We start from the raw sequence: 271,577 nt of genomic DNA, 5'->3' as shown, positions 1-271,577 counted from the left end.
TCGTGGCTGGAGGGCTGGAGCCTCAAAGCTAGTTTTCCACTGTCTAAACCCTTGGCATCTTGCCACCTTCTGAGTTCCTCTTCAGCCCAGAGAAAGGAAATATCTAAGTGGGGGTGACACCAGCATGGTCATGTAAGAGGTGTGAAGCTGATGTCCCCATAGAGGCTTGTCCAGGAGCCACCGCCTGCAATGTTTTCTTACCCAGGAACAAGCAGTTGTAACCATGGGCAGAGCTTTCAGAGCTAGGGTAAAACTGCAAGGTAACCCTCAAGTCTCCTTCTCCCGGCTGAACCCATGGAGCTGTTGTCGGGTACAAGGATGGACTGTCACACTGGCTTTTGTGTTAGCACGGCCAAGACCCTCTCGCCCAGTCTGCACTGCTGGTGAGAGGCAGCAACCTTCAGCACAGCCAGGACACGTAGCATTTCAAGTACCATTTCAGCAGGCAGCCTTTGGCATGTTTTGTGTGTACCCTGTGTGCATTTGTGTGTGTCTGTCTTTGCTGTTTGTGGCTTATTTAAGATACTTCACCCTTTGGTTGTATTTTTTTCAAGCACACTTTTAAAAATGCAGCTGTAGGCACTCCTGTATCTGACTTGCTCAACAGCACGTGATTATGAGTAGTGCAGGACCAGCACAGCTTTAAAACACAGGCTGGCTCTGTACTGGAGCTGCAGCAGGTCCACGTCAAAAAGGATCTGGTCAAGAATCTCCCCTTGCTACAGCCCAAGTTAGTGTTTAACAGAAAAGTGCTATCTGTGACAGCTCAAAGACCACCACGAGTTGCCCTCATTCAGCTCTGCACATACAAGTCCAAAGTACAAGCACTGGCCAGTGCTTGTTAAACTCGAATTGAAAACCCAGCCCTGCCCTTGCCAGTAGTAACTGCACAAGGATGCTTACCTGGCCTGTGGTACACTGGTCAGGGCATTAAATCCATAGAAAACTGAACCAGCGTGCAAAGGAGGGAATCAATGGTTTTCTGTTTAGTGCCTGAGCTGGTTAGCAAGTCAGCTGGGTGGTGCAGACAGAAGCGACTGGGAAGGTGGCCAGAGTTGAGCACTGAGGGGAGCACGACCACCCTTTTCAGGGGTTTTTAGTCATATGATCAATGCAGCCATAGCACTGAACAGCACCCCATGAGTCAGGCACAGCAGTGCTGGACCTTCATCTTCCTTGTTTTCTTAACCCAAGAACTATCCCTTAGTTTGTCTATTCCTACCAAGTTTGTTCCAACTGGCAAAGTTCTTCTTGCATGAAAAAAGTGTGGGAAAAAAACCCAAACCTGTAAATCTGTGTGGTGGTAAGAAGGCTCTAAATCATCACTAATGGTCGAAGTGCAGGCTCAGCTTCAGAGCTGCAGAGAAGCCAAGCTACAAACAGCAACATCCTTTCTCCTGCGACACAGACTTATTATCACAATAACGGATTCATGTCAAACATGCTACTTGTACCATGGCCAGAGGATCCGAGTTAGGATGCTGTTCTGCAGGCGATGCACAAACTACAAGCGGTATGCCTTTGCCCACTGTCTATACTACACACACATTAAGGCTGATGAGTATTGAGCTTGGACAGTTTTCCTTGCATCTGTCCTCCCCACTACATTACAGAGCACAGGAACTTACTCCAAGGACCATGGCTACAACTCATGGAGAAACATCCCTCTTGGGAAGGCAGACCCCTGCGGGTTTTCTTTGCTGTCTACCTCCTGGATTGCAGCTGAATTTTTCTATAGATAATATAACAGTTAATGACTATTGGAACTCAGGCAAAAAGCTCTTGAAGCTGTTTCAAACACCAGAGCACTCTGTATGGCAAATTAGCCTGCACCAATCTCCTTGTTACCCCCTGCCAGCTACCTAGGTAAGAGTTAAATCTAATCTTATCATTCACAACCACGTCTTTCACTTTACACTAGCCATACCTTGCTGTGGAAGGGCAGGTATGCAAGAAATTCCTGTCCTACCCTTCTAACAGGTCACTAGGGTCCAAGCAGCTTCTGTGAAAAGCTGTGGGGTTTCTGTGCAGCTTCTCTCTGAAACAGTATGAACACACCACTCAACTTGCAAAATCCAAGACTTGTAGGGCAAAGTATCCGTACTGAGGAGTAGTCAAAGGTCAAATCTTTTCCTCATGGACTTTAGGAGCATCACAGAAGGACATCACATTAATGCTCACAGCATGAAAAATGGCTGCATTAAAATTTCACGAACAATTAGGTCTCTCTCTACTATCATTCATCTGGCAAATTTTTACAGAAGTTCCCTTCTCAAGGCTGTGCTGAGAATGATGCCAGGCTGAGACACTTAAATCTCCTGCATAGAAGACAATTTATTTCTTGTCTCACTTACAAAATAACGATAGTATGTTCACTTGGGTCACAAACAGTTGAAAAAGCCTGTAAAACAGTAACGTTGCATTTTTAAAGCCTGTACAAGGAAAAACACTGCTTGTCTTTCATATTTAACTCTGGCAAAGATAAAGGAAGGCCCAATCTCAGTTTCTGATTCAAAATACTAATTTAAGGCTTTAGGCCTTTGAACAAAAAAATTATACTGATAAATTCATTTGAATTTATGCCATGCAATTGCACTTCCATTGTGTTATTTTCCTTTTTTTCAATAGCAAACAGCTGATTTTTAAATATTATACTCCAGATGGATTGCCACCATCAATACAATAATATCTGTTCTCTGCATGTACACATTTTCACATGCTTAAGAGCACACAAAGAGCGCATGGAACTGCTTTACCTCTGCTTTCAGATACTCACCTCTCTCGCATGGCTCCTCTAAACATGGTTACACTCTTAGAGATGTGAGACGCTTCGGATGAGCTCAAAAAGAAAATGCACACCTTGTGCACAAACTCAGTGATACCATAGTCTACACCCACACCCTTTTCCTCAGTCTGTCTGAAGAACTCTCACTTCTCATATTCATACTGTTTTTAAGCTGACTGTACCTGCAAAAAAAAGAAAAGGCTGCTGAAATTCTGACAACTGAGGTTTCATCTTCCTTTCCTTCCCTCCCAGTATCATATATCTTCCCTGTCACAACAATTACTGTTTTGTTATGCTTGGGAGTTTGAAAAAAAAAATCAATCATCTTAATAGATTGCTTTTTTAGCCTGTCCTACAGTCTATGACTTTCTGACTATCAGCACATCCATGTGTAACTGTTAAAGCAGCATTTTCCTGCCATGGTGCAGTTTTCACAGTGTGGTGTTTTCCAAGTGTATTCCAGCTGTCAGTGCTCAGCTTTCAATTGCCTCTTTGGCACTTAACAACTAGCTCACACAGTCAGTTGGTTTGGGCTGTATTTGTGTATCTGCCTCTTAGCTCCACTGCGGCACTTTCTGCAGGACCGGAGTAAACCCTGTTTTGTTCTTGCAGTCAGACTCTTGTGCTGGCTGGGTTCAGTGGCTACCACCAGTGTGTCAGGCCTGCTGAAAGGGAAGAGGCGCTCCCTTTACCCATGGATCTCTCACTCCTGGCAGACTAGGTCGCCAAACCAGAGCTCATGCGATGGAGAAGAAATCACACTGTGGCTCGCACAGTCCTGTCTCTCCGGTTTCCTGGTAGTCTGGCTGCAAAGGGCTCCAAGGGCCAGGGGTCCCCGCATTTCCTCAGGGAAAGGGCCCCAGGGCCCAAGGCTTCCATCCCGGACCCCAGTCCCTTCAGAGGCTGGTGTTGACAGTGTCCACTTTGGCCTGCAAGGCAGCCTCAGAGATGGTGTCTGGCTGCCCATCCCGACAGAAGAGGACAGCGGGGTTCTTGCAGGCCCACATGGCCACCTCTCCCCCACTCACTGGGCTGGAGGAGGATGGGGCACTGCCTTGGGGGCCACTCTGCTGGTTGACATAGCGCTCCCGGGCGCGGTCAGCCCGGCTCCGGGGCTCTGGCCGGTGGCGTGAGGCTGAGAGGTAGGCCGCCACATTGTTCCTAGTCCTGTAGCCGCCCTCACGGCTGCGCCGCAGCAGCACGGAGATGTTGGGGTTGCGGGCGGCATAGATGAGGGGGTTGATAGCACCATTGGCCCAGGCCATCCCGCTGGCCACCGCGTCCATGGTGGGTGAGAAGGGCAAGCGGCCGGCAGCGGCGACCAGCCCCAGGATGCAGTAGGGCCCCCAGCAGCAGATGATGGAGACGATCATGATGAGGACGGTGGTGGCTGTGCGCATCTCCCCGTAGGCCCGCAGCAGGTGCCCGTAGGTGGTGAGGGGCCGCACGCGGCTCTCAGCCAGCCGCACCGCCCGGCAGATGTTGTAGTGGCAGAAGCACATGAGGGCGAAGGGCAGGAGGTAGCAGAGCACGATGAGGGCCGCGCCGTACGGCGGCCCCAGCCGGGAGGAGCCCCAGGGCAGCACGTAGACGCAGCGGTAGGCCCCGGGCCGGGCCTCTCGCTGCCCCTCGCCCGCCAGCCCGTACCAGGGTCCGGCCAGGGCCAGGGCGGCCAGCCAGACGGCGGCCAGGAGCTGGGCAGCGCGGCGGCGGCCCATCTTGTGTCGGGGCTGGCGGACGATGGCGCAGTAGCGGTCGAAGGAGAGGAGGGCCATGGTGAGGGTGGCGGCGATGCCCAGCCCGGCGTGGAGGGCGGCGCTGGCCAGGCAGAGGCGCTGCCCGAAGAGCCAGGCGCCGGGCGGGCGGCTGAGCAAGCTGAGGAAGGCCAGGGGCAGGCAGAGCAGGGCACCCAGCAGCTCCGACAGCGACAGCGACAGCACGAAGGCGTTGGTGACCGTGCGGAGCTGCCGGTGCCGGGCGATCACCAGCACCACCGTCCCGTTACCCAGCGCCGAGATGGCAAAGATGAGCAGCAGCGCAAGCGCCTGCGAGGCCAGCGCCGCCGCCGACCACCCCGCCGCCGCCCCCCCCGCCGCCGCCGCCCCGCCGCTCTCATTGCCGCCGCCGCCGCCGCCGCTGCGGGAGAGGTTGCCCGGCACGGCCGCCGCCGGCTCCATGCGCAGCCTCATGCCCCGGTCCGCGCCGCGGCCGCAGAGGCGCTGCCCGCCCGCCCCGGTCCCCGCCCGCCCCGGGCCGCTGACGTCGCCCGGCCGCCGTTGCCCGGGGAACCGGCCCGGCCCGCCCGCCCTGCCGCCCGGGGGCGGGGCACGGAGACCCCGGCCGGCACGGCCGGGCTGGGGACAGGGAGCCCCCTCTTCACCCCACAGCGGCGTCAGCCCCGTCTCAGAGCCGGGGATGGGTCCCCACAGCCCCTCTCCCCTCACGGCCCTGCAGCCCATCACGAAGGGGCAGGGGCCAGCTACTCCCAGACACCAAGGTGGAGGCTGGGACTACCCCCCATGCGCTCCAGGTTGGGGTCTCACAAGCTGAGGGGTGGAGGGGTCAGGCCGGGGACCCCCACATAGGTAGCAGGACCCTGTCCCCCCTCTTTCAGCCATGCTGGAGCTGCCTGCCCCTACGGGAGAAATTTCTTAGGGATGGGGACAGTGAATAGATAACAAAGGCTGTGACTGAATTAATGGCTGAAGAACTTCCAACCTTTCTGTGCTGGGCTTCGTGACTTGCTGCCCCAGCTGTTCTCCAGGAGCCAGGCTGGGGGACTGATCACAAGGAAGGTGCCCAGAAGCTAGAAATATGCTGACGACTTTGCTCCTTCAGAGGATGTGTGTGTCACTTCTTGCTCCCGACCAGAGGCTGTACAGGATTTACCTGGGTGTTAGAGGAAAGCTCGGAGCAAAAGCCACAGACACCAGCCTGGAAAACCTGGAAAACAGCGCAGCCACTCTCTGATTGTGGGGAATTTTGTTTCTTCCTTTTCCAAAGTTGTAATTTTCAATTTGAGAGAAGATCTTCCTCTCAGGCTTTTCCATGCCAACCTCTTCCAAGCTCTCCAAGTGCAACTTGCTCCCTTCTGCTGTAAGAGCTACTGGGAGATGATCATTCTCATTTTCATGTCTCATTTTAACAAGGCACACTCCCATGAGTGTCTTCAATAAACAAACACCATTTTGTCCAGAGACACAGTGAAAATTACAGGCCCCAAGTGGTCTGAAGCTCTGCTTCTGCCACTGCAAATGCCTTCCAGGGGCCACGGTTTGGTTTGTTTTTTCTACCAGCAACCCTCCCTCGATGGACTCTGGCAAAGCACACACTGACTGCACTCTGCTGCACAAGCTGCCCCTGGGCTGAGACAAAATCATCATTAAATAATTTTGCAATCAAAGGTCACAGTGGATCAGACCTTCGAATACAGCTACCTACCCCTGTTGAAAGTTAACCACAGGGTATTTGCCACCAATGATCCGAGATTAGCAAGACAGGAAGGTTTAGGGAAGCAGCAAAACGTGGACACGCAGCAGGGACAGCGGGAAGTTCTGAGCACCTGCACCCAGCCCCAGGATGCAGGAGGGCTCTGGCAGGGGTGAAGCGAGTGTGGTGAGGAAATGGGGTGTCTGGACAGTCCTGAGCGGGGAAATTGGGGCACGAGATGGAGCAACACAGCCAGCTGAGTGGGAGGCATCAAGGAAGAGCAGGCAATCCAAACCAACAGCCATGGTACGTGTGAGTCCTGGAAACGAGCTCAAGGAGTAAAAACAAGAGGAGAAAGGCAGTGCCTTCAGCTGGTGTTTAATAGGAAGCTGGCTTTGAAATTAGTAATTTGCAGACATAGATAAGGCACATAAATCTGAAGACAGGTCTCCAAGATCAGCTCCATTTTCTGTGAATAATTATTGAAAAAAAAAAAAAAAAGAAAAAGATTATGGCTTCTCAGAGCAGCCCATATATGCTAATCACATTGCACCCAATATGCTAATCACAACAGGGGAACTGCCTGTTATCTTGTAACACGGCAGATGCTGTCACACCACCAAAGGCTGTTCCTGTTGCTCTGGCATATTGCGACGAGGCGTGTGGAGAAGCAGAACAGGAGTGCGTGGGCAGGAGAAGCGCAGCACCATAAGTGAGGCTTTGCCACTGCCCAGTGGCTCAGGTCACTTGAAAAAGAAGCCGAGTTTCAGTGGGTCCTCCTCTTCGACAGTGAAGGTGGCTGTACCGGTGTAAAAGGCTTCTCCCGAGACTTCCACAACGACAGCATTGTAGTCCCCAAACTTGGCTTCCTGCAAAGGGATTAGGATCAGGACAGGGGTGACAGGAGGTTCTCCTCTCTCCCAACCCCACGAAATGCCAGCGCTACCTGGCACTTCAGAGATACCCCTAACCGAGTGCTCTGCCCTGCCCAGGTACATCCCAAAGGATGCAGCAGCCCTTTTACCGCCTCACCCTGCCTGCACAAGCTCCACACCTGCACAACTGCTGCTGCCCCTGCGCTGAGCTCATGAGCCCCTGGCACTGCCACAGCCTGGGTTTGCCTCAAAGGAGGTCGACAAGCTGCTGAGGTGCCCAGTCCTTTCCCGATGGCTGAGGGACAATTTGAAGGGAAGCCACACAGCAGAACAAGGTCTTACTGTTACTTGCTTCCCTAATAAAAATCCTGAAGCTTGAGGCTTGTGGGAAGGCAAGACCCCAGGCACCTCCCTCCTTCCATATGCCCTTCCCCCAGAACAGAAAGGCTTTTCGGCTTCTCCACTGAGCCAAGGCAACAGTGCTCTTCCAGCCGTCCTCAAGACAGAGGCAAAGTCCAGCACAAGCCACTTGCCTGCACTGCCTTCCCGGTGAACAAGGACCCCGTGGTACTGCTCCGAAAGGTCCTGGTCTGATTCAGCTGGATGAGTCCCTTATGGTACTGCAAGGCAATGCGAGCAGTCACACCCGAACCTGTTGGACTTCGGTCAACCTACATTCAGAAGAGAAGACAAACCACCTCTTGTATTTTGGGTTTTAACAGAAAACAATATTGCTCCCAGTTATACTGTGCTTGGGGGAAATCCACTGAGCCCAGGGATTTGTACAGAATCAGGATACATCACAAGCGAGAAGACAAAATACGCAGGTTTGGGGTACTTTTGGACTGTGATCAGCTTTGGCAAACTGGTAGGGATGAGTTATCTGATAAATATTGAGGATATTTAGGGAGTGCTTGAAAGCTTCCCAGCATCATAGCAAAAGGACTGAGAAGAGCAGAGGCCACCTTCCCCACTCTCACGTGTCAAGGTAGGACCAATTCTCCTTACGCTAACTGTGAGAGCAGCTGGCCAGCCTGGTCTTTAAAACCTCCAGAACCACCACGTTGGCCAGCTTCTAAGGCGATCTGTTCCAATGCTCCACGCTCCTCACTGCTAGGAAGTCCAACTGAAACTTCCCCTGCTATTTATGTGATACCTTATCCATGGCAGACAAGGATAAAATTTTACACCCTCTCTCTTCCCTCCTGCTCTGTTGATCCCCAGCAGCTGTTCCCTAGATTAGGACTTGAAGAACACGCGCTATGTCTGTTGGGATCCCACCTCAGCGCCTTAGCTCCTGGGAAATTCTGAGCTATGGGGTGTGGGTATCAACCTTTTTAAAATGCCACCACCTAAGATTAGCAGAATTATTTCTGTCATTAGGAGCTTAAACTGCTTGTGGTGACACTCAGCTCCTCAGAGCCATTGCTGTAGCAGAAGCAATGATCACTGCCCCAAAACGAGAAAAAACAGAACCATCCTCATCTCTGCAGCAGATGTAAGAAGGGAAAAAGGTGGCACCTTGTGTGTCTGAGAAGAGCCCATTTCTGTACCTGCTCATCTGCAAACACGCAGATGTTGGTGGTGGGCTCCTCACTAAAGGCGTCTTTCCCATCCGTCAGTATAGTGCCATAGAGGAACGCCAGGTCTTCGCTTTCAGGGTGATGAAGCTTGAACTGGGAACAGCACAGACAGGTTCACCAAAAATGCGTGCAGCAGTTGGGCAGTCAGCAGTAAGTGCAGTACAGCTTCCTCGAGGGACCAGGGGAAGGGGACAAGGCCACACTGCTGTGTTTGCACCTCTGCTCTCTGGTAACAGAGATGGACACAGCAGCAGGAAAGCAAAAAAACTCCCTCTTACATCCTTGTGAGGCTGGAGGAGGACTGAGATATTCACCATGGGGCTGGAAGGATGGGGACTCCCTCCCACCCTAAGCGGCTCAGGGGAATAAAGGGCCTTGTTTGGTGCAGTCACCCCGAAGGGAACCTGCCAGAATACCACAGCGCACTACCATACCTGCTTTTTCACTGCTTCCGTCACAGCGCTTGCCGCATTGACGAGGTCTCTGGTCTTTGAAGAGCACACGTCGAGGCCCAGCTGCTCAGCGTTGAGAAAGGCATAGAAAGTGCCGCCGTAACCAATGTCGACCACCACCTTCCCGTGACCGGGGACGTCGATGGCCAAGTCTGGGCAGAGAAAGGGAGGGTGGTGAGGAGGGGAAACTGTGCCGAGCCATGGGATTGCACGCGGAGCAAACCAAGCTGCATGCAAGGAAGGGGATGGGGATGACAACTCAAGTGCTCCCATGCCACAGAGCGGCATGTGATGCCTTGTGCCATCCCTGATGGCCTCATCCTGCACCTGGGAGACATGGAAATCAGGGATTTGCCAGATGCCCCTCAGACAGGCCACCAGCCCCCACCCTGGCACGGCCAGCACCAATGCCCCCCACCCCCAAAACCAGCGTGGCAGGCTCGGTCCCCACCGGTGGCAGCGGCGAAGGCGGGCACACTGTGGAAGCGGACCGGGTTGCCGCTGCGGCTGCCGTCCCAGGGCACGAAGGCGGTGACGGTCCCGCATGGGCAGCGCAGGCGGACGGCAGTCTCGGGGCTGACGGGAGCCGCCACCAGCCCGTAGTCGAGGGCGAAGCGGCCGAGGGCCAGGACGGCATGGCCGCACATGGCACTGTAGCCGGCGCCATGCAGGAAGAGTGCCGCGAGGTGAGCACCGGCGGCTGCCGCCCCGCCACGCACCACCACTGCCGCGTACATGCCGGCGTGGCCCCGCGGCTCGTGCACCAGCGCCCGCCGCACATGGTCCTGCGTGGCCGCCACCTCCCGCCGCAGCGACAGCAGCGATAGGCCCCTCTCGGCCGCCGCCTCCGCCACCTCCAGCCGCGGGACGATGCGCAGCGGCTCGCCGCCCGTGTGCATCTCCACCGTCTGCAGCACTAGCCCCGAGGGCGAGCGGGGCGGCAGCCACACTCCCGCGCCGCCCTCCCGCTCCGCCGCCATCTCCCACGCCTCGGCGGGGCCGGCGCCGTGCCGGCCACGCCCCTGCGCCGGCCGCGCCTCTTCTGCGTGACCACGCCCCCCGCCCCCGGCGGGGTGGAGCTTACCCCGCGTCGGAAGCGGAAGTAGCGCGTCGGAGGGGGAAGGGCACGGGGCTGTTTACCGGGATGGTCCGCTCCGGTAGGACGGGGCGGGCGGGGGCACCGGGGTCGGCGGTACCGAGGGGGAGAGGGGGGTGCGGTGGCGGTGGCGGTGGCGGTGGCGGTGGCGGTGGCGGTGGCGGTGGCGGTGGCGCCTCTCGGCTGCGGGGAGCCGCGGCGCGGTGATGTAAGGCGGGCTGCGCTCTCCCCACAGCTGTGGACATCCAGCCTGCCTGCCTCGGCCTGTACTGCGGGAGGACGGTCCTGTCGGTCAACGGCTCCCTGGAGACCTACGGGGACTGTGGGGTAAGTGTGGGACTCGGCCTGGGGCGGGGGCGGCCCCGGCTTTGGAGGCTGATGCGGTCCCCGCCGTGAGCCGTCGTTGGCCATGGGGAGCGGGTGCGATGAGGGCCGTGGTGGGGGGTGGCAGAGCTGCCTTACCCAGAGCAGGAGCTGCGCGATGCAACGTTCCCCGAAGGAGATGCTGAGGGCTCGGTGCGAAACGGGAGGCGAGCGGCGGGGCTGCGAAGGCTGGAACCGGACGGGGCGGTACGGAGAGCTGTGCTGAAATAGCTCTGCTCTCTGATTGTAAAATACTAATGGAGACAAGATCCGGGTAGAGCGGAATAACGGGGAGCAAGAAACTCGGGGTAGTGGTTGTGAGCAGCCTGGTGGGTGAGCTTAGTGATGAGAGAGAGGTGGAGTGACAGCAGGAGAGGAGACAGGAGTCTTGGATGAAGCCTTTTAAACATAATTTGCTTTTGTCTATATTAAGAAGCAAGAGCCAGAGAGTGAGGTCAGTGCAAGCTGAGAAATCACTGAGGTCAATGTTTCTGATATTTCTCCAAACTTTTTCTAGAAACTGCAGCGGATCATTATTGGTACTCAGGTGCTTTGTAAATACAGTCTCTGCTTTTTGTAGGTATGCCCTAGGGGTCAAAGAACCGATGACAACAAAATCTGCCGGGAGTGTATGGGGTCTCCGGACCGCTATGACTGGCTGTACCTTGGTTTCATGGCCATGCTTCCCCTGGTCTTACACTGGTTCTTTATTGAATGGTATTCAGGAAAAAAGAGGTTTGTATACTCCTCCTTTTAAAAGTCATTTTAAAATGGAAATCTCCCATCCATGACTGATGAGTCTGAGATGCTGAGTTGAACTGTCCAGCAGTTCATGCTGTTGGTTGAGCTGATATGGTAGAATATACGCTTTGGACGGCTGGAGGCGGGTTTTATTTACAAATGTAAGACTCCTGCAGGTCTTCCTTGCCAGTCACTGCCCTCAGGACATGGCTGGTATCTCTCTAGTGTGGTGGTGCCCAGTCCCTCTGGCAATTTGGGCTGGACTGGTTTCCCAGTAGCATGCAGGAGCACCTCACCCCCTCTCCACACCAGACCCACCACTTGCAGCGGCCCCAGTCAGTGGGCTGCCTGCATGCAATGAGAGAATGGGTTTGAGTTTTCTTTTTAGGAATATGTATTCTGGGTTTTGGTCCTGATAGTGTAGCTGGTATAACCTTTAGTTTTGCGTGGTGCATCAAGGAAGTTCTGTAAAACAGGGGTTTAAAACCACAGATGCACGTAGCCATTGGGTGCTAGGCTGGAACTTTTAAGAACTAATGACTCCAGGGTGTACTAAACACAGAAAACACAGGGGACTGATGGAGTGTGATATATGAATATATCACATCCTTAACAAGGACTTGCAGCTTTGAAAATTTTGCTTATATCATATGTAACAATGTCATCCCTTCCAAGACGTGTCGTGTCTTATCCTCGCTGCTCCTTTCTTTGAAACTGCAACAGCAGCAGTGGTGGTGTCCCTCCCCTGACAGGCTGCTTGTGCTACAGCAAGCTTTCATTTAAGGAGCTAGAATGTTGTTCAGTCACACTTCATACACTAAATCATCTGAGATTGTAAATGAGTTTCCACATTCAGCTTCAAATACTTCTGTTCAACCAGCATTGTCCTATCCTTGGTCATGGTGAATATTAACTGTGTAGAAGGTTCTGTGTTCTGTACTTTAAGGGCCTCCACTTTTCAGTTGGCGTTTAGCAAAACAGTAGTAAATCTCTCTCCTTCCACAGTTCCAGTGCATTGTTGCAGCATGTCACTGCCTTGTTCGAGTGCAGCATCGCGGCAATTGTTACGCTGCTCGTCAGCGACCCCGTCGGCTCTCTGCATATCCGCTCCTGCAAGGTGAAGAAGCTTTCGGACTGGTACACAATGCTTTACAACCCAAGTCCTGACTACATCACCACAGTGCACTGCACTCATGAAGCAGTCTATCCCCTGTGAGTCTAAAGGCTTTTGTACTCCTGTCTGTCCCTGCCTTTCATACAAGTGTGTTTCTGCCTGTGCTGCTTCTCAAAGTGTTCAGACATAACGTGGACCAATGAGTATCAATCCTTGAAGTCTTTTTGTGCGTCGGGCTGTTTTATGCCTGAAACACTTAGCAGCCCCTAATGACTTTCTGAGTCGCCAAGAAGGTGGCGTAGTCTAAGCTTATTTATCTGTGAAGCTTAAGACTTCATTTTTGTTCCCCTTTGCTGGATCTTGACAGTTTCCGCTGGGAAAAGTGAGCCTGTCCTTCTGTGTTTACAAACCTTTGACTGTAAATTGACTTGGCTGATTCCCTGTCTCTGAGTTGAGCCTGCTGGAGAAAAAGAACTGCATGTTTTAAGGAATTATTTTTTTTTTTCTTTCCCCCCCACCCCCCCAGGTACACCATTGTGTTTATATATTACGCCTTCTGTCTTGTGTTAATGATGCTACTTCGGCCTCTTCTGGTTAAGAAAATTGCCTGTGGTTTAGGAAAGTCTGATCGATTTAAAAGCATTTACGCAGCGCTGTACTTCTTCCCTATCCTCACCGTGCTTCAGGCCGTGGGAGGAGGCCTGCTCTGTGAGTTCTCTCCTAATAACACTAATAAACATACCTATAAACACACACTCTAAAGAATGACTTAGGGGAGGGAAGGAAGGGACATGACACCCCTTTTGCTTGGGGAATAAGGACATTGTTTAAGGTTATTGGAAGGGCTCTCACCTGGAAAGGTTACTCATTAGTAGCCCTGTCCTAACCAGGCTCTGGCCCAGCACTGCTTCACCTCTGCTGGTGCTGCTAGAGACTGTCTCCTTCTGAAAAAGGGAATAGAGGGGGTATGAGAGGAAATTACCTCAGAGGGAATTAATTCCACTTTCTGCTAGGGTAGAGTTTGTCCGATTTCAGAGATGGATTAAAGTATAAGTTTGGGGAGATCATCTCTTTTTGGTTTAGCTTCCAGCATACTTCACACAACAGGGACAGGTGCCACAAAATCCCCCTGCAGCCTGCTTTTCACATTATCTGCCTTTTTCAGTTAGTGGTTTAAGCGTACAGCAACTCCAGCTAGAAATACTTGCATCGATTGCATGTGACAGAAGTTAAATTTGAAAACCCAAGCTGGAAGCACTGAACAGTTGTGCTTGGCTGACCCTTACTGCAGTGCATGTCTGATGTGATGACAAGAGGTGGGCTACAGGAGCTCAGTTTACTTCACACCTATGGTATATGTGGAAAACCTATCTCTGCTGAAGTGTATATAGTGCATTCTTTTTCCTGCTAATGTGTACAATGTTTGCCTTTAGATTATGCCTTCCCTTACATCATACTGGTGTTGTCTTTGGTTACGCTGGCTGTGTACATGTCTGCTTCTGAAGTGGAGGTAGGTAAACGTGTTTCCTACGTTAAAACTCCTAATATAAAATACTTGAACAAGCAGAGACCACGTTGTATCTTGCCTTTTCTCAGTTATGTATTGTGCATATAAGCCTCTACCGTTATGACTTCTCTTAGCTGGAGGAAGCTGTGGGGAGACTTCCCTCTTGTGGCGCACTGAGAAACTGCATTATGTGCTGGAAGGGCTCAAACCCAGGAGGCTTCATACAGTCTCTGTGCATGACCTATAATGTCTCTTAAACATTGGGTGCTAGGTAACAGGCTGAATGCTAACAGGATGCTGTGTCTGTTTTCCAAGTCTTTCAAGGATCTTCTTGTCAGGAAGAAAAGGCTTGTTGTCCTTGTCAGCCACTGGTTACTTCATGCTTATGGAATCATCTCCATTTCCAAACTGGATAAGCTTGAGCAGGACCTCCCGTTGCTTGCCTTGGTACCCGCACCTGCCCTCTTCTACCTACTGACAGCAAAGTACACCGAGCCATCACGCATACTCTCAGAAGGTGGAAATGGGCACTGAAAGAAGCCCATGCCAACAGCACTGTCCTAATGATCTGGATGAAGCAATATCAGTGCTTGTTATGCTTTAAAACAGAAGCTTACAAAGGAAGTTATTTATGTATGAGCCTTCTAGGTGAACCACCTCTGAGTGAGACTGTGTAATATTAAAAGGCTGCACTTTGTATTCCTCACAAATACCTGGTATAGGTTGAAGGGAATGTCTTTGTATCTATTTATCACTGTAAATCTGTATAAAAAGCTTGTGACACATTCTAGTAGAGCAGTTTGCGTGTATATATTTATTTCCTAATACAATATTTCAGGTGTTGTTTGAATAAAATAATAGATTCTGGTTTTCAGTCTGGTTGCTATGTGGAAGAAAAGGAAATACGTTGTAAAGTTCTCCACAAAGTATAGTTTGTGCTCTGTGTACTTCATGTATGGAGACCACTTCCTAGTGATGATGAAACAGTAGTAGCCTTCCCACTATAATTTGACTATAATTTTCCATCTACGGTCAGATTAAATGTTTTCTTTTTCTGAAGGCCTGCACCTTTTGTCAGCAACCTGCTGGCTGCAGGTGAGTGTGGGTAAGCCTGCGAAGCAGCTGTTAAACTATGTATGGGTGAAGCCATCTCTGCACCTTCCAGCACAGTCACCTTGGCTTTCTCCTGTCAGTGCGCTTCGTGCCTGTTTTATCTGTGTATTGGTGATGCCAACAGCTCACAGCTCTTGCGGTGTGGCAGCAGCTGTACCTGTCGTACAGCAACAGTGGTGGTCGGACAGGGGTGGGGTTGAGCAGCTGAGAAAGGAACAGCTCTATACAATATCACCACTGCAATGATAGAAACTTCTGGGATGACTGAAGTACAAAACCAGCACAGATTTAATAAAAAGAATTGGGGCTTCCTTATCTCCTTAAAGAGACACCATTAGCGCTGCTCTATGTTCATCAAAACCTTTACATGTTACATGAGCACCTTGATAAGAGTTGCTAAAGCTTCTGAGGCTGTTAAGAAGTGAGTTTTAGGCTTTCCTGAAGCCAAATACCCACTGACAGACTCTAGTCTTCTCTCTCTATTGTACAGGAAGATACCCAAAGTGTGTACCCTGTATTTTAGTCACCAGTAACTTAGTGCTATAGAGGGTCTAGAAGAAGATGCAGAGCAGTGCTGAAGGTCTAAACAGAGCAGGACAAGTAATAGGAAGATCTTCTCAACTTAAACTCTGTACAGATCATTGGCTGTAGCAGTGCAGATAGCTGTGTCTATATTTGAATGTGACAGTAATGCCTTTTTTATTCCGTTACCTGTCACCATTGCTAAGGCCAGAGCTTGCCAAGCTCAGGGGCTTTGAGGGGTGTCATGTCAGCCATGCTGCCTCGAGATGTCGCCCTTCTCTTTCTCCACAGGTTTGATTTCATTACATCTGATACGCCTTCACTGAGCTTTTTTCTGTGTCATGCCAATTGACAGATTCACTGCTTCTAAAAACAGCGTGCAAACAAACTAGGTCTTGCATGCAGAAGTGAGGTTTTATTTAGGGATTAAAGAAGGAAGTGAGCTCCTTAAGGAAGTTCTGTCTATACTGCTAAGTACAAAATGTAATTTGCAGACACACAAGTTTAGAGGCCAGTTCAAAAAGTATGGTTTTAAAACTCATGTTAAAATACCATTTCCATAACTGACAGAGGCATAGGCATATTTTTATTTAAAATGTCCTAAAACCAGTTTTGCATCTACATTTGCCCAGCTGTCACATCGGTACACACACAGCAGGCATGTGAGCAGCCAGTACAGCACCCTGTGGGAAAAGCCATTTGCAGAGGTGCAGTGCTGAGGACTGTACACTTTTATGTGCATTTCCATGTATGGACTATACATATTGGGTTTAAATGTTGGGCTATATCTTGTTTTTAAGAAGAAAAGTAACAACAACTCCCAGGTAACATTAGCTGTAGTGAAGAGTACATCTTTTGATAGGTCTGAGAATCCTGTGTTCATTTTAAAGGCTGCAGAATGAGGGACTCTGACAAGCAGAGCTCACAGGAAAGCAGTGCACCCCACGGCCCTTGCATGGCATAACCAGACACTGACCTTCCTGCTGGCCCCCGGTGCTTTAGCCTTCAGCAAATCCTGCAATGTAAAATACAAATTAATAAACTCTTTTTATCACCGTCTCTCGCTAGCATAAAAAAAAAAAAAGAAGTAATGGCAGTCAGCAGGTTAGGTGGATGCAACGAAGTTAATAAATGCAGTTTTGAATGACTAAGCAATGTTTCTGTGCAGACTCCTTGTGAGGAAACCTGCCCTGCACAATTGACACAGAAAATAGTACTGGCACTGGCCTTCAGATGAAGCGGGATTCTTTTCTGTTGTATGTTCACCAACCTTCCCCTCTCTGCCTGACTTCCACCCAGGGACATTCCCTTCCTCTAAAAATTCATCATTCATCTCCCTGTTTTCCTGTCACATTACCCAGACCCAATGATTTTGAAGCAGCCTGTATGCCATAGCCTCTCAGCTTTAATATGTAAAAAACCCCATTCAAAAAAAAAAAACCCCAAGACAACAGTCATACAGTGACCAAACCTGTGACTCATTACAAATGAGACCTCTGTGAATGAGCAGATATCTACAGGTTTGAGTTAAAAGGAGGCTCTGAAGCAAGTGATTTTTATGCACTGAGGGCCCCTGTGTAGTATCACCCCTCCACAAGACAAGACTATAGAATATGGAAACAGCAGTACAAATTGCCCACACATAAAATTCTGGAGAACGTAAATGCTAATTAACTATATAGTCCTACAGCGATAACCACACAACCACAAGCTGCGGGAATTGGGGGATCTGTTAGTTTTATTTATCCTTCGTGGAAAAGCAAACATAGAGTTCAGGAAGGATCAGTGATGCTCAGACTATTTTACAGCCCCCTCACTGTTATTATCACAAGCTTTTAGAAAGTGGAAATTAACGATAATAATATCCAGGCTGTGTTATAAAGCATGCCTAGTTCTTCTAATAAACGTACCACTACCTCTCAAAGTGCAGCAGAGTGACCAGATAGAATGTGGCTGTACTACTTGTGTTCTATCACAAACTGCTAAGAATTAACATGTTCTGGGATTTAAAAAAAGAAAAGTAAAAAAGAAAAAAGAGCAAAAAAGAAAAAGTTTAGGGTATCTTACAGTGATCATCTAGTCTAGATTTTTTGTCAAGCAGAGAAGTCAATCCTTCCAGCTTATTTTGTAGCCTGCTATTAATATCACCAATCTTTTCCTCTCGTCGCTGAATTTTTGTTTTTAGAGCCGTCACTGTGTTCAGTATTTCCTGCTCATTCTCCAGAAATGTCTGTAATGACACAGAGTTAAGAAACTTGGTTTATCTTATTTTCCCACAGCTTGAGACCTGTAGCTTTGCTGATAGTTTTCATTAGCTAACCAAGCCTTGCATAAAAAAAGCAAAGTTCGCCTTTCTAACGGAATAACTTTCTTACATGATAGTTTGGTTTAACTCCTGTTCAGAATGAAGGCTATCCCCAACTGGAAAAATATTACAAGGCTGATGAGCTGAATGTAGAACAGCAACAAGTTATTACATACAGGGAGACTGCACAGGTTTAAGGGCTGAATATAAGACCAGCAAAAGGAACAATATTAGGAAAAAATGTTATAGCCAGGACTTTTATACAATGCTGGAAAACATAAGTTTAGTACTTTGCCCTTGCTTGACTTCCCAAAATGTAGTGCTTTATTTACAATATGAAATTTTATTTTTTACACGGTAACTGAAAAATATTTATGCAAAACAGTATGATAGAAAATTGAAATTTACCTTTTGAATAAGGCTCTCCTCCGACCATCCCTTCACAAGAAGATCTACAACAGAAGCAACAGTTAAAATGTGTTAGATTGCTGTGCCAAAAAAAGACATAAGGACTGAAAGATATTCTTAAAAGAATGTCACTTTTTGTTTTGAGGTCATTAATATGTTACCATGAAGCACTGCTAGGTCATTTAGGATTTTGACTGTTGCTGACTTGTGCTTTTCTGCTTCAGAATCCATTGCAAAAATATCTGCTTTTATCTGTGCATTGCGCTGTGAAAAAAATAATTACAACAGATTACTTGCCACAGTTTTCTAAATAATTTCCAAGTGATTTCACTGTTTCTAGATAGATCAGGAAGAATTAGCTGAGCTTCAGCTTACAGAAATACAAAGGTTAATGCATTCCTTTGGGCACACTTTCTTTCAACAACAGCACCCATTTCATCTTGTTGAACAAATTTTAGCAGTTGCCAAAATCAACACTATGTCTATGCTACCAAATAAAATGGATGAAGATGCTGGAGCAGCACAGGTCGTGCACAAACCAGGAAACTCTTCCTCACTCGCTCCCCCAAAATAGGATGGACTCATTCATGTTGGATCAGCTCTACCAGCACCCAGATTGTGCTGTGCTAGGTTTGGCTGAAAACCAACCAAACAATGCATTAGGTGGCCCAGGTCAGGCACAATAAACAGCATTCCCTGGTGTAATATACGCATTAGAGAAACCAGAGCTCCTCAGCTTCTGTTAGTGAACATATGGAGAGGGATGTTTGTAGTGTAACCAAGAGTGTTCTTCCTGAGGAAAGCCTTTTTTTCCATAAGGATATGATCAGATAGAGCTGCCGAGTAGCTGGCAGTGCTAGCACACACAGATTCAGGCAGCTGCTCTAGCAGTAATAGAGCTCTGTGCTTGCAGGAGGCAAACAGTGCACAGGTTCAGACTGCCTCAGAAGCATAGTCCATGTGGCTGCATAAATGCAGGTTCAGATCTGGATGGCAGCCTGGTAACAGCTGGCAATAAGACCACTTCTACTTCATATGTTTTACGGGGAATGATATTCTACCACTCCAATAGCTTAGGGCCTGGAAGGTATACAGAATATTTTCAAAAGTATATACTCCAAATTGCACAGGCCTATTGTACATCTCACATTCATCTCAGCCCCTTTCATGAGAAAGGAAGGCCTTTTCCTACAATCCCTGAATGAATGCAACAGATACAAGATAATGGTTACGCCTCAGGGAGATGCCTTGCCCTTGGATATTCCTCTGTTTCCTTCCAAATTAAACACAGCCCCACACATTCATTTAAAAGGCCAGGTTTGCCCTGTGCCATTTATGTTTCATCATCTTCCACAGCTACTTCTCTGTGAAATGAAAAACAGAGAACTTCATACTGAGAAGGAACACCGTCAAGCTTCAATATACTCACTAATTTGAATCTGCAGTTCTCAGTGTTCACAATGTCAAGTTTCCTGTTGATCTCATAGATGTCTCGTTCTAGCAGCTTCATACTCTCTGTATGGTTTTTCAACTGGCCAATTGCAGTATCACGCTTGATCTGCAATTCCTTCCTCAGCTCCAGCTGTTAATAATAAACTCTTCGCTGCTAACTGATCTTTATATAGGATTTTTGTAATTAAATAAAGTGAAAACAGTTTTTGTTGTGTGGCAGCTTTCATTTAAAAATTTCAAAGTACCATCTGAGACACATATCTATGCCCTGTTACCAACAGGAGGAAGAGATACGGAGTAATGAATTGATTGCTTATGGTCCACAAGAAAGGAAATTGCTCTGCCATGAAGTGACCTTCCTGCTGCAGGGTCACCCAGTGACAGGAGCATCACTTTTCTGTCATGGGAGGCTCAGGGTACACAACTCTCTTCTTGTACTATTCTATTCTACTATGGTTGGAGAAACAGGTCTCCCTCTTCTGAACAGAGACAATTTCTGTGTTGATGTGGCTTCTGTGGAGCTCATCAGAGAGCTTTGCCCACTGGGGAACAAATCCTGCAATCTGATCGGCCTCCTAAGAGCCCTTTATGTAGTTATGAAGCTTGTTTTATGCTTCTCAGTAACTAAAGGCACTTTAATTCTTCCTACTAACAGCAGAAGGTGTGACTGTGTTCCTCTTCCACCTGAAAGTTTTGCTCTGGCAGAGAAACAGAAAGCAAAAGCCATCTAATTGTTTGCCTGGGATGTACAGCCCAGCTGAAGCAACTCTGGCCAGGCTGCCTGATGCCCAGCAGCCCCAGTTCATACTGGGACTGGCTGTGTATGCACCACAGAAAAGGCCACCGTGGGCACAGCAGGTCTGGCGTGCACTGTGGCTACCGCATCAGGCTCATCAGCTATAGCAGGTCTGGGGGTGGCTGTCAGGCAGAGTCACTGCACAAGCTCTGCAGGGACGCTCTGGCTGGGAGTTGTAGATGTCCCATGCCTCAGGCATTTTGAGTTGCTGCAACTACCCCCATAGCTGTACAAGTTTTTTTCTCCTCACATTGGTGCTGATTGAATGCCTGAAGTCAGAAATGGGAAATACAGGTAAAGAGGCAAGGATACAGAAAGATTTTTCAAATCTGAGTTACTAAGTGGCAGATGTTCCTGCCCTAGCAATATCAACCATCTGAACTGAAACAGGTTCACAAATGCCTTTAGTGCACCAGCTTCTTTTGGACTTGCTCATGTGCCTAAGGAAAGCAAAATCAAGCGCAAGGGCAGCTTGATATAAATGCTGGGTTACAGGCTGAGCTGAGGTCTGAGGCATCCCCCAGGCGGGAGCTCAGCAGCAGAGAGGAAGGTATGTCTCCAGACCTGGCCTGTCTCCCCCACTACCACTCTCCATGGGTGCCTGCTCTTTACTGGGAGGAAATAAAGCTGGTGGTGGTAACTTTGCAGAAGTAGTACAGCTAAGTTTTAAGTTATTACCGTGTCCTCCTTGAGCTTCCCAGTAGTTTTGATTGACTGTTGAATGGCTCCTTTTACGCGTTCCTCTTCACCTTTCTTTTCTACAAAGCAGAGAAGCAGGTTTTAGACAGCGTAATGACTGAACATTAGAGTTAAGCTGTTATAAATAAAACTAGATTCTATCAGTAAGTGTCTTGTTTAACTGGTCTGGCATTTTTAAAAAATGCTTTGCATTTGTGTTATGGCCAAGTCTAGAGATTCCAGCTGTTGCAAAGAGCTCAATTTATATGTGTTTCATAGTTCACCTGAGCCATAGGCAGACAAAGGGCTATGGCATACCACTTTTGGAAACAGCAAGAGAAAGCCCCACTTTGCAGAGGAGCTACTTAATACTTACCTAAAAATGATTTCCTCAGTCCTTTGTATTTTGTATACTTCTCTTCTGTTTCTCTCTGGGTTTCTTCCAAGGTTAGCCTGCTTATGTTTAATTCTTGTTCTTTTTTAAGTAGATTTTCAGTTGCGGTTTTGATGTCATTCTTTAATGAAACTAAATATTAATCAATAATCTATCTAAGCAGCATTTAATGCATTAATAATTCAACATATCCAGAGGAGAAAAACCCAGAGAATAGACTACTGGAAGTGATCCCAAAAGGTCATCTTAGTCCATCTCTCTGTTCTACAGCAGAATAAATTAGACCTAAGTACCCATGACAGATGTTTGATTTGTACTTAAAAACCCTAGTGGTAGAGATACCATGTCTCAGAGAACTAATTCCAGGGTCTTACTATTTGTGCTGTCAATGCTCTCTTTGGGCCTAAATTTTTCTTAATTACTTGTCTCAACAAGTGGACAAGGAGAAAAGTTTATCATCCTGCTATGAATTTTTATTTATTTGGTAACTTAGTACTTAGTCATATTAAGTAATAATACTTATTTACTACGTCTTCTTTTAGATTTACCTATTTAAAATGGAAAAGCTGCACATTTCTTCAACCTTTTTTTGATCATCTTTACTGAACTCCTCTCGAATCTCAAAATAATATACAATCTCCTTTAAATGAGGAGATCAGTACCGGACACTGTACTCCAGCTCTGTCCTACCAAAACCAGCTAGAGTAGAGAACCTACATCATAAGCCTTGCCAGGCTGTCTGCCTTTTTATGCAAACTAGGTTGACAGTTGCTTTTTTCATTACTACAAATCTTTGTGGACTTATGTTCAACTTTTCAGCTTCAGTACTATTTATCACTGTCTAAATATCTTCCTCATGATGCACTTGTACAGACAACTGTTACCACCTAAACACAAAAATATGCATTTTTTTTATTGTGACCTTTTTTCCCCCAAATTACTTCTTCAACCTGCTAAAATAATTATAAGTTCTAGTTCTGCCCTGCAGAGGGTGCTCCCACTCTTATCGTGTTTGCCATCTGCAGATCTGACAAGCATTCGCTCTATCCTATCACCTAAGTCATTAAGGAAAAAACAGATTATTTCAATATGAGAGCACACCTCCCACAAACTACGGGGACCATTATTCTATTTTTCAGTAAAGCATGGGGAACTACTATCTGGGATGATTTTTCCAACTGTTTTTGTATCTGGGATTCTTCAGCCTGGGAAAGTGATAACTGAAGGGACATACAATAAAGGTGTGTAAAAACCATACACCTTTGCTGGAGAAGATAGGAAGACAACAGTTATTCATGAGAAGACAACAGTTATTCACTGTGTCTCATAACACAAGTACTGCAAGATGCCAATAAAGTTTTGAGAAAGCAGGTCTAAAACAAAAGAAAACTCTTGTCCTTATTAAATAAATTATATGTTATAGGTTGTTATGGAGGATAAATGTCTATGTAAGCTAAAAGAATCAATCAGTGGTAGGAGAATATTGCACTGAAGATCCAGCATAGCATAAAATTCCATCAAAAGCTATTAAATGCAGATACCATCTCCATCCAAAGAAGTTCCTGACACTTCATTTGTCATGGAGATAATACAGAAGAAGGTCCATTCTACATTTGATTGCTCTTACATTACTTCTTCAAGCAGAACTATTGATCACTGCAGAAGACAGGATCCTGGTAGGACCAACATTGTGTCTTACCCAGCATGGCTATTTTGGGAACTGAAGTTGATTTGAGCTTCACTTACTTATTCTTGATGTGTACTTAAATATCATGAATAACTCTGAAATAGCTTCAGCCACTTAACTACCTGAAGGTGAATTTCATTACACTCAGATGACCTGAAGTTCTCTAGGTACACTTGCTAACTGGTTCCTTCTCTATCCTTGCCTGGGATGTTACTTTTCTTACGCTGGCATTAGCATACCAGGCATTTGATTCTGCTGACCCATCAGTGAAGCAAAACAAGCTTCAATTTTTCTTTGCCTTACCACAAATATGGAGTGCTTTCACATTATTCCACATGTCCTTTCCTATCAGCACGTCATTCTGTGGCTTGACCTGTCTCATGCTGTTGCTCCATGCCCAGCCATAAGCATATTTTTTCAATCATACTAATATTTGTTTAATACAGATGTAACTACAATGTTCCTGGATCTGAGCCGTACATCCCACTATCACAGGCCTGCACAGACCTACCAGCCTGGGAATCTTTGCACTCTCTTACATCAACATGGAGAAGAAGAACTATTAGCTCTTAACAACTAAGCAGATCATCACCTAAATACCATCACAAATCTGTACATTTTAATCTCTCTCTGCCTCATTCCTTAGCTGTAAAAAAATCTCACTTTTGGTTTTAAAGCATCTCTCAGCATATTTGAATTTCATGTTGGTTATGGCCAAAGGAACACAAGTAAAGAGTTGAATGACTTTTCAGTGGAAAAAAATATCTCCTTTTTGCTGCAACAGATGAAAACACAGAAAGGCAGAAGTGGAACAAGCTATATAGGCTGGGAGACTTGAAGAACAGTGTTAAGAGAGAGACAAGATGATACCCAGGAAATAAAGCCATACAAAGAAATTAAAATGGGCCCAGGATGTAAAGTAACACCATGACTCTGAACTCGCTTCTTTAGAGGACATTAATGTCAAATGCTGCATTGCGTGTTTTTGTTCCCTCTGAGACTCTGAAGTCAGGTAAGTCATGTCCACTCCTGTGCTCAGAGATTAGGAATATCAGAAAACCTCGAAGTATGGATGTTTGGATATACTCATGAGCTGTATTCTTTTTTGAAGGACTGTAGCAGGAGGGTGGGCAAAAAGAAAGAGAAAAATGGAAAATATGAGGAGAACAGACTCAATGGCTCCCTTAGCAGATACAGGTATGTGAAGAAGGCAGAGAAAGAAAGGTGATCTGAGTCTCATTTCTGTGGACTACTTTGATAACATGCATCATCATGATGCTCCAGACAGAGCAGAATGAACCTGATCTGACATGACTCTGACAAAGGAATTTATTCCCCTTACACAGACAGTCTCCATAAGACAGCAGACAGAAAAATTTTGCAGATGAAAATCATGGAGAGCAAGTGCAAGAAAATGCTGAAAGCTGAAAAAAAATGGGGAAGAAAAAAGACAACTTTGATTGTTTCATCAAAATGCTAGGAAATGAAAGCAACCCTGGAAAACAATTAAAAAATGGGAAAATGTCAGAGTATGCCACTGAATGAAAATAAACAGTTGCAATTATTTTTTCAACCTGGCCCTGTCTAGGCCACAAAGGAAAGGGCAACCCTCTGACAACAGTTTCATCAACACTATATTAAATGAAGGGAAAATTCTTTTAGAAGGGATCTTACTGAAGACAGAGAGAGTCAAGGTATATTTAGCATCTCTTTTGTATATTCTGCATAGCTCAACTGCCAGAAAGAGCATGAGAATGAATGCAGCACAATTGTTTATTTAGCAGTGACAGCCTCAGCCCTAAATTTTAGGGAAGCTTGAGTAGTTACATGACCATAACTCTCTTGCGTGATATGGGAGCATAACCTCTCCACCAGCAAAATGAAAAAGATCCACAAGGCCTTCTGCAGATTTTCCTTTCTAAGGTCAGACATACAAAGAGGATATTTCCTACACTCCTGGCACCTGATTTACCCTATCTGAAATCAGACTTGTTGACCAAGAGTCAGACAGTTTCCCTGGGGATAGAGCATATGCTATACACCAAAGATCAGATAAGCGCTTGAAATATTTGAAAGCTCTGCATAGCTCATGTTCAGCATTTCAGTGTCCTACTTTCTTTGGGAAAGAAAGCTCATCAGTGTTTTAAAGAACACTGACACTAAGTAGCCTTGGGTTATGTCTTGCGCACCATCAGTCACTCCAATGGATTTACAACAACAATAATTCAGAGGAGAATTTGACCAGTGTCTAAAATCAAGCTGTCATATTTCCATGAATGTTGGCCTGTTTACTGAAAAATGGTGAAACAAATTCCACATGAACAGGTTACACATTGGGAGGCTCACTACAAAGCTAAACCAGACTCATCTCAGGACTGAATCCAGTCCTGCACATGTTTTTATTTTAAAATGGGAGGCGTCCTTTCTGAGAAACACCTTCACTGCATTCTTTTGACATATGTCAAAAAATATCAAAACAATCATATGTACATGAATATATATACGTACACATACATATATGGTTGTGTACTGGTTCCAGTGTCTCAATCTGAGGGTCTTAAGTGCTTTTGACCATTAAAAAAACCCAAAACACCAACCTGAGTAGAGAATTTTCTTGAAACAGTTACTGACAGATCGGTCACATTTGACCATAGCTCCAATGAGCATAGTTGCAATGAGGTGCAACAAACACTACCAATTAATCCACCAGAAATCTTCCCAATGTTAATAAAAAGAACAATAAAACTTACCTCCAGACATTTTATTTTGTTAGTAAAATCCTCATTATAATTCCTGTAATCATTTTCCCTCTTACTTGCTTTTTCACTCAGGGCTTTGAGTTGGTTTTCAGACTGAAAAAGCTCTTCCTCAAGGTCTTCAGCCTCATAATGGAAAGCAAAATGAAGGTCAGTGATTTCTGAAATACTTAGGGTCTTTCTGGACCACTCAGAAATAAGCAATTAGAGCAAACTGAAAGCAATCTGCATATAAAATACAATATCTGCTAAGGTAAATAATTGCTTTAAAATTGTTATTAATAGGAGTTAAAGTCATATCACAGAATCACCAAATGGTTGAGGTTGGAAGGGACCTCTGGAGGTCATCTTGTCCAATCCCCCTGCTCAAGCAGGGCCACTTACAGCAAGTTGCCCAGGACCATGTCCAAATGGCTTATCTCCAAGAATAGAGGTATTTAGACACCGAAGGCCTTTTGACCTGATACCATGTTTAATAGCTTACGAAGAATTGGCCCTTGCGCACTACTTACTTAGGTATCAGTTTACTCTGATTATGTACAGCATGAATGTATCAAAACAGTGGATGTAATGGGTTATAATAACTTCTGTTTAACATACCTCCAGAAGTAGTTCAGCATGCCTTTTTTTGCCAGCCTCTATTCTTTCATTAACTGTTCTGTTTAGGCTCTCCTCCTCTGAGAAAAAGTGTTTTCTCCGCTTTGCTAAGTACAGTAGCTTCCACTGAAGCAATACTCTAGTGACAGACACATAAGCAGAAATAAATTGAAATTGGGAGAAAAAGAGAGGAGAGGGACAACATTATCAGAGGCTCAGAAGCACTGCAAGCCTAATTTAAGTGACTGGAAGACACAAATGTGTCTCCTGTAACTTCAGGATACAATCAAAGTGGTTCAAATAGAAGTCTGGGATCCTGACAAAATCTAGGGGAGATGCATGAAAAGGCATATAAACCTTTTAAAGTGTCTCTCTGTTTGTACTGAACCTGGAGGAGGAGTCTTAGGGTGACTAGTCTCACTTAAGTGCTTCTGTTATGTGGCTAAAATTAGTTAGTATAAGTCTGGACCAAATAATCTGGATAATTTAGCAAACTGGAAGGTTGGAAGGGACAAGACTTCATGTTCATAAAACCCATGGTTTGTAACTATGAAAAGGATAAAAGACAACACCAATACAAACCCCAAAAGACACTAGCTGTCTATGTGAAAATGCAGACTGGAAGTCAGAAAAAACTGTTGTTAGTTATCAAAAGAATAAGATTTTAGAATGACATCTTAATGAGAGTAAAGGGGGGAAGAAACAACTGCTTTTTGGATTGAGCATGATTATTTTTTTAAGACAAAATTATGATGGAATCGTCGGAAGAACCAGACTGAACTAGGTGACAAAGAAATCTCCAGATCTCTTTGCACCTTACATGGCAGAATAATCAAACGAGAAATCAGAGCTGCAGAGCTAGTCTGAAGTAGCTGAGGAGACAATGGGTTTGTTTTGGAGAGTATCCTACCAGCTGTAGGGGGCTAAACACCCTTCTGGAATCCACTTTTTTTCTTGCCAATAGTAAAAAGGAGGTAAAAACCCGTCAGGGCTCTCGCATACAAGGAAGCATTGATGGAAGAGGAAACAAAAAACCCAAAACTAAAACCTCTCAAGTACATAGGTCTTAATGCTCTGACAAGAAGGTGTCTCCATATTGGTGTGGAATGATAGCGCATCAAGAACCAGACACACAAAACTGAGTTTAGACGAACAGTATGAACACACCTCCAAGAGCTTCAGTTAAAATATGGCAGTTGCTGAGAAACTCAAAACTAACAGCAAAGCTTTATATCACTCTCACTTTAGCTCCAGCTACAATAATTCACTTAGATTTATCCCACTCAAGGCTTTTTCTATAGGTACCTCACACCACTGTGGGTAGGTATGTGTGCATAGATGAAGAGTGATGCAAACTACTTCATGGCAGATGTTCTGAATATAAATAAAATAACCCTTATTCTTTTTGTGACCTATCATAGAATCACAGAATCATTAAGGTTGGAAAAGGCTATGAGTAACGTGCTCATTACAATTCTCTCTAAAAGTTTCCTAAAAAGACAGATTCCATAGAAGACACTGCTTAACTAATGAAAAATACTTAAGTCCAAGGAAGAAAGATGAAATGCCTGAAAATGCAAGGATATCTCATTATTACTGGTTCTGTCAAAGGATTTATCTGTATGACAGCTGGAACCTCAGATCCCACTAGTTTGAGGACCTGAGTTTGAAAGGTGCTCAGCACACAAAGCTCCCATACTGCCTAGCTGGAGCTGTGGGAGCTTGATATTACAGGGAATGGAGACACTTTTTTCTTGTTTAATTCAATGGCCCAGCTCTCATTGACCTCAAAGGTGTAGGATCAGCTACCAGTGAACATCCATTAAAATTAATTAAAATAAATAAATTTTTAAAAAACCCAGTTTTACAGTTTATACAAGGGCCCATATTCTGGGAAAATCCCAAATAGGTTATAAAATAAAGTAGAACATTTAGTGTCATAATGATTAAAAGCCACTAGTAGGGTAAGTTCAGTGGTTCTCACCACTTGGCAGTATAGTAATAATATTCAAAGGAAACCATGGATATACTTGAGGAGATGCCCTTTCATTTTCCATTATATCACTGAATATTTGCAAAGTAAGGCTCTGGTTTTATAACTCTGCTATAAGAGCAGCAACAAGATGCAGTAATTCATTAATTTGCTGCTTTGTTTTAAAGATACAGTGCACACTTCCTAGTTTATCTTACCTCATCTTATTTTCTGTCTTTAAATCTTGCTTTAGAGATGCCAGCTCTTCTGCATGGCGCTGCTTGATATTTCTGGGGGGGGGAAAGATAAACTTTCAGAAGTAATGATGAAGCTTTGCAGAGTGCTGTAAGGGACTAGAAACTTGTCTCAACATTGTCGGCAGAACGGCTTGACTACCAAGTCTTCACCACAACGACAACTGAGGAAGTTCTACCCAACAGGAACATATATATATATCTATATCTCGTTGTCTCGGAGCACACAGGCCCAGTCCTCTGCACATGCGCCTGGCCCCAGGGTCATCTTACAACATATGGGAGGGCGGCTTGGACACCCTGGAACCCTCTGGAACTGTCAAGCCCCCTCTAGTGACGATACTGCGCATGCGCCCCACTGCCGGGCGGGAGGTGCGGCCATGCAAACCAGCTCATTGACTCTGCAGCGGGACAATGCTATAAATGGCGGAACCAGCGGAGACCGGTGTGGACGTTCTCCCGCAGGGCTGAAGAGGCGTTGGACTGACGGGATGCTGCAGAGCTGTGGTGGTAGCCATTGTAACTGTCTCTCTTTTTCTTTTTTTTTTTTCCCTCTTTTCTCTTGTGTACTTGTTGGCGGCCAAATAAAGTGACTTGGCACTTGGCTCCGTTTTGAGTCTTAATTCTGTCCCCGAGAATACAACAAACCTGGTCACGATAACACATCCAATTGAGCATCACTCAGAAGTGAAGCCCAGCCGCCCCTAGCCACCCAGAATTACCTGAGGTTGGTTAGAAAGCAAGGGGGCTCGACTTCTGCTAAATTGTGCAACCCAACAGTGGATTGAGACAAGTGCTTACTCTAGGTTAAAATTTTAGTATAGTTTTTCAAAATTTCCTTCCCACCACCCAATTTGCTAAGCACTTACTCTAGTTGGAGAGAGACAATAAGGTGCCTGTGGGTCACATCTCAAACCTACACAAATCATAGTGTTCAGCCATAGCTGTCCATTAACACATTGTTGTGGTTGGAAACATCAGCTTAAAATTAAGAGGCTTTTGTTAGGAATCAGGCCAGATCCAGGAGTATTTTTTTTAAAGCCAGAAACAACCAAATGCAAAACAGAGACGTTTCAGAAATGAACAATTACTCCAATGTATTAGTAGCAAGTACTGGGAAAATGGTATTTCCAGAAGTAGAACTTCTGGGCAGATGGACAAGTCAATTTATTTGAATTTCTTAGTATGTACTTTCTAGTGTATCATGTATAGTAAATATACAAATGCATGAAATTTACATGTATTCAACACATACTAGGAGAGTGCAATACAATGAAAACGTTGACAGTGTGAAACCAGTGATTCTCACTCCTTCGAGGCACAAAGGTAGTGGGGAAGCACCCACTCCAAACCCCATGAGGATTTACAAAGAGGTAGTATGGGGCTATCCTCCAGAGGTTGTATTGTTCCAAATGCAAAGCTAAAGGTATCAAGCCACTACTGTAAAGCATTTTAATAGTAGTGGACTGTGTCCCAAATCATTCTTAGATACCTCTGAAAAATCATACTACTTCTATTCCATACTTTCCAAAACTATGTTCACTGTTGTCAGGTCAGTGGTTCTCCCAGTTCAGTGGGTTTAATAATTAAATACTACCCTCTTTGAATGAAACACGACAGACTTAATCTGAAATTGCTCATTTAAAAAACTAATTGGTCAATGTTGTAAGGTGAATGGTGAGATTCTGAATACATTGTATATTACTTTTAGAGAAAATAAAAACTAACAAGAGATCTTAATTTTGATTTCCATTTTGGTGGCCCTGATAAAGTTACTGGGAGATCTGTGCGATGTACACTGAAATTAAGTTATTTTGGGTTTGATGTAAAGGGATGTTGTGAGGCTGGTGAAAATTCACACAGCAAGATAATTATGTACAAACATAAAATTAAAACCTAGGGAAGTATGGGGCTTCTGGGGTTCTGCAAAGAAGGGACTGGGATACGGGGATTTTTCAATCAGTTCTTCTAAGAGGTCAGAGCTGTGAGGCATTTTGCACGGTTCTACATAGTCTAGTTTAAAACTCTGAAATTAAGAGCTGATTGACTCTGGGAGAAAGCCCTTTCTTTTACTATCATTAATGTAGATATTCAATTAGTGTCAAGATACTGTGTGACAATTATTTCACCTCATTATCTTGTTAACTTAGTTTTATACTGTAGACTACATCGCACTTCATTACAAGTTCTCCTCTTTACCAGTGCATGGCTACCTCCTTTTTAGCAGTGTGTGGATATGCCATGGTCTTATTTTTTGCATCAATACATAGCAACAATACCTCGTTTGTCAGGAAAAATGCAGATACTGATCCTATCAAGATAGAAATGTACTCCTTTCCCTACAAAGCAGAATAAATGTATGTTTTCTTATTTGGTATGAAAGGGGAGGTGAGCAATTATTTTCTTACTTTTTAGTTATATCCATAAGTAGGGCAACTCCATATTCACAAAGCATTCCTCAGGAGAATTTAGATAACAGGAAGACCCTAAGAGCACAGCCCCTTCCCTGCCACACAGTGAAAGTGTCGCACAGAACCAGCACAACCGATGTCACTCCGAACACAGAGTGTGTGCAACTCTGGCTCTGCTAGGTTTGGGGGACATAAGATTAACCAGATGAAACTTTTTACTTTCTCTGGCAAAGGACGACACTCCAGCAGAGACAAAAAGAAAAGCTCTCCCTTCTGTCAGGATTACCCTTCCTACATGACAGAATTTGATTATTAGTGTACAACATAAGGCTTTGGTCTCCTGATTGTCTAGCAAAATAGTGAACTGGGTCCAATGCAGGATATCTGGGGTCAATATACACATGCCTGCCCTCACCTATGGCAGCGAAATCCCAAATCTTTTCCACCAGCTACAGGCTACAGGATGCTGCAGTGCTTCGGCCATGCTCCTCCAAGCCATACCCCACTGCACAGGGCACAGGATGTCTGTTCTGCTTAGACTACACAAGCCAAAGACTTCTTTTTCAGAGCACTTCTGTACACAGAGCAAATCTGTGCTTTCTTAGAATTATCTGAGTAAAAGCAGATTTTCTTAGATACCACCATAAATGGGTAGTGGCTTGGTCCAAGACCTGGTACCACAGTATGGAATTCAGTCACAACGATTTGTGAAGTTTTACATTCTGCACTGCTTCAATACTCTTCAATAGTTCTACATTCATTGCTTGGTGATAAGAAACTGCAGATTAAATTAGGGTCACTGGCAGCTAACCTCTTTGTGGTATGAAGTTTCATACCAGCCTACTAGTATAGTTTATAAACCCATTTTACTTCCCTATTTAATGTTACATTTCAGAATCTCTTAAACATGCTGAACTCCTGAGTAAACGGTACTGAGACCATTTACTATTGTCAATATTGAAAGATTACATACTGTAGGCTGTCTTCAAGATTTTCAATTTCCTTCTCTAGGTTTTGCTTTTCCATCATATGATTTGCCAGAAATTCAAGCTTTCCTTCCAACAAAACAGATAATTTCCCTGATCTACCAGAAGAAAAAAGAAATGTTAGAAACTTTGTCAGAAACATGATTTCACTATGTGGCAAGAAAAGCTTTAGTTAAGAAATCACGAACTTAAAAAAAATTTTTATTCAAAAGCTGACAGGTAAAACCTACTTTGCCACCGTCTCATCCCTTTTTATAGCCCAGTGTTGTTCTTCTTCCAGTGCTTGTTCATACTTTTGGCGCACAGCTTTATTTTCTAATTTAAGTTTTTTATTCAGGCATTTAGCGTTGCATAGATCTTCCTTAGTCTAGAAATAAGGACCGCAGATGTTCAGTTAACATTTATGTCTCTGTTTTACCTTATAATAACATTCGATACTGCTATAGTGCTTTTCATCAAAACATCTTAGAGAACTTTATAATGAACCAAGATTCATGGCATGTATGTAATTAACATATACGGCTATCACATCAGGATCATGGTTCTGGATCTTCATTTCCATGGCCTCATTCAAATCAACCACTCTGAAACAGCCTGCAAGCTGTGTGCTGCTCCCAGACACACAGTGCCGTGCTCCAGCTGGAGGTAGTGACTTCCACTGTGTGGACCGCAAAGAGGTGAAGTGGCAATGGGGAAGGTTTGCCGATGAAGGAACACCAGAATGGTGGGCGCACAATGTCAAGGTGGAGGGAAATAGGAGTCATGGGTCCTGGCTGAAAGAGGAAAGGGCAGGAAGATGGAAGAGAAAAAGGAAATAGGAAGATGATGATTGCGGTCCTGGCTTTTCATGGTAGGAATGCAGGTGGGGTGGCCATGGGATGGGGAGAATGTGGGTCCCACCTAGTGCTGCCTAATGGCAGTGTGGCAGAGTTGTTGATAGACCACCACCTTGTTTGATATGTACACCTCTGGAGGAGTGGTTATGAACATAACTAGGAATCCACCCCCTGATAGATGTGCGTAGTCTATATAACAACAATAATCTCAGGCAGCCAGCGTTCCTTCACAGGTTCAGCAGATGGAGTGCCACCACTAGTGGTGCAATAAAAGTTAATAATGATGTAAAAAGCATGGAGCAAGTCAGCAAAAATTACTATGAAAACTGCACATTCAGCTTTCCAGACCAGGATCCCAACCACCTCCTTCTTAATAAGTCTCCCCCACAATCCTCCTATATGTATCTGTCTGCCCCTTTCTCTTACTGCACATACACTCTCTCCCAAATCAACATGCTGATCTCATAACTGTCTATTCCCTTGCATCCCAGGTCACAAGACCACACCCTCAAACTCACCCCACCTTAAGTCTTTCAACACCAGCCCGTGGTCTCAGTTGAAGAGCAGATCTTGCCTCTACCTCCAGCTCTACCTCTGGAGCCCAAGTGGAGTAGAAGGCAGAGGCCACATGTCCTGCAAGTGTCTGCACCCCTTTTCCCTGCTCGCACTCATTGAGCACAGAGGCACAGGCAAATCAAAGCACCTCAAGCACCTCACATGTTACACTGTGCAGGCCTGTTCTCACTGAGTGTTTCAACAAGACATGGCCTGATAAAAACTCTGAGCCAGAATAAAAATACCTCTCTTACCTTTTCAAGTTTCTTATCGAAATCCTCCTTTTCTTGGGCAATTTTTAATTGTAAAAGCAATAAATCAGAATCAAGTTGAGTTCTATTAAACAAAGCCAATGTAGACATATTTAGGAGCATATTAACAAAAAATATTTTTAGAACTATTAAAAATTATACATTCTTATTCTCAGGCTCTTCATGTGAACATAAGCTATGTGAATGTCTGCATGCATTTGAGCTCTGTTCCATTCAGACATCCTCATTCGTTACTTCCCTCTAATATATCTGATGAGGGTAAAACCTGCAAAGAAGGTAAGGACATACAGAACTAGTAGGTTTTCTACTGCAAGATCTTAAAATACAAGCCAAGGAAGGCTTGTGGGGAGAGGCAATATTGTCTATAGACAAACTGATAGAAATAGTACACAAGGAGAACGCAGACAGGCTTTCAGGTAGGTAAGTCCTACCAGCAACAGGTCTACAGGTTAAAATGAGAAAATTTGAGCATAGATTTACTCTTCTTCCTTCTGATGGACATTGTGTGTTTGTATGTTTTACAGGATATAGTCAGAACAAGGGATAATCACTTCCTTTTTCTATCTTCTATACGAACCAGGAGTCATGCAAGAAGCATGAGCTTACCTAAAGAAATGTTTGAAGGAAGAAGGTGAGGATATCAAAAAGAAAAAGAAGGAAGAGAAAGCCCTAGCATCCTAGTAGTTTCATAGCAAACAAATATAGAAGCAGAAATTCATATTGACCAGGCTTTGCAAGCATCTGCCATTGTGAAGGAAAAATACATTCATCAGATCCTTTAACTCAATTGTTAAATCAAGTAGTAGAACGACTTATGAAGGACAAACACTCTAAAATAAAGATATTCACAGCACTGAGCATCTATAAAAATACAGCACAAAAAACCAGAAAGACAATGCTTTTGTTACACTCAGGCTATAAATTGGCCATAGCCCACATGTCTGTGGCCATCACTAGGTCATAACTATTTGGACCCTCAAAACGTAAGTATGGTCACCATCCCTAGCATGGATATTCCTACTGAAGTTAATACTCAGGAGAGTAAAGATAAGAAATTTATAACCACCTACAGGATCAAGGGTCACGGCCGGATGCTGGCTGCAGCTCATTTTTTACGGTAATTACATTGTTAATTAATGGCAACATTAATTTTATTATGACATTAATGAATTAGTTCTGCCATCAAGAAAAATAGTAGAGTTCAGAGCAATAATTTTACCCAAGTTTCCAAGAACTCATATTTTCTTCTTTGTAGGGATTCTTAGCTCAGCTTGTAGAGGGAAATGGGTTCAAACTAGAAGTTTGAATCTCCAGGAAAAGTCTCAATTTTTTCTCCCCATCACTTTGGTCATATAACCCTTCAGAAGGCCCATGGCAGAGTCAGAAGAGAAGCAGCTTTGAAGCTAGCCTGGATAGTACTAAACTGAGGACCTCCACATTGAGCTCCATGGGTGTAACATAGACAAGCCCATAGAATGATATTTGGATTATTTTGCTTATTCACACAATTTGTGATGCTTTGCATCTCAGGTAACACACAGAAGAAGAAATCTCTGTACCACATCAAAGCTAAGTATTACAGCTGATAGGACGATGATAGCATATACAAGGAGTAATGACTGACTTTCCTACCATGCGTATTGTTAGAATAACAGTATAACTCTAGTCCAAAGGGCACAATTTGTGAATATTTGTTCCCTGACAGTGAATTCAGATCAAGTCCAGCTGTCCTCCGAGTCTTTACTGTATGCCCGCTGAAGCCAACAGAAAGATTCCCATTATATAATTCACATACTTTATAAAATTTGGCTGGCTTTTCTTAAATATTGGGGAGGAATTCCCTCAGGAAACACTGATGCAGATTTAACAAAAAGATCAAATCAAATGGTCTAATAATTCTTACTTCTTTTCTGAGAGTGCCAGCATGTCTGTCTTTTTAAATTCCAAGTTTTTTTCCAGTTGCTTGCTTTTTTCTTTCAGTTTTGCTATGAGAATTTCCTCATTAAATATAGCCTATAAAAAAAAAAAACATACTATGTCAAAACATATGAGATTTCCAAAAGAGCAGTTAATGAATCCCTTTACTGCCGCTGTTTGGGGTTTTTTTAAGATTTCATAACATCTGTATGAGACTTAACTATTTTCTAGCCACTCTGAGATTTCACAGTCAAAACTACTACAGCCTGCAAAGAAAGAATAACGAGGAAGCAGTGATAAAGGCTGTATTTATTGTATTTAATCACTGAAAGAGTTTAAAAAAAAATCAGTGCAGGTCAGTAATGAAAAGAAACTTTAAAAAAGTAACCTGTGGAATCTGTCATTTCAAGGAACCTCACTGCAGAGTTAACTCAAGTACAGTCTTGGAATTTTTACCAACATGATATTCATTCAGACAGGAAGGACTTTTACTGGGAAGGCAGCAGTGCTTCTAACAGAATTTGGCAAGACTAGGGCAGAAAATTATGTTTTACATCTCAGTGTGGCTCAACTCATTACACAAATATTAGTTTTGCAGTATGGTGGCTTTCAGCAGAGCTGAGGTAACTCAGCAGATGTTAAACAGAATGCATAGTTTCAGTTAACTCTGCAAGAAATTGTAAAAGGAAAGGAGACACTGATCTTTCCTTACTTTTCTCTGATGAATTATCCCTGCAGAATGGAAAACCAGTTCTAGAGTAGGCAGGGTTGAACTGGAAGAAAATTTCAAATAAGAGGCAGACAGAGAATGCCTGGCTGTCTTTTAGCCCTATTAGATTTGACTTTCCAAATCCTGAACCTCCTTAAAGTTGTCATGCCCACCAATGTGGAGTTACTTACACTGCTGAATGCATTCCTAGGCACTTGAGCATAATATAATCTTGCGCATTTTAGTTTCTACAACACTTTTCCAGTACAAACTAATAATACCTGGACAGTTCTCTAAATTTCTTCCAGTTTCTTCCCACTGTATCATAGTTTGCGTCCACTAAATATCTATTGATAATCATTTCTCTTTTTCAGCTACTCCACCAACTAGCTCCACCAGAGACATGTGCTGGACTAGGATCCAAGTCATCCTCTCACTGACTTTTTTTAATATTCCCTCTGAGAATGTCCTGATAAATATACTGTCCAGCACAGAGTAGCCAACTGTTTCACTGAGCAGGTAAAAACAGTCTATATGGACCTTCTATTTTTGAAAGCGACTTTATAACTGAGTAATATCAGATAATAACATCAGTCAATTAGACATCATGCAAGCTTATTTTTCTTCTTAAAAGGTAGGGACTGCCTTTTTCTATAAATTCCCTTCACTTTGAACAATTATGAAATTGAATTTTGGTCTTTGCACTAATGAATACAAAAAATGTTTATATAACTTACCATTGAATTCAGACTTATCAAATGCTGTAGGTCCAAAAATTTTGTATTCAAATTTTCAAATTCAAGCTTTTTCTTTGAAGTTTTTGCCTCCTGAGTGTCAAGGATTTTTTTCATTTCTGTCTTCTAGATTAAAAATAATACACTTAGTTGAGCAAATTACTGTGCATTGTTTAAAAATTTATATTAAAACATCTGAAGCCTTCCAAAATCGAATGACCACTAAATTTAGACTGGAAGAAAATAATTTTTGGCACATAGCCACAGCTATGTACCAAATTGCCAAATTCAATAAGAAAAAGAAACAATAATTAATTAATATAACAAACCAATTAGGACCCGATCTGTCAAAATTTCACGTGATTTTATTCCAGTGTAGGAACCTGATTATACCATATTTTCTACTAGAAAGTTTTCTTTTAATCTGATCATCTGTTTTTATGTTACCATTCAGAAAGGTTATCAAATATACACAACTAAAAGTAGGGCAGAATATAAAAAATGGTAAAACTTTATCTCATAGCTTGCTGGAAAATACAGGTACCTTCTTTTCAAGTAGTTTGCCTAAGGGTTGAATTCCCAGTACATGATTATTTGTCCCACAGTCAGTAAGAAGCCCCAGTACAGACATGACATTCTGAGATGCACTGCTAGAACACAAATTTCATATTCCAGGCAATTTTGATGTGTGCATGTTTGTGTATGTGCATATATATACACACAGACCACACACACACACAAGCACGTGTATACAGAAGTCAAAACAGCATGTGTGCACCCGATGTCAAGAGAGTCACTTTTCTATTTGTGCTTCTGTGGAGACATATGTTCACTCCATATGAGAAAGCAAAATACATCTGGAATAATTTCTAAGGTCATTTCAATTTTGGCACTATATAACTTTCTGTAAAACTGTGAAGTACGTTTCAAAACCTTTACCTTTTTATCACATTCTTCTTTCTCTTTCTCAAGTTTACTTATTTTTTCAGCTATTTTTTCTTTCAGTTCTGCTAAAGCTGCCTTTGCCCTGATTGTTTCTTTTTCTGTATCTCTTGTTTTATTGCAAGTCTCATTTAAGAGAACATTTGTGTTAACTTTCGTTGCCATCCTTTCATTCAGCAAGTCTACTCTTTCTTTATACTGTGTCTGCAAGTATTCTTGTTCCTTCCTGGAAAAAAATAAGGAAGAGGTGAAAATTATATTTCTTACCATTCATTCAGATCAAAAGCTTGCTTCAGATGTTTGTTGAAATGAATGCTTGCCTATCCATGCGTTGGCAACTTAGTCTACTATAGCATTGTGCATACTATAAAGCATGACGTGCACCAGTACCTGTGATGAAGACCATCTACGACCTTTGCATTCCAATGAAACAGCTTTCAGTTATTTGTATTGTAACTTTTTCAAAGTTTTACTTTTTCTGATGTGGTTATTTTCCCCAAGTTTAATTAAAAATGGAAGGGCTGCTTGCAAGTACTGAAAGAATGAAGAAAGCAGGCTTTGCCTAGGAAAATGCATTGTGATTTATTTCTGAACAGCTCTACAGCATGGCAGAACGTGCCAGTAACATGAAATCTGGCAGGGAGAAAACAAATATCTCCCAAGTCTCTGTATCCTGTTGGGGTAACTCTTGAGGAGGAAGATGTATCTCTAGCACATTTACTGATTCCTTCCTTCCTGAGTTCCTTCCACAGTTTGGTTTGGTTTGTTTTTGTTTTTAAACTGAAAACCATGATTTTTGTTAGTAGCAGTACCTTAACATTAATTGTTGAAAAAGTAAACTCTCCCCGCCAGTGTGAGAAGCAAAACTGCAGTTTCCCCTAAGCGAGCTTCTCAGAGGGCAGGCAGCAGCAGGCAGGCAGGCTCTGCTGTTCAAGGAACAAGATCTTAAAACTCAGGCTTCGTGCTGCAGCAAAGAGTTGCCTAGGAACATTTGCGGCTAGCTGCAGGGGTGAGGGACAAGCACTACTCACCATGTTTTGATAACATTTCAGTTCTCCTTAATCATCTTGCTAGTATGGTTTTCCTTGTTCAAATGAATACATACCGCAGTGCAGCATTCTGTCTTTCACAAAGGGTTTGCTTCTCATCCAGTAATTCAATTTCATCAGAAATGCTTTTCAGTGCAGACTGCAGCTGATTTATCTTAGCAGTGCTAGATTCACGTGCAGCAGTAACGAGAGCTAAAAAATAAATACAAAATATGCAGAAGCCTCTTAGGTATAAAAAGGTATATATGGAATAATGCATTAAGGGATTGATCCATAATCCTTAGTTCACTGCTACAGGTACTGTCACCTGGTAGGGGATAGCTGTGATTCTAAGGCATTAACATCCCTGAAATAATTTCAGTAGTTTAGTCTTATCACAGTTTCCCTGAGTCATCTGCATTTATCAACAAGAAACCTGCTGTGTTCTCACAGAACTATTGCTCTTCTTCATACTCTATGTCTAAGAAATACCCTAGACATATAGTGAACTAATAAAAACTATTCCTTTTCCCCAAAAAAAATCTTCTGCACAACCAGCTCTGGCAGCCAGGGACAAGGAGCAGGATCACCTTGCTTGAAATACAGTAGCATTTCTCCCAGAAGAGGCACCACTGTGTGAAACTGAAGAGCTTGCATGAAGAGGCTGTGTGGATAAAGCTCCTCTGAGCAGGGGTGTTGTACTACAACATCTTTTCAGCTTCTGAGGTAACAGTCACATTAGTGTACATCCACCCACACAAAAACACTTAGGCAGTGCAGAATGGGAGCAGCTAGTATAAACAACCGACTAACTGCACAGCAACCACATGCTGTAGGCAGAGAGAAGGTGAGGGAGGAAACTGACTATAAGAAAGTAGTCAACAAACACAGAATGTAGCTGGAAAAAAAAAATAAAAGCTCTGCTTGCTGTTTCATGATGAACTTAAATCTGATCTAGCTCCATAGTACTCCAAAAGGCATAGTCCTACTCTCCCTGGCCACCCTGCCACGTTGCCATCCCTCCTCCTGTGCCACCACTAACAATCACGCAGCCTCATGCTTAGCCGGGTAAAGAATTCCAACTCCCTTGCTTCTCCCCAAAACAAATCCAAACCTTCATCTAGATCAACCCCCTGACCACTTCACTTTGTGACTACAGTGCAAGTAGACGGGCAGTAGCAGAATAGGGGTTGGTCACCTTAAAAGTGAAGCCATACCTGAGAAAAAAAATAAAATCGAGCTCAGACTTTATTTTCATCTAGATACCTACATTTGAGGTAGTGCTTTAGCCTCCCTTTATAGCCAGTGGAGAGAAAGAGGCACTTCAAGACTCTTCTGACTTGCTTTAAATATCCATTATAGGGTGAGATGAATCATGCCTAGAAGTGCCTCTTTCTCTTTACTGTCTGAAAGAGACAGCTGATAAATATTTTGTCAGATGAACCCCGCCCAAAAGTTATACCACATCAGATGAGCATTATTAACGCTGCTTCACCAAAAGGGAACCTGCAGCACAGAGCATTGAAGTGCTCCACCTCAAGTATCAGAGAAAGGCTGCATCAGGGCTGGGATCAGAACTGAATGCTGCAATTCTCTAGTCATTCCTCTAGTGCTTGTGCATGGTCTTCGGTGAAGATATCTCTCATTTACACTCTTATGTGAGAGAATAATCCCCTTCAGTATTATACATCAGCAAACACTTACCTTCTTTCATTAATGAGTTATTACTGAAAGTTATTTACCTTTAGCAGTAAGATTTATTTCATAGAATACTTCAAATTGTTTAAACACAGAGAAAATTCAAGTCTTTTGTTTTTCAGAGCTGGTTAAGTCAGTGCTACCTGTCATCTCTGCAATAATCTCTCTTGGAAAATTTTGCGCTCTGAAGCGAAGATTGCTGGTTTTTATAGTCTCTTCTTCTAGGCGTTCAAGGGTGTGTCTTCGAATTTCTTCCTGAAAATTCAAAAATCCACAAGTGAGAACCAAGTAATACAGCAACAGATGAAGAAGCACTTCTTCCTTACAAACCCTTATTTTTAGTTAGTTGATACCAAATATTTTCCATGCCTAGATATATCATTCCCCTAGCTCATACTTGCTCTTTCCTCCTTTCCTTCACTCTTCAAAATAAGAAGTATCTAGTTTTACAGATAACTGAACAAACCAATGTGTCTCCAGGAACAGTTGGCTTCTGACTCTTAAAAATCTTCAGGAAACTGTTACCTACATCTCTGCTACAAAAGCTGAGATGGCAGGGAAGGTCTTAGCTGTCAGCTTCTGCCATGGTGCATGAAAAGGGTTATTTAATCAACAGAAGAGCCTCATTTCCCTGTGGCCTGAAGTTACACTGAAGAAGGGGGACTCCAGATGGCCTTGAGACACACTAGAAAGTCATCTTCTGGTTCATGGCATGCGAAGGGCCACTTTTAGAATGATGGTGGAGCAAGAGAAAACAGACTGAACTGACTGTGGGAAAAGCCCTCAAACAACTGAATCCCCAGATTTGTACAACTGAGAGTTGTAGGTGGGTTGATGAAGCCGTGAATGTCTGGGAAAATAAATCAGTTCTTAAACAGATGTTGACTTGGGCATCACAACTGATGCATAAAACCAATCCTATAATTCTCCTCCAGTTTTGCTAGCAGTTACAATCACCAGCTGAGACACTGTGGGAAGAAAGGATACTGTTGAATTTTCCTGTCTACAGAGCAAATTCTATATGCAAGCATAGAAATTACTCTCATTTTCCTTAGGAAGATGAAATATTTAGAGGTGTAAAATAAATGTGTAAAAGGTTTTAATTTCATATGAGTTACATCCTCACTTAGGTGAAGCAGTGGAAGAGAAAACAGCTTTATGATTTCAGCATGTCACATAAAACACTCATCTGATAGACTAAAGCAGAGCTGGTCTGAAATAGATGATTTAGAGACCTACCGAAGGAGGAAGGAAAGTTTTACAAGATTTACAGTACCTAGACAAATACATTACTTTTAAAATGCCTTCTGCTTGAAGCCATTCTGGCTTTAACGGCTTCAGAGGTCTTAAGCAAAAGTTAGCTACCTATGAACAGCCACCCTCAGCTCACCATTGCTGTAAGGTCTCTTATTATCACACACAATGAAATTTTTTCAAGGAAAGACAAACTGTTAACAAAAAAATCCCTTTGCATTCAGTCATAGGGCAAACCACCTACCTGCTGAACTCTGTACCCTCTGTTGAATGCACTGATGTTAGTGGGTGTATCCTCACAGCAGCCCTGAAAGGGAAGCATTATCTTCCTCCCTTGCACCGTCTGCATTAAGGCCCTTATGATGTAAAAAGCTCTACACAAGTGGACTTTTGCCTTCAGGTAATTTTTGTGATATTCCTAAGTCGCTGTAGGTGCAGAGCTTACACCTCTTGCACAAAAGCAATCATCTATGAAGAGACAATAGAACTGGGGACCAGAACCTTAACCCTGAGCCCCTTACTCTGCTGACCATAAGGCTCTCCCTCTTTTTACTTCAACAGAAGTCTGTACGCTCCTCAAATTTCACTAGCCCCGGTATAAGTGGCATCTACTGTTCCCCCATTAAAACACCAGCAGGGAAGCTAAGGCTGTGTGATCTATGCTAACCATGTTGGTTTGCTCTGTTATAGCCGAACTTCTGCAAGCAGCAAAGTGCATGCAAGCATCCACCAACTTCACTCCAAACTGCCTATCTCTCTCAATGTAGAATGTAACTTGCTCAAGAGAACATTTCTAATATTACAATCATAGAAGATTTATTTCACGGTAACCAACAAACTCCTTCCCATATACTTAAAACTAAATATTAGATTTTTCTTACCAATTTCTTAATAGCAGCAATGGTGTCTTCAAGACACTGCACAATTTCCCCACCAAAGGCAGGGTCTTCATTTTTCAAGTGCTTTTCTAAATGAAAAATACAGTGAAATTAAAATTTATAGTCTTTAAGCTTCAAATATTGCTCTATTGTTCTGCAATAATGATTCTGAAAGAGAAGGATTTATTTTTAAATTATTTGCTAAATCTGTTTTGCTTCATTCTAAAGTAGGTCAGCATCTTTCACACTGTTCCTGGTGCACAGAAAAGGCAGATGCACAAGTGGCATATGAAGTCTACAGGACCTGGTAAAATTTTCAGTCACAAAATGCTTCTAATCTAAATTCTGAAGAATTAATCTTTTAAAAGAATAATTCAGAGAAGTTTAGAGAGGTTATTAAATTGAAGTAAAAGGTGTGGATCAAAATAATTTCCCTTTAACGAAGGTGTAGATAATCTTTAGAATTTTTCCAAGCAGTCATGACTTTATTATGTCTCTTTCCCACCAAAAATACGAATCCAGATTCATCAAAGCCTGAAGTGAGATTTATGTTACTCCAGAAGCTACTTTTTGTATTGTTAAATTTGATTTAGCTTGAGCTGGAATAATAATTGCAAGGATTTGAATTCATCCAAAAGATTATTGTACCTGTTACAGTAGCATAAAATTTTTTATATACTCTGATTTTGTAACAGAGGCTAAATCCTCATGGGTGTAAAAAAAGAAAATTCTTAATCCGAGCATAAGTGAATTTCTAGTGAAGGCAAAGCAATGAGCCAGTTGAGATGAGAGCTCTGTTTTTAATTTGACCTACTAACTTGTTTGAAAACTAGCAGCTGTCTCATTTCACTGGGATCTTTATCCAGAGTTGGTGGGTGCAAAGGCCAGGAGCAGCCACTACTTCTGCTCACCTTCAGGCTTGATGATGATCACCTACCCTTATGGCATTTTCTGTGAACTCTCAGCAGGAGAGATGTCAGAAAGCGAACCCATATATCCAGCAAACAGCAGAGTGGGTGGCATAATTTGCAGAATCTGCCCCAGCTTCACCAATATAGTAGTAATTCCAGACAATTCTTTCTAATGACAGCAGTCTGAAATCAAAGTTTTTACCATCTGAAAATCAACAGAACTATGAGCTGTTTTCCTCAGAAACATAACAAAATATATGACTCATTGTGCATAGATGAAAATCAATGTTAAAAATCTATTTTAAGTTCTACTTGTGAAGTCTTTTTTTCCAGCCCTTTAGGTCTCCTCTCTTCCAGTCCCTCTCTTGATTTTTTTTTCTATTTGAATTTCTCTCCTTTTTTGTGCTTGCATTTGCTTTCTCAAAATCTGTATTTCCTAGGTGAAACATCTCCTTCAGAAAAAAGTTGCAATAAAGTTTTCAGATATTTTCAATTTCCTTCTATGCCTGTTATTAAACCAAAACTAAATGCCAAATGTAAACTAACATTAGTGAAGTATAGGTTCCCCAGATACAGGGTTTTTAATTTAAAAAAAAAAAATCCCTCAGAAAAGTCTTGCTATTTTTTCCTACATGCCGCTCCAAAATTCAGGAAGCCTTTTATCCCACCCTCTTCACTGCCAAAACTCTCCAGGTGATATGCAAAACATGTCAGCTATCCATTTTTCGTCCCTCCTGGCCTCTCATCCAGTGCCACAGGCACAAACTTCTGGCTTCAGAACAGCAGCAGTTCATCCTCCCTGCACAGCAGAGCGTTACCTGCATATCACATTCTAAACACTATAGTTACTGCTTTGTCCCACCTGAAATCTCTCCTCAACCCCCGTGGCTCTTTTGGACACAGGATGAACTGCAACCTGGCAGTGGCTGGGAGGGAAGAGTACTGAGACCATGGACTGGTGAAGTATTTCCACATGATCTTAGATCTCATACTACAGCTTATGTCACCCCAAGCCATTTGTCTCATCTGTGTATAGTTTTTTCTGACCCCTAGGTTATAAGCTTTTTGAGGGACATCATTATAATTGTACAGCCTTTGAAACTAAGCTATTGAAATAATGCCCTACAAGTAATCTCAGAGGTAACGGAAGCTCAGCCCTAGTCCCATACAGTCCTTAGTCTGACAGCTGAGGTCCCCAGAAGTTAATATTTTGTGATATAAATCTATAACCACAACCTGTACCCAATCCTGCCTATTTATAAGAAACCAGTTTTGTTAGACAAGAATAACTTTCCATTACAGTTAAACAGATTTGACAGCGATGGAAAGTTTTGAATGTTCTGAAATTGGAAAATTTGAAATTATAACCAGAGGCAGTGTCCCCCAGCATGGAATCCCTCCCTCGAGGCAGCTCAGCCTTAATACATGTCTGTCCCCACCCCTCAAAGAAGAGTATTTTAGAGCCAGATAGAACTTGTTTGGAATGTATCTCCTGGTACTTAATTTATTTGGTGCCTTTTTTCTGGCTAACTTTATTACTCATAGCGCAATTTCCTTGCTTACATTTGAAGCAATCCTTCTCTTGCATGATGATTAATCTTTCTTTCTAAAGCAAATTTGTTCTGTTTTTAGTCATTGCTTCATCTCCTTCATGAAGGCCTTTGCACCAAGTTGCTGACTGCTGAATTGTTCCAGTTTTACATCTCTGTAATCCATCCAGCTACCCTGAAAGCAGGCTGTATTTCTTACGAGACACCATGATAAATGTGATTCTATAGGTCACATTTATCTTCCAAGAAGGCCCAACAGCTCCATAAGCAGGTTCTTGTCTGATATGGCTCAGGAAAAAAAATAGTATTCAAGACCATTCAAGGGCTTCTAACTTCTCAAGACCTGAAAGGAATTAATTTGGGCTTTGTGCATTTTTAAAATGCTTCTCCCTTCAGATGCCATGCCACATGCTCACTTTAGAGGCCGAGGGGACCACAAGCATCTGTCTCGCACCACCTGCCACAGCACCTGAACCACCGTGCAAAGTGCGTTTGCCTTCTTAATGTGCCACCAGACTTGTAGTGGAAGGAGGATTTTTCTCAGTGCTGACCTACAATGGCAGCACTGTTGGTAGCAAGGAGGTTTGTGTTACAGGTAGAGACTGTAACTGTCCATGAAAACTCTTTTTTTAAGCAAGGTTTCCAGAAATAAGATGTAGTAAAAAGGCTTGAAGAGGAAAAACCCTAGACATCATCACATATGTGTTTGCCAAAAAGTCTTGGGAGTCCCACAGAGGAACCAGATGGCCCCATATGTGATAATAAAACCAAAAGGACAAGGAGGAAATGCATTAACTATGACAGCCATCTCATTTACAAAAACATGACCTACCCAGGGCCCTTCCCCACCAAACACTCGCAGTGACTCTTCCTTTCAGATTTTATGTCTTCTACATTAACGCTAGTAAACCAGGCTTCAGATAGACAGGAAAAGACAGTCCATGGCCACTGCAGCCATGGGCATAATGTTAGCCATATTTTCTTAGGCAGATATTTAAAATGGCAACCAATGCTAAGGCAAAATAATACCCGTTTTCCCTATTAAGCCCTGGCTCCACACATCCTCACAGTACAAAATATATTTAGAGCACAGGGTTTGGGGTTTCCCTCCTTCTGCCTGCCTGGGGCTGGGGGAGGTTGTCCCTAGGGAGACCAGCCCTCTCTCCCAGTACGGGGGCAGGAGGCACCTCAGCAGCCCCCCAAGCCCTGCACAAACCCACCCAGGCTCTGCAGGCGGTTGAGGGCGGCTGGCGCCACCGCAGAGGATGAGAGTGCCATGGTGGATGGACCAGGCCTCAACATGGCAGCCGGGCCAGGCCTCAACATGGTGCCCAAGCCAGACCTCGCCGTTGCCAGGTAACCAGGCCCTCAGGGCCCAGGGCTGCACCACATCCCCTCAGCCCAGGGCAGACGGACAGATGTCCCGGGGGCTCGGGCTGGGTCTGTCCCCACAACAGACCACCCAGGGTTATGGGGAGATATAGCCCCCACCCATGCCAGCCTTGTGGAGGCGCAGATGGGGAGGTCATGACATACACAGGCATCCAAGGGATGTTTTGGGCAGGGGAAGACCTCGCCATCTTCCCTGCATCACATCCATGGGGAGAACGGCCGGGTTGTTGTTCCTTGTAAAAGTAATTTTTGGGGAGCAGATGATTGACCAGGAATTTCTTCATTGTTGCAACCGCTGTGCTTCTGGTTCAAGGCCTTCCTCTGTCAAAGATAATGAATCACATCAAGATTAGATCAAAATATTACAGTAAACCTAGAAGAGTCTTGGCCAACATATTAAATGTCCTTCTCACAAAACATACTGCATACTGTACTTTTAGGTCCTAGCAGTTAAACTTTATAATTTCTGGTCTTGGAGATTATGCTGGCATCCCAACCTTTCAAAACATGTAAGACTTAAATATACTTATAATAAAGCTTAGATTTTTTATTTGCTTTTCCAAGCCTGCAGGCTGCAGTTGACTTGCATTTTGAAGTTTTCCTATGGATCTTTTTAAATGCAGTCATCTGTGTGTGCAGTCATGTGTGTTTTACAGTTGTCACTAAAAACAGGGGTTCCAAGAACAAGTATCCTCTATTCAGAATTGAAGATAAAATAGTGATTGTATGAGGGAATATCAGGTGGCACTGCTGATTATTTCCGTGTGAACTAAGCTCATAAAGACAAATAATCAGCAGGATAATATCACGTCTTTTCAATTATCTAAAAAAGTCTAATAGAAAATGCTGCAACTTTCCTCTGGAGATAACCATCTTGTTAGGAGTTGGCCCCTTTCTCTCCTACATATTTATGGCTGCTGCCACCTTGCCAAGCTATTACTGGAGACCTTCTTCATTCACAATCAATGTCAATTTATGGCTCAGCAAGGGACAATCAGCAAAGGTGGCGCCATCCTTCACCTCCAGCACTCCAAGAAATTGCTTTGGAAATTGAACTGTGCCAAGAACAGCCATGTGTTAAATGATCTGCTGTTCATCCTGTATGTTGGGTACACACACAGGACCTGATCCCAAGTGAGATGAGCATCCTCCTCTCCTCCTGATGTTTGCAGGCAATGTGAGCAATCAGTGTCCACTGCCTTGTAGGCTGTGGTAATGCTCTTCTGCATTTTGAATATGCAAAGTACCAGAATAGATGGATCCATGTCTTCATTTCACTGCAGGCAGAATACCATTATCTGGGTCAACATAGTAATCTCTGGACCTGCTCACAGACCTGGGCTGGTAGAAGACCTATCCTATCAGGTTTTAAAAAAGAGAAAGTGTCTGTTCATTGTATGACAGCCAATTTGGTAACTACAAGATAAAATTTTGCTAGGAAGAAGCGAAGGGCCCTCTTTTTCTGAAAATCTTTTTAAGCCTCAGGCAGGAGTCAGGCCTCAATGAACTCAGTGGTTGCAGAGTACAAGCAGTTTTGTACCTGGCTGAAAGTCAGGCACCTCTGGGCCAAGTAAACAAATTGATTTCTATAATACAAAAGTACTGGCGAGAAATTCTCCATTCCTTTGGTGAATTTAGCTCCTCAGCTGGAAATTATACTTGAGGAAAAACTATAGATTGTTTCCTTTTCAAGCAATGAAGCATTTCTACGTAGTTTTAGCCATTCTTCCTGGTTTTTTTTTGAAAAATTATTATTCCATTGTGGCAGTGATACAGATAGCTTCATAAATTTTATCAGTGGAATTGTATATTTTAATAGAAAAACAATAGTAACTTTCCAGTTTCCTAATGAAATACAACCTTTTTTTTTTTTTCTGCAAAACCAGACTCAAAATCAGGACTTCTGGTGTGAAATAGTAACTGTTTTTCCCAGCAGATATTTCAAGAGAGGGCTTCACTAGAACTTAAAACACTTCCACGGTTGTGAGGGCCTTCAAGCTCTTTAACACTTAACAGAAAATTTCTAGTGGCTTTTACATGCAACGTCCTCCACAGGCTATCTCCTCTCCTAGAGACATGTCTTTTCAAATTCTATCATGCTACCTGTGCAAGTCCAACAAGGTCTTATCCACAGATGTTCCTTTCAAACTCCTGTCAAAGATGAGCATTGTAAATATGGTACAGACATATAAAGTGCATACATGAGCAAAGGACAGGTCATAAACTGGGATGGCTTTACAACTGCAGCAGGACATTTAAGCTAAGAAATACTTAGATTTATAGCTTCATAATTCTAGGAATTTATTACTGCCCTGTATCAGAAATAAATTTAGCTGCTGCATTGATCACCAAAGGAGAAAAGTCAAATCCCTGCCCAGCCTTATGGTGAGAGAAGCTGGGCAACACAGCACCAGCTTACAAGAGCTACCAGGATATTAGGTCTGAGTAAGCAGGGGTAATGCTTTCTAAGAGGATCTGGTCCCTCCTTCCTTTTACAACTCACAGTCTAAACATGGATAAAATAAATACATGGTCGACATAAATGAAAATTTACATGTCTCATAAATCATCTTCTTCCTGACAAGTTAATTAGAGAAAATACTAAGAAGTGAATTCCAGTAGATTGTTTCTTCCTCTATTTACTTTTGCCTTAAAAAAAGGGTTTTTTTTCACTCATTTCTACTAACCTATCCATCACAACCTGAATACAATCCAGTTGCCCTTTTCCCTACATACAAAATTATGTCACAACAAACAGGATTCATAGAGTGAGACATGGACCAGTCTTTCTTTATGGCATCTTCCTAACTCCCAGGAAACAAGAGGAGGCATGAAGCCCCATGTGCATTTGCAAGAGTTGGCAAGCTTTTAAAATTTTGTCACAAGTCTAATGATGGCCTCACTGGTGCCTGGTTGTCTCTCCTGAGCCTGGAATACCCTTCTTGGAATCACAAACTTTAGTAGTTAATAATAAATGACAATGGCAATCTTTTCTTCCCAAAGAGAATGGGCCAAATTTTGAGTTCATATGATCTGGAGAGAGCTGCTCTGAATCCAGTAGATCTACTTGTCCATATCAGATGAGCATCTGTAATATTCCTTTCCTGCTAAATAAACAGAGACGCTTTCTAATAGTTAATGCACTAGTGTAATAATTGCTGGGCAAAAAATTTGTGTGATTCCCTGCAATCCTCTTTTGTAATCTCAATTTCCGCACAAAAAGAGCCACAAGGGGAATTGCCATCTGCTTATTTTATCAACTTATTTTATCTGCTTTCTGTATGTAACCTATTTCCTACCTTGAATGACTCTTAGATTCACAGTGCTTGTTTCTAATTCCTGTTTGGGAGCTAGAGGTAATTTCCCTGACAAATAATAAATTTTAATTTCCAAACCAAAACCATGGAATGTAATTTTGTTCCTGTGTCAGCACTAAGCAGCTTAATTAAGAACCAGCTTAAACAGCTTTCAGCCTCCCAGTCTACATGTAAAGGGCAACTATATCCCCCCTTTCCTACCCTTCATTTTGCTAGTATAATGAAGCCAAACTCTTCTGGACTCCACTCCTGTAAAGGTCCCTACATTCCCTTGGATACCCCTAAAAGCACTTTCATACTGTGTTCGACCAGGGTTTTCTCATCAACATTTGCTTCTAGCCAACAAGAGAATTTTCTGTTATCAATCCAGGACATAATGTTGCATTTGTGATGCAAAATATTGTCCAATTTTTATTGCTCATGGGCTTCAAAATTATGCAGCTCCTTCCATATGGCATCCCAATGGTCTCCTCTGATACTTCACCACTCTGTATCTTTAGCAAAGCTCATTAGCATCCTCTGCACCAGGGGCATTTTATTTATTTTCATTTTATGTATGGAAAGTTGAAATATGGCTGATACTTGGGAAATTTCAGTACTGACCTCTCTTTTTAATGCTACCAATTACCATCTGCTGCTGAAGATCTCCTTAAAATCTTCTATTAATCAAAGGTTTATCTGCTTCACTCATAATTTCTTTCATGGCACTGTATCAGAGGCTCCAGGTACACAGTTCTACAGCAGTTTCTCTGTCTGATTTCCTCTGCAAAATTTAAGTTATGGCACCATAGTTCATCCCACGTAACAGAGACCACAGCATTTCACTCTAGAAGGCAGACTTACTCAGGCCTCTTGTGACTGGAGAGCTGCAGGATTACCTTTGGCTAAATGGCAGTAGAAACGACGTTTTCTTTTAATTTGCAGTATTGGTATAGCATGTGAGTCACAGACTTGTGACTGCTGTTGGGAAAGGGGGTGAGAAAAAACACTTGAGACAAAAAGAGATTCCTGATGTCAGAATTAAAATTTAAGCTTATTTCTGAAAGGCTGGTGTTCAAAAGTGACACTAGTAGTATCAGAATTTTATACTCCTTAAGTTTTTTTTAAGCTGACATGAAAACTTGGAGTATACTTTTTGATAATTTTGCTTTCCATAGTTCATTACAACTTTATATTTCAGCTGAAAAAAAAGTTGTAAATTGTTTAGGTTTTGAGGGGGGAGAGAGGTGAGGAAGGTTTCCAGGACTTCAGATTTTCCATCAAGAAGGGACAGAAGAGGTGCTTTTTCAAGTGAGTTTTTCCAAGAGGGTTACAGCCCCACTGCTTCCTAATGAAGTGCTGCAAATTTGCTGATAATTGACAAGTTAAGCTGATGTTCTGCTGGTAACTGTTGAGTGATCACTTTTAGCCTGTGCTGAAGGTGACCGTTTTTCACTTAGTTTAACAGTATAGTAGTCATGGGGATGGTGGTTTCTCCAAACATCTTTAGGAGAATTAGGAGAAATGAAATTAGGCCTCCTATCTAACTTGGCAAATGAAGAGTTTTTTGTATAAAGACATCTGCCATTCAAGTCACTGCTGCCTGTATGTAAGGTATCATTTTCTGTTGTTGTTGTTACACCTATAAAACATTATAGACATTTGTGAACTGGTCTGCGCTACTTTACATCACTTTAGCTAAATTAGAGGGCTGTACAAAAGAAGTAAAACTGTAACTAATATCCTCTTAACAGCTCCCTCATAAAGGAAAATAAATGGAGAGGGGCCTTACCATGAATGATGATTATCTTCACTGGACTGAATTATTTTTTCAACTTAAAGAGCCATGAGGAGGCATAAATTGCAACCTTGAGGCTGAATCACTTTGATATTCAGTGAACATGAGAAATGAGTCTGACTTGCTAGTTAAGAGGCAGACAGGAGGGAAAGGCAATGAAAGCATGTCAGCACAGGGCTACTTTGTCATTTGGTTTTCTTAGATAGACTCCTGCAGCTCTATTCCATCCTCTTACTTTCATCCTGGTCCCTTCAGCACCTCCCAGCATTTTGGCTGAGGCGGAGCAGGCGTGAAAGGGAAGACGAGAACACGGGCAATGCAGAATGGGCACATCCCAGTCAGCGGGGGCTTGCTGGGGTGGTAGGCAGAACAGTCTGCCCACAAACCTGCCCGCCCATGTAACTTTACCTTGCCTTGCACATACACGGTGATGTCTCCCAGATTATAAATCTGGCATGCTTGTAGATTTAGCACTCTTTCTAGGGGCTGCAGAGGTGGTGAAGATAGTTGTGCTTGCAGCAGGTTCAGGGGGATCAGGTGCCCTTTCTGGCTCTACAGAGCTCATCCTCCCCCAAAATCAGCTACCCATACAAAGAAGAGAGTTGTAGAAGTAGCAAGTCACAGGAATCTGACTTACTAGCCTGCAGTTACTTGGATTAGATGCTGGCCAGAGGAGAGCACCAAGAGAAAGTGAGCTGGCTGTTCGTTTACAAGCAAACACCAAAGACAGGTAAATGAATAGGTCAGGTAAGAGAGAGAAGCAGGTCAAGCCCATGTACCCACCGACAGCTAACTCCAATTTCCGTGTGCACCTGTGGAGAAGGAACGTCCACTCTCAGTGTCTTTCCCCCACCATGGCAGAGAGCACAGTTTTGCCACTCTCTCCCATAAAGGTGTTGAGCAGTAAGAGGTCCGGGCAGAAATAAGTAGAGATCATTCCTCCTTCCGTTTTCAGGCACTGCAGCTATTGACTCTTTTATCAGTGGACATGTCTCACCCTTATCCAAATGCCATATGTCCCACAGTGGCTGCATGTGCCAGCCCATCTCACCAGGCTCCTTCATGCCAGCAGCCTTGCTCCACTGATTCCTGGCATCCCAGGAAGCTCACATGCACATTCACTGATGGAGCATCTTTCAATTCTGTGCCTCAGAAAAGAAAATATTAAGAAGAGCCAGGAAGAAATACATCCCACTTGGTGTTTGCAAAGCTGCACTGGGCAAACACATGGGCTTGTCACATATTTCCCTGGGCCCATATGGAGAAGGAAAGGCTGATAAGCTTACAGTTGACTGACTTGTAACCCACGAGGGCAGAAATGGGAGCCAGCTGCCATCGGAAAGCATGCAGGGAAATAGCAAAAGCTGTGGGGAAGAAGACAGACTCTCTTTAACTGGCTTAGCTGCTCACAGACAATTATATCATTCTTGTCTCCTCCCAGTTCCAAGGCTTTCCTGACACTGATGAGTTTTATGATCCTACTCTCATTAAATTAATATTAAAGAGGAGAGAAAGCATGAAAGAGATCAGTAACAGCTCAGAGGAAAATAGGCTAGAAGAAGAGTGGAATACTGCTGACGCACCAAGAAGCAGGGACTCAAAACCAACAATGTTACAGTATCCACATTTCACATCAAACTACAATGGAGTCTTCATTTCAAGGTACATATAGACAGATATTCAAGTGACATAAAGCACGGACAGAGTTCTTCAGTAACTATCAAACTTCTTAACAGGCAGCAGTTTAGCAGCAGGCTTATGAAGTTTCTGGAAGGTACAGGTGAAACCATGGAGAAGACATTTTAAAGTCATCGAGCCTAAAGGAGACACATTTGTATATGCAGACGTTCTAACAAAATTTTTTTTCCCACCAGCATGCAACTCCTAATTACATATCCCCAAGCCAGAGTTAAACTGGTTTCAGTTCAAATTAGCACAGTCATTTGGGATGGCTTTCAAAGGAAAGCTCAGCAGGCAGAACTGTGTTAAGCAGATCAACACACAACTGTCTTCCTTACATTGGCCAGCCAGTTCCCACCTGTGGAAAGGCCTGATCCAGGCCTGTCCTTGCATCTAAACAAGCCTCCTAGCTGAGACATCCACCTTAGAAACCTATCAGCTTCCTCTCCAGAAAAGGAGTATCAGCATCTCAAACCACCCGGAGACAGAAGATGAGAGATGCTGCTTGGGCAAGGTATTTAGCACATACCTAACTCCAACCACCTGAACAACCTCACTTGGTTAGATGGGTCTTCAAAACATCCATACACTGGCATATCTTGTTAAAGCAGCCTTTGAACGAGAAGGACAACCTGAGTCCTGAAGCATTAGTGTTGTGGTGTTATGGCCAGGTTCCTCTGGCAAGGAACGTTCTGAAGACAATAGTATAATGCCCTCCCTTCCTCTGCCATTTTACCCAGGCAGTATGAGCTGCATCCCAGGTTTCACCTGTGTAGAAAACCTCACAAGTTGGCAGCTTTTACCAGTCAAGCTTGTCTAGGCTACTCTTTAAATGCAAAGGAAGATCAGAAACGAAAGGGCTTTACAGCCTGTGTACCTCAGAGCACAGCTCAGCCCATGAATGTGAGTCATTGTGGTAAGTATCTTCAGCCATCTACTGTAATCACACTAAAATATTTTAAAACATAGAGCTCAGTCTTGGTTTTTTCCCTCACCTGTTTGAAAACCAAAAAAGATGGAGGTATAACCCCTCCTCATAGCATCTCTCTATGAATGAGACTTATCAGGGCACACGAAGGTCATCACAAGCCTTCACTCCCCACATGCACAGGGGCTCTGTCATCGCCAGCTGTATAGCAGGACCATGAGTTAGTAGAGGTTTGCAAACAAGGCTTATGGCAGCTACAGGCATGATGGCTTTCTTCAGGCTTCCCTGTTCAGAGGTGTCATGGCAAGTGCTGCTGTTGCCCCAGTAAGGTGACAGTGGCCATGGGCAACCCAAGCCCTGGCTAAAGATCTCTGCTCCTGGTCTTCCAACCTGGTTCCACCCACAACATCCACCCAGCCCAGCAGCCCTTGCAGGCTGTTATTACTGCCAAATATATGTAAAGTCAGGGTGGCTGCAAGAAAGTTTGGGAGCTGAGCTGGAAAGGCAGGAGATGACAAAAGACAGAAGTAAAGGATTTGGGTTCAAGAGGTGGGTGTGCAGGGGTACAGTCGGGGCAATGTAGGTGTAGAGTGGAGGGCTGTGTATTTTGAGAGGGTGATACTGGAGGAGACAAGAATGGGGACCTTGGTCTCTATTGACTTAGGCTCTTAAGAATATTTGGACTGCCAGAAGATTTTATTTTGCTTGATTTCCAAGTATACAGGAGATGTAGCCTTTAAATCCTGCTCAGGATTTGGCATTGCAAAAGGCTACTCTTGCATATAACTGCCTCGGCGGTGCTCGGGAAGAACACATTTATGGGACCAGTGGGATGGGACATTAAATATGCTCATTTTCAAAATTAACATGTTGGACCCACGTACTCATCTTGTAAGCAATAAGAATTCTGAAGGTCAATCTTTGTCCTCAAGGACACTCACACAGGCTGTACTGTCCTCCCCGGAGATAGTGCCGATTTCAGTGCACTGGCAGGAAAGTCTAAGAGACAGATAAAGCTGGGGGTAGGTGTTGAATTTCAGCTGCTGGCTGCAAACTACACATGATAAACCAAACATATTTCATTTGATCAAAAGCAACATATGCCACTTTGAGGCATTCAGTTTTTCATTGAGAGGAAATGTTCATATCTAGCTGCAGGTGACATTTAAAGGACGCTCTAGTATTCTTAAATAAGAGCAAAGAAGAATATATCAATATAAACCTCAAATGAAAATAAGGCTATTTGAGCCTCCTCGCAAGGATAGCCATACCACAGCCATACCAATGCTTCTACCAGTTCCTCATGTGCACTTGGGTTCATAGAATCATAGAATGTCCTGAGTTGGAAGAGACCCACAAGGATCATCAAGTCCAACTCCTGTCCCTGCACAGGACAAACCCAAATTTACACCATTGTACGTTTATACACAGTCAAACAGAACCACAGCCTGACCTAGGACAGGTGTCACCATGTCTACGTGTAACTGAGGTGAAGGCGAATTAAATGAATGAATTTAAAGAAAGACTTCAATTCAAAAAGTTCAGGTAAGTGTTTAGGGATCTAGTTCTGGGTAGAAAAATAAGTTCTGCATAAAAACTTTTGTGATTAGAGAAGATTTTGTGATTGAGAAAAAGAGAAACACTGCAGTTTGGCTGAAGATGTTTTGATATTCATATTTTTATACCAAAAAAAAAAGGAAAATATTTTCCACAGGTATGTTCCACAAATAGGCTGCTCATTCAGCACTTAACCAAATGTTTGTTTTGAAGCATTTTAGATAATGTTCAACAGCTGTTTCTCTTGTCTGATGGCTCTCAAACACCAAATGCTGATTTTTAAAAAACTTCACTTTGAACAGGAGCAAATGTTTATTTCTGTTCCCGGCCTCCGGGTTCAGTATTGATCCCACAGTTTAAAGCAGATTTCAAAGAACAGCTTTGGATAAGAGACTACCACAATGATAAAAAAACTGAAAGGTCCTTTGTGTTGTGCTGACCCCTCCCGTGGTGTGTTGCTTATGATTTGACCAATATGCCATTGGAGGAAGAGACAGTTACTGCATGTTCCTGTTATCTGCTAACATCACCAACAAAAAAGCCCCAAACTATGTGCTAAGATCTTTCTTTTATTTCCGTACTCATCCAGATATGAAACTGATAGACGAGCTACCTACCACAGATGATCTTGCCAGGCTGCACCGTTTTGTAAGGGCAAAGTGTGTGCAGATCTCAAGGGGAGAGAGAGAGAAAATGCTTTGTTTTGCACAGTGTGTGCCCGGTTTGCATATGTCAAGATAATTCCAGTGGCAACAAAAGGGAGAACTTTTTACATTTAGTAACATTTATTTCTGCATTCGGTATCAAGTACATAAGTGCAAATATTCAGAGTCCATAATTAAGTCCATTAGGAACTACAGAGAATGTAATACAAATTGTAATAAATTTAACATGCTGGAACTTTCCAGTTACCATACATGTAAATCAGCCTGTCAATCCCTTACGACAAAAGTACTGGGTTTTGTTTTCATTTTTTTGAGTTATACAAAACTGATTACCATAAGTACTGATTACTGTTTATTTTATTTGTGCTGGAAAACACTAAAACATCAGTCTACAATTCTATATAGTTAATAAAGATGAATCCAACCAGCAACCCAGTGACGTAGAAGCAATTTTAACTATTGCATCAGTGCGCTAAGCAGGAAAGCCCCTAGCCACATGTAACATTAAAAGTTATAGAAGCAATGCCAATAGAAGAAGGAAAAACACTAAAAAAATAAAATAAAAAAGGTCAGTATTATTTAGGCTCTCACCATCATGCACTTTATAAGCAACACAAAAAAACACATCTAGTACACTTTTCTCTTTACTATAGTTTAGTGCTTGACACAAGTGATTGCAAATATTCTAAGTGCAGAAGCAGCAGGGGAAAAGCACTGCTTCCGAGTTTTATGTTTCTAAGATTATGGTGTCGAGAGCAAAAAGAATGATAAATTTGCAGTAAAGTGTAAGAACAGAGCTGTTTCACTCCAGATTCCCCCATTATTCACTACTGTAGTCGATGAATTCTAGATGTCTGCTTTACTCTGCCTTTCTCTTAGCACCTGGGATTTTAGCTTGAATCCTAGGAATAAAGAAGAAAAAGGAGGATTATAAGGTCAGGCTGCTATTCCATTCCAGCGGATCCCTGCTTGGAGTCTTAACCAGGGTTAAACTCTTTAGCTTGTGTTCAGCGTGTTGTCGCAACAGGTGGAACAGAGTCTAATAAGAAAAGGGGGTGATGCCCATCTATGTGTTCTACCAGCCCCTAGTTGTAAACGGCCCAGGTTTTGGTGGTTCATGTAACCACGGGATGGATATGCTCAGTGATATTCTCCCCCTCTCATTATCCTACCATGGTCTATTGGAAGCCGGGAATGAAGTTTAAACAAAGAATTTTCTGTACAGACTTTTAGTCCTGCCTGAGGCTAAGGGTTCTGCAGAGTCACAGAAATATTGGCTGGAAAGGATCCTCTTTGAATCTGCTTCCTATGTGAGGCAGGACTACCCCTGACACTAAATCAGGTTGGCCACAGCTTTGTCTTGATGCATCTTGAATACCTCCGAGGAAGGAGGTTCTGGCATCTCCTTGCTCCAGTGCTGTCCTAATCTCCTAGTGAAAAAGTTTCTCCTAATGGCCAACATCAACTTCCTAAGCTGGATTTGTGTTGTTGCTCCTTGTTATAACATCTGCCACTACTAAGAAAAGTTTGGCTCTATCGTCTTGTAACTTCCCATCAAGTACTTACAAGTTGCTATGAAATTACTCCAGAGCTCCCTCCTTGCCAGACTGAACAAGCCCAGTTTCCTCAGTATCTCATTGTGGGTCACCTGCTCTCTGTACCTCACTGTTTCGTAACCTTCCATCAGATACCTGTTATTCAGCCAACTTTTGCAAAGCCATGGATACAAACTGCTGAGAATTATGGATCTACCTTCCAGCCCAGCCATTCTGCTTCATTAATTCTCAAGTGTCAAGAACTATGCTTAGACCCTTGCTGTGCCCTGAGATATTCCACAAAAGCTTTTGATACAGGCAGCGCATTAAGGAACTAGAGCAGACTGCATCAAAAAATTCATCCAGGTCTTCCATCCTGTCCATGGTGGTTTGAAACACTCAAGATCATGGTGCTTCGAGGTATTTTCTTTCTCTAACGGAGTCGTGTTCTAATTCCCACTTTGTTCATTAACGGTGTTATTAACTCTAAAGGACAGAGCTTGGGGTGGTCAGTGGGGAAGGGAGTTAGCATGTTCCTTCTGCTTTGCCTTGGCCAGGTGGAAGTACGGGACATCAGTCCCTGGTTGGGCTGCTCTGTCGACAGCCCCCCCAAACGGCAGGAGAGGGGATAGAAGGATGCAGGGTCACAGCTCTGCCGCAGCCTGCACTCAGCTGAGAAGGCCTGTGCTCCTCCAGGGAACTGCCCTCCCACAGGCTCCTGCATGCCAGGAGCTGGGGAGGACATAATTCATAGGACACGTTGTCCCCAGAACATCCCAGCTCTTAGCCACCCCCCGGGCACCACAGCCTCACAGCAAGGCTTCTCAACAAGTCTGCTGCTGAACTCACTTTGCCACAACAGTGTTTATGTGGGTCCGGACCAGTCCCAAGTATTGATCAATCTGTGCCTGCAAAGAGCAAAAGGAGACCAAGTCAATCAGGCATCAACAAGGCAGAACGACCCAGACACCTGAACTACACTGTGCGGACAGACTTACCTGATACTTGTCATACACAACAGGGAGAGTAAACATAGACACCACAGCTGAGGAGAAAAAGAGCACACTGTTATATTCCTGCTGATCAGATTCCTCCAGAGGAGAGACCTACTTCACAGCGACAAACACATATCATGCCACTTGGTCAGCTGATCCACCAGGGATCTTTGTATTAAAAATGAACTTTGCTCAAACCTCCCAAATATGGAATTTCCCATTGCTCTGGGACTAGTAGCTGCAAAACCATAAAACACAAATTAGTTCTAGCAGGAGGGACAATGTAATGGGAATAATTAATATTTACTGGAAAGGGAAATAAAAGTTGATGGTTTAACTGTGGGGAAGGCTCAACAAGGATAGACTGTTTTGTCTAAGAGGAAATCATGAGGGAGTTAAAAATAGATTTTAAAAGAAATGTTGATTTTTACCCATTATCAGAAGAGTCAAGCCATTGAAGAGGGCTCCCACGTAAGTCAGCAGCCACATTAGTACTGCAAACTAAATTAAAGATGGATCATTACATCACCTCCAGTGCCAGCATAAGAAGAAATGAGTTCACATAACTAGCTAACATAATGGCACATTAGCCTTTTGTAGCGCGTAAGGGGACTTGTTACGTACGGCACATTAAGAGCTAGGTACTTTTTCTGGGTGTATAAACCCTGTTCTCTGTTCTGCTGTTCACTGCTTCTCACCCTCTTAGCTGAGCTTTCACATATATTGGGGGCTTAATTGCACACATTTAGGACTCTGCATTGAGCATGGCATAGGCAGATCTCTGGATCCAATTTTGATGATGGCAGGGGTCATCCCACACAGGTTAATCACAGACCCACAGTGATAAACCCAGTGACTGAAAACTCTTGAGGCTGGGATATGGGTACGTTTTTCTAAAAATCTTTAGTAATTAGGAGCCTAACCCATGTCTGCTTTCTTAATGATCTTCCCTTTGCTCTGAAGAACACCTTCTTGGGTGTAAGGCTGAAAATAAATAATTGTCTCAGCAGGGAAGGAAAGAAGACCTTCCTCCATAGCAGGAAACTCCACCATTAGAGGAAATCCATATTAAGTGAGGTATTAGATGGGAACACACCATTTTCTGGCAAAGTCATAGAAAGCATAACCCATAGATGCTTCTAGAACTGGAGAGGAGCTATGCTGGTCCTACAACTTTTATAACTCCTGTATTATGATCAATAAATTCAAATGCAGAGTCCCAAGCCTGTAAACTGCTGGAAGCAAGCAGTTTGGAAATCAAAAAGGACAGCAACTTCTATAGTTGGAGCCACACAAAACTAGGTTTTATGATGACACTGTCAACATGGGAAGCAGCGCTTTGAAATGTAGACTGATCCTCTAGAGAGGGTAAAAAATATTTAAAGAAATCCTACTTTTAAAGAATCCACGAGGTCCTGAACGAGAAAGAGTCTCCTCAGCTCTTTCACTGTGCTGTTGACGTATAGCTGGAGACAATCTGTGTATTTCTGAATCTGGTCCTGTGAAAGATTCATTTCCATCTCCAAGTAGGCTCTGCCAGAAACACAAGTCCAGTTACAAACCCAGGCACATTCACCTGCCGTTCACACTTGTGCCTGTCTACCCCATCATTTCCTCCTCCTCAGACCTCATTTACTTGCGCTGGAGCAACACGTCCCCCTTCCTGCAGGCACAGAGCCAGCAACACACACTGTCTTCCCCCTGCATGACGCATCTCCCTGGGCAATTGTGGTCTGCACCAGGGCTGTTGGCCTCCAGCCTTGCCCTCTCCCCACAGAGCCTGGTCTTGATGGAATCTCTCTCTTTACTCCACCCAAAGGGGGATGCAAATCCTAGCTGCGGGGGGGTTCCCCACAAACTTCTGCGCAACGCTGTTGCCACAGAAGGGGATATCTCCTCCAGCTGGCAGCCTCTGGAGGAATAAAACCTGCTGTCTGGACATGTCACATTCGGCAGCAATGCCCCCTTCTCTCTCCTCCATCCCTCTGCCTGCCCTGCACCTCTCTCTGAGCTATGCCTGTGTCATGAGTCACATCTCACAACTGACCCAAGTGAAACCAAAGGAGCAGCACCCCAGCAAGACTTTTTTTCAGTGTGTGTGTGTGTGTGTGTGTGTGTGCGCGCGCAAAGCCGATCGGTTCCATGACCTGGTTTACCAACTTGTTGGCACAGCAGAGGAGAAAGGATCGCTTCTCTCCTGGAGGAAACCACCCAGACCCTGCAGGGGGCACCAGCATCGGCACTGGCACCATCACCTAGAGTAACTGATTGCCACAGCACAGCCAAGCAGTGCTGGAGAAAAGATATAAATAGTTTCCCTCTATGCCAAACAGAGTGTGCCCAGAAACAATACTCCTCCTGCTTGCAGAGATACTGTATTATCATTAGCTCTAATGAAACTCTTTTTCTCTGTTTGCTTAAAATTTTCTGGATCTTTTGAATTTCAGGAAGAAGATTCCCATGTCTCAGAGGACGATGGCTTTTGAGTTGTTTTTTTCCCTCCAGGATCTAAGCCATTACAACCATACAGTTCTTGAGACGCTGGACAACAGAAAAAATTATTTCCCGTTATGAGCAAGAAAAGAATTTTATCCAGTACAAAATTGGCAGCTAAAGAAACTTGAATTGCCACTGGGAATAGATCCTTTGCTAGATAAATGGCCCCTGGCCATGACTGCAAGGCACTCACTTGAAGGGGTGGCCCTCGTCCGTCTTCTGCACAGCCTGTAGGACCGATTTGTAGATTCTGAAGCTAATGGTGGCTGAGAGGCCGGCGAGGGCCAGGTAGGCCACAACGCTGACGACGCTGAACTGGGTCAGGGAGAAGAGCAGCAACAGGAGGCTGCCAAACACGATCCCTGTCTGCTTGATGTCACGCCAGTACAACAGGTCAATAGCTGGGGAGAGAAGACCGACATGTTAAAGGCAGGAGCTAGAAGGGCATCAAGGACAGCCACCATGGCCACTGCGATGCTCGGAGTCCTTGCAGGTGGGCGAAGGGAGGGGGGATGCTCCTGCTTACATCAGCATCGACAGGAACTCCTCAACAGAAGCAGCGAAGTGACTTCAGCAATGCACTGAGGAAATGACAACTGATAACTACTTGAAAACCTCGTATTTCATGTGTCTGTGTCTGGGTTGGATAAGACGGATGAATATCTCCAACCGCAGCATGGTGGGTCTCTTGCAGCAGCCAGGCAAATGCAAGCTGGGGTTTGTGTTGTTGCTAGGTTGTATGGCAAGTTTTATCCCAGTTTGCATTTACTTACTCTGGAAATTCTGGATTGGTTTTTTGTCACAAGTCCAAATGCCAAATGCTTGATCAAAGCATTTTAAAGTTTGGGTTGTTAATAAATGAATGAGAAAGTTTGGGGTTAACTAACCACAATAAACCACTTTCCCATTCAAAGTTTTGACAGTATGATTTCGTTATTTCCTAAATTTTGAGACAGAAAAAGTCTCCTGGTTTTACCACTGCTTCATAGTTACATGGGTCGGAAACCATTTTTCAGATGGGACCTTAAAATACAGATAAATCCTTTTTGCTACTGCAAATCTAACCATCTCTGAAATATTAAAAAGAAACTTTCTGCTGTTAGATAACTTTCCTTGTCTAGGCCATGGGAGGTGTTAGAACAAAACAAGGGCAGAAAACCATTTTCAACCAGTATATTTTTACATTTGTAAAGGAGTTAATTTTGACAATGTTTTTCACCCAGTTTGTACAGTTTATTCCAACCCCTCTAGCAAATAATCCTACCATTAGGAATAGTCACTATAAAAGCAAAATTTTATGAAACTATTGCTGAATATCCAGTCCAAAAGGTGAATTTAATTTCTTTACACCAATAACCTGTTTCTGAGAGGACTCTTCATCCAGCCAAAGAATGTGCTCATGACAATCTAAACAAAACAGCTTCAATTGCACACACTGCACAAGTCCTCAAGAACAGCTTGAACACACCACCAGCCAAACAGATTTCATAGATGCCACTTGTCAAATCATTCTGAACAAAGAGTAAATTCAGGAAAACTGCAATCCGTAAAAAAAAAATCACAAATACAAAAAGAAACAAAATTAATCCAGCCTAGTAGTTCTTATCATCTAATCTCCAAAAATTATGAGTCACCACAGCATGTTTGCCTTGAGTCAATGAGCTATATTGCTCATTACTATTATACATATTAGCATTGCTTTTCGAAGTGATGGGCTTGAATGCAAAAATTGCTATTGTATTACTGAGCTCTTTTCTCTCCATGCAACATTCACATCCTACTATATTCTCCATCAATATACACAATATAATAACTCTTTCATATTTTTAAGTGTCAGCGTTCAGCACTGGACCTGTGTTCATGAGCATACATGAACAGATCTACAGACTGCGTGGAAGCCAAGGGGTGGGGATCTTGGTGGTATGTGCCGGGGTGCTGACTTTCCAAAGCAGGGACCAGGCCAGAGTCTTTCCAGATATACGCCCAGGTCCCATTCCTACACCAATACCTCACAGTTTTGAGGTTCTGGAGTATGCAACTCACAAACCATTCTTTCAAAATGGCATCCAGAACACGTGTGCAGTTTTTACCATTTTTCATACTCTTTTTCAGTCGAGGGGCTGTAAAATTCTGCAGCACAGCACAGCAACTGGTATGCTTTTACCAGCAAGCATTTGGACAGGAGGTATTCTTCACAGCCTGATCATTTTTAGGCTTAAAAATTCCTCTGTCAAAGGTCAGTATTGGAAATTTACGCAAATCTCACTTTTTGAGATACTTAAATTTCCTAGCACACAATACCTTCATGTTAAATGAAATGAGCACAGGTGAGCTAGCTCAGCATGCTGCACATGGAACATCATCTGCTGATGAAAGAAAAAGGCCATGCACCAGGGGAAAACACTACCTGGGACGTAGGCAGTATACAGGCAAACAAAAGAGACCTGAGCCAAAAAATACAAAAGCCCACTTCAGTAGAGTTCCCTGAGTTAATGCCAATTGATGATAAGACCCAAAATGAGCAGCTAAGCCCTCTTCTTTTCTAGGATCATCTGCCTCATATTCCTGGAGACCAGAAGTGCACTGTATGCTCACGCAGACAGATGCCAAGATGCATTTTCTCATTCCCCTCAAAAGGCAAGGTGCTGAATGACTCAAGACAGAGTTGACCAGGTGTGTGTATATGCTGGAACCTGCCCCTTTCTGACGTGAAATTATTTGGATATTTACTAAGCTGTATCAGGTAAATAAAGACTTGCCACAACTCAAAGCAAGATGGACAGAGGCCAAATGACACAGTTCTGGGGATATGTGCAAGCGTGAGAGAGATCAAAAGGCAGCTGGACTCTTTAACCAGCCAAATGAGACTTGGGAGAGAGGGATCCTGTGTCTTTTAGACCTGAGGCAAATATTCCCATGTGCATGGAAAAAATATGTGCCAACTGCTAGGTGGAAAATCTTAGCACAGAGGAGGGAGATATGAGCTGAAAGATTTTTTACATGGCGGTCCCAGTGCACAGGTCCTGCCTGGGGGACACACACAACCCCCCACCCACAGCCTGCAGTAGGTCAGTGGGGATTTTCAAGGGCAGGAACCAAATCTTCCTTATCCTTGTCTCCCTCGCAGGGATGAGGAGCTGCGGCACTGCTGCTGTGTCCAGCTGTTCGGGCAGGATTTGCCTCTCCCACAGCCATTCCTCCTGCTCTCTCTTAGGGAGAAGGGGGTGAGAAAAACTGCCTTGCAAAAGGTAGCGCAGGAGGGAGGTGATTTATGGCTCCTTGGGCAAGGAAGGGGGAGAAGGAGAGTTCAGAGCTATAAATCAGTGGAGGCTTGTGGGGTCCAGCCATGGTCCATAGGCTTCCGTGGGAGAAAGCAGGTTTTTTGCCAACAGGCCTCAGGGATTTGAGCTGTATCATTTCCCCTGGAATTTAAATGCTGCTGAAAACACCTGAACTACTACATGTCAGAGCCATGTTTGCTCCTTCAGTTGCAGCTTCAGTCACTTCAAGAGCTGTTAATGTTATTTTTGTCATGTTTTCTTACATAAACAAATCTCCCTTAAAAGTGGACAGAGGCACACTGGGTGCAGAATCCCCTAGCTGGGATCCTTTGCCTGGCTTCCTCAGGGTGCCATTTTCTTCTGTAACCATTTAAACCAGAGCAAAAGTACCTGTCACATCAGTGTCTGGCATTGCAAATAGATACCAAGGGGTGAAGCCATGAGAAGTCTGTTCCTTCACTATTAGGTGAACCCAGAACTGGGTGCATTAACCCCCTCCACACCCTTTTTTAAATTCTGAACTGGTATGAAAATGAAAGATGAAGTTGTCCACCACATTTATATGTCTGCTTTGAGTTTCACCTCATCCTATATTCATATAAAACTGATTAAGACAGCAAACAACTCCCTCAGATACTTGCTGAACCCATGAGTTTACTGCCTTTCAACAGGTCACAAAATATAAATGGTGGCCTGAGTCTTTGATGAAGGGTAGCTGCCTGTTCATGCCTGCACCCCTTCCTTTGCGTGCCGAAGAGATGACCACCCGGGCTCAGACCAGCCTCCCCAGCACATGGGGATGCAGTGAGTACAAGGGTGGCAGGGCCGGGAGCTGAGCAGGAGCTGCACACCTTTGCACACACATCTCTCTGCAGAGCCATTTACCCGCACGCACTGGCCCCACGCTTGGCCAGGCTGAGACAGGCTTCGAGTCTGGCTCTTGTGTCGGTAGAGTGTTCCCCAGATAAACTAGAGGACAGGGAATCCCTCACAGCACGAGTTTTTTATATATATACATATAATGAGTTATATATATAAAATGAGTTATATATATTATAATAATCACATGTTTTGATCAATCCTCAGTGAAAAATTGCCCCGTAGGGAAGGAATAAAAGGTCCTAGTGTGGTCAAGGGTCCTGCAAGCACTAGGGGTGTTGCAGGCAGTGTGTGTGCATGTGTGTGTGCACGGCACAGCCCAGACCCGACTACAATGGCACGATTCTGAGCAACGCACATTGAATATGCATGAAGCAGGAGGCTGGTGCCACGTGAGCCTGTCGATATGTGATGTGCATGCAATTGGACAGTGGGTCAATCTGCCTGGCTAAGCAAGATACACTTCTGAGAGCCAAAATGCCAACTTCAGACCACCTGAGGTTTGCAGCTAGGATTTGCAAACAGAGTTTTGGAAAACAGGCACTAATATCAGCCTTGGCTTCGCTGAGGTTTAGGATCCTTCTGTTTTGAAAATCCCGACTGTAAAACCCTGACCATGTCCATTAACATGCAGAAGCTGTCCATCTGTAGCTTTCCATGATCTCCCTTTAGCCTCCTGGAAGGAGGGAAGCAGCATTGGTCACTTTGCACTCTTTCCAGTACAGCACATCAGAGTTCTGGCTCATTTGTGGAGGTATAAAAGGACTCTCGGTTTTGCCAGAACTGCCTCAGACCTAAAAGTATTTGTATTTATTAAGGACGACTTGCCATCACAGAAGTGACGCAGGTCACTGCAACTGCATGTGAAGAATTTTTCTGGAGAAGCGTGTCTGATGAGCTATTGATCTGAAAGTATCACCTGCCTGTTTTTTTCAACTGACAGCAGAACTTGTAAAATGTTACTCACATAGCCTTCTATTTGAAAGAAAAAGTTTTCAAGGGTGCCAAATCAGTGTCTCAGCTATACTTTATGGTATGATTTCATCTCACTAAACTAATGTGAATCCTCCATTTGGGCCCAACTCCCAGACTAGTGATGCACAAAGGTAAACTCTATGATATAAGCAACCACTTTTTAATATGAGCAGCTGGTAAATACTTGTTTGTGAGGCAAGCTAAAAGTAACATCACAAATATAAGTAGCAGCAGCAGCATAGAATGCTTGTGCCAGCAAGGAATGCTCCGAAGTACAGTGCCTGAAAGCTCTCCCAGCTCTCATCATGGCTTTCAGCAGAAAATATTTCTGCTCCTCAATATTTGCCATCAAAAAAAGCCAGATGCCAGACCTGGGGGCTGGGAAGAGCAGTGCTGGAGGCAAGGGGTAAATGACTTGAGATGACCGAGGTGGACTATGTAGTGATGTTCCTGAATCCATTCTCCTCGGGACTGGATGGAAACATGAGGACTGGGTCTGGTGGTTTACGTGGTCCCCAGAAGCACTGTGGTGTGGGGCAGCTGCAGCCCAAGGTTCCTGAGCGGAGATCCCAGAGGGAGAACAGAGGATCCAAATGAATTTGTAGATAAAATGTCCTCCCACCTTCAGACTCACACATGGTTATGTTTTTGAAAAATGCTTCTGTAAGAGAAATGGTGATCTTTCCATTCCATGTCTCAAAGAAAGAATTTTAAGATGAAAATTAATGAAGACCAACTGAGCACAGACTGGACAATTCACATCTTCCACAGCTTCTCCCTCCCCTCCTCTGAAAACCTTTGTTCTTTCCTTCTGACTTGGCAAGTTTTTCCTCTACTGCAGTGACTGTATGAAAAATGAACGTGTATTAAGCAGCATTTACATGGGAGTAAGTACAAAAAGTGTGTGCAAAACCCTTGTGTCCAGCCTTCAAACAAGGCCCATGGGCCCTGATGATTGAATAAAAGGTTATATGCTCTTCAGCTTACTAACAACATCCTTGGATGTGGTCAAGCTGTTCTTCCCACAATTGAGGTCCCATTGGGCCTCCTTAGGAGGTAAAATCAATGAGTTGTACAGTTTCATTTGCTATGTAATATTAGTATTAATGAGAATTGAGAAAAAAACTGTCTACACACAGCCTTTAATTCTGTATAGGGTATAATATTATGACTTCATAAATATAAATGACTTCATAAGTCACTCTCAGACCTACTGGCAGTGAAAAGATCAGATAACCTGATTTAAGAAGGGCAATCTTGTTCATAGCATTGTCACAACAATATTTGACAACAAATGCAACAATTCTGTAAGTCCTGAATAGAAGTAAATATTGCTTACATGCAAATAAATTCCAGTTTGCAGTTTTAACCACAGGCTGCAGGACCAGGCTTTCCCTCTTCCCTCCAGTGAAGGCTCCAATGTGGCCATTGCTCCCCTCCCCACAACAGATCTGATTCAAACGTAATACAGATGGATATGCCATTTAATGAGCAGCCTGGTGCCTTCAGGAGACTGCTGTGATTAACAGCAGAGCCAAGACAAAATATCTGTGCTGTTTCATGAGGCATCTCTCCTTATCCTTTACCTGCAGCTTTGAGGTATCTCTCCATACTTCTCCTACCTCTTGTACACACTTTGTCCATTAACCCCCTTGTCCTCAGTTCAGCTTTATATCTTTATCATTCACCTGCCCCAAGACTCAACTTGAAAGTTCAGACCTTCTTGGTCCCCAAAGTCTGATGAGAGAGACATGGAGCAGGAACAGAACCAAGGAAAAGGGAATTCTTGATTTAGGCTGCCCTCCACATTACAGCGTACTTCATCTGCAAGATCAAGATGTGAGCAAAAAATACTGATTGATTGCCTTATGTGAGGTGCCAGAGGGGGCTTGGGTAGACAGAAGAGGATTGGCAATAAAAAAATCAGCCCTACAACCATGCCACATACACGTCTACTGTAGTATTATTAGGATTATTATTAGTATTAGTATTGTCATTATTGTTATTGTTGTTATTGTTATTATCATTTTCACATGAGAGATGCTTTAAGACGAGGATTTAACATAGTGGCAGGAGAAAGCCTCCTCCACACACCTCCTGCTCATCAAACCATATCACTATCTGACTTGGCCAGTTTCTATGGAGGATGTTATTGCTCTCACCTTAAGTGAGCAGAAACCAAGGAGACTGAGCAGAGCCCCTGAATGCAGTCCCTGAAGGCACATAATAATATGGAAATGTTAAGAATTTCCTGAGATGCTCCTGGACCAAAATAACAGACCTGGACCCTTCCTAACTCTGTTCAAACATTTGAAAATCTGCAGGTTTTCAAACCGAATGGCTCAGACCTATGTTATTTGTGAGAATTAAAGGTGACATGGAGAGAGTATCCCTTCTGATATCAAAAAAGCCTCACTAAAACTCGCTTTCCAGATACCTAATGAAAACAAAAGCAGGCCTCCAATGTTGCTTTCAGCTACTGCCCCATCATCATCCTTTTCTAAGTTACTCCTCAGGGAATACCTTAAAATAATCTTACTTTGGGGGAATTTTCTCCTTGTTCTGGCAATGAAAGAATATTGCCCATCTATTCTTTAAAAAAAATAAATTAGTACATTCAGACATGGCACAGCAGTTGTGCAGAGCACACAGTGGCAGAGCTATTGAAATCTCACTGATTTTTTTATACCACCTAGGTCAAGGTGTTTGTTGGGATGGGTGGCAGCTGAACGGTGTGAAGCTCATCTAAGAGTTTGTCCTCTAATCTCTTGATCTTGCAGTCGTATTGCCATCAACAGGAATGTGCTGGAGGAAGGACTGATATAATTTCTGCAGCAGCGACAAAAAAATGAAAGCAAATCTGAAAGTGGAAACAAATCTTTAACAAATTTCATGCAAATTTCACAGGAAGTCAACTGTGAAATTAGGAAGTCAGTTACTCGTAAGTTAGTGTCATTTTGTTAAACTATTAGCTAAATTGGTTACAGCAGATGATTACCTGGTTCCAAGATTTTAGCTCTACCTAGGTCCAACCTAAGAACCAACTACTGGGACTGATCTTGAGCTACTGGAAAGAGGGACAGTTCATCTGACCAAGACAAGTGGATCCCAGCTGAGAGTTCAGCCCACAATATTTTCGGGAAAGCACTGAAGGTACCAACTGGCTGAAGTTATATTCTCAGGATAATAGCTGCAATTAGACAGACTTCAGAACTGTCAGTGAGACTACAGATCGATAGCATGTATCCCTATTATTACCACTGAACTTCTTTATCAGTCTTAAAGTGGGAAACATTGCCATGAATAGTTGGTGCAGCTTCTCAGCACCCTTTGGAAACCTATTGATATATCAGTCAAGCAAAGAAGCTGGTTCTTTGGAAACAGCTGCCAAGAAAATGCTACTCAATAACTCCAGTCCCAGCGGAGTTATGTCAGCTAGATGAATTTGATGGAGTCTGCAGTCCTTTTCCACATTAAGTTATAATTATAATGTGGATAATATTTAGGATCATTTCTATGAATGGTTCACAGGCCTTTTTCTCTGGATCTTTCAGATTTTCTATTATAATAAGTCTTGCAGGAGGTTGAGGCTGCAGGAACTAGCATGTCACTTATGACCACCCAAGAGCTGACATGTAGAAGAAATAGTGTAAGAGGGAATACTCATGGGGACCAGTGTACTGACATCAAATAGCTCCACGAAGTTGGGGTGCAAAGACCTTCCTAATCCTGAGAAACCTCTCCAGCAAGGCATGGGGGTGAGTCCTGCCAAGCTGGGCCGAGTCCCTGGGGAAGGCAGAAGGACCTGCTCCACCACCTGGACCTGGAGGCACAGCTCACCCCGCAGCTCCCCTCTGGGAACTGCACACTGTAATGGTTTATGCGGCTGGCGCTGGCTGTACGTTGTTACGTGAAGGCCCACATCAACCAGCATGCCCAGTCAGAGATGTTTCTCCAAACACTCATGTATTATGCATGGTTCCATCCCAGCCTACTTCAAATGCATCACCTTCCAGTGTGAAAGATGACTTGGGTGTGGAAGTCAGCTGCAAATCCCCAAAGCTGCTATGATAATATTTTGAATGTAGCATATGCCCCGCAGGGGCGAATTATCCTCCTGCTCCCCCAAGGGGCTGTATCATGATCTACCATTGACATAATCATGCTGTACCTGCAGGATGGAGAGGTAAAACACACTGCAATATTTCTAAGCATATGCACCGGCATCAGCTGCTTCACTGCAAGGGAAGTAACAGTGTGTAGATTTAGTGGGGCAAAGCCAAAGCTTCACCAAGTGTCCCTGCAGCTTCTCAAGATCCCCACCCAATTCTACACCAGTTTTAAGCACCATAAGGGCAAACCAATGATACAGCTAGTTGCAGGCTTGACTGTTTTACTAATTAAAACTTATGTTAAACTCAACATTGTTTTTCCATAGTTTCAGTAAAAATATGCTCTGTATTTACTGAGGTTTGTGTCTGCATCTGTTATGTTCGCAGACATATTCCAGAGTTTTCACAGAGGAACCATAATTCCATTGATGATGAATTTGGCAAAATTATACAACTCTAGGTTTTCACAAAACTGATATTCTGGGTTGAGACAGAGACTACATGAATAATAGATATTAAAAGAATCAATGAATCAAGTCTTTAGTCTTCATTCTTCTGAATTTTAAATTCCTTCTATTTTATCTGGGACTGATCAAAGAATTTTGCTGACAGAAATAATATTCTATGACTACTTCATGTTTTCTGCAGGATCATTTCTGAATCATAAAGCACCACCCAAGAAAAATAAAAATATATGCAAATGATGTGGAACTGAGGCAAGTGATTTATTTCATCTGCGTTGATTTTTTCAGATCTGGACTTTTTTTCAAATCAGCATGGGACATATTGTGTCATTTAATTTTCAGCAAATCAACCTCTTGGTTTCAAAATGTAGACTACAGAAGGAGAGAAAGCCTACTATTATTCTTAATTATTAATTAAACAATAGCAACATGCTCTTTGTTATTTCCCCTTTTTTAATTATGAAATAATATTTTTTTCTGATAAAGAGGGAAAATATTTAGTTTGCCTCTAAATACAGGTGGTTTACCAATCTGACTCAGCAAATTAATGTTTTTATAAGGATCAGAAAAATATTGAGCCTTTCTGGAAACAAAACAAACAAAAAGCCAAGCACGATATAACAAGGAAGTTCATCTGCAAAGCTCAGGTGAAAAGACCCTGAAGTTTTGTTGTGGCTCTCCCATATAAGCTTAATGAATCATGCAATCCTATAGAAAACCCTAGCCCTCGATTAAGGTATGGAAAGCCCAAGCTGCTGGATGCTGGCATTTAACAGGTGCCTCTGTTTACTTTCCAGCTACTCGTCTTCCCTAAAAAACCCTCAGATCATAAATACCATCAGGTGCTGAATTAAGAGTACAAAAATATCAAGCTCCCTAGAGACAAGTGCTGTGTGAAAGATCTTCCCCTGCCCAAACCTCCCCAAAAACCACTTCAGGAAGGTTTTCTGGCTTCTGTTACATTGAGCAGCATTTACGAAACTATGTCTGCAAGCACCCTGGACTCTTTAATAAGATGATGCTAGAGCCTGTTGAGAGCATAAACATCATGTACTGTTTATTCAGCGTAAACATGCACCTTAAAATTTAAAAATACATTAAAACAAAGCCTGCCTGAAGCAGACAGCAGCCTGCCCGGCAGGATCAACCGCTAGCTTTTCTCCCTCTAATCTGCCTACCGAGCAGCGTCACAGAGACTGTCTTTTGTCAAAACAAAGGCTGGATGCTGGCTGGGAAGTGTGAAGCCAACTAAAAATGGCTGAAAAGCTGTCCGAGGCGCTTGGGAAGGTAGCCAGCCCCACCCAGCGCAGACACCGACCTGCTCAAAATAAGCTAAAAATAAGCCCAAAAGGGAGATGCTATTGTTCCCCTCACCCACTCGGCAGCAAGACAACATCATCACAGTATTTTGCCCCCGAACAGCTCAGCAGAGTGCTTGAAAGCACAACGAAGAGATGAATTATTTTTTTTTTTAAAGCAACCCTACAGCAAAGCACGAAGTGGGTGGCAATGCTGCGGCCACCTTGGTGCTACCACACTTCTTGCCGAAGCTGCGTTTTCTTTGTGTCAACGCTAGGCTAAGCCCTCGCTATGGGTGTGTCCATGGGCAGGATGCACCGAGGCGCCCAACGCCACTGCCTCAAACCCTCGCGAGCCCGAGCAGGCACAAATTCACCGTCACCCAGCTTTCCTAAAGCCCAAAAGGTATGAAATCATGCCAGCGGCAGCCCGATGGACAGAGTCAGGGATGAGAAATGATACCACTAACAGCAAGGGCGGATGCTTTGGGGATGAGCTGTAAGGTGGGAAGGAAGGTCCTGTATCCTGGATGCTTTCAGGGTGAGACAGCTGGAGATGGGAGAAATACATTCAAAGAACAGAATTAAGGGCTTTTTATCTTTCTTAAATTACCCCCAAAGAAAACTTCACAGGGAGGGAGAGAAAACAGCATGCAAAGGCCCACAGGTGAACAATGCAAAAATGGATGGATCCTGCCTTTGCCTCCTCTGACATGCAGTCCTTCTAGCATGCAACACTAGAATAGATATAATACCCTGACATTTCCAGTTGCTCCAAAGACAGTCCATCTTGGTGGAATCGGCACTGGCTTGCATCTCGGAGAGCTGAGGAATTGCCGGTCCTTTCGTCTGAGGCACTGCGTTACCAGTCAGGCATTCCCGAGCATGGGTGGGTTAGCGGGTATCGCTCCCGTCTCCCCGCTCGGCTCCGGACTGATGCTGTAAGCAGCACAGGCGGAGGGGGGAGGGCATATTGTACGCGCTGCGGTCTCCACTGCAGCAAATCAGCAGTGTGATGTGGTTGCCCTAGGGAGCAGGCTCCTTTGAAAAGGGGATGCAGTCCCCTTTCAAATCAAAAGCTTGCGCTCGGCAGCTTAGCCTCCTAAGCCATCGAAATGGTTAAAGGCAACCTGACAGCAAAGAAATAAAAACAAATTGGGTGTGGGCGGAGGGGGGGCGGGGGGGTGGTGGTGAGCAGTGTTTCCTATGTGGCTGTATGGTTGTGACTATCCATGTTCCAGAAATTTCTTGAGAGTGATGAAACCTGGTGTTTTCTTCTTTTTTTTGAGAGGGACAAATTTTCCCCTACCCCTCCAGGTTTTGATGCCCCACTGTCCTCTGCTGAGCTGGGTGAGGTCAGAGAGCAGCCAGGAGAAAATCAAGGGCAGGATCAGACCCCAACAGAGCAACCCCATTTTGCTATCTTTTTTCAAAACTGTTCCAGAAACAGAAGAAAACAGCAAAGTACCCACACCACCGGGGATGACCCCTCTCCCCCTGCAGGCATGAGCACCCGCAGGCACCAGGCGGCCCGTGGGGGACCCCAGCCCCTCCTGCCAAGCCCTGCTGCACTGGGATGCTGAACACTGCAAGCTGCACCGACGTCAGGGTGGGCAGGGTATGAACACTGCATCTACCCGCTGCTCAAAGTGCTGCATAAACCGGGATCTGAGGTGCAAAGAGTGCAGGTATATGGGACAATTTGTCAAAAAGTATGCGCTCTCACTAGTAACTGTGAGCCCACTAATGGCTGAATTTTAACACCAGCCTTGACACTCCTCCCCTGGGTAAAATACAGCCCTTGCCTCAGCTTCCCCATCAATAAACTACTATAAGTAGCCTCACACAGATGGCATAACTAAGCAAGGGCCACATGGTACTTGGTAAATACTTGGAAAGAAAAAGCTTTACATCCATGTAACCTATTTGCCTTTTCAGATTTTAGGGAGTGGGTGGTTACTAATCACAAAGAAACTCCCTGAAAAGTCACCCATTTCACTGAAGAGTGACTGAGATACAGCATATGAGACTTGGTACAGTCATCTTTGGCAGAGCAATCCCAACTGGGGACCTCTCAGCTCTGAGTCTGTATTTAATCCTTTAGATCATGCTAGTTTAGGAAATATTTTTACTTTGGCCACGTTATATTGAGCTGAGCTTTTTTACATGGAAACAGACACCAGCGCAAGACACACTGGGTCACATCCATGTCAGCATGCAGAACTGAGTTTGAACCTCTCCGCTCTTTTGGCTCCAAAAGCAAACGGCCTTTAATGCCTGAGTTAAGAGAGATCTCCTCCAACTGGCAGTAGTAGGTCACTTATCCTTCCCTCAGGTAACTCATCTCATAAAGGAAAGCCAACATTTAAGGAGAGATTCACCACAGCACTATCTTAACCTTTACCTAGGAAACTCTGCTAGGGCTATGGAGGCCAATAGCTATTGTTCATGTCTCAAAACCGCCTTTGAAATCTCCCCAAAGACTTACTCTAGGCTTGCTTGAATCCAGCATCTTCAGTCCCCTAACAGTGAAATAATTAACTAATTGGTGCAGAACTGGCTTCAATTGTCATTGCACATAGTAAGAGTAAATCATCTACAAACAATGTTACCAGTCTTGATTTTGTGTTCTTCCTGGCTTTGTTAGAAAAAGGAAGAAACAGATTGGCAAGGGATGATTTCTCAACATGGACTGATTGGTTTAGACCCTTTGCAAGAGCAGAAAACATCCCCATTGATACATTTTGCCCTGCACACTGTTTGCAGCTCTGTGATGGGGTTTCCAGCACTCATACATAATACAAGGTATTTACAAGCAGTATTTATAAAAGAAAGTCATCGTTCACATGAAAATCCTCAATCCTGGAGTCCCTGAAGAAAAAACAAAGAAACCTCAAACTTAGTGCATCAGTGAAACTCATAGCTGTTGGGCACGTACCACCAGCAACACTGCAGTGAGAAGACACAAAATCTCTGCTTAGTCTCACTGTAACCCACATTTCTCAGTCAGGTATAAAACTGACTAATTCCCTTTGAACAGAAAAGTGGTCCATGTACATTTAACATGCCAGCGTTGTACGAACCAGTGGTGATTTCTCCTTTCCTTCATTGGTGGTAGGGATTTCTCTTGCCACAAACTTCAGGCCTTTACCTCCTTCCCCAGGCTACCAAATTAACCCTATCATCAATATTCCTGCATAAATTCCTACTTCCTCTTGGAAAACTGTCTCTTCAGACCTGGCCCATGTGATTGGACTGTCCGACGCTACTTCCAGAGCTGTATTAATTCATGGGCACCAGAACCCATCGCTTTACCACCAGTAACAAGAACAATGCATCTGTGTCAGAAACAGAACTGAACTGGAACATGAGATGAACATACTTAGAAAATGCGAACAGGCTAAGAAGGTCTTACAGCGTGCACTCGCTTATACCAGAAGCCGAGCGAGGCGAGGGACAGAGGCAGCGCCTGGCATTAACGCCGTATGTGGGTCTACACAAAAAGTTTAACAAAATCCCAACCAGCACTGGGTGGATCCAGGACTAAAATGGCAATTGATAAAAAATGCGTTTCTACAATGAGAATTTAAATTATGTATTCAGTAAGTAGTGAGCCAGAATGAGGGCTAAGCAGTTAGTCATCAATGACTGAGGGTAAGAACTGCTTCTTTGCAACAGAACTAAACCAGGACCACCAACTAAATACTTGCTGAGCAGGCTGGAAGGCACAAATAAGCACAGCCCTGCCTAGATCTTAAAAGGGTGAGACATGAACAGGTCAGAGATCTTGGCATCAACCGCAGGATACTCCAGTGTTGGAGGAGAGTTTTCCTGTGATCATGAATAGAAGCAGGATTAAAAGCAGTAAGTGGAATTTGCTCCCCTTCCCTTCAGAGAATTGTCTGTGGGAAGCCTCCTTCTGCCACAGGTTGTTACTGAAATTATAAGATGTTTTAGTGAGGCCACCTAAACCTCAGTGTTGATGGCACAGCCACAAGCCAAGTGGGCTCATTGGTATTTGCCTGTGAAGTAGCTCTGCTGGAGTTAATGACCCTTGTATGTAGGATGTGTGTGGTAAGGACTTAGTAAAATAAAGTTACCTGGTTGCTTTCAGCCCATCCTAGCCTCCCATTGAGGGAAACCTCTGGCCAAGTTAACATGAGCAGGGTATTGCCATATGCCTCATTTCTTCCCATCCGTCCGACCCCACCAGGGATGGCTGGGTGAAGTGCAGGCTGCGGCTCAGCAAAGGACACGGGCACCCTGCCATGGTGTGTGGGCCACCAGGTTTGTGCTGCTTTGCAAATACACAACAAGCCCTGTGTCAGGACTAGCTCTCCAGCCCTACCTTGCTTCCCTCTGAAGGTCCTCCCACTTCTACAGCGACCCAGCTTGCCCATGCACTATTCATTGAGTTCTGATGAGGTCAGAGTTAGCAACATTTAAGGCTTTTTAGGCAAATATACTTGAATTGACATAATGATCGTAAGAGCTCCGAAGTACCCACTTTCTACCACAGGAAGGATCACACATGGCCCTAAACTTCAGGGCTGCCCTAATAATCCTGCTGGAGGGCAGGGTGGAAATCAGCATTGGTTTCAAAGAATATTTAATGATAACAAATTCAAAGATAGAGCCGAAACCATTGCCAGTTCTGCTCTAAGTGCAGTGACTTTGAAGACACTTTGGACTGATTATGTTTTTCAGAACAGTGCTCTGCATCACTCCGCATCAACACATTGTGGGACACATTGAGGGCAGCGCCAAATCTGCAACGTGGTGCTGTAAGATCCTGACATTTAGCACTTTAGGAGAACAATAGCATTAAGCAAGATTGTTGGGTTTTTCTTCTAAGCTAATTTGTTCTTAGCATTAGAAACAAAAATAGAGGGGATGCTATTTAAAAGTTGCATTAATATGTCTCAAAGCTCTAAAGAGCAATGGAGAATTTTTGCCTGAGTACTCCAAGCCAAGGGCAGCCAGCAATTACATTTTCGTGAGGAGGCTGTCAATAGCAGAGGGATGGGCCAGATCCTTGGCTCTGCTCTCATTCTTCCCACGGTCTTGCACTCATTCTTGCACAATGCTTTTTCTGGGCTGCAGAATCACTCAGAGGCGCCTCAGGTGAAAAGGTCGTGAGCTGGAAGATACTGACAGCTGTTTCAGGTCTATCATTACTCACACTCTAGGTAGTAGATAGACAGCTCTATCCTTGCTGTCTTTTGCCTTGGGTCTTTGATATTTTCTCCTAGGAAATTGATTACTTTTTTTCCTCAGGTCTTTAGACCACAAAAGGAATCAATTAGGAGGTAAAAAAGACAATATGGTCTTAAACTAGTGCAGTTTAATTCTGGAGCCAAATACTCGTAACAAAAGAAACCCCGTGTCCCAGCATGTCACATAATGTTCCAGCTTCCATGAGATTTCTTTTACAAGTCTTGAAAAGCCTGGGTTTATAAGGGTTTTTTAAAATCATTAGTCAAAATATTTGGGTTGTTCACAAGGACAAGAAGTGTGTTTTGAGATGTGTTGCTCAGCTTCTGCTCTGCTGCCTCTTTTTCACTTTTTCTCAGCAGATCTGTTTTTCATGCCCATTTTTGCTCAAACGGAGATTATCGTAAGATATTTGGCAACAACCATGTGACACCAGTCAAGTGAGTGGGAGAAAGAATCAGGTGAGACAAACTTTGTACTTGCTTCCCTTCCCAAGAATGAGGTGGTCTTTCTTTGAATCCTGGTAAATTTGGGGGGAAGTCCTTAGATTTGGCGCTATTGTTAAGGAACAATTTTCCGTTTCGGTTTTTGAACTGCTCTCATGCAGTCCCTTGGCAAACCTGGCAGAGATCCTCTTCACCGGCCATCCCAGAGATGGCCGGCACTTCTGCAGTGCCATTTGAGCTCACTGGCTACTGCAGGCAACAGCACAAGAATCAGTTTTGATTTACTCCTGCCTCTTCAGCAGTGGATAATTTCTCTTGTTTTTTTAATGTTATCTTTGAACCATGAGGATCATAGAAATGAAGGCTCTATTCCTGCCATTGACCTAGAAAAGTCTTTTGATTCTTCCCACCGGGACTACTCTTTTCAATTGCTGGGAACCTTAAAACTGGGTGTTTCTCTCCTTTGGGGGAGGTAGTTGGTACATCTTCGCTCCTCCTTTAAGGTTTGAACAGTAAAGCTGATGAGATCCTAAAACTCTGGCTGACCTACTGCATTCCCCCATTAGAGCAGGTTCTTATGGCACTTGCAGCCTATTCCCATTTTCAAGCCTGCTGCTTTTAAGCCTGTGCTGCTAAATTTGTCTCCCTTACAGCATTGCTGGTGCTGCAGCTGGCATTATTAATTCCATTTCATTAACTGATCTTCCTAATGGACTGGAAGACAAAAGAGAAGACAGTCCTGAGACCACAGCATGTCTGGGCCTCAGGAGATCTATGTTCAGTCCTTGCATCTGCCACAGCCTTCCTACGTGACCTTGGAAATCATCTCTCTTAGGTCTCTGGGTCTGCTTGGTCTATTTAAATTTGGGGCATCATCTGCTTTTTAAGCTTTATTTCTGCAGCACCCAGTACAACATCTGCTGCTCTAGCAAAGGAGCCTCACAAATTTTTGCAATCCGAGTTGCGGTCAGGTGCTACTGGCTGTCATTCTTTGACCAGTGGAGATCAGGCAAGATTGTAAAGATTAATTGGGATTGCATTGCTCTTTGAAATGGTGCCTGCCTGGTGCTGGGCAAGGGTGCTGGGGGACAGAGGAGCCTCCTCTTTGGCTAAGCATGCTCAGAACAGATGAAGAAGACACACTTTTAGCAAAATCTTGAAGCAAGGTCTGGCAGCCAGTGCCTGAGCTGGGGAAATGAGGTCTGGACTTCCCCACATGGGTGTGCAACAAGCCACCAGGGACCATGTCCCTGCTGGGGCAAGGTCCTGTTCTGGGGGCAGAGGAGGTGGCCCCGGAGCAGCTCATCTCACTGGCTCTCCCACTGCACGGCTGCCACCCTGCAGGGCAGGCACAGCCCCTCTGAGCTGCTTTGCTGTGAGCAGGAGGCATTAAGGGGCAGAAATAAGAGCACAAGCAGGGAACATGCCAGTACAAGCACACAGGCACATGGTGTACCAGTGCACAGAGAGCACCGTGCCCTGGGCAGGCAGCCCTGCAAAGTGCCACACCAACACAGCTCTGTCGCACAGCAGCACTAGACAGGTCCTGCCCGGTCAAGTCCTGCCCTTTGCTCCTCCACACATCCAAGTCCTGGGCTGAGGCAGCACCAGTGCAGCCCCCAAGAAAGATATGCCCACAGAAATGCCCAAAGCCTTGCTTCCAGCTTACAGGGGCCGCCCCTCACTCCTGCCCTACTGGGATCAGGCCCAAGTTCTGAAGCTCCAGGCACCTATTCAGGGGATGTTCTGTCCAAGTGTAAAATGCAGCTACAAACTGTGCAAATGTGGCTGCAAATTAAACCAACAGCCTGCAGGCAGAGGCTCAGGAGACTGAGGTTTCATTTGCAGCAGTGCCACAAGCCGTTAATTCAGGTTGGAATTCTTATAAGCAGCCAGGAGTGCTTGCAAACGAGCTGTGGTTTGCAGCATTTCTGCTGGCTCCACTGCTCCTGCACCCAGCGCTCCTCCTGCCGGCCCAAACCAGGTGGGTGGGAGAAGGTGCAGAATGACTTACCACAGACCAAGATCCCTTCCCCAGTCCCTGTTCCCCCAAAAAAAGTAATTTTCTTTGGGGAAGGGAGTCACACAGCAGGCCCTGAGCAGCTCACCCCTCTGCACTGTGCTGGAAAGCTTCTTCAAGCGTCTCCACATGAACATCTTTGCATCCCCCACAGCTGCCCCCATCCCACTGTGCGGGAGACTGGAAGGATAAATGCATTAGTGGCGGAGGTGTGCAGATGCTGTGGTCATGCACGCACCGGCTCAACTGACAGACAATTGTCATGGCAACCCCAGCTTCTCCTTGAAAACAGCAACATATCACTAATACACCGCTGGATGCAACAGCCACAACTGCCTGCTCCATGGATGCGAGACACCTGGGTACCAAAATGCTCTCTGCAAAGAGAGGGATGGCACTCGCCACAGCTCTAGATCATACTCAGGTTGGCAATTCAGCTGCTAATATGGAAAAATCTTGGCTAAGGTTGCAGAGGAAAGAGGGACAGGTCAGGCAGGGGCAGGTTAGAAAGCAGATGCTCCTGTCCTGAGCAAATGCAACCCTACAGCGCTTGCAAAGGTGATGGAGGAGGCGGAGAGTGTGGCTGCTTATTGCAGCAAGGCTAACGGTGCTGCATGGCACAGAGGAGTGCATTAGTACTGTCCAAGGGGGAAAAAAAAACTGAAGGACAAATGAAGGGCATAAAATACTGGTGTGTAAGACAGGAATGTCAGTGCAGGGCTGTGGGACGGGGAAAGCAAAGACAGAATATGAGCAGGGATCTGGTGAGAGCCAATATGAGCACTGGCTAGAGAAATGCTTTGGACAGCGAAGCAGCACTCTGATTTTTAAATGTTATTATGGGCCTCTAGGGTAATTAGAAGAATTAGATCAGGAAATGATGTGCCAGAAGTGTTGCCTGGAAAGTGGTCAGAGTTGTGTTTGCTGGGGAAATGAGCATTGAAAATGCTTTTGTGGAGCATTTTAGGACATGAGCTGGAAGAAGAGCTCCACAGAAAGCTGTGATGTTTTGAGTATTGGGGGACTGGCCCTGCCCTGGCACATCCCCCTACGTGGGGCAGAGGGAAAAGGAAAGGTGGATCATATGTATATATCTTATGGAGGATATCATAGGCAAGGTCAAGCAAGCTTTCAGCATCAAATCAGCAAAATATGCAATGAAAATCCACAGCCTGGAGCCAGCTCATTAGGAACTTAATATCAGTCATCCCTAAAACTAGATACCTTATGCATACAGATGCAAAATGAGGAAAAAGAGAAGAAACAAATGCAGAATCCAGATAAACCCACTGAATTGGTGGAAATGGGTTTCTCTCTGAAAAACAGATACCATCTCTGAGCACTTGAATAACATGTATTCTCGCTCCCCGTCTCTGCACACAATGAGAAAGTCCTGATTTGGATGCTGACGTTGAATATCTGAGAAAAGACAATTTCATTCCCATTCTCAAGGCCAAAGGATTAACGATAAATTAGCAAAACTATTTCACATTTAGAAAACCAAACTAAAAGGCCTAAGGAATTCAGATTTCCCTGATGATACCGTTAAACACCACAATTCCTGATTGCTTCTGCAAAGGAATGATAGATCTCTACTCTGGGATGAGTGTGAATATATAATAGGAAGTTTAGAGTGAATTTGGAGATATATATATGTAAAATGGAATTATTTTGCCATCTTAATTAATAAGCAGCATGAAAGTTAACTGGACAAAACTGAACAAGGGAGGAAAATGTTTTCCTTATATCACAGTACATGTAACACTCTGCTTCAATAATGGATAGCACAAGGATATGGTGGAAGTAGCAGTAATTTCAGGGTAACAGTGTAGATTTGCAGAGACGCAGAAACAGCTCTTGTCCCAGAGCACTGCACACGAACAATGTGAGGTGGAAGGAGAGCTTACTACATTTTCTGCATGAATAGTGAATTCCCTTGCAACAGGTTTGGCTTTTGCAGGAACTGGGGAATTCCAAAGAGAATAGTAAAATAGGTCTGGGCAAGCATTGCAAAAGGTGTCCTGGGATTTCTGAACTGCTTTCCCTAAGTGCTTCACTCCCTGTAAATATTTAAGTACATGGGCTTTGCTGAAACTCCCTGACTGAGGCAGGGACCACGAAATACCCCTTTGTACTGTATCAGATACCTCATTCTTAATAAAAACATCCAGGGACCAAAAGCACAATATCTCTCTGTCCCATCTAAGGCTCTTGGATTTCATATGCCAGATACATAAAATTAATTTCTTGCAAATAAATCAGAGGTAGAACATAATGGCAGGACATTAATTTTATATTATGACAAATTCAAGAAAACCACAATCTTTGTATATGCAAAAAAACCAAACCCAAACCCAAATGCCATATTTTGTTTTGGATGAACCTCATCTTTCTCAGGTACAGGAGACGTGATCAGCTGCTGCTGAATGCCAGGCAAGTCTCTAAGTCCTGCTGGTCCTCAGCACTTGTGGGTCTGGGCTTTGGAAACCTCAGCCTCTGAGTATCCCCAGCTTAAAGCTAAGAGACATCAGCCCTCTGAATAAGGATGCCTAGTACTGGGAGCCAGAAGAGGAGGGATTGTACTTCATTTTGGAAGCAGCAGCTCTCACCTTTTCCAAAACACCTGCTTTTTAACTGTGATTTTTTTTTCCTCCTTTTTTTTCCCAGGTTGCCTGACATGTAAAGTGATCAAAGTTTCCTGTGAACCGCAGCTGCTAAGTTTCAGATAAATATAGCCACACTGCTCTGCATTTGTTTTCCTCAGGTTGCAAACCTGCAGTTGAGACCTACTTATTTTGGAGCTGGGAGAGCTGCTGCTTGTCACCACGTGCTTCAGCAACCGGGGAGGAGCACAGCCCTGCGCACAGCGTGCAGCTCCACACTGCTCGCAACACGGGGTCCAATCCTGCTCTGGCAACTCGGAGAAAACTAACCAGCAGCCCCTGTGATTCCTCAAGGAGCCCCCCCGGAGCAGGCAGAAACCAAAAGGAGGTGTGATGCACAGAGACAGGCTGCTTATAGTGGTGCACTGAGGGGATGATGGAGGTGGCCACGTCTGAGCGCCCGTGACGTGCCCAGCCCACACTGACGTGCAGGAGGACAACCCTGTCCTTTGAGGCACGGTGAAGCTCTGTGGGATCCAGGGTACAGATAAAACCACATGCAAGGGCAGGAAGGTCCTGGTCCCCCCTCCCTTGCCCATCCACACATACCTACTCAGCCCGGTACAATTTATTTTGGCCTTCCCATTAGCCAGGAAGTAATTACTTTGCACATTTGAAGTGTCAAAACCCTTTGGCACATTTCCCCAAAGGTAAATAATTAATGAAGGGCTCTGATTAGCGTGAATCTTGTGGAAACATCAGACAGAGCAGAATGACATTTATTTTTACCTCTTGATGCCTGAGACACGGCTTTGTTAAGAGGCCAAGGATAGATGGGCTTCCCGGCTGCCAAAATGGGAGGCTGTCCTGCAGCCGAAAGGGCTTGGGGCTTGCATTGGAGAAGAAGGTTTCTTCCCTGCTTTGTGCTTAGGCTGCCACAGACAGAAGCAACCTTCAAAATCTGAATGCTTTGCAAGTGATGGAAGATAAAATACACTTCTTTTCCATGTGGGAAAAACATTCTGCATAAGTACTACCCCTCAGCTCGTTAAAGGCACCACACCTAAGCAGCTTTTTCCCCCTTGCTAACAAGTAAGGGTCAAGTAGAAGATACTGGGTGTGCGGCTGCCAGGGGTCAGGCTCAGCTCCTGCAAACCAGCTCACTGCAGCAGGGCATGGGCTCCCACAGCAGGATTAGGCCCCATGGAGTCATGTCTGCAGCAGCAGGTTTCCAGCTCGGACTCCAGTGGCAGAGAATGCAGGTGTCCCTGCGGGGTGAGAGCCTTTCGAGTGTCAGACTGCTGCACAAGACCTGTGGGTGGAGCTGGTAGCTGTCACTTAAGGTCCATTTTTTCCTAAAAGCTTTTTCTTTCTGAACAATTCCCCATGCAAAACATGCCAGCAACCCAGAAAGCTGTCTTGAGCCCTGCCTGCGCCATGCAGGTTTGTGTGAGCCTCCACCCTTTTCCAAGCCCTCCCTCATTTTGCCCTCAAACTGCAAATAATCTGTTTTTTACCATGGCCCAGGGAGGAGAGTGGCTGTTCAGCGGACACAAGGAGCTATTACATGAGCAAATTGGGTATCTTTGGGGTCCTGAAGTGCAGAAGATGGTATGATCTTCACCTCTCCAGGGAGGAGATGAAGGTGAAGCAGAGGGATCACATTAAAGCTGAACTCTCCTCACCTCAAATGCCACTGCTGTAATGACACCAGCTCCCAAACCCACTGTCCCTGCCTTGCCTCATGCATTTCATCCCAGACAGCAAAGGGGCATTTTCATGTTCTCAGGGAGGATGCTTTCAACCCCTGCAGCAACACCAGGAGGCACCTTGAAAAGTTGCCTCTCCCTGAAGGGATTTCCTCCTCACTCGGAGTTTTGTACAAACAGGAGGTAAAGGACTCCTTGTAAGGAAAAGCAAATATTTTGGAAATCAGGTACTTTAAATCTATGCCTGGTTTCACCTCATCCAACACATGTTTCCATGGAAGCAGAGGAGGGAGCGGGCAGCCTGTGGCTGCAAATCACAGCTCTCACTGCCTGCTCCAGAGTCTGAAGAGACAAATGGATCATCAAAAATAAAACAAAACGGAAATTTTAAAAAATCCCTTTTGGTGGTAGATAGCTGATATTTAGTGATGCAATGTTGTTTTTAGGGACTCAGGTCCAAGCACATCACAGCTGAATGAAACCAAACTTGGGCTTGTTCTCAGAGGAAACGGAGTATGAGCTGAATAAAATGATTTTTGTTCTTCTGTTGATCACATCGGTGTAGCGATTGTGTGAGCACAGAGAATGGCAGTGCAGCACACAAAGGGAGTTATATAAATGGATTAAAAAGATGTTTTCAGCATGGTTTGGAGAAGTGGACTGCAGGGAGAGACCAAAACAAGGATGGCTTAGGAAATACTGATTGTTTAGGAAAATGGAAGGTTGTCTGTTGATTCAAACTTGGTTCTGATCCCAGGAGTGAGCCTCCTGAAGTCAGTCTGTCTGTCTGTCAGTCAGTCACTCTTAACAACATGTCCTTTGAGCAGAAACTTAGTTTTGGCTATATTCACAAAGTTTTCCTGGCCTTAAACTAGCATCTTGAGGCATCACCACATTCAAACAAAACATGCAGTTCCTAACAGCTTGCAAGCATGTTGCAAATACATCTTCTTGCTGCTCAGCCAGGCACGTTTCACTGGGAGTAATTACCATATATCCTCAGGTAAGAGCTGCCTCTTACCCAAAACGTTGCACTCGGCAGCTTGAACGCAGCCACTCTGCACAGCAGCTCTCAAGTGACTGAGCTGGATCTGCCCAGTCGCCTTGTGCCTGCTCCAGCGAGGTCGCAGGACTGATAGATGTGCAGCCATTATGTGAGCAAATGCAAAATGTCCTTCCTGCATTCACCCCCCTCAGAAAAATATATATCTGTTTTACAGCAGCCTGCCTTCTCCCAAAAGCCAGCGGAGTTTCTCACCAGCAGATTTTTTTTTCTTTCTTGACTACCACCGAAGAAAAATTAGACACACTTACAAAAACTGCCAATTAGAGAATATAGTTGCAGTCTCTAGTGAGTTAAAAATTCTGAGTTTTTAGTGCTTGTGAGATTTCCTCCCCACAGCTCTGTGTAATGGATTTAAAGCTGTTCTTTATAGCTGCCTGAACGCTGAATTTCTGAATACTGTGATCAATACTGTATTGAATACCGATACCTATGATCTAATGACAGCTCTGTGTGCATCTATTACTTAAGTTTAGTAGATAGCTTTCAGGGGGAGAACAGCAAAAATTGAAAGAAGAGGATCAAATCAACTTGAGTTGATTAGATACTACATCTGAACAGGGAAATAGGTGAGATTAAAATAAATCTATTGGGGAAAATTTAGCTTGGGCCAGGACTGACCCTATTTCCAGAGCCTGCAAAGGTTCCAGACAGCTCTATACCAGCAAATCCCAACAAGCAAACGTCAGCATTGCCAAAGGTATCACTCTTGCCTTTTCTAGCCTGTGAAATTCACTGCTAAAAGGAGGGTTCAAGCCAGCAGACCCAGACAGGGTAGGGCCCTGCTAACACCTTTATACACAGGCTGGAGGCAAAGTCTGTGGCAGTGCTGAGTACCAGCATCCTGGCAGGACCTGCTGTGAGTAGGGAAGCAGTGGTTTGGTTTTCACCTCTGGTTAGTGCTTGGTTTCTTTCTTCATTCTGCCAACAGGAATTGCCTCATGGAAATGAACTGGTACCGTCAACTGTGATAACCCAGGATTTCTTCCTTTTTAAAAAATACAGATGTCAAATCATAATAGTGATTTGTGGCTTGTTTCTACCTATGCCGTTGATGAGCAAGCCACTGAGTGTCCACTGGGCCCCGTGCCCTGAAGGTGAAAGGCTCCTGTATCATTCCCAACCCTGAGCCCACGAGGACAAGTTTTACAAAGATGTAGCTCAGCAAAGGAAGAACAGTGCACCTAAATTCTTGGACCAAATAGGAATGAAATGGAAGGTGAGCAGAAAACTAGCGCAGATGAGTCTGGAGGATATCAGAAAAGCATTTGCCCCTCAACAGTGCAGGATATTGATCTGCAGAGTCACAAAGCAGCACATGCTGGACAAGAACCATCCAAAATGCATCAGAAATTGGCTGAGGGGAAGGGAGAAAGCTTCAATAAAATCAAGCAGTGTGCCAAAGAGAGGAGGAAGGAGGAGGCTAGCAGGGCAGCTAGCGCTGGAGCCATGAGTGTTTACCTCGAGCTCTGTATCATTGACCTTGAGAGTGATGCCATTATCTAATGATGCCAAACTGTAGGAGGCACAGAACAAATTAATTACAAATGGGAGATTAGGCTTACGGTCTGATAAGCAGCTCATGGAGTTCAATGAAGAGAAGTTTTAATGAGATTAAGTGACAAAGCCATCACTTAGAAGTAAGCATTAAACAGACTACAGACAAGGAGAAAGAACTGGGGGTGAAGGCAGAGAACTAGTAAAACCATCTGTGTTATTAAAAGAAACGTAAACAAGGCCTGTGCCTCTCAGGGTGAAATGGAGATAGTAAGGCATGCTGGCACTGCTGGTGGGAACTCTTCCCTTGAACATATAATATGCAGCGTCTGAGTCAGTTTCAGGGGGATATCGATGGGGCACAGCAAGGGAAGCCCAGCACACCTTTGGGACCAACTCAAGGAACAAAGCACTGTCTGGCTTGGTATGGACTACTGCAAGGAAAAGGCCTGAGCAGAAGTCCAGGAGACCTGGTATTACAGGGGACAGCAATGGTTTGGAGCTGGACTTGATGGAGGAGACTTTCGCCGTGGCCCCCCTCAAGAGCCAATGCAGTAGGGCATTGGATGGTAGCAACCAAGGAAAGAAACAGGCTAGCAGTCAAGATTTCAGGCCAAGAAGGGCAGCTCTTAAATAATAATAGCTACTGCTAATGATGAATAATTAAAGCAGACCATTTGGTTCTCTGGCCCTTACGTAGTTCCGTTCCTCTAATGTACAGTAGAAGCATCATTTATAGTAGATGACAGGAGGAATCATGCGATCGCACGTACTGGCTGTGCTGCTTCTCCTACCAAACCCACTGCATCCTTCTCTACAAGCTGTATTTAAAGCTGAGTGCAGATATAATGGGAATGGGAACAACTTTGAATCAGACTGATGAGGGACCTGGGGCATAAAGGCAGCCCTACCTTACCATGCAGCATACAGCCTGGCAGCTCTGTGCAAGGGTAGGCATTGGAGGTAACATTCCCTGTTCACGCTACCTACAAGTAAAGGGCCAAAACAGTTACCGAAGAGACTCATCTCTTCTTTCAAGGCAGGTGGTCAGGCTTCTGTATGTCTGTTTTACAAAGCAAATACTGGACACATTTCCTCGTCTTTCCTCTTCATGACGGAACAGGTGCAGTTGGGGTATGTGGGACTGACTGACGTTGCCAGGCATGTCGTGACTCACCAGCACAAAGTTTTACTGATTCTCACTCCTCAAATGGATCCAGTTAGGGAAAAGTTTTGGGATCGAAGCAGAGCAGATCCCAGCCCCATCACTTTTCTCCCCTCTCCCTCACCTTTCCACCTATCCCCACATAAAGCGTAACACCATGGCGAGGGGAAGGGGGCACTCAAAAAAGGAAAATGCACCAAGCAAAGCAGGGCTGACCCTTCGCCAACACAAAATGGTGGAATTTCCTGGTTTCACGCATTACACAATCCTCCTTAGACTGAAATTCATCCTGCAAACTCTCCAAGGAGAGGACCTTACTGCATGTTCTATCTTGGCTAAACAAGATCCTGATCTTAACTGGGTCTCCAGGTACTATGAGTAAAATAAGATCTAAAAACAATAATCAGTGCAGAGCTTTCTTTTTCCTTATGAAATCAGGGAGCAATTTGTGTGTGCTAAGAAAGACATTTAGCACTACAGCCTTTCAAAGTCATCTGCTATTCTCCTGACTTCTCTTGCAATGCAGATTATCCAAATGTGGATCCCTGGGTACTCTCTGACACACAATTCCAGTAATTATTTACATCCCCTCCCTTCCTATTTTGGCTTGAAATATTCTAAAAGGATGCACAGGGGTGCCTCAGAATTTTACAGACTCTTCACTTTGGTCAGCAAAAGCAAAATCCTGTGCGAGTGACAAGCCAAAAGCTTGTTGCATTCTCACCTTTCTGGAAAGAGTCAAACCCCCACAGTTAAATCTTCTTTAAAGAAACCAAAATGTGTGGAAGAGCCTTCTTCAGTGATTTGATTTTTCAAATCTCTCTTCCCTTTGTTGAGGATTACCCAAGATAAGCTAACAGAGATGGACTCATCCAGAGATGGAGGAAGGGAGAACCCATCCCGGGAAAACACAAACCTCAGTGGTTTAGGATGCACATGCACGTGCGTCCTCGTTTGTCCACATTTTCCCAAGCCAGTGCTGATGAGGATGAGGTGATAACTTGGACCACATGCCTGGCCATGCCTGGCTTGACCTGGATGTAAAATCCCAAGGAAACCCAAGCCTGGGCTGGGAGGCTGCTGTGAGTCCTTCCAACGAATCCTTGTCCTGGGTGATGGGGACCAGGACCTCAAGGATTACTACAGCATGCCCCAGCAGGGACATCCTTAGAGACAGGTCAGCCATGAAGCCCTACTGTAATGATTGTTTTGTGGCATTTGCTGGAAGTGGATGGGATGGTCTTATCCCTGCATGAGAGTGTGGCTCTCCTCCAGTGGGGATGGGGTGGGGGCTTGCTTTGCTTTTGGCTCCAGGAACAGGAGAGTGCACTGGACTTTGCAGGAGCTCAGAGAAACCAAGGACGTGGTATTTTGATACAGCTGAGCATAGCTGACATGTTAATATTGGCTTTGTGAAGGCCCAAACAGTTCCTGCTGTCTGTATGTCTGCTGCATGATTGTCCCCTTGCTTTCTCTGAAAAACCTCCATTTAGCAGCACTGGGAACTCTCACTACTGAGCAAGTACAAAGCAGGCCGGAAGGGGAAGGCCTGGATATAGAATTATACATATAGGTATGATACATATCTATGCCTGACTCAAATCCATGAATAGAAACTATGGATCTGAACTCCACACTTGCCCGCAGGGCAAAAGCAAAGCCTGCATCTGAATAAATCCTGAAAATCATAGCTGCTAGCATCTCCAGATCAAAGCAACAACAACAGGAGCTGAAGCCAAGTGCTCTGAATATAATATTCCAGAATACCCAGGAGAGCTCAGCTATACATAGCAGAGCCATTTACATGGTGTTTGAGGCAACATTTCTAGTCTTAGCAGACAGAGAGGTGCCAGGAAACAATTCTTCTTCCCAGGCAGGACTCAAACCACAGCACAGGCAGGCCCATGAGTCCATGATTATCACATTGATCTTTTCAGCCCCACCCATGTAGCATCAAGAGTGATGGCTACTGCTCATTCCAGCTACTCCTCTTAGCTACTGTTGTGGGTTGTAGCGCAGTGAATGCTGCAAAGGCAGTGCCTCTGCTCAGACTGTCCCTGGGAAGACAGTCAGATCCTAACCGTGCTGAAGATGAGGCTTCAGTTCCCTCCCTTCCCTCAAAATACAGTGATGTAATGCAGACCAGTTTGATGAGACGTTTTTCCCCTGTTTCTATGGGATTTGAAGTGGAGGGAAGAGGGAGGGATACCTCCAGACAGATGCCCAGATTGGTCCAGGAAAGGACCTGGATAAGGTGAAGACATTGCAAAACTTGTGACTGACTTTCAACCAGGGGAGCAGGAACAGAAGACAACAAGACACTTTTAAAGGGAGTAAGGGGAGATGGCATGTTCTCCAGACAGATGTGGCTGACAAGGGTTAATCTTTCAAACTTTGCAGCTCTACCAGCTATATCACAGTTGTCCCATCAATGCCTCTGGCCCTTTCCACTATCTGCTCTTTGCAATACCTCCCCTCAAAGAGAAGGTCTGCCATCACAAACTGAGCCAATCTGGGCCCATGAGCAGCACCAAAGTCACACCTGTGTGCATGACCAAAACATTCACTCTCTCCTTTACAAGAGGCTTGCAGGCAGCAACTGGTACTTAGGGGGTGGGATTCCAGGCCAGGTCCTCCCTGAAACCTGTGACACTGGGGCATCATTTGGCATTTTCTCTCCAGCACTCTCATTTATTTCCCTTTGCAATGTCAGTTTGCCCAGCCAGCTCAATGAATAATTCAGCACAATTAAGTATGTGTCAAAGCCCCTTCAGCACTTAGTAGGATCAGTTCTTTGGTCCTTTTCTCCATTTAAACTTCATTCCAACATAATCTCCCCTTCATTGCTGCTGGAGGAGCAAGATCTACAAGCAGAAAGCACATTGTCATAGCTATATGGAAATACAGCTATATATATGGAAATATCTCCTTTGATAGAAATTGGATGCTGCTAACCATTCTGCCCAATGCATGGTGCCTTGCTGCTCCTGCTCACTGCCACTTTGAATGACAGAGAAACCCACTGCTTTTTTACAGACATCTATTGGATAAAAGGGTCAATAATCAGGCAATAAGGATATCTCACAAACCATGATTTAGAATAACCTGAGGTCATTTCCCAGTTCTGTTGCATATTCCTAGTGTTATTGCAGTGAAAACGATTCATCACATCCAACAAATCAATTAATCATATGATAAATTAGTCAATCTCAGTCCTTCTTTCACCAGCTTTTCTAGACAAATGGGCTTTAAGATGGGTCTGCATGTGTTCCAGCATCTTATCTGTAAAATGACAGTAATATCATCTCCTTTCTTTCTTTGCCTGGAGATTTGGATTCTTTCACTGTCCCTTGCTGCCAACCTGCAGCGCTGAGAAAAGCAGGGCTCTCAGCATGGACAAAACCTGTAGGTTCGCTGTTTCTAGTAGTCCTGTCACTGTGATTGAATTATCTTTATTGCAGCCTCCCAGAATCACACTGCTCAGACCCTTTCCCTGCAAGGACTGAGTGCTGTTTCCCTGGAACATCAAACATAACTGCACGTGCAACTTCTGACCCAGTTTACATGTGCAATCACCATGTCTGAGAGCACTGGGCAGCAGAGTCAGCACATAATATCCAGCTGCAATAACTGTCTGTGCAAATAAAGTGTAGAGGTATGTGCTCATTTCAGAAGGCATGATTGCTACTATGGCTTTTATTCAGTCCCACTTATTTTATGACTCCCTGGTTGGAGCAATAAACCTTTCACTTTTAGCTAAGGGTATACATGGGCCTGCTGTTTCAGCAGCAGCAGCAAAGCTCCAGCAGCTCCAGTGCAGGCATCTTTGATTAACGGCCATGGAAGCCCATTCTCTTTCATTGGAAAGTAACTTCCATTCTTCAGAAAAGCTCTTGCACTTAACCTAAGCAAGTAAGCATAACTGCTCTTGTTTCAATGGTACATTAGCTGGCAAAGTAACCTTCAGAAATCCTGAATATTAATCTCCGCTGGCTTTTCTGTAAGGTCTCATACTCTTCTCCTTGCTGGTTGCCCAGATACAGACCTTGCTCTGTGGATGTTATCAGCATTTCATTAGGATGTATGCAGTAACTCCCCCTGCCTATCTAAGGAACCGTCTATATTTCTAAGAGAGAGCAGAAAACCCTGTCTGTACAATGCCTGCCTCTGCCAACAGCACTGACTGACTGAGCATAGATCCTAGGCTGCTTTTAAATGAGCCTTTGTGAAAACAGTGTCTCCAGGATTGTCAGAGGCTGGGTTTTGATCTCACACCGCTGTGGATCCCAAGTAACATCCAGCAAGGCAGAGGGTTGACACCAGCCAGGCCATGGGTGGTATCAGACCTTGGAAATCTGCATTTGTTTTTTCCCTTAAATTCTGCATTCTCATTGCACCTTCTACTCGAAAGATAAGAAGTAATAATAAAAAAAATTTTGCTCATTTGAATGAAATGTGCTGCTCCAACAGTGTTTACATCTAGCCAGATGATGTAGCAACACCAAGAGTTGTTTCTCTGACAAATTATTCTTTAGGATCCAGTTTGAAAGGGGACATTCTTTACCGAGATTCCTACTTTACCTGGCAATCTGGATCGTCTAATTGCCAAATCCTTAATGCAACCTGAATTTGCTGCGTCGGAAGCCTTGTCTAAGACATGGCTTTTTGCAAAGGTAATACTGATTACCTGTGTCCTTTCTGTGCCTCTCAAATTACCCCAGCTCTAGAGGACTCCTGAGGTCACCTCTCACAGTAGTTTGCACTCTGATGAACTGAGTTGTGGATTGTTTTCACACAAAGTGTGAGAAAGCTTATACATCTTTTCCAGTTATGTTAGAGAGTTGCAGGAAAGTACTGGAGGACTGGCAGGACCCAGGTGGACCTAATCAGTGCCCATGTTACAGAAGACTGCTATGGGGAGCTATGACATGAAGCAAGCTCCAACACCAGCTGAAACCTATTATCAATTCCACATAAAATCACATGGCACCAGCTGGGAAAGGGTTTCTGTGAGTGATACCAAAGGGCTTTCAGTGCATAGATCCATGAGGCAAGTTGAAACTGCAAGGAAGATAAACCCTAAAATGAGCTTTCTAGGAAAGCAAAGAGCCTTTCACCTAAAAATGACCCCATTGGCAGGGATTTTCCCTATGAAATATTCACGGCCACATAATGTGGCTTTCAAAATACTCATGCTTTGTGTCTTCTGAGCCCTGAATATGCAGGAAACTAATGCTTAGTCCTCTTGAATGGAGAAACACCTATTTCAGATGCATGGGGATATTTGTCTGCCCAATTTTCGTAAATGATGTTCAGCTGGAGCCTCCCAGACTCATAGCACTCATGAAATAGCACTCAGCACTCAACACAGGACCCAAGGGAATGGCAGGAAGATGTGCCAGGGGAGGTCTAGGTTGGATATTAGGAAAAGGTTCTTCACCCAGAGGGTGGTGGAGCACTGGAACAGGCTCCCCAGGGAGGCATCACGGCACCAGCCTGACGATATTCAAGAAGCACTTGGACAATGCCCTCAGAGACATGGTGTGAATTTGGGGTGTCCTGTGCAGGGACAGGAGTTGGACTTGATGATCCTTGTGGGTCCCTTCCGACTCAGGACATTCTATGATTCTATGAAATCCATCATTGCTATCAAAATGACAAATCTCCACTTCCATTGCTAGAGATGATTTAAGCAACCTTGACATCATCAAATGCCCCCACCACAGGCAGGCTAGCGTCTGGCAAACCTGTGGCAGAGGTAGAAGACTATTGCCATCCAACTGACCTGTCCTCTTGTGCATTGTTTTTTTCTGTACTTGTTTGTATTCCTCACACACAAATGAAGTGCTGCAAAAGCAAAACACCAGAATGACGTCTCACTGCTACAGTTCCTGTGTAACCACCCAGCTGCTGTTGTCAGAGCCAGAGGGGGAAGAGGTATCTGTGATACCTCGCTGGAAAAAAACAGTGGGTAAAATTGCTGAAGTTGGGTAAAGGTCAAGAGAGTTAGGAAAAAATTACTGCAGAGGAATAAAACAAAAAAAGTGATAATCAAGATTAAGAGTCAAATGACAAAACCACCACTCTTTCTTCAGGGGGGGAATCATGCCCTTTGAATTGCTGGACCACTGCATGTCCCTTTTTTTCTACAATATGAACATAGCAGCCTCCTGAGGAAAAGAAAAAAAATTCCTTTTTCAGTCAATATTGCTAGTATGTCCCAGTCAGCAGTGAGCTCACAGAAGCTAAGGAAAAACACCAGTAAAATCAATACCCACCTCCAGGTTTTATTCCCAATGGAGATTTATCACACACACCCCCTTCACTACAGTCAAATACGTTAATTCTAACCTCATGCTATCTACCAGACACAAATTGCAATACTCAGGGAAGTCCTTATTCTGTTTAATGTCTGAAGAATTAGAGCCACCCTGAAATAGGCAGAGATGTTCAAAAGATTCTATTTCACCTCTCCTTGAGAACTAGGTATGTATTTTATTTCACTAGACCTTAATCATACATGTAAATCTGACCTGAAATGAGTCCAAACTCTTCATTTGAATTAACCAATGAAACTGGTGAAAACCTATGATTCCCAGCTCACAGAGCACTGCAGAGGTTCAGAAGCAGCATTTCTGGCAGATCAGAAAACAAAATATTCCAGAAGTTCCCTGCAAAATACTACATTTATGAGCAGACTGCATTAAGAGGCAAAATATTCTGTGTTAATAAAAGCAAAATGTTTTGATTGTTCCTTTAGCTAATTTGTATTATAGTATATAAACTTCCCTAAGCACCTTCTGAGCTAAAAACTTCAATTGGTATGGAGAAAGCTCTTTAACATCATCTGCAGAAAAGCCTTGCAGGTGGTATAACGTTTCCCCTTCATTATATATGGGTTGGATTTTTCTTTCTTGTTTCTGTACGCCCAGAATAAACATCTCTCCTTGCTATATATTGAGTCAGCCACAGAAAAGCTACCAATAGGTGTTAGATTTCTCTGTCAATAACAAATCTCCAAGATCTGCTGGGATTATCCAAGCAAAGCATTGCTATATCTAGGCATCTGGGAAAAACTGGCTACCATCAGACTGTCAGTGTTGCAGCCTTGCCTGAAAGCTGAGTCATTGATTGCTGACGCCAAGAGACACCAAAAGGGACACCGTGTCAAGACTTTGGTGTTTCAAACATAAGAATAAGCCATTGTGAGTGATTTTGCAATTGAGGTTTGTCCACATGAACAGAAAAATCACTCGTGAGCAGAGTAGCTGTCTCCTTGCAACCTCCCCAGGAGTAGGACTGGGCCATCCTTGGGGGCTCAGCTTGGCAGGGCTTGGACATGGACATGGACACAGACACGGACAGAGGCAGAGCAAGCAGCGGGATTGTGCATCCCAGATTGCAGAGAAAGGTCTTCACACATCACACATCTTCTTCAGACCTCTTCTCAGCAGGTTCCTGTTTCTATACAGACACCCACCAACTTGCTGCGCTTGGCTTAGACTTTGCCATTCATGGCTTTGATAAACATTTGACATAACCATCAGGTACCTGTATACAGTCAAACGAGTAACTGATTTTTTTTTCCTTTACTGGTCAGGATGTAATCTTGACCTGGCAGAAACATTTTATAAACAACATCTTGTGTCATATCTATCAGAAAGGTCTCTTTCCAGCACTCACTAGCTGTGCTTATGGAAATTACTCCCCATGTGTTGGGTAAGGTCAAACTTGAGAAAATCAGCTGAGAAAAGGAGGCTCAGAGGGGATCTCATCACCATGTACCAGTACTTAAGGGGCAGCTACAAAGAAGATGGAGACTCCCTTTTTACACGGAGTCACACGGAGAGGACAAGGGGGAATGGACACAAGTTGCTCTTGGGGAGATTCAGATTGGATGTAGGAGGAAAAATTTTCACATTGAAAACAGTCACCATTGGAATAATCTCCCCAGGGAAGTGGTTGACTCGACCACGTTGGACACCTTTAAGAGTCGTCTGGACGGGGTGCTGGGCCATCTTGTTTAGACTCTGCTCTTCCCAGAAAGGTTGGACTAGATGATCCCTGAGGTCCCTTCCAACCTGGGATTCTGTGATTATGTGATTCTTGCAGCAACAGAAGTCAGTGTCATGCTGCTGCAGTGGGCTCTGCAAGCCCAGTCCTAGCCTGTAGGGAAGGCAAGTAACCCATCATCAACATGGGGACAGCCTCCATGCGAGCACCCTCTCCAGCCCTCTTCAAGAAGGATTCAACTGGTGATAGAAACAAGACAGTTCAGACAGCTCAAAAACATAACCGGAGAGGAAAAACTGAAGAAACTAGAAGTGCTTAGTTAGCCTAAAGTAAAGAAGGATGGAAGAATGGCAACTGTTTTTGTTAGACACCTGGGAGCTGGTGGAGGATCTGCCAGCAGAGGCCTTTACAAACGAGCCACAAGCATCTGTGAAGAGTGCTCTACCAGGGGTCCTGGCTGGGGCCAGGAGATAGGCTCTTTGGACCTTGTGAAGTTCCACCAGCCTACTCTGTATGAAGCTACCTTGAGTGGTACTGCTCCTCTACCTTGTTCTGCAGTGTGCCCGCAGCTCTTGCGCTGAGGTGGCATCACAGGACTGACCCAGATTTGCAGGCTCCAGCTCTCAGCTACCCCCAAACCTTCGCTGAGAAGATGGACAGGTAGTCTGTGAGTCAGGTGACAGAGGTAGACAAGGCCCTGAGAAATGTGACCAAACTGCTTTGAGCAAGGGGTCAGACCAGGGACCTCCACAGGTTATAATAATTCAGCTCCCACCTAAATTATTCCATGTGGGAGGCAAGCGCACAGAGGTTCACCAGTCTACTCCAAGATTTCATGGCAAGGCCAGGCCTAGATTCACATGTTTACTTCTCCAGGCAGGTTTTACCCCACTCCTCGTACAGCATCGCAAGGCAAAGACATTCCAGCCCCAGGCAGGACATCCCTCTCCCCAACACTTTTTCCAAGCAGGGACTTCCCAGAGGATGCAAAGCTACCGGAGCCCCATAAAAAGCAAACTGAAGCAAGCAAAACAGATGGGCCAGAGAGTGGAGGCACTTACAGCAGATGGCACTAAAATATTAAACTAACATTACCGTATGCTTAAGCCACGGCCTGGCTTGCTGCTGAGTGCAGAGCCAGCCTTGTGAAAGCATGCAGATGAGAAATGAGCCTCAGATTGCTAAATCACCCTACCAAACATCTCCCTCCCGCAGAAAAATGCCTCACTAGCAATTCCTCCAACAGCAGAGATGTGCTAACGCGTTGCAGACAGCATTTTGCTGAACAAAAAGCACTCCCAGCAACTAAGTCTCTCCCAAATCTCTGCTGGAAAACCATCTTCTTGAGAAACTGTATAAAATCAGTGAGAGATTAAAGGGAAAGAGCCCACACTGCTCTGTGCTTGTTCACTGAGTGGCAGCTCTGGACACCATGGTACAGCACAAGAGGCTCCAGGGAGGAGGGGAGACATGTTCTTCAACCCAGGGCATGTATGAGTGTCACCCCAAAACCAGAAGTGATCCTGGCTGCAGCTTGTGATACTGCCTAAGAGACACAGGGCCAGCACACAAGAGATGGGTGGCCATGAACCTTGGTGTCCCTCATGGGAGCTCTGAGCCACAGCAGCCATGAAGGGGGTGGGGTAAGGACTTCTAGGAGACTAACCAGATTAATGTCACAAAAGCCTTTCATAAGGCATAAAAGTCAGAATGCCTTATAGCAGGGTGGCATAGGACTGTGCTGCAGAATAAAGCATTTTAAATGATGAATTTTATTTGACTGCGTTTCTAGCAGGTCCTGCCAGTTGTGCCATCTAGCATGTGAGTGACAGCACGACCCCACAGCCCCAGGCCTGGGTTTTCCTTTTCCTATGCTGAAGTTCACCATAAAATAAAAAGAAAAGGAAAATAAACATTACTATGAATGTCCACATCTTCTTTTTTTTTTTTAACCTGAGCTCAGACATCTGGTCTGAAAGGTAACAAGCTGCTGCACGTTTCATTAAATGGATCAAGCAGAAGGAATCTCCTAATATTGCCATTGAAGGAGGGGCTGGAGAGAGACATGATGCCCCAGCATAAGGGAAATCTCCACCAGGACCAGGTTGCCAGGCTGTGGGACAGCAGCATGCTGTAAGCCAGGCCACCCTGGCAGAGAGCTACTGACAGGCACAGCAAGAGAAGACAGGAAAAGATTTGGCCAAAACGCTCCTTCCCAGCCTGCCTTGGTCAAGGCTCCTTTTGGGCTTCTTGCAGACTGTCCTGGGCCAAAAAATGCACATTTCCAGGACAGCTGGTCTTTTCTGAAATTTCCTGCATGCCCAAACCATGTGCAAGCCCAGCCTGGACATCGTCTGGGCTATGCAATGTCATTGTACTGTGCAGGCCACACCAATCAGTTGTATTATTTTCCAAAGTTTGTGAAAATCTGTTGCAAGACAGAGTTTTCTTAGAACAAACATAAAAATCTGCACTCCTTGCTCTGTCTGCTGGAAAAAATGTATCTGGTCTTCTTTCTCTGTGGCAGAATATTTAAATAAAAAAAGGAAAGTGAGCTGGCAACCTCCTTTCTGCAGAGCCACAGCCAAAGGGGCCCTCAGCCTTGTTTTGTAAGGGCTGTGTCCGCCTCTGGAAGTAGATGCCAGTAGAGACGTGGGGGCGGTGACAGCTGAACAGCAAATGTCTTGCTATAGCTCTGCCTTCCCCTCTTTGCTCCACAGGGAATAGTAACACTGACACAGGTAGCAACTGCACAGTCCTGGCCAAAACAAAGCCTGTGTTGCAGCAAGCAATGCAATCTTTCTGACCATGCAGAGAAATGAGCAAGGCTGCTTAGCCGTTAACGGCACGGGCATAGCTCCCCTCTTTCAAATTGTGATAGTCAGCTCCACTAAAATGGAGGTAGGAAGTCACTGCCCATTTTTGTTATTGCCACTGGATGGCAACAGACGTTAAGCAGAGACGTTGAGTTATCACTGCGCAAACCACATGTGCACTTGCTGTGCTCCACCTTGTTACTTAGGGGAATGGCTGTGATTTCAGCATGTCTAGCAGGCGCACCAGAAAGGTCTCTGAGGGATTAAGCTGCAGGCTGGCAGCAACACATCAGCAATACTGATCCTGGGGTCGGGTTGAACACTGGGTTTTCACTTTGTACAGTTTCTCCATGTATTTCCTGGAGTCTGCACTCAAAATCAGTATTTGTCTTGCCAGCCCGGGGCGAACCCTTCTGATGCAAGGTATATTTAATGCCATGAATATGAGTAAAATATTCCTTGGTGGTATTACAGTATAATGCTGTGAAATAGTTAACACTTACATGTGAAACTGATGGCTGACTGTTTTTAAGTTACATATACCTGGCTATGAGCTGGCCAAGAGACACAGAAAGATCTAGAGCTGGGTGTCAAAAACACAGCCAGGCATGTCGAACAGCTTCATTTAATCCATCAGGTTCCTACGAATCTCCAGAAATGCAGGGCTAGCACAAACCTGAACTCAGGTGGGGCTTGCCATGGCCACTGGGGGACCAGTCGCCACCTGGACTCTGAGAACATCACTAAAAACACTGTTTTAATAACAATGCGTGGTGGTAGCATAACACTCCTGACGTGATCTGTAACAAGCAGGTAACAGGAAACAATGAAGGGTTTTCTGTTCTCTACCTTTTAACAAGTACATAGTCTTGTTAGTATTCTCTTAATGATAGATAACTATAAGATAATTGTTTTTATGAATGAATGATGATACTGTTCTTGCTTTGGTTGACACCATTCTGCTGCACCTCCGTTGTGTGGCACTGCCACATCTCCCTCTATCCTCCACTTTGGCTGAGTGCAGCCCGTGCCAAATGCCTGCCAGGTGCATCTGAGTTGGCCTAAGACACATATACGATGCTGTGATGTAAAGCTCTGCTAAGACCTCAAGCTGATGCCGCGAAGGCAGTCTCCGTCCCCTTGAATGTGCTCTGCCACATCATTTCCCTGCCAGCTGATGTGGCTCCAGGCTGATGGAGCCTGGGAGGGCCCACGGGGGATGCTCTGATTCCACCAAGCCAGTTAACACATCCTCCAGTTCACCTCTGATAATTGAAAATCCACTGAAGGGTAAGTCACATGAATTATCCAAGTGAGGGACAAGGTCTCCTTTCCCAGGTCAGAAGAAGAGCCCCATACTCTACCTTCAACTTAAAAATTTAACTAGCACCCAGACACAGCGACCCATGCAGCAAATGCCCATGACTGGATGGTAGTGTAAACTGGATTCCACTACCATCCATATTTTCTTATCTTGACCCCACCTCTCTGTACCTTGGAATCACCTTTAAAAATTTACACAAGTTTTAGCAATGATCATCTTGGGAGGCTTTATGTTATTGTTTTCCTTGCCTTAGGCACACAAGTGGCTTGAGGGAGAAAAACACATACTGAAATAGTCCTCTATGCACTGCCAAATAGTAATTAGCTGTCTTGTGTCTGTCCTGGAGGAAATGTTCCTGCCACTACTGTCCTATGGGAATACAGACAGGAAACACTGTGATGTATGCAGGGATTTTCTTTGACCAAGAAGCCTCTACTGGCATCAGTTTAGGCAATGACAGAAATTAAATGAGACACAAAAGTTAGGCAAAAAAATCTGCTTATGATCAAGGGAGACTGAAAATTGTAATGGGACCTGAAATCTCAAAATTGAGGGACAGGCAACTAGCTGCCCACATGATATTCCCCAACTACTTTCCCCAAATCGAAGACCAAATTGTTAGTCATCTGCCCAGAGCAACACACTGAACACAACATGGTTGCAGAGACCCAATGCTGGACACTGCAGGAAGGGTGTGTGAGGTAAATTCAATCACCCCTACAAGTTTCTAGGGTTGGGCAGGGTCTGGGCCAGTCCTACAAAAGGGAAATTTGGGAAGGCGGAAAGAGAAATGGTTGGAGCTCATCCTACTCATGAGGGAGCTAAGAGATGCATGGCATGAGGTTGCGAGCTCTGAGAATCCGGCAGGAAAACATACTCACAAGCAATAATCATACATGCCTTATCCAGCCTATTAATGTCATTAGTTCGCTACTGCTAAGAATATGAGTATTAGCATATTTTATTGTGCTGAGGACTGCAAGACCTGCAGTACATTGTGCGAGTTCGGGCTGTTTCCTCACTCGACTTACACGCTTGGGTTCACAGCACTAGATAAATCAGTTGTAAAAGTGTGCCACTTAAACGTGTTTGCCACATCTCCAGGCCATCATGTGGTCAAATGTCTGCACAAGGGCAGAAAGAGGAAAAAGGTGCTCTCTAATCAGCAGGAGTGAAATTCGCACCCCCTCTGTCTCTGTCCAGCTGTTTGCAGGGAAGCAGCAGCCCTCTGAATTGCAAACCCCCATCCAATAGAAGAGCCATGGACAGCTGCTGTCCTCCCCAGCCCAGCCCAGGGAGACAGCAGAGGGGCAGCAGGGCAGGCATGGGGCAGCCCCAGAGTCCCTCCCTTCCCACGCCAGTGGCACACAAAGGTCCTGGCTATTTAGAGCTGGCACCTTACAAAGAATAAAATGCCTTTTTCTCTTGTGCACCTTGTGAACTAAGCCAGTTACAAGCCCCAGGGACCCCTGACAGTGTCAGTGTGCAGTGACCGTGTGCTACCCCTTGGTCCTCAGGGTTTAGCTCAGACCAAAAGCTGGTGGTGGCTCTAGAGGTTTGGTAGGTCCATCTGGACCTCAGTACCTGGCTGGCCCTATGCTGGCTTTGAAGGGATTCTACGGGGAGACAAGTGCCCTTGAGCTCACCTGAGTACCAGGGAAAAATCATGCCTTTCCCCCTCCCAGAGCTGGATTAGGGAAGGGGATTTCAGAAGAGCACACAGAATGCCCCACCCAAGGCAAACAGAGCTGGGATGAGCACTCCTAAGCCACCTGCCTCCCTGCATCAGCCTGAGAGCATAGACAAAACCCTCATTATTTAGGATGGACTGTGTCAGCCACCATCAAAGAGATTTGTTTAAGCTGTACCAGCTTCAGAAACACCCAGACCCACCAAACCCAACCCCTCTCCTCCTCCAAATCATTCTTTTTTCCTACATGTATCCTCAAAAACATTATCGTCACATTTCTGGGAGGGGCAGGATCACCTCCCTAACTGCACCCCTTCCCTGGGGCAAGGCAGGTACTATTTCAAAGCAAAAATGATCATTTGTTGCTCTTTGTCCTCCAGATGCCTGATGGACAAATCAGCCTTATGTTACTGGGGTTCCTGCTTGATCCAGTATCTATATGCTTAAGCCTAAAAATTGTTGTTGCTGGTATTTTTTTTTCCTAAGGGAAAGGAAAAGGAGAAAAAGAAGAAGATGGGAACGTCAGAGATTATGTGTGCATTGTCATAGGCGTGCCCAGCTTCAAGCTGAGGTTATCCACTGCCAGCAGCTCCCCCTGCTCGGCACTACTAACACCTCCTCCCCCTTCTGAGCAGCACTGCAAAAAAACCCATAAAGATCTGCATTTACCTTTCTGCTTATTTAAAACCGGCAGTAGGGGAGAAGCTAAGGGACTTCTTTTGCCAGAGTCCTTGGAAGACACTTTACTTTGGTTAACAACAGTTTCTTCAATGGGTTTCTTCAGGATTATTCTTTCCTTCAGCTCCTCAGTGCTGACAGCGGAGGTTGGGGGCTCAGCACCTGCTTTTGGTGCAACAAAGGAGCATTTCAGGTAGGACGCAGACTCTGCCAGGTTTTCCCTGTTCATCCTGCTCTCTGTTGTTTTACTTGCTTCATAGTCTAAGGCGTCAGTGCGCGAGCCGTTCTCTTCCTTGATAATGTCCATAACCATGGGCTTCATCAGAGGAGAGTCCTGCTCCCTCTTTGGGCTCTCTTCGGAGGCCGACGAGGCATCGCAGGACTCAATGATGAGCTCACTGTCGAGCTCAGCCTCCCGCTCCTCCCGCAGGATGCTGTACTGGATGGAGGGGGAGGCAGGTGACGGAGGGGGCCCTCCGATGTGGCTGAAGGTCATGTAGTTGGAGTGCAGCACCTCCTCGGCAGCCAGTGGGTCCTCTGAGACCAGCTCGATCTCTGAGTCCCCCGACTCAGCACTGCTGGCTTCGTTATCCAGGGGTGAGGAGATGGCAGGGCGCCCGGGTTTGACCCGCTGGTCTCGCTTCTCAGCAGAAAGGGCTGGCGACCGCTGCACCTCAGAGGTCTCAAAGGAAAAGCTTTTTGCCTCCTTGATGGCAGTGATGAGTTCATCCTCTGACAAGCTGCCTTTGCCCTGTGACTCTGAGCCAGACGGTTCTGCCACCCAGAAAGAAAGGGGAAAAAAAACAGAAAAAGATTGTTTAAAATGAGATTTTCTGGCTGCTTAGGCAACAAACACAATAGATTTCATGCCAGCACAGATCCCCCTAGCAGGGCTGGTAACACAGGGAGAAATTGTCCTTTTCTGGGATGACTAACAGGAATTACACCTTGTCCTTTCAGAGCCTTTAGCATCATTTCCTGAGGAAAAAGCTGTGGCACAAGGCAATACTGGTCAGTGTTTGGCCAGTGGCTCAGCAACGTGGTTTTCACCAGGAGAATCACCACTCATGAGGAACATGGGCTCAGGCGACACGTGACAACGTTTGACTGTCACCAATGGATACGGTTTGACACATTCGTGTCGACACAACAAATATCCCCTATTCTGGGGACAAACATGCGCACAGGCTGGTGGGTTCCTGGCACCACTGATCGTAACAACTCATGTGTAGTTACTAGTAATTTTGCCAAACTTTAACTTTCAGGTGTGAAAAGTTCCAGGTCAGAAACTTTTCTCAGACTTTTTTTTTTTCAGGGAGGTGGGTCGTGAATTCTCTGTTTGCTTTCATCTCAGTTGGGTCCAAGAATGAAACTCTTTTTTTTACCATAATTCTTAATATCACTAAGACCTATATTAACCAAAATAAAGACTGACCAACTTGTCTCCCAAAATCTGAAACAAAAAAATTTATTGCATTTGCTGGTTCATATGGAAGGAGATATACTCAGAGAGTGAAAATGAACAGTTGAAAAGCCTGGCTGGTCACCCAGGATTAGCAGGGAGCCCACATCCTGACTAGAAGGGAACCCAGCACTAGATTTCCCACCTGTTCGGCCTCCCTGTATATCACTTTACTGCATGGGACTTTGTAATGAAATAACAAAGAAAGTAAAGTTGCATGTAAAGCATGTAACAATAAGAGGCGATGGAGGCAGCATGAGGTGCATCAGCAGCTGTCTTGAGTTACTGCACAGGGAACAGGCTTTACTTCATCATTCACAGAGCATCAGCCAGCCTCAAACCCAGACTGCACCTGGTGCATCAGCAGCAAGGCCAGCCGGGCCACCTGAGCCCATCTGTGCCAAGGGGGACCGTGGCGGCAATTTGCACCCTGCCGACGCCTGGCCACTGCTGCTTCCTGATCGCTGGCTCCCGCCTTGCACTTCACTGACCCAGACATCACCGCCATCCACACGCAAGACCCTCCCTTTTGGAGGAAAAAAAGGCTGAATTCCCCAGTCACATTGGAACAGCCATCAAGCACACACAGAAATTTGTCCTCTGGACTCTTGAGTGCTCATTCACTGATTTTATATCGTTATTAACATGACAGAAGTCACTAAGTGGCATTGCAGGTGAATATCGTTCAAGAAAGCCATCAGGAAAAGAGACCCCCAAGTTTCTTCCTGCTGATGCTGGTGAAGAGGTGCATGGCAGGACACTGCCCGAGTCCAAACATCTGGGGACCACAGCAGAGCAGGGGGAGTTTCCAGCCCCTTGGTTGCAGGTGTGGGGAGCCCCAAGCTGAGCTGCGTCTGCCGAGGTGGGTATTTGCCTTCAGGCCAGCCCTGCTTTGGGTGCAGCTACTGGCATTGGCCCCTGAGCCCACCCAGCTGCATTGGCCACTTCTGGAAGCAACAGAGGGTGGGGAAGAGATTGTATCAGATGTGACCTGCGACAAAACCACTCTTTCTGGCTATTTCCAGACTTAATTTCTCATGGCAATATCATAGCTGATTTCTTCCTGATCACATGCCTTCCCCAAGATAAATCAGGTAAAGGGGGAGGTTTTAATGATACCTGAGCCATGACATCCTGCCAGGAGATGGGCAAGAAAAACAACCTCCCCACCCCACTCCAAGCAGTTTTGGTTTGTGCATCTGCCAATACACTTGTCATCTGCAGTTTTGAGGACATATTGTTGGCATGTCTGCAGCTCTCCTGACAAAACAGCTCTCTGGCGACACACCTCTCTCACATGAGAAAGTCCTTCTGCAACCCAGAGTACGGCCGCAGACAGCAATTAAGGTGTCTGGGACTGTCCCAATGCTGGGAAGTTGCTGTTGAATCAGACACGCTGAGCAGGAGCCTGTGCATCCTTTTCCTCTGGCTGCAGGAAGCCCATGTGAGCTGTGCTGCTCTCCTGCATTACGGCATGTAAGCATTTTCTCCCTGAGCAATGACTTAATCCGGCACACGTCCAAACAGGCATGTGACCACCAGCCCTCGTAGCGCAGCAACGCACAGTCCCTCGGCTTCACCCTGTTCCTGCCCACACTGGCAGTTTGTAACTAACTCTCAGCCATGGCATTTGCCTCGTGAACAAAAACATCCTTTGTGGCCAGCAGCAGGGTGTCATATTTACCGCTGGCACGGGGAGGCATATAAAAACCCACCACCAATCAGCACAAGCACAGGATATGAACAGACCACATCTTCCATCCCCAGAAAGATGATGGCCAGTAATTAAAAGCAAACTAATTTCAAAAGTCCTGATCCAAGCAGGGGGGATCTGGGGGCTTCGCCAGGATGCTTGAGGGGTATCTAGGAGCAACTGCTTTGCTGGGTCACTGGGTGGAAATAGTGAGGGCAGGTTTTACATTTCTTCCTCGCTTATGAAAGTGGAGCCCAGGCACAGCGTGTCCCCGGCTGTGGGAAATGGGGGAAATCCAGAGAAAACACCCTGTGGGAGCCCGCCCCTCAAGGAATATGCCTGCTTCTTCCCTTAACGTGAGAGATAAAGCAGTGCTTCTGGCCTTCCAGCATCCCAGTGCAAGGCAGTGGGACCTCCCACAGCTGTTCAAGCAGTACTGGGGATCAGCTTTGCCCACAGAGAGGAACATTTCCATGCCGGCAATCACGCAGGTCACACCAGTGCCTCCCAATAAGGCAGCAGCCGTGAGGCTCAGCCACACACTATTCAGCTGTTATGATGAGATACGGTTATCAAGTGTCATGAAGCCAGTCTTGAACAGTCGCCAAGGACTGAAAAATAACAATTGGGGCCCAAAGTTCTTAATTACCTCTTAGTGCAAAAAGTGTAAATAGATAAAAAATGGCATGCCTCAGAAGTATCATGTGATGTCACCCAGTCAAATAAAAGAAGAAAAATATGTCTCTAAAGTCTATTTATTATTTAAAGTTTCTGGCTGATTCAGGCAGGATGAACACACAGATGAACATACCTAAGGGTAGGTATTAGTGTGGGTGGAAATCCCAGACTGCCATTTTAAGGAAATTCCAGTTGGTTTTTAAATGCTTCTAGATGCCATCAAAACAGTGAAAATCTCAGCTTGGGGACATTCATTGTCAAATGTCAAATATTTATTGTCAAAGGGTTCTGATCCACGATGTTGAAATTTAATTTCAAGTCTCAAAATTCTGTTTCCCATCACGGTTTTTTATTCCTTTTTAGAGCCCTATACTACTTTCATATTTTAGCAGTGCACAGCAGTGTGCAATAGGGAAAACGAGGAATAGGTATTATGTACTACTGCAATAATCAGTAAGAAAATTTATAAATTAATAGAAATCAGGCGCCTTTAAAAGAAACTGGCCCTTTGTCCCTCCAGCTCCTCTGTAAATGGGGTGGCAGCATTTCCCTCCTCAGCACTTTCTAAAAGCAGCACTTCCACTTGAACACAGCACACATTTTTAACAATGTAACCTCATCCTCTGCAAGAGCAAAGAGGTGTTGAAATAGACATTAAAATTTAAAAGAAGTGAACTCAGACATTTGCAGCGCCCTGATCCCACACACCCCATTTCCTCTGGGAGCAAAGTGTGGCTGGCCAGGGTGGCCAAGACGCCCCAAAATCCTGGGATCCAGCCAAATTGTTGCCTGGGGGCAATACCCCCGATGATACCCACCAGCTCACGGCTTCCCCTCAAGGAGAGGTCCATGTGGGGACTGGGCTTAGCAAGCCTGGATCTGACCCCAGCCCTGCTCCTGAGCGGCTCTCAGCAACTTATTTCTGTGGATCCCCAGCCCTGTCTTCCCCTCTTTTCATACAGAAAGGGCAGCCCGCCCCCAGCAATGTATTCGCATCCCCCTTTGGTTCAGCAATACAAAATGGTGCCCAAGCAGAACAGAAACACCTCCAGCCACAGAGACCCACTAATGTCTGCTCGCACCCCCTTAGACCCACCCCACAAACCTGCAGTAATTCTCCAATGTGCAGGGCTACAATTGCAACCGTGTGCTGAATACACACACACAAAAAAAAACCCCCAAAAAACGGTGCCATGCACCAGCATTACCTGTGCCAGAGGATGGGGGTGTGACAGATCCTGGACTGTCATCTTCTGGCTCCGACACCGTCACTGTTGGTACCACCTCATGGCTTGGCTTCAGGCCAGTCTCTGGCTGAGTCGGGCTCAACTTTTTGCTAGCAGCTTCCCCAGCGCCTTCTATCTCGGTGAACGTGATCTTGACTGGGGCTGTAACCATGGAGGCACTGTGCTGATCTCCAGACCTTGTATCTTCAAGTGGATCTTGCTCTTTGGCTGCCTTTGTGCTCTCTGAAGCCATCCGCTGAGGTTCAGCAGTGTGGCTGGACTGGGTGGGTATTCCTTGGTACTTATCAATAAGGCCTGGGCTCTCATCTTCTGAGTCAGGGTCATGTTTTTCTTGGAACTTTATTTCTTCTGATCTACTTATGTCCATGTATTTATAAGATTCTACTTTCATGGGATCTGCTAAGGTTTTGTCAACTTCAGTAGACTCTGCAGGAGTCATCTCTATTCCTGAATCTGAGCTAAACAAGCCACGGGACTCAAACCCAGTCACATCTTGAACAGGATGCCCCAGCGTGTTAAACCCCTCTGTGCTGCCCGAACAGGGAATGGGGCTGTTTTCCTGCTGATAAATACCCGTGAAATAGGTGGAGTCCCGCGGGGTGGTGTAGTGGACATCGGAGATCAGGGAGGTGTAGAAGGAGCTGTCGCCCCCGTTGGCAGTGGAGCTGTAGTCAAAGAGGTGCGATGAGGCGGTGACACCTAAAGCAAAGACACAAAAATGATGCACAGTGAAGAGACAAGTGCCTGCATACATCAATCTTTCTGCAAAGCCATACTCACTCCCCGCTGATTTTAAATTTGGTTTGTGCACTGGGCTTGGCTTTGCTTGCAAGTGCTTTGGGACTGTCTCTTACTACACCTTTGGGTAACATAGTGGCACATCTGTCAGACGAGGCTTCCAGATGTTATTGTATCTTCAAATAGCTATGAAGATCCTGATAGCTGCTAAGAGTTCCCAGCTAACGTTTGCCCAGTCTGTGCATAAAAACCTCTGGTGAAGGCAATCCCACAACCTCCCTCATTATCTGACTCAGGGGCTCATGGTCCAATATCCTTAAAAAAATCTAATGTCCAATACAAAAACAATCCTGAGCAAAAATATATTTTTTTTAATACAGAGAGATGGAGGAGTTTCACTCTAAGGAAACTTTTCATTAAGAAAAAAATTCTGCTGGACAGAAATTGAGATGGAAAGTTGACAGGCAGCTTTAGATTTCATTTTCTCTTTTAAGAGTAGCCACCCTAAATTTGTGAAACACCAGGACAGAGACTAAATATCCTCATTTACTGATTTCCACATGCCCAGAAAGCCGTATCCTGTGTGCATCATCTACAAAGCATGCCGGCATGAAAGCGGTTAAAACTCTACCCACGCCCATGCATCATTTTCATATACCACCTCTAATTCCCACACCCTGGGAGCCCATGACCAGGGATTCGTGGCAGCTGCCTTTGCCATATGAGAACACAGAGCAAGGGCTGCTGTAGATAGCAGGTGAAAAATTATCACCATCCATCATTCCCAGCCTTCAGTTTGCCCTTCTCACCACTATGGAGCGCTGCATAGAACTTTTCTTAGAAATATTTATTATTATGCCAAGATCTTGTTTCAGAGTGGCGAGGGTGACTGCGGAGATTCTTCCTACGTGTGTGAATTTTGGACTTTTTTTCCTATCTATGTAACTTTACATTTACCTACTCTAAATTTCACCTTCTATTTTCCTGTTAGCTCACTCGGGGCTGCAAGATCCTTTTGCAACTTGCTGCAGTCAGCTCTCATCCCACTGCTCCAAATGACTCAGTCTCATCAGCAAAGGTACGTGAGAACAGCGCCTAAGCGGAAAACCACAGTGAAACCAAAGCAGGATAAGGGCTAAGCTGGGCTGCCCAGCACCCACATCAGGTCCTACCTGAGGTCATCCAGTGCCTCACGAGGACAGCTCATACCCAAAAAGCAGTTCTAAATGATCAGTAAACAAAAAGGGATAGGTTGTTGTTCTTCTTGCAAATATTTTTCTTGCTGAACTTGCCTTTTTGAAAATTATCCATAAACAAGCTTGGATTTTCACAAATGTGTGGTTAGCTGGAATTATCTGATGCCTTGTTTATGACAACATATTTCAGGCTATGAATTGCTGACTCAGACTATTCATGCCCGTTGCTGCCAGTATCTGCTGTTCATAATTTACTATTTGTGCTGGGTGAGTGGCTGTCTAAACCACGGGGTTTCAGGACTGCTCTTTCATTAGATGATTTCTCAGTGCCTACTGGGCCTGATCCAAAGTCCTCTGAATTCACTGGAAAAATCCCATTAATCCTGAGTGGCTTTGGACCAGCTCAAGATGGCTGTGCAATACTTTCTGCTCTGGGTGCTCGTGAAAAAAACAACATCACAACACCATAAGTGAGCAAAAATCTGTTTCTGCAAACATCCCACAATTGCTAGTAAAGAGGGAGCACAAACATAGTCAAAGGAGACTGAAGTCGCCATCAAACCAATATTCATGGATGCTGTTTGCAGCTTTCATTTCAGCTTTGTCCACAGTGTATGTGAGCCAGATGCACATGCATTTGCAGCACTTAGTAATGTCAATCAATAGAGCAGTGAAAGGGTTTCTAATGCGTTTGTGTCAGGTCCTTCGTAGCAGGAGTTATAGCAAGCCAGGAGAGCTCGCAGGAGAGCCACTGTGATAAAGAGAGCCTGGGAAAATATCATCCTATTCAGCAGAAAGAAAACATAACCCTGAAATAGTCATCGACAGAAGCATCATTTCAGATTTTCAAATAGTACAAAACTGATGCTGTAGCAGATGTTAACACAAGAGCTGATTTAAAATGGACTCTCTGTTGATCATAAACCTTTCTTTTTTTCTGCAGTGGTTTTGCAAATAACGATGAAACCAGAAAATGCATTTCTTACAGGGGAAGTCAAAGAGTTAAGGGCTGTGTGAGCGTCTCCATGCGCATGTGTGAGCAGAGAGAGGGTTCACATTAGCAGGACATAGAGACATCCCAACTCTCAAGGCAACTGCAGAGTCAAAAGCACTGAAGACGTCTGAAATTGCCTAATTACTAGGATTTAATGCAACTCTATTTCTACAGGGAATGATTTAAAGCCATCAGTAAAACTGCCTGTTATTTGGGAAGTGTGAAACTATCAGCTATTAGGCTGGCTATTAAAGACATGGAAACCTATAATAGCTGAGCAAGTTTTTGCTGAAGAATGATGTATTCAGAGCCTGGTGATTAAGCAATGCCCTCTCTGACTTTAAGTTTATTTAGTTCAATATCCGTGGGAAGGAGAAGCCTTGAATAGCCCTGGTAACGGATGGCAGTATCAGATTTGAATTCATCCTTATTACAAAGGGTTGGGTTTTTTAATCTGGATTTCCCTCAAATGTGCCCAAAAACCTGCCTGCCAATTCAGGTAAAGCAAAGCTATTCAGCGCCTGTAAGCAGCAGTCATGCTTTCTTGTAATACAAGCCCTTGGGAAATAATTTCACTTCCTGCGACCAGCTGAGAAGTAATGGGTCTGATTCAATCATTTCAAGCACAGCTGAGATGCTCAGCAAGTTACATGTGTTTTCATCAACTGTAAAGAAAAAAAAATTTGAAAATGACTGTTTTGTTTTCTCAGAATAAGTACGTGAATGCTCCAGAAATCCTCTCCTACAGTGTCAGATTTAGAGCTATTTAGCAATTGACACAGGAAATAATTTCGAAATCATTGGTTCTGCACAGAGTAACCCTTAATTTAAGAAAGGCAGCTGAAGCCCAATTTGGATCAATGCAAGCTGAACTGCTGCAGCACACTGGAAGAGAAAAAGACATTCGCTGAGGATAACAGACAAGAAGAAGAGCTAATTTAAGTAAAACTGATTTTTTTCCCCCAACTAGATTATGCTCAGTCTTCTTAAAATTGATCACATTAGAATACTGTGTTCAATTCTCAAGAAAATAACCACCTGAACCTGCCTTTCTTAATTTTCACATGCAACTCTGATGACCTTCAGTGGCACCGACAGACTGACACAGGACATGAAATTTCAATTCTGCAGAAAAGCTGGCAACCCCACAATGCAAGGTTCAGTATTTATTGTGTGCCAGTGATTCGGACAGAATTATTAATATTTCAGAAGTGGAGAGAAGGAACTAATCTTTAATTAGATTATGCTATTTTTATAGCCTGGAGCTGCACTGAGAAGAGGAAGGATCTTTGGTTGCAACTGGAGGCATCAAGGTTTCAGCGACCTTTTCAGACAAAAGCAGAACAGTGTGAGCAAGCTGCTTCCAGCAAATTCCTGTAAGCCTTTTAAATAGTTGGCTCTGACTTTTGCTTTGGATGTTGAGCCTCAGGAGTCATTACTGGCTACCCCAGCGCTGCAGGGCTGCTAGCTCCCAGGAATAGGGTCTCCCCAGCTGTCTCCTGTGTCCATGCAGACCACAGCCTCCTGTGGACAAGGTGCACCTTGACCCTGACCTGCAGTAATCTATGGACTAGAGATAATAATAAGCAAAGTCACATAAACAAGGGGAAGACTCTTGTTTGACTGCCTCAGATGATGCCAGAGGGTCTCTCAGGCCACATGTCACTGCCAGTACCATGGCCCTTTAGGTACCATCCAGAGATTTTAAATAACAGAGGCCAAAACGGAGCGATAAGCATTTTCCAGCACAGCAACTCTGCTCTGATCCAAGACTCCTGAAGGTACTGCAGAGCTCAGGGATATGCAGTAACTTTCTTTCAGCACTCAGACTAAAGCCTGGCTCTTAAAAAGATATCCTATATTGTCTTAAAGGCTCAAGGAGGTGGTTGTGTGCTTTGCTAAGCTTTTTATTTTGTAATTCCCCTCTCGCTTAGAAAGGCTGATTTCATAGCAAGGCTGACTGTCTAAATCCGAGGAGCCATCATGGCATCCCATTGCACCTGAGAGTGATGCAGGAGAGTCCGTTGCCCAGACCTTGCCACCACCTAAACATCTGTATCTGGAGACCAAACCACAGCTCGGGGTCCCATCTGATGACCAGCACAGACCATGTTTCCCAGCCCCACATCAGCAGCTTACGTTCCAACCTCTCCTTCATTTTTATAGTTCATCCATAAACTATAGAGATGCATCTTCCTGCTTTCTTCCAAACACACAACAAAAGTAGCTATTAAACAGTCCTGCCTTTTCTGTACCAAATTCACAATTTTGTCATCAGTCACTAGCAAACAGCCTGTCCTTGACCTTGGCTTCTTTTTATTCTTAACTTATCCTTAAGAAAAAACAAGGGAAAGACTTTTTCCTAGTCTTTTGACCTGGATACATGATGCCTGATTGTTTCTTTTTAGTTTCCCAACAGTTACCTCCCTTTTTAAAACTCATATTATATTGCCTTGCTATGTTCTCGTCTGTAGTCATATACATCTTTATAAGGATGTTCAGTGTTTTATCACTTTTCCACATCTCTTTACAGTACCCAGGCAGACCAGCAGTCCCAAGTCTATCTCCAAATTCAAAGCACATCCTGACTCCTTAGATCCAGACCAAGCTGTTTCTTCCTCTCTGCTTGATTTCAAGTCCAACTCAAACCTCAGGAAACCTCCACAGATTTCCAAACGTCCTTTGCTAGTACCACTCCCAGCAGTGGCAAGGACAGCTTGCACAAGTGGCAGATACACCCCTCAGCCCCATGCCAAATCACTCAATGCTTCAAAGTAGGCTGCCTACCCCTAGGGGTATTTGAGTGTACCACTCGGGAGACACACTCTCAATTTTGCAAGACCCTTCTTCATGAATTTTCTAACCCAAGACACTTCAATATCCATGCAAACCTCAAAAGTACTTGAGCACTTTTGTGTCAACTCAAGTAGAGCTTGAATCCCAAATGGCTGAGACCCCTCAGGCTAAGTGCAGGCATCACCATGCTGTGGATAACACCATTAAATCAGCTCTCAGTCCAGTCTCCCCTGGATTAGCCTTTCTCAGTAGCCAGAGCCAGCTGTCAGCCCTGAGCTATCCCACCTCCAGATGCTATAGGTTAGGTGCATAGAGCAGCAAGCTGCTTGCAAGAGAACTGCACTAGGCGTGCATCCCTGGCAGCAGTGCCAGCTATTCCCAGCTGCCAGGAGATGGTGCTCTCCGTTTTAGCTCAGGATTTGCAAACCCACTTTCCAGGTTAGCAACTTCTTTTCCTCCAGAACTCTCCTCATCCTGACTGCAGGAAAGGTATAACTCTGCAAGTCACAACATTCACAAACATGAATGGCCATACTCTGAAAGTTATTTTGGGATGTATTTGGACAATAGATGCTATAAGAAAACGGGATGTATCAGAAGGATACATGCTTTTATTCTATTATTGTTTCCCCGGTTCTCTGCATGGGTCCTGAACATGTTGGGGAAACTCAGAGCAGCAAGAAGGCTGCTTCCCGCTGTCTCAGAGCAGCTGACAGCTCTGTGCCTCAGCTCCTGGGGACAGGACTGAGTCAGTGCATCAGCTGTGCAGGTTATTCATCCTTCCCCTTGAGACACCACAGGAGCCAGAGGAAATGCTGCCATGCAGAGAGGCGGGTGCTGTCCCCTGCACAGGTAGGAGGGCAAAAGGACAGGGTAGAAAAAACAGGCTTAATTCTCTTTGCACTCCGGTTACTCCATTGACTTCATTGGAGTGACTTCTGATTCACCCCGCCTGAGATGGAAAGCAAGTCCTAGACTCAAACAAATTAATTATATGCTTTGATGCATGTAAAACCCCTCCTCCAGGTCAGTTTGCAGAGGATATAAGTTACTACAGCCTTCAGCCTTAGCGCTTTAGCTGTCTAGTGCAAGCAGGCATTGTGGCTTCCAGCTCCAGGGCTCCCCCGTTTTGGTCCTCCATGTGCTAAATATGTAGGGGTGGGGGACAGCTGGGATCCCAACCCTGAGAAAATCCTTGGCTGCTGAGGATGAGCATCCTTTAGCAACTCACCACCTCCTAGTAAGCACAGAAGCCAGAGGGCGGACAAACTGCTTTCAGGATCCAACTCCTGAAGGCCCTAACACTTTCGGGAGCTTCAGTCTGGGGGCTGCCTAGTTGAGACACTTCCCCAGCAGCTGGTGTCAGGTCACCATCATGTTACACAGAAGCGTGGTCCTTCCATGTGGCTTCCCAAAACTCTGCCTGGGGGTTTCTACTGTTGCCCCAGCTGACTTCTGGTTTCTTCCAAAAACCATGTGGATACAAATCAGGCCCTGGCTCGGCTGCTGGGTGCTACAGTCCTGTCTGCAGGAGGGTTGTATAGGAAACACTGATGAGCTTTTAATAAGATTAAAACAGATCCCCTCTGGGGAACGCAGGATGCACTGCGCTGCCATCCCGGCAAGCTATTAACAGCATCATTTTTTTGTCGCGGACTGTGCACCACAACAGCTATCATCTCCCTGCCAGCACTACTCTGAAAATGTACCAGGGTCCACCTTTTTGCTGCAGCTGAATAGGCACTGTGGGTGTCATGGTACACCCCAAATCAAGCCAAGTCAAACAGAGGAGCAGGGCTTGGTTTGGAAATGCTGAATATCATCAGCTCCCATGGACGTCCACAGAGGTCATGGCATCTGACAGGGGATGCTCAGCAGGTTCCCAAAAGCCAACCAGCTGGTGTGCAAAGTAAACCCATAGCAAATGATTCAGCAGTTCCCACTCCCACATGCCCTCCAGGCTTTCTGCTTCAATAAATGGTCTAAGAGAGCTCCAATTTGACCTGGCAGTAAAATCCTGGTATAAGGTCTGTGACAGCTCCCCAGACAGCATGAAAAATCATGAATACTGAAAAAAGTGCCTTGAGAGGAACACACGAATGGTTTAAAACACACATAAAGTTGCAAATGCTCCTGTTAGGAGTGTTGCTGCAGCAGATCTTCATAATTATCAGAAAAGGACACATATATCATTCAGTAAGTTTTAACACAAATCTGGGTCAGGAAAAAAGCTGGTTTTTCACTCTTGTGATAGTATCATCAGCAGTAACATGGCTGGCCAGCAGTGTTCAGTGACACTAAGGTACTGCCTAAAATCTATCAAATGCACTTTGCTAAGGGTAATTAAACCCTGCTTATGAGAATAATTCATTCTTATTTCACTGTAGTCACATTTCCCCTGGAATGATCAAACTCCACCAAGCCCCACGACAAAAATACTCCAAGCACTAAATGAATTAGCACCTAAATCATGTTTTTCAATGACATGAAACGGGGTCCAACTCCCTTTAGAGCATTAGACAGCAGAGTATCTCACAAAATCGGGACACGTTTGGCTGAGTCTCATTTGTCTTTAAGTTCTAAAACACCTAAATCCAATTTCAAACATTATTTAGGAACTTACCTGGTTTTACCTCCAGACTGCTACAAAGCAGTCTGTCACTCTTCAAACTCAGACCAGGTAGGTTGTCTTTCAATACCCACTGCAGAAACACCCTCTTCCCCTGCCCAGCCTCCATCCCAGGGCTCTGCCAGAGGTACCTCCTGCACATCCATACCCACCTTTTCTGGGTCCCAGTTACTTATAAATTCAGCTTCGAATAACTGCTGTAAGGCAACCCACAGCCACGCGGCTGCAGTTTCAAACTCTGCCTTGAGAAGATAAAAACGCCAATTTTGATGCTGCAATAATATTGGGGTGGAAATCATTGCCCTACAGCTTCAGGCTCTTCCACACCTGGGGAGAGAGGGATCAGCAGCAAGGAGGTAAAAGCCAGCACTGGACGAGGGCTTCTGCTGAACTACGAGTCTTTGAGTAAGGGTTTGATACACATCTGGATGGACTGCTGAGTTTTCTCTAAGCCAGTCATACCCAACTGCAACAGCTGGAAATCCAGCTTTGTAAAAACGAGAAAAAAGGGAGGAAAGTGTTGCCTTGCACTTGGGCTTGATTGCCCATCCCCCAAGGTCAAAGCCACCCCAGCAGCATGAATCTTCCAGGGAGACAGCGACAATTGCAATGAAATTCAGCTGAAATCACTGAGGGCTCTCGAGAGGAAAATTAATTTTGTGACAATGCATAACACCTACAGCAATGTGTCAGGCACGGTAATTCAGGGAGGAAACCAGCTGTCAGGCACTGAGGGCTGGGGTAAATCAGGAGTGACTCCACCAAAGGCACTAGAATTACACCTGCATAAAACTGTCACCAGGGAAGGAAGTACAAGGCCCTGGGAGCCAACAAATAGAGTCTGAAGATAAGGCATTACTGGCCACAAATCAGGATCAAATCTAATGCCCAAGGGACAGCAGGGAAATCTAGGTCAGAGAGGACACAGCAGTACAAGTCTGATGCAAGCAAAGAGACAGAGCTCAAAAATCACCCACTCGTTTCACCCAAGTTTTTCCCATCACAACATGACCTGCGCCAGGAGGTCCGGAGAACCAGCATATACTAGCTCCTGGTGACCACCTTTATTGGCAGTAATAGAAACATTAGGAGAAAAGACCCTGTATAGCATCAAGTAGGATCCAGAATGCGTATCACAGAGTGAGGAAATAGTAAGGAAATATGAGCAGCAACAGAAAAGATTAAAAAAAAAAGAAACCAATCAAAAAACCCACAGAGGTTTTGCTGAGGCAGGTGAGGCATCAGGCTCTGATCTAAGCACTAATTTGGTTTACTTGCATGTTAAGTGATTTTCCTCTGTTTCTAGAAGGTGGGGGCAACAAGGTGCATCTGAAAGTCAATAAAAAATTTTCAAAAGCATAATAAAAGTTTAACCTCTCAAAGTAGTGCAGAATGAGGGGCAGAGACACTGCAGTCATAAATCAGCATCAACCTGCTGGCTTCAGCTTCTGCTTAAGGAGGATGGGGCCATACAGGTGCTATAACTAATGCTATGTGTCTGTCCTTTCAAGGTCTCTCCTTTGTTTACCTGCCACTACGTCGCTTCCCCTGTTAAAGATTACTTTATTCCAAGCAGACACAGGAAAAATCCTCCCCAGATATCTCACTTCCCTGAAGGACTTTTTAAGAGACTTATCCCACCCTTCGCTTTACTTTAGTGAAGGACCAATACAACCACAAGCCACTCCATCTCCTGACTGTGAATACGTGACACCAAAAGTGTTCACCCACCCAGGAGACCAGCTAGCAAGTCTGAAGTCTGTACTTTGAGCAGAGGGATAATTAAGATTTCAAGGAACACGGGTTAGTTGGAGTGTCCCTCTCCCTAAAAGCCCAGGAGAAGCTCCTGCTCCTTCCTTACTCAGCAGCTCTCCATCTCTTTATTTGCAAAGCCTGAAGGGTTGCAAGGGTGATGCGGGACCTCTGTGGTGAGCTGGGGCCTGGTCAACAGGCTGGCCTTTGGTCTTTGGTGGTCTTTGGCCACCTTTCACAGACACCTTGGATGTCACCCATGAGCTCCTTGCTCCTGGATACCCACATGCTGGGGGGAAAGGAGCAGCTCTTCTCTCCTCTATACATGCACACCATGCAGGCAGCCCCATGGGCAGCACTGCAGACTCATCCACTGTTTCATGGGATAAGGAAACCTAGGGCGTGGGTATCTTTGGTTCTGGCCCTCTCCTGTCCTGCTGCAGCCAGCAGGGCAGGGATGGGGGTAATTGCTTTGCTCTAGGGCAGGAAGCTGCCTATCACCTCTTTTCTGGAAGAGCGGAGGAAAGCCAAGGCAAAGTCATACCTCAGCTGTTTGCAAGGGGACCCAGCTCCCCACAGTCAGAGTTGGTGGCTAAATCAGAGTCTTCTGCAGATTTAAAGACAGCAGAGGCTGCGCTATAGAAAGCTTTTGAGGCTGTGGTGGAGCAACCTTGATTCAAACCAACGATTTGCTGGAATGATTGTGTGTTATTAAAGCAGGAGGGGGGCAGCAGCTTGACAGCAGCGCTAGGACCAACCTCTCTGAAGAGCGCTTCTCTTTGCATTCAGCAGCACAGCCTAGCATTTGGCTTTGCAAGTGAAAAGCTGGGGATAATTACCCAGATCATGATGCCTCGGTGCAGCCTTCCCAGAGTCTCTGCTGCACTGGAAGCCTCAGCTGCCAGGTAACTGTGGAAGCTGCAGTGAAAGGCAGGAGCAGAGCTCTCCCCTTGGTCCCCCCCTCTGCTGGACCTCCCATCCATGTGCCAACAGGGCTGCTGACACAGTTCTTGTGGAGTGGTTATGGCACGCTACTATCTCACCCACATCTTGTGGAAGATTTCTATTAAAAGTTGTAATGAAACTTAGCTTTTCAATCACAGGGAGGTCTGTTTTCCTCCAAAGACTTTCCCTTCCCTCAGCGAAAAATCCAAGACTCCAAACCTGAAAATCTCTGACTTTGTCGCCGTCCTGACCTTAGAAGTGGCAGAAAGCACTGAAACAGGTTCCTATTCAGCCCAGGGAGGCTTCAGATCCTAAACCACTGAAGGTTTTTAAGAGTAGATACACAAGTAACTCTCAAATGCTATCAGTAGAGGTGCTCCTGCTTAGGGAGACAGGATAAATACCCAACCTCCACAACAGCTCTCCTGCTTCAGGCTCCAGCATGAGATACTTCTGGAGACAGCTACACGACAGTCAGACTTGCGGCTATGATCATGAACAGTGACCTTTCCATTCCAGCAGATACACCAGGTACAGCGCTTCATCTGAGAAGAAGGCAACTTCTAGGTGAAGTTCTGGACAGGACATCTCCGCAGATACTGCTCACCTACATATTTGTGCCAAGACGAACATGGCTAAAGAGAAAAAACAAATACGGCAAGCAGTTTTTCTGCTGTGTTTTCAAAGACAGAAGGGAACATCAAGAAAACTTCAGGGCAAGTGAAGCAATATGTCCTCTGGGAAAAGCTCATTTTGAGAGTCTACCACACTGAGTGAGCCAGACAGCATTTGGAAGAGCATGACTACCAGCTAAGATTAACCCTTAGGTTGTTCTTAAAAACAAACAAGCAAACAAAAATCCTAATAGCCTTCTTGGCTATAAACTTGGTGTTCGGAAGCAAAGGAAAAGTAGTGAGTGCAAGAAACCTCACCTTCTCTTGTATTTTCAGCATTCAGTCCTCTCTCATAATCAATTTGTAACACATGTTCAGGAAGTCAGTCAAATGGATAAAGTGATAACAAGGGAATTAAGGCACTAACATGTCCTAGAGTGAGCTCTTCACATGCAGTATCAGATACTGACTAATCATCTATTGCATTAAAAACCTCAGCAGGGTAGTGTAAATGCATCAGCGGATGATACTATGCTCAGGGATGTAGCGTATTCCCCCTGGGCAGAAGCCCTGAGTGCATGGGTGCATGCAGGACTGCAGAACAAGCATGACTAAGTACCCAGGCAGGACACGAAAGGAAGCAAGAGGCAGCCCAGGAACAGACAACAAAAGAAATAAGAGGTCATGGACTAACCCTGCAATGTGAAACAAAGAAGGTCCCATACAGGGATGGGCAGGGCAGGGAGAAGAGACTCTCACTATTTACCTGTACCTTGTGCTCTGGTACAGATGAACCAGGAGCCAGGGATTTTTGTGGTTTGTTTTCTTCATTTAGGAAAAGCACAGGAAGATGTAGAGAAGCTACAGAAGATGCTGGTGGTGTAAATACTGGAGGACAGGACACCTGGGACCAGACCGGAGGAGGGAATAGCAGAGATAAATTTATATTGTACGGAGGGGGAAGGGAGGGGGAAAGCAGGATCACAGCCTAGAATTACTCTCCAGGTACCAGTGTAAGTGAAGGGAGGGAATTAGTCACAGTCTTAGAGGATGGAAGGAAAAGGAGCGATGGCTTGAAGTTAAGATATAAAATTAGGGTACATGTCAAACTGCATTTCTTGATGGAAAAGGGCAGAGGAGTGGAATAGGGAGCACAGGGTGTGCCCATATACTGTCTCCCCATTACACCACATCTGGATGGGCCTTAGCAAGGAATGAACTCCAGCTCTGCCCTGGGAGGGGTTTCCAGATGTCTTTTTCTGGCACTACTGTTGATAGCTCAATTTTGCCTCTTGTACATTAGCACTTCAGATGAAATCTGGGCAAATAAGGGACTCTTCAGTTTGGCAAGAGAGAAAATTAAAGGGAAGTAATTCTGCCTGGAACTGAGCTGTAACAGATTTTTTTTAAAATTATTTTTTAAGTGAAGCACAAAAACGAATAAAAATCATTCTAGGTCAAATCAATTTAATTTGACCTGAAGCTAAATGTCAGATCTGGTTTAGAGCAGACTTTGAATATCAAAGGGAAACGCTGTGCATCATGGTCCCTCATGGAAGCATGTGCAACATGGTGCATGCAAGGGGAATCTGTAGGGTGGCCTTCATTTTCCCTACCCCAGCCCAGCTGCACCTAACAGGCTGCAGCTCCCTTCAGAGTCAGAGAAGCATCTTTTATCTTCTTCCCTAACTTGTTCCCAAGTCCAACCACCTCAGCATAGCACCCACATCACCAAAATTCACAGGCAGTCCTAAATCACGCTCAGACCCATCTTAGCTCCCAGCGTTTTGGATTTGAGCTCATGAAATTATTCACCACATTGTATAGTTGCTATAGTAACATTCTATTGAGTATTATTAGAAAACATTGTCCCAAAATCCCAGATACTGGAAGGAGTTGTGCAGCAGGGGTAAGAGCCATCTTTGCCTGCGCAGCTTTCCATTCCCCATAGCGCCCAACAGCAGATGATCCAGGCGGTGGATTAACCATGCCCTATCTTTCCCCAGCACTACCAGTTGCAATGCTGAGCTGTGGAGTGCAAAAAGCAATGTGCACCCCACTTCCAACTGGCCCAGCTTTTTCAAAGCAGCTGCTGTTCAAAGCTGCTTCTTCACAGAACTTGCTTACACATTTTCCAGAAGTGGGTGAACAAAGTATGCTTTAATTTAAATGCAGGCAACGGGTATTTTTGTTAGCCCAAGCAAACAAGGAAAATCTGATCCCTTTTCCCCTCTATTGTTCACAAGAATTTAGAATATGACCCTGCAGAGATTAAATTTTGCAGAAGACCTTTCTGAACATGTCCCTTTTACTAAAAAGAACCATCACATTTTTTCCCCTGATGTTAAATATTAGAACACTGCATGTTCCTTAGGAAACATGAAATTAAGCTAGTATAGGGCTGAGGATGGACAGAGGGGGCTGGACAGAGAAAGAACCAGGCTGTACCTTACTCTAAAACCCAAGTCACTACATTCTACCACTAAACTCCTCTTGGAAGAGGAAAACTGGGTTTCAGCAGTTAAATACAACTAACTTATTAGGCAGTGTCTTTCACAATAAATTAGGAATTTCAGGAAGTTTAGAATGGCATTTGATGTCTTCTTTCCAAATGCCACATGGCTCTGGTGCTGCATCTCTCACTGCCTGTGAGGCCAGCAGATGTTCACATCAGCCACGGGGTCGTAACACAAAAAGGGCTTCTGAAGTCCACGCAGCTCCCAGCCTGATCTGAAATAGCCTGGAGACAATAACCAATGTTTTCCTCCTTTAAAAACTAGAAATAGGAGAAATAAGGGAAGTTGAGGATGAGAGACTGCATGAAGAGTATTTCTAACAGGCTATTTATACCCTTACTGGCTCAACTTCCACTTACCCTGAAGCCATTTAACGCTGTTTCGCAGTGTGAAAGGGCCTTCATGTGGATAAATGTTCAGGTCTGTCACCATAAGGCACTCACAACGTATAGGCAGATTCTTCATTTTTAGTGTTTTCATCTACTTAAATACATCAGATAAAGGCTTAAGGATTTTATGCCAGCTTTTGACCAAGATGACAAGTGTAAACAGCCATTCTGGTGAGATATTTCTGTCTGTGCATCCAGGATGCAGTGACACACCTCCTTTGGCTGCCAACCCTGTTCCCAAGCCACAGGCTGTGCCGGCAACCCAGGTCAGGCCCCTGCCTTTGGGGATCAGGAGCCCCTATCTCCTGCCTGGACCTGCCTCAGGCTATCTCCAGGTACACCTCACCCAAGCTGCAGACCAAGGTCAGATTAGTCCTCAAGGGAGAGAGCAGAAACAGATTTTCCATCCTAACCACAGGTGGTCATCTTGATGCAACACACTTTATCCCCGAGCCCCATTTACCTAGTCTCTGCATGAATACTGCCAAACCTTGTTTCAGCTCATGTGTCTCAGCTCATGGCTGTCCCCAGCAACCTCCCAGGGAGGGGGACAGATGCTTTCCAAAGCAGGCTGAGTGTACAGTATAGCATGCTCAAATTGCACATGGCCTGGATGGGGTGCTGGGAGGGGGGGTAGCAGGTAGAAATGGCTTTGTACATCTCCCTGTGCTACTACTCCATGCAGAATCACTCTCCCAACGTGGAGTTAGAGCAGCCTTGAGGCAGGGCTAAGTTATATCAGTTTCAAGCAGTCCTAAGGGGTAGAAACTGGAGCTGATATTTGGTTGGACTTAATCCCTGCCTTCTTTGTTGTCCTACCCAAGAAGGGATCAGCAGCTTACACAGACTTCTGGATTCTTCCTCTGGTAACTGGATACATTGACCTCAGCTGATGCTTATAGTTGGGGGCAGAGCAGTTGTGATGTTCCTCAGGCCCTTTGCTGCTCCAGACTGGAAAAGCTCCTTCCTTGCAGGAAGGCAGATAAAATGCCCAAACTATGCAGGGCTTGCAGCCACCACCTCCCCCTTCACTCCCAAACATCCTCTTCTTTGGGGCTGTGCGCACATCTGAGAATAGCTCCTTGCCACAGCCTCCTCCGCAGGAACAGAGTTATTTATTCATAGGCATTGGGTTTGCTCTGATAGTCTTTCTGAATTTATTCTAAAAAGAGATTTGCCATGTGCCTGGGAAGTACCTGGCCCTTCCTCCAAAATGGAAGCAAGAAAAGCTCCTAGTGTGTTTTTGTACATGGTTAAAAATAGTGTCCCAGAAATGTATGATGGATAAACATGAATGAGGGAAGTGTAGCTCAAATGTAGTAACCTTCAGACTGTACATACAGACAGGTATGTGCATCTATCCTGGCGCTTCTTACATTTCTATCTCTTCTCACCCATTTCATACTTCAGTCTCTGCCTCCTTCTCTACCTCTTGTACTTTGTTCCTGTCACTTTAATTCTTCTGCATCACTCCTCTTTCATTTAATTCTCACTCTGCTCTCCCTCTCTCTCCACATTAGTGTCCTTTTACTCCTCTGCTTTCTACCCTGCTCCCACATTCCCCATCTTTTCCCTCTCTCCCAATACCTCTCCCTCTTCTTAGCACTGAGCTATTTTCCCTGTGCTCCCTCTTGTCTCTGCACCCTTTTCACTTCCTTCCTCAGCTGTTTCCTTCTCATCAGCACAAGCCAAAATATGCTGGGATGCTCTGCCCACATAGCCCCTGGGGCAGGCAGGTGCCAAAGATCTCTGGTGCAGTTTAGCCACCTGGTCCAGAGATGGCCAAAACCTACACGTGAGGTTAAAAGCTGACTTGAGAGCTACCTGAAAGGTGCAGAGACTGGGTAAACTCTCTTTTGATTACCCATTTACCCACATATTCCTTCCCTTTGCCTGCTATATTTTACTGATTACCTAAATTATGCAGCCTTATTCACCTTGAAGCATATGAAGTAAAACATTGATACACCTTATAAGATGACACTGGAGGCTTCACGTTCATGAGAGGTAAAAACAAAATAAGGCTTTTGTCCATCTGCAATCCGATTTTACTCGACTGCCTCTTATAGCAATTGGGCTGACAGAGATGCATCCTCTTGAGAGTCCAGACAGTCAAAATATCAGTAATGTGCACCACAGTCTGAGTGCCTGCACAGTTTATATTCATTAAATTGATGTGAGGCTCTCAAATCCCTCCACTGCTCTTTCAGAAGATAGTTTCTTGCTTAAAAATTGGTAGGTTTCCCAATTCTGGTCCATTCCCGAAGGCTGTGGGATTGGAGCCCCAGAGGTCCCGACTGCAGCAGAGATGGCTTTGATGAAGTTAGCAGGCTGGGCTGTGTCCCACAGCCAGAGGAGTGTGCCAGAGGTGCAGGGAGATGTCAGGGGGGTGAGGCTGGGTGGGAATGCAGCGGCACTAAACTCCAGGCAGGGCTGTGGCTCAGCAGCAGAGACTGTGAAGATGCAGCAGTGCTGCTTGAGGGTTGGAGGAATATGTACTTGGTGAATTCAATGGATCATGCATATGCAGAAAGTGGAGAACACACAAGTGTCCAGATGGGAATCAGTCTTTCCCATGGTACTCCTCTGTCATCCCATGCAAAGCCATGCAGAGCATGAGCAACACAAAAACAAAGCCCTTATGCATTTGAGATGTAAGAGAGATCTCTGTTGCAGACTTTTCAAACAGTCTGCCTTCATGCCACGCCTGAAGAAAGAGTCTGGATATGCCTGATCTGAGGCTTTCTGACAACCTTAGAAATGGCCGAAGGTTCCTTCTGCTCATCAGCACTTCAGCCCTCAGAAATAAACCTATTTCCTCACCACCACTTGGCAGGAGTCCAGAGTTACCCATGTTGCTCAAAGGGAATGGCAGCCCATTCAAAGGGGATAATGGAAGCAGAGTAAGTGCCTGCCAGATATGCAAGGGGTAGGGCTTGCACCCCACAAGGTGATACACTGCAAGCTCTCCAGCCCCACCGTGACTTGCATCTCCATGACCCTGCTTTTCAACTGCACTTTTTAGGGTCATCAACTGAGACAAGGCCATCCTATTTGTCTCCAACACCTTTAAACCACGGAGTCAGACTTTTGGAGCCAAACTGCTCAGTCACACACCAGCCTGCTGCTTTCCAACACATTTAAGGACATTTCATGGGCAAAGGAACCATTTTTCAATAAAATGTAAAGCTGTAATTCGGGAACGTTTGGATCACTAAGCAGAGCCATACCCTTCCCCAAGGGTGAACTCTCTCACAGGGCCCTTTTCAGAACATCAACATCTGTCTTAAAGAACAATCCGACTTTTGACTCCTTATACCCATTAGAAAACTGTTCCATGACATGACTACTCTGGTGTTTAAGAGTCTCCTAAATTTCTGCCTAAATTTATTCATCACCAACCTACATCCATTAGTTCTTCTGTCAGCATCAGCTTTTGCCCCTTGAAAATATTTATAGGAAGCAACCATTCCCTTGCAGCTCTCATTTTGCTAGACTGAACAAATTACTGTCTCTGGTCTCCTAAGGAAAGCTCTCTACTCGCTGACACTAAATCTCATGGAATGTCTAGGATGCCTGGTGCCATGCTCTGGGAAGTTCCTTCTATTTTCTGTTCTAAATTCTTCTTTAGTGCTATGTACTTTAAGACACTCTTTAATGTTTCTACACACAGAAATACATTTTAGTGCAATTCAGACAGCTCACACCATTATTTTGTTTGGCTGGAATAGCATGAAATTACACTGATCAGAGTAGGTTGGTTTCTAAAGCATTATTCTTCCTGGTTCAACCATCATAATTTCTGCTCTGGTATCATGAGAGGAAGAAAAATACTGATAAACATCAAAAATTATGCAGAAATTGGAAACATACAGCATTGTCGGGGTCGAGCAAGCAGTTATCAGTTTCCCTGGCAAGCACAGGCACACAGTAAATATCATATCAAAGAATCAAAACCAAACTAGTCCAGAGCACATCCACATGTACGCATGCGTATGCATGCACACACTCCTACACGGATACCCCTTTCTCTCCCAAGCTGAAGTGATTAACTCTCAGCCTCTCAAATTGCTGGATGACCATCACATTCAGTGCCCTGGCCCAGTCCCTGCATTGCCGTACTTGAAAAGAAAAGCTCTGTGCAAGTCAGCATGCTCTCACTGAATTTTAGCCAGAGCACCCTGGCCCATCTGTTTAAGATTAAGACCACAACGGAGCAGAGCATAAATGATCTGCAATTCCTACTCTCCTCCATTTTGCAACACTGGGGAAAAAAAATATTCCCAACGCCTGAATGCACTTTTCAGCAACAGATAATGATTTGGTTCAGCATTCAGCATACAAGAAAAAAGTTTAATGCAGAATCTGAGCACCATCCTATCTCATGGGGCTATTGTTCCAGCAAGAAGAATAATATATCGCTGAGTCTTTTTATTAGATTAATTCAATTCTTCAGCTGCTTAGACTGCTCCCGTATATCCTTTCTAAATTAAGTTTAGTTTTCTATACCTGCGGCTATGGTTATCCTGGGTATTTTCCTGCATATTCCACTGTGAAAATCGTGATTAAGTTCATTTGTCATAAAACAAACATGATGCCATGAATGATAAATAAGCAAAGCATACTGCAGAGACTGGCAATGCAGCTCAGTTTTCTCAGTGCTCAGAGGGTGGGGAGGGTTTCTGTGTCGCTCATGTCTGAGATTAGAAAGCTTCCTAATGAAGAAATCTGCCTAACAAATGATGTCATTTCTGGCAAAGCCACAAGCCTAATTTGCAGGGAAGGGCCCAGCAACTCCAGCATCACCTTCCCCAAGCATGCAGAGGGGAGGTCGCCTTTGCTAGCTCTCAGGCAAGCAGGACGCAGCATGGAGGCAGCAGTGGGGGCTGCCTGCCTGGCCCCTGCCACTGGAACCAAGCTGTGTGCACCCACACACCTCTGTGGGGTTCAGAGGGGGACATTCACCCCAAGGGGGATGCTCACCCCAAGGGGGCATCACCTGTTGTCTCCTTCACTGCATGCCTGGGCGACCCAGGGAGCCCACTCACTGCTGCACTGGGGGTAAAGACACTCCCCCACCCCTGCTCCCTTCCATCACGCTTGCATCAGAGGGCAAAGGGGGTCAGTGTAACATTTACAGCCAGATTTTGTTAAAATAGGATAACCTATCATATTGGACAGTACTTCACCAGCACCCATGACAAGATCCCCAGTCCATATCCAGCTCAAACAAACAGCAGCTGGCTGAGGTCTCCCACCACCCAGCACAGTACCATAATCGACAAGCTGTGGGCTGTTTTTCTTGCCAGCTTTTGTGTCCCAGACTTCAGGAGGTGCTAAAGCAGCCTGGTCCAGCTCCAGGAGAGCCACTTCAGCACCTTGATGAGATCTAGGGCACAGGCAATTGGAAATCAGGCCCTCAGCTCTACTGGGCACCTAACCTCTGGGCTTACTTTCAAGCTCCCTATCCCACCACCCTCATCTTCTGGGTGTTGCCTATTTTATTACCATCCCTGGATTTCAGCACTTCAGACTATTGGAATTGAAGCCTGTTTTCACACCAAGATTATTTAACCTGGGACAGGCTAAATGCTAAGCTCATACCCCAGGACACCTTCAGTGTTCTGTAGCACCCCTGGCTGGAAGATCAGGTGGGCATGGGCTGCTGTCCTTAGTCTGTGTTGCCCTGCTCTGGCTTTCAACCTTTGTGCTGGAGTTTGCACCCCTGTAGACTTGATCTCCACCAACTTGCTTACTTCTCCAGAGCCCACAGGTCCTTACTCAGACCTCTTAGTGGCATATTTAACATAAAACACAGGATCAGCCAGAGTACAAGCCCATGCTTTGCTATGCCATAGCATATAGAAAAAGTTGTTACTCATGAGCTAAACTGAAGTCTTTACTGCTATAAATCAATCCTGCTCAGGCTCTTCCTTCTCCAGTTCCCAGTCCTCCCAAAGAACTTTCTTGCTCTCATGTTATCTCAGCCCTCTGGCTATTTCTTCACCTAGCAGGCCTCAAAAGCTTCCACTCCTCCCCCCCAAATTTCACTGCCCTCTTGTTCCAGAAACCACCAGGCCCATGGACATAATGATTTCCACTAACCTCACACTCCAAGGCTTCCATGGGTCTTTGTGTACAACACCTCCTCTGGTGCAGAAAATCCTAAAAGAAAAGCCTGCAGAAGCAGCCAGACAAAATCAGACCTGCTAAATGCAAAAGCTGCCAACGAGCTAAGCACAGGAATCACAGAATCACAGAATGGTGGGGGTTGGAAGGGACCTCTGGAGATCACCTTGTCCAATCCCCTGCTTGAGCAGGAACACCCAGAGCAGGAGCCACAGGACCGCCACATCCAGGCGGGGTGTGAATGTCTCCAGGGAAGGGACTCCACGGCCCCTCTGGGCAGCCTGTGCCACTGCTCTGGCACCCGCACAGGAAAGGAGTTTTTCCTCATGTGTAGCTGGAACTTCCTGTGTTCCAGCTTGTGCCCATTGCCCCTTGGCCTGTCATTGGGCTCCACTGAAAAGAGCTTAGTCCAATCATCGCTGGCTCATGGTCACCTTCCTGTCCACCAGCACGCCCAGGTCCTTCTCAACAGAGCCGCTTTCCAGCAGGTCAGCCCCAAGCCTGTACTGGTACCTGGGGTTGTTCCTCCCCAGGGGCAGCATCTTGCACTTGCTTTTCTTTTGTTGAATTTCATGAGGTTCCCCTGGCCCAGCTCTCCAGCCTGTCCAGGTCTCGCTGGATGACACACAGCCTCCTGGTGTATCAGCCACTCCTCCCAGCTTGGTATCATCAGCGAACTTGCTGAGGTTACACTCCATCCCATCATCCAGATCATTGATGAATATGTTGAACAGGACCGGACCCAGCACAGACCCCTGGGGAACACCACTAGTGACAGGCCTCCAGCCAGACTCTGCTCCATTGATCACATCCCTCTGAGTTCTGTTGTTGAGCCAGTTCTCTGTCCACCTCACTGTCCCTCATCCAACCCACACTTCCTTAGCTTGCCTGTGAGGATGCTATAGGAGACAGTGTCAAATGCCTTACTGAAGTTAAGACAGACAATATCCACTGTTCTCCCTTCATTGACCCAGCCAGTCATGCCATCATAGAAGGCTATCAGGTTGGTCAAGCATGATCTTCTCTTGGTGAATCCATGTTGACTATTTCTGATAACCTTCACGTCCTCTACATGCCTGGAGATGACCTCCAGGATGAACTGCTCCACCACCTTTCCAGGGACGGAGGTGAGGCTGACTGGCCTATATTTTCCTAGGTCCTCCTTCTTGCCCTTTTTGAAGACTAGAGTGACATTTGCTTTCCTCCCATCCTCGGGCACCTCTACTGTACCCCACGACCTTTCAAAGATGATGGAGAGTGGCTCAGGAAGAACATCCGCCAGCTCCCTCAGCACTTGTGGGTGGATCCCATCGGGACCCATGGATTTGTGAGGATCCAGTTTGCATAGGTGGTCTCTGACCCCATCATTCTCAACTGATGGTAAGTCTTCCTTCTCCAGAATTTTTCTCTCCTCTCTGGGGGCTGAGATGCCTGAGGCCCAGCCTTAGCATTACAGACCAAAGCAAAGAAGGCATTCAGTAACTGCTTTGTCTGCATCCTGCGTTACCAGGGCCCCATCCTTGTTCAGCAGTGGGCCCAGTTTCCCCAGTCTTCCTTTTACTGCTGATGTATTTAAAGAAGCCCTTGTTATCTTTGACATGCCTTGACAGATTTAGTTCCAAATGGACCTTGGCCTTCCTCGTTGCATCTCTGCGTACCCTGACAACATTCCTATATTCATCCCAAATGGCCAGTCCCTTTTTCCATGTACTGTGAACCTCCCTCTTCCATTTGAGTTTCTCTAGAAGCTCTTTGCTTTTCCACATGGGTCTCCTGGCTCCTCTGCCTGACTTCCTCCTAGGGATGCACTGATCTTGAGCTCAGAGGAAGTGATCCTTGAACACTGCCCAGCTCTCCTGGACCCCCTTGCCTTCCAGAACCCTAGCCCATGGGATTCCTCCTAGCAGGTCTTTGAAGAGGAAAAAGTTGGCTCTCTTGAAGTCCAAGGTTGTAACCCGACTCGTAGCCCTGCTTCTACGTCGCAGTATCCTAAACTTGACCATCTCATGGTCACTGCAGCCAAGGCTACCCCCAACTCTTAGAACCTCAACCAGCCCCTCCTTGTTTGTTAGGATAAGGTTGAGCAGCGCATCTTGCCTCGTTATCTCTCCACTACCTGCATCAAAAAGTTGTCCTTGATGCCCTGCAGTACCCTTCTGGATTGTGCATGGCTCACCGTGTTGCTTTTCCAGCAAATATGAGGGTGGTTAAAGTCCCCCATGAGGATCAGGGCCTGCAATTGTGAGGCTAGCTCCAGCTGTCTGAGGAAGGCTTCATCAGCTTTCTCTTCTTGATCAGGTGGCCTGTAGCAAACGCCCACCATAGCGTTGCCCATATGTAGGGTAATCTTGCTTCATATACGTTATTTACAAGTACCACCCACCACCATGTTCACTTTATTCCCCAGCCCTTTCTGTCTTCTGTGTCCCACAGTGGGTTCAAATTCAGCATTTCCCATTCCCAAAAATCTTTGGCCAATTTTCTTCTTTACCCTTTCAGCTTAAAAAGCTTCAGTTAGTGGCCGTTCAATACCTTCCAATTAATGCAGTATTTTCTCTTCCATCCATAATGAAAGCAAGACACAAATACGTCCTACTTCCCTCTCCAAAAGCATCATCTCCGCTCTCAGGAGTCCATCAAGCATGTACTTTCTTGCCTTTCTGACACACTGATCGACAAGGTTATCCTCTCTCTAACATCAGAGCCCGTTGCTCTAATTACATGCTGTCTGCTGTGATCTGAGAAGCTGTAAATAAAGAACTAGTCACAGTATCATTTCATCTATGCTGTTCTCCAAAGCAGCAGCCCCCATGGTCTCTGCTTGTAGTGCAGACCTACCTAACCAGCAGATCTCTAATACAAAAAGGCAGATGCTATAGGCTTGGGTGTCTCTATAAGGGCACAGCTCAGCACAGCGTTTAGATGATCATGGGCCCCATATACCTAAACTGTTCTCCACACCCAGCTGCATGATTGCAACAGACTGAGAGCCAAGGTCTGCTATGAACAGTATTTTTACCTTCCTTTAGGAAGGAGAGCCCAGTTTTGCAGGTATTCACATATTTCAGACCTAACTGAAAATTTGAGGAAGCCAGTCTGAATTGTTTCTGCTTAGCTAAAGCTTTCAGTCAGGTCACATCCATCCCCTATAGGAACAAAACAGGGGAGGAATTAATAAGTTTCTACAGGAATTATCCTAGAAATAGTACAAAGACACATCCTAGCTACAAGACCCCTGGGAGGATCTGAACAGTGCAAAGGCACACAGAAAGCCTGTGCTCAGTGCTGGGAATTTTCCCATAGACATTATTAAACAAGGAGAGGAATTGCTGCTTGAGAGCAGAGGCACACTGCTCTTTTAATTCAGCCTCAGGAAGACCCACGCTGAATTGATGCTGTCTCTGATAAGTGCAGGATGGGAGCTCCCCAGTCAGGGAATAATGGGGTTTGTCAGAACAATTAAATTGGAAAATGCATGTGACCAAGTCACTGGCAACACTAGCAAGAAAGTCGGTTTTAAAAAAGCTATCAGCTTGCTGTTAAGTGAAGGAAATACAGACAGCGATGCGCGCCATCAGGCTGCACACAAACAGCTCGAGCACTGCGCAACACAAAGAGCTGCAGCCAGGTTTATGGAAAGTAGCAACTCTGTGAGGCAGTGCTAAAGGTTTGTACCCCCTTTTTCTACACCATGGACCACTCCAGGCATGTCAGAGCAGGGAGAGTCTCCAACCTGCTTTTTCACCAGCAATGTGGTGCTGGACTCACTGGGCAGAGCATCCTTGCTAGAGAGAGTGACCCTGCACAGGGCCAGTCCAAGAAAGTAGTTACTCTTCCCATTTTACAGGTGGGAAACCATGAGATTGAAAATTTAAATGACGTGCCCAAAGGCACACTGGGAGATCAAGGAAGTGAACAGCCATCTCAAGTCTCTGCCCATCCCACAAAACGGGTGCCTTCCATGTCACTTCACTCATACACGCAACTGGCTACACTCCACAGGAGGACTCCTTACAGCCACAGAGCAAACACTGCTGGGGTTTTGCACATATTTATTGCAGCACCATGTTCAGAACAGACCCAAGGTCTTCAAAAGGCAAGTTTTAAAATTTAAAGACTTCTTTTAGGGCAAAGCAGCAGCAACGGAGAGGGGTTTATTGAGCTTGGTTGAAAAGTGATTTTAAGTCCTATCCATCCCCCACCCTGCCAAAAAAAGAAAGAGGAAAGCTCCATCCTCATGGTTTGTTTAAAAGTGGAGATGAATGGCTTCATGCAGATATCCAAAGGCAGCAAGCTCCTCGCTGTAGCACAGACTTTGTAACCCACTAACCTGACATACGATGGCAGAATAATAATATCTAGCCCTTAGACAGTCCTTTTCATCAGTAGATCTAAGAAAGCTTTCTAAATGGTGGTTCTGTCAGTGTTTGTAACTGCCAGGAGAATAGGAAGAGAGCAGTGAGAGAGATATCTGAAGATAGCTTTGGAGCACCAGGTTTGATCAGTACCTTCCTACAAGGGGAAACCTGATTCAAAGGCTGCTAAAATTCAATGGAGCCATTATGCAGACTTCAAGGCACTTTGGCGCAGAACACCAGGGATTACTGTAACTTTTACTACAATTGCTTTTATAACAATAAAACCACATGATGGTAATACTCTGTATTTGCCTCATGTACCCTCATATATCTAAGAGCTTAAAATGATTTGTTATTGGCTGTTCCAAACGGCACATCTGCAGCACTTCTCTAGATGTATATGTCCAGCTGTAAGTGATGCTAAGGATCACGCAGCAGACTGAAAAGACTTTAAAAGACCAATTTACAAAATGCCTTTTCTAAGGCTCAGGGTTCATCAGTATTTTGTGCTGTGCATTCTTCAAGCCTTTAAAACAATGCCATCTGTCATGATACCATATTTCTGAAATTAACATCAATAGGGATGGGATGGTTGAAAACGCCATCAGTTCAACTCAGATGTCACACCTCAATATCTGTGCAACAACCGACCTCAGAAAATAACTCAGAAGAATCATGACGCCCATGAAGTGTTTTTTCTTGGGTTTGTTTTAAAGGTAGCCTTGCTACAATATCAGTCATTTGTGTAACATACACTCCTGCCCAAGAACAAGTACACTTTTCAGATGCAGCAGGTCTTCTGTTTACATATTCCTTTTAATTGCATTTGCAAACCCATGAAAGAGAAACTAATTTTCAGGTTGCCATAAACAAGCAGGCTGTGAGCAGCAAAATAACTTTAGAGGGGAAGAATATACGTGTACTGCTGAAATGGCTGTTCTTCTGCAAGGAAAAGCTGAACCAATAATGCTCTTAGTGAGTGCCACTTGCCCACAAGCCTGGCAGAGGAGATCAAGCCATCTTCAATCAGCATGAATACAACTACCATCAATTCTGGTGGAAAGCATCACATGAAATACCCTGCACAGAAAGGGCGGCAATTTACCAGTATGCATTCCCTTGCAGGTTTAAAAAAAAAAATAAAAGTAGGTCAAAACAAACTATATGTTGCATGGCTTATTGCTTTAGCTAAACCATATCCTACAAAGGTTCAATTTGTATATCAATGGAACAACTATAGCGTCCATTATGGGAGGATCTGACACAAAAACAGCATGCAGGAAAGCAAGCAGGAGCCTGTAACCAGTCAGACCGTGCACTTGGAAGTAGAGACACAGGCTGCACTGTCTGCCCCCTGCCCCACCCCACAAAAAAACCACTTTATACAACCTCAGTAGCTTATAAATAAACCAGCATATGAACAGGGACTGAAATTGAGGTCCTTTGCCTTAGGGGCCTGCCCGAAGCACTAGCACTTTTTATCTCCGACTGGATGCATGCAGGCTCATGCACTTACCCTGCCAGGATGTGGGTTGCACCCAGCCCTCCTGAATATGAGGGTAAGGCACTGATGCCCTGGGCAAGGGCAGATTCCCACCCCATCCCTTTTCTGCAACCCGAATCAGCTGCTTTAGCAACTACTTGTGTTTCCCAGCCTCTGTGCAGGTGGCCTGGGTGCCAAAATCAGACCTGCAGCTTCCAGCTGGTGAGTTCAGCACCTCCAGACTCACTGTTGTTGTGCTGACCCAGTTGGAGATGCAGGTGACACCCCAGAGGAAGAGGTGTTTGAGGGACACAAGGGTGGGACCACAGCTCTGTTCCAAAATGGCTTTGCTCCCCATCACAATTCTATTAATATCTCACTTGTCCAACCTGAAGGACAGAGCAATGAATTAAGTGCTTTTACCACCCCAATGCCAAGAACAAATTAATGTTATATTAATAATATATAGCATTTCTACTGAAGCTAAGGTAATTTTCTGATGCATAAAGTAAAGCTTTAGCTTTTAGTAAGCTAAAACTGACTGAGTTTTAAATCAATACAAAATTCACTCCCCAGTACTACCGCATAAACTGTAACTTTTATGATGTGTTTTAAATACTAGATTAAAGTAGATGGAAACTGTTTGACTGAGAAAGTCCTCCTCCTCTTCAATCTCAGACATGAGCTTCAGGCTCGCAAGTGGTTTGGACTTCCCCAGAGAAGAAAAACAGAAGAATCACCACACGCAGTGAAAGACCGTTCAGAGCACCAAGCGTTACCTGATGATACATGAGTGGTGCATGCTGACAGGCACAGGGTTGTTACTTTCTTTAACTCAAAAGCAGCTTGATGCAGCACAGGACAACGCCGATACAAATATTGGCTGCCTCCCCTCCAAATCAGCTTGCCTGGTCCAAATCCACTCGTAGCACTCTTCTCTAGCCTCTGTCCTCCTTACTTACCAGGACAAGCTCGCTAAACCCAGTGTGATCCTTCCCCCCCATTTCCAGTGCGTTGCCTTAAATCCAGGAAAACAGGTTTGTCCATCAGTGCAGGCAGAGGAACAGCTGGAACTACCAGATATTCAGGTGAACTAGGGTCTGGGGTGGCATTTTTGACCTTTAGACCTGGCACTGAAGCCACAAATTTACACTGTGGTTTCTCACAATCAGGTCAGACCCACTGACCATCCAGCTCTTGCAAAGCAGAACTCTTTAATCAAGAGAGAAGCCCTTCAGGGAAAACCCACCCTAAACCATAGAACAACTTATACCAGGTTTACCAAGGAGCTGCTCGTCTTTGAGCTAAAGGGTCACATTTAGGTGCTCTTGTCCCTCTTTTCACCTAGGCCACAGCACTAAAAAAAAAAGTCTAAAGACAACACACAGCACTTGTCCTGAGATTCTTCTTGACCCACCTCCGGCCATAAATTTTTTGTTGATTTGTTTTTTTTGCGGGGGGTGGGTTTGCTTTTTTCCTTTTTAACCTTTTCTGGTTACATCTGTGAATACAAGCACCACACCACGCAGCAGGAGCAGCATTTGTGAAGCCCATCATCTAAGACTCTGCACTCAGAGTGGTGGCAGGAGAGCACCCAGGGGGGTCCAAGTCTGAGGGCATTAAACCTTCTGGGATGGGGCCAATGCACATGTAGGGTGGAGCAAGACCCCTGGACTCCCATCTGGAACCAGTTCTGACCCACATTCCTTCTTAAACTGGGATTTAGCTAAAACCATGCTAATCAGCCCACCCAAAAAAAAACCACACATGTGGGAACACGACTATGCAGTCAGGATGATAATGATCCAGTGTTTGAGCTGGACAGCTGTGGGCTGAGACCCTGACAGGCACGAAACGCAAGATGCACAATGGTAAGAAAGGCGTCTATCTGTAAGTGTTCCTGCTCCAAAATCTTCTTTGCTTCCACCCAGCTGAAATTCACCTGCGTGTTTTTCTGACATGCAGTGATGTCACAGTCTGCCTGGCTGTTTTAATTTTGGAGGAAATGCACAGAACACTCAGCTACTTTAATCTGGACAGACCACTGAATTTATTTATTTTATATATAGAATATATATTATATATAGTGTAGAAATTAACAGGCTTCCATCAGTAAATGACTGGGTCCTGCGAGCAGTTTGTTAGTAAGAACAAAACTTATTTACTCTGCATGAGTTCTTACTCACAGCAACCTTTACTGAGCACATGCCTGAACGTGGGTGTACAATACCACCATTAAACAATTTCCTTTGGTCGCACCAGTCAGAACTTGAGCAGTTCCAGCTTTAGGTATGAGCCCCACACAGACCCTTGTAATATGATAAAGGTTAATGTGACTGTACTGCAGGTATTCATCCCCTACTGCAATGAACTGGGAGCTCGCTTCAGCCTCCCCTTTGCTCAACACTGGAAAAAAAGAAACGATGCAGATGCACTTTGACTTGAAACAGTATTTACTACCAACAAACATAAGCATCCAGCAACACACAGACATCACTGCTCTGTTGGGCTCTGCTGACTTCTGCAGAGAGAGTCATGAAGATGCCTAAACCATCTAAAGGGTTAAATCCCAATTCATTTTCACTGCTCTACTCTAAGCAAACAGAATTTTTCTTATCATCAAGATAACATAATCTCTACTGGCCCCCCAAAACCCAAGGAAGTCTGAGCAGAATTAACAAAGGAAAAGGATAGCCTTCATAACTTAGTACAAATATTGGAAACACAGTAATTTGCTTTGTGGGTATGCCTTTCTGTATTGTCCACAAATAGATTTAATTCAATCAAGTTAAACCAGAGTGCCAGCTTTTAAAATACTGAAGTCAGGTCAGATGAGTACTACCCCTAAGAGCATAATATTCTGGGCTATAAACATATATAGGATCTCAGTTACAGGCTCCCCAGAAATATGCAGCATTTCCTTTTACAACATGAAACCATTGCCCCTTCTAGCTACATCCCCAGCTAGCAGCAGGCAACAGAACAGAGTCTTAAAATAGATACAGATGTAGGACACACTCTATTTCCCAAGGCAAACTAGGGGCAAAATACCATGGCCATTATTAAAAAAAATACACACACAGTAAAATCCCAGGAAAGAAACAGGTTAGATTAGACAGTGACAACTTGGTGCATGTATTGTCCAGCTTCTGTATCAACCAACAGAGTAACACCAGCATACACAGTCACATATCTTCCCAGCACAGAGGCTAAAACCCCAAAAGAAAAATTCACCTCCACATAAACCCTTAGCTCTGGGCTCTTTGTAAGCTCAGAGGCAGCCTAGTGAGGCACTCCCATTTGGGTGCTAATTAGGTAAAGCTGAGCTAATTAGCAAAAGCTGGTGTTCAAGTCAAAGGAGAGCCTAGAGGGTTGCAGAAGAGGAAACTCTGGTGTATGTGTGACTAGATAAGCGCTGCTGTTCTCTGAACATTTATGTATTTTTTATGTATTTTATATCACTTACATTAGTCCACTGGAGTGGCTATTTCTGATTTAAGCTCAGAGGTGGAAGTGGGATCAAGGAATTCCCTGTGGCTATGGCTTCTGCAGTAGCAGCTCACGCAGCTGCACAGACATGGGCACCAGCCCACGCACCTAGCAGAGCCGCTGGCTCTCCCCACACAGCTTTAGAGATGTGGGCAGCTCTGCAAAGCCAAGCAGGAATCCAAGCTGGAGATGCCCCTGCCGCTGCAGAGGGAGGACCAGGGAGCCACATCCAAGCAAAGGCACCTCTGCTTGCAGCATTGTGAACCCAAACCGCAGCCTGTGTGTTTGCTGCTTACAAAACTGCATTGGAGAACCTTGGTGCTAAAGTCTTCTGCCAACCCACAGTCTCCCTGCATTAAAACAAAGTACCTAAATCTTTAGGGTGGTTTTGTGTTCAATCAAGAGCTTTTGTTAAGCTTCCTTTATCATGTTATTTTGTGCAACAGGTACAAACAACACATCCAGGGTAACTGACATCGCACACGCCTCACTGCGCAGAGACAGCCATCAAGCAGATAGCCATGCCACCTGCATCATGGACACACCACAGTTGTTTGTCATAGCAAACAATGTGGTTAAAAGTTTGATGACTGGGAAAATAATCAAACACAGCATGTTTCATTCCAGTGAAATAAATAACGTGCATGATACACCATGCCCTGTGAAGTGCATCTTATTAAAAAAAAAAAAAAAAAAACACAAACCAAAAAAACCCGAAACACCAAGAAATTGTATATGTAAGTTACTGATATCCAAGGATGGGGCTTTTTGCAGAAGCAGCATGTGGGAGCCCCTGGCTGAAATGCCTAGCAAACCCCGCAAGTCAGACAACAGTTGTACAAGTCCTTCTGTGTATATTATCTTGAGATCGTTTTATTCAAGTATGACACTGCCAGTCTGCATTAATGCCAGAATGTTAATATCTAGGGAAGCCAATCTGACTAAATACCATGCTGCTCTAATGAGCAATTTTTCTGTATTCACCAGCAGTAAGGCTCTGTTGTTGAAATGTAGTTCTCCGTAATTAGCACCCACTCATCACACTGCTGTGAGCTGGTGTCTGAAGGCAAAAATAAGAAGGGAAGCCTGTAAAGTTGGAAGTGCTCCTTCAGTGATATCTGTATTAGGGATAAAGATGCTCTGTGACCCTTTTTAGCATGGAGAAAAGAGAGGGATGGAGAAAGAAGTGAAGATATCTTCCAAAGGATAGGGAAGATCTCAACAGAGTACATAGTGGGCTGAAAAAATGCAGCTATGCTTTTAACGATGTATCTATAGATACCTATAATGTCAGGGCACCCCCTCTCTTTTCAGTTCTCAGTTGGGTTTCCCCTCTGAACCAAGGAATCCCAGTGATTTTCCCTCTCCTTGTGATATGGGTTTTGGCAGGTAACATTAGTAAATAAACAAGCCTCTATATTGCACAGGTCACCTGCCGATCTTGAAGCAGTCAAAGGTTTTACAAACCTTGTTAGGCAACAGCAGCTTTAAAAAGCTCTGGCTACCCAGCTGGAGCAGGGTGTTATATGGCTCAGAGGCTGATGTTAACAACCTGGATGTTTTTGATCTCAGGCGCTGAATGAAGCAGAACTCTCATACTCCTTAGCTCTGAGTAACTTTGGAGCCACTCTGAGAGTTACAAAAGTGATTTGCCTGTGACACACAGTGAGGGAAAAGCAGTTTGAGATGAAGAAGTACCTGAATCTGTTTGACTGGGTGGAAGAGGCTCTGCATAAGCTGTTGGCACTAGCACTGGTGTTCTTGTTAGCTTCTCATACCCTCCATACCTGTGCATAAAGGCACAGAAAATCAAAGCCAAAAATTGTCATGGATTTTTCCAATTTTTAAAATAAATCTTTTTGAGGCTTTTAGAATAGCAGCTACAACAAGACAGAGCACATTTGTGGACCAGCAAGCAAAATATTCAACAGTTTAGACACTTTTTTCCCCTCAAATCCCTGACTAATTAACTGCTAATAAGCTCAGGCTGGGGGAAATTATTATGTAACCAAATGTGATAATTCTCAATATCACTTAATGAAGGGAAAAAAAAAAAGGATCTAAGATTAAGATGCTTTTTTAGTTTCCAGATTTTAGCTTTGAAACTTCCATGCTCTGTTAGGGGGAAATAGTTTTTTAGCCAGTCATTTCAGGCATTAAAGAAGCTGCTCCTCCTGGCAAGTGCAGAAGGCAGTGCAGCTTTGCACGGCTTGGACCAGCCCAGAGCCCTGTCCTTGCTACTTGTCACTCCCCGGTCCTTCCTGTGGGGCCCGGAGTCTGCCCTCTGTATGCAGCACGAGGGGGAGGGCTGATGCTCTAGCACAGGGAAACAGCAAATTTCTTCTGCATGGGCCAGTTCAGGGAAAACTTAGGGTGGTGGATGGAGCCTTGACTTCAGCATTTTGCACTGGCAAAAGCTTTCATATTTTAAGACATGATGATAGTTTATACTAAGAACGAGCATGTTGCTAAGGTACAATGTGCAATAATGGGGGGGTATGTAGGAGAGGGCCATTTGCAGCAGGTTAACTCACTCTGCTTTGGCTCAGCAAGTGCTGACAGGACTTAGTGAAGGGGATCAGCATATCTGCTGAAGTATTTGGCTGTCAGCAGCTCCACCCACAAATGATGCACTGAAAACATCAGCTCCCAGTTTTGGTAGTTTTGGCACTTGTCCTGCTATAAATCTTCACCTAAAGCCACACTACCTCAGCGACATCTCCATCTGCAAACTAACAATCGAGTGATGGATCAGATGTGAATCTTCTGCCTAGCTCCAGGCACACGTTTTGGTAAGTTATGAGCTTATGGAAACCACACATATCAGCTGACAGCTGATACAGCAGGACATGTTAAATCCAATTCCCATTTAGCCCCTGATCTTCAACATGCATGAGACCAGCTGAGTCATTGCCTGGGTAGGATAGAAAACACTGGCCTTTGGTAGTGACAATAAATATTTTCCAAAGAAAACCTCACTGCATTACCGGTCAATTTAACTCCCTTTGATAAAGGCCTGGTACTGGACATTGTAGTTCTTCCAGACTCCTCCTACAAGAACTCCTCTTCTGCAGGTCAAGGTTATAAAGTAAACAAAAGGGTAAAAGATCATAAAAATTCAAATCACCTTCCTGTTTCCCCTCTCCACCCACGTCTAAACAAGACAGCAAAATACTAAGATCGAATAGATTATTTCTTCCTGCATGAAGTTATGGAGAGAGGAGACAGAGGGTCTAAGTCAGGCAGGAGACATGCTAGTGGTATGGCCAACCCCGTGGCCAGTGCTGAGACATGTTGGGGGGCCAGATCCAAGAGAAGCAGCACAGGAGGGGTAAGACGTGTCTCTCTGATATTGCTGGGATCAAAGAGCACACAGGGATAGTCAGGTGTATTACAGGATGTTTCTATTCACATGGTATGTTGATAAAAAGCCTTTTCCCATGCAATGACTGGATCATGTATAACCCTAATGGTTCCACAGAGCTTTCACTGGAGGTCTACATGTGGTTGCATGTAGGAAACAATGCAGTACTAGGGACATATTTTTCTCTCTCTCTCTCCCTTTTGTCTTGTGTGAAACCCATGTCCCTGAGTGCTTCCACTGTGCAACCATCTTTTGGGCTGATCTTCTTACTCATGTCTCTCATTTAGCAGGCATTATGCTGCTAAATATGTATTTATAAGTCTATTCAAGTTACATTCATAAACATGTATTTATAACTCTATTCAAGTATACATCAGACTACACACAATACCACTGCTCAGCTGGCTTTTTTTAGAATGCTGTTGTTTTTACTATTTTGCTAGACCTTCCACTGTTTTGTGAGAACTCCAGACCTCCACGAAGACACAGACCAGTGGGGCTAAGGAAGATAAAGTTCCCACATACTCTGCTAGAAGGATTAGGAAAAGCCTCCTGGTTGCTAAAACCCCCTCTCTTTTCCTTGACTACAGCAAACCAGCGGAAAGAGAGGCTGCTTGTGAGTCAGCTCTCAATAGCCATCTGAACCTGATTAGGGTCCTGATTTGAGAAACCATGTGGGGAAAAAAAAGGTTTCTCCCCAGGAATGCTACAGTATTGCTCACTTACAACAATCACTCTCTGCCTTAGCTGAGCTTGAGGAGCTGGTCCTTTATCCTGGTCAGCAAGAACTTTGTGCCCTGAAGATGCAAATCTTTGTTCTGAATGCCCATGACGCAAACAGAAGGAGACATGAGGAAGCATTTGTGCCTGAGACTATGTCTGTTTTCCCTATCAATATTAGCTGGTCCATTAGAAGTTGTTATCTCCCCTTACCAGTTCTGCCTCATGTTATCCTCAGGCCATCACAGCTGCAACACTGTTATGACTCTGGCAAATGACTCTGACCGGCAAGTTTGAGGTGTTAATAATGATGTAACGGTTGGGCTGAAGGGGAAGGAAGAATAAACGCATTTACTAATCCATGCACCCTTTTCCAGATCCCACTGAACTTGCGGTAAAACTTCACAGGATGATATTCTGATAGTTGCACTTGCTGGGAACTCCACCAGTTTTCACTGTGATTGGGATTCACTCATCACTTCTTTCCCAATAAGAAGAGTTTGACCCCTTCTTTCACCCAGATTGTTCCTTCCTTTGCTAAATAAAATAAAAAAGCTGAAAGTCTTCTCTATTTTTTTTTTAATTTCAGCTACTGAACAAATAAAATCCTTTTCTTATTCAACTGACAAAGGCCATAAAATACCTGCACATACCATGTGCAATCAAAGAGCACATCGCTGATAGAGGCAGAGTTACCTGTATGGGAAAAGTGCTCACAGCATAGACCTCTCTGTGGGGACCTAATGGAATCAGAAGAATGAAAATAAAACTTGTTTTTTGGAAGACATATCTTTCACTCCCCATCACTGTCCTCGCCCCAAAATGCAATGTCTGTGATAGGCACCAAGGGTTATACACAAAAGCAAAAAACAGCCAATGTATGCAGCAATGGGCAAAAAAATCTAAAAATAAATGCACCACCCTGAGTGAAAGACATCTGGATCCTCTTAGGAGTGAGGCATGAGCAGTGTTTACTGCAAAGCAATAGTGGCGCTTGCAAATGCAAATGTGTGTGTGAAACTGAAAAAGCAACAGACTGCAGGAGCAACATGAGTGCGTGGGATGCGACACAGCATTAGCTATATCTGCTTAGGGTTTTTTTTTAAGGATAGGGAAAGAAAAAAGCGAGTTAGTAATGCCAAGGGAATTTAGCACACTAAACCTTGTCACTATAAGGATTGATTCTGGCTTGGGTGTTTAGAAGAAAGAAAGAAACCAATCACCCAAGTAATTAATTTATCCTTCTACTTGAAGTCAACACCTGTCATCCCCATCAAGCTTGGCTAATGTCTGTTGAACACTGTGTTGAGGGGTTAATGAAACTCACCTCTAATAACCTAGATTTAACAGACAATTACAATGAGATACCCTTTAAAAAAGCCAGCCTGGAAAGCCTTGACTGTCTCCTAAAAAGCAAGGTGGGCATTTCAAGAGCTCTTCAAAGGCTGTATTGTGCTGATCAGAAGGAGGGGTGGAGCAGTGGCAACTGTTGTTGCTGATCCAGGTGAGAAGATACAACTGCTCCCAACTCGTGCTGGGCCACTGTGGATTGCAGGTGGGTTTACTGTCTCATGCAGTGCCAATAGGACAAAAGAGCTTCACCTGTCTCCACACAACACTGTTCTTAGGATATGTAAGTGTAGGGTGCTCAAAGTAGGTTTAAAATAGTTTTTGTCAAATGGACAAGCCTGACTTTCAAGCCATAGCTTTCAAAGAGAAACACTCTTTAAAAAAGTAATCTGCCACTCTGGTGCACATCTGGTACAACGGAACCTTAAGTCTGTGAAAGAAATGCACTTGCACGCAAGCACACAATCCATTAACTGTAGTGCACATACTATTATTAGTAATTATTTGAATGTCAATAAACCCTAGGAGTCCTAATAGTAACTTATACTCCTACATGCTGAATGCTGAGCAACGAAGATCGTCTTGCCCCAAAGAGCTACAGTCTGAAAAGACAGAGCCAGAAACTGAAGGAGAAATGGGGAACACAAAGAAGCCGTGTCAGTGTAACTGGGACCATTTACTATTTTGGTTATGTGCACCTCTGAGGAAGGATCTCTCTTACTACATGTCCGCAGAGTACCAGTCTCAATAGTGCCTTGACCTCGATTGATGTTATAAGCTAGATGTGATAATTATAAGACAGACATCTACTGAGTGTGCCACCTGAGATCTGTGGTTTTCTGAGGGCTGGGAAGAAGAATCAAGCACTGCCTTGCCGAAAACACTAGCAAGAAATTTGCTTAGGAGGGAATGCTATCACCAGTGCCAGACAAAAAGGCTGGATCACTTTTAACCAGACACTGAACAGCCACATCGTTCACAGATGTTGCCCCACTGTTTTCAATAGGACCTGCGAAAGGCTTGAACTTTTGAAAAGCTGGGAATTTCATTTGAGTTCCCAAATGGCATATGTAGGTTTTTAATCTGGATCTTCTTTATTATCATAGTGTTAGTTCTGAATAAATTATCCAGAAACCTGGGCCTTTTTATTGTCCCTCAGTTCTGCTTTCTATAAATATGTTCATTATTTGCACGTTGTCACTGAACACTTAATACTCTCCTGTGGAGCTATGGCAAATTATTAGTTTGTAATATACACACTACTCATTAGCTGCTGTGGAACTAAACAATTAACTCACAAGATGTTGTCTCCTTCAGCTGATGATGAGAATAACCAGCAGCAGATTATTAATAACAAAAATATCCCTGCTATGAAGGAATAGCCCTGTACAGATGAAGAGAAGTATTGCTTTCATATTGGTGCACTGGGGTCTGGATGGTCCCCTTAGCACTTGATCAGAACTTAAGCACTTGTGAGTGCTGCTTTATCCCACTATCCTATCTGCTTTATTTTTAAACAAAGAAGTTGTCAAAGAAGATTAAAAGAAGCGCTGTGAAATAATTTCCAGCTTTGAGCCACAGAGCAGAAGAGGACTTGATAAAAACTCTCCGTGCGTTTTCACTCTCACGTGTGGTACAGAAGAGATGGATGGGGTCAGGCAGCCTGCGCATGATGCAGGGCTGCAAACTCTCATGTTGTGCTTGGTTTTGGGAGAGGTGTGTGGCTTTGGGCACCCCACTTAATTTCTCCATCTGTTTATTCAGTTGGCCTTGATAATTCCACACGCGCTATGGGAAGAGGCAGCACATGTGAATTACCATCCATGTGAAAACGTTGAAGAGCCATATAAAATAGGAGTTTCTTATTTCAAATATACCAAATGCTAGGAAGAAATTAAAAGGTTTCTTCTATTTCTCATCCCTTTCAAATATGGGCATGCACAGAAATACACACTTACTTCCAAGGTAATTACTCTGAGAGTGAGTTTGACCTTACCAGAGCACCATAAGATGAAATCTTTAAGCATGTGTTCTGCAGGATGTCAGATTAAACATTCTAATGTTTTGTTCTGATTTAAATCCATGAAGGAACATTTCCTTTCACCAGTAATCCTCCATCCATAAAATGCAACTGATCTTTAGCTTTGCTTCCTTTTATTTCTCTCCTCACATTAAGCTGCTACGGTGAGTACAGAAGGCCATGTGCTCATCTGCCTGCATCTCCATCTCATCTCTACGGTATCCCAAGTGCCCATGGTCATGCACGACAATTCCCAATGTATTTTCAGCTCTCCTGTATACCTTAACTCGCCAGGAAGGTAACTATGAGTTGTGCGTAACCTTCGAGCCAATGAGCAATGCATTAGGGCGTCTCTGTAGGAGACCCACCACAGTGTATTACAGAATCACAGAATGGTGGGGGTTGGAAGGGACCTCTGGAGATCATCTTGTCCAACACCCCCTGCCTGAGCAGGCACACCCAGAGCAGGGGGCACAGGACCGCCACATCCAGGCGGGGTGTGAATGTCTCCAGGGAAGGGACTCCACAGCCTCTCTGGGCAGCCTGTGCTACTGCTCTGGCACCCGCACAGGGAAGGGGTTTTTCCTCATGTTTAGCTGGAACTTCCTGTGTTCCAGCTTGTGCCCATTTCCCTGTGTCCTGTCATTGGGCTCCACTGAAAAGAGCCTAGTTCCATCATCCTGAAACCCACCCTTTAGATATTTATAGGTATTGATGAAATCTCCCTCATTCTTCTCTTCTCCAGGCTGAACAACCCAGGTCTCTCAGCCTTTCCTTATAAGGGAGATGCTCCAGTCCCCTGATCATCTTGGTAACTCTCCACTGGACTTTCTCGAGCAGTTCCCTGTCTTTCTTAAGCTTGGGGGCCCAAAACTGGACACAGTACTCCAAATGTGGTCTCACTAGGGCAGAGTAGAGGGGGAGGATAACCTCCCTCGACCTGCTGGCCACACTCCTTTTAATGCAGCCCAGAATAGTGATGGCCTTCTTGGCCTCAAGGGCACATCACTGGCTCATGGTCACCTTCCTGTCCACCAGCACGCCCAGGTCCTTCTCAACAGAGCCGCTTTCCAGCAGGTCAGCCCCAAGCCTGTACTGGTACCTGGGGTTGTTCCTCCCCAGGGGCAGCATCTTGCACTTGCTTTTCTTTTGTTGAATTTCATGAGGTTCCCCTCGGCCCAGCTCTCCAGCCTGTCCAGGTCTCGCTGGATGACACACAGCCTCCTGGTGTATCAGCCACTCCTCCCAGCTTGGTATCATCAGCGAACTTGCTGAGGTTACACTCCATCCCATCATCCAGATCATTGATGAATATGTTGAACAGGACCGGACCCAGCACAGACCCCTGGGGAACACCACTAGTGACAGGCCTCCAGCCAGACTCTGCTCCGTTGATCACATCCCTCTGAGTTCTGTTGTTGAGCCAGTTCTCTGTCCACCTCACTGTCCCTCATCCAACCCACACTTCCTTAGCTTGCCTGTGAGGATGCTATAGGAGACAGTGTCAAATGCCTTACTGAAGTCAAGACAGGCAATATCCACTGCTCTCCCTTCATCGACCCAGCCAGTCATGCCATCATAGAAGGCTATCAGGTTGGTCAAGCATGATCTTCTCTTGGTGAATCCATGTTGACTGTTTCTGATATATTGGTTATTGCCTTTTCAATAATAGATGGATGCAAATCTATTTGCTTGGTTCTTAAGAATGAACATCTTTTTACTTTGATATTTTACTTTATCATGTCAGCACCATTATGACTACAGACTTTAGCGTGTCATTTTCCATCTGTAACACAGCACAGGGTGTCTGATCTTCAGGAGATTATTCTCACTCATGGTGTTAGTCCCAGCCCAAGAGCCCCACGTAAACCACACCCCTGTGGACATCACCTTTGTGTCTTGCTGCACTGCAGCCCCTGGTCAGTCCCTGGCTTGCAGCAGATGTAGCAGTGAAAGACAAATGACAGGAGTGCCCCAAGAAGAACCTCTAAGAGTACACCGGGAAGCTGCAGAGTGCCAATGGCATATGTGACTCACACGGCTCATGTCAGCAGAACCACAATGTAAAGTCGCAGGCATCAAATGGTTATTTTTAGTTTTCACCTTGAGATTTCAGATAAGTTACAGAATTTTATAGCTTACAGGATTTGCCCATATTCCTTTGACCCCACCGGAGGGACAGGCCACTTCGTGCCAAGGGCAGAATCTGGATGCCGCGTTGCAGGAAGATGGACTGAAAACAGGACTAATTCCGACATATGTGTACACAATGCATCTAGCAAAGGAGATAACTGCTCTGGGCAGGTCAGTCAGACATGTTCTGATGACAAAAGAAAGGAAAATTCCACCCAGGTATCCTATTCAAACTCTCCTCCCAGGTTTAATCTGGTCACATATCCCAATTCAGACTTCATATAAGCTCAGAGTTGTCATCCCCCCAGAAAAAAGGGATGTTGGTCTGACTTAAAGGGGAAGTAAATCCTGACTCACCCCTTGAAAACTGTGCTGGAGTACATCCATACCGAAACTAATGCATGAAACAGCCCTTAAGTACTTATGCATGAGCAATGTAGTGGTATTTTGCACAACGGAAGAAGTGTGTCTTGTCTCGGGTAGTTTCTGTAGCAGGTTACTACATTTTGGTCTGTTTAAGAGATCTCCTACTGTTTGAATGAAAGATGTTATTCACCTACTGTGTACAGTCAGCACCAGAGCCATGTTGTATTGTTCCTCAGGCAATTAACACTGCACTCCATGGGCAGTGGTGCTAGAGAAATGGTTTCTTTTTGGTTTTTAAGCTTCTGTCAGTGGAAGCTTTGGATACCCAGTGCACCGACAGCAGGTATTTATCTGCATATGCACTGTAGACACAACTGATGTTTCTAGATACCCAGGGTCAATGACAGAGCTGTTGCAATAACCTGCTGGGATGTCAGGCCCATACAAGTGTATCAAATCCCCTAATTCCCTTCAGACAAAATTTCCAGGTGGCAAAGGAGGCTCAGCTCAATATATAGATGAGCTCTGCCCTCTGCGCAAGCCCTGCTCTGGCAGCCTCCATCCCTAGGGATCTTGCCCTAATTCTGCCCTAATTACCGAAAGCCGAATGGTGTCTGGGGTCAGGCAGAAAGGATGGCCGGAGGGATCCAGCTGGATTGCTCTGACCTACATGACAAACTGCTCCTGGGAATAAGGAATGCTGGTTTCTATTCCTGGCTCTAGAAAGCAGTATAGCCTCTCAGTGACTAACAGAACAACCCGCGGCAGGGCTGGGCAGTTGTCACCTGCTCATTTCACTGGCCAGCTCACATGTGACCTTTATTCTTTATTGGTTTTTGAACAAGGTACTTTGTTGGAAGGTCAACTTAAGCAGGATTTTCTCATTTCTCATTTTTTCTCAGGCAGAAACCTTACACTTAAAATAATGAGTTCATCTTTAAAAGAGCTACAGTAGGAGGCTTTAAAATGACTCAATACTGTATTCTGAAAAGAACTCGTGGATCGCTTGTGCCTCAGAGCTATTTATACGCTACCTGCCAGGGAAATTCACAGATGAACGAACTAGCAAGAAACATACTATTCAAGAGAGAGTTTCTTAGGATTGGAGTCAAAAAACCCCACATAATTACATAAGGGTTCTGGTTTGCAGGGCTCTGCTCACTGGAGAGAAACACTCCAGCATAATTTCTCCATGGGCTGCTGACGAGGGGCTCTTCCCTCTGCCAGAGAAAGTCACTACTGAGGAGGTTCGGAATCCAAAACATTTCAACAATTTGTTATCGTAGCAATGTTATCCACACTATAACTGTCATGTGAAACCAGGTTGCAAAAAAATGGGAAAATGCATATGCACGTAACTGCTTTGTGGCCCATAGTTGCTCTTTTCCATGCATAAATAGCAATAAACAGAAGTAAAAATCCATCATGCTTCCTTGCACTCCCCTTAAGAGTGCACCATTAAAAGCATCGTTTGGAGGGCCATGACCTCTGTGTGTCACTTTACTCACCACCAAATACCCTGTAGAGTTTCTTCATTGCTGAAAGCTGGCTTTAAACGTGCCTGGTGCAGCCTGCAAGATGCTAGAGTGGCACAGAGGGAAATCTTGGAAGAGGTGGAGAGGCAACACCAAGACACCCAGCTCCAAAATTAAGATGCAGACAGGTGTCTTGTGTTAGGCTCAGGTACTTACTTCCACTGGTTTTAACAGCACCAGAATTAATGCAAGGCACATCTCCAAATCCCGCCAGGGTGGTCCTGACAGCCTCAGCCTGGGCTCCTAAATAGCAGTTCAGTCCCTGCCCAGTGAGTGAAGGTAGGGGCTCTCCCACACATCCACATTTGGCACGGGGCAGAGATTAATTTCCTGCTGACGCCAACGCAGAAAGCAGCCTGGGATTGAGCATTAGAATGTAACTGATGTTTCAGTGCGGCACGGTAAAGGGGAAGTGCAAGAGGCACATTGGATTGGAAAGGAGACTTTTTGGGGATATCACCTGGGAGAAGGGCCTCCTCACACCTCCCGCTATATTGCAGGGAAGTCCTTGGAGATTTCTTCCTCCTCCTCCACCTTCTCATTGTCTTCCTTTTTCTCCTTCTCCTCTTCCTCTTCTTCCTCCCTGCAGGGCAGACAGCAGGGCATGGGCTGTAGTGACCTGGTCTCCCAGGGGACACCCCAGTCCTGAGCCCACCCTGGGCTGCTGCAGATCATGGCTTGAAGGCAAAGGCCTCAGGTTTTGCCCTCATTGTCATACCTTCCTCTTTTCTCAGGTACTTCCTCTGCTTTAGGGAAGGGCTGTCACTCTTCACTGTGGACCCCTCCTTCCTTGGTGGTTAAACAGACTCACTGCAGTGTCAGCTAACACTTGTATCTCTTTGCCCCCACAGGTTTTATCATGCTGCAACATTGCTAACCTGTGTTTTCCCAAACCAGCACTTATTTGTGTGTGACCTCTCTGCAACCTACTTAATATGCACAGGGCTGTGGAAATGATGCTTCATAATCTCTCCTTAGGCAGCCACAGAGCTCTCTGGAGGGACCAGGCTGGGACAGCTAAGGGACTGAAGGGCACTAATCCACCTAACAAAGAGTAAAACCCATGCCATTTACCAAACCAGCTGCATAAATATTGCATGAGCTGCAGACACAAAGGTCATCCCTGCATCTCGCTGAGGTAGGAAAGCCTGCTGGGCTGATCTCTCCTGACAGGTAAATGGAGGCTTCACTTCCCTGCACCATGCCCATGGAGGATGCTCTCCTGACAGCAGTAAGTGCCCTGTGTGCCACAGACAACCCCAAAACCTTCATGCTCCTGCCTGCCACCACCAACCCACTGGCTCTGATCATTTCAGGAAATTTTCTGCCCTCGCAGACCCAGGCTAAGATGGTGAGGGGTCAGATTTGTCTCACTAGGCTTCCCTTGTGGTCCCACAGGAGAGCAGTTGAGGTTGTTTGCCACTAGGGAGGTACCCAGCATGCTCAGCTGCCCAGAAAAGCTGCTATTTAAACATCTCACACATCTCTGGAAACCCCCAGCTCACACAAAGTCAGCACTCAGAGTCTGCCACCTGCAAAGAGGCAGCATGCAATGAAGTGGGTGGAGGAGGAAAGCAGTGCCGGGACCGTAAAGCCCAGCCCTGCTGCACAGTCCCCTGAGCTGCAATGAAACTCCCACCACAAGAAGAATGGTGGTCAAAAGGTGCAATGAGGGCAACACCACAACAAAAGTATAAGACTTATTTCCACTGTTCTCTTTTTTCATTGCAAATTGCAGAGGATCTGGCAGAATTGTTGCTGGAAAATATACTTTTTAAATGGAAAAGCGTGGAAAAAACCTCATCTCTTTGTTTCATGATCAGCTGATCTGATCTTGTGTTTGATGGACTCCTTGTCTCATAGAAGTCCCCCTGCCCCCAGCAAACTCTACAATGGGTATGTTTTGAAGTCAGCAGGATTATAACCCCATGGGAACAAGTCCCTTCCTATCTACACCCCATTACACTGAATGGCAGGAAACCAGCCCAAAAGACAATGAAAAACAGTTAATCTAAAATTGCCTCCCTTTAAAAAGGTATTTTAAAAACCTCTGTAAGAACAGCTTCCCATTAACCTTAACAGCAGCAGTGCACAGGGAATAAATGTTAGTGGCCAACACTGCAGGCTCATCGACACAGACAAGCACGTCTGCCCACACCTGGGCTCTGCAAGGGGAGCAGATCTATTTGCACAGAGAGCAGCAGCGCTGGACCACATTAGTCTTTCTTGTAAGATTTTCATGATCGACACCAGACAGGGCTCCTGAGGACGGCCAAGGCCCAGCCTTATCTCAGGCTCATCAGCATTTTTGTCCTTTAAAAGGTGAACCAGAGCAGGTTGGGATGGAGGTAAGCACCTAATAACATAGAAGATAAAAGAAGCCATTCCAGGCTGGACTTTGAGTTTCTATTGGGTCAAAGCCTTTTGTCCTTCCTTCCAAACACAAAAATGTTGCAATCTGGTGACATGGAAATTGTTCAGGGAAGACTGTTCCCCTTCCCAACAGGGGTTTCTAACCCACTTCACTGTCCCTGTCCTGCACTGTGTCTCTGTGTGCTTTCCATTTTCTGAGCAACAAATACCTGGAGATTTGGGCTTCTGGGAGCAAACAACATGAAAAATGTTGTGGAAAATGTCAACACAAAGTTATGGCAAATATAATGTGTTTTTCAAACACCTCCAGGAGCTTTCCCCATTACAGACAGGGAAAACATTCCCTTGCTGTATTTACAGGGATGTTTTTTGATTCCTGTGGAGATTGCCAGGGCAGTGACCCTGTGTGTGTTACGACGCGCTGCCATGTTCCAACCTTGGACTCTCCCTGGCTTCACATAAGAGCAGGGACAGGGAAGAGGGTCAGGAAAATCACCCTTCTCAGGGCGTGCAGCTCTGCCTGCTGGAGTGGGTTTTGCCCTCAATTTCAGCATCCCAGCGTGAGTCCCCCTCACACAGTTCAGTATCTTCTGGAGGAGGCACCTTTCCACAGTTTATTTCCAAACACAGAAACAGCAGCCAATTCCTCTTTTAAACAGATCAAAGAAAGCAGCAGAAATATTTCTGAAACTTGCTCGCAGGCCTCAAGGGCCATTTACTTTCCCTAGTTTATCTTCCAGATCCATTTAACTATTTCTTGAGCCCCAAATCCCTGCCTGGATGGGCCAGGAAGGCCACACAAATCATGTTCACAGTTGCAGTGGAAATCCTGATGTCCTACTCAACAGCACATGTATTCAGCTGAAGCCACTCCCATAAAATAGCATTGTACAGGATGATCTGGGGTTTTTTTATCATTCAGAAGATATATCAGTAAATATGAAGTATACAACAATGTCCCTGACTTCCCAGATCTCCTGCACGGAAGCTTTATCAGTTTATAACAGCGGAAAATTAGGCCTGTGGATGGTGGATACCTTTCCATTCCGGGCACACGTGTTCTTCCTACTACCTGCCTGATGCACTGGCTGGTCCCGATTTGTTTAGCGCATATTCCTGTCCACTCTCAGTTTGTCCCATCTGCTTTCCAGGAGGAGCTCTCCTCTGCATAACCCTGCCTGTCACAGAAGATAACGACGCTCTTTGTGCTTTTCCCCAAGAGACAGATGGAAAAGAGAGAAGAGGGAGGCATCGTAGACATGCTGTTGCGGTGTCAGAAGGGGCCGGCTGTGACGGGCTGGTGGAGAAGAGGGCTGTCTGACACTGGGGCTTCACCAGCCGGCAGGAAGGTGCCAGCAGGGACCCTGTGACTCGTTTCCTATGTGGAGAGTTAGGGGAGCATATGAAGGGATCTCCAGCTGATGCTCAGGAGAGAAAGGGAGGAAAAAAATGAGCCTGGTGAAGTGACAGCCCCCAGCAGAACCAGAATTGCAAGGTTGCTTGCAAGTAGGACAAGCTCAGATGCTAGGGATGACCTGCAAACATTACATCTCCTTGGAAATGGCCTGGATACAAAACCACATATTAACTCCTACAGTAACAGAGCATGGTGCCAGGGGCTTTATTTTCCCACTCAGAAGTTAAACAAAGAACATCCTGGCTTTAAGCACAGCATTTAAAAGAATGAACACTCTCCCATAATGCACCCAACTAGTTTTACAGGAGGGGGAAAGGTATTCCTGCTCCCAGCCGGTGAGGAGCTCAGCCAGAGCGGTTATTGGCCTTCAGATTTTATCCTTGCTGGAATAACCCAGTGTCATAACTAAGGGATATAGGTGACAAATTTCTCAATTTACGGATTAGAGAAAGGTTAACCCCAGCTTAATCGGCTGCTGTGACAGGTCAGGAGACACAGTAACTCACAGTGTGAAATTAATATAAGTATTTAGCATATTGTGAACACAGTTTTCCATGCATACAAAGAAAACCAAAAGGGGGGACCAAAAGCCCTCCAAGCAATTGCCAAATATCTTCTTGGAAAAATTGAGATAGGAACGTGGTAGGGAAAAGTCAAGAGCGTGCAAACTGCGAGGGCTCAGACCTACCCTTCCCAAGGATTGGCTAGGGGTAGAGAAAGCTTTCAGAACAGGCCTTTGCAAATCCATGGCCTGCCTGAACTTGAAGAATCAGAGAAGAAACCTCAGTGGAGCTCTGCTGGCTTACAGTGGCCATGGGCCTGGGCCTGTCACCCCACCTGTCACCCTTGGTACTTACAGCAAGGCATGGCCCACGCAGGGGTGGCAGAGATCTTATGGATGTTATTGGTCTTACTGGAGGAACTCCGGCAGAGATTTCTAAAGGAAACAACAGAGATCCAGTCTTGTGCAAAAAGAGACAGTAAATATCTGTGGTGAATATTTCTGCTTTATTTAAACCTCCTTTCAAAACACATTTAGGGCTTAACAATAGGCTTCATATTTTGTTCAGGATTCAAATACATGTTTTCTTCCACTCCACCCAATTAAGGGTTGCTGGTGTTTCTGCCATTAGAAAATAATCTATTTTGTGCAGATAAATGGCACAGCAGATTATGTTTGGGGCAGACTGTATTAGGTTACTTAGGAAATTAAGGCTCAGGAGCACAGCTTGACTTCTGGAAAACTGCACTTAAGAATGAAATGTTATACAGCAGAGCTGCACACCTCATAGCTTCTATAAACCAACAGACAGCACAGTAGAGGTTCCTGGCATACCTTCATGCCTCTGTACTACAAACCTTTGTGTGCCATTCCTAACCTCCACTTGACCTACAATCCCCATGCAGTCCTCCATACCGGCACCTCCTGATGAGTGTCCTCTTACTTCCCAAACCTTCTGCAGACCAGTTACAAGCTGGAGGCTGACTGTCTTCTTAGACCCATTCACCCTTTGCAAACTGGATGGTGGAAAATGTCCGGCTTGTTCTTGGGCACATCTGCATTGCCCAAGAACACATTGCGTCACCACAGCAGTGCCGCATTAACCCTTAGCTACTCAGTCCTGCTGAGAGGCTTATTTTGTCCAGACAGGCAAAGCACTGCAGAAGCTCAGCTCACAAGGACAAGATGGCACCTCCACAGAGTGCGGTGCTGCCAAGGATGGATGGACAGACAACTCATCTCTAGTGTAATGCTTGCTACTGCCTGGTCTCAACGGCCCCTGCATCTCAGTAACATCTCTCTTAGCACTTTCCCATTCTCTCTCTGTCTGGAGATCCTGCTTGTGTCTCCACATCACCTGCAGCACTCTCATCCTTACTGCAGCGTTTCTGCTGGGGCCAGGCTCCCTTGGAATACCCATCCCACGTCACACTCTTCACCTCGTTCTCACATCACAGCATTTGCTAGAGGGAGTTTCTCCTGAGCTAGTCAAGGCCTGAGGAATCCAAAGTCAGTACTCAATGGTGAAAGGTCGGTCTGCATCAGACCATCTCACACACAGCACATTTGGGGTCCAGCATACCTGCTTAGTTCCCCTCACGCAAGCAGCTACTCACTGAGATAGATAATGGTGCTTCTTTTTTCTTTTTCCTGCATTGCTAAAATGTTGTCATGAACTCACGGTGAGCAGAACAGCAGGAGAAGTGCACATTGCTCATGGAAATTAAACCAGAAAATAAACAAGCCAACCCACAGCAGGAGAGACGGGGCAGTCCTGGAGACTTGCTCTACTCCCTTTGTCTTAGTCCAAACCAGCTGGTGTGAGCTGGTCCCACCACTGTGCAACAGGAGTAACGCTCAGAGAGGGCAGATTCATGGTCAAACACCTTGTCCTCTGGAGAAATCAAGCTTTCTCAAGTGTTAATTGAGTTTTCCACCTATGAGCTGATAACACAGCACATGAGCAAACATCAGCACTTTTGTCACTGCCTTGCCCTTATTCTAGTATCACCACCCATCCACACAAATCGGTGCTGGCAAAGAGTGCCGGCTCCGAGAGACAACTGTTACTCATCCCTGAGGAGGGGGAAAAGAGGGAGAAAGGCAGGAAAAAAAGACATGTGCACAGGTCTTGAAGGCATTAGCACTTGGGATGACAGGTGGCTGTCCCCATTTCAGTTGCCTGGTCAAATTGCCTCACAGAAAATTCTTCACTGCACCTTCACCTTTCTCCTTAGCTTCAGTCCAGCTTTTCAGTCTTATAAAACAGAAGAAACACTCTATGCCAGCTTATTCCTCCTTGAAACCAGCAGCATCTTCAGCAGTGCAAACCTCTGGTTTACCTTGCTAAAAAATTGAGTTTGTAGCACAAATATGGGATATGGGATCTCCCTGCTGTACTGCCAGAATTTAAGGTGGGTGAGATTTTGGGGCTCGATAGTTCATTTGGTAAAAAGCTCAGACCTGATCAATGCCAATGTTCAGAAGTTTCTGCCAAATTCAGCCAATAATTTTAGCTAAGAAAAAAGATTCTGTTGAAAAGGCTTGCATTTATTGCACAGTGGTTGTGGCAACTGCACCGCAATTTGTTTCTGTGCAAACAGTATCTTTTGCCAAGGCTGTCTTTTCATAAAAATAGTAAATAGTTTCCAAAGTGAAGTGAAAGGAGTTGGCAAGGAAAGAATTTATCACCTGGGATTTAATCAAAACAACTTTTTGTTTGTTTTTTGTTTTCCCAAGGAAATGGAAAATTCCTTGTCTCAGGCTAACCTGCAGAAATACATATATTTTTAATTCATTAATTCAATCTGTGAACCTGAAGGAAAGAAGCGACTTACTCAGCAGAGCAACAAGACACACAACTGGGCTTGAGAAGCAACCCAAGCCCTTTGTTGGTGCAGAAGTGCCTTGAGGGCCAGCAGCCAGCTTTTAAAATAGCCCTAATTATATTTATAATGGGAAAACAGGTGGAAGTGGTCAGGAATAGTAGGTAGAACCACAGCAGAGAAAAAATGTGACATAGCCAAGTCTTAAAAGTCATAAAATCACAGAAAAAGTCAGGCTGAAAGGGGCCTCTGGACGTCTCCAGTCCAACCCCTGCTCAAAGCAGGGGTATTTCAAAGCTAGCTCAAGTTGCTAAATTTTTTCCTTCTATCCACTCTTGGCTGAATAAAGGGAATAATCTCTTCTTCGACTCACTGGCTTTGCTCTTGTTTATACAGCCCACGCTGCTCACTCCAGCTCAACATACTGACTACCAGAACACCAGAACCTTTGCACATCATTCTGATGAAAGAATTGCACCATGTGTTTGGAATGTACACATGTATGTTTGTGTGAATAAATGCATTATGCAGATTATGCCAGCAAAATTCTAATGACCTTCAAGTTAATAAAGTCCAATAAAATCCTAAGAAAGACTCTAAAAGTGTCTAATACTATTCACTCCCTGTATAGGAAGTGATTTGCTTTCACTGTCCCGTAACAGATTTTTTGGCCTTCTCTCAGTAATCCACATGGCACCAAGGACATGCCACTGGGCCAGACCAGACATGGGATGGGGAGGGTGACTCAGGGCCAGAACAGGACAGCAGACCCTGGAGCCCTGCCAGGTGTCATGCACTCACAAACATGCCGCATCCTCTCCACAGCTCCCCAAAATATGAAGCTCTCAGCAGGCGGTGTTGTACCTGGGCATCCCTGAAATGTGGCAGCATCTTGTGTTGCAAAGGTGATGTCCAGCTGGATGGGGGCATCACTTGGTGATGCTCAACTGGAGCATCCTCAGGATATCCTCCAGAGGTCCCCAGGGAAAGGCACGAGGTAGAACATGTCAGAACCTCTCCAAATTCCTCAGAAATCGCTTTTGTCCCATGGGATAATGACATTAACTATTATTCCCGCTCAAAACGCAGAATTTGAATTTCAAACTGGATGGAAGTTCTTCCCAATCTTGCATACAATGAAATGAAAAAATACCCACAGTTCAAGACTACTTCAACAGCATGTCTTATAAACGTAAGTTTAAGACCATTCATTTGTGAAAGAAAACCCAAACATTTGGTAGAAAACACATTAATTGCTAACTGCAGCTACTGAAGGTTATATAAAATGGATATGTTCCTCTATAAATGTGGAAAACAATATTACCCCAAAGCCATATAACAAAAATCTAGGGAGCTATTAAAAAAGTGGATTTTGTCCTCAGCTCGATGAGGGAAAGTGTGTGTTTGCAGTTGAAAACATTTAATAACAAAATATTCAGCACAGGCCAATTTTCATACACTTTCTCTTCTTTGGCCCCTTTTATTTCTTGGAGCTTCTCCCCGCTCTGCAACATTATACAAGGTCCCCAATCTCCCAAGCAGCAAATCTTTCACTGTACCGCCAGCAGGAAGCAGAAACAAAGAAAGCTGATCCCAGTCAATGCCACCCTGCTACCAGCTCAGCAAGATTTTCTCTGATAGGAACTTAAGCTAAAATTTTCTAATAAGGGGTGCCTGGAGTTTGCTACTCCAAATAAAATCCTTTCTGTAATAGGGGTGTAGCATTCTCAGATGGCAGCAACTGGAAAAGGAGTTAGGCATTCCCAGCACTTCAACATCTCAGGCCATTTAGGTTGAGTCAGCAAATCACAGAATACCAAGCTTATTTGAAGCATGCAGAGAGTTCTGTTTGAGACCTTATTTTCCTCCGTACATACAGAGAATCGTAAATATTGGAAAACATGAAAATTGGGTCTTTGTATTTTATGAGAAAATACTTGTCCAATCAAAAAGGAAACAACCATCTGGCCCCTCTCCTTCAAGACGTTTTTCTAAACATTCTCCATTTTTTCTTCCCAAATATGTGTTCTCTGCATACTCAAAGGACTGCCACAATCCCCTCTTGTTTATCCATACCCAGTTTCAGATTCCCAAGCCTGTTATTTCTTTCTCTTTTTTCTTACTTAATCTGTCATTCCTTCAGTCAGTGAGTAGAATGTATTCAACAAAGAGTATTGTGTTTTTAGAAAGAATTTGCCTTTTGTTGTGTTTGTGGTTCAAGGGGTTGTGGCTAGCTTGGCAGTGGTGTTTGAAAGGACAGCTTAATAATTTAAACCAACACATAGACCAAGGAATTTTGGAAATATCCATGCCACTAAGATGAATTTACAACATTCACTTGAATTGGGAAATAATCATCAATGTTTGGTGGAATCTCTGCTAGAACAGAAAATGAGTGTGTTGTACCTGTAGAGTCACTTTCCAAACAGATAAACTCTTGCTTTTGTACTATATAAAAAAACCTCTGTAACCTCAGGGATCAAGTAGGACAAGTATCCTGGACCATTGCAGCTGTGCTGACCTTTACAGTGTGAAAAATGGAGATTATTTTTTAATCCAGGCAGCCCACTAGTTCTGTCTTACATCAGCAGCAGCCTTTGCTGCTGAGCAGAAGGAAGATCACATATGTTGTGTTTTATATTCATGAAACAGAGCTTTAATTCCAATGAAAAAGTCTCCAGAGAAGGCTCTCTGAATAATGTCATAGCTTTAATCACAGAATCATAGAATCATAGAATTATTAAGTTTGGAAAAGACCTCTAGGATCATCAAGTCCAACCGTCAACACAACACCCCCAGGCCTCCTAAACCATGTCCCAAAGTGCCTTGTCTACATGTTTTTTGAACACCCCAGGGATGGTGATTCCACCACCTCCCTGGGCAGCCTGTTCCAATGCTTAACCACTCTTTCAGCGAAGAAAATTTTTCTAATATCCAATGTAAACTCCCTGATGCAGCTTGAAGCCATCTCCTCTCATCCTGTCACTAGTAACTTGGGAGAAAAGACCAACACCCACCTCACTACAGCCTCCTTTCAGGTAGCTGTAGAGAGCGATAAGGTCTCCCCTCAGCCTCCTCTTCTCCAGGCTAAACCCCCCAGCTCCCTCAGCCGCTCCCCATCAGACTTGTTCTCCAGACCCTTCCCCAGCTTTGTTGCCCTTCTCTGGACATGCTCCAGCACCTCAATGTCCTTCTTGTCCTGAGGGGCCCAAAACTGAACACAATATTCGAGGTGGAGCCTCACCAGTGCCGAGCACAGGGGCCCCATCCCTGCCCTGCTCTTGCTGGCCACACTATTCCTGATATAAGCCAGGATGCTGTTGGCCTTCTTGGCCACCTGGGCACACTGCTGGCTCATGCTTAGCTGTCTGTCAACCAAGATCTTCAGGAAAAATAAAGTATTTTTTCCCAAACTTAATAAACAAACTTTTATGAAAAATTGTTGCAACAAGCAACAAGCAGTGCACCACAAATGGTAAAACTACCAGTCTCCTCACACGGTGATCTTTTGTGGACCTTGTGATTCCCCATTAATGCTGCATGCAGGATGAGACTGAGACCAGCAGAAGATGTGGCATTGGAGCAACAACACCCACTCTTGTTCTGAGGTGAGAATTACAGCCACCCTAACGCCCAGGAGAAACCTAAATGTACAAGAAATGCAAAAAAACCCCAAGCCTCCAACTTACAGCAGAGCTAAGAAAGTGAACGAATTGGCCTTTCCTGAAGCTGGTTCTGACTTCACCTAATAAAATTTTCCACAGGTGGACACATGCAACGTTGCCACCCAAATGTATCTCATTAGCAAACCTTAGTGTTATTTTCTTAATTTTGATACAGAGAAGATGATACATACATTTTTCAGTGGCTATTACACGTTTAAGTATTAACTAAATCCATACACTGTTTTCCATCAGTGCTTGAGAAATTATTTTTTTGGCAAAGAATCATCTGCCAAGGCCAATGACAAATGTATATGTATCAGTGTCAAGAAAAAATAAGCACTGAAATGGGCACAATCAAGTATGTATAAAAAATGTGTTTGCTCATTCCTCCAATCAAGGATCCTTGTTAAATAATCACGTGACTCACATGAGAGGCTACAATTAAGCAGTACAGCTCACATTCATGATCAGGCCAGAGCCCAAATATAAAGGGCATCATTTCCAAATTTGGCTCACGAGTTGGTCTGAGGAAACGCTGTTTGCTCACTGCTATTAACACAGCTGAGAAGAGGTGCTACATTTCTCAAAACTACTTTCATTGATTATTGCCTCATCCTTTGGGAAGGATGGAAAATTTTAGCTAAAAGAATCTGCTGGAAAAAAGTCATTTCACTAAAACTGGATTTTAATTTTTTTTTAAATTAAAACTGTTTCCAAGTAAATGTATTTTTTGTTTTGGAAAACATCAAAACCAAGTGTCAAGTATTTAAAAATTCATTTTTTTTTCCTCTGATGTCATTCTTATTGCTTTCAGCATTTTGTCAGAGGGCAACAGTGACTCTGCACATACCCAGTGCAGAGTTACCCACTACACTGAATGACAGTGGTGATCCCAAGGTCAAAGCTGAAGCCAAACCAGCACTTGTACAAAGGCATTACAACCTCACTCTAGAGAGGATACACCTCAACAAACAGCTCTTTTCGTCCTTGTAGGGTGTCAGGGTGTATTTCTACAGCTCACAACCATAGAAGCCCAGCCAGCTTCCCCTGTAAGATGCTCCAGCCACCTCTCACTCCAACTCCCAACATCCTCCCTTAGCCTGCTCTGGCCTTTGGTACCAAACATTTCAAAAAGATGTTTAATAAGATGGGCCTCAAGACTGACTGAGGAGCCCCATCAGCAGCTCCCATGCTGCCTGAGCATTTTCCTTTCAGCATAAGCTGTCTGCTCTTTAGGTACCACATGGCGTGCCACGGCTACATTGCCCTCCACCTTCTCCAGCTCAGCCAGCAATTTTCAATGTAGTACTGCATTTTACACTTCATTAAAACTCAGTCAGAAAACAATCAGTATCTTACTGAAGTAAACTATCCAGTTTGTCTTCACAGTCTACGTTTATAAATAGATGATGCATTTTTCCCATTTTCCATCTACCTTAATGTTCTTAACAATACCAATTAGATCAAATTATTAAGCCTGTGCTTGCTGTATCTTTTTCCCATTCCTACTTCTTTGGATGCAGGCACTACGCTGTTAATCTCCAACTACCACTGCACACTTCATCTTCTATTATTTCTTCCTGTCAAGCCTTCATTTATTAAAAATCCTTGTTATTACTATTTTATGCTGAAGATTGCTCTGTTCATCCATTTTAAGCCATTGAATGCTATGTTTAGGTTTGCCTGCAGGAGTCAGTTCACCCCCCAAGGAAAGCAGGGGTTTTCGTGCAAAACAAAAAGAAGTTATTTTTCTGGAAAAAAAATAATAATTACCATCAAAAGCCACTGAAACACAAAGAATTCAGCCATTCCTACTTTTCTGTGACTCATGGTTGGCGTGCACTTTCAAATGGTAACAGAAGAAGCTGCTGGTTTGAACAGGACAGGGACCAAACTGAGATGGGAAAAGGAGAAATTACTGTATTTCCCGCTGCCATCGATCACCCCAGCTTCTAGACTTTTCAAAAAATAGGGCCAGAAAAGCCTAGCTCCATCGCTGGACCCAGGCAGCGGCACCGATTCTTACACCATCTGGGCAACATCCCTCTGCACTGCCCGTACAGCCCTCCGGCAAGGGAGCCTCAGCCACCCTGCCCCCTCCAGCAACCTGTGTTTCTCTATCCTACACATCCACATTTGCCAAACATCTTTTCCAAATGACTAACCTCTATCTCTTACATTGCAGCTGAAGCCGTATCCATTCCTGCCCACCATGCACCTGGAGATTAGGTTGACTCAGGCTCTTTTCTTGGGCTTTCATGTACTTAAAGACTGCTCTTGTTCTGTCCCCCAGTAGTTCTCTCCTTTCACTCAAACAAATCTAGTTCTTTCAGTCTTCTCTTCTAGATCATGTTTTGTTTCCCAGACATATGATCACCCTGGTTGCTCTCCTCTGGACTTTCTGCATTGGTCCTGAAGTGTTATGCTCCAGACTAGACACATGCTCCTCCGCAGGACATTTGTTGCATGATGCACACAAAACCCACATCGCCATATCTCAGTGTGATTTTTGCTGTTTAGCAACAGCAAAACAGTACAAGCTTTGCAGCCTGTGGTAGCTTGTGTTTGACTTGTGACCCTCAACACCCCAGTCCTTCTCCAATGGACTCATCTGTGGTTCCTCATCCTGTGTTTATGAAGTTGGCTCTTCCTGCTGAGATGCCCTGTCCTTGCTGAACCGTTTCCTATTTACTCAGATCATTTATACAGACGGCCAAGATCATTCTGAGTTGTCATGGTCTTCCCTGTAGTTTCCCAGTGCAAGATGTAGGAGCTGGAGAGGTTGGCTGGTCTCCAAGGGTCTGGAGAGTAAAGCCATTGCATTGGGTGCTGCTGTGGCACAGCGCTCCTCCAGGTAGTCCTTGCATGGTGAAGGGTTGAACAAATTTGCCTCTGCCTTAAAGAGCGAGGATTTTATGCCCTTCCAGTTGAGTAAAAGAAATAATTGAGAAAGTAAAATTAATTCAAAAGCTTTTTTAAGAAAAATTTTGTTAGTAGCTCCAATGAAACAAAGGGTGGGGGAGATGGTTTTGCTAGGAAAGTCTGTCTCCAGAGCTCATGAGCACAGGAGGAAGGCACCTGCTCAGTTTCTAAGCTCAACCCCCTACTACTACAAGCATCACTTTACCTAATTCCCTCCATAAACTGATTAGACTCCTCTTGAGAGTAGTTTGGATTTCTTCTTGCTATTCATCCTTCTCTCCACCCTCACTTCCTCTCCTCCCCAGCCTGAACCCTCCTGTAAAATTTATACAATTTTGTCCTTGTGCCTACACTGACTTTTAGCATAGCTCATTTCTGCTGGCTGTTTGCCCCAAGCATCAGGAGCAAACACACCCTTCCCTCTAAACTTCCTGTCGGAGGAGGTGAGAAACCAACTCCTCTGACCCATCTTCTCAGAAACTGCCTTGAACCAGGCACAGCAGAGCAGTTATGACCAGAAACCTGAGCAAGGAACACTGCAGGCAACATGGTGTTTTGCCCACATCTAACTTTTCCATTTCTAAAGGCCACAAAAGCCTGGGTCACCTGTGCTGGGTGCAGGAACAGAGGATTCCTGGGAAGCCTTTGACCTTACCTGGTCTGGCAGTTACCACCAGCCAGCAAAATGGGTCTGAAATTGGTTGAAAACTTCTGGAACAGCACGCTTTTTTCTAAAATGCTGGTTAAAACACAGAGCACGGCAAGGCTGAGGAAGGGGTTGTCACTGCAGCTCCAAGGCCAGGTCGGGAAAGGGAACCTCATAGCTTCTAAAGACTTCACATCCTGCCCACAGAGGAGCCTGTGCTGCTTTCCTGCTCACACAAAGTGAGAAGGGGAGGGCTTTTAAAAAAGCAGTTGTCGTGTATAGAGCCTAAGAAGGAAGAGTCAGATTTGCTGTCTTCACTGGCTTTCCTTCCCTTGCTCAGCACCAATAGGCAAGTCACATTTTTAAGTAACAGAGGGACCACTACATAATTATTTGAATCCAAGGGCGCTGGGCAGCTGCCAGGTCAGGGAATGCTGATGGCCTCATGACTTCACCACAGTGGTGTCAAAGTCATCTGCCAGAAAGAGAAAAGAACCTGCTTGGTATTATAGTTCAGCAGCAATTAGATGGGCTGGACCAGGAGGCAACTTCATTTTCACCAGTGACAGAGAACCAAGGTCACACTCCTGTAGAGTGCATTAAATAGGTGCTAACAAATCCTACTTGCTAGTGCACTAGCTCTTGGATTTCATGGGTATTTTCAAGCTGAAAGTAAATTGTGTTGATGTTGCTGCTCTTCAGACACCAATGGCAAAGAATAAGACATAAATGCAGGGTTGAAAGTAAGCATACTGACTGCAGTTGTTTGTATTTTTCCCGACATCAGCAGGAAGTGGAGCTATTGCAAAATAAATTCTGTCCTGTAGGAAAATTTCATATTATTTTCATTTTTCTTTTCATCTCAAATCAAGGGGAAACAGAAAAACTTTCTATAGAAGAGAAAGCTCCGCAGAAAAAATGTTTGGAAATGTTGAAACACATTGTTTCAGCAAATTTAGCCAATGTCAGTAGAAATGGCAAATAACACATGGTATTTCCTCTATGTTGTTCAGTTGGAAGGGTGAATGTCTTTGCAAAACATAACTAAGAATCCTTAATATGAATTTAGATGTGAAAAACAGGTGAAAAAAAAACCCAAACTATCTTCATGCACCTAAGTAAAAATAGCTGCCCTACATTTTTCAGGAAAGAGGAATGACTTTTTGGAGTCTCAGCCTGAGGCACCTCACAAACTGACTCAACCATGATGAAGCTGAGACCCCGTTGGAGCAGCCTGCACTGCCTGGGCCTCAGCAGACCCAGACCTAGTTCAAATGCAGCTGCTGGGGACTATTTGTAAGACCCGTCACTTCAGTGTGCATCAGTTGTCCCATCAGCAAAATAGTAATAAAAGTATCTACCTCCTTATGCCTCCCCAGAATGCAACCTGAGGAACACCAGCTTAGTCTTGCTTCTGTGCTTTTCACTGTCGCTTGGAAAGCAAAGGATGATGTTGGCAGAGAGCTGGCCAAGAGAAAGCAAATAGAAACACGGAGACAAAGCAAGGCTCCAAGTACTACAGCCTTGCTAAACTCCTGGTTCCAGTAAATATCAAAGACCCAAGTGGGTTATGGGCAGGGGAAGGAGAAAACGGACTCCTAAGAAAGTGCTGGAGGATGTGGCATTTCCATTTCCAAGATGTTGCTGATATGGTGAAAAATCCCTTTTCTGTTCATTTAGCACAGCTGGAACTTTGCTAAAATCAAACCCTCCCTGTGAAACATTTTTTGCAAATCAGCACATTCTGCAGCACATTTTTCTTCCCTTGGCAGGGAGGGAGGCGTCAGGAGTTACCACCCGGCTGTGATGACACCTCGTAGGAACAGGGAGAAGAAATTCCTGAAATCATTATTGCTGAAACTCAGGCTTTAACCAATATAGCAGAGGCACCGTGTCCACTCGCTGCTAACAGCTGCAGGCAATTATCTGCAGGCTGAGATGGGAAAACATGTAACATATTTTATGCAGATGTCAGACTACAAGAACAAGTAGTAGAAAAGGGAGCGACCAAAGCTGCACATCTGGGACCAGTTCACAGAACTGTGTAGAAACAGGTCGAGATTCATCCTGTGCAGATCACATTAGAAATTTTCTTGATGACAAAGGAAAAAGAAACGAAGCTCTTCTGTGCATCTTCTACTCTTTAGGGTGCAATCAGAGCACATCTTCAGCATTGCTATTAGCATTCCTCCACCAAAGAAATCTCAGCAAAGCATTGAGCTCGCATTTTCAAAGATGATGCTGGAAAGCTTCCCAGATTATATATTTTCCTCTTTAATTTATACCCCTGAGGATAATGCTAATGAAGGCAAAAGTGGTGAAACATCCTTGGATCCAGGTTGATTTATTAACAGCGGTTGCATTATTCTCACTTGGAGAATGATGCTGGTGTCCCAAGCTTCCAGAAAAAAAAAAAGTGTTTGCTGGTAGGTTATCAAATACAAGTTGAAAATGTACGTGCACAGCAGATATGCATAAGTGCATTGCACAGTATGATTCATCTGCAAAACATCTAGCATGCTAGATACTCTGTTTAAAGTAGGTTAGAAGAACAATTCATTAAAAAGCAACAGCAGAGAGAAAGGGGGGAAAATGAAGCCCAAACTCTGAAATGTCCTACTGGGAATTACGTATTTTCTTCCCACTCCTTGTTCAGCCCTCTCTCCTCAGGTCGCTTTTTAGTAGAGTTTGGATGGCACAGGGAAGGACAGCGAGGTAAAAATACATGTAGCTAGTCAAATATTACAAATGCCACCTTCATGGCCAAGCAGTTCTACCAATATTCCACGGATTATACATGGTCTGTTTACCATGTTCAAAGTGAGAGCAGATTGCGAAGATTTTACACAGCATAAATTGCAAAGCCCATCTCCTTAATTCTGACCTGAAGTTCTACTACACAGCAACTGAATTATAAAGGTAAATATCAGAAGCACTTTGAAGAAAAAAAATTCTCACAATGGCAACTAGCTTATACTATGATAGCCACTCAGATGAACCACCGTAATCTCCAGGTGGTATTTTTTAGGGTAAGGAAAGGAAAAAAAAAAAAACCACAGAAAAAAAGGTGCATGACTTGGCAATTCTAAAATACAATGGAGAACTCTGCAGTCCAGAATTAGTGCTTTTAAAATGGAATTTATGTGTACTTGGAATAAATGTCCTACTAAAACCAAATGTAGACAAGGTAGATTTCTAAACTCTGCTACCAGCAAAATCAGGTGAAACATATGAATTGAAGTGGTAATAATTTGAAAATATTTGAGGCTGACTCCTCTGGGACTTCTGACTCTCACACATCATCTTGGAGCTTCTTCACCTTTGGGCCCAACACCTTTCCTACAAACTAATTATGGTCTGAGAATCACAGATTATACGCACAGAGTTTCAGGGTAACCAGGAGGTTCTGGGAAATCAATTCTATTTTCAACCACAGTGATACTTTTGCTAGAGCAGTAGAGAAAACAGCAACAACATGAATGCTGCATTATGACTGTTTTAAAGAACTGCAAAAGCTGCAAAAGAGAGGAATCAGCCTCAGCTTTAGGTCAGCCCCACATCAAAGGTGACTCTCAATTAAAGTTCAGTGCACAGCAATATTGCCATTTAGAGCATCTATTTGGTCAATGATGTTTTCTGAAGATATAAACCTTTGCAATAAGAAAAAAAACAGTAAACATGGTACATCCTGAGACAGAGATAAGCACTAACCAGAAGATGAAAAAATGGCGAGCCGAATTGGGATACACATTTTTGTAACTTTTACAAGGGGCAGGAGAAGGCATTTCCCTTTTTACTACAATCAGTCTGCAAATAACATGATTACTGTTCATATCATACAGCTACACCCAGGCACAGAGTAGTTAAGCCTCCAGTTCAGCTGAAGTGCACATTTAAGCACGCTTTTTTTTAATGCACATTGCTGCGTGTTGCATTGCGCTTCATTGCTGAAGTCAACAGGAATGAAAATATCCTGAAATGCAAAATGATTCCTACACACATGAGCAGCAAGGGCATCTCCTCTGCCTCTAAATTAAGGCCATCAAGGGAAAGACCTAATTAAGACTTATTGGAATTCAGACCCCGCTGTACATCAATAGTCAGTGGAGAGATGGTACCTGTGAAACCTCACTGCACCCTCCCACAAAGCACATGGAGATGCTGCTCGGTAGATCGCAGCAGAGATGAGACACACTGCTCCCCAGGATAGCCTCCTGCAGGTTTTCACCTCCCACCCTGACCATGACCTCTGTGCACGTTCCTCGTGCAGGGAGGGGGACACAGCTGACCCGAATATGGATTAACACTTGCATAGTGGTGGCAGACTTAGAGCAACTTCTAGGCTTTGATCAGGATCTAGCCCTTTGGCCTGCCAATAAATTTGGGATTAAGAGCATTTCCAAGCAGAGATGCTCTGCTGGCTATGTGTGTGTCAGGACCTATATGGGGTGAGGGACTCCCCACCTCCCTGGCATACAAAATGCTGCCTTTGGTGGGTGTAGGCATCCTCCCTGAATCAGCCTTGCTACCTCCAAGCTGGGGGGTAAGTTTAGGCCTGTAAATGGCAAAGCTTCCTTGCTGATTGCAAGCCATAAATGCAGCCTGTCTCTCCAGCAATTCCTTTACAGCTGCCCCCGAGTGCTTTTGGGAGCAGCGTGTAAGGGACTAGGCTCAGCAGAAGAAATTCAGTACAAATTCGAGTGGCTCAGGCTGTCTGCAGCCCCTCTCTGCACAGCTGTGCTGCAGAGGCTGCCCAGGGTGAGGGTTTTTAGGCTGCTTGGTCGTACAGCCAGTGACTAACACAGCTCAGGCTGGGAAAGGTTGGGGACGTTGTTCAGATCTGTAACTTCTGCATTTGCAGCTTTTGCAATGTGCATATGAAGGGTGCTTCGATGGGGTGAGGGAGAGCCGCCCCGGGCTGTGTTTAGGAGAGAAAGCACTGCCAGTACTGCCAGCGAGAGGCTCCTGCCTGGCCCCACGGCCAGAGGCTGCGCCCTGGTGCCGCGGTTCCTCCTCCTCGGCCACGGGGCTCACCCAGGGGCACCTGCATGTGCACCTGAGACATGGACTGATATTTGCACAGAAAAAACCATCAGAGACGGGACGCACAAGATCCCCAAGGGCTGGGAGCAGGAAGGTTTCCAGCCTGACGAGGCTGCCCCGTACATTTGCTTTTTACTGGCTGCAGTTAACAAGCCTTTCAATGTCTTTAAAGCTACCAACAATAAATCAGCTGCAGTCAATAAATTCAGCACTGCTGAAAAATAAGACATAATTCATGCCCTGAATGGCACAGTAAAGCCTCAAGCTGACATAACTCCGTGGGTCTGCAGAGTCACCCTGGCCCAGAAAGCATCCCTCAGCAAGCATCCCCCTGCGCTCCGCCCTCACCTGTCCCCAGGCAAACACCCCGCTGCAGCGCTGCATCCGGGACGGGAGTCACTGCTACGTGAAGCAGATGTTGGGGATGCTGCGGCTGTTAATAGCAATTGTGTTGAAAAAAATCTCTGAAGAATCGGCTACCTTTTCTGGTACGAGATCTCATGATAATTGCAGGCCGTGTCAAGGACAGGCGTCTCATTACAGCAGTGAAAGAAACATTCAAATAACTCTTTTAGCAGCTGTTATTTAAATAAAGATGGAAAAGCCTAGTTTTAAGGAATATTAAAGTGTAAAGCCAATACTTATGAGATAACACCTTAATATTTGAAAGAGACACTCTTATGAAGGCTGTAGGCATTTCCAACAATTTTTGGTCTCACCTGGACACACACAAAACAACATTGTTGTGTCAAAAGACACAACAATAACATTATAATGATCTTCATTCCAGGTTTTCAATGTCTTTAAATGTTAATTTTCACATTGCTGTAATGAGCTAGGAGAAAGGCCTCCATTTTACACACAAGTGACCTGAAGCAGCCTGGTCTAATGGGTAATAAAGCAAATTTATCCATGATATATCTTCTACTTCATTTATCCCTAAAGTTAGAAAAACACATGCTCACCTTTATGGATATGCTTGAGACCATTCTAATTTTTTAAAGCAGTTAAGAATGAGCTTATGTTCCGTATAATTAGGATCTTAAATACTTTATTGAAAGAAGGAGGACTGAAATAGATGATTAAGGTCCCCTCTATTTCAAATCTTGTCTTGCAGGTAAGTGCCAAGAATTTATTCTCACTGTTGAAGGTATGGGGTTCTTAGGTGAACAGGCTGACCAGAAATCATAAGTGCCTTAAAAAACCAAGAATACTAAATGTAGGGTGTGTTCCTGAGTGCTGAATCATGCCAAGTCTACAGCAGCACATGTATTTATTTTCCCTAAATTAGCAAACTAATTACAAATAATACTTCATTACTTGAAACATAGTTTGCTATGTGATGGCCGCCTTCTCTTTTTAAAAAAGCAATAAACAACACAAGAAAAACAAGAACCCCCTGAATTTTGTAAGCAGCCTTGAGCTGTCAGTAAGAGAATACAACATGAAAAACATAAGAACATAAATGCTACATTATAAATGAAAAAGGCTTAGGGGGTACTTGGCCCATTTTAGAGGTACCGACTACTCAGGAGGGAAAGTGAGGCAAATACCTAAGAAGTCACCCATTTAAAAACCTCCATTCCCTGTTGATGATGTGGACCTGCAGCACAACTCCTTGGGTATTTCAGGAACTTTGAGCTAAAACACACGTGCACAAAGTAATTAGGCCTTGGGGCCAATTAGGTCTCAGGGCCTAAAGCAGAGCCAAATGCTAGTCCTGAGCATCGCAGGTCAACCCAGGCCACGCAGCTGGGCCAGCAGCCTTTCAGGGGACAGTCTGTGAAGACATGACAAACAGATGTGTGGGATCTGCCCAAACTTTTCCAGGAGGACTGAGCCAGAGGCAGCACCCAGGCATTTTCTGGGGTTGCTATCCCCAGGCAGACTGAGAGCACACACTGAGTGTGCATGTACTGCACAGTACAGTTTTGCGGGGGGGAAATCTGTAACACATCTCATTGAACAGCATTTCCAGAGCTGCAGAAAAAAGGCAGATGTGACTCCCAGGAAACCTTAGACTGGTGAGACATAGTGAACCACCCAGCCCAGGGGAGACTCGCAGCCCAGGAAATACTGCAACACGCAAAACCCAATGCTTGCCGCAACTGGGACATCCAAAGCCTCTCTCCTCCATGCCATTCTCCTCCTCCCCATCCTCTGCTCCTCAGTTCCTTGCCTATAAATAAAATATTCCATTACTGAGCAATGAAGATTAAAATAAGGCAGGTGAGACACCCTTCCTGGTACTATTACATTCTTTCATCTGCCTCATCCTCTTCCTGAACTCATCTGCAGCCCTGAAGGCTGAAGAAAATCCATCAGCATGGAAGTCAAAGCAGGGATGGAGCTACCTGCATCCCTGTGGGGAACAGGGCAAAGACAGCTGCATTTTGATCTGTATGGAGTTGAGAACTACCTTGCTGCACAGATTTTAAACCAGGAGATTTTATGCACCTCTAATCATGCTTTTCATCCCCAGATGCAGAGCACTTGCTGGAGGATCCCAACAGGAGCCATTGCTCCTACTTTACCCAAGTGGGAATGAAGGATGGTATTTTAACAGGAATTTTTTTAGATGACTGATTGTGGGCTGTGATGAAATGGCCACTTTGTCAAGCTTCATGAGATTTACAGGAACAGAAGGATCCAAGAAGAAATCCGCTGTGTTTCTGTTCCTCTCTGCAAAATCTGCTTGCGCTCACAGAACTCCAGGGGATGGGGAAAGCATCCACCAAACAATCTCCATCACCTACACTCCCACCAGTATGTCAGAGGTTTTGAGGGACTAATCCAAGGAGCAGAGAAAAAATAAATTCTCTATGTCAGGAAGGACTGAAATGTCAATAATAGAATTGGTATGAATATATACACTTCCAAAGTGATATTAAATACAGCCTCAGTTGGCTAAATCTGAGCAAGATTGCCTGGCAGTTGAGGACGTATTTCCAAACAGCTGCTTAGGCTCCCCTGTGGCATACGCTTAGGTCAGTGAATCCACCCTATCAAGACTTTTTCTACAGCAACCCGAAAAATCAGGGTTTGGATCTTGGCTTTTACAGCGCACATGGCCTTCAGCAGTACATCACCATGGATGCTTAGGGAGGGGCAGCTCTTGCAAAAGCAATACTTGGAAAGGGGTGGGAAGGCCACAAAGAACAGCTGAGCCGGTTGTCTTGGGGAACCTGCTGCATGTGATTGTGTTCTTACATCCCCTAAAAGCGTCAGTGCCAAACCCGAGCAGTGCAGACACTCACATTCATATCCACTTCTCTCTACCCAGGTGAACCGCAGGGCTCTCAAACTGCCTGAAAAACACCAAAAGCCTCTTTCATGTTGAAGTGTAAAGCCACCAGTAATCCACCCTCTCCAGTAACTGAAGAGAAACAAATTAATTGAGATTTACAGGTGAAGCATTACCAGTATAAACACAGGCTGATACTAGGAGCATCTCACTGCAGCCCCTTTCTGGCAGGGGGTTTGGTGGATCAGTTTGTGGTGAGAGCATGTGGGTACAGGGCACAAATTTTTAAACTCAACCTCTACAAACCACAGGAATTAGAAAGGTTTTATAAAAGTGTCTTTACTAAAAGCATTAAGCCTAGATGGTCTGTCCCCATCACAGAGCAACAGGAGCCAGGATCACTAACGGTCTTGTGCACAACAGCTACACCCATCGGAGCATGAAGTGCTCCCAGGATTTGGTATCCTACTGCCCCCAGGAGCAGTAGGCAGAGGCTGCTCCTCAACTTATCTGCCTCATCCAAGCAGCTTCTAGTCCCTCCTTCCCACCGCGCCTTGCTGGCACATACCAAACAGGTGCCATCCAGTTATATCATAGACCTTTCGTGCCACTGAGGCACCCTGGGGGATCCCAACCAGCCCCTGGCTGCTGTTCCAGAACGGTTCCCATAGGCCATATTTGCCACCCTATGGTATCCCTGTAGACATGTCCCTGTAAACCACACTGCAGATATGCACCAATGCACAAGGCTACATACAATTTCTGAGATCGTGACACAGGAATCACCATCTGAATGAGCTCCTGCCCTTTTTCCCCTCTTTCTCTCCCTAAATACACCTGCACCATGGAGGTACAGTCCATTCTTACATTCTGCCATTTCTCTAAAGGAATCCATATGTATTTATCCTGGGGAATGCCTGGTAGCCTGTGTAATATTTTTGGAAATAATTCTTTTAAAGGCATTTTAATCACTGTTGATGTATAAAAATAAATAACAGAATCTGTGACCAGATGGTGTGTTGGGTGACATGGGGCTCTCTTCACCAACATGCAACTGCTCACCAGCCTTTCAGGACTGCTTCAGGCTCCAGTCCTTGCAAGAGCTGCCTGAAAGCTCCTCTCAACCTAAACCAAAACCACCTTTGGGAAGAAGAGATGCTCTCCATTTGAGGGAGAGAAACATTTTCAGCAAAACCCAGGTGCCGTGTATAAAAGCAAGAGAAACTGCTTTGTCCCTGCCCAGAAGCTACTGGAGTCAACCTTCATTGTAGCTCTGCAGGAGAAGCAGACATGGGATCTGCAGCTCCTTATTGCCTTGACTTTGCTTGAGAAATCTCTGAGCTTTCTATTCCTTGTGGGAATTTTTTTCTGCACTCCAAATCATTGCCGATTTTCGTTGATCTGAAGAATGGGGAGTGAAATCCATTGCTTTTCTTCATTCAGAAACCACTCACAAGGTTTTGACAAAAGGCCAGCTTGGCTCAAAGCCGGGCCCATGGCTGGCTTGAAAATATTCCTGAACCTTTCAACAATCCCTGGCTAGTTTTCAAACTTAAAACAAAAGCCAAGATCAGGGAAAGTTTGCAAATTTTGAGGTTGTATAAGAAAACTTCTGTACAACTTGTGATAAATTCCCACCACTTATTCTCAGTTGTTTTCATGCTGGGAGAATCTCTGAATCTCCAAACCCTGCTCTTGCCTCAAAGAGCATAACCATATTTTTCACAAAAACAACTGGTCTGAGAGGTGTGGAGGAAGATATAGGCTGTGTCAGGAAACTACCTGGAAAACATACCGTCCAGTTTGCTCTTGTTTGAATGCATTCTTCCTTCTCTAAAGTGTCCCTAGGAGCACCATTGTATAGGGAATGTTGTAAGTTTATGGCAGTGTTGTAAGTTGCTGGAGCTAGGTATCTCCTGCTGGGTCCATTCCTACAGCTTAGGAACACGCAGGAATCCCCCTCTGAGCAGGAGAATTAAAGAGTTTTCTGAAATACTTGGCAGTTTTAGATATTCAGCAATATGACAGACCTCTTATTCAGCAACTTAAGAGTATTTAGTCACACACAGAGAAGTGGGAAATTATTTACTTCCCCCAGTGAAGGGAGCAGGAGCTGTAGCTGTCTAGGTAATGTGGAACAGAAATGCAGGTGCTGCAGCCACAAACAGAAAAGGAGACTGCATGCGCAGGACTGCACTGGTTGGGATGCTGCTCTGTCTGACATGGTCAGCTAGACACACACACAACCACACAACAATTACTTATTAAATGGGAAAAACAAAATGGGAAATGTTTAAAACACAGTACTACTCTTATGATATTGCTAATTTGATAGTCTGTCCATCCACAGCTAGCAAGAAGCAAAAAAGGTCTGTATTGCTCACTTTTATCTCCACCTTGCCAGATTGACACCTGCAAACAAACATGTCTAAAGCCCCTTTGCAGAGGATTCCAAAAGCCAAAAATTTTTTCCTTCTCTTCTTCCTTTTCTTTCTTCTTTCTATTTCTTTCTTTCTGTCTGTCTGTCTGTCTGTCTGTTCTGTCTATTCTGTATTCTATAAGCCTGAAGCTACAGATCAGGTTAAGCCTGAAGAAGCCTTCGTTAAATGTAAGCAGTATCACAGTCATTCAACTTAATGGGGATTTACACTATTTAAGAGACCACCCCTCTTTGTTCTGTATGCTAAGATTCAGCATGGGCATATTTTTATCCATCAGTGAACAACAAACGCTCACCAGATCTTTTCCCCCTTCTTCATGTAATAATACTATTGAGACAACCCTACCTGGAGACCCTAATCCTGCCCCCCTTCACACACACACCCCCGACACCTGGAACAGCCTTTACATAGCAAGCCATCTGCCTCTCTCTCTCTCCAGTAAAAAGTCACGTTTCACAACCTACCACTCAGATCAGCGAATGAGCAGCACATCAGCAGATTTGCTGCCTGCTCAAAGCTACAAAACAGCAAAACATTTCCCACATCAGCCGATGGGCGTTAGATCCCATTTTACTACTGAACTCAGGAGCATCAAGCAGACAGAAAAGCACCAGGGAAACATCCATGTTGAGAGCACACACATGCACAGATGCACACTCAGACCCTGAAAAAACCATACAGAGGGGTATCAGTGGAATAATACACGTAGTCATGCAGACTGTGTTGTTTCTGGCCAGCAACTCGTTGTGCTGATTGACTGGAGGGGATTAGAAAGGACTCAACCCAAAAACGCAGCTCCTAATGCTCCTGCAGCTATTGCATAACAGAGACCGACTCCCGTCCCAAGCCCTGACCCTCAACTTACTCAAGGCAAGTTTAATGCTGTCGGGCTGCATAATGGAAACATCTACTTCCCAGTGATGAGGAATCTAGACAGGATACACCAGCTTCCCCAGGTCTGGGTTATTTGGTTGTTTGGGTTCTCTGATCAGCAGCAATAGGAAAGAAAGTACGGGAGTGTCACCAGGAAGGAAATAGAGTAATTTTATCCCAAACATTTCTACCAGGAGCTACTAGAAGCTTTCTGGGGTTTATTAACAGATATACACCTGCTATTAATAAACCCACTGAAGAAAGGAACCCTAAACCAAGAGAAACCAAATACATCCCAAAAGCAAGCTGCAAATCAATGCACCTGCAGACCCTAGCTAAACTAAATGCATCTTAAGTCAAATGCACCTAAAAAAACAGAAGGAGGAAAACACAGCAACCAAAAAGTCCACGATTAAATGGGTACGTCTCAAAGGCATGCAAGAAATATACAAACACTTCAGAATTGGCACTCCATTAAAAGCTACATGTTGAAGTAATATAAGGGGCTGTGCAGGAACTCCAGGTGCACGGGGAATAGCTGAAGTAACTCCTTTGAGATCCGTCACTCCAGATGTGTACAGGTGTTTGACAAATGAGGACAGAGCCCACCAAGTCAGGTAAAATCAAATGCCCTCCAACATTTGCCTGAAATCTGGATGCCCTGTGCCTAGCAAACTGCAAAGAGCTTTAGGGAACTTGGCTGGGTCCTGCGTCCCCCCTCCCCCCACATCAGCAAAAATGAAAATTTGCAAAGGCCGCAATTGCTCATTATTTTCTGTTTTCCTGCGTGCGCTCACTAACTCCTTAGTAATGTTTCCAAGCAGCCAGGCTGGGAGAAGAACCGGGGAAGGGACAGGAACGAGACAACCAGGAGATGCTGCTGCCAGGGCCCCTTTGTTGAGCATCCCTCGGTACCCCTCGCCTTTTACCTGGAGATGCAGTCGCCATGGCAACGGGCGGGTGTTCCCTGGCAGAGCCGAAAACCAGCTGTTCCCGCTGCTGAGCCCCATCTCCATCCCGCAGCGGAGCCCCAGCTGCATACTGGTCTGCCCCGTCCGCAGCCCAGTGCACCCCAGTGCCCGCCAGCAGCAGGTCCTGGGGGTCCGGCGGGGCTGACATGCTGCCTGCAAGGCGGCCGCTGGTCTCCGGCTCTCAGGTTGCAGCAGGAGCCACCGAAAAAGCTGCGGTGGCCACCGAGGGCTGGATGGTGCTATGGCCGCACTGGAGTCTGGCTGGCTGCGGGGACTCGGAGCCGCTGCCGCTGCTGTTGCTGTATCTCCACTAGTGCTTATTACGCAGGTGAAAATGGCTTGTTTAGTTGGAGCCTTCCAGCCCTTGCGTCACCCTGTGGCTGGCATATCACAGGGCAGGAATCTGCCAGCCTGGCTGCTGCTCTCCCCCGTTTAACTGCTTCAGCAGGGTAGGCATCGGCTTGTGTGTATAAGGGAAGAAATGTCCCCTTCCAGGCAGGCACACACCTCCCCCTCCTCTCCTGCGCTCCCCCAGACAGCACACATCCCCCTCCTCTGCATCCCCTCTTCTCTAGAGCATCCCACAGAGTGCCGCAGCCAGGCACAGCAACGCGCCCACCATGGGAAAGCCGCTGGCTCCTTCTGCACCTCCAGGCTCAGCAGAGAGGGGCAAGACAGCCCACGGCGAAGCGCATCCTCAGAGCTCCCCATTTGCCCCCCCCGCCAGCCCCCAACCCAGTGGAAGAAGCCGCGCTCTGCTCCCAAGCACCTGGGTTTGTTTACCCAGTTGGCTCCTTTCTGTTTGCAGCCACGCCAGAGAGATGATCACAGCTTATTGCATCTAAATGACACTTGTCAAAATAAACTCACAGCAGGTGTCTGTGTGCCTTTTTTTTTTTCCTTTCCTTTTTTTTTTTGGTGTGCCATTGTATTTGCTTGCTTACAGAGGCAGTGTGAACTCTCAGGGATCCTTGCTGTCACTGACAGCAGCAGTGGCATGAGAGACTGCAAAGGTGAAAGTACAGGGCAGGCTCTGTGACACTTCCCAGGTGACTGGGAACCAGTATCCTTGCCATCCTTTCACAGATGAGGGAACAGAGTTACCGGATCATTCCTGCATTGCATGGAGCTCCAGCACTAACAGGTTGAAGTAAGGAATATACTGTCTTGCAGAGGGACCTCTCTGTTGTGATGTGACAAGTCAAGCTACAAAGTGGAGAGGTAGAAGACTCGGCATCCATCTGGCTCTTTGCCTGTTGCAGCGACAGATCGCCAGCTGTGATCTTTATGTCACAGCATCCCTAGGCATGCTTCAGACCCTCTCCAGCTCCAGCATGCTTATGCTTGGGTTTGAAAACTTAACATGTTTCTACTCTCTCCAGGCAAGGGGGGAGGAAATTCAGGATAAGGCCACAATGCAAGACAACGAGCCTCAGAAGTAGCCTCCAGCATTTCCATTTGTGTTATTTTCCCAGGGAATCATCACCCTTATCCTCACTCCAGTCCAGGATCTATTTCTGGGAGCCATCTTGCTGCTGCCTGCATCCATGCTGCTCAGCCCCAGCTCCCCATGGCCCTTCAAAGATGGGCTCCTCAGCACGGTGGGGTGGACCAGGGACAGGGGTGTCCTTTTGGAGGTGTGCAGCCAAAGGCATCAGCATAAGCAACATGCTCACGATTAGCCAAATCACACTGGAGGTGAAGTGACTACTGTGAATTCAGATAAACGCTGTCTCAAACTCTAAGTAGGGAAGGTGATTTTAAAGAATAAGATGTTATTCTGGTTGGGGTTGCATGGTTCAATTTTATTATGGAGATACTGTAGGCTAAGACCAGCAAGATTTGGCTTTAAAAAGGGAAACCACATGACTGTTTCTATATTCTCATGAAAAAAACTCTTTGGAAGTAGCTATAAACTGAGTACTATCTTCTGCCTGGCCTGTAAGTTCTGGTGCCTTGTGGGACAGCTTCTGCAAATGTGACGCATGACATACCATGATCAACTGCACTTGTATGTGCAGGGCCCCATGGACTTCTGAGGCTCTGCCTGCCCTGATAGCCACGCTTGAAAACTCATCGTATAGGTTGGTGAGTTAGTGCTTGAGGCAGATCTCAACAGGCAGTGTGGGCCTAGCCACCAATAACTTCTTCCTTGTTTTGAGCTCACTAGTGTGATTAATTACCAAAAAACAATGACATGAAACACATTTCTCCCTTTTCTATGCTTTGCGCCCTATTTCAAGATCAGCAATGATTATACAGGCCCTTTTACTTTCAGGGCAACATATGCTTTAACGCAGCATGCAAGGCCATCTAGGCTAGAACAAGAAAACTACTCCAAACCACTTGGCTGAAATATGGCTATCCAGTGGGTAAAGACTACCAGGTAACCTCCTGTTGAGCCACTGCTTTGTTAAAACAGTTACAGAGGTGTCACACAACACAGTCCATCAAATTCGGTTTTACTTGTGAGTTACTTCCAGGTAATCCATACTCCAAAGACACCTGAGGTAGACAGAAAACATATCTTTGATACCAGCTTCAAGTTTTTTGAATGAGGAAAAAGCTGCCTGACCCATGCGGCTCTGCTGAATCCCTTGTTGTAAACGCTGATTCTCTTGTAACTCACTCATAAAGCATTTATTAAGCATTATTTAACATTTTTGTGGGACAATGGTGGAAATATGCCCTTTAGTGTGCTCAAGGTGCCTTATATGCACAGGCTTATTGGATTTTCTTTATTTGTTATGTCAAATAGGACAGTGTTTGCTGCAGTTCAGTAGCATATGATTTTAGTCATCATGTTTGTACTGCCAAATCCCACACCTAGAGCTCACCTCATGAGCAATGGAGATAAATTTACCTAATTTGTACTTCTGTCTTTGACCTATACCACGTTGTGCACGGTATAATGAATGTCTGATTATGATTCTGGCAAGATTCTGGTGACTTCAAAGTTGCTATTAATAATGTTAATGATATACAGTATGTTTTCAAAAATACGTTGTCTCATAGTGCTTAATACATGTCCTTGTTCAGACTCTCTGGTTTTCTTTTGTGGCCATCACTCTCTGTGGCGGCCCTACGATATTATTTGTGTGAGTTGGTAATGGGCTGAAGGGCTCCGGAGGAGGCCTGTAAGAGCACCAAACCCCTGACAGCTTTGCTGTGTGAGCAGTATGCAATCACAAAGGTCTTCTGATAATGCAGCATCATCAGAACGTGTGCACACAGGCTACGAATGATTCATTTCTACAGTCCAAAAAGGTTGTCATGATCTGAGGGTTGCTGGTGTGAACACAGATATTGTTACTACAGTAAAAGACTTAGAGGAAAGAGGGTGGACTGTGTGCTGTGCTTATTGAAGAGAAATGGGGACAAGTAGGGAAAAGCACATAAATAAAGCAAAAAAACGTTTTTTGCTTCAGGGTTCCCACTTGTAGTGCAACCCAGGGCCTTATTTTACCAGTTCCTGTACAGTCCCCAGGTGACCTGGAACAGTCTCATGCAATACAATCAGCCCTGCTCATCACCATGCAATATCAGGTGAGAAACTAGAGGTCCAATTTCAAACCTTGGATACAAATCCTGGGCTCTCACTGACTGTCACAGGTGTGGCACATACATTTCTGATAGCAAAGCTTTGGTTTGCCAGGATGAATGAAAAAAAAAAACAACACCAGGAACAACAGGACAGGTACTCAAAAATCTTGATCGATCTATTTTGCGAGCTTATACAGAAAACTTTGAACTTGGCACAACCTGTGCTGTCATGTATAAGGTTATGTCACTAGAGAGTTTTCAGGCTTTTTTAAGATCCCCGCAGGAAGATTAGGCTAGATGAAGATTTAATCAAATGTGTACTTAAGAGAGGTGTGAATTTAAGTAATACTCGGCACAAAGGAACAAAGATGATTACTTCCTGTTTTCAGTGAATTTTCAAAAGCTCTCGGTAGTCTACATCATATTGTGTTGTGTTGAAAACTGATTTGCAAAGGGCTCATCTGTCTCTGCTCATTGGTATTTAATTCTCTTGCTCTTCCCTTTGGACATTATGAATCTCTGAATGTATGAAGTCTGAAAACATCTACACACAAATTGCTTCTCTTTCCATTATAGCCTTTGTGTTCTGGGTCTGATGTATGCTGCTGGGCCAAAGTGACTTTGAACCTCGAGGGGGTTTTTGGTCTCTGATGTAACATTACCAGCAAAGAGCACAGGGCTTGGCAGGGTATATCAACTGATTCAGCAACAGAAAAAAAATCTCCTCTTCCTCAAGGAGGTTCTAGAATAAATTAATTGCAATAGGAAAATGCAAAGCAAAAAAAGAAAAGAGGCTTCTGACATAACTGGGAAAACAAAGATAAGTAAAACAACCTCCCCCTACCCCATAGAAAATACTCCAGCACTGTAGCAGCTACAGTCTGGTTTTCAGTTCACCGTATCTGCACTGCAGGCCACCTGGTTTCCACGTGTCTCACACCCTCTCCCCCAAACAGGCAAACCTCTGGGAGTGTATGATAGCACTGGCCTGGCCAGCATGAATGAATTTCCTTCCACAGCATGCAATCAAATTTTATTCAGAGGACACAAGCAGGTAGAAACCGCAGGAGCCATGCTGTGGAGTAAATCAGGCATATGCCTGCCCTACAAGTCATAGAGAGCTACTGGGATTTCCAAGGCAAGGCTGGATTCCTGGTGAGAACAAGGACTCCTCCTGGTCAAGCTGAACTACTCAAAACTGTCACTGCAGAAAGACAAATGGCCTGAGAGAAAAGCTGGCCTGTGGTGGTGGCTCTACCCACAGCGAAGGCCATCTGTCATCTTTCAGTCCACCAAGCAGTTCTTACACAGTGGTCCTTCCAAGGGAGCCCCTTGGACCTTTGGTCTCCATACCTTCTCCCTCTCCACTGTTGCAAGGTCTGTCAGTGAAGCAGGGCCAGGCAGCCTTTCCAAGGTCATTTTCACCTATGCCTCCCACTGCTACAGCTGCAAAGGCCAATGCTTCAGGTTTATCTGGAAATAGTTATGCCAACCTCCTGCAGAGCTTCAAGGCATCATTGACCTCCCTGCTTGCCCCACAGCACTTCTGGGACCCACCACACAAGCTCTGCACTATCTCAGCACTGCTTACAAACTTGGAGTAAGTTTCTGCATCAGCCAGTGGGTCTTAGAACCAATTTTGCTACTGAAACCACAAGCATCCCAGTGCCAGGAAAGCAACAGCAAAACTGGTTAAGCTCAGGAAAGACAGAAATTTGAGTATGGGTGTAATAACAGCCTTCCTGGACAAACAGATGTGTACAGTATGCTCTGCTATGTAATGAATGACCGCAGAGATGAGACAGGTACTCTAGTCCAAAACCGAAAATTATTTTCTGGAGAGAGCTATCTCTTACCATGTGCTGTAAAATTAAGAGATTGGTTCAACTGGGGGCTCTAGTAAGTGCAGTTTCAAAAATACTAGAGTCTAAATAGTAGCATTTTTACTGCATATTGTGTAGTGTAACCTTCCCTCACTTTCAAAGGTCACAGCAACAGTTTTTAGCTGACAGTTTGTTGCTCTGAGGTCTGCCTGGCTATAGCCATAGCAGAGCAGTATATAAAGTCCCTGGCTGGCCCTTTAATTCCCACATCATGCAAGAGCTTTCAGCATATCTAGCCCTCCAGTTGTAATGAAATGTGATTAAAGGTGGTGCCTTCCCCGGGTAAGCCTGACTGACTGCTCTGTCCTTCATCCCCTCCACATCAACAGCCGGTCTAGGAGCAGCGAGGATTACCTCTCTTTCTCTGAAAAGGGAGTTTTACAAGGAAATCCATGACAGGAGCTTAAACAGCAAAACTGCTGACCACATGAGCAGGCACCGCCATAGGATGCGCATGTATCAGGTGTCAGAGAGGAGGAAACCCACCAGGCCTCTGATAAACACAGACTGTTTCCCCCTTCTTCTAAGCTTCAACCTCTTTATAGAGGAGAGATGAACAGAGTAGACAGGTGAGTAGGTGTGAGCCCAGCATATGCAAGATACATTCAGTAGTGGCCTAGATTCAGCAGTGCTTGGTAGCTGAATTGCCATCCATGTCTGAAAGGCTCTGCATTCACCTCTAGAATATACATCTATTGAAATGACTCCCTGTCCTAGAGGACAGTGGACCAGGATTCTGCATCTGAATCCATGATCTTAACTGGTGATACTGTTTGCAAGGACATCCTCCATGCAGGAGCAGATCTCTGTGTGCTATTGCAAGGGTTGTTCATGAGCATCTTCAGAACAGTAACCTTTTTCTCTTTTTACAGTGCTCATCCTTGGGGCCCAGCCCAGGGTTATTAAAAGGAGAAGCATTAGAATTTGTCCTGTCAGAGATTCCCAGCTGCATGGAACAGGACTTCCTTCTTCAAACCCTGGCAGCGCAGTTTCAGAGGCCAGCGATCACTGAGAAAAATGTTCAGACTGACACCAATGGGTCTGGTGCTGTTTAATTTCACTGTTAATGATCCAGCTGAAAGTATCAGACAAGACAGTCTATTTGACCTCAGAACAGAACATACAGTGGCCAGATGTTTATATGGGCAATGGTGTTGACACTGGTAAAAGAGCAAAAGTAAAACAAAATTAACAACAATAAAAATACCCACAGATTTGCTTTTGGGGGAAGCTGAAGAAAGTGAGGCAAAGGTCTAACCAGAATTGCTTCTATTGCAGGATAGTTTGCTTGGTACCCAAAAGGTACAGCCAGCTGCCAGAGAAGAAGCAGAGTTTTCTTTATGAATTCTCATTCTCTTGCATTACATCAGAAGGTATTTGTGCACAGAGTGCTCTGTGCACTTACACAGCTCCACAGTGAGTCCATTAGCGGTAAGCATTCGAGTCCTGATTTATGCTGATACAGTACATGCATTTATCAGATTCTGAGTGTTGATTATGTACTGTTTGCAAATCTCTGGAAACTCATAGATGATAAAGATTACAGCTTGCATGCTGAAGGAAACAGAAATGGCCTGATATGCCTCCATTTAGGATCTGGCATGGTACAGAGGGTATCGGAGAATCAGCCTATGGAGTAAAACCTGCAATCACCTCAAAAATACACAAGAGATTACATCTTTTAGTGTAACTGAGAGACACATCCACCAGAACTCCTGCAATATGCAGACCCAGAACTCCTACAATATGCAAATATTGACAAAACTGCAGTGAAAGGGAACATATTCTTGATAGGCACAATGCTCTGTGCCCAGAGATACCTCTAAGCAATTGTCACCTGGAGGTAATCAGCAATGCTTCTAAGAGTTGCTAAGAGGATATCAATGTGTCTGCCATTGGTTCATCTGAAGATGCAGTGATAATAGGTAACCTGAGAGATCAAGTTTAATGTAAGAGGTCTGAGGACAGAGAAGTCTGCATATCATAAAACTGAACACTGCAATAGATACCTCAGCGTAACCTTGATAGCTGGGATTTAAATTCCCCTAATGAGCAACATAGTTGTCTTTTCTTCCATTTTTTATAGCACAGACCTCATTTTCTTGCTTTGTATACAAATGAGAACAAAGAACATCTTTACAGCAGCCACTGAGGCCAATTCATAAATCAAAATCAGTCTCAGAACTCCCCATTTCTAATTATTCGTTTAGATATTTCTTATGAGAAGAAGTTATGTGAGCAAGAGGCCGGTGCCTGTTCATTAGCTGGCTCATACCCAGTCAACCCTGAGCACGCCTACTCTATCTCGAAATAGACAGCAAGTAACGGATGTGTCTGGTTGTCCTTTTGAGCTGGCTCTACTTGCCTGAAGGTTAGGTGTTACAATACTGAATATTTAGGCTAAAATACTGAATTTAACCCTTTGCCAGTTGGTGCCCACACACCATCTATGATATGAGAACTGTAACGCTCTGTGGTGCAAAGTTAAACACAGTTCTGAGGTGTTGGGTGCTAGAGGCCCACAGATGGCTGAGTCAGGCAGGGATTGCATTTTGCCAGTGTGAAGACAAGCTAGAGTTGTACTGAGACCTTTAATCTATTTTTTATTAAATTAATGAAATTAGACTCCAGTTAGCAGAAGTGCTGTAGAACCACGGTCTATTTCATATTTGTAATTAGTCCCATTGACTTCAAAGAAGCTGTTTTTGTATAATATTTGGAGGGTTGGGATTTGTTTTTGCATTTAATTGATATATCATTTAGCACTTGATATCAGCACTTCAAAGGGAACATTATTGCTTTACATTTCAAAATCACTTTGTAGTGCATTCTGTATATCACATTATTCAAATTGGAGAGAACAACCTGCAAATTCTTACTGGCTCTACTCATCTGTGGCTTTATTTCATGAATTAAATGTTTGCAATGAACACAAGCCTACGTTCCCCAAACTCTAGCTGATGTCAGTGCTGAAAAAGCAAACCCAGGCAGGATTAATCTCTGATATAAATAACCCCTAAAATGATAATTTTTATTCTCTGCATCTTGCAGTGGAGTGGGTAGATAAGTAAATAAATCTGATTACTTGTTTTTATAACTTATGGCTTGGTCTTTTCTTAATGTAACTTAACTTTTGCAAAAATCAAGACCTGAACTGAAAACAGGGCTCTGCTCACTTCCCATGAAGAGCCACATTCTATAATTAAAGTCAGCTTCTGCCAAAAAAGTGAAATCAGATCCAGGGCCCTCTGCTGGATTGTGAAGAAAATGTTACCCTCCTCAAAATGCCAAGATGAATCACTGCCTGGAAAGTTCATAGGATGCATCAACATACAACTTTGGCCAACAACATTATGTTTATGAAAATAGAACTACTACAGGTTACGACTCATCTCTGTGACAACAAAGTGGGTTTTGCCACTCACAAGCAACATTACAGGGAAAGTTTCCCAGAGTAAGGCATAAAGAATCTTATTGTGCCCAAGAAGACAAAAAACAAGGTCCCATTCATTGTAATTTCCTTATCTGAATTCTTATCAACTCATTACAGCTGAACATGGTAGAACAATAGATAAGAGAAATCTATAAGAGCCATTGAAAGGTGCTGTAAGAGGAGATGAGCTTCTGCCCTTCACACAGCTTGGGGAGTTGGGGACTAAAATTCAAGCAACTGAAATGAGTTGAATATTTTCTGTGCTTTACACTTGGAGGTCTTATAGAACCATAGAATTGTTTAGGTTGGAAAAGACCTTTAAGATCATCATGTCCAACCGTTAATCCAGTACTGCCAAGCCCACCACTAAACCATGTCCCTAAGTACCACATCTACATGTCTTTTAAGTATCTTCAGGCACAGTGACTCAACCACTTCCCTGGGCAGCCTGTTCCAATGCTTGACAACCCTTCTGGTGAAGACATTTTTCCTAATATCCAATCTAAACCTCCCCTGGTGCAACTTGAGGCTGTTTCCTCTTGTTACTTGGGAGAAGAGACCAATACCCACCTCTCTATAACCTCCTTTCAGGTAGCTGTAGAGAGCAATAAGGTCTCCCTTCAGCCTCCTTTTCTCCAGACTAAACAATCCCAGTTCCATCAGCTGCTCCTTATAAGACTTGTTCCATAGACCCCTCACCAACTCTGTTGCTCTTCCTTGGACACGCTCCAGCACGTCAATGTCTTTCTTGTGGTGAAGGGCCCAAAACTGAACACAGTATTTGAGGAGTGGCCTCACCAGTGCTAAGCACAGGCGGACGATCACTGCCCTAGTCCTGCTGGCCACACTATTGTTGATACAACCCTACCTAAGGGTCACCTTTCAAGTGGTGGAAATATCGCATGTTCCCATAATCCTGTCATCTACCCTGGGCAGCAGGAGCTTTGTGAGCTCTAGAACCTGTCAACAAAGCAAACTGGAGATAGGTGTTAGGAAAAAAAAAAGTAGTGAGATAACTGGGCTCCCAGGACAGCATGAGAAAGGCTAACTCCAAATGGAAGGATTGTGATGCTAATAGGAAGCATTTCAGGTCAGCAGCGTCTCTGTTCAACTGTTAGTAGAACAGATTTCACAAGACCATTCTGGACAAAATTAACCTGGAAGACATGATTGATTCTTCCATGTCATATACACAATTCTTGTGACATTCCTAAAGAGGCTTCTGAAAAAGGGGGTAATCTTGGCAACTGTGGCTTTCCAGCCAGGGATGAGAAATCAAAATGAGATGAACACGTAAGTGACCACATAATTCAATACAGGGTTGAAAACTTAAAAGCTGTGAAGAGGCTGGTTGATGTTTGCCTTGTGGAAACAGGGAGGAATCATTTGTGATTCTGTTTTTTCTGACTTCTTAGAACCTTCTTAGTATCTCCTACTTGCAGCTGTATTAAGCTACTAGTTTAATTGCCTTTGTGCTCATTAATGGTGGATACATGGGGTTTTTCTGCATCTTTAAATGTTCATGATTTTATATAAAATAAGTGTTGAAATAGTTTTGGTTAATATGATAACTTCCAAGAAAGTTAAACATTTTAAATGACACTATCTCAAAACAGTGGTTTGGATTCTGGTTTTGTATTTCCATCTCCCAGCTGAAGCAGTTCAGCAGAAACGGTAGGAGATAATTCATTATTCTGAAACTGCATTTTTAGTGATGTAAGTATTGCCAACAGGGTTTTGTCCAGCTCTGGTATTCTCAGTATTGAAAGTTACATCAAGTGAGTTCATGAAAAAGAAATGTGAGAACTTGAAGTCTTTTTTACTTTAATTATTCATCCGTCAGTCTTGAACAGAGCCAAAAATTTCAATGCTTTTAGCAATTTGATTGTACATTAAGAATAAAGGGCAACTGCTTGACATCTGTTGTGTAAGTGGCCATGGTCAGATACTAAATGCTACCAATGCATGTTTATTCAATCAAGGAATGCAAATGTCAAGGCAGTAGATTAAAAGATCTCTCCGAGGACAATGAAATTACTTTCTACCAATATGCATGCGAACAAGTCTCAAAATATAAAGAATCAAAATTTAGTTTGAATTAAAATGAGAAAACTCATTCAGAGAGCTTAATTTCCCAAATACGTCTGCTTTTACTATGGCTTCTTTTCCATTAAAACAGACAATCAATGAAGTTAGAATTTGTATCTTCATCTTCTGTTAAAGATCTGTTCCAGTTCACTAAAAACACCACTGTGAAGCCAATACCTGTTGGTGTAATGACCCTCTCTAAAACATGCACTGTGCCTAGTACCACAGTGATATGCTGAAAAGGATCCAGTGTATTATTTCAAAGATGCACTAAAGCTAAGCACCAGCAACCGTTCTTGTAAGAGAAAAACATTTTGACCTGTTTTTTCATCCTGCTGTATCTTCCATATGTTCCAGTCTCCATACCATCACTTTCACCACTGATATGGAAAATGATGTTCCAGCAGCTCTAAACAGAAAACCCACTGCTGTTTGTCATTCAGGTGACAGAAGACCCTCTTGTGTGCCTGAGAAAGAGGGGGAGGGGATCATTGAGCACTTCCAACATCATATTTCCCAAAAGTGAAACATAAAATTAGATAGCAGCTTAATATTCAAAAAAAGTAATCTTCAGAGAGAAGAAATATGCTGTTTAAAGACAAAACTAAAATTAGAAGCAAATTTTGTAGTCTGCACTGGCCAATCCTTAAACCTGAGGTCTGATCTTTTAAGTACTGACTTCCGTGGTTAGTGCCTTACTTATGTAAACATTCCTGAAGCCACCCAGTTCTTTCAAGACATTTTGAACCATGTAGCTGGAAATGTTCGTCCTGAAGCTCCTCTTGAAATGTGTACCTCCTTGCTGGCTTCTCTCTAGGATGCAGACCCTGCTCATACTGACAACGTGGAAATCTGACACCACTTGCCTGCAAGCTGAGGTGAGCAGGTAGGAGTCCCCAGCCCAACAACTATGACTTTTGGTCACTATTTCCTCCCTTTCAGCAACTTCCAAAGAGAATCTATCTCCCTGTGTATCATCTTTGCCAGTGGGCTCCAGGGTTTGAACCTTCAAGGCCCTGTAACTTGACTCATGATGAAGACGGACGAATTAAGATATTCATTACACTGGCCACTGCAGGGCACATCTTGAAAGTACCCTGATTACTGCTTTATTCAGTTTTATTTTAGACAACCCAAATGATGAGTCACCATGAGTTCCTTTGGGAAATATTTCATAACCACTTCACTCTCAGGAAGTTTCTCAAGAAAGTAGTTCTCCCTCTACCCTTCAAATGTTTATGTTCGTAAACCTACCTTCACTTTATAAGACAGAATTGCTTAAAATACAAAAATATAAGGGACTTCCTGGCTTGCCAGGCACAGCCGTCTTCTATTTCAGGCAACAATATCACATAAACTGTTCACTGTCATTTTGAAATAAGGTAGAGTGTTCTGTCCCTCTTATTTCTACTGGAAAGCTGTTCCAAAAAGTCACTCCTCTTAGGGCTAGACAAATTCTTTCAATTTCCAGCCTGAATTTATTAATGTCCAGTTTATAGCCATTTCTTCTCATGCCAAGTGTACTTTAGCTTAAACAACTTTTTCCCCTTCCTGGTGTTTTCTTTGCTGAAGTGTTCATAGCTTCCCAAAAGTCACTCCCTATTTTCATTCTGCTGCAGGTTTTAAACTTTGTGTAATTTGTTCTGGTTTTATTATTAACAGTCTTCTGAAAATAGCTGCAGTGTTGTAAACATGCTTTTACTACAGTTGTATCAAAAGAGACTTCATGACAATGCCTCTATCTGTGCAGATCAAATTGACCATTTCTGTTTCAGTACACCACTGTCATTTAATTTTCCTGTTGCTGTTCACTTAACCTCTGCTTTTCTATGCACCCACCAACATTACTACCTCCCATTGAGAATAGGAATTTGTAGGGAGGAGGGGCAGAGCAATTCCCAGATGTATCAGTTTACAAGAGAGCTCATTTTTTTAAAACTAATTTCCAGATTCCATTTCCTGGTTGCTCTTTTTTCCCCCCAGTTGGTGTTTGCACCCTTTTCCAGAGCTGGATCGTTTACACGTTTTATAGTTGTGCTTTTAAGTGCTCTTTTAGATAACAGAAGCTCATTCATGAAAAGTAGCTCTAATACAGATTTTTTCAGTCTCGCTCAACTCACTAACTATTGTCACTGTGCATTATCATGGTCATTCCAGGAGCACATCCCCAGTAATTAGAACCATAACTCCAGCCTGTTGTGTGCCTCAGACAACTGCCCACACTTGCCTAGCAGTGTCTTCAAAACATTTTCAGGGATGCATCACGGAAAACAAACTCTATGGCTCATGCACTCAGGAGCTACTTTAAAAACCTCCCCATTTTGCCACGTGCTGAGCATTAAGACGAGACAGAGGTAAACTGTCCAACACTCCCAGGAGTCAAAAAGGGTTGCGAAGTCTGGTCAGCCAGGAGCTATGCTACTGGGATTCAGCCAGTCCAATGGCTTGGCTATAAAAACTAAAGACAGACAAAAGGAAAGGAAAAGGAAATAAAATAAGAACTATAAAAAACCGTAATAAGTCAAGCCAAAGGGTTGCCCAGGATCCTGTCTCTGAGAGGATCCAGTTGCAGCTGATCAGAGAAAGTGCAGACAGAGAGGGAAACCAGGAGTGAAAATCACTCCCTTTCACATGGGGTGAAAATCCTCTGCCCTCCTTCCTCAGTATACTCTTGCAGAGTTCCTGCAATCTTTGCTGAAAGATCTTCCAAGTCAGATACTGAAACTGCATCCTTCTGTTCAACAACCTTTGATGGAGGTATATCCATAAATTTGTCTAATCACATTTTTTATTCATTTATGCTTTCAGCTTCCATGACATCCTGTAGCAATGAGTTCCACAATTTAATTAGAGGCTTCTTGAAGAAATACTTCCTTTTGTTTGTTCTGAGCCTGCCTGACGATTTCATGATGTGCTTGTATAGCAAGGAATAATGGCTGCTGTTCCCTATTTACATCTTCATGCCACTTGTGCGGTATATTTTATATGCTTTTATAAATAAATATATATGTTATATGTATTTTATATCCCTCTGTGATTTAGTAATCTGCTTTCCACGGTGAGCACTTCTATTTAGGCTCTCCTCATATGGAAATTATTCCATACTGATGGCCATGTTAAGTACTCTTCCCTAAGCATTTTCTAGCTATATTGTAAAAAATTTTTGTGAAGGAGGAACCGGGAAGAGGCCGAACTTCTTGTATGTTCTAAGGTGTGGGTACACTGGGGATTTGCTGCTGCAGTTTTGTTGTCTCCCCCTTCAGTTGTTTTGAACTTTTTGTCTGCTTTTTTCATTGCTCCCAAACATGGAAGTCCATTTTCATTGAATTATCCCCAATGACTGAAATCTTTTTTCCTTGGATGTGGTAGCTGATTTAGAGCTCATCAGTGCATAGGCTGTTCCTCCTCATGTGCAGCAGTTTGCAGTTATCATGGAGTTTCATCTACTGTTTCATCATCATACAGTTGTTCAAATTCTATGAGGTCCCTTTTGCAACTCTGCAGATAGCTTTTGTTTTTACTAACCTGATAATTCCACATCATTCATAATTGTTGTCACATCACTGTTCTCCTTTTTCCATACCATTTCCCAGTATGTCAAGCAGCACATACCCAGCACATCTCCCCTGAACATTACTGGGAGGATCCATCCATTGAACACTATGCCCACTGTGACTCCTCTTTTCAGCCATCATTTCCCACTCTCCTGCCCCTCCACTCACTCAGCCTCCCCTCACTTCCCTCCCTCATGCCCAGCTTGCTAATTCTTCTCACAGCACTAAATCAATGCTCCAGCACTTTGCTGTGACAGAGGCAATTTTAGCCATTTGTGTTCTCTGGTTTTGGAGACTCTGCCCTTTGGGAAGCACAGTGGCACCAGCCTGCTTCAGACCCTGACTTTCCAGCAATGGAAATATTCCTCTGGATATGCCGCAGCCATTGTTCCTGCACAGTAAGGAACGGCACGTCATGGCAGGACTGCATACTGTGTAGAGAGACCACAGTACACGTGCGCAGCAAAGGAGGATACTCATCACATGAACCCTAAACCCAGGCATGCATGAAGCAGCTCCATGTCTGCTAAGTTGACCCTCGCTGCATTCATCTTTCTCTGGTGGCAGGGTAAGTAGCAGAACTCCTTTTGCACAAATGGGTGAAGATCACCTCTCACTGATTCTGTCTAGTGATACATGGGTCCTATGGGAGAGGCTGGAGAATAGGGTTTGCAGCTTTGCAGGCAGGTCCCAACAGCTGGAGAGACCACCTGGATTTTTTACAACTGCCTTAACAGAATTTTGGCCCATCTCCTCCTCTTCTGGTGAAACAGAAGGCAGAGGGACAACAGGATCTAACCCACATAACCATCTTTTGAATCCAGCTGTAACCCCAGAAGACTAGAGACTAAGAACAGTGTGTAAACTAATGGTAAAAGGAGCTGTTGCTTGCTGCCTGGCTTCCACCCAACTTCAATCTCTGGTATCTCCTTTGGTGACTGAGAGTCTAGAGAAAGAGAAAAGAAGAAATTTGTTTTGCCAAGAGTACTGCCAGCACCAAACCCCACTGCAGTCAGTGAGCACTGAATGTTTTAGCCATTGAACCAGAATTTAGGGGCATGTTGTGGACTATTGCTTCCCTGTCCACACATCACCAATTTCTGTTTTGTCTCACACCATAACCTCATAAATAATCCTCAGGGACACAAGCCATACAGGCAGATTCATTTTGCCATAACTTTAAGTGGAACAGATGAAGACAGTGTGGTCTGTGTTTGATGTTTCCTCTCACAGGGTGTATCTGGATAAGAAAATTGGCACAGCCATTCCTTCCCCTGCAGCAGAAGCAGCATTCATCTGCATACTCCTGTGATCTCTGTAACTCATCTGACTGAGGTAGCACTATATTATACTTTTAGTAATATCTGTCAAAAAAGTAAGATGAGATTTCTTTATTTTAGTTGAAAACTGAAGACTTCCCTTCCCTTGATCAATGGCCAGTTTCATCAGATCTTGTACAGGTGTTACCACTCTGCCAGTGACAGTCCCCCCACCTAAATCCCCTTGAATTGAGTTTTGAGAGGTATCTGTTTCAAATACACATTCCATCAAATACAAGGCAGATTTTGGATTCCCTCTTTCCAGTACATTTTATAATTCTATTAAAAAAGCAATCAAATCTGCCTGGCAGGAGACAATCAGTCTAACCTGCTGCTAGTTCAATATACACACTTTCATTATCATCACCAAATTTAAGATCTTTCTCATTCTTTCCCCTCTATTTTGTTCAGTATTTCCCTAGAAATGTGAGCTAGTTTTGGAAGAGGAAAGCTGCTGCCTGAGCCTGGCTTTATTACCTCTGTGGCAGCACAGTCCTAGACCTGTCACACTGCGAGAAGCTGCTGGGGTGTTGGGTGGCCTTTTTAATGCATCCTTTGTGGTTGACCAATACAAAAGCCAAGTAACAGTAACAAATTCATTAACCTCTGTCCTCTACTTTTGTGGTCCTGAGGCTCAGAGCTTGTCTTCCAAACATGATAAGACAGTCCTTAAGGCCTTACTCACTATGTGCTACCACCATTATAGTACAGTACCATATACTCCCTCTGTGGCTTTGTTCATTGATGAGTCAATGAACATTTTAGCATCCCATTATCTTTAAATATCTGAGTATTTCTGAAGTCAGGCTTGATGCAAAAATTAGTACAAGTTTGCCCTGAACTAGCATTTCAGCCTCCTTCATGGTTTTCATAACTGTTTTCAAACATCTTACTTGATCACAAATTGCAGCATAAAAATTGGAAAATAATTACTTGCCAGTATCACTTTGAATTTTTAGAAGTACACGTGTCATGGTAGTAAATCCAGTGCATTGGGCTGTGAACAGCAGAGTGTGTTAGGTCTCAATTTCTTCCAGCACAACCATTTATCATACACATCTTCTTCCCCCTAATTTACAGAGATGTGATGCAAACAACTACTCCCATATATTTCCCAGGAAATCATCTTATCCTCACAGCCAGTATAATCCAACTAGCTAAGTTCTTTTTTACATTTTTCTCTAGAGCTCTCTTTTCCTTCCATCCTTGTTTTCCATTAAATATTTTCTGTTTTCTTCCTCAACATGTAAACTGTAGGCAAATCAATTAGATCTTGGCTACCTCTCTTGGCTTTTTTCTCCTCTTACTGTGGAGTCTCCCCACAGACTCCTCCTGTTCTGTTCTGTTCTGTTTACTGTCTCACAACCGTGACTGTTCTCCACCACTCTGCTATAATGGTCTTACCCATGATTTTCAACCCTTTGTGCTCCCCTTACCTTCTCTGCTTTTGCAGAATCTGTTGTGCTGTGCAGTTCCCCAGAGCTGTAGTGAAAAAGGGCTCTCATCATCTAGGGGGTACATATGGACTATATAAGTAAATATCCATCAATCTGAAGCAGTTCCCCTCGAGCACTGGAAATATGTGAACATAACCCTTGTACTGGAGAAACAGCAACTTAGCCACCTTTGCCTCCGAAAGCACAGACAACATAAGCCTTATCTAGAAAGCTAATTAGACCCTGAAGTGCAGAACTGGTTCATTAAAAAAGCTGCTAATTAGCATGTCTTTCCATCTTTTAGTCATCTGTTGGAATTAATTTGATCTGTGGGAAGCACAACCAAGAAACAAGTGTTGTTGGCTGTCTTCATTATGTCTGCTCTCCCTCTTAATCCCTGAAGGCACTTTTTCTGCTCACATGTGTTATGTTGCTGTAGATAGCAAACCAGCCTTTGCTACTGTTGCTCTAGTGGGATTCTTAGAAGGAGTTTAGTTTAGCGAAAGAAATAATTTCAATCACAGCTGGCCCAAGATGTGATCAAGAATATGATGCAGTACCACAAACAACATTCTGGGGAGCCACATTTCATCTTTTCTGCAAGAAGCAAAGCACCTGATGCTATCAGTGTTTGTGTGTCTTCTCCTAATAGAGAAATTCTCTTATTGGTTGCACTGGCTGGAAATTCTCTACTGAGACCCAGACCCATGAATTACCCCACTGTGGGAATGAATGTTGACTGACACAACGTGGCCCTTATGTGTGGTTTTTGCTTTTTCTGTGATTTTTTTTCTTATTTTGCTTTTTGTTGGGGTGGGGGTGGTGGCGTTTACTTCCTGCTCTTTTTCCAGTTGCATTTGAAAGAGCAAGGAGATCCAGGTCCAGGTGCAACTCTTAAAATTATTACAGAGGTGGTAAGATGAAGGTCTGGAAATGGTGTGTGCATGAAATTTTCAACATCAGATGTCACAAAACCAGTAGAACCAACCTTTTCTCATCAGAGAAAGACACATTCTTTACTCCAAAAATGCAATGATAGAGTGTCCTGAGCCCTAGTATCCAGTTTCTATATTATGCTCAGAAAGACTGGTATATTATACTGCTAAAATAATTTTCCAGAAATGTGAGTGCAGCCTTTCAGCTGTACTTCTGAAACCATAATCGCTCTCCCAGAGCAACTGAAGGCAGTTGTCAGGCCTCTTGATAGTCAGGGGCTGCACAGGCCTGGCACATCTATTAATGGAGTCATTCTATATTTCAGATGGACTCGGCCACTTGGGCTTCTCAAAATTCTCCTTTGCTTTGGCAATATCAGCATCTCAACCTGCCAGAGCACAGTCACTTCCATAACAGAAATTCCTACATAATCTTTTTGGCCCTAGAACATTTTTACCTACGGAGATACAAGAAGAAGAATTCACGACACATTTTTTTGCATCTTTTCAAAAGAAATACATCAATTGTGGTTCTCAGAACCGGGCAGGAATTCTTCACTTTCTTTTTTAATTAACTATAACACAACCACAGAGCCTTAAGTCCTTCTTTGAAAAGTAGAACTGTTTTATTATTATTGTTAGGACAAGTTGATCATTTCTCAGTCTTCCTTTGCCCAAAGTGTAACAATGTTTAGCAACCTTGAGGAAATGTCATTAACTTATTCATTTGTATTAACATAAAATATTAATTTTATATATTTAGTAATTTTGAGTCCTTTAGACTGTGTTATAACTTTTTTTACAGTGGGAACCTAGTGACAGCTAAATATGATTCCCTGCTAGATGATTTCAGAAATGGCTTTATGATCTGAATGGCTTTGATACTTATGTTTTGGAGGTTTGTGATCCATAAAACTGTTCAAAACTATAAATTGGGGGTTTCCTCCTTTATCACAATAAGTCAAAAAGCATACTGATTCCATTTCCTGCTATCAATCTTCAGTCCAGGAATTTGAACAAGAAATGTATTCCTTATGCAACATAAAGGGATTTAAACTTGTACAAATAGTTCAGAGAAATTATGGAAGCTCTTGACATAGTCAGCTGTGCCTTAGAAACTTCCCAGGTTGTTGCTCTCCTACAGGAAAATCTAAAAAGTAATGTAATATCAAAGTGCCACTGAGCATATCACTCTTTTTTCTTGCACTCACTAACCTTCCCTGCTCATTCAGATTAACATTTGCCATTAGTCTTTGGTTTTAGAATTTCCATTACCAGAGACTTTTAAAAACAGGTTACATAAAGAATATACGGGGAAGGTTTGGAAAAAGTCTATTCTGCCTTAGAGCAAAGGGGTGAATTAGGTGAATTCTCAAGGTGCTTGCTAGTCTTATTTCTGTGATTCAGAAAAAAAAAAGTTTGATGAAAGGGAAATAAAAGAGAAAAAAAATGTTATTTCAGAATTTCCTTAAGCTGGTTATGTAGGAAGTACATTACATGCTTAAAATAATGTTCCAATGCAATTATGTTACCAGGTCTCTTCATCAAAAGATACAAATAGCCCCAGGAAGATTTGCTGATATCAGATCTAGGATGCTTTTCTCGTCATACCTCTCAGACTGGGCTAGTAGGGCTTGGCCCTTTTTCAACCATGCAGACAGACCAATTAAGGTATTATTTCATCCTGGAAAGCTGACTGCACTTGTTCCAGTCCAGCAGGTTTTCAATTTCCATTGTGCCTCATAGACAAAGAGATATGCTAGTCATCCCAGAAAAAATGCAAGGAAAGAAAAACAGGTGAAAATTTTTCAGCGCATTTCATTGTGGCTTTCAAGTGCAATTCTTTCACCTCAGATACTAGGCAAAACGTTCCAATGCTCCTTCTGTGATGCTTTTTGAGGTTCACATTTCCTAGAGACCTCTGGTAACTGACATTACACTGCAACTGCAGAATGTGCTCAAGAACCCCTTTGTAACAAGTGGTCCTGATCTCAATGTAACCAGGCTCTGGGAAAAGATGATTCATAAGGAGGCTTCACAAGACTAAAATGATTCTTCCGCACCTACTCTGGCAGTTGGGTTTAATACCCAATAACAGGCAAGACTATGACCATAAAACTGTTCTGGCCTTCAGCAGGCACAAAGCTGGCACCATTCTATGGGATTCAGTGGAGCTGTAGGAGTACACACGGACTGCAGATTAGAGCCAAAATAACTTCCCTTGTGAGTTCATAAGCCTGCAATGACAGCATGTCCCATGGAAGATTTATTTTTGTCTCAGTGGGGCTTGTTCAGGCCCTTGATGCATAGAGAGAAAAGACAGACAAAAATTACAGAAACAGAAAAAGGCGATGGTTTTCAAGTATTTGTGCAAGCAGTTTGTTCTCTTATAAAAATCAGAAATATTCACCACTAAGATGAGAAGCACACTCACATTCCCATATCTGCAGATCCTCTTTAGAAAGCATGAAGAATTTGATACCCCTCTTGGAGAAATTATTTACTTTACCATTCATAAGCACTGAAAAATATAGATTGTAAAATTTAAAAAGTGTGATGGTTTTGGATATTATTGATAGATTACAAGGAAAGATAAAGTTGAAATTAATAAAAAGGCAATCTTGCAATTCTTATTCAAGATTGTCCATGAAAATATCAGGATGAAGTTCCACAGGTGCTGATTTCTAAGGTAACTCAGATCCCACAGAGATTAATGGTACAGAAAAATTCAGCATTGACGCCGCTCTACCCCCACTAATGCTGACAATGCATCACATGCATGTTACAATACATTGTTCAACTTAAAATTTCAGTTGCACCTTTCCCTGTCAGACTCAAAAGCCCTCTGCTATGAGCTGTAATCTTCCGTAGCTATCTATACGCTACTATTCAGTTCAGTCTCAACCTTCCTTTCATCAGTGAGGGTCTGTCAGCAGTGTATCGTCAGGTTTGGTTTCCAGTCCATGGCTAAGTGTGTGGCCTCCTTCTCTGGAGAGAAGGCACATTAAATGAACACACCATTACAGGAATTGTTCCATCGGTGCTGCATACAAAAGAAAAATCCCTTCTCTTCTTATTCTCTGTGTTCATCTACTTGATAAACCCACAGATCACATTGGTTACTTTAACTAGAGCACTACAGTGCGAGCTCAGGCTGAAGTAGTTTGTTATGATGACCCTAAATCCATTTCCTGAGTCAGAGCACTTCAAGATGGGGTCTCTCATCGTGTAGTGGTCTACCAGCTTGCATTTAGCTGTATTGAAGTGCACGTTGCTGGACTGTGACCATTTAATTAGGTGATTCAAATCGTTTTGTAGGTGTAACTTTATTACTTATCACTCAACAAGCCTGCACCATCTGCAGATTTAACTGGCAGAGACCTGTGTTACCATTTGGATGGTCAATAAAATTATTACATAGCTTCATTAAATTGATTAATAATCAGGAAAATTGTTTTTTCCCAGTTTGAAATCTGCCTTTAAGCCAATTCCTAATCCATTTTATGCTACATTACTTATTTTCATATAATTTGGGCCAGATTTTTTTTGTGTTTTTTTCCCTTGTAGTGTGTTTATAGTAACATTCCTTTGCGGGTACCTGGCTGATGGCTTCTGAACAATTCTCTGCTTTTATTGACATTTTCAAGTTACTCTCCCTGTCAAAATCCATGTCAAAAATTGCTGTAAGCTCTGGGACAGTGACCCTAACAAAGAATTGGCGTATATCCATTACTGCATAGTGCTATTTTTTGTTTGCATCGAGCAAGTGTGCCAGGATCATGAGTCACTAGGCAACTGCTAATTTACAGATCAATGCTGAGCTCATTTCTGTCTCTTAGCATGACATCCGGTCCAGAGCTGGCTGAAGAAGTTACTGCAATAATAAAACATTCTATAAGTAATGTCTTATCTAGTGTTTTTAGAAGCACTAATGAAGTTTTATTGGTTTGTTTTTTGTTTTTTACCTCCTTACAGGAGACCTTTAACAGCTATCCCCAGGATAAAGTAATCTGAGAGAACTCAGTCTTCCTTCCTACATGTTATTGACAGAAGCAATAAGAAGCAGCTTGCCCTGTTCCACAGGGAATTTCATTTGGATGCCCAGTGCCCATCTGAGTTCACTCCTCAGTTATTTATGGCCTGTCATCCAAAGCAATGAGAAAATACGGCAATTCAGATGATCTAAAAACATGCAAAATACAGAGCACAGACATACGTACTCATCTATATGCTTCTGTTTAAGTTCATTTACTTTAGAAAAATGATGAACAGTTGTCTGTAAAATCAGGTGAGCTGCAGGGAGAGCAGGGCCCCACAGCACTGACATTCATTCTGCATCATATACTCTGTGGCATGAAGATGCATCCAGAGCTGCTGGGAAATGGCCTTTTCCACCCAGAGCTCACGTAGTCAGGAGTTATGTCAGACAACATATTTCTATCCTGTTTGATCCTGCAGGTCAAGCTGTAACTAGCCTGGGATACATGCCAGAATGCTCCCTGAATAACATATATTTTTGGCAGTGCCAAAAGCAAGTAAGTGCCACATTTGTGCCCGTGGCTTATGGGACTCTTGCGAACACACTTAATTCATCACCACCACCAGGCCAAACCCTAGAAGCCTTCCTCGGACTTGTTTCAGCAATATTCTTCTCGACCTCAGTGGCAGTAAGGACTCTGCATTATTAAGTGGTGACATCGATATAACTAGACCATGTTTCCAACTAATGTCTGTGCTTATCCTGCTAACCTAACTGCTTCCAATCGCAGCTGAAGGGCTGACATCTCCCAGGTGCTTCACGGGAAATCTATTATTTTAAATACTTCAAAAGACACAGCCATGTCTCACATCGAAATATTTATACTACTAAAATTATTAGAAAAAACAACCCAAAAACTATCTCATACATCTTACCTGATATAAAAGCTAGCTAAAGTGCTTACGGTTTTATTAACACTAAGGCATAGATAGCCTAGTTTCTAAAATATTTCTCTCAAACATTTACACCAGGTTTATCATGACTGCTTCTTGCCACTTAATCTTGCATCTCACCTAAATATGCACTGCTTTGCAGAGATGATACCAGAAGCACTTGGACTAATAAATGGCACAGTGGAAGTCAGAAATATTCCAATGATATGAAGAAGAAGCAGACAAAAAACTGCACATAGATGACAGTACTTTTTTAACAGTACTTTTTTAAGGACACAGACCCTTCTACAAACAAATACAATGATGACTGTTTAGCAACACCAATGAAACCAAGTTGTCTACTAGCCTATAAAAATATCAACATCAGTAGAAGGTAGCGGCAGAAACCCAGGCCCATGACGCACAGTGATCCATGAAAATCTGATGAACATAGATTTCAAAAGTTTCTACGGTAGTCAGCAAAACTACAAGGACAATTCCAAAAGTCAATATACAGCAGCAAAGCACCACCAGCACTTAAACAGTTGTTTGACTATGCTACAAAATTATTTCAAATTATCCTAGGAGGCTTTAGCAGCATTAGAGCAGAATGTGCCACAGCAGAAGGTGAAAGATAACACACTTGAAATTATTAATTCAGTCTGAGAAAGGTTTGAAAATGCTTTACATTAAAAGAGAAACCTAGCAGCTGCTGCCAGACATTTTTAAAATCCTCTACATGCAAATACACATGTTAATGGCTTTATAAACGAACACAAAATTATCTAGCAGTAACATTATCTGGCTCTTAATGAGCTGAGTTAATGATTAATATTGTAATGCTGCCCTGCATGTTTGCTGCAGTTGAAAAGATTAGGGTTATTACGCACACAGATTTTATGCTGCCAGACGAGGTCATTCTGAGATGATTCAGTCACCTAGAAAGGACCAAAAGTGTTTCACAAAAATGCTGACTTTTTTTACAATAATTCTGTTCTGGTAGGAGAGGAGTGTTTTCCAGTCAAACAGAAATCCCTATACCCAGGATCAGATTATTTGGCTGTCCTCACTGCCATTAGTCAGTCATTCCATTAGATGCTCAGGAGCAAAACCAGTTACATTTTGCTACTGATAGTACCAATGAATATCTGAATTTGGATGTAATGTCCAGTTTTAATACTTAATCATTCAATCACTGTTAAAAAAATATTAAACAGGTCACAAAATGGTATCGGTTGCCTAAGCTAATTTACTGAGAAGGTTGCCCCTCAGAGTCTTTGTCAATGAGAAAGGGAAGAAAAGGAGTAACTTGACAAAGACCATCTTTCTTGCAGGATCTGGTGTAAAAGGAACAGAAAAACTTCCCTTAAGCAAAATTGCATAAAAATTTCTCTGGAGAAGGCTCAGAGTAGCTGATTGTTTTGGTCTTTTTCCTTGAATTAGAATGTGCACACAGTTTTCAGAGCATTAACATCCCGTTTTTAATTTCATATTGTTCCACTGTGTACTTGTTACGATATGTCAATTCAAGAGTGTATGCTTGAACTCATAGACTTATCTTGTTACAGACTTCTGCTAAAAGAAACAATATATTTATTTTATCTTTGAGTAAGTGAAATGTAGTACCTATAGACAGGGAAGTCGAACACGAAGCCAAAACATCTTTTACCATGTAGAAATACGCTAAAGCTGTCTGCCTTATGTGGCCTTGGAGTGACATCTGGTGACAAGAAAAAGCAGTGCAAGTAACGAGCTACAGACAGCACTGCAGAAGCTCTTGAGCAATTTTTCTCCCTCTCCATTAAAAATATTAAGAAGCATTATAAGACTTTAACAGAAATCTTTGTACTTTTCAATAAAGTTAACCTCTTTACTCACAAATCAGACATCTTTGATGACATTTGTTTCAGTGAGAATCCCATTTTCTGCTGAGCAATCCTACCACTGGAAAACATTCAGTTGGTCTCACTGCATGCAAAAAAATAAAAACAGTGATTTAATTATAATTGTTCTTAAATTTATAAAATTAAGCCAGTGCAAATGGCTCAGTGAACACAGTCCTTTTGGTTTCAGAATGGCCTAGTTTACCTCATGCTCACATTTCTGATTTATTTAACCTAAACCACAGTAGGTTCTGTGCTGCAGTTTGGCAGGCAGTTTACATTGACCCCTGAAGCTAAAATGCTGCACAGACATGACACCCTCCCTGACCAAGGCAGATATGCGAGCCAGGATAAAATTCTCTAACCTTTTTTTAACATTTCCCAAAACAGCTACAAGCTACACTCTACACGCTAACAGAGCAAGATAAAAAGTCATTGCAGCTTAAATTAATCACCAGCGCTGCTCCACGTGCCCGGCAAAGGATTGGGAAAGGTCTCCAGTGTGTTGCTGTCAGACCGCTGGCCTAGCACGGCTGGGGAGTGCAAGAACCCAGTCTCCACGGGCCAGTTTCCACTGAGCTTACTGATGCTGGGCCTCCGGGATGTGTCAGTATCCCCTGCCCCTACAGACCCATGGAGGTAACCGAGGTAACTGTGGAGGTAACCCGTGGCTACCGCTGAGGTAACCGCCATGACAGCAGCCCCAGCCGCGCGCGCGATCCGTCCCGCCTCACACACACGCCTCTGATTGGTCGCTGCTCTGCCCCGCTTGGCCTATGGGGAGGGTCACTGCATCACACGCTCGCCTCCGGTTGGCTCTCAGACCGCTGGTGGGCGGGGCAAGGCGTTCTCTCATGCACAACGCGCGGCGCTGTGGGCCTGGGTCCTCCCTCAGTGGTGGTGTGAAGGCTCAGCCCAGCGCCGGGCTGAGGCCGCAGCGGGCAAATAGGTGGTGTTACTCCATGGAAATGTATTAAATGGAAGCTTACTGTGGAGGCAGTGCTTCAGAAGAGATGCTGGCAAAGCTGTGCCCCGTGTAGGTGAGGTAGAACAATCCTCTGAGCTCCCCTATGGAGCCCAGAGGAGCAGGCATCCATCCAAATCTAATTCGGGCTAATATACTATCCTCAGCTGTTGTAAATGGAAAAATATATTCTTTGTTTCCTGTCCTAAATTACTCACTGGAGGGGTTGTGTGTCATTAAATACTGTGACAGAAATTTAAAAGCAGTGGGGATGTGGTATATTAAGGGTGTGGTTTATGCATACTGTGGTTAATATACTGTGTAAGTGCTTTCAAAAGATAAAAAATCTGCAGCAATCATATACTAATAAATGTTTTCTAATGCTAAGGACTAATTTTAGCAGCTGTGTGATTACTTAAAGTTGTAGCAGAAGTTTTATACTCTCAGTTATATTCTGATATATTTTTTCATGCATGCAGAAGGGCTGTTACTGAGGTTTTTGATGAATTAAGAGCTCTGACTGGGGCAGTTTTATTGCATCTTTATGATTTGTGCAAATACAGTTTACTGTGTCCCATACAAGGACAAGTGCAATTCCTCACACTTCCTGAGGGAGGTGGTCAGAATAGTTTATACTATGCTACTTTCTGGATCTTTAGAATCTAAAAAAGTTAACTTAATAAGTAGTAAGTCAAAGTATTGCAGGCAATTTCAGCTTTCTTCTGTTGTAATCACCATTGTGATTCCAGTAGATCTGGAACTCAATTTGTTAGGAATTCAGTTCTTTCTAAACTTGATGGAAATCCTGTGACTTACAAATTATGTGGGTGGCTGTACAGGTGATAATATTACTGTACCTTTTCTAAGAAGATACTAAGAAATAATAGTTACTGCTGAGAATTCAAGAGGTGTTGCAAGTCATAACCAAAACCAGAACCCTGAGGAAATAAATATGGAGCTGGTAAATTATTAATTTGGGTTTTTAAAAAACTTTTTTTTCTCTCAGTACTTACATAAATATCAATGTCTTTGTTAGAATATGAAATTATCTTTGCTTCCCTAGCGATACCATCTGTAGCGTTGTCTCCATTCTGGAATGCCTTAAAGGTAGTATAGGGCATGCATTAATAACAGTTTGTGGTGATCTGAACATTTCAGAACTGTTGGAAACACACTAGTAGTTAGGATGCAGAAATGAGAATCTTTCAAGAGAGGGTCTTCAGAGTAAATTACTTTTACTGTACAATTCCCTACTTTGTCTCTGCTATGAAGTGCCCTGCAGAAATATTCATTTATAGAAAGAGAAATTAGCTTATTATATAAATTTGTTCAAAATAAATCTTAGAATTTTTGTAGGTAATGGATAGTTTTGTGCAGAATCAGGTGATTAACTAAGATAATGGAAATTTTGTCTACTATGAACTGATTAGAATTTTAAAATGGAGTCCCACTCCAGTTTAAGACACCTTCATTTAGGTGTTTACAGGTAGTTGTCTACACGTGTGTTTCACTTCTTGGCTTTCATTAGTCAGTGGAAATCAAGGATAGGGTTCAGCTGCATAGATATACAGCTGTCTAGTGCCATTTCACTTGCCTCAGGGTGTCTAAGACACCACACATATCTAGGAGGATATACAGAAGACAGCACCCTACTGGACAGCTACTGCAGGATTCTTCAAGGTCTTTGAAATCACAACTGATATTCTCAATATAGTCAAGGGAACCTATAGAATAAGTCAATTTAGTGTAACGTAAACACCTCCTGTCTTGTCACCTCCTTTGGCTATGTTGATTAAACCCCTTGACTAACATTAGAGCTTAGGCAAGAGGCACACGTGTGGATACCTATTGCTTTGTCTCTTAATCTCACGCTGACTCTCACCCTTAATGAAATTCCGTGTAAACTGTTTATTTTTTCCTGGCCAAAACCTTTTATTATTACATTTACTTGATACAACCACTCCATAAGTAGAAAATTGTAAGACCGATAAAGCACACCATCCATCCTCATGCATATATATGCATATGTGTCTGTATGTATACACATTCATATACTATCTTATAGCTAAGTTAATGGATTTCCAGTTTTTAATTTTCATTAAAATTAACATAATTGAAAACTATTTTGTTTTAAATTGAAGGTGCATTCTGGGGTGTGATATGAAGCACTCATGTAGTAAGTGCAAATGTGCTGTGGGAGCAGAAGAAAGCTACTTAACCACTATATACTGAACGTGGCCAAAATTGCAGACACATTTTACTGCAGGGGAAGTTTTAAAAGGCACAACTGGTGTTAAGCAGCTATCTCTAATTGACTGTAACGGCAATAAGACATTCTGTATAATGTATTTTTTACAGCATGGATATAAAGAGAATAGTAGTTGCATTTCATTTCCAGTACACATGTAATGGATTGTCTTATGAGAACACTGATCAAGAGGGATAAAAATAATAGCACTGGAGATGTTTTTCTCAGGTTATCCCAGAACTGTAGGCATGAAATATTTCCCAAATATAACTACTCTCAGTCTCATTGGACAAGTTATTCCAGAGATTTCAGGCCTAGAGTACTGCCTGTTGCTCAGAGAGCTGTGGATTGCTGAATGCTGTTTAGTGATAAGTTAACTATGAGTTTTCTTTCTAGCCAACTTCCAGTCCCTTACAATGATAACCATACTCTTTCACAAACACTCCTTTCCTCTGTTGAAGGAAGGAGGCGGTATTCAAAGGAGCCACGATCTGGCACTTTACTTAAGTATCCAAAAATCTGATTTTAGATACAGATCAAATTACATCTGTTACATATTACAGGTTTTTGTGATTTAGAACCTAATGTTGGAATTCTTCTCTCTCATTAGAAACAATATTTTTTAAAAATAGAATAATTACATTGAAACCTTTTCCAGGAAACTGGTTAGAATGAAGGCATTTTAGTGAAATAATACTGTATTTAAAAGCACATAATCATTTATCATGAACCATTACAGCTACTACTACTTCTTCTTTGTTGGCTTAATTGAAAACTTTCAGCAGAATTCTGCACAGAGGGTATGGTCTCAAATTATTTTGAACTACCTAACAATTTTCTGTGCAAGTTAATAGCATCTTGACAAAAACGAGTGACATTTTGTTGTTCAGTGCTGAAAAGTATTACCTTTTTATCTTTACTGCAATGAAATTTCCAAGATTGAAAATCTGGAAGCCCTAATAAAACTGAATGTACTTTGGTTGAATAAGAACCTGACCAAGATATAGAGGTGAATCTGCTGTCCTTGTTATAATGTCTTCTTCAAATTTATCTAATGATGATATTTTAATACTATGGTATATAAATGTGTCTAATAAGTAGGGCTAACTTTTAGAATTATTGAACAATAGAAAGGGCAATTTTAAACTTAAATTTGTAAGAATTAAGGCTGAAACATTATTTGGAACTGATTAGCTGTCAAGGTTTTCTGCATATTCAGAGTTAACGAAATCACTTATTTTCAAAGACCTCTGAGATTCTCTCTGAATAAAAGATTTTTTTTTTTAGGTTTTTTTATACCTGCAGATTTTTCTCTGCACTTTAGTATTATGTAAAAGGCTTGCCATTTAATTTTTATTTTAGTGTTTGAACTTTTTATTATTTTGTAACTTGGAGAGATTAACTCCTGTGCAGGAGAAGTTTTATCCTGGCTTTTTCTTATGCTGCCATATATTAAATTAGCTCCTATGAAAAATTGGTTTCTTCCCTTTTCCCCAAAAACTAGTACTCTTCATACTAACTTTTGAGTTGGAGGCTAGTCTACAACCTGCGAGAGCTCTGTGATTAGCAGTTTGGCATGTAAGGGGAGAAGAAATGTGTAAATGTCTATTTCTAGCAAAAGACCATGTAGCTTCGTGAATTACCTGACTCTTCACACCCCAATAGGGAGATGGAATTGCTGCAGGTGAGTCTGTTTTCCCTTGGGAGAGTACATGAAAAAGAGGCAGAGGGAGATACTGATATCAAGGTAAAAGTAGTTAGATCAGAGGAGATGTTGATAGGGATGAATGAGACCAGATCACTGTGAACCTTCAAAGCCATAGAAAAGAGGAGAGAGAAAGCGAAGCTATGCTTGATGATAGGGAAGGAAAGGGAAGACTGAGAAACGACAGCTGACAAAGTACAAGTGTAAAGGTAGTAGAGTGTTTCCAGAAATGATTATTTATTAGCAAGGACACTACAATCACTGGTGGCATCTCGCTGCAAAGAACTGCAGTGTCATCATGGAAACGATTGACATCAGTGATTTAGTTCTCATAATATCCTGAGGCCAAGACATGGGCTGCAGCCAAAAGCTAATGACTACTCATGACATGGGGCATGATCTGTTAGGTTTCTCATGCACAGCTGTGAAACTAAGGCTGGGGGACTAGGTTTATTTTCATTGCAGTATCATTTACAAAGGCTTTTGAAGCTAATTCCCTTTTGGCAAAATGCATTCTCTCTTTGCATGTCAAAAGAAAGCTATAGTTTACAACAGAGGCTAACATTGTTTAGACTCCAGTCAAATTTGTTTTTACATTTCAATGATCTGCCTCTTAGCCTACGGGCTCTTCAGCATTTGCAGTGCTATATTAGATTAAAACTGTATTGTCTAAAATATTCCCAGGGCTTATATACTCTGCAGAATTTGCAAGAGGTCAACCTCACTGGAAACTTAATAGAAAAAATAGGAAGGTGATATCAGTTTGGCATTTCTAGCATGAGCATTCTAATTACTACCAAGGATTTATGTACATGGTCTAATCTTGCTCTTATTCTAACAAAAATTTCCTACCAACTTGCATGCTTCAGGGTCATATCCAATATACACAGCCCTGATAATCCCAAAGTCTGTGTCAAAACTCCCCAGAGCTCCTCTTTGTTTACTCCAAACTCCTCTCCATTGCTGTAGCCATGTCAAAGATGACAGAAAATAGGTATCAGTGGGATTTGTGTATATATTTATTTTTATTTTTCACTGCCTTTGGTTAAAAGGGCCTTTAGTTTAAATCTGAATCAAGCCTGTTTGGTTATAAATGGAAATGTAAATCATGCCTGCATTTCTGAACAGATACAAGAGAATCTATTACATCTTCTTTGTTTATCTGTATTAAAAAGATCTTCCAAGTGCAGAAATGGAAAATAATATATTACATGTATGATGCCATTGTTTGTGTTAATTATTCTTCAGAATAACCAACAACCAAGTTTCCAGGACACTTAATGTGTTGCAGGGAATCCATTTCTAGTTTCAGTTCTGCCAGGATCATAATTATTTGAATCTGGTGTCTCAAGCCTTAAGTGCTTTGACCAAGAGGCTTTAAAATGGACCTGCACCAAGAAGGAAGCCTTACAGATCCAGTCCAGAACAGCGGGCTAGATAAGATACTCACCTACAGTGGTAAACTGAGTTTCAAGTTGTTTCTTTTATTCAGGTGTTTGCAGAGGACATTCCTGTTGAGTTCCCAGATTATCATGAATATTGTGTAATCTAGCTGATAATAAAAACATTTCTGAAAGGTCTGTGTTTTGCAGATTAGAAGGCTCTTTCTCACCCAGCTTGCAAGTCACTGGGTTTGGTTTTTAGGTTTTTTTTCTGATTTCCAACTGATTAGTCTGTTCCACTTCCTTTAAGAACAGTGTAAGCAACATAATGGATCAGAGTCAGACTGGAGTTGCATCAGTGCAACTGCAGTTATTCTAAAATTAAAATACCTGTGTCACAGACTTTCTGTATAGCAGTTTGTAAACATTCCCAGTAGGTCTTTAATGCACTTTGAGCTCTTTGCACATATGTCTATACAAATATCACTGAAAAAATATTGCTGATTACATAATTAGGACGCCTTTAAAGTACTTTGATCAAGTGCACAGACCAAGGACTCCACCAGCGCAGGCTTATGCCTTTATGGTCATCTCTTCCTCCTTTGCTTGCCATATGTAGATCAGATAGTATGTAGGAAGTGGACGTCCATTCAGTCACCTCATCTCTTTGTCAGAAGTGCCTGTAGTTAGTGCATATATTAATATTTTCAGTAATATTCACATTGGGGTGTGTAGGCAGAATCAGTTAAGTTGCTTTCTTTAAGAAGAATTTTATGGAAGTTTTATACTTGGGGGCCAAATCCTTGCTCATTATTCAAAAGGAATGAGTAGTTTATTCTCTTTCTTTACATAATCTCAGCTGTGGCTTGATTGATCCTAGAGATTTACATCTTAAAAAAGAATGCAGAAAGAGTTTTGCTTCCACAAAGCAGAGAGTAATTACTGTGCCACACAGTAATCAAACATGGGGAGAGAAATGATCCCTGCCCTTTGGTGCCTGAAGAAAAGCTGCGGTTCCATTTTAAATGTACCCTCTAACTCTTTTTATTGCGGAGACTTGCATCATAGTGAAGTCACACTGAGGGGTCGGTCTTGCCTGGGTAAAACAATGGTCCAATTGATACGAATAAGACTGGGATATGAGCCAGTGTACAACAGAAGAGTATGTGCAGTTGCTCAGAGCAGAGCTGTCCTTTTGGCCAAGTAATACAGCTTTTTCTATTGACAATCAAGAGTCTGAATTTATTCAAATAATTTTCTGTTATGATGTTTTGAGGTATGCTTTTTAGAGGGCTTATCTTTTGAGGAAACATAAATAAGATAATTTTCCTGCCATACTTTAACATAACCTCTTGCTTCTGAATCCTAATGAGGTCTTTTTATTAGCTGGAACATGAATTGGCCAAGCTGCAAATGTTGGGTAAGACATCAAGTAATAAATCTCTAAGGAGTAAGAATCTGGAAACTGAAAATTTAGTTCATGATAATGAAGTACAGAAAGACATGTCTTGAAAAGGCATTCTTACAAGAAATAAATGCACCGGAGGAAAGAATAACATTCTGGAACAGAAAACTGAATGAGTATGTTTAATGAATTGTAGAAGAGTATTCTGATACTTTCAGACATTAATAATTGGGTATGGTGGTGGCTGTGGGTTAGATTAATGACAGGACTTGAAGCCTCTCTCACATTTGGTTTTTATAAGGTCGAAGCTAGGAGCATTGCAAATATCATTAAAGTGGCAGCTCTTATGTGGCCTGATAAATAGGATCCAGGCCAACTTCTAGTAGTCAGATGCTGCTGCTACTGGTGATCTGAGTAAATAGGAAAGGGTTGAACAAAAATAGCTGGGTTGAGTAGTTATATTGGACCAGTGCTTGGAAAAGTTTTTGGGCCTTTAAACAGTAGAGATCCAGCAAAGTGCTGTGGGGTTTTTATTTGTGTTTGTTGGGTTTCCCCCCTGTTATTCCAATGTGATTTTAGTGGCTTCTTTTTGTTGTTATTCTTGATTCTAGCTTAGGACTTGAGTCAAATTCACTCTAAAGTCAATAGCAAGCATAAAGTCTACACACAGAGAATCCTTCATAATAGGGCATGTGGAGGATACCAGTGATGCCATAGACCTAGGGTTAGGTGCCAGCATGGGTCTGAAGGTCATTCTACAGAATTTTTATGAAGGGAGAGTTAGATGTGTCTCTTCTGATGAGTAGAAAACTGTTCTCTCTGTTCTGCAGGACAGCTAAGGCATACCATTGATCTGGCCAGTTCTTGCTCTGTTTTTGTGTCTAGAACCAATGAACAGTGTTCCTTATCTACAAGTGTAGTACAAAGAGTCTGTAGTGTATCAGGCCCCAAAAGAATCAAATAATTTAGATTTTGCATTTTAGTGGAAGTAGTATACCAAAGTTGTACTGTTCTAAAGCTTGTTAATAAGTAGAGGGAAAGACTGTCCACCATCTCAAGGATGGACAACTGATGAAGGTGTGGGGGAATTTAAACACATTGTGAGATTTGTTGCTGTTACTTGCTGCTGACTTCATGCCAGTGCCTCACACTGTACCCAAATTCAGCACGGTTTCATTGTGCTGTAATATGGACTGATGTCATTATGAATACTAAATAGCAAAGTAAGACCTTCTCTTATTTGAGGAGGTGATTCTTTTAAGTTAATGATTACGGAACAGCGTTGAGGGTGAAGTGGATAAAGCTTGATATTATGGATCAGTATAGGACCAGTATATCCACGTATTAGGATCAGTATATCCACAGTTGTATTCTTTCAGATTAAAAAAAAAAAGGTTTCTGTGATCATTCACTTGTCTAAATTTTTTGCTTAAAAAAAAAATCAGAATTACGTTAATTTGTCCTGTTATGTTGTTCCAGGCAGAATTTAAAAATATTTCCAAGTGGAAATGAAAGATAGTTCTAATTTGGTAGTACAATTCTTGTTGATGGAATTGGAAGCAGTGGGCACCATTCACTTTGAAGAAGCTTTGTCAAATAATGCACTTTAAACTTTTAAAGATACTTTGAACTAGAACCTGTTTCTTATGCGTCCAAGTTAATAATTTTTAACAAAACAAATTTACTACAAGGATCTGGACTATTTTGAAGCATCGGTGCTCCACAGACTTCATTTGCAGACAGCTGACAAGAAAGGAAGCACATTCTCCCTTCTCCTCTTGGCAGAGGTCAGGCTGAAGCTCTGACCTCACAGACTGATTTTTCTTTTGTTGCCTTTATTCTTTTATTACCTGTTTATGAAGCCCTTGATTTTTAAAAAAGGAAGATAAAAGAATAAGCAAGCTATTCGATTGCTTTTTAACAACAGTGATAATGATTATTCTAGGTTCCTACACAGCTTTACATGGAAAGAAGCATTAGAAGTTACTTACATAATCTTTGTAGGAATAACCTTGACGCTCAGTTGAGGGGATATTCAAATTTAGACTGGCAGTATTTCAAGGACTGTTTTCTGCTTGAGTACTCCAAGCTTGTCAGCCTCAGGTATGCCTTCTTTTTGTGTTCAGGGATGTTTGTTAGAGCTGCAGGTAGTTCTGTACTTACAGGTTCCATTTGCGGTTATTTATAAATAGCGTTCTGCTTACTTTTAATGCCACTTTCTCAAGCCAAGGATCCTTTTGTTTTGGCAAGGAGGAATTAATTAATGACTTATGTAGGGATGGAAGCCAAATCAAGGGGTTTTGGATAAGTAATCTTAGCACAGAATCTTTTTGAGAAAGAGCAGTATTTTTATTAGTTGCAGTAAGGACTTTGACTATTATATCTTCTTTTTTAAGAACACTTTCCACTGATTGAAAAAATGGAGAATGTACTGCATTTCTAGGTTGGTTCTCTTACTAAGGTGTCTGATTACCCCATAATATTTAAGGAATCTTACAGTACCAGATGGAAGTACAGGGGTTTATTAATAATCTTCCTAGTCAGACACAGAGAAAACAGCCGCATATTTTTTAAGTGATTTGACTTGTGTACCACAGGGAATAGGTGAGATTCTGCCCCCAGGTTCCTGGCTGGCCAGTGGACTGTCTCCTCTTTCTCAAGTTTGACTGTAGAAGCTGTTGTAGGTTCTTGCAAACCATGTGCACTTTATGCATTATTGTGCTTAGTGTAGTAGTACTGCTCATTTGCGTAGTGAAGAAGGATTTAAACAGATATATTTTTTTTGTGCAAATAGAAAAAAGGAACACAACGAATCACATACGATTAGATATTCATGTTTGCTTGACTTTGGATGCAGCATTTGAATAAAAAAGGTAAATTTATTTGTCTCCTCTGGAGAGAACAAAGTTAAAATTAAATGAAACAGGCTAGATGTATTGTTTGATTCTTACGAATAGAAAACAGAAGACAATCATGTAGATAGCACTGAAAAAAATCAGTGCAAAACAAGACAAAAATATTATTAACTTAGTGCTTTCCTCTGCATTTCTGCACACAGGTTTAGTTCTTGTTATATAATTCAATCATGATTCTGTCCCTGGGACTTCAGAGCATACAGTGCTCTGAAATCACATCTCTAGAGTGCGTAATCAAACTCTGAAGCTGAAATTGAAGGAGAAGTTTCAAATATTTCTGTAAAAAGTTTTTTAGGGTAGCAGAGTAAATGGCTAAGTTTTAAGTGCTATTTAATGTAACATTGGCCTGTGAATAAAGTTAACTTTGAACAGAAACATTTTTGCAAAGCATCAAATAATTTAGGATTACTAGGAAGTTTTACCCGGATAGAGGTGCCTTGAAGTTCCCCAAAGTCCCTGTGCTTGGTGTTTCTATGACTGGCTCTTGGGCTTCAGAGGTCCATAGCTTGGTATAAAACACCAGACATGAGAATTGGTTCAGATTTTTGCTGTTAGAATCTGGATCTTGACTCATGTATTCCTAATATGGTTGTGAAAACAGAGTAAATATTGTTATGAGTGGCCATATTTCTGAAAGTAGAAAGCTGCCATAGATGAACAATGCAGAAACGAAACAAATCCCACCTGCTTGTGTATGCATCTGTGTCACAGGAGATCATATGCATATGTCAGGACAGTCACAAGGTGGATATGTATCCATGCAGATAAGTCCCAAGTAGTTCTGGGCAAGTCTCAACTTTGAAATTTGTGTGATTCTACTCATTTACTTGACTGTCTTCGAAGAATCAGGTTGAGACTTGAGATTTTGTCATAAGCACTAGGACACATCTGCCCAAATCAGCCTGTAGGACCATGTCACCAGTGGAGCAATGGTCTTAGGACACCATTGAGTACTTGTAGCTGAGACAGAACCCCCATTGAATCCATTTCTTTCTTTGAATACTGAGCAGTTGGGTGACTTGATACATGTGACTGTACTGTTACAATTATAGTACAGTTAATACAGTGCTGGACAGGGTGTTGGGCCATCTGGACAGGGTGCTGGGCCGTCTTGTTTAGACTCTGCTCTTCCCAGAAAGGTTGGACTAGATGATCCCTGAGGTCCCTTCCAACCTGTGATTCTGTGATTCATCTTTTTGTGTGCATTTACTGTGTTTATATGTATGTGAAAGTTCATTTTACACATATAAATATATGTGTGATTTCTGTGTGTAGAAGTCAGAGCTGAGAGCTTGGAGGGAGCTGGAAGACCTTTTCAATCTTGGAAGCAAAATCTTACCTCCCTGAGGGGCAAGAGGTGCTCTCTGAGCTCAGGACTTTTAGCTGGTAAGTTCAAAACACATTCTCCGGGACTCAAAGCTTGCCTATTCTGAGATGAGGTATTTCAGTTAGTGGCATAACATGGCTCAGCATATCTGGGGGGAGAGAGGGTTTAAGGGTTTTTTTGTTTGCTTGCTTGGGGGTTTGGAGGGGTGGGGTATGGTTTGACGCAGGAACAGCGTAGCCATGAGAACCATTCAGAGGTCAGCAGAGATGATCTTGCGGATCATACTACTTTCCATTTATTTCCTATAAGCCTTTAGCTAAAAGCCGTTTTCCCCCATAGCTGAAACACAGCTATTGAGCATCTAGTCTATTCCAATACAACATGAAAACAGATTTGTTCATCCCTTGCTACTCCTTACGTAAAATTGGAAACACAAAATAACCCTTACTTACAGCTTTACCTGAAATTATTTGAGGTAGCAATCTGTATCAGAAATTCAACTACCCACTTCCAGCACTTTTTTTTGGCCTGTGCAGAAGTCAGATTGGCACAGCTAATGATTTTAGGAGCTCTTTTCATATCACCTGTAGAGAAGAAAACTTTTCAGGAAGCTCTGCAATGCACTTCCTATTATGCTGGTAGGATATCCTCCAGATTGTATGAAAAACTATCTCATTGTATTAGTTCCTAGTATGGATAAGTCAGATCAGCTCCCTTCATATGTATTAGAGCCCATTCCAGTTGGTGATGGGCAATTTATGCATCTTCTCTGAGAAACAACTATCAGCCCAACACTGCTCTTAAATTGAAGCCTCGTGGTCTGATGCTTATTGTGGCAGAGAAGTCCAGCAATCAAATCCTCACACTAATCTGCTGACACTCAAACTGTGGTGTTGTAAATCACCAGAAATTGCCTCCTTACGAAAAAGAATTTCAAGAAGAAAATAAGTTATCAACAGTTTTGTAGTATTTGTATGGGATTCTGCATCTACTGTCAACATTATTCTTCCTATGCTATTGCTGCCTGCCTGCTAGGGTTCTTTAGCAAAGACAAAACTTGTGGGTCCAGAGGCAAATAAATAGTTTGGGGTTTTTTTGTAATACAGAACATGGAGACTACTTTTACAGATTATAAAGAGGCAGGGGAAAAAAGTCTTGCAACTGATCTCAGGATTACTGTAAACATTGGTATTATGGAATTTGTGTTAATTGTATTCTGTTATCGTAGCAAATATTGTGCAACGTATAAACTGTATATGGTCAGAATGTCTGTTCTTGTCTTTTGCCTGCTTTTGCAACAGCATAATGAAAACTTGGAGTCTTTCCCTATTTCTTCTCTTTGTAGTTTCATAATAAGAAAAGATGGAATCTCTCCCTTATATATGCAACCCTGGATTTCCAGTTAAGGAAAAGCAGCTGCTACAAATGTTGGAGAATAGCTTCCGGGGTCTGGAAGTGCATATGGTATGCTACATTGTGGACAGAAGAATGCTGTTGTTTCATAAAGGATAGCACAGAAGAGAGCAGGCAGGAAAGTGCTGCTCTCTTGTTTTTTTTCCTCCTTTCATAATTTTTCTATTCATCTTCTGGCTTCTTCCTCTGTTCTCATTATATTTCTTTGCGTTACCTCTGCTTCATTCTTCACATCTTTGCACCATCTGTGGCAAAGGCATGATTAGTGCTTTCCAGTTTTTCTCATCATCTTCTTGTCACAAATTGTCTCTTCTCACTCACCACTTCTCATCAGTGCCCCCCACTAGAGTTTGCAAGGATTGATGCAGGACTAGTTTGGAACTTCCCCAGTAACAGCTGCAGCACCTGTATTTACTGCCTGCGGAACAGATTGGCTCAGTGGTTTCTTCAGCCATTTATTTTATAATTTTCATTTGTATTTGTTTGAACACTATTTTGCTATTACTTTTTCCTCCTACCAGTGCTAGCACAAAGCATAGGGTGGGTTTTCAGTTCTTTCAGTCTCCATTCTAGTAATATAGCATCCCAGGTCCTGGCTTGCAAGCTTCATTCTAACTAAATCACTGCCTCCTTTGTCCTTAATCCTAAATATAATCTTAGTCCATTTATCTCTGGTATCTCCAGATACCTAGCTCTAAAAACAGGGTCCCTCTGGCATAGATCCTAGTTGTCAGACCAGTCATAACCCTAGAAACTGTCAGTCATGTCCCAGTGACCCCTTACATCTCCAGACTGTAAAATATCCAGATAGATGGAATATTTATTTCATGCTGAGTAAGAAATTATGAGTAGAAGATGTATTTTCACAGACTCATAGAATGGTTTAGGGTGAAGGGGCCTCTGGATGTCACCTTGCCCAACCCACCTGATCAGGCAGGGTTACTCGCAGCAGGCTGCACAGGACTGTGTCCAGACAGCTTTTGAATATCTCCAAGGATGGAGATATTTCAGGTAAGGAATGTGTCATTCTGACTTATGAAGGAAAAGAATAGAAAGTATAAAATTAATTCAGGGCAACTTTTCTCTAGCCTGCATTGCTGTCCTTTTATTCTTTCCAACCTTTTGCACACCTCTTTCTCTCTTTGCTCTGAGAAGAGATCAGATTTTTGGGTGGCAAGATCGTATTTTCAAATAGAGTATCTATTGTTCTGTTCTGCTTCATTATTGTTTATATCATGCTAGTTTGCAGAGGCCCCACTGTGAATCTTTTTTGTGGTGTTAAATGCTATATAATCGTATGTGGGTTTTTGTCCCACAGAGCTTGCAATCTGATTTTCCTGTCTATCTGTCGTTCTGTTCGAATAATGACACCATAAACTAATTCTTTATTCGTTATTCTTTGCTCTCCCTGCCTACCATCCCTTATCATAATTCATGGCTATATTTTCATGCTGCTTAAATTTGTTACATTTTTAAGTGATGGTCTCAGCCAAAGAAAGATACTTGGCCCTTGCTTTAATCTTTGCAGGAGTCTGAGAGGAAGAAAAAAAGCTTTTCTTCTCTGTAACAGTCTAAGCATACGTGAATGTCCCAGAACAGAGTTTCTGAAGCAATAAGCTAGGGCAGAAGGCAAAACCAGCAGTGATCCTGAGAAGTCACTCAAGCATGGTAATTTGAAGTTTGGAAAGAACTTGTAAAATATTTGCTAGATGGTTGTATAATTGCTGTTACAGAAAGGACATTTTGTAAATACTGTAGATGGCCATGAGGTGGCATATGCAGCCTTGAAAGGAGATCTGAACTGCTGAAATGTGTCCCAGTGGCATTTTTGTTTACAAGAAACTTCCACAAAGAGCTTGGGCTACTGGGAGTAATTCCCAGGCAGGAGTTTGAAGCATCTGTGAGTGATATCCTCGTGTGAGAAATATTTAGATATGTCTGATCTTTTCTAGATGAGTGAGGAAAGGCACAAATACCTTGGGCACAAATCCATGGAAGGGAAAAACACCAGTCATGCAGTGTGACTGTGTCATTGCAGTGGATTAGGAATGATCAAATTTCAGTGGAATTTAAAAAAAAAAGTATAGAAGTCTTAAAGGTCATTAAGTATTTATAATTTTTGTAAAAATTTGGCTTAACCTAAATTAGAACTCTTGCCTTACCTCTCCTCCTCCCCACAAAGAAAATATATATCTCAGCTTTTCTGGGGTTCCTTTAGCGTCAGCCAACAGGGCAGTCCCCACAGACTTCTGGCAAGTTTGTCAGCATACGCAGAACTTGAGAGCAGCCACTGCACATACTACCTTTTGCTTGACTTTGGTGTCACAGGGAGCTTGGGGAAGCTGGGTTTACTGCAGTAGGGAAGAAAGCAGTTGGAAGACCCAAGTCCAAAGGATACCTGGCCTCACAGGTTCCACTCTCTATGAAATTACTTGTATTTCTGACTTCACCGGCTTTAAATGTTAGCTGGCTGCAAATGTTAGATTTCATAGTGTAACCTTTTTTGCCAAAGTGTATTTGTTTCATAAAAAACATAAAACCAGAATAATATATATAAAGATACATATTTTATTAATATGTAATTACATACATATTAGAAGATTCTTTTGCCAGCCCAAGATGTAGTCTGCTTGTTATTACATTAAGCACCACTGTTGTATTATCGCGTCTGCACCCCCAAGCTAGAATTAGAAGCATTAAGTGTCTTTTCGCCCTCACTTAAGGAAAGCAATAATTGCAAGAGTTTTCCTTGGCCGTAGTGCTCCAGCTTGTGCAATGAATCCCATCTATCAAGTCAACTACCCAGAAGCTAATTCAGTATTCAGGCCATGGAAATGCCTAGAAAGTGATGCATCTACTTCTGGCAATGGTATGCATTCGTAGGCACTTGTTGGCATAAAGTTACGGTTAAATTAACATTTGTATTCTAAACTCATCTTTGACTTCGAGTTGTGTCAAGAGGTTTCATTCCTCAGAATACAGTCTCTGCTCAGCTGAAGTGCATGTTTTCAAAGGCAATAACAAGAAAGAAGATTCCCCTTTGAAAAAATATTTATGCTTGTTTAGTTCACAGGGTGAAAGTGAACTGTGCCACACTGCTATTTAGCCATTAGTCCACGCTAAAAGTAGCTTACTTCATGCAGTTTCATACCCACTCTTTGTACAGCAGGATTGAGTGAATGTTGCAAAGGGCTATGTGCATATACAAAAAAGGAGGTCTTCACCCTTAAAATCCACAGCCTTTATCTTTAAGCAAAATTCAATGAGTACTGCAAAGACGTACATTGTTATAAGTAACCAGATTAAACCTCTGTGTCATATGTAACCTCTGAGTGACAGATTCTGCTTTACCCTTTTTTTTTTTTCCAAGAGAACAGAGTGGGAATTGAGTAATAATTTTACCTGCTCACTCTGATATACTATCCAAACTTTCAGATGCTAACAGGAAGCAACATATGTCGCTTTATAAAGGAACTGGTTTCTTAGAAGGGAGGAAATAAAAGCTAATTTGGAAGCTGATTACACCATAATATGGTGGAGTAGTTTCAGACATTGCAGCAATGAAAGTCTAAGCTAGTCTTTGACAGGCTGCGATCGTCATGCTGGAATCTGACAGCTGCTTATTCTACATGAGGTATTTGATAGCTAGGTTAAACTCCTTTATTAGCCTGTGTGAGTCTGTACAGCAAAGAAAGTCTAATGGCAGAAAGGAATAAAGCTGATACATCTTCATGGAAGGAGATACCTTTGACTCATGAACATTCTGAAATTAATACCAAACTTAGCTAAAAAACAATAATATATTTACCCTGTTTCCTCCACTTCAGAAATGTGGGTTTCCTTGGGGCAGAGAAATTGTGACTGCAGCAATTGGCATTGTGAGTGGTTTGCGTTTGACTGTGAACTGGTCCTGCCAGAATACATTGCTGAGTTTGAGTACATTACACTGGTATGAACTTTTTTTCTACTGTGATATAAGAAGGGAAGCTTTGGATTTCACCAATTAAGAGAAAAAAAGCAAGTAGGTAAAATTAAATTCTGTTTTACCAACACAACCTCACAAGCCCAGGTTTAAGGTTGATTCTCTCCTGTGCATTTTGTCAGAGACAGATAAAACTCCTGTGGAAGTCAGTGAGAAACTTTCCACTCATTGTAGTGAGGTGCGGATGAGGCTTTTATTTTGTACTTGCAAAAAGCATAGCAAAGAAAGCAAAGATCCTCTTAAGTTTCAACAGATTAAATAAAATGCAGCTGAAAACAAAGCCCTCTCTCACTAAGAACTACTTCCTCTGGGAAGTAAAACTAAGCTAAAGAACAACAAGCTAAAACTTATAGTATTGACTGTGCAAAGGATCTTTTTTTCATGGAGTATTCCAGAAGCAAATGATCTTTAGTTGTTTAAATTGAGATGTGCAGTTTTCAGGAAAAAACCAAATTATTTTCTTCTCAGCTGGTGTTCTGAACAAGTTTTTCCTTGATTCCTTCTGTTCATTTTTACATCATATAATGCTTCTGTTTCACTCATCTAACTTCATAACTTGCTGCCAAGGTAAAAGGGCTCATTTCAGACTCTGAGTTACTCTGTCTGTTAGGAACAAGAGAGAGAGGGAAGTAGGATGTTCAGTTCTGGGGAAAGGAAGGAAAGAGAGCTGAATTCACTGACGAGTCAGGTCTGCCTGGTCCCACGATCCAGTGTTGAGCTGCTCTACTGTGATTCTTGGACTTTGAGAATTTCAGCGTATAGGTGTACTTCTTTTGACTCTAGCCAGAGTTCTGCATGGTACACGACAACCCATCCAAGCAAAAAATTACACAATGCTTTGATTATGAGGCATTTAAACCCAGTTTCTAGAAAATCTATGTTACTGACTTGATTGCTATTAATTTCCTAATGGAACTTCTCTCATTTTATGCCCAGTATTAAATTTTATTTAATTAAAAACTAGAAAGTTTACGATTTTCAAATGACTTTTATTTTATATAGCTCAAAAAAGTGTCTCTTTTCTATGGGCAATATAATTGTGGAAGAGGGAAAGAGAAGCACAAAAGATTTTATTCTGTCTCATGGTTTGCAATGTGGTGATGAGATTTTGAACATGGAACTGACAGTAAAGGTCCGGCCTCAGACTGCTTCCTTAGATTAAAAAACCCCAATATCTTCCGTGGCTAAGACCAATATTTATTCAGGTACAGGTGTGGTATTGCTGTCAAATTTTCAGTAAAATAAACTTATTATGTAGCTGTTACTTTGTTATTCAGGTTGGCCCATGACCTAAACCAAACAGAAAAGTTAATTATTATTGTTTCCATTTGGGCTTGATTCTGATGTTGCTTATGTTTACTTAACATCACTAGAACTTGTGTTTCTCTGCCTATCAGTTATTATGCAATGTGAATTACAGTTATTGGACTGAATCCTAATTGCATTTCCTGTTGTGTAAAGGACAAGTAATTTCAACAAAAAACAGTTTAGGAAGAATGCATCTGAGAATAGGACACAAACTAAACTGTCAGGCTTTCCTCTGAATTTTATGAAATACATGACTTCCTGCCATTATGGCAGTTGTTCTTGAAAATAATTTTTTTTTGTCAGATTTGACATCACAAGAATGTAGCCTGGGAAAAAACTACATTAAAACCGTACCAGGCTACAGATTTTAGCTTCAAAAATAGATATCATTATAATATCTGCACAGAAAAACACATCTTCAGGGGACAGTTATATGCATAATTCTGACATTGCATTCATATGCATAACTGTGTGGCACCTTCAGTAGCCACCTTTTCTGAGGAAGTAGCCCTGCTAAATATCCAATACAGGAAATGGTGAAATAGTTTCTAGAGTTTTTCACATCATCTCAGAAACTAGAGTTATCTTTTATACTTGATGGTTATGTTTTCAATCCCGTTTTTTTACAGTTTCAAATAAACTTTTTCTATTGTAAAGCTTACTAAGAGGAAATGTTAAGAAGGAGGAGAATAACAATCAGTGTCTTATTTCACTAAAGTGCCATCTTTCCAGTGATCTGGGTTTGCAGTGAGATGCTAGCAATTCTCAGAACCTTTTCCTAAGGATCTGTTGCCTGTCTCTGCTCAGCTCCATTCTTCCCAAACTGCTTTCTTATAATGGAAGAGTTGCCAATTCCTTAGCGTCAGCAGCATCTGTTCCCTTCTCCTGTGAACCGACTGCCTGTCTGACTCACCATCTTACCCAGGTCACTTTCATTTCAGGGAGAAGTTAGAGAATGAATAGTCTTCAAATAAGTGAAATAGTGTCACCATAGTCTTTACTGTCTTTTTGCTATTTCATGCTAGTTTGGATTCACATTTTATGGTGGTCTTATGGTTTACCAGTAGGAGAGTATTTATATGTGCACTGCACCGGTTGAAGGTTTTTTTTGTTTTAAAGGCAGCAAGGGAGTATTACAGAATTTGGCTGTGTTCAGTAAAATTGTAATTTCTGATCTACTTCTGGCCTAGGTTTTAGATTTGAATGGGAACAGCCTGAGCAAGCTGCAGGACATTTCTAGACTTAAACACTTCAAAAACTTATTACCAGCTTTAATGAATTTACTTCCTTAAATAATATTTATGACCTAGTGAGAAATTAAGCTCTAATTCTTTTTTTTTTTTTTTTTAAGGAACATTTACTAGCATAAATATTCTTGCATTGTGGGGTGTGCTCACAAGACAGGATTGGCCCAGGTTGCACATGGGAACAGAACAGGGGACTAAACTAGGATCATGTATACTGTGATTTTATTAGCAGACCACAGTTTTGGTGCCTGTTGGTGTTGTCTCCAATTTGAATTGCAATATTACAGTGATATCACTTTACCACCCATCTGACCTTTGTAATGGTCATTTCATTTCAACAGAGTAACATGTCTGGAGCACACTAGGTCTCCCTCAACAGATCAATACCGACCAAGGGAAGTCCCAGGCACTGTATCCAATTAAGTCTGTTTAAAGATTAAATGTGTCTGATTACTTTAACCAAAGTTTATGTGACACTTTTGGCCATGCAACTATTTTCTTGCAGTCCAGCTGGGAACATTTTGATGCAAGCCATAACCATGTGATCACTTTTGAGGCCATTAGAGGCTTAAGCGAACTACAGTTCTTCAACCTGAGCTGGAACCCACTGAAAAAGTCCAGGGAAGATATAAACATCTTACAGAAACATTCTCCCAACTTAGTCTTGGCATCGCACACCTCCCATGGCACAAGGTACATATCAGCGCTTGAAATTCCTGGGAAAGCATTTTAACCAAGACCACAGTTATAAAGACGTAAAATCTGGTCCTGCACCTTATTGATTCTAAGGCCCTTGCTATGTAAGAAGCCTTATGATCATGTTATGTCATCTTTGTTCTCACAGGGCCTTCATGTCTTTTTGTAGTTGCAGTCTAACCAAGTGAATGAGCTGTGTGGCATTTTTGCTCAGAGATATCTCTGAGGCATAATTCCTTTCTTTTTTGCTTCCCTTGAGAAATGTATTGGTGGTCTGTGCCAGATATCAAAAACTAAGCCCTGGCTTTAATTTTGCTGTCTCAGCTGTGCTGAAAAAGGGGTTGGAGCAGTGACACTTCTTAGCCTTGGGGATGTGCATATGCACTGTTAGTCTCTCTGTTACTGCATGTATCTGTCTGCAGCAGCACAGCTGTGTTGGCTGGAGCTTTGGCGAGAAAGCCAATACTCAGCCCTTTTACTGACTCTCATTCATTCCTATTGCTCAACCAGCTTCTGGAGCAAATGTTTCTCTCTGTTCTTTATTCCCTCCAAATCAGTACATTTTAACAGCATTTAAAGGGCTCAGTCAAAATCAGCTAAGTTAAACCATAGGAATTTGAGGCCTTAAAAGACTCTTTAAAAAGCTGTTTTAATTATCATTTAACACTAAATTTAGTATTTTGAACAAGTCAAAGTCAGGCAAACAGAGCACTATCTGAATAGAAAACCTCTATCAAATAATTTGAACAACAAACCACCACAGGAAACAGAACTCATTTGAGGCACCCAGGAGGGGTCCAAAAAGATGCTGCCTTGTCTATTTGGCCTGTCAAGTAAGCTTCAATGAATCTTTTCAATACATACTAACATACAAAAGGAATAATAAGAGCTACCAGTTCCGGTCTCTGGTTCTTTGTTGTTATTACTTAGGTTTTTATAAAATTAAACTTTTAATATTGCTGTGCTCTTTGCCATCAGCTCTGCATGTCAACATGGTAACTCTTGTACACATCAAGTACACATCACTAAACCTGTGCCTCTCCAGAGTTTCTTAGGCGTCCAACCACAATGTCTAGTTAGTTCAGTTCAGAGCAAACCAGGAAATCCTTACTGCCTCTCAGAGGATGTTCTACAATCTAGCTTATAAGTGACTGCATTTCATGTGTTTGGCTGTCGAAATATATCTATATTCCATTCACAAACAAAGACATTATCATTCATTATGTGAGAAGTGTGTATTTCATATATTTTAAGCTAGTGGGCAGTCCAACATATTCTGTATGTATAGGATAAGTTTGTGGTGATGTCTTGAGGTTTTGGTGACACCTCTAAATCCTTTTAAAATTTCTCACATGTCCTATGGAGCTTTCTTTGGTTTTTGTAATATTTCTAGGTCATAAATAAAACTCCTAGATTATAAAAATAAATGCTAATACATATTCTATATTACAAAGCTTCATAAGATTAGTGAACTTCTGAGTTAGCCCATGTGATTCCAGAACAGTTTATTACCATCAATGTCACATAAAATCAGGACAATCAAAACTGGCCCAAAGGTACCTTGTCTCATGTGTTTCTAGCAAACTACCTAAGCAGGGATGACACAGTGGCTCTGTCGAAGATCTTAGCAAAGCACAAGCTCTTGACATCCATGAGATGACAGTACACTAAACAGAAAGGAAATGCAAGCCTCTCTCTTGTATGTAAACTATATTGGCAATTTGAGAAAACTGTAACACTTTATTCCTTTCATCAAGCCTGCCTCACTGCAGCTGAGTGTCACTGGCCAGTTAAAGGCTCTCACTAACATAGATGGAGTCCTGATTTCTAATGAAGAAGCTGCAAAAGCATTACAGTATATTGCAGGATCAAAGATGACCCAGGTTTGATGTTCTGTTTTGTTGTAACTTATAGTGAGTGCTCTGGAAAAGGAAGTATTTAGGAATAGTTCTGCACCTGTTTTTTTAAAGAATATTTTGTTTTCTGATTTTTGTGAAGGTAGAGGTTTTGTCCTTGCCTCTGGCAGTAGGTCAGAAATTATTTAATAAACACCAATCTCAAAGATCTTTGCTGGTACCAAAAATTATATTCTAGCATGATCTTGGAAAAGGTCATGTTCATGTACTGCTGAATTCAGAATGCAAGAAATTAACTATGTTTGCCAAACAGAAACAATGGAGAGGAAAATAACAGGATAAACCAATAGTTCTACATGCTTTTTTAAATATCTAATACCAAATCCCTTGTCTTAAGATCTTTTCAGTAGGTAATTTTTCAGAGTATTTTCTATGCAGATATGAAGCAATCCTTCCAAACCCCTAAGCACAAACTTGTTCTACGTAAGATCTGGACTATATCCCAAAGCACCCTAGCCCAATTCTAAGCTAACACACTCAATGGACTGAATAGTTAGAACTCAGTATCATGCTAACACAATGGCACAGTCACAATGAAACTATGTCTGCTCACATGCTGGGTAAGATCATGCCTTTCTGAAAAAAAAAAAAGACGTATCTTCACAGAAAACAGGCTATAGTTTACACAGAGCATTTTAATGATGTCTACATTATCTGTTTTCTGTACTGAAAACTCTAAAAACTTGGTATGTGCAAGATCAATGGAAGTCTTGCAAACTATTAAACTTAGATCTGTGAATTATTACCTCTACTAATATATCACCTTCCCCTTCCAAGAACAGCAGGATTTTTATGCCATTTACTATATGCTAAGCTGTGAGATACATGTAGTATATCTAGTTATATTATACACTTAATATAGTGATTTCTTTTTTTTTCCTCAGGTGTTTCTGTTAGAATATTCTAGGACTGATGAAGAAAAAATTTCCATTCTCAGTGTATTTCCTTGTGCTAAAACTCTGTCTCAAATTTGCAAGAGCAAGGTAGATCTGTAGACACATTGTAATAACTGGTGTTCAATGGTAGGGCTGATGCTGTTGAATGTATTTAGGTTAACATTTAGATTAGTCTCTGTAAAAGTTTTCTTATGTTGTCTTAGGTTAAAGGTTTTATGCTTTTTGGTTAAAAAATATTTCTGAACACATTCAAGTCTAACTAATAGTTACTTTGTCCTTGAGCTCTGACAGTGGCAATTTCCAGATGCCTCACAGGAGGTCCAGGATACCCAAAAGAGGACATTTCAGATACTTATTTTGTAGTACAATTGTCTTTTTAGCATTAATAGATTTTTAAGATGAAAGAGTACTAATAAGATTCTCTAGACTGACTTTATGCATAAAGCAGGCAAGACAGCATTATGTGGTAATTTCTACATCAATTTCATACATCTCTGAGCAACAGCTGATTTTACAGTAAACCATTTAGATTAGGATTAATTTCACCTAGCTTTGCTTATCTACATTGTAGATAACCACATTTGAAATAGTTACCCTACGTTCGTTTTATAGACAGTGCAGAAGCAAAAGTAGTTTGGGACCATAAGTCACCTAACAGTTTAGAGGGTTACTGTAGGTTGAAGTGAATTGCACCCTACCAGAGAGCCCAAACAGCCACCACAGATGGAGATCTCTTTGATGCTGATACTGTTTTGCTAGTATGAAACCCACTCGTAGTGTTTGTTTAAAGATTTCGAGTAACAGTGAATCTACCTCTCCTACCTCTCTATCTTGTGTATCTTGTTTCTAATACAAATTTGGATCTATCAAATACTATCAGATTTAATCCACTGGGTCTCATTTTGTCTCTTTCTGGTAAAGCCAGATGTTCTGAAGGACCAGAAGTCTTCCTTATTTAGCCAAAATCATCCCACTTTAACTTATCTTAAAGAAACTAAGGTCAGTTGAACTTCTTAAGCGTCTCATAGAATCATGGAATCACAGAATGGTGGGGGTTGGAAGGGACCTCTGGAGATCACCTTGTCCAATCCCCTGCTTGAGCAGGCACACCCAGAGCAGGGGGCACAGGACCGCGTCTAGGCGGGTTTTGAATGTCTTCAGTGAAGGAGACTCCACAGCCTCTCTGGGCAGCCTGTGCCACTGCTCTGGTACCCGCACAGGAAAGGAGTTTTTCCTCATGTTTAGCTGGAACTTCCTGTGTTCCAACTTGTGCCCATTGCCGCTTGGCCTGTCGTTGAGCACTATTGAAAAGAGCTTAGTCCCATCATCCTGACACCCACCCTTTAGATATTTATAGATATTGATGAAATCCCCCCTCATTCTTCTCTTCTCCAGGCTGAACAAACCCAGGTCTCTCAGCCTTTCCTCATAAGAGAAATGCTCCTGTCCCCTGATCATCTTGGTAGCTCTCTGCTGGACTCTCTCCAGTAGTTCCCTGTCTTTCTTGAACTGGGGAGCCCAGAACTGGACACAGTGCTCCAGATGTGGTCTCATTATAAAATGGTTTTTTTATTTCTCATTACATTATTCTAGTTCCTTTCTGAACATGTTTCTTTATGTCTACATGGGTTTTATGTACAGCCTCCTACAAAACCATACAGAAACTTCCAGCGCTGAACATACTGGATAATGACATACCCAGAAATAATTCTGCTCACCTAGTCCTACTCACTATTCCAATTATTAAATATTACTTGACATGCATGTCCATGTGGCAACAGTGCAAGCTCATATTCACTTTTTTCTGTCGTTAGTTCTAGTCCTTCTCAGTGTTCCTCAGATACTGTCTTTCTTCATGTGAATGTGATTTTCTCTGTTACTAGCTACATAATTTACAATTTGTTCTTTGCAGAAATGTGCTTTTTAAATAGGGCCACCTTGTTAGTCATTATAAAACTGTTGTTTATAGCTGACCTTACTAAAATCTTTATGTCATCTCCTAATTTACCAGGAAGGGACACCTGCTCTTTTTTGCTAGGTCACTGAAAAAAAGATTTTTGAGCAGAACATTATTAAAAGCTCTGTAAATTGATGATTTTCTTTCTATAGTTAGATTTTGAGTTCCATCATCTAATCAGTTTTTGTCTATTTAACAAGAGTTACATTCAATTTGGATATATTTTTAAAATTATATTCTCAGACAGGAGCTATTAATCCTATCAGTATATTTAGAATTTTCATCAAAAGCAATTTAATATTAGTTTTTGCTTCCGGTGCACCATACTTGCATCTATTAATAAGGCCATTAGCTTGTAATTATTAATGTGTTGCATATCGGCCTTTCTATGATACCTAAGGATGATATCAAGCTAACTGACCTATTCTGGTCATCCTGTTTATCCTCAATGCTATTATAACTTCAGTTTGTTCATGACCTTCTAGAACTTCCCAAGCACGCTATCATTTGTATAAAATGAATTGATGAGTGGCTTAGAAAGTTCTTCAACTGGTTCATTAATATCCTGGATTGAAAGGTGCCTGCTTTAAAAAATGTGAACATGAGTAGTTCTAGTTTTAGATTCTTTTCTGTTATTAATGAAATACAAAGTATTTTTTATCCATGTAAATTATGAGCATCTCATCATGGTTATTCCCAAAGGCAGAGAAAAATATGCATTAAAACTATCTTCCTCTTCTGTATTTTGATTAACTATTCCAAAATCCTTAGATAGAATCAAGTCTATAGCATTGCTTGAATTTCATTAAGTCCTGATTATGATCTCTGATTATTTTAGCTATCAAATTTTCATTGACATTTTAGCTTTCATTTTCAGTAGTCCATGTTTCAAACAACTGTTTTATTCTCGCTGCTGTCATTTTTCTTATTTTTCATTCACTTCTGCTGTAGTGGAATAAAAGGGCCATGGCCTGATCCAGTAGGGTTCATTAATATTTGCTATCGTCTGTAAACTTAAAAGGGTGAAGATTTTTGTAACTGTAAATGAAAAAGTGTGTAATGATGAAGTGTTTGGTGTTTAACCTTCTGCACCCTTAAACCTCTCCTAACTAGCCTTCACATTTTTTAGCTGAAATTTTTGTGTCGTTCATTTTGCTCGTGATTGCTTTCAGCATATGAAAATTGCCCTTTTTAAAACACCAAGGCCACATAAAGGACATGCTTAAAAGATACGCTTGCTTGGTTTTTTTAAAGAATTGCCTCCTAAGACAAGACAAAGTCCTTAACCTACTTGCTTCATTTAAGAATTCCAGGAATACCAAATGCTCTGGAATTATTTCAAAGGAGAGCGTCAGTGAAGCTTCAAGAATATTTAGCAATTTTTTAAAGAGCAAGGCCTCAGGTGGCAAGGATATTGACCGAACCAGACTGATTCAGGAAAATGCAGCCAGCTCCTTTGCATTCTCTCCCCAGTCAGTAGAGACTGGCCCTGAGAATTTCTCATTAGAAAATACAGGAGCTATGCTTAGTTTATTCATTCTGCTGATTTTGAACCCAACTTTTTTCTCATGTCACAAAAGTATAATGTTGAAACATGTTGAAACATTAGTTCTCCTAGTAATTTCTGTAAACATAAATTCTCTAATGCATATAGCAACAGTTTTCTAACACTGACCCTTCAAATATGCCCTGCCCTAAAATTTAGAAGCTTAGGCATATTTCATGTCTAAAGCCAAATGAGTTTTGCCACGTGCATATTGAACTGTCTAGCTAATCCATTTCTTGTGATCAGGCAGGATTAAAATTTCACAGAGTTCTACTACATACCAATATGAAAAACAGATTGCAAGAAGAGAGCTAGTAGATCTAATTTCAAACAAGCAAACATTGAGAATAACCCTTTCAACATTTTCTCCTACCTTGAAACACTACCTAAAATTATAAACTAATTAAGCAGTCACTTGATGAGAAGCAGGAGTGAACTAGATCAGTTTGCCACAAGAAAGAGCCTTGTTTTGGGTTATCCAGTACCTAATCAGGTGTGAGCTTTCAGAGTTTCTCACATCATTCAGAACAGGTCTCCTGGATCCTCTAGTGTCTGGCATTGTAGCTGAGCCAATACTGCAGCCTTTCCTTCACTGGTATCATCACTTATAACTCTAATTCAGCTGCTCATTTTCATGGAATTTGTAGGAAATTGAGTAGTGCTTATCTGACAGTTAGGGTTGAAACTCACCAATAGATTTAAAAATGAATGGTAAGGCTAGCAGATGGATATACAGATAGCACAATCACATTAGCCTTGTTTCCTTAGGAAACTGAGCTAACAAAAATCTACAAGAGTCAGTGGAGGAAGATCCAAGGTCATCCTAACCTGTTCTGATCCATCAGCTGAAATCATGTTAATCTGCCCAGTATGAGAGGTTAAAAGCTCCTCTGTCAGTTCAATTTGTTATTAGAATATAGAATAGCTAGGGGAAAACACACTTCTGCTGATAAGCGTAGCATTTCATTCTGTGTGCATTAGGGAGTTCATGTATAGAAAAATTGCCAGGAAGATTAATGCTTTAGCATATGTCATATAAGTTTTGTGATATCAGACAGAAGGGATTCATAAAGCATAAGATAAATACTTTGGAAAATAAAATAATACAGAAAAAAATGTTCTTTAGTCATCACCAAAGCCAGCCTAACAGCACTGAATATTTAAGTGATTATTTGGCTTAGATACAATCTCAGTACAACACTGGATATTTTAGGCCCCTACAATACAATCTGAATTTTTTGACTGGGACTCTGTGATCTTTTCTCTTCTCCATTGTGCAATGATTGGCCAACATACTGTAGTATTATCAGAAAGGGGGGGTCATAGTCATACAAACAGGTTATACTGACAGCCTTGTCTTGACAGGTACCTTGCTGCCAGGGGTCTAAAGTCAGAGCCTGTCTAAGAAAGTAATTTCACAACCTGGGCAGCAAAATATATGTTTGGTATTGACATTTATTTGTTTCTGTCCAAGAATATTTTAATCAAGAAAATTACTGCATTTGTTAATCTATGATATAGAGAAAAGAGTACTTAGTTTGTATATTAAAAGCATGAAGAACTGTAAAGTTAGGATAAATTCAGCTCTGACTTTGCACTCAACTTCTTCTAGACTAAATATCCGGCCTTGGTGTTAGGCTGGAATCCTGTTTCCATTCAAGTCCTGATGTAGAATAAGTACGTGTAAAGCAGACTAGCCAATAAAATAGTCATGTGTTGCAGAAGGATTTAAGTTGAACAAAACTATCTAAGATGTAATGCAGACAAGAAAAAAGTGTCTATGTTCAGATAGCTTCAACTGCAAAGGTGCATTTGGGAGCTGGCATACTTATGTTGTAGAGTTCCAGTTTTTGGAGGAGAAGTTGAACTCTTTTGAAATGTATTACAGATGAGGAGCTCTGTTGCATAACGGGGATATCTCAGATCATGCATCCAAGAAGTTGCCATTGATATTAGTAGGAAATGCACACATAGAAGCTGAGCACAGAATAAATAGGTTCAATTAATTTACAGATTAACTGACTGGTTGGTTTCTTTCAGTTCTAATACTAAGTTTTATTACAGATCACTGTCTTAAATCTGGATGACCAACACTCTTCAGAATTTCCAAGCTGGAAAAATTGGAGCATTTAAGACGGGCACCATTTAGCAACAACAATCTCACACAAATAGAGGGAATAAGAGTCTTGTCTTAACCTTGAAGAACTCACTTTAGATGAAAGCTACATTTCAACACTAGATGGTACAATATTTACTGTGGTAGTGATAATGCAGGCCGTTAAGCTGGGACACAGCAGAAATGTTTCTTTACAGTGAAATATTATAGAGGGGGAGTTTTTACTCGCTGCCAACAGAGTGAGTTTTTCAAATATTAAAAAATCTGTGTGCATCTTTAGCAGAACTGAAAAAGGGGACTGAGGCAGAACAGTTATGTTCTAGTAAAAGAAGTATTTCTTATTAAAATGTGCATATTTATGTATGTTTAATGATCTAATTGATCTAATGATCACTGATCTTGTTACAGTTGGACCCAGTAACACAAACTGTGTCACTTGTAATGTATTTTACCTTCTCTATCAGCCACCTCATTCTGTTACAGCTCTCTTTATACTAAGTGCATCTTGTTTATTTTTCAAGGAATTTCAAAGCTCACCAAACTTAGAAGACATAGTGTAAATAATAACTATTTTATCAGCCACAAAAGACTTGTGTTTGAAAATCTGTTTTATCGTCATTACCTATACATTGAGAACAACAAAATTATATCTTTAGTTAGTTTAAAGAAAACTTTCTCCCTAACAGGGCTATACATAAATAATAACTTTTTTAATACCAACCATGAAATACATCATTTAAAGGTAAATATTTACTATTTAAAAACTAATTCATTTTTTATTACATTAGAAATACAGTGTCTCCCTATTTGTTCAAGTATAGAGGAAGCTATACTTAAATATAATTGGAGGTTCTGCCTGTGGGTGCTACATTCATCCATCTTTACAGTGGAACCCAAACTGATGAGAATGCCAGTCTAAGAGTTTTTGATTGATACTTGCTTCTGAGAAGGAGGTTCTGAACCCTCCAGGTGGACTGGGCTCAAAATGTTCTGCAGAGATAAACATCACTTACACCAGGTAAGCTAAATCAAAGTTTACAATCCATGGAATAATTCTGCAATTCATGTCAAATTACGAACAATTACACCTGCAGCAGTTCCAGCTCTTTTCAGCTTACCTGGAATGCTAATGCATGTGTTATAGATTTTGTTGGCTGGATTCAGACACTAATTGGAGACTGAGGCCCTGATTCTTATTTATGTTCAGACTCTGTAAAACTGTGTGAAAGCACAAAGGCTTTTAAGGCATTGTCGGTATAGTTTTCACTCACTTTACGGGCTTTCTTTGTGGCTTTCTTTGTGGCTTGAGTGTTGAAAAGTGCTATTAATCTAAATGAAGATATCTGGATTTTGTTACGTGATTTCTCAGTTTTGACTCATGCAGATGACAGCTGAAGAAGGTGCTGAAAACAGTAGTCCGAATGCACCTATGTAAGGATGTTTTAAAGTTATATTGATAAGCCCGTGCTTTTTTCCACTTAGGGTTTAACTAATCTGATAATTTTGGACATGCATACAAATTGAAGAGTCTGGAAAGAAGTCTGCTATCAACTATGTGTGTTATTCCATCTTCCCTCTCTCAAAGCCTTAGACAGCATTGCAGTAGGAAGTTATTCTGTATGCAGACTATTACTATAACTTTGAAAAAATAGTTCTTTAACAAATCAAGACCCAGCTGATCAGACTTGTTAATATGTTTGTAATCTCTTAATATACTCCATAATACTCCATTGTCTGTTTCTGTCTCTCTTTAATCACTTTGGGGTAGAAATTGCCTCTTTTTTTGTAATAGTACCTAGCACAATAGTGTCCTGGCACATTGCTAGGGTTTCTGAGGCTTTAACTATAATTTTGGAGTTTAATCATTTCTAACACCTATGAAATTAGTGCACGTTACTTACAAATCTGTATTGTAAACTGAGAGAACATAGAATATCTCCATTAATCTGTTCCATAAGAAAACAGTCATCCAGGTCTGTTCATTTAAAGGCAAAATAACACTGTTTAAGTTACTTTGATTTTAAATGTTTTTAATTCATTGAATTGTAAAATGTTTCTTGCCTGTATTAGGTGATACTTCTATATCAGCATTAATATAGCAGACATCACTTCAAATGCATCTAACCGACAGAAGAAGAAAGTGCAAAAGATTTCTTTGGAGGCAGACTCACCTCAGACATGATTGCAGATACACTGTGACGTTCAGACTTTACAGAAATGCAACAATAAAATTGGACAGCTTCTAATATCAGGTGCAGTGATTTTCAGAATTGCATTATCAAAAGTAGCATCTAATATTGTGGGTAGAGTGTGAAAATCTAAAGCTAGAATCTGTATTTAGGAAATATGCCTGATAATTCCATAGCATTTGTAGGCCACATTCCCTTGACTGATTCATAAAACAAATAATTTTTCATCACAATGGATTATTTTCTGCAGTTTCATTGAAGAAAGATTCTTTCTCTAGGTGCTTCCATTTTTCATTTAGGGAGTGGTGCTGCCTGCACACAGTTTGACAGAAACTGTCTAGGAGAAACAGGGCACTGGCTCCTGACAAAATATATCTAGAAGAGAGATTTAATTTGATCAAAACCCATCTGAGCTGATTCCTTTCAGAACAAATTTGGCCAAAGTGAGAGCAGACATGTATGTGTGTGCGGTGCTGCTTCTGCAAGCTTCTGATTTCTGAAGAAGCTGCCTTGTCCATTGTAGATCTACAGGAATTTAGAGCAATAATGGCCTGTGATCTGTTGCATTAAATGCATCTTTAATTGAATACTAGTATGTGCACCCAGTGGGACAGTCACTGTTCTGCAACAAGTATTTTACACAGCACTAGTCACACTTGTTTGCGGACATCATCCCTGATATTAATCCTTAGGAAAGTATTTCTATGGGTTGTATGTATGTACTTGTCTTCTTGGAGACGTTTATATTTTCTTATTTCCCAGTGTTCTGCATCTGTCAGTGAAAATCCTTACCTGATGTAATATGGGAAGACAATTTTCATGGCGCAGTCCGCCGTCTTCACCTTTTGCTCTTAAATAGCGTAGAAGGCCTTCAGCAACAGTATTGCCATGCCTTTTAAGGTATTACAATTGCAAGCCTTGAATTTCTTGAAGAGCTGTGTCAACAGCACAGTTATGGTTTCCTAAAAATTACTTGAGGTGCGTCTCTCTGACCAATAGATTATCCTGTTTCTACCGTTAAGTAGTAACAAGTATCTTGTAAGCAGGCTTTGACACAGCTGAGGTACACAGTTACAATCTGTGTGGTGCTTTGGCAGGCCTCAGTGCAAGTGGAGAATGGAACGCTCCATCTGAGCACTTGCAGCTCCAGTGCTGCTGGAAAGCAAAAAACAGCCTAAGAGGTATGGAACTGTTATTTCAGTAATGTAATAGAAGCAAACAGAGCAGAGTGTTGAAAGCCCTTGGCTTTGGTGTCAGAATCACGTCAATTGTTTATTACTGGAAAAAGAACTGTGAATTTGTTGTGAGATTTTCCGTGGGGTCCTTCTTTCATAGGAGCACGTTGCATTTCTTGCCCTAAAGACAGTATGTTACAGATCTGCTCATGCTATATATCCCATTTCTATCTAATTTTTCTATGTTACTTGTATTCTAAATCCATATTTGTCTTTTATTACTTAATTCAGAGCTGTAGAGCTGGTGCTAGTAAACCAGTTTGGAAATGTCTGCGGCGTGAATTAACAGAGCAATAATCTCATGTCTTTCAGTGGTTTAATCTTCCTTCCTAATGCCAAGGTGGGTTCATGGCACAATCTTTTCTATTTTTCATAATAATATTAATGATAAACTAATTTCCTTTGATTGAAAATACGGTCTTTAATACCCTTCAATACCCTGTTGTTCATGGGTTTTCATAATGACAGCAATCAATCAACACAAAGCTGATTACAACCACTCTTTCAATTCTACAGTATTGTTGCAGTAATCTCATCCAAAATCAATGAATTGTACAAAACTTTTTTAAACACTTTAAAATGACTAATCATCTTCCTAAAGATCAAATTTCTGAATCAGAAAAATGTAATTGACAGTTTTGCTAATGTGTTAGCAGAGAAACATTCTGTTTGATTAATTATGTTTCCTTTTTACAGGTATTGTGTCTGAACTACAATCACATTGAATCAATACTGCCTGAAGAAAAGCTCCCAAATCAAGTAATAAATAGGCAGCAGCTGTACTTAAAGGTGGCCTGTCATGGCTATGGACAGGAAGGGCTTGCCAAAGAAAGCAAGTACCATCAGCTTTTAAAATATACTTTTATCTCTCCTTTACTCCACTGAGGAGGAAGGAAATGTTTCAGTGTCAAAAGCTTTGGGTCTCCCTTTTTTTTCCCCTCCTAGCTTGAAGAAACCCTGTACCTTTGTTTGTTTGTTTGTTTGCATACCATATGCACACATATGGTATGTTTGGCATCATCTAGTTGGCTTTTCTTTCCTAAGTTCTTTGTGAACAACTTGTTAGGACAAGTCTTCATTCAACTAACTATATCAGGCTGCTGTCATCTGTTCTTTGAATCATATGGCATAGGTGGTTATGCATACATTGAAGTTTTTTCACCTTCCTACAAAGGATTTCATTTTGAGTGAGGGAACCACCTACCTCTCTCTGGCTGCTGGTTTGATATGGGAGAGTGTGGAAGTATATCTCTGATCAGATTGATCATTGATATTCTGTTGTTATTCTTTAGTTAAATTTGTACAACATCACACTACAAAATTTTAGGAATATATTCAGATAGTGAGGAATATATTGAGATAGTATTTCAGTCCCTTAAGCCTGACCTGTGAAAATGCAGCTGCCTTACAGCGTAGAGTATTCTGATGGCAGTCACAAGCCCTTGTTAGAATCAGTGAGTTCAGTCGTGTCACACTACAGTTCCTTTCAGGAGCATAAAGAAAGCTTTTATATATTCATCCAAAGTTATTCTGCAACGTCGTGTAAAGTCTAAACAGCCATTCATCCTGGTATTAAACCTCCTTTCCTCATTTCATAAGTGATAATCTTTTTGTCATCCTCTGAAGGAGACAGTCATACTTCTTTCTTCTTCCTTTTGCCATCAAGGTTAGATCAGCTTGTGTCCTAAAGAACATTTTCAAACTACCTTTCAGTTTGCACTTCTCATCTATGCAGTCTTTCAGGATTGAAACTTCTGGGACCTATTTACTTCTGTATGGATAAGGCAACATCCATAGTCAAATTCAGTCTTCCCATATCAGACAAGTCTTGCAAAGTCCTTCTTTATCCTTGCAGAATTCCTTCTATGCATTGGTCAAGGTTTAGAGAGGTAAGTCACAGAGCATCAGAGAATCCTGCAAAACCTAGTGGTTGTGTGCATACTTCTCAAGACTTCACCCAGCTCTGCTTGTCTTCATTCTTTGCATATGCTCAGCATCTGGAGTGTGGGAAAACATGAATTTGTTTTCAGATTTTCTGGGGAAAAGGGATATTGGCAGAAGCACACATGGGCATGGGCTGTTTGAGCTTCCATTGTAGTGTGACAAATTTCTGTGCTCATTTTGCTAATCTGCTTTCTCATGAGAGATGAACATTCTTTATACGGACTAGGGGCTTAAAAGGACTTGAAAAAAATTGTTCAGTAACTATAGGAATGCCCCTTTTGTTGATGGGAGGGATTTCTTTACCTAAAGCCTTCTAGTTTCCTCCCTTTTTCCTTTTTAAATATTGACAAATTTTAGCTTTCTTGCAGGTCACTGAAACTTGGCTGATGTTCCCAAACTTAGTGCAAGTCAACATAAATACTCCATGATTTTTCTCAGCAAGCTTTTTCAAATGTGACTTACTCAGAGTTGCTGACTTAAACATGTCAGATTTTAGCTCAGTAGCTGCTACTTAACAACCTCTAAGTCAATACTGGGTGGAAATTATTTCATTATTACTGTGTGATATGAATTACATTGCCCTTTTCCCCACAAATGCAGCACAAAAGTACTGAAAAACTATGCTTCATTTCAGGTTTATTGATACTTCTACTATGTTCAGCTCGTAATGATCCAATACCATTGTCAGGATTGCTTTTGATATTGATATCCTTTCAAACTCTCTCTTACTGTTCTTAATGCTACAAGCCATTGATGTCACCTTATGTGCATTTGCTCTTTTCATCAATTTTTTTGCACACTTTTACTTCTTGCTGTCAATTTCTTTATTTTTCTATTTATTATAGCTGCTTTTAATTCCCTACTAAGCAGATACTGTCTTTTTAATGACTGTTGCCTTCTTTCTCAATTGTGAGGTATTCTAGAAGCAAAAATATTCTTAAACCTTCCCCAGAACATCTTGACACTTTCTTTGGAAGTTGGATTAGCTCTTACTTGTTGTAGCCTTGTGAGGTGAGATAAACCTGTGTAAAGCATAAAATATACACATTACATATTTACACATCTTAACACAAATTAATATTATATATTCACATACAGTTTGGATATTGTTTTGTTTGTGATGTGTGAATGTAATCAAGTCACTGGCTGCTCAGCAATCACCAATATTTAGTGTTTTTATGGAAACTGAGGTTGCTAAGCAGTTTGTTTCATTAGCTGGGTTGTAAGGAAGAAGCAAAGCTAAAATTAGAACCCTTTTTTCCCTTCTCTCTCTTAATCTATTAGTTCATGCTATCCATTACAGGTGAGACATAACAGAAGTTAAGGTTTTACAAACAAATTTGTGGAACAGTGCATGTTATTTTATTTTGCACTATTGTCATTCAGCTGTTGTGAGAATACACCCAAAGGTTGCTTTAAGTATTTTACTAAATTTATCAGCAGTTTACAGTTGCTTTCCTTTCATGTCCTCAGACTGCTGTGAGCAGAGGAGGGTTTGGTTTTTTTGTTTGCTTGATTTCCACGGTCTGGATCCAGAAAACTTGACATAGCTTCCACAGAATAGAAGTTTATATATGGAGTATTTCCACCTCAAAAGTAGTGGATTTGTTTCATTTTTCATCACATTGTTTTAACATATACAGGTGTAATTCCTATGGAACCTATTCCAGTGATTAGTGAAATTGCAGTCATCTGTATATACCCTTCATAAATTTTCTTTTGGGGGGGTGGGAAATGCTGAAGTTCTTTTGTCCAAGGAAAATTGTGACTTCATACTCTTGTTTGGTTTATTGGTTTAGGAGTGCAGGATTTGGAGAAAACCCACCCATGATAATGCAGAGTTTGGAAGATTTTCATCTGGGCTATAATGGAATTACTAACATGGCCCAGCTATAGCTTAGCAGGCTGGAAAACTTTAAACTTCTGTTTTTGCAAAGTAGGTGGTAGCTGCTTTTCTGTACGTTCATTCAAGTGTTTTACAGTATTTTCCTTACGTTCAGTCTTTACTCTGTGCATTGAATTTGTGGGGGACAGTCTTCTCTGGTTTTGACCCCAATAAGAATGATATCCTAGCTTTAATTCTTACCCTGGCTCCAAGATCTTTCAGATATTGAACAGTGAAATTCTTCCATGCTGTGCCACTGTGCCTCACTTGTCTTTTACAAGACAAGGGCAGACCAGGGTGACCAACATGTGGAAGATATATTTGTCAGCTCATTGCCAGCAGCAAGTTCCACACGTAGGAAATTTCCTCCTTACTATAAGTAATACCGACGATAATGATTGACCTAAGTCTTGTTCCTCAAGATACCCAGCTTTTATTTAGGAAGATATTTTGCTTTAAATAGAGATGGCAGATAGATAGATGAAATCAAATACACTGTTGTCCAGTGTCACTGAAGTAGTCCAAAACAACATACAAATAATTCAGAAAGTTCATGAGCTGCTTTTGCTTAAGATAATTTTTTGCTGGAAAGGAATCAAAATTCATTAAAGCTGATTCCATGCATTTTCTCTTGCTGTGTTAGGAAACTACATCAGCCAGATTGAAGGACTTGAAGGTCTCCAATATCTGCAGGAGTTGCTATTGGACCATAACCGCATTAAATGATTTCGCAAGGTTTCCTTGCTAGCCAGAATGGTCTTTTGACTCTTCATCTGAAGCAAAACCAAATATGAAAATGGAACAGTTACAACCTGACGTAAAATTACTCTTTCTGGACTTCAACAGAATTCAAGTACAGTATTTTTTTGTTAATGCTGTAGAGTCAGTTGGCTAAATATTGATTGTTTTCAGACAAAATTCCCATTTTCTTCTATATTTTCCCCAAAATATATATACTAGTTGCAAGATTTTTGAGAACTCCTGACATATGGTATATTTTTTAACTTTTGGACAGGAATGTCATGTTTTTAGCTGGAATAGAGTTCATTTTCTTCACTGCAGCTGGCACAGTGCTGTGCTTTGGACTTAGTATGAAAACAGTGTTGATAACACACAGATGTTTTGGTTGTTGCTGCGTAGTGCTTGTACTGGTCAAGGCCTTTTCCAGCTTCCCATGCTCTGCTGGGTGCACAAGGAGCCGGGAGGGGAGGGGGCACAGCTAAGAGAGCGGATTCGAACTGGCCAAAGGGATGCTCCATATCATGTAACGTCATGCCCAGTATGCTAGCTGGGAGGGGCTGGCCGGGGGAGGGAAGCGGCAATTGCAGCTCAGGGACGGGCAGCGTCAGTCGGCGGGTGGTGAGCGGTTGTATCGTTTGTGTTTCTGGTTTTTTCCCTTTTCCTTTTTATTACATTATCATTATTTTTATTATTATTATTTTATTCTAATTATTAAACTGTTCTTATCTCAATCCACAAGTTTTTTTTTTCTTGCTTTTGCTCTTCCGATTCTCTCCACCATCCAACAGGGGTGGGGGGAGTGAGTGAGCGGCTGCGTGGTGTTTAGTTGCTGACTGGGGCTGAACCACGACAAGGAATCATCTGAACTAGAAACACTTCAAGTTATTCCCAGCCTTAACATGCTCTCAAAACATGGAAATTCAGCGAGTATATTTTTTTGCATTGATAAATAAACTAGATGTGTATTTCACTTTTTACGCTGAATATTTACTCTTCATAATCATTAAAACTACTAAGAATTTCTCCATAACCAGGTCATTCCTAAGTATCTGCTCTTATTGTTTTATGGTTGGAAGCTTCATTAGTATACGTGATCATCACGTTGTCGCACTGTGCCTGTCTCAGTGCCATACTGTGATCAGAAGGCACTCATTCTTCAGCATACTCTTCTTTACAGTGCTGCAAGATAAATTTAAAATATATGTGTTTACATTAATATGTTGCAGTGATGGGCTGTCTTTTGAATATTCCAAAGCAGGTCAGATCTGTGATTCATGTAACCTACACTGGGTGCCTGATGTGGTTATCATAGCATTAAAATAGATTCTTTTTTTATCTTCTAGATAGAGCCTCAGAACCAACCTCAGGTTTTGTAAAGTCGGGAAAAATAATACATACTATCTGATCCCTTTCTTCACCACAGAATTTAATGAGTGTGAGAACCTATAATAGGTTCTTTCTATCGTCCTGCCACAAAGATGCCTACTATTTGGATGTTGTGATACCCTCATTGAGTTGTCTCTAATAGGCAACTGCAACACAAACGAAACATTTCAAAACTGTAAAAGACCCATTAGAGTCTCAGGCTCATCCATCTATAGATATAGATGACACCATAGATTTTATTGTTCAGAAATGTGAAATTTACCCCCAGTAGTAACTTATACTTACCCTGAAGTTCAATGCTGCAGCAAATCCACTCATTTTTCCAGCAGGGTTCACCCTCAGTTCATGCTCCTGTGCAGTTACACAGCTTTTGGATGGTCTAGACTACAGGTAGAATGAGGTAACGGGGAGAAATTAAACTGCAGGAGCATATCTGGTGAACCAGATCCTCATACGTAGGTTAAGCAGTGTCACACAAGTATGTCCATGCAGAACAAGAACATGCATATTCAAAAGTCCCCTACTTCCAGGGTATCTATGTCTGATAATTTTTTATAAAAGTTTCAGAGGAACCTAATTCTCTTACCTTATAGTGTTACTACATAATGCAGTATCACAGCAATGCCACGTGAATGTTTTAAACTGTAATTTCAAAGTGCAATATTCACCATTATAACTTCTCTGTCCATCCTTTTTCAGTAAACGGGATTCTTGACACATTTTATTCCAATTTCTCTTCTTGCTGATAGTTACTTTCATAATTATTTTCAAATAAAATTTGATAACGCAATATCATATTGTCTTTTCTTGAAAGATACTATCTTGTCCCATCTGTATCTGTTGGAAATACTTTAACATGAATAATGTTCTTCATGTATTGCTTTGCCCATAATCCTGTTGCTTTGTGTAAGCTCTCTCAGTCTGTCCTCATCGAAGTCCTTGTCTCCATCACTGTGGTTCAGTCTTGTCTATCCCCATTCTTCTTGTAGAGGGTGACGTCATCTCCTAATGCCTTGAGCATACCATGAGCATGACCGTTACTGGTCATCAACGCCCCTTTCTCACTGCCATATTTCTACCTTTGCTACTCCTTTTGTTGAGAAGGGGGTCCCTGGACAAGCTACCTTGTTGTTTTCCTCCAGACCTTGCACTGAAATTCTCACTGACTACAAACCAAAAGAAAGCTTCACAACAGCTGGGCATCTGCTGTGACCATTGTCTGTCACACTGACCAATTTTATTGCTCATTATTTTCTTGTGCTCATCCATCTGTCAGTCTGTCTGCATTCATTGGGTGTGCCTCATCTCATTTTACAGTATAAATTCACTGGAACAGAGATTTTTTTGTAGGATTCGCTGTTAGGTATCCTAAATACAAGAATAACAACAACAATAGCAAGGAGTCAGAGAGGAGGCTAGCCCAGCACGTGTCTCCTATGAACAGAAGGTTCATTGTATCTGGTACTGTTTATCATAAGACCCCACTCACTGAAAGAGTTTGTTGTCCCACAGCAGACCTCTGTTTTCTGTATCACAGCATGAAATTTCTCTGGAGATTTGTTTGATGAACAGAACTCTTTCCTTTCAGCTCAGAAGACTGCAGTATACATTTTAATCATCGATTTCCCCAGAAAGATCAATAAAGTAATGAGGAGACCTAGAGTCTGTTCCCACTTTGTGTTGCACAAGCCAGTTCTCCCTTCATATCTCCATTTCATATTAATGGAGCAGAGAAACAGTTCTTTTACACGTCTAAAACGTAAGTACTAAGGATGATGAGAAGCATCAGTACCATCAGTTTTATTCTCCTGTCCTCACCAACCTGTCCAGCTTTTCCTCAACCTCTTCGCTTTACAGATAAGAAGCACTGCCAGTAGACACCTACACCACAAGGTTATTCTACTCCAGTTGTCTCAGATTTGTTACTGCCATGATGCAGTCTCCATGCCCAATTGCACCTAAACTGTTGCTGAGCTGCAAATACTACTTACTGCACTGGATCTAACCACTTTTCTGTTATCTCATGCTTCCCACACCTGTGAGTTATGTCCATATTGTATCCCTGTACAAATTTCTTGGCATAAATATTTTATTGTATAAAATACCCTTTGGCTTTATTTATAGGTACTAACAGAATAAATGTTATTATCTGCTATGGATATTAGTGGTATCCTCACTATTTGCCAAATCTCAGTCTTCACATTGATCGTAGGTCACTCCCGAAACCAGATAGGTTAAAATCCATGTACACGTGGGTTCTGTCTCAGAACTTCATCCGTCAAAAATGTTTTATCACAGATCCCTGTCTGGCTACATTAATATCTCTGTCTGCAGACTGGGGACCTTAGTAAGTTAGTGAAGCACAGTTTCCCACTTGAAGCCACAGTGCTTGTATACAGAGTTCAAAGCACTTTTGGATTGAGTAATTTCATGTGTAAATGTTTTCTTTCAAAACTGACCTGTGCTTTTATTCATTGGACATCAAATAAAAACATGGCAGAATGAGTAAAGCAATAGAAGCATGTTAAGACTGCATCTTTAGAGAAATCTCTGTTTTATATTCAGGTTCAGTGAAGATGTTATACCTCATTAGCTGCAACAGAACTGAGCCATTTTCTCATTAGATCATTCAAGTGGAACAACACAAAAGATTTTTCAAGTTTGTCAGTTGCATTTTAGTTGTGCTTTTTAAAGCGCTTGTTAGAAAGCAAGATTGAAACCGTATGGTGGTGTTTAAGCTTAAAAAGTGCTTTTGATCTTAAGCTTCAAAAGAGATTTTCCCAACAGAAAGTAAGCTAGCACTTTATTTAGTAGGTAGGCACCAGAACATTCTATACATAAAAATATTTTCCAATTTCAGGCTATTGATTACATCTCTTTTAAAGTTGTTACTGCGGCATTAGAGATGATTTGCAGAAGGCAATCACCATTGTCATTGTACTGTATCCAGTTTTAACAAAAATAACAAATCACCACAACTGGCACGCAGCCTTAAATCCATTGCTAAAAGAAGTGAAGTTCATGAAGCAAGACTTATGAACCTCTAAGTATTTTAAGATATAAAGATCCTTTCAAAGCTGAGTTTTTATCAGACCCATGCCAGCCATCCCCTGTAATGGGTTTACATTTGAAAATGTATTGTTTTCAATCTTTCTCAAAAAAAACAGCTTCAGTGCATTATAGTAGCTTTTTTTCTTGAAGTGGTTACAATTTTGTTTCAAGCATTTGAGTTTCATAGCTACTGGTGCTTTTTAAGGCACGCAGCTCACGTAGCTTCTGTGCTTGACAGCTCTCTAGAAAGTGCAAAAGTCACATCTTAAGCTCACAAGAGTAATCTGAAGAACTCATCCTACAGTTCTTTATTCACAAGAAGTCGATCATTACTGTTTATATTACTGCAACAACAAAAAGACATTTCTATCATAAAGACCAAGTTAGGTAATCTTTATCTCTGGTTTTCCTTTTCTTACGATGGGTTTTCCAGGTGCAAACTTTCCAGAGGACTCTGGATTTCCTGCACTGCCAGCAAACTTCACAAGACATAATCCTCTGAGAATAACAAATGGGAATCTGAATGAGAACATTAACCATTTATTTGGCTCTGATCTTATATTTGATCATGAACTTGAAGAGCCTCTACTGAATAGGTCAAATGAAAGTAAGCATAAACAAACAGGATTACATATTCCTGAATACTTAACATAGTTATATTCCCTCGTGCTATGTGTTATATGGCCATATAAAGCGTTTTTAACAAGGACATTTTTATCTTTCCTGGGTTTCTTGCAAGTCTGTACGTTTTTCACGACCTTCCCAGAGCTGGGAAATACGTGTGTTTTCTGGAGGAATACATATCTTTGTCAGTTATTCACCCTAGGACGGATCTTCAGATTCAGTCTGAATCATTGGTAGAAGAATTAGCCTTTCAGTGCTTTCAAAAGCTTTGGGTTGTGGGTCTTTTTTAATTTATTAACCAATTTGAGTCTGTAAATTAAGGAAATCATGTAACATTGTCCTGGTGAGGAAAATTAAGAAGAAAAGAAGAATGGGTGCAGTACTTGATGATTGGCAACTGGGGTGAGGCTGTGCAGGGAGAATATCCATGTGCATTTTGTGTTACAGATAAGTCCAAGAACCCAGGAATTACAAGTAACCTTTGAAGCATCTATGCAGAAAGAGCTCTTAGGCAAGCCAAAGGAGCAGCAACTAATCTTCTAAACCACTTGGTGCATCCCAGTGCTACTTCTCAAACCAGCCAACTGCATTAGGGCAACACAGAAAATGCAGGCAGGTGAGGCTCTTACCAGCCCTAAACACTGCTGCTTCTTTCTTGTTTTGTTTTGGTTTTTGGGGGCTGGGGGTGGGTGGGGTGCAGCCAAAGCATTTCTCTTCAAATACCACTTTTCTTTCGTAAATGCTGCCATATTTTCTTTACCTCAGTTTCCAGATCCACCAAAAATGTTACTGTCTTCTGATAAAACTTGCAATGCATCTAAGGAAACATCTAGACAACAATTAAGAATTTTGCCATTAGAACAATGGGCATACTATGAAATGGAGACAGCTCTTTAAGGAAAAAAAGCTGGTATCTCCCAAATCCATGCTTAATCCTGTTCTGTCACTAACTCAAGACTTTCCGGGTTGGTTAGTTGTTTTCTGTTTCAGGAAGTCTAGTTTTGTTTAGTAGTTAAATATATTAAGCATGGAAGCAGAAATTCATGGGTAAAGCTGTTACTGTGGTTAAATGTATCTAATAATTGCGATACAAACAGCACTATCTTGCTATTACTGATTGCCAGCAGCTGGAACACGCCAGTGTGTGATTGAATGTTACACCAACATACACCAACATTTCCTATTCTATGAAACTTTTCTCCACAGCAAGGAAGTGAACAAACTGGTTTGGCACTAGGACTTTTACATTTCCATCTTGGTTACTAATATTTACTACCTGAAGAGATTTCCTCAGAATCAGTTGTGTAAGGCAGTGAGGCGATCCTTTGTGGAATCAGTATGTATAGTTGCTTTTCATGTAAGATTAGTCCCAAACAAGCTTTTTTCTCAGGTGTATTTCATATATTATTATGCCTATACAGCATGGTATAGGCTATGGTTTTTCCTTGCCAGAAAAATGTCTTTAAAAGCTGTAGGCCATATTTGCCAGTGAAAGAGAGCGAGCCAATTAAGGGCTTGTTCCCCAAGATGTTTCTCCACAATTACCTTCAATTGGTATTTAGATATGCACAGAGGTGACAGGAGTAGTTTCCAAAGGAACCTACATTTTTGGTGACAAGTATCACCAAACCTCTAGAAAGGAAACACTTTAAATAAACCTTATTTAAACCAGATAGTCCTATGCTGACTTGGATGTTACAGCTGAGAAAGCAGTGGTCAGAGGAAGTTACGTTACTCAGCATGACTGATTTATACAGAACTAAATTCCCCAATCTAAGCTGGCCTCTTCACAGGATTGGATTCTACCTTAACTGCATACTGTCCAAGATCCTTAATAGGCACTTCTATTTAAAAAGTGGGTTTTCTCTGGCTTAAAGCAGCATGTATGACTTTTTCCCCATGTTATAGACTGGTCCTGACACATTAAAAAAAAAAACAAAACAAATGGAGACCGTGTATTTTTAAATAACGTAGAAGAGATGCCATGGCAAGCATCCTCTATCAGTAGCTATGTTTGTGTTTCCTCACATGCTAAATGTGTTCTTTGATCTTTTTCCATTTCTCTCAGCTTGTTGTAATATTACAAAACTGTGCAGAGTGTCTGGGTAGTTCCAATTTAATCTTACTTTTTATGAAATCCAACAGGCTAAAATTAGAAGAATACAGCAAAAGCATGCAGGTAGTAAAAAACTTTTTGCCTCAGATTAAGCAACACTAATCATATCATCCCAGATTAGATGAAGTGATGATTAATGACAAATCAGGCCTTTTTTTAAACCTTTCGCCTCATGGTATCACTTCAGACTGAGTTAAAGCTATCCAGGTGTCTTAATAGCATAATTACTGTGGTTAGATTTCTTTGAAGTATTATCTTCCCTAAATCTCTTAACTTAGAAGATATTTGTAGCACCTCTTAGCATTTACAGTTGTTAGTGATATTTACTTATTAATTTCTATTTTAATTGGATTTTAATTATGAGAAATTCTGCACACAACCCTAAAGTAAAAATGAAACAAGAATGCTGTTATGTGACACTTTTTAGTATTTATGTTTACAGTATCTGTCTTTAATCAGTACTTATTTTTTGCACTTCAGGGATGGGTCACTGATACATCAAAGCAGGAAGACAACAGGAATCGTTTAAGCTAAGTTTATTGTTGCTTTGCATCAGCAGAGAAGTGCACAGCTATGAACCCGTACATCTCTTCCTTAATCTGTAGTCAACGAGTTAGTTTGTATGGTAAAGTAAAGTCAACTTTGGCTCTGTATCCATGTAGGGAGAAAAATCCTAGTCCAAAATCCAAAAAGTTTTAAAATTTTAAGGTTCCTTCAGGTCTTTTAAGAATACTCTTTCCATGCCCAAAGTCAGTCCACTGTCTTTTGCTCCACTGATATTCAAGGCACCATGCAGCTACGACATCTCTTAGACCAGCTAACATTCTTTTACCAACTTTGTGCTAGTGAGCCACTCCAACCCACGGGACTGTTGCATGAAAATTAGCAGTGGAGGGCACCAGGTGAGTGGTCGGTGGTTGCATATTAAGACAGTTACCCTTTGGAATTAACTGAATTTTTGTCCTAGGTTTCTGTGTGACCTAGTTAAGCATAACACTTGAGTATGATTTTTATTAGTAACTTAAATTCATTGCCAACTACTTTATTCAAGTGCATCTATGTATAAAGTGTAGATTTTCCTTGAAAGTTTAGAGCACGTGTATTTTTCCTTTGTTATGATCAGGAAGAGAAACAACCCATACAGGAAGGCAAAGCTCTTAAAAGACACACTTTGACCTCATTTTATTTCAAAAAGTAACGAATGGATTCGCTTAAATTTTCCCATTCTGCTAGAGAGCTGGTAATGCGCTCTTTAAGTACAAAGGCACGCGCTGTTTAATGTGCAGAAGGAGTCTGAACCCCTGCTGAATGTGCAAAAGAACTTCACTTTATCACTGGAGTCTCCACTACTGTCCCCTGCTTAAAACAGAGCATCACATTTGTTTGCATTTATGAATATTAAGATCTTCCAGGCTTCATTTTGTTCAGTTTTAAATATTATAGTTATAAGTTATATTTCAGTAGAGGGCAAATTCTACCAAAAATAAATTATTAAGAAAAGATGATTTGGACTCGAACAGAAACACCTGTCTTTTAAGTGTTGGCTTTTTCTCTTTTGATGGTTCAAAGCAGGCTGCAGTCACTCCATCCATCAGCTGCTCGTAATTGAGAGTGATAATAAAATAATACGTTATGATCTTATGGGTTCTTTCAAGTCACGTTCTGGCACACATGCTCCCTAGTATGAGGTCAGTACTGTTTTCATATTATCACAACTGGAGCAGGGTTAAAAGCTTTCTCCTTATCCAGAGAAATCAACAAGTTAGATTGGAGTTAACAGATGCAACAGGAATTTTATGAACCACTAATGGCATATTTCTCTGCTTGTCATTTGTGTATCACCTGTTCGTATGGGGAATAAGATAATTGATTTTCAGTAGGATTAAAACTAGGATGATATTTACGCCTCACAGGGCTAACAGAGCAACACCTAGGTACATTTACAAATCTGATCCTAAGGGAATTCAGTATTTCATCTTCATTGTAAATATCCTCTTCTTCATAAAAAAAGAAAGTTCTATAAATGTTTTTTAAGGGATGCGCTGAAGTACATAGTGAAGTCTTGGCTTGTCTGTAGTAAGTGGTATATCTCCAAGTTATTTAAGCGAAGTCTAGATTTCATCCATGACAAGTACAGAATAAAGCTATTGTCATGGGAGTGCATGATAGGACTGAATATCATGTCTTTAATATATTAAAGTAATTGATATTACTAAAGTAATAGATTTTTTAAAAAAAAACAAAGTCCCTGTGGTTTGACTTGGAATTGTTTCTAGCCATTCCAGACTAAATCAACCATAAGATTCAAAAGAACTGTGAAAATGAGAGAAAATCTGAGTAAAAATTTTTTGTGAGTATTACTTTGCAGACCTTAATGGTGTTACTGAAGGCAGAATTTGGCCATCTGTACTTTTATTTTAATATGGTGATTGTGAATGTATAATGAATATGAAATATCAATAATTAATATGAAAAATCAATAATTAAATTATTTAATTCAGTGAAGCAACCCTTTATGCACATGCAGAATATCTGGATCCCATGGGATTCAACGAGATTCCTTTGGATTGTTCTAACTTGCTCTGATATAAACCAGCAATAAAATCTCAGAATTTAGTTACGAATAAGTCTGATTTCAATATGATTTCTTCAGATTTGCACTGGAAAAATGGAGGGCAGAGTCTGATCTCTCCACCTTCACTACATAGTGCATTCATCTTTTTTCCAAGAGCTTCATGATTTGAATTCACAGAATCACAGGATCCCAGGTTGGAAGGGACCTCAGGGACCATCTAGTCCAACCTTTCTAGGGAGAGCACAGTCTAGACAAGATGGCCCAGCACCCTGCCCAGCCAAATCTTAAGTATCCAACATGGGCGAGTCAACGACTTCCCTGGGGAGATTATTCCAAAGGTGACTGTCCTCACTGTGAAAAATTTCTCTTCATTTTTACTAAACTGGCAAAATATCATGGATGGCAGTACAATGAATTTTCATGTGAAGGTGAGGAAGGAAGAAAAACATCGGTACACCTCAGATCAAAGTTTTATGCTGGTAAACTTACTGTGCAATATTTTGTTTTGCTGTTCAGAAATACAGTTTAGATGATCACAAAAATCGCCACTTCGCTATAATAGATGTGCTTAATGTATCTATAGAGCCTTTCTCACATATACGTGTGTGTGAACTGATGCATGGAATAGCAGTGAAACTACATCTGAATGTAATTACAGACTTCATTATTCCATGTTTTTTTAGAAAAATACATTTCACTTTTCATATTATTTTTTAACATACAGGGTTTGGGGTAGAGTGTATAGGATTATGCAGGGTTTTGAAAAACATACTGGTATACAAAACTGTAAGCATGTTATATATCTGCTGATTTCTAATAAACTTACAAGTATTTTAAAAGTAAATGTTGATAACTTACCATGTTACTCTGACATTAAAGTTCTTAGAAGACTTTAGAGTACTCTCTCTATTGTAAGAGCTTACTTCCAGACTTGATAAATTTTTCATAGCATTCATTTCACATATCAGGTCAAATTAAATTACTACTCGAATTATTGTAGTTTTGTAATTTAATAATTTGAGGTTTTGTGCTTAATTTGGAAGCCATCATCAAATTTCTATGAATGATATGATTTAATCTTTATAATTAAGATATTGTTATACCTTTTTTCCTGTTTTTTTTTCTCCTAGATGATTTGAAATATGGGTTAGTATTCATTATACTTACAAGTAGGTGGCAAGCACTAAGTATGAAGATTGTTACCAGACCAAAGACATTCACGTTGTGAGCGTCAGATCCCCTTTCTGGCTGGTAAGTCTTTGTCTCGCGTGCTGTTTGCAGGACAGCCACGAGGTGTCTTTGTTGTACTGCTGATTTTCTACATCGGAGCTAATAAGCCATGCCATGAGTACATGGGGTAACACAGACTCCCCCCCACTTCAGCCAGGTTGTAGCAGATTTGCACCAGAATAAAGCAAAGATTTAAGTCCCATTCTTGACATTTCAAGGCAAGGAAGGACCACTTGCAGTGTTGCAGAGCTCAGCACGGGTCTGTGAGAGCAGCACAGCCTTTGCGACAGGTTCATTTTGCTTTCTGATTAATTTGGGGCCCTGACTTCTTGGGAAATACGTCTGAGTGTGAGTGGTTTGGTTTTGTACAATTTGGATCACGTTGCATCTAAAGGTCATTGCCTGGCTGTCACCTGGTAGCAGTCAGGTTTGTTCACTCCAGAAGAGCTAAAGGGACCTGAACAAGGACACAGTAGTCTCAGGGAAAACAGTTTGTACCTCTAATGTGAGCCCAAAGGAGAGAGAAACACACATGGAGCTGATGGAGGCAGAGGAACAACACAAAACAGAAGATAGCCCCTTATGGGTAAACTGGTTGTAGAAGTACTATGTGGAGGAGAAGGAAGAGTAGGGCTGCTCACACAGCATGGCCTTGTGTTCTTGACCTCTGTACAAGGTCAGTCCCAGCCCTCCACAGGTAACAACTGAATTTAAGGCAAGACTTAACAATTGGCCTTAACTAGGGATAAGGGGAGAGGAAAGGGATGAGAGTGAGCTCAGCTTGCTGCGGAGAATGCTCAGTGCAGCTTTTTGCCTTTGTGCTCTCTGTAATTGTGAACCCCTACAGAAAGCCCCTTGTATAATCCTGAGTAGAAATATCCTGTGCCTCAAAGCTGCCGAATTTTCTACAGGACTTGTAGCTTCTGTGGCATGCTACCTCCATCTGAGACAGAGAGCATTGCTTTGCCAGGCTGTTACAGGTGAATAGCTTTCATTTCTGTAGGCTGAAAAGCACGATGTGCTGAACATGAAGTTAGAAATATGTGTGTACCCCTACAGCTCTGCTTCTTTTGAATTCTCTGAACTTATCTATACTTGTGTGTAATATTCTTTCAAATTTCCATCTCTTTCAGGGATTTTAAGTTCCACCTTTGCCTATTGCCAGGGCTTTTTTAAGTGTAGAATTTTATAATAGAAGCATATTTCTGTTTGAGGGGCTAACTGCACTCCATTTAAACACACTTTCAGTCTCTCCTGGTTTAGCAAAATATTTCTTTGCAAATAACAGCATGATTAAAGATGGTTAAATGCAGAAGCACTTTAAGTATACAGGGCACTCACGTTACAAAGCTTTTAGAAGATATGTCTTTGCATCTAGAAGACATAGTTACAAGACTGGAGCATGTATGTGAGTTCCAGGAAATACAGATTCAAGCTGTGATAAGTTTCTTAGCATTTAGGTGTTGTGTCCCGAAATTAAACTAAAAGATTTAATAACATTTTGTTTGCTTTTGATTCACACTCCTTGCACACAGAGTAGTACTTGAGGCTGTGGTCCTGTTTTTGTGCTTCTGCCTTATTAAACATTGGTTTTCTGGTATAAAATTTAAGGTTATTACGAGAGTCTCTAATTGATGTTGGAGTGTGCGTGGAGGTCGTCTCAGCCCCACTGACCTGTTTATATTCAAGACAAGCAGCTCTACCGCAGCCTTTGCAGTGGAGAGGCATTAGTGGGATATCACCACTCCCAGAGATGCCAGTGCAGACCCAGACATAAGTGGTCAAACAGCCCACAGACAGTTTGGCAGGAAGACTATAATTAGTTTACTGACAAGAAAAGGGATAAACCTTCAAGTAAAATCCCAGACAGGGTTTAAAGGCTCGCAACAGAGACATGATCTGTTCTTTGGCTGGATGGACCCAGGATTGTCTACATTTACTTATCAATCTCTTCTGGGGGAAGAATCTCAGAAAAAAACAAGCCTTCTTGGAGCATCTTTGTTGAATCTCGCTCAGCGGGCTGACTTCCACTGGTGGGAATGGAATTGCCTCTGCATACACAGTTACTACGGCCTAGTGAACCGTAGTGGTGCTCCAGCAGAGAAGTTTTAATCCCATATATGCATTGAAACCAATGGGATGTTTTGCCACATAAAAGGATGCAGGAATGGCCCTTAGTTTTTTAATGACTCCTGACTCTTAAACAACAGTAAAGCCTCTCTTTAGTATAAACACCATTTCCATCCAGGCTTGTTGCATACATTCCCTGTAAAATACAAAATGAAAGCTTGGAGCCTGAAGAACACAGGCAGATCTGCTACAGAGGCCTCGCTTCTGCGACTGTCCCCTGGGCAGAACTGTGAATGCAGGAGTCTTTGTCTATTGCCTTCTTATTTAATTTTGTATAAAGCTGATCGTCAAAAAAAAGCAAACAAAACTTTGAATCTCCCCCTCTGTGCATGCACACAGACATTTAAAAGTATTGGTACTGCACCATTTCAATAGCTTTTGCCTGCAAAGTGTCACGCTTTTCATCTACCATTTAATTCTTCTAAATGGATGTTACTCTTCTTCCCATTACAGATCTCCATTGCTTCTATGAAACATTATTTGCATAAAAGGACCTGAATAATTTATAGAGGATGTGAGCAAGAGGTAGCACACAGCTTGGTAGGGGTTTGCTGGTAATCCCAGTGAGTCCAACACATAGCTCATAGCTCGTTTAATGGGATGGAAGCTGACAGGGTTTCCTTGTACCTCTGCTACCGAACTCATCGCTGCTGCATGACCTCCTTGTACTTAGCTACTTTTCTTGTTGATCTCGCTGCTCTCTTCCTCCATTAACGGGAGAATTCTTAAAGGAAGTGATACAGTATGATACAAATTGTGTTCAAGCACACCATCAAATACTACCGCATTTGAGGTCTTATATCTTTGAGGGCTTGTTCTGTTGCTTTTATAAAATAAAAAGGAACAAAAATCTTAAATGGATCGTAATATTAAAGGCAAAGTTGGGGAACAGCTTTCATTTACAAGTTTGTTTGGTCTTGAATTCAAACCTGAGTTTGATCTTGGGGCTAGGTGGTTGGGTTTTTTCCATATTAAAGATTTTTTGTTGTTGTTGGAAAAAGTCTATTAAACCTGTAAGACTCATGCTATGCAGGGTTTTTTGCTACTGTTCTGTAACAAAAGTTTTATATTGAAAGTCTTCTGCATTTTAGATGTCTCCACTTAGTGGGATGACTGTCAGAATGAATACCTCTATTTCTGAATAGGGAAAAAGCCATAGAAGTAATATATCTTGTAAATGGAATATGTTTGGCAGTTGTCTGAAAGATTATCTAAAAATAAACTAAAATAAAATATTTTTTCTTTTAGAGCTTTCCACATTTCTAAAGTATATATTTTTAATGATAAGCAGCAGTACTAGAAGACCCTGGAAACAGCTGGAACGATTAGTATTTTGTTTGGTGAGGGAGCCGTCTCAGCTGCTCTGACAAGGAAGCTGCCATTTTCAATGTAATCACTTTTGGTTCTAAAGCACTTGCTTTGCTTTTAACTTTGTGCAAATCCCTCTTGATATTTCTCTTTTTAGAGTAGATGCATTTCCATATGTCCATAAAAGTTTCCCTGACAATTCAGCGTGCTGTTCGGCATGACTTTCCTTATTCCTGTTGGGTGATTTGTGAAATGAGCCTGCTTTGTTTATTAAGTGTACATGTGCATAATGTAAAACATCCTTAATATCCTCAACCACTGCACAGATGTTTTTGTGCTGAAAGGAGACTCACAGTTTCGCTGATTTAATTAACCTTTCTTTTCCTCCCATTTGTAAAGCAATTTCCTAAGAACTCCTATTCCTGATAAATACATTATTCCATGGTTCAAACATTAACTCTTAGAAACAAATAGTTTTCAGTATTGTCTGAAGAGAAATATTAGAGAATGAAAAATTTTTTAAAAGAATAAAATAATGAAAATAACTGATCCAGATACTTCTGTTCATTCTGCCATTTTCTGTGTTCAGAACTGTGCCTGATCTTTTTTGGGGAAAAGGCTTTCTGCAACAAAAATCTGCTGCATGCATATTTTATTAATGTCTCAGTATTTTATTCCTCAAAATGTTTTACACATGCTTTTTCTGTTCTCATAAAAATAAGGAGCAAACAAGTACATATCAGTAGCATTTTTAAATTTCAGTTCTTATTCCTTCCCATCAATTTGGCTGAAAACAGGTATTTGCAAACACTGGTAGCCTAATTTCTTATGGCCTTTCATTTTTTATGAAGTGTTTTCAAAAGACTTCAATCAACCTTAATGGTGCATTTTTAGTTAAGGAAACAGAATGGAGAGAAGTCAATTTAAGCTCCCCAATGAACAAGTGTGTACAGAAAAAAAGCCATAAATGGGTTTAGAAAACAGAGCTAGTACAAGCAAAATGCAGCGAGCAGAGCGCTCAGGGAAGCCAAGATATAATGGAAAGAGTAAAATACTGCAGAGCTTTTTAAACTATATACAATTGGAACAATGGACTGGACCCAGACATCTACGTTAAACTGTTAGAAGATAGGTGAAAAGCAAGCTGCAATTCTGTAACCGGGGCTAGAGAATACTAGAATGGAAGGGCTTAAAGCTGAAGTAAATGAATGTGGGGTAGTTTAGCAGCATAGAAATCAAGTCAAAATTGGCATATTTCACTGTTTAATGTACCATGTGAAGAACCATCTCCTGGCTTTCTGTATTAAAGGACTATTAGTACCAGCCTCCTTAATGAAGCTGCTTTTATGCCACCTGTGAAATAATAATACTTTTTTTTGCACACCTATTTTTACCAAAATACTTTAAAAGCATTGGGTAATTAAGTAATGTAGCCTCTGTGAGAATACATTATATATCTACAAAATACATAAAATAGAAATACACCTGGGAAACTATTACCCAGTGATTGTTTAATTGTCTCCCATTATTTAAACACGGCATTAATAATACATATAACATATTTTTCCAAAGCATCACAACCTCACTGGTAAAAGGGTAGCTACATAAATATTAAAAACCCAAAGACTAAAATAATTCAGTCCTGCTAAACCAGGCTGATGCAGGCTCTCGGTTGTCTGGCCCCACCATCTCTTCGAAACAAATTACCGTACAGGATACCAGCGATTGTTATCACTTGTATCGCAGCGTATCAGTTTATACTTCACTTTTATGCATGCTTACAGCTGAGTGCAGTTGTTTTTAATGTCTGCCTTACAATAGGATTCAATCCATTTAGGTGGCTTAATGCAAAGATTTCCTAATGTACACAGGGGTGAGTAGCACTAAGGCAACGAACATAGTACTCATTATTCTTTTAACGGGAATGTCAACAAGAAGAGGAATTAGAGAGGAAATCGTTGTAACTCCAAAAGAACATCTGACTAACCACTACAGATGACATGGTTTTTCCCTTTTTATCCTCTTCATGATCCATAAAGCAGGATTTTTCCAAAACAATTAATTTAGTTGCCAAACCCTTCTTAATTCTAAGGAGATTTAAAACTCATCTACTTGGAGTCTGTCTCATGGAGCTAGACTCACAACCGGATTACAAGCTATTCCATCATATGGCTGTTGTTAGCCCGGTTGCTGCTCTGTGGTACATAATTGGACTGTTTAAAAAAAAAAAGACATATAAACCTCCAAGTCTTCTTTACGCTAAGCCCGCTGGCACCTCTGCATTTCATTATTTGTGTTACTTTCTCCTCAAAACAAAAGCTCAGCAGCCTGAGGGAAAAAGAGTTTCCAAAAACAACTTCTAAGTAACCTTGTTATACCATCCCCAAACTAAACATAAATACTCTAAACAAGCCAACTGACAGCAACGTACACTCCAATCCTACAGCAAAACTGAGGTTTAACTTAGTAGAGTGGCTCTTCTTTGTGTCTAGTGCTGGTGAGCATATGGCAAATTTCCACTTAACAAGAATCTTGGTTTGCAACACAACCTAAGTCCTGTGTTAATTCTTTTAATTATTGTACGCATCTGTGTGTTTGTGCGCACACAAGTGTGTGTTGTTTTGTTTCTTTAGAGAGAATCAGTGACCTTGAAAAAGAGGCAGACTTAAATCCATGTTCACTCCTTTGTAACATCTCTGACTTAGGGCTGGGGTCACCTAATGTTTTCTTTCTCTCTGCTGGTGGCGCACAATGTTCTGCACTTGATCTCTGCAAGCCAAGGTAGGACCAACAGTTAGATAATATCTACGCTGACAGCCATGGTCTTGGGGCTCTGATGATCCAAACCAGAGCCCTCCTGAAAACAACACAACCACTGTCTAGCCTTTGTGCCTGTTACCTTGATGTGGGATCTACAGAGGCCGTGGAAGATGAAGGAATGTCCTGGGATGGCACTAGAAGCACTCGTGGGCCATCTGGTTTAGAGGCACTGTTGAAGTCCTCAGTTTAGGATTTCACCCTAAAGTATAAACTCAATTCTTTTGCTGGCGGCCTCATACCCTTGATGTTTCTTCACTATATTTCTTTTACTTAGGCATGTACTGTAGGCATATAATTGTTATTAAGCTTGTAAGCATAATCTGTGGAAGCCCAGAAAGTGCTGCTGCAGACCCATCGCAATGCAAAATTAGCCGGAACCAATTGCCTCTGATAGAACAGAGGTCTTAGGCAGGCACGTTAATGAAAAGGTGTTTCTTCTCCTGTGGACTTAAAAAAAATATGTAATATGCTAGTATTTATTGAAGCTACTGCTTTAATTTTTTTCTTTGCCATCAAAATACACTCCTGGTGTGTTATTTTGCAATTTCCACATGCACAACCCCACTCAGATCCCACAACATTAATCTGATCATCTGCATGTGTGAGAGCAGAAGTTTCAGATAAGTAAACATCCTCCTTTCTTCTGCAAAGACCAACTAGGGCATCTGCTTTCTGTGATCCCTTTAGTGCACCCAAAGAGAGAAACCCAGCAATAAATCAGTGCTCGTAGCTGGCTATAGTTTTCTCATGTACCAAATCTAAACCACTTCCAAAAATGAGATGCTCGTGCCCTTTATCAGTCCCTTTACTCATCCTGTCCCTTTCTAACCCAGTTTGTGACTGGGCATGATGCTGAGCGCACTGGATGCATTCTCTTTTATTTTATCTTGTGTTGACCTTTATGACTGTTATTCCCACGTTAAGTGTAAGTTGAGTTCACAAGAGTAACAAAACAAGAGATGACTCTAGACCTGACTGCCCACTATGCATCAACACTGGCAAAATACATGAGGCAACCAGGATTTTGAAAGAAATAATGAATGGATTACAGGAAATGGAGTAGAAGTGGTGTTTGAAATGCAGCTTGGACTGATTATTACAAGACAGAATATAGTACAGTCTGGATAGAGTATCTGCCTGGGAAGATCCTATCCATTTTGCAAACAGAAGGGATGAGAACTTATAAATCAAAGAGGTGCTGATGCATGTGAGGTCCGTTTTTACTTAGGGTTAACCAATTTAATTTAACTGTCTAAAGTTTGGTGTACCAGGAAAGAAACTACTGAAAGCTAAATATTTAAATTCAGATAATCTCTTTTAAACTATTTCCTTCAGAAACAAAATGCATTGGCATCAGCTCTTCAGCTAGTAAATGCCACCCTTGCCCCAGGAAAGGAGTGTTCCCACAGTGCCCCCACGCCAGCTCTGACCCTCTTCGGAGAGGAAGTCTGAAGGGGGCGTTTATGCTGAATTCCAGCTTCTGAATCCAAGGTGAGATTTCTCCTCCCTGTCTCTAACGAGCAGCTTTGGCTGGCACTCCCTCGGCTGCTCCGCTCAGCAGTATGTGGGATCTGTTTTGCGCTGCCACAGAAAAGCACAGGGAAATTCCATTACCATTCCTCATCCTTGCTCTCTCCAGGGCTCAGAGGGGATGCCCCTTCTTCACTTCCTTCTTTATGTGCAGCTCACGCCAGCTTTACCAGCACTAAATAACAATCCACCCTGCTATCCCCGGTTTGTTCAGTATGTTACGTCATCTAGAATCAAACAAACTGCGGCATTTCCTAAAACAGAAGTAGTTTTTGAAAAATTCAGGCTGGCCAGCTGTTTGCAGTCTCCCAGCTGGGAACGCTGCCTTCAGAGTCCACACTTGATGCTCCTGCATGGTCTCTGTGTTGCTCACCAATGTGTCCATCTGTCTGCGTGGCGTGTCGCCAGCTCTTGAGTTGTCCTGATCTTTATCTGGGGTACCAGAGCAACATGGGTTTGGACTGACAGTCTCAGTAACTGCTAGTGTCACTTCTTCTGCCAGAAGTCCCTCTGCAGTGACAGCATGGCTTTTCTTGCTGGACTGCTATCTCAGGGTGGTATTTCGCTCCTGCTGGCTTTCCGGCTCTGTTTCAGAAAACAACAGAGAGGTATTAATGCAGAGCCATAGAATTACTAGTGAACATAAAATAATAAACATTGCAGTTTTATATACATCATTTTTATGTACATAAGTGTGTTCCTTCCAGCTAGGAGTTATGTATGTGAAGTACATGAAAATGTAAGAAAAGCTAATTGCCATATGATCTAGAAACGTAGTCACAAAAGTCCCAGTGACCTTATGGTGGCAAGAATTTGCGTTTAAACATATTTTTCCTAAAGCTGTTTTAAAACAAGCAGGTTAGGACCCAGCTTGCAATCATTAGCTGAGTAGTACTGTGCTCCAAGGAAGTCCCACTGAAATGAATGAGGTTTCTCCTAGAGACATTATCCATCATGACTCTGGGTACCAGGACAAGGTTCTGAGAGCCATGAATATGTTTTTTCAGTATTTTTCTTTCTTTTGTGTAATTCCATATGCAAACGATCTAGCTGGACTTGCTTTCTGACACCATACTGGGAAAGGCTTCTTGTTGGGGTCATCACAATTTGTAAATGAGTTCTACAGTCCCTGAGTCAGGAGCAGCCCGTTTCCTTTAAAAATTCCGCTTCATTTCTGTGGGCAGATTTGCTCTGCAGCCCTCACAAAGCAACAAGGCATTGCTGCTGGGGTGTTTTCAGAGATCTAGGTAGCTTGTGTAGTGGATTGAGGAGAGCACGTAGCAGGCTGTCATTGTAACCACAATTTATCTCTCAGTCAATTACTACATAGTGAAAAGTAAAAGTTTAAATCTTTAATCTGGAAATAATTGATTTAGGTTCTTGTTTGCTAAGACCACTGGGTTTATGCACAGTTGATTGTATCAGAGTCCAGAAATCTTGTATTAACTCCGTATTAATTAGCATTTTAATTCAATATTTCCATTTAGAGCCTTTTTCATTAAAAAAAAATCTTTAAATTAAAAAAGTGCCTTATGCAAAGAAAACAATAAGGTGAGACTGACATTGATAATTCCCTGGGATAACTGCTGTAAGGCAAAGCTTGCATCACTTCCATGCACACAACACAGCCCCTCCGTCTTACAGTTTTCACGACAGTGAGCGGAGAAGTCAGGGCTGGTTAGGGGAAGGTTTATTGGGCACCACATGGGCAGTCAGCCGAAGCAGAGTCCCGCTGCATCCCTCTGCACACTGACATGTGTTGGGGCAACAGCAGTGGCTGGGCCACCGCTCGCTGCCCCGGCAGGCAGCCGGAGGTGAAGGCAGAGCGGCTCCACGGAGGCCAGGGGAAGGAACTGGCACTTGGGACTGGGCATCCCAAGGGTTCAGGCCCTCCCAGGCTGCAGCAAGGTGGAAACAACCGCATGCGCTTAGCTGAGCGCTGCACCTGAGACAGCCCAACTGGGCACTGCCTCTTGCACAGCTCCCTGCTCTCAACCCCTCCTCCAGCCCTCCTGCTTTGTTCTTGGGGTTCCTTTAATCAAACAGTCTGGTTGCACACGCATCACATCATTAAGAAGCACTGATGTTCTAGTAAGGAACTTAATTCCATATGTTCATCCCACTTCCCAGTTACTACTGATTCATAACTAAGAGGATAAACACCACCAAAAGTTATTGTATTACACAATGATGTGCAGACAAGCAATTGCACCAGGGGAAACTTAGTCACTTAAATAGGTATTTAAGCACATTTAAAAACAAAGGTGTTTATTTCGAGGAACCACAGCATTTTATGACAAACCAAAACAGCTACAAGAGCTCTGAAAGCTCAACGTACTCCTGTCTTTGCAAAGAAGGCTGCAAAAGTGAGGGCACTTCAGCACGTCAGGAAATTTCTGACTTATGTACTGAAACCTTTCCATGCTTACCACAAAGTTCTTGAAAAGGTATCACTCATGGGCTGGTGCATTCTGTGTAGGGATAGGGGTATAATTAGACATGGATTAATTATTTCCAAATTTGCCTATTTTCATTCTTTCAGTTTTTATGGGTTTGTGGTTTTTTTTAGCTTGCTTGTATTTTCTGCTCGTCTGTTATTATACGGACTTGCCAAGATTCTTCATCAGATTAAGCTTTAAAAGAAAACACACGCACAGCAGAGCACACAGTTTCTCCACGGTACAGAGAAACAACGTGAAATCTGCAGTGGCGGAGAGCCATCCTAAACTACCGCCGTACTCACACTGGTATTCAGGCTCTGTCTGTCTGCTTCGGGGGCAGTAATAACATTATAATGGGACCAGGAGACAAAACTGTCAAATTCTTTCCAAGACAATCTTCCAGGCTCATCAGCATAGACAATCATTCCTTTCACTTCTGGAGTAATAGGAAGATTTTAAGCAATATCGTTTGATTTGAGTTGGACTTGAAAAATGACATAGCTGGGGGCCTTATTTGAAATGCAATGAGACTGAAATGTAAAGCGCAATTTCCCATGCAGTCTGCGGAGAGAATGAGGCACTTGTCCCAGTTCTCTTAATTGTCTCTGATTGCTGTTTGTGTAGCACAGTCACTTCCTCGTCTTCGAAATCACCTTCAAGGGCTCCAACATTTTTCACTTCACTGTTTTAAATCAAGGAGGGCTAAACACCCACCCATTCAACCATTATGGCTTTTTTATGTTATTTATGTGGTTTATGCTATTAGGCTTTAAAATTTTGTTTATTTAATTGGCCCTAACAAGTACTTAAGTAACAGGTTTGAGGACGCATCAGTGGGACTCGGCACATGTTGATTAAGGTGTGCTTAACCTGACAGTTAATATTTTGTACCATTTTCCCAGCAGCCGTAACTGTTATGGAAGAAGTGCTAATTTTCAAAAAATGGTTAGAGCTTGATTATTATGTTGGTTCTTTATTCACATGGCTTCATTATTTTGTTGGCACTGCTCTGTGGGAGATGAAGTAGTGCTATTATTTCTACTCCCAACTCCTTTCAGTCTCTTGCAATCATTTAGGCACATGTGTGACATTACTCAGATAAGCTATTCTGTCTGCCTTCAATGAGACTGGGCAGATGAATACGCCCCGCGAAACAAGCTGCTCACCTTCAGGAGTGACCACGGTATTTTCTGGCACATACCTGGGGAGGTGAACAAGAAACAGTAAAAATCACAGTTGGATGGCCCACCAAGTTGTCTTTGTTTAAGTAAATAGCCTTCATTCACAAGTTCTGCCAACTGGAAGCCCTACAGCCTCTCTCAGTTTTTGGGGAGCCCAAAGCAGCCAGGTGGTTAAAGGAGGGAAGGGTAAGGTATTGGAAATTTCCAAGAAAGGTTGCAGGTGGGCGGAAGCCAGAAAGGCCACTTTGGCCTCCAGAACTAGAAGGTCTGTTTTGGTCTGTGGCTGGATATTAGAAGCTGCTACTGCCAAGTTATCCAACACAGCAGAAGTCCAACTTAGCTTTTTACATCAAATTATTCATGAAAGTCAGCAGGAGCTGGAGATAAACTATTCATTCTGTGCGTATCTATGTGAAAGGAACTCTCAGGAGAGATCCTCAAGGTCCTGCCAAGAAAACAAGTGGAAACATTTTAAGAATGGGAGGAAACATTTATAATTGAAATCACCAACAGCAGATTTTGATTAGTTAATTCTACCAGAATAAAGATGCCCCCTTTCCTCAGATGAATGGGTGGTACAAAGGAGAGTGGGGTGTGTGGGGCTGGAAGAAATGTCACTATCACCCCAGTGTATTCTTCCAGCCTGCTTTGAAAGATGACACCGCTAGGCCTCTGTGGCCCCAATGCTCAAGACATCCTGGCCTGGCCACAGGGTACACAGGTTGACCTGCAGCCTCTCTTCTTCATTTCTTCCCTAGTTGTCAAGATAATACTTCTTGTCATTGTACTACTATCAGCTTCTTGTGAAGATGCACCTAAAACCTCCTACACCCTAATACTCACTCCAAGGGTTTCCAAGACTGTGTATTGAGTAGCCTCTGGTTCCCTAATACCACAGTTGCAAATGAAAGGCAGGACTGCATACAGAAGCTGTCTCTCTTTTGCCTTTCTTCACTGAAGGAATAAAAAGTTGAAATGCTGCTTAAATATTGTCTTATTTTTCTACAGCTTTTTGTTATTATTGTTCATGTTATCATAGAAATTCTGTCCGGTCATGGATCTGAATGTGCTGCACATGATTCCTGCCCTAAGGAGCCAACAACAATGGGTGAGAGATCACAGATGGGCAGAGCCCAGCAGACCACAGGGAAGGAAACAATCAAATAAACCAGGTTAGCATGTGTTTGGGGGGACTTGGAACACCTGCACTTTCAACTTAAAGAAAATAAAGACTCCAGTAATATTAAAGGCAGTGCCAATTTCAGACCATCTAAGCTAACTTTGTTTTTTCCCCACAAAAAGATAGTTAATGCCACATAAAACGTGAATTTACTTTAAAGCCCCTACTCCAGCAACAGGGAAAGGGAATAAAGGATGTTTTTAAAATGAAAGCTTTTGCTTTAAATACAGCATTCAAAATGAAAAGTATTAACTGTTTTTCATTCTTTATCTTTAATAACATGTTAAGGGGTTTCTTAGCAGTACTTATGACAATGTGAATAAGTCAGGGTTAACTTGGCAGAAACCCCAAACCACACTTAGCTGTTCCCTATTGTAACAGTGAACAAAGGTTTTATTAACATCTTACCCCTTGTTGGGCCCAAGAGTCCCTCTTTTCAACACAACAGGAGCTTTGAGTCTTCAATTTGCAGCTCTGTGGAGGGGATTTATGCCTTCAGATTCAGTGTGGTGTTCAGCATTTGTTTATATTTATTTCCAAGTGTCCCCATCAGAAGTTATCTATGAGAAGCAGAGACATTTAAAAAAAGAGTAATTTTTAAAATGTGTCCGATATGGGCACAAAATCAACACTTGAAAAGCCTTCCGAACTCCAAAATGGAGCTGCACATAAAAGATGGGATGGAGGCGGGGCTGTAGTTCATGAAGGCCACAGTCTATAATAGCAGCAGAGGAAAATCAGAGCAAAAAGCCCTTCACTGAGAAAATCTTGCTCCCCAGGCACCTACTGGTTCAGGTGCCTCCAAAAATCACAGCTGTCATGCTATCAGGAGGACAAATGTTGTCACACTGCTCACTAAGACAAGCAGGTAGAATTGCGTTCATCACCCCACCATGTTGGTAGGCCTCGTGGGCACACAGACTCTGGATGCAATTACCTCTACAGCGTGCCATAGCCTCTGCAGCTCCCAAGTCTGAGCATTAGCCCATATCAAGCACCCTGTGCTCATCAAGTCGGAAGGGTGCATTGGAAACAAAGAAACAGAGGTTTTGGTCAAATGGACATAGACTTCAGAGTGACTGCTGCTGCTGGGGCACCTGGAAGGGGCAGGAGGTCTGAAAGGACTCAGGCTTTAACAAAATTCAGCCAGCAATTGCCTCCTGCCTCTAATCTCCTGAAACCCCCACTGAGTGGGATCACATAGAAACAGCCTGGAGTGACTCAGTAGGATCATCTGAAAAGGTAACAGCAGAGGCTGCACAGTGAGGTTAAATATATCCTACTCGGCAGTAAGGGAGACTGCTAATAAATCAGCATGCACCCATAGCATGCTCATGTCTCAGACAGGCTGTCCTTGCCCCAAACAGGCAGCACCAACCCGATCCCCATCCAAAACAAAAGTGATTAATTCACAGAGTCTTGAGGACCTGCCATATTGCCAATCCTTGCTCCTTGTTGGATTTAAGATGAGGCATTCTTGGAAGGACAATCTGCTGTTACCAAGCAAGAGCTATTTCAAGACCAAGCATCTAATAGTCACTTTTAAAGAGAAACCTACAGCTTGCAGTCCTTCACAGCAAGGTGGTGAGCACATCCAAGGTGTTCAACTTCCCCCAGCTGGGAGGGACAGGCACGTCACTCCCAGACCTTCCCCACAAGCACAATGCCCTCTATTTGACTTGAGCCCAAAGGCTGGCCTCCCTAAGTCTTCCTAATCCACTTTAGTATCCAAACGTGTCAGCTTTTCCTGATGCATTTTGTGCTAAACTTCAAGGGCACAAGAGCACGTTGCGGGAAATGCATTCCCTTCCTGCGTGGAAACACGGCCTTTAACCTTGCGATGATCCGCTGCCTTGTGCTCCGGAGAAATGCACCTTTCTGGCCTCAGGGCACTGCAAAGAAGCACCCCCTGTGCCTCTGGCGTCCTTTCTAGTGGAAAGCTGGAGGCAAAGGGAGTGCTGTGCTTTATTAAGTGGGAATCAAAAAAAATACTGACTTTGCCTGGAGATATAGCAAATGTGATTTGTTTTTCAAAGCAAACAGCAATTTCTCAGCTTCTTCACCAGGATCTGTTTCCAGTTTGTGTTCCAGCTGCCATAAAACAGCGAATAAAACTGGCAGCTACCTCGAGAGGGCACCACGAGACAGCTGAAAAAAGGAATGGAAGCAAACAAGCTTTACCTCAGGCACCAAATATTCCTGTCATGAGGATGTTCAATTACAGTAATTAGCAATAATCACATAAGCAACAGGAGCTTCCCTTACCTCCCTTCACCCCTCCAAAGAATGGAGTCTGCTTCATTAAAACCTCCGCTTCCTCCTTAATCCCAGGGACCCGTTCATGGGTGCTTCCTTCAGAGACCTGAGGACGTGGATTCACCACCATGGCTTCCCAGTGCTGCTGCCAAGATGCCAGGTTGACGTGTTAACTGCAAAAGGATGATCATGAATCATCTGACTTCAAAATGGAAATTTTAAAAGGGGAAAAAAGGTCTTAAATGTTAACAGGACCTATTAAACAAACCGGAGCCTACCGTTAGTATGACTACCTCTACATTTTCTGTAACAACTCTGACCTACTTACAAGTGATGAGCTCTGTCTACGAAGGATTTGGGTTTTTTTTTTAAATAATTACATTTTCCCTCCTACCACCTGGTATCCTAACAACTTAGCCTGACAGTACCTGATTTGCAGGGGGGAAGCTGAAGTTAGGAGGTTCACTGAAGGTCAGATAAAACCACATTTGTTTAAAAAAACAATTTTTCACTTTTTTAGCCTGGAAGCAACTCAGTCAAGTAACTTAAACACCAGCCCATTCCTCCACCCTCTGAACTGAAGCATCCTGGAGGGGAGGCACGAGGCACTGTATTTGCAGGGCCACAGACAGCAAGCCACTGGGCTATGGCCAGCCATGCAGGGAATGGAGCTGAGGGGTTAATATCTGCAGCCCAGATCTCCATGGACCCAAAGAGATTCATACTACCGTGCTATGAAGAGCCTCTGCCCTGGCCTGCTCCAACACTGAAGTTAGGAGTGAGCAGATTAATTGTAAATATTCTAAATGAATTTTAGCAACACTTCTACTTTCTTTCTTTGCTACATCCCCTTTATAATGTTGTTATTCTGGTTGCACACCTTCTTGACAAATCTGATTTCTGGTGCTAGTGATAAATTTGACACATAAAACCTGAAGGAAACCAAAGAAATTTCAAACCAAAGAAGTAAATTTAAAAAGTAAGTAAACTATGTTTTTCTGTCAAAAATTATTCCGTGAGTTTGGGTAAAGAAAGGTAGCTAAAGGGTTTTGGATTTGCTTAAATTTCTCAGTGTGGATGAAAGAACAGGCCTCAGAACTCCTGACATCCAAATGGTTGCCTCCAACACAAAGGCATATTCATTACTGTCCCCAGAAACCAGGATTATGGTCCTGATGTCCTTAATGCACTGTCTGAGCCATCCACTACAGACCGGAAAGTCTGGATTCAAGGTAGGGCCCAAAGTAACAAATCTTCACAGTTGGGTGTGAATCCATGTTGTGAATCGATGACTGCCCAATGTGGATGACAAAGGTAAAGGAAGAAACCAAGAGCTCTGTCAGACTGCTCCATGAAGCTAGAGGTCCCTTCTACCCATGAAATAACAGAGAACATGAAAAAGGTAAAGAAAAGATTGGACATATTCAGGACATTTGGCAATCTGATGGCGATTGCAGTGGGTTACATTTCACAGCCAGCATTTTGCTATATTTTGTATACTCAGGAAAAAAACATGGATACTCTACTTCCTCACCATAGGTAAGCTGAGGGCAGAGGTGGTGAAGCCTTGCTGTTGGAAAGAATAACCTTGCAGAAAAAACATGGTATGCAGAGGGAACGATGATTTTCGGTTACATAAATATACAGAAAATAAGTGGTTCATTCATAACCAAGAAGCTTCCATTTACACACATTTATTTTTGGGCAGAATTCCTGTAGTTAAAACAAAAACACTATAAATAAAAAATTTTAGGACTCAGATTACAACACAGAGAATTAAATACTTGCAGTTCCTCTTCCTATAAAAACTTGCAAAGTTAATCATTGTATGGATTGCTTTTGTTCTCATTTCAGATTTCTGACAGCCTCCAGAGCTCAGGATGATGACTTGGTCTTACAGATGTGAGAGTCATGACGAAAAAATTGTATAATTAACAATGTGGATTTTGTGGAACCTGAGATACTCCAATCTCCATCCCTCCAGCTCTATCCCAAGTGGTTCTTTATAAAGACTTACAACAGGCAAACAGCAATCTCATCAAGTTCAACAAAGAGAATTGCGAAGTCCTGCACCCAGGGATGAATAACCCCAGGTACCAGGACAGGCTGAGGCCACCCAGTTGGAAAGCAGCTTTGCAGGAAAGGCCTTGAGGGTCCTGGTGGACAACAGCCTGGCCATGAGCCGGCAATGTGACCCTGCAGCAAAGGCGGCCAACAGCCTCCAGGGCTGCATAAGGAACAGCATCTCCGGCATGTCAAAGGAGGTGATCCTTCTCCTCTCTTTAGCACTGGTGAGGCCACATCTGCAGTGCTGGGTCCAGTCCTGGGCTCTCCAGTAAAAAAGAGCCGTGGACATGCTGGAATGAGTCCAGCAAAGGGCCACGACAATGGTTAATGGATTGGAGAATCTATCGTATGAGGAGAGACCGAAGGAGCTGGGACTGTTTGGCCTGGAGAAGCTCAGGAAGATCTTATCACTATGTATAAACACCTGATGTGAAGGAGCAAGCAGACAGAGCCAGACTCTTCTTGGTGGTGCCCAGTGAGAGGACAAGAGGCAATGGACATGCATTGTAACACAGGAAGCTCCATTTAAGCAGAAAAAGTTTTTTACTGGGAGGGAAGTCACACACTGGAACAGGTTGCCCAGAGCAGCTGTGGAGTCTCCATCCTTGGAGAGAGTCAAAACCTAACTAATGCATCCCTGAGCAACCTGCTGTAGATGACCCTGCTTTGAGCAAGGCTTGGACTATATGACTCCCAAAGGTCCCTTCCAACCTCAACGCTGTGTGATTCTGTGACTGCCTAGCTGGGTTTTTTTTTTTCTATGTTATTGATGTGTTTTGCAACAGGAAGAGCAACAAGCTGTATCAACAAACTCTTGCCACTGGTAAAGCTGAATTAATTGCTAGAATCACACCAGCCAGCTGGAGTGAATGCGAGTTTCTGTTCGAAGGCCTGCCAACGTAAACATTATTGTTGCAGAATCTGAGCACTAGCTGTGGGCTATATGCCAGATTTCTTAATGCACCTCAGGAATATAGACATCCATCGTTAGCCACAGTATTAGTGCCCTGGTAAGAGCTGCATGTGATAGCAAGGGGAGGGGCTGGCTGAAATGGTGACTGAGCCTGGGCCACAAGCTCTGCTCCACCAAAAGGGCTACGGATGCCTTAGCCCAGCCAGAACATCAACCTGTGGCAAACATACGGTAGATATAGGAAAGATCTGTGAAGATGGTTACAGAGCACCCAACAGAGAAGCCTGGGAGAGCTGACCTTCTTGTACTCTGGGGAAAACTGTCAGCAACCCCCAGACCATCCTGTCCATTCCTAGTGTTTCACCCCACCCCTGGACGAGAAGCATTTCACCAACATTCATTTAAACAGAAATATCGTGCTGCTCCATGACTGTAGGTAGAGTGGGAGCAATGGCCAGGCACCGGAGCAGAAAGGGATTAGGGATAAGCAAGACTGAACACGGCTGGGAAGGGGTGGGCTGGCAGCCATGCGTGTGTTTACTGTAGCAGGAGAGTGAGAGGACGGAGCGGGCAGCTCACTCTTGTTAACGCTGTGTGGTGCAATGGGCGCAGAGGACGGTGTCGTGGGGGACAGCCACATTGCTGTGTGGCCATTCCCCAGCACTGTTCAGCCTGCCCTGTCCAGCCCTGCAGGCTGGTAGGGGACATTGTCCCAGTCTGACCACTGCATTCATCAGCTGAGCGTCCAGGTGGAACCATCCAAACCTCTCCATGCATGGAAAACAGGAATGGAGGGAGATTGGTCCTTCCCTTCCATTTCCTGGTTAAACGATGAGCTGCTCAGTGGAGGTAAGGGAGATTTCATTGCAAACCTTGCCTATTTGGCAGAAGGCTTTTTAAAGCTCCAGTTCCTGGAATACATTTAAACTTTCATTTTTTTCAGACCTAATGATTTCAGTAAAAGCAATGTCAATATAATTCCCAAAGACAGAAAGCTGAGAAGCAATACTCCTCCCACCTCCAAACCATTCAGCCTGTTTTTTAAGTCCGTCACGCAACTTAGGGGAGGAGGTCTGCCTAATTATTTACTGAGCATCTCCAGATGAATCTAGTATCCTAAAGTACATTAAATGTATTCCAAAGCCCAATTTTAGGCCTAATAGCGTGGTCTGTTACATCAATCACATGAAGTTATTTTAACATGAGTATGCTTTTAGGTTTTATAGATTTAATTGCGATGCTCGCCTGCCCCCTTCTATATAGACAACATGAAATGAAACAACCTGAAGCGAGATACTGAGGAATGATTTATTTTGAAAAATGATTGCACATTTTTAATCAAGTTTGACATGGTTGTTTAAATAGACCTGTTCAGGAATAAAATTAATCTTTAGGCTGGCTTTATTTTTCATTTCATAATGTCTCTCAATGTTGAACTATAATTTATTTCTAAGTGTACTGGTGTTTTTGTTGTACACTCAATAAATAACATCCGAGAAAGGATGTTCTCTGCATTTTGTAACTGCTCAAGCAATTTTCACTTCAAACCATCTTATTCTTTATTCTTTGCCTTCTTGTCCAGTTCTGCACATCAGATGTCTATAATTGCCATCCTGCAAATTGCAAAAAGAGCCTGTTTATTTCTCACATCCAAAACAGGAGCACAAGAATAAAGGTTGACTAAGACAAGCGTAACTGTTGCTCACTAGAACAATCCCCTGAGATCCAAACCTAGCAAAGTTTGCAACCATATATTTAATTTAAAACATGTTAGTATTTCCATTGCCTTGGAAAGAATACATTTTATGTTAAGGTTTCTATAGAAATTCTCATACTTCAGTTATGCCCAGGACAAAGAACTTCACTGGATAGAGGTCTGAGCACCTTGCAAGCTGAGGAGACCTACTACACTAAATGCAACCTTTATTGTCTTTCAGAAACTGAATTCCTTTATCATCTTTATCCCGTAATAGACTCAAACTTCAATTTAAGATTTAAAATGAATAATAGAAGGAGGACATACATATTAAGTGAAAATTCAGATATAAGGTTTTCTAACTTGCAAAAACAGCTTCGCTGGAAGCAGTTCATTCTTAGCAAATTACCTCTGACAAGTCAGAATTTCACTCATAAGCCTCTCAAATACTACATCTTCTGTTCAGAGGAGTATCTAAAAACTCATCGTGCCCAGTCCTTGACGAAGAACAAGAATTCAATTCAAACTGAAAAGAGGCAGTGCTGGGAGAGGTTCTGACATTCAGAAAGGGTAGGAGGATAAAAGAGAAAAAAATTACAGACTCAGTCTGCACCATTACTAAAATTAGATCATTTCTTTTGTTCTTCTGAACCTTCTGCTCTATTTGCCAGTAATCATATTAGCAACAGAAACTGTGAGAATCTGTCCAACCTTATTAGAGAAGCTGGACACAAAGAAATTATGAAAATCCTTTTTAAATGTACTTGCACATACAAAGAAAAAAGGCAGACTTTCAGAATTCTGAAAGAATAGATCAAAACCCAAGTCAGAAAAACTGGACATCAAACTAACCAAGCTTAATTAACAGTACTGCAGTGTGCTGAGCACCAGCACAGAACTGTGCTTTACCATTTCTGTCTCTTTATATATTGTTTTACCACTTAGGACAGACCTGGACAGGCTTAAACAGAGGCATGCTCACAAACTTTTCTCGAAAGCAACCAGTTCACCCAAAACATTCCCCTAGTGTCTAAGCACACTATTCAATACTTCCACCCAAAAGAGCTCTGAAGGGGCAGCTCTGTTCCTGGGAAGCATTTTGATGGCTGGCAGCGAATCGGTGGGAGATTCACCAGCAGACCTAATGGCCTGTAGTGCTGCAGGAGCAAGTGATGATGCTGGTGTACACTGAGACACCATAGCTGAACTCCTCGATATTGTGGAAATTTTGTGAGAGAATCTTCACATTGAGATCTTCCATAGCTGGTCTGCTTTTTTGAAGACCTAATTAGAAGCAACAGGTAAGGACTAATTAATACTTTCAGTCAGGCACACAAGGGAAGTGCTCATCCTTGGGTGATGGGATGAGGCTCCCTCTCTAGTCTGACTTTACTAGAATAGCAGACAATGGCTTTTCCATAGTCTTGTCTGTAGCCTCATGGTTAAGACATCTTTTATGGAGCGGCACAGTGAGTTGGACCCTTTCAGGCTAAGAATGTCCTTGGCCTCCTTGGCAGGCGGCCACTAGCCTACTCTGCAAAAGGTAGTCTCTGGCCCCACACAACTGCCTTTTAGTCCTTCTTAAGGAGGTACCGGCTCTGAGTGCACCAAGACACTTTATGGACAACCAGGAATCAGATGCACTATGACAGCAGCCCAGACCTGCTCCTGGAGTGATGTTTCCCAATGGCTAACGACAGCAGCTCTCCACTTAGTGAGCACCAAACTATCCTCCAGAGACATCTACTTTGTTCTGTTCCCAATCTGCACAAAGCCCAAACGTCTCACTTAGATCTCTGAATTAATTTTTTGGGTCAATAATATTTTTTTAAGTCATTCCAAAGTTGGATGCCTGATGGCAGAGATCTGAACCTAATCTTTAACAACTAGCATGTGTGAATATGACCATTCTTAATTGGGCGCAGTGCTCAAGGACATAGGATATGCTGCCTTGCATGTAGCTGATACAAACTTTATTACTGCCATGGCAGCTACAAATTGTCCTTAAGCCCTAGCAGTAAAAGGTTGTGTGTCACTGGAGTGGAGCGTCTTGCATATGATCTGTCTCCATTTATAACCACAACATCTGCGTGGCCACGGACTGTGGTATAAATGACAACTGTGAAGTCTGCATGGCCACGGGACTGTTACACCCTGTCAAACTAAAGATGCAGAATATCCCACAGTCAATCCTGGGTTGTCACTTACGATTCCAGTAGTAAACAAATTTGCAATTTGTAATTCTTTCTCTGTCCCTTTCTCCTCAGATCAGTGATAGATTCTCAAAACACAGCAATGGAAAGAGACTTCCAAGGCAAGTGAGTCTTTCCCAAAACATAAAATATTTAACTAGATTGCTTCCATAATCATTTTCAGCACTAACTGCAAGCAGGGGAAGAAAAAA

General features: G+C 43.0%; 4 protein-coding genes across 7 annotated transcripts; 1 reads left to right on the top strand and 3 right to left on the bottom strand.

The window, feature by feature from the left end:
• Positions 1 to 2,314: 2,314 nt before the first annotated feature.
• GPR135 (G protein-coupled receptor 135) lies at positions 2,315 to 5,016 on the bottom strand. Of its 2 annotated transcripts, none has more exons than XM_075104212.1 (2): positions 2,777 to 5,016; positions 2,315 to 2,401 (listed from the first exon to the last, which is right to left on the bottom strand). In XM_075104212.1, exon 1 carries the CDS (start codon positions 4,972 to 4,974, stop codon positions 3,682 to 3,684), a length of 1,293 nt encoding a protein of 430 aa, XP_074960313.1. In that variant the 5' UTR covers positions 4,975 to 5,016; the 3' UTR covers positions 2,315 to 2,401; positions 2,777 to 3,681. The 2 variants fall into 2 exon arrangements, with proteins under 2 accessions (XP_074960313.1, XP_074960314.1); XM_075104213.1 differs by having other exon boundaries at positions 2,315 to 2,967; positions 3,301 to 5,016.
• A 1,560-nt stretch (positions 5,017 to 6,576) lies between these two features.
• Positions 6,577 to 10,119, bottom strand: L3HYPDH (trans-L-3-hydroxyproline dehydratase). 2 transcript variants are annotated; one of them, XM_075104214.1, is made up of 5 exons: positions 9,576 to 10,119; positions 9,107 to 9,276; positions 8,643 to 8,765; positions 7,619 to 7,760; positions 6,577 to 7,079 (listed from the first exon to the last, which is right to left on the bottom strand). In XM_075104214.1, exons 1-5 carry the CDS (start codon positions 10,102 to 10,104, stop codon positions 6,958 to 6,960), a joined length of 1,086 nt encoding a protein of 361 aa, XP_074960315.1. In that variant the 5' UTR covers positions 10,105 to 10,119; the 3' UTR covers positions 6,577 to 6,957. The 2 variants fall into 2 exon arrangements, with proteins under 2 accessions (XP_074960315.1, XP_074960316.1); XM_075104215.1 differs by having other exon boundaries at positions 7,619 to 7,709; positions 9,576 to 10,109.
• Positions 10,120 to 10,171: 52 nt separating this feature from the next.
• Positions 10,172 to 14,812, top strand: JKAMP (JNK1/MAPK8 associated membrane protein). Its single transcript, XM_075104216.1, has 7 exons — positions 10,172 to 10,281; positions 10,456 to 10,547; positions 11,164 to 11,318; positions 12,330 to 12,536; positions 12,965 to 13,146; positions 13,872 to 13,948; positions 14,261 to 14,812. The coding sequence occupies exons 1-7, from the start codon at positions 10,269 to 10,271 to the stop codon at positions 14,477 to 14,479; spliced, it is 945 nt and encodes a 314-aa protein (XP_074960317.1). The 5' UTR covers positions 10,172 to 10,268; the 3' UTR covers positions 14,480 to 14,812.
• Positions 14,813 to 56,974: 42,162 nt separating this feature from the next.
• RTN1 (reticulon 1) lies at positions 56,975 to 176,979 on the bottom strand. Of its 2 annotated transcripts, XM_075104190.1 has the most exons (9): positions 176,626 to 176,979; positions 108,191 to 108,928; positions 103,141 to 103,923; positions 62,096 to 62,303; positions 60,801 to 60,939; positions 59,838 to 59,907; positions 59,410 to 59,456; positions 59,261 to 59,319; positions 56,975 to 57,778 (listed from the first exon to the last, which is right to left on the bottom strand). In XM_075104190.1, exons 1-9 carry the CDS (start codon positions 176,813 to 176,815, stop codon positions 57,736 to 57,738), a joined length of 2,277 nt encoding a protein of 758 aa, XP_074960291.1. In that variant the 5' UTR covers positions 176,816 to 176,979; the 3' UTR covers positions 56,975 to 57,735. The 2 variants fall into 2 exon arrangements, with proteins under 2 accessions (XP_074960291.1, XP_074960292.1); XM_075104191.1 differs by lacking the exons at positions 103,141 to 103,923; positions 108,191 to 108,928; positions 176,626 to 176,979 and adding an exon at positions 73,667 to 73,867.
• Positions 176,980 to 271,577: the final 94,598 nt, after the last annotated feature.

Source organism: Phalacrocorax aristotelis, chromosome 9 (genome assembly GCF_949628215.1).
Source record: "Phalacrocorax aristotelis chromosome 9, bGulAri2.1, whole genome shotgun sequence".
Taxonomy (NCBI): Eukaryota; Metazoa; Chordata; class Aves; order Suliformes; family Phalacrocoracidae; genus Phalacrocorax; species Phalacrocorax aristotelis.
The sequence above is the reverse complement of the archived record's forward strand: the minus strand, read 5'-3'. Positions and strand labels throughout refer to the sequence as shown.

Bases quoted from the DNA above. Each gene is read 5' to 3' on its own strand.
- GPR135 (XM_075104212.1), bottom strand. From the start codon at position 4,974: ATGAGGCTGCGCATGGAGCCGGCGGCGGCCGTGCCGGGCAACCTCTCC.
- L3HYPDH (XM_075104214.1), bottom strand. From the start codon at position 10,104: ATGGCGGCGGAGCGGGAGGGCGGCGCGGGAGTGTGGCTGCCGCCCCGC. The intron at 8,766-9,106 runs GTATGGTAGTGC...TGCTGTTCCCAG, and splicing joins CGGAAGCAGTGAAAAAGCAG to TTCAAGCTTCATCACCCTGA. The intron at 7,761-8,642 runs GTACAGAAATGG...TTCTGAATGTAG, and splicing joins GCGTGTTTGCAGATGAGCAG to GTTGACCGAAGTCCAACAGG.
- JKAMP (XM_075104216.1), top strand. The intron at 10,548-11,163 runs GTAAGTGTGGGA...TGCTTTTTGTAG, and splicing joins AGACCTACGGGGACTGTGGG to GTATGCCCTAGGGGTCAAAG. The intron at 11,319-12,329 runs GTTTGTATACTC...CTCCTTCCACAG, and splicing joins TGGTATTCAGGAAAAAAGAG to TTCCAGTGCATTGTTGCAGC.
- RTN1 (XM_075104190.1), bottom strand. From the start codon at position 176,815: ATGTCAGCCCCGCCGGACCCCCAGGACCTGCTGCTGGCGGGCACTGGG. The intron at 62,304-103,140 runs GTAAATGCAGAT...TTCTCTCCCCAG, and splicing joins GGTTTTAAATAAGCAGAAAG to CTATTGACCTGTTGTACTGG. The intron at 59,908-60,800 runs GTAGGATTTCTT...TCTTTAATTTAG, and splicing joins ACCTCGTGGATTCTTTAAAA to TTTGCAGTACTAATGTGGCT.